At 34.0% G+C, this 245,562-nt stretch overlaps 29 protein-coding genes and 3 pseudogenes across 58 annotated transcripts; 17 read left to right on the forward strand and 15 right to left on the reverse strand.

Annotated features, from left to right (window-relative positions):
- The first annotated feature begins 6,632 nt into the window (after positions 1–6,632).
- LOC110600399 (spermine synthase) lies at positions 6,633–12,294 on the forward strand. 3 transcript variants are annotated; one of them, XM_021737244.2, is made up of 11 exons: positions 6,633–6,796; positions 7,987–8,207; positions 8,321–8,365; positions 8,810–8,886; positions 9,048–9,170; positions 9,579–9,683; positions 9,779–9,851; positions 10,002–10,073; positions 10,465–10,660; positions 11,062–11,191; positions 11,928–12,294. In XM_021737244.2, exons 2-11 carry the CDS (start codon positions 8,018–8,020, stop codon positions 12,024–12,026), a joined length of 1,110 nt encoding a protein of 369 aa, XP_021592936.1. In that variant the 5' UTR covers positions 6,633–6,796; positions 7,987–8,017; the 3' UTR covers positions 12,027–12,294. The 3 variants fall into 3 exon arrangements, with proteins under 3 accessions (XP_021592936.1, XP_021592937.1, XP_043806128.1); XM_021737245.2 differs by lacking the exon at positions 6,633–6,796 and adding an exon at positions 6,891–7,195; XM_043950193.1 differs by lacking the exon at positions 6,633–6,796 and adding an exon at positions 7,213–7,799.
- An 887-nt stretch (positions 12,295–13,181) lies between these two features.
- On the forward strand, positions 13,182–17,997 carry LOC110600017 (plastidial pyruvate kinase 4, chloroplastic). Of its 9 annotated transcripts, none has more exons than XM_021736686.2 (5): positions 13,182–13,570; positions 13,834–13,926; positions 14,740–15,170; positions 15,756–17,405; positions 17,672–17,997. In XM_021736686.2, exons 2-5 carry the CDS (start codon positions 13,870–13,872, stop codon positions 17,805–17,807), a joined length of 2,274 nt encoding a protein of 757 aa, XP_021592378.1. In that variant the 5' UTR covers positions 13,182–13,570; positions 13,834–13,869; the 3' UTR covers positions 17,808–17,997. The 9 variants fall into 9 exon arrangements, with proteins under 9 accessions (XP_021592378.1, XP_043806126.1, XP_021592384.1 ...); XM_043950191.1 differs by lacking the exons at positions 13,182–13,570; positions 13,834–13,926 and adding exons at positions 15,384–15,478; positions 15,582–15,662 and having other exon boundaries at positions 15,028–15,170; XM_021736692.2 differs by lacking the exons at positions 13,182–13,570; positions 13,834–13,926 and adding exons at positions 15,384–15,475; positions 15,568–15,662 and having other exon boundaries at positions 15,028–15,170.
- Positions 17,998–18,137: 140 nt separating this feature from the next.
- LOC110600019 lies at positions 18,138–24,756 on the reverse strand (annotated as a pseudogene).
- A 608-nt stretch (positions 24,757–25,364) lies between these two features.
- On the forward strand, positions 25,365–31,582 carry LOC110599804 (probable protein phosphatase 2C 76). Of its 4 annotated transcripts, none has more exons than XM_043950380.1 (10): positions 25,369–25,757; positions 26,172–26,255; positions 26,349–26,644; positions 27,353–27,480; positions 28,027–28,125; positions 28,381–28,539; positions 29,183–29,269; positions 30,033–30,124; positions 30,737–30,811; positions 31,162–31,582. In XM_043950380.1, exons 3-10 carry the CDS (start codon positions 26,397–26,399, stop codon positions 31,318–31,320), a joined length of 1,047 nt encoding a protein of 348 aa, XP_043806315.1. In that variant the 5' UTR covers positions 25,369–25,757; positions 26,172–26,255; positions 26,349–26,396; the 3' UTR covers positions 31,321–31,582. The 4 variants fall into 4 exon arrangements, with proteins under 4 accessions (XP_021592072.1, XP_043806315.1, XP_021592069.1 ...); XM_021736377.2 differs by having other exon boundaries at positions 26,205–26,255; XM_021736380.2 differs by lacking the exon at positions 26,172–26,255 and having other exon boundaries at positions 25,365–25,757; positions 31,145–31,582.
- Positions 31,583–35,598: 4,016 nt separating this feature from the next.
- On the forward strand, positions 35,599–43,643 carry LOC110599883 (probable trehalose-phosphate phosphatase D). Of its 2 annotated transcripts, none has more exons than XM_021736481.2 (11): positions 35,599–35,837; positions 40,979–41,044; positions 41,360–41,573; positions 41,724–41,864; positions 41,954–42,025; positions 42,109–42,234; positions 42,336–42,389; positions 42,602–42,703; positions 42,854–42,931; positions 43,018–43,158; positions 43,246–43,643. In XM_021736481.2, exons 3-11 carry the CDS (start codon positions 41,391–41,393, stop codon positions 43,429–43,431), a joined length of 1,083 nt encoding a protein of 360 aa, XP_021592173.1. In that variant the 5' UTR covers positions 35,599–35,837; positions 40,979–41,044; positions 41,360–41,390; the 3' UTR covers positions 43,432–43,643. The 2 variants fall into 2 exon arrangements, with proteins under 2 accessions (XP_021592173.1, XP_021592174.1); XM_021736482.2 differs by having other exon boundaries at positions 41,389–41,573.
- Positions 43,644–48,718: 5,075 nt separating this feature from the next.
- Positions 48,719–51,848, forward strand: LOC110599884 (abscisic acid receptor PYL8). Its single transcript, XM_021736483.2, has 3 exons — positions 48,719–49,183; positions 50,350–50,565; positions 51,084–51,848. Exons 1-3 carry the CDS (start codon positions 49,037–49,039, stop codon positions 51,300–51,302), a joined length of 582 nt encoding a protein of 193 aa, XP_021592175.1. The 5' UTR covers positions 48,719–49,036; the 3' UTR covers positions 51,303–51,848.
- An 883-nt stretch (positions 51,849–52,731) lies between these two features.
- On the reverse strand, positions 52,732–62,633 carry LOC110599712 (ATP-dependent zinc metalloprotease FTSH 11, chloroplastic/mitochondrial). Its single transcript, XM_021736252.2, has 17 exons — positions 61,801–62,633; positions 61,522–61,675; positions 61,226–61,318; positions 61,007–61,092; positions 60,574–60,697; positions 60,063–60,182; positions 57,483–57,533; positions 57,145–57,206; positions 56,631–56,688; positions 55,946–56,071; positions 55,775–55,855; positions 55,218–55,347; positions 54,975–55,123; positions 54,481–54,762; positions 54,134–54,223; positions 53,994–54,047; positions 52,732–53,224 (listed from the first exon to the last, which is right to left on the reverse strand). The coding sequence occupies exons 1-17, from the start codon at positions 62,448–62,450 to the stop codon at positions 53,063–53,065; spliced, it is 2,472 nt and encodes an 823-aa protein (XP_021591944.1). The 5' UTR covers positions 62,451–62,633; the 3' UTR covers positions 52,732–53,062.
- A 506-nt stretch (positions 62,634–63,139) lies between these two features.
- LOC110599897 (polypyrimidine tract-binding protein homolog 2) lies at positions 63,140–69,003 on the reverse strand. Of its 6 annotated transcripts, none has more exons than XM_021736506.2 (11): positions 68,886–69,003; positions 68,263–68,464; positions 67,962–68,171; positions 66,844–66,906; positions 66,682–66,755; positions 66,202–66,297; positions 65,896–65,953; positions 65,414–65,518; positions 65,241–65,322; positions 63,862–63,974; positions 63,140–63,664 (listed from the first exon to the last, which is right to left on the reverse strand). In XM_021736506.2, the coding sequence occupies exons 2-11, from the start codon at positions 68,446–68,448 to the stop codon at positions 63,329–63,331; spliced, it is 1,323 nt and encodes a 440-aa protein (XP_021592198.1). In that variant the 5' UTR covers positions 68,449–68,464; positions 68,886–69,003; the 3' UTR covers positions 63,140–63,328. The 6 variants fall into 6 exon arrangements, with proteins under 6 accessions (XP_021592198.1, XP_021592197.1, XP_043806310.1 ...); XM_021736505.2 differs by having other exon boundaries at positions 68,781–68,968; XM_043950375.1 differs by lacking the exon at positions 68,886–69,003 and adding an exon at positions 67,765–67,822 and having other exon boundaries at positions 68,263–68,432.
- A 2,291-nt stretch (positions 69,004–71,294) lies between these two features.
- LOC110600624 lies at positions 71,295–72,497 on the forward strand (annotated as a pseudogene).
- A 1,233-nt stretch (positions 72,498–73,730) lies between these two features.
- On the reverse strand, positions 73,731–75,527 carry LOC110600293 (bidirectional sugar transporter SWEET3). Its single transcript, XM_021737108.2, has 7 exons — positions 75,380–75,527; positions 75,178–75,214; positions 74,839–75,061; positions 74,521–74,682; positions 74,268–74,387; positions 73,995–74,192; positions 73,731–73,911 (listed from the first exon to the last, which is right to left on the reverse strand). Exons 1-6 carry the CDS (start codon positions 75,414–75,416, stop codon positions 74,022–74,024), a joined length of 750 nt encoding a protein of 249 aa, XP_021592800.1. The 5' UTR covers positions 75,417–75,527; the 3' UTR covers positions 73,731–73,911; positions 73,995–74,021.
- Positions 75,528–87,667: 12,140 nt separating this feature from the next.
- LOC110630851 (RNA polymerase sigma factor sigE, chloroplastic/mitochondrial) lies at positions 87,668–91,712 on the reverse strand. Its single transcript, XM_021778463.2, has 6 exons — positions 91,487–91,712; positions 90,594–91,306; positions 90,337–90,483; positions 89,867–90,103; positions 88,820–89,077; positions 87,668–88,092 (listed from the first exon to the last, which is right to left on the reverse strand). Exons 2-6 carry the CDS (start codon positions 91,257–91,259, stop codon positions 87,895–87,897), a joined length of 1,506 nt encoding a protein of 501 aa, XP_021634155.1. The 5' UTR covers positions 91,260–91,306; positions 91,487–91,712; the 3' UTR covers positions 87,668–87,894.
- A 3,588-nt stretch (positions 91,713–95,300) lies between these two features.
- LOC110631349 (probable WRKY transcription factor 41) lies at positions 95,301–101,529 on the forward strand. Of its 2 annotated transcripts, none has more exons than XM_043950216.1 (4): positions 95,301–95,886; positions 95,982–96,110; positions 96,647–97,266; positions 101,290–101,529. In XM_043950216.1, the coding sequence occupies exons 1-3, from the start codon at positions 95,588–95,590 to the stop codon at positions 97,239–97,241; spliced, it is 1,023 nt and encodes a 340-aa protein (XP_043806151.1). In that variant the 5' UTR covers positions 95,301–95,587; the 3' UTR covers positions 97,242–97,266; positions 101,290–101,529. The 2 variants fall into 2 exon arrangements, with proteins under 2 accessions (XP_043806151.1, XP_043806150.1); XM_043950215.1 differs by lacking the exon at positions 101,290–101,529 and having other exon boundaries at positions 95,302–95,484; positions 95,570–95,886; positions 96,647–97,412.
- A 1,887-nt stretch (positions 101,530–103,416) lies between these two features.
- LOC110600341 (transcription factor SPEECHLESS) lies at positions 103,417–106,030 on the reverse strand. Its single transcript, XM_021737177.2, has 3 exons — positions 105,144–106,030; positions 104,093–104,620; positions 103,417–103,771 (listed from the first exon to the last, which is right to left on the reverse strand). The coding sequence occupies exons 1-3, from the start codon at positions 105,549–105,551 to the stop codon at positions 103,706–103,708; spliced, it is 1,002 nt and encodes a 333-aa protein (XP_021592869.1). The 5' UTR covers positions 105,552–106,030; the 3' UTR covers positions 103,417–103,705.
- Positions 106,031–113,108: 7,078 nt separating this feature from the next.
- LOC122721680 (arabinogalactan protein 41-like) lies at positions 113,109–113,769 on the forward strand. The gene is made up of 2 exons (XM_043950058.1): positions 113,109–113,337; positions 113,512–113,769. Exons 1-2 carry the CDS (start codon positions 113,214–113,216, stop codon positions 113,583–113,585), a joined length of 198 nt encoding a protein of 65 aa, XP_043805993.1. The 5' UTR covers positions 113,109–113,213; the 3' UTR covers positions 113,586–113,769.
- A 996-nt stretch (positions 113,770–114,765) lies between these two features.
- LOC110630796 (plastid division protein PDV1) lies at positions 114,766–117,879 on the forward strand. Its single transcript, XM_021778381.2, has 2 exons — positions 114,766–115,111; positions 117,121–117,879. Exons 1-2 carry the CDS (start codon positions 114,806–114,808, stop codon positions 117,631–117,633), a joined length of 819 nt encoding a protein of 272 aa, XP_021634073.1. The 5' UTR covers positions 114,766–114,805; the 3' UTR covers positions 117,634–117,879.
- Positions 117,880–123,910: 6,031 nt separating this feature from the next.
- Positions 123,911–125,581, reverse strand: LOC110631252 (ethylene-responsive transcription factor CRF4). The gene has a single exon (XM_021779018.2). It carries the CDS (start codon positions 125,092–125,094, stop codon positions 124,057–124,059), a length of 1,038 nt encoding a protein of 345 aa, XP_021634710.1. The 5' UTR covers positions 125,095–125,581; the 3' UTR covers positions 123,911–124,056.
- An 8,312-nt stretch (positions 125,582–133,893) lies between these two features.
- Positions 133,894–136,526, reverse strand: LOC110600071 (ubiquitin-conjugating enzyme E2 10). Of its 2 annotated transcripts, XM_021736781.2 has the most exons (5): positions 136,344–136,526; positions 136,149–136,225; positions 135,456–135,583; positions 134,709–134,813; positions 133,894–134,267 (listed from the first exon to the last, which is right to left on the reverse strand). In XM_021736781.2, the coding sequence occupies exons 2-5, from the start codon at positions 136,216–136,218 to the stop codon at positions 134,124–134,126; spliced, it is 447 nt and encodes a 148-aa protein (XP_021592473.1). In that variant the 5' UTR covers positions 136,219–136,225; positions 136,344–136,526; the 3' UTR covers positions 133,894–134,123. The 2 variants fall into 2 exon arrangements, with proteins under 2 accessions (XP_021592473.1, XP_021592474.1); XM_021736782.2 differs by lacking the exon at positions 136,344–136,526 and having other exon boundaries at positions 136,149–136,244.
- A 2,123-nt stretch (positions 136,527–138,649) lies between these two features.
- LOC110599711 (myosin IB heavy chain) lies at positions 138,650–140,992 on the forward strand. The gene is made up of 4 exons (XM_021736251.2): positions 138,650–139,031; positions 139,622–139,940; positions 140,434–140,492; positions 140,691–140,992. The coding sequence occupies exons 1-4, from the start codon at positions 138,794–138,796 to the stop codon at positions 140,720–140,722; spliced, it is 648 nt and encodes a 215-aa protein (XP_021591943.1). The 5' UTR covers positions 138,650–138,793; the 3' UTR covers positions 140,723–140,992.
- A 556-nt stretch (positions 140,993–141,548) lies between these two features.
- LOC110599710 (probable inactive receptor kinase At4g23740) lies at positions 141,549–145,168 on the reverse strand. 3 transcript variants are annotated; one of them, XM_021736250.2, is made up of 3 exons: positions 145,049–145,168; positions 142,730–144,053; positions 141,549–142,508 (listed from the first exon to the last, which is right to left on the reverse strand). In XM_021736250.2, exons 2-3 carry the CDS (start codon positions 143,958–143,960, stop codon positions 141,835–141,837), a joined length of 1,905 nt encoding a protein of 634 aa, XP_021591942.1. In that variant the 5' UTR covers positions 143,961–144,053; positions 145,049–145,168; the 3' UTR covers positions 141,549–141,834. The 3 variants fall into 3 exon arrangements, with proteins under 3 accessions (XP_021591942.1, XP_043806299.1, XP_021591941.1); XM_043950364.1 differs by lacking the exon at positions 145,049–145,168 and adding an exon at positions 144,888–145,036; XM_021736249.2 differs by lacking the exon at positions 145,049–145,168 and adding an exon at positions 144,453–144,874.
- A 2,653-nt stretch (positions 145,169–147,821) lies between these two features.
- LOC110599889 lies at positions 147,822–150,223 on the forward strand. The gene is made up of 5 exons (XM_021736491.2): positions 147,822–148,145; positions 148,497–148,549; positions 149,221–149,385; positions 149,706–149,807; positions 149,899–150,223. Exons 1-5 carry the CDS (start codon positions 147,938–147,940, stop codon positions 150,031–150,033), a joined length of 663 nt encoding a protein of 220 aa, XP_021592183.1. The 5' UTR covers positions 147,822–147,937; the 3' UTR covers positions 150,034–150,223.
- Positions 150,224–150,485: 262 nt separating this feature from the next.
- LOC110599888 (hydroxyproline O-galactosyltransferase HPGT1) lies at positions 150,486–154,941 on the reverse strand. Its single transcript, XM_043950485.1, has 13 exons — positions 154,846–154,941; positions 154,560–154,716; positions 154,353–154,416; positions 154,011–154,060; positions 153,703–153,896; positions 152,675–152,738; positions 152,476–152,548; positions 152,044–152,167; positions 151,719–151,806; positions 151,555–151,605; positions 151,273–151,344; positions 151,071–151,183; positions 150,486–150,856 (listed from the first exon to the last, which is right to left on the reverse strand). The coding sequence occupies exons 2-13, from the start codon at positions 154,670–154,672 to the stop codon at positions 150,834–150,836; spliced, it is 1,029 nt and encodes a 342-aa protein (XP_043806420.1). The 5' UTR covers positions 154,673–154,716; positions 154,846–154,941; the 3' UTR covers positions 150,486–150,833.
- Positions 154,942–157,715: 2,774 nt separating this feature from the next.
- On the forward strand, positions 157,716–164,442 carry LOC110600113 (ABC transporter C family member 10). Of its 2 annotated transcripts, XM_021736854.2 has the most exons (12): positions 157,716–157,968; positions 158,537–160,632; positions 160,834–161,154; positions 161,237–161,323; positions 161,424–162,011; positions 162,095–162,259; positions 162,492–162,786; positions 162,920–163,134; positions 163,218–163,523; positions 163,630–163,693; positions 163,778–164,017; positions 164,116–164,442. In XM_021736854.2, exons 2-12 carry the CDS (start codon positions 158,575–158,577, stop codon positions 164,226–164,228), a joined length of 4,452 nt encoding a protein of 1,483 aa, XP_021592546.1. In that variant the 5' UTR covers positions 157,716–157,968; positions 158,537–158,574; the 3' UTR covers positions 164,229–164,442. The 2 variants fall into 2 exon arrangements, with proteins under 2 accessions (XP_021592546.1, XP_043806188.1); XM_043950253.1 differs by lacking the exon at positions 157,716–157,968 and having other exon boundaries at positions 158,512–160,632.
- A 1,248-nt stretch (positions 164,443–165,690) lies between these two features.
- On the reverse strand, positions 165,691–168,427 carry LOC110600114. Its single transcript, XM_021736855.2, has 2 exons — positions 167,336–168,427; positions 165,691–165,957 (listed from the first exon to the last, which is right to left on the reverse strand). The coding sequence occupies exons 1-2, from the start codon at positions 167,737–167,739 to the stop codon at positions 165,852–165,854; spliced, it is 510 nt and encodes a 169-aa protein (XP_021592547.1). The 5' UTR covers positions 167,740–168,427; the 3' UTR covers positions 165,691–165,851.
- Positions 168,428–169,347: 920 nt separating this feature from the next.
- On the reverse strand, positions 169,348–174,655 carry LOC110600200 (plastidial pyruvate kinase 2). Its single transcript, XM_021736994.2, has 12 exons — positions 174,159–174,655; positions 173,504–173,782; positions 172,738–172,903; positions 172,347–172,481; positions 172,124–172,234; positions 171,931–172,019; positions 171,206–171,268; positions 170,933–171,108; positions 170,760–170,862; positions 170,516–170,664; positions 169,733–169,841; positions 169,348–169,643 (listed from the first exon to the last, which is right to left on the reverse strand). The coding sequence occupies exons 1-12, from the start codon at positions 174,405–174,407 to the stop codon at positions 169,536–169,538; spliced, it is 1,737 nt and encodes a 578-aa protein (XP_021592686.1). The 5' UTR covers positions 174,408–174,655; the 3' UTR covers positions 169,348–169,535.
- Positions 174,656–175,765: 1,110 nt separating this feature from the next.
- Positions 175,766–178,396, forward strand: LOC110599768 (receptor-like protein EIX2). Its single transcript, XM_021736337.1, has one exon. The coding sequence runs from the start codon at positions 175,766–175,768 to the stop codon at positions 178,394–178,396; it is 2,631 nt and encodes an 876-aa protein (XP_021592029.1).
- A 210-nt stretch (positions 178,397–178,606) lies between these two features.
- LOC110600095 (WD repeat-containing protein 91 homolog) lies at positions 178,607–183,989 on the reverse strand. 4 transcript variants are annotated; one of them, XM_021736819.2, is made up of 17 exons: positions 183,843–183,989; positions 183,338–183,737; positions 183,092–183,214; positions 182,767–182,908; positions 182,415–182,677; positions 181,892–181,950; positions 181,716–181,810; positions 181,471–181,573; positions 181,259–181,353; positions 181,121–181,183; positions 180,860–180,935; positions 180,664–180,772; positions 180,316–180,428; positions 180,076–180,134; positions 179,363–179,471; positions 179,062–179,118; positions 178,607–178,923 (listed from the first exon to the last, which is right to left on the reverse strand). In XM_021736819.2, exons 1-17 carry the CDS (start codon positions 183,957–183,959, stop codon positions 178,795–178,797), a joined length of 2,112 nt encoding a protein of 703 aa, XP_021592511.1. In that variant the 5' UTR covers positions 183,960–183,989; the 3' UTR covers positions 178,607–178,794. The 4 variants fall into 4 exon arrangements, 3 of the variants coding, with proteins under 3 accessions (XP_021592511.1, XP_021592512.1, XP_021592510.1); XM_021736820.2 differs by having other exon boundaries at positions 178,607–179,118; XM_021736818.2 differs by having other exon boundaries at positions 178,607–179,118; positions 181,121–181,353.
- Positions 183,990–187,058: 3,069 nt separating this feature from the next.
- On the forward strand, positions 187,059–190,277 carry LOC110599770 (annotated as a pseudogene).
- Positions 190,278–206,434: 16,157 nt separating this feature from the next.
- Positions 206,435–207,752, forward strand: LOC110631216 (probable membrane-associated kinase regulator 6). The gene is made up of 2 exons (XM_021778964.2): positions 206,435–207,218; positions 207,341–207,752. The coding sequence occupies exons 1-2, from the start codon at positions 206,561–206,563 to the stop codon at positions 207,346–207,348; spliced, it is 666 nt and encodes a 221-aa protein (XP_021634656.1). The 5' UTR covers positions 206,435–206,560; the 3' UTR covers positions 207,349–207,752.
- Positions 207,753–211,689: 3,937 nt separating this feature from the next.
- Positions 211,690–214,579, reverse strand: LOC110600437 (S-type anion channel SLAH2). 2 transcript variants are annotated; one of them, XM_043950258.1, is made up of 5 exons: positions 214,239–214,579; positions 213,660–214,139; positions 212,800–213,570; positions 212,667–212,698; positions 211,690–212,570 (listed from the first exon to the last, which is right to left on the reverse strand). In XM_043950258.1, the coding sequence occupies exons 1-5, from the start codon at positions 214,464–214,466 to the stop codon at positions 212,165–212,167; spliced, it is 1,917 nt and encodes a 638-aa protein (XP_043806193.1). In that variant the 5' UTR covers positions 214,467–214,579; the 3' UTR covers positions 211,690–212,164. The 2 variants fall into 2 exon arrangements, with proteins under 2 accessions (XP_043806193.1, XP_021592992.2); XM_021737300.2 differs by having other exon boundaries at positions 213,660–214,579.
- Positions 214,580–223,756: 9,177 nt separating this feature from the next.
- LOC110599899 lies at positions 223,757–229,992 on the forward strand. 2 transcript variants are annotated; one of them, XM_021736511.2, is made up of 16 exons: positions 223,757–224,265; positions 225,022–225,143; positions 225,240–225,328; positions 225,410–225,445; positions 225,645–225,735; positions 225,990–226,032; positions 226,171–226,181; positions 226,536–226,600; positions 226,750–227,246; positions 227,325–227,412; positions 227,501–227,638; positions 227,725–228,293; positions 228,724–228,859; positions 228,961–229,029; positions 229,134–229,262; positions 229,464–229,992. In XM_021736511.2, exons 1-16 carry the CDS (start codon positions 224,048–224,050, stop codon positions 229,575–229,577), a joined length of 2,415 nt encoding a protein of 804 aa, XP_021592203.1. In that variant the 5' UTR covers positions 223,757–224,047; the 3' UTR covers positions 229,578–229,992. The 2 variants fall into 2 exon arrangements, with proteins under 2 accessions (XP_021592203.1, XP_021592202.1); XM_021736510.2 differs by having other exon boundaries at positions 223,758–224,265; positions 226,171–226,271.
- A 1,476-nt stretch (positions 229,993–231,468) lies between these two features.
- LOC110600312 (reticulon-like protein B3) lies at positions 231,469–234,210 on the reverse strand. The gene is made up of 5 exons (XM_021737132.2): positions 233,713–234,210; positions 232,489–232,669; positions 232,246–232,387; positions 231,904–231,973; positions 231,469–231,801 (listed from the first exon to the last, which is right to left on the reverse strand). The coding sequence occupies exons 1-5, from the start codon at positions 234,185–234,187 to the stop codon at positions 231,632–231,634; spliced, it is 1,038 nt and encodes a 345-aa protein (XP_021592824.2). The 5' UTR covers positions 234,188–234,210; the 3' UTR covers positions 231,469–231,631.
- Positions 234,211–240,950: 6,740 nt separating this feature from the next.
- Positions 240,951–242,989, forward strand: LOC110630907 (probable membrane-associated kinase regulator 2). The gene is made up of 2 exons (XM_021778549.2): positions 240,951–242,317; positions 242,486–242,989. The coding sequence occupies exons 1-2, from the start codon at positions 241,318–241,320 to the stop codon at positions 242,578–242,580; spliced, it is 1,095 nt and encodes a 364-aa protein (XP_021634241.1). The 5' UTR covers positions 240,951–241,317; the 3' UTR covers positions 242,581–242,989.
- The last annotated feature ends 2,573 nt before the right edge of the window (positions 242,990–245,562 follow it).

The raw sequence follows: 245,562 nt of genomic DNA on the forward strand, positions 1-245,562 counted from the left end.
TTATTATTATTATTAATATTTTGAAATTTAAAAAATAATATTTATGATTGTACAAATTTAAATAAAAAATAAAATATTGTTTTCCTTTTATTTATTTTTTTTATCGGTTAGTGACGTCTAGTTATTTTCATATTATAATACCACTTATTTTTATCATTCAGATCTATATATATATAAGTGTCAAATTGCGAAATGATTGAATCGGCTATTTTTTTTCAAGTCATATTATGAGACTGAGTTATTTTCAAATTTACGATAGGTTCGACTTACTTCATATATCCGAATTAGGGTTTGTAATGCTGAATTGGTCTAATTAAAAAAAGTATGATGGATTTTGAATCAATATATTTCTTTTAGATTTGGTCTTGTTGCATATGAAAAAAATCCGGCGTTTATCGATTATTATTATTATTATTATTATTTAATTGTGATTGTTTTGGAGCGTAAGATATTCCACGCGTGCATAAAAGAATCAGAATAAAATGAAGCATTTTGATTCTTTGATATTAAAAATCAGGCTTAGTGTGCATTTGCTTTTGCCATTGAAAAAAAAAATTATCTTTTTTATTTGGCTATTTAATTTTTAAATTTTAAATAATTTAATTATCTGAGAGTGGTATATATTCTCATAAAACTTAATGATTTTATAATTTAAAAATTAAAAAGATAAATTGTATAAATTTAAAGTTGTTGATAGTAAAAAGAAAAAGTGATAATGTAAATTATAATGACGTGTGGAGAAGAGAACATCACCAAGTGATGCTCTTTGAGTTAGAAATTGGAGATGCGAACCGCAAATCAAAGCGCTAGCTTTTTGGCCTTCGTCACATCAGATGCCCGAACCATGTTTCACGTTTTTTTGCTTATAATAACATACCACGAGCTTTAAGTTAATTTAATTTAATTAGGGCGATTTTTTCCTTAACTATCGTAAGATAATTTCGACTCTAATTATTTTGGATAAATTACCTGTTATCATATGCTGAATTACGTAACAATATTCCATTGAATTATGATATTCAGTCATGAAAATTTTATTTGAAAAAAAAATTTCAACATTATAACTATAAATATTCAAAATAACATGCACCGGTTAAGGTTTTTATTACACAAATTACCGTTGAAGTAAAATTAATATATTTTCGTTATATCTATAATTGTATTATTCTTTATTCACGGTTCAATATCAATCGAATTTATAAAAAATTCACTGATTAATTTTATATTTTTATGATATAAAAATAAAATATATATATAATTTAATATATAATTTTTTCGCTATTATTTTAAATTTAAAATATCTATTAGACTACTGCTCTTTTTAATAAATTGTTAACATGAATATAAGTTCAAAATATTTATTACATTTGCTTTTTATAACAAATTACTAATATGAGTATTGGAGTGGCTATTTATAAATACTAACCATCTCACTCTTTTTTTTATATATGGATTAATTATATTTTATTTTCAATCACATTATATATATATATATTATTTAATTAAAATATTAAAAAATATATATATTAATTAAAATTTAATCCTCATTTTATTATTTAGTTAAAATATTTATATATATATATATATATATTAATTATAACTTAATGCCAAAGAAAGTATACTTTTGAGTTTTTATAGCAATTGGATTTCAGATACTCAAATCATAGCTGAACCATGAAGAAAGATCATGCTATGACTATGTGAAATCTCAATACGCGGGATCCATCCATGTAAGCCTGGTTCAGGTTGGCAAGACGGACAGAGCAGAATTCGGAGAGAATTCAATTACCGCTGATGATGTAAAAAATATAGTATGTCCGCATACTATACAATGCTGCACATTATTAGAGAATAAAAATAAAAAAAAAACAATAAATGAAATGAGACCTGAGCTATTCGATTAAATTCACATACATATTTTAATCTAATTTTCTATCGGATCTTTGAACATTAATTTTATTATAATTATATATTATATTTTTTTATCAATTAAATTTTAATTTTTTAAAATTATTTCAAATGCACTTAACCGATACATGTGAAGTTAAAAAGCTAATGAAATTATCACATCAATACTATATTATCATGCCACGTCATCAAAGTTTAAAATTAATTTATACTTTATTTTTATTGTAATTTTATTCTATATTTTTATTTTTTTATCAATTAAATTTTATCATATATCAATTAAATTTTATCATTTTAATGTTTAATTAAATATATTATACTGTTATTTATATAGTTAAAAATTTATAAAATTATTAAATTATTCTTTTTACTAGTAAATATATTTAAAAATTACTATTTATATTATTATTTAATTTTTTTATTTTTATCAATAATTTTATAATAATGAGTTATCTTTATTTTATTTTAATTAAAAATTATTATCAACTTATTTTTTTTAAATTTATCTAATATGCTTACTATTTAATATTACTTGTTAAAAAAATAATCCTAGTTATGAAGTATTAAAAAAACAATTTAAAATAATATTTAGCGATTTAGTTCAAAAATATTAAAAATAATAAAATATTTTTTTATAGTAATTTTTTAAATGATTTTTAAAATTTTCAAGAATAATGCTAATTTATTTTTTTTAATTATACTAATATTTAGAGTGAAAGAATTAATAATATATGTATTAAATATTTGATTGGCTAATCTAACTTAGTTAAGTGATTAAAAAAATATGTAACTTATTTGAAATTATAAATTCAATATTCGTTATTCAATCTCCTAAAAATTATTAATAAAAAGATAATTATCAAAAAGACTTTATACTTTTAATTTTATTGCAATCTTAACACAAAATTTTAAATTATTATTAATTTTATTATAAAATTTATTGATGTAATATTAATATAGTGAATGATATGATAATTATATTAATTTTTAATGATATAAATAACTGAATATATAATTAAAATAACTATAAAAGATTAAGTTTAATTAGAAAAAAATATAAAATGTAATTATAATAAAATAAAAAATAGATAATTTTTTTGTTATTAACTCATTAATTAATTTATATATAAAAAGTACCTAATAAATAACTTATTTTTTAAAAAAAATTCATTAATACATTTATTCAGTGCTTCAATAGTGAGAAAATACAAAAAAATGTTTTCTTTAAAAATATTTCAAGCGGAACAAATAAACTCTTAATAAATGTGTGTGAATATATATATATAATTAATAAAAGGTAATGTGCTGTAATTGTAATTAAATCTTAACTTTAATATGAGCATTGATTTTATAATTTTAAATACTCTACCCGAAATTTAAATATTATTTTTATAGTTTATTTTTTTCATTTTATTAACAATTTTTGAAATAAAAATGTTTTAATTATTTGTTTCAACAAAATCTGCTTAATTATTTCTAAAATGTCATCCAACTCTACCCATCTCCATGATCTAACTCATTTTTGGAAAAAAAAATGAACACTTTAAGTTATTTGAGGAAAAAAAAAAAATCTTTTAAGTTCAAGGAAACGTGGGCCTTCCTCATCAAGTGGTCCACGATAAAAAATTGAAACACCAATTTGAGGCTTTTTGCTAATTTAGGATTAAAAATAAAAAAAATTACCAATTTAAGGTTTAGAATAAAATATTTAGAGAGATTTATAATTTAATTTTTGAATATTATTATTATTAACAAGTTAATTTTTATATTTTTATAAATAAATATTTAAATGTATATAAGATCACTCCACTTAATTAATTACTTTATTTATTTATTTATAAATTATAAATAATACAGTAAATGCATAAAATATTTAAAATTTTTATATTATGTTACTATTAGATATTATTTGAGAACACTGAGTTATTTATAATTTATTAAAAAAAATAAATAAATTAATTTAATTGTATAATAAATTAATTAAATTTATTATTTTAATAAATTATAAATAATCGAGTGATATATATTAATATTTAATATATTTTATTATTAATATTTAAATTAAAAATATTAGTGACTTTATATAATTTTAATATTATAAAATTAATATTATTTTGTAATTAATTTCAGTGTTATAAAATTAATATTATTCTGTAAATATATAGTGTTATAAAATTAATATTATTACGTGATTATGTAGGATTGCACGATAATAGTATAATAAAATTAATAAAATATATTATTAAAAAATATAATATAAATAAAATTATTAAATTAATATAATATAAAAATAATATATTAATTAATTTATATTATTATAATATTTTAATAATTAAAAAAATAACAAAAATTAAATCATAGGTTGGTGTCGTTATGAATAAACTATTTTTAAAAATAAAAAATAATAATGATCTGATGGGACTTAAATAATTATAGAAAATAATTTAATTTTTTTTTTAATTATTAATATATTATAATATATTTATGTTATATTAATTTAATAATAAAATGATAAATTTTTTATTATTTTAATAAATTAATACAGTATCTATTAATTTTGTATAAATTTATTATTATTTTATTACTCTGCAAAATACTAAAATCAATTATAAATAGTTATTATATTTTATAAAATTATTTTTAATATATAAAATATTATAAAAATTAATAATAAAAGGACTGTGCATAAAAAATTTAAAATTATAATATTATCTTATTATTAAATTTATATAAAATCACTTCATTTAATTATTTAATTAATTTATTTATTTTTAATACATTATAAACAATTTGTATAAAATATTTAAAATTATTATATTATTTTATTATTAAATATTATACGAAAATACTAAATTATTTATAATTTATTAAAGAAAAATAAATAAATAAATTAATCTAATTACATAATAAATTAATTAAATTAATTATTTTTAATTAATTATAAACAATCAAATAATCGTATATAACATTTAAACACAACATAATCTTATTTTATAATTATAAATAACAACTCAATAAAAAATAAATTTAATTTTTATAATTTTAAATATCTATATTAATTAATTAATTAATTTATTATTAATTATTTAAATCACCGCATAATTTTATTATATAATTTTAAATAATATTTTAATAAAAATAAATTTAATTTTTATAATTTAAAATATCCATATTAATTAATTAATTTATTATAATATTATTATAATAATATATTAAATTTAATAAAATATATTATAATAATATATTAAATTAATATAATATAATATAAATATTTTATTATAATATATTAATAATTAAAAAATAAAAAAATTAAATCATATTTTGCCGCGACTTTTAAATAGGGCGAGATCATAATTTTTTTAATAAAATAAATAAATAATATTTGGTGTCACTTAAAGCAGTGCTAAGCGCTGACCCCTACTTAAATCTCCCACCCCTATATTTGCAAAACGCCCCAATTTAATGGTGTGTTTGGTATTCATAAATCGAATTGCATGGCTTACATTCATAAAACCACTTTTCCATGCATGCTTGTGTTCAGTAATAATATGTTGTAATAATTATTATGAATATCTTTTCAGACCGTGATAATAATAAATTATAAAAGGTAATTTTTTATAATATATTTTTTTATTATTAAATATTAATTAATTAAAATATTAGATATTACTTTATAACAGTAATATTACCTCTTTGTAAAAAGATTTTTCCATTGTTTTTTTCAGTGGATGCATGCTGATGACAACGAAGCTATTCTACTGCTCCTTCAAAATTAAGGTCCAAAAGAATTATAAGGTTAGCATGGAAGAGGAAAGCATCTTATATTGAATTTGGTGGATGAAATTCAAATTTGGCTGCTCTTAGTTTACCATTACACGGAAATAATATCACTAACCATGCATGCCTCTTTCCTAATTACTGTCTTAAGTCACACAGCTTGCTCAATAAATTTTTGAAAATAACTTAAATATTTTTAAAAATATTTTTTATAACAAAACATTTTATTTTTTATTATTTAATTTTAATTTAAAAAATAAAATATTAACAAATATATATAAAAATCTTTAATAAAATTTTCAAAGCAGAGAAAAATAGTTTTTTTTTTTGAAAAAAAGTTATTATAATTATATGCATGTGTCATTTAAAAAAAATCATTTTAAAAAAAGTAATTTTTAAAAAAGATATTTTACTCTACAAAATGAAAGTTATTTTTTAGACTTTAAAAATTTATTTACAGTAACTGTGTATAAATTTATTAATATTTATTTTTTAAATTATAATTAAAAAATTAAAAATATAATTTTTAAAATATTGTTCACCAAAAAACATTTTTAACAAATATTATTTACATATACTTTTCATACGAAAAATGTTTTTGAAATTTTAATTGTTTTCTGTAATGGAATCTAAATAGTAAAAAAGGAGTATGGTCATGAGAAAGGAATGGGCAATTCGCATTATATAAGTATTTTTAAAATTTTACTACTCTCTCGGTTGTATAATTTTTTTTTTTCACATTTTAATTTTTTATATTATAATAATGTATATTTTGATTATTATTATTATTTTTATATTTGTTTTTTAATTAAAAAAATAAAATGAAAAAAAATGAAATCCGTGTGAAATAAATAATAATAAAAATTATTAAAAAGAAGTTTATTATCGAGAAAAAAAAAAGATAAAAAGAAAATATGTGTGTCCTTTAAATACACTGGACACGCCATTTCCGTCCATCCAACCCCAAAACAAAAGCAAAAGCCTGTAAAAAGGAGAGGGAGAATAAAGAAATAGAGTCGCTTATTTCTTCTTTCCCGCTCGTTACATATGACACAGAAGCTGATATTGTTATAGTTAATATTTATACAAATCTCACTGACATTAACATCAGGTTCTCTCTCTGTCTCCTTCTCATGAGCTTTTAATATTTTTCTCTATATATATATATATATTTTTTTTTTTTGGTTCCCTCTGCATCTCTCTTTCTCTCTCTCTCTCTCTCTCTCTCTCTCTTTGGAGGTGCATCTCTTCACTATCGCTTTGCCACTTCCGACTTCAAATGCAATTTTCTGTTTTTTTGTTTATTTTGAATTTAAGTTGAGTCTAAGCCCAGGGGTATTTCTCTTTGTTGCCTTTTTTTTTAATCCATTTTTGGTAAACCCTAGTATTTCTGTTTGTTTCTCGAGAAAATCGCGGACGGTGATTTTCTTTTTTATACTTTCCGCTTTTTTCTTGTATGCGGTGATCAATGCGAAAACAATAATATGTTACTGCTGTTTTTATGGAAAAGGCAAGTATATTAATCTTCGACTCTGTTGTTCCATTTGATATAAATATGTTTTCCTTGTCTTTCATTTTTCACGATTTCTCGGGAACCAACCGGATCTTCTAATATTTATTTTCCCCTGCATTTTTTGTTGATCGGGCTTGTTTAATTTAACCCCCTTTTTTCTGTTTTTAAAAAGGAACCGAGATTACTTTTTCTTGTCTTTAATACTGTCAAGTACATGAGTTCAGAAATTATTTTTTATTTTACTATTTAGTTTTGACCCTTTTTTTTGCTGTTATTATTTTCGAATTTCGTGATATTGTTGAAAAATTGAAAGCTTTATGTCATTTAATCGAGGCGGGAATCTGCATTTGTTGCCAAAAAGCGAATATATATTTGCGTGATTTCATTAAGGTTTCTGGCTTTAGTTGGGTAATGATCAAATTGTATTGAAAATCGTTATGATTTGTTTTTGTGAATATTTATTAGCCTATTAGGTCTCTATTCAATACTTACCTAGATTATAAATCTATGTTATTACTTTGCCTTTTTGATGATGGGTTCTGTTTCTATAAAATGAGTTGCTTTGCTTGTCGCTACACTCGCTTGAGACTTGAGAGTTCTGGTAATTTTCATTAATATTTTCCTCCCTCTCTCTCTCTCTCCTGCTCCAACAGTGTGTTTTCTCTTTTTAAACGGTGTTACTTGTGCTTGGAATTTTGTTGTCATTGAGCATATATTGTTAACCCTCATTTTTGTTTTTGTTTTTTGTTCTTCTGATTCCCGTGAGTATATAATGATATCCTTTGCAGAGGCTGGAGCCGGAGAAGAAAAGGATAATCTATGGAGGACGGCGCAGGAAGAGGTTTGGAATGCCAGAAGATTATGGATGGGAAGGTGAATAATGGAAATAGCTCAGAGAAGGCTATTCCTTCTTGTTGCTTGAAGGCTAGAGCATCTGCACCTGAGCTTGATGCCAAATGCCATTCTACAGTTGTTTCTGGGTGGTTCTCAGAATCCTATTCTTGCTCTGGTCATTATCTTTGAATTTTTCTTGTCCTTCTTTTCAAGTATAGATTCATTTTGGCCTGTTTGAGGGTCTAAATTGAAGGTTCTTCTGACCCCCTTTTTCATCGTATATTACAGGTACAGGTAGCAAAAGGGTTTACTTCAACAATCCGATGTGGCCTGGTTGGTGTTATGATCCTATGTGCACATTTTGTTTGATATTGTTTTTCCTTGATGTGATGTCTTTTGCTTGATGACCCAATCATTTTGCCTTTATAATCTATGTGCCTTAATAATCTGTGTTTTGAAATTCTGTACTTTTTTCATATAGCAAATGTTTATTTCACTATCATTTTATAACCTAAGTTAAAAACACTGCATATAACTTTGGAGGTCCTGTCACCTGTGTCCTGTCTGCTTCTTGTTGTTTGCGTTGCTAATTTTCCTCCTTTTCACTTTCTAGCTAAATATTTTCTTTCTCCTTTTTCTTCCCTAGCACAAAAGAAACATGTTAATATGCTGCTGACTATTGTTTACCCAACTATATGTGTGTCTATTGGTTAGATTAGGCCGTTTGAATTGTGAAATAGTGACTATGGCTAATGTTGCTCGAGCGTCCAATTGCAGGAGAAGCCCATTCATTGGAAGCAAAGAACATTTTGTACGAGGGGAAGTCGGAGTATCAAGAGATCTTGGTTTTTGAGGTTAAGCTTTCTCATCTCTGCATATTTGGACTGTACTTGTAGAGCTGCCTCGTGTTCATTTCTTTACCCTTCCTCTATAGTCTACATCCTCAATGCCTAGTACCTACCCACCCACTACATATACTGTGGGTGTTGGCTAATATCTAGTTGTTTATCTGCAGTCATCTGCATATGGCAAAGTGCTCGTTCTTGATGGCATTGTCCAGTTGACTGAGAAAGATGAGTGTGCCTACCAGGAGATGATAGCTCATCTTCCACTTTGTTCAATTCCATCACCCAAATCTGTATGCATCACTTTCATTCCATTTATATGCTAATGCCATGAGTTCCAGAGTTTCTGCAATGGAGCAAATGTTCTCATTTCACCGTGTTACTGATTGTGACTTCTGTATAATATATTTTCAAATGCTATAAACTGTAGTTTTTAAAAGGATAAGCAAATTACATTGTTTAAGATAACATGTTGATTTGTTGTATCAATATTCCTGAGATTGATAGAAAACTCTTCTAGTACCCTATAAATGGGGTTGGCTATAGAAACTTAAGTTCTGAATGCTTTCAATAAGAAAAGGAATGAAGGATGTTGAATAGAATTGCATGAAGCCACGATACTAATCAAAATTCTTAACTATGCATGATCAAATTATTGTACTCAAGAGTTTATCAATGCTTATTTTATATATGTCATGTAGGTACTTGTTGTTGGTGGTGGTGATGGTGGAGTTCTTAGGGAAATTTCCCGCCATAGTTCAGTGGAGCTCATTGATATTTGTGAGATAGATAAGATGGTTATAGATGTAAGTGATGATTTCAGTAGCCGTTCATATAATCTCGAGTTTCTTACTTCTCCCTCTTCCCTTTGCACTAAAAATAACTCTCACTGTTGTTCTAGGTGTGTAAGGAATATTTTCCAGAATTATCTGTTGGATTTGAGGATCCTCGTGTTCGACTGCATGTAGGTGATGGTATGATCAAACAGCTCCCTTTAATATAACCCTTATATAATAGCATGATTATATGTTACAAGGACTTGGATTGTTGGTACATAAAATTCCATGAAATTAGTTAATGCCAATGATTATATTTGGCTGATCTCATTTCTGTGATCTTAACAGCTGTGGAATTTCTTCGTCTTGCTCCAGCAGGGAAGTATGATGCAATTATTGTTGATTCATCAGACCCTGTAGGTATGTTCTAGAATTTGAAATGTTGTCCCTTATAGGGATCCATACGTGATTTTCTTAATATTGCAATGGGTGTGTCATGTCTACATTATATGACATTGAGCTGCTACAATAAAAAAGGGAAGGGGATATATGGACAATAACCATTAGTTGGGCACATCCTTGCAATTATGGGATTGATCAAACTAATGATCTTTCTGGAAGTTTTGGTTTCCGAGAATTTATTTAAAGATGTTTGGACCAATCTGTATGATGGTAGTCCAAAAATTTTAGGAAACTAGGTACCATCTTAGGCTTAGTTGAAGTTCCTTCTTGGGTTTATGTTGATGCACAGAGTATTTGAAGCTTGTTTTCAGAAAATAGATGTGTATGAAATTATCTCTTTGTGGTTTAGGTCCAGCTCAAGAGCTTGTGGAGAAGCCCTTTTTTCAGACAATAGCTAGAGCATTAAGGCCCGGTGGAGTCCTCTGTAATATGGCTGAAAGCATGTGGCTTCATACGCATCTTATTCAGGATATGATTTCTATTTGCTGTGAAACATTCAAGGGTTCTGTCCGTTATGCCTGGGCAAGTGTTCCAACATATCCAAGGTAATTATGGACCCTAATTTCTGGGTTCTCTTTTGGAAAAAAAAAGTTTCTCTGGATCTCATAAATGGCCTATTCCTGACAATTCCAAGGATCCAGGCATTCTTCAGTCATAATATTCATTTTCTTGACACTAGACCCTATATTTCTAGTGTTCAAATTGATCTAGAAGAGGAAAAAGTGATGCTACTGCCTACTGCTGCAGAGTCATCTGAACAACATTTTTACAGGATTGATTTTTTTTTTTTTGGTTAAATTATGGCCTTGTTAGTTGCGAATTTGATTGTGGTCTATCCACTAACTTTTTTCATGCAATCTACTGGTGGAAAATTAAAATGGGAGTTGTAAAGTTTGTTGGATATGGTAAATGATTTGTGTGTTCTTTTTCTTTGGCTGGAATGCAGTGGTGTGATTGGATTTCTGTTATGCTCAACAGAGGGGCCACCTGTTGATTTCTTGAATCCTGTCAATCCTATTGAGAAGTTAGAAGGAGCAGTCAAATATAAAAGAGAACTTAGGTTCTATAATTCGGAGGTAGGAGATCATCTTTTCAAGTTTGCCTTCATTGATTTTGTGATCTCATCTTTTTCTTGCTAAAAAAATCATTTACAATATCTCTGACTTTAAGTTGCAAATAATGTGACTACAATGCTGGCATGAAACTTCTTGGTAGCTTATTTGTAATTTCTTAAAATGCACTTTTTCTAAAAATTCAAAAATCAGAAGAAATGCTGAAAGGTTTATCTCCATGTTTTATATTGTAATGTGGTGCAATGTTAGGCTGGTCACGTCAACTGCTTTCCTATGGTATACTGAAACATGACCATAAAAAATAAGAGTCACGTGAGATTGTAAGTACACCTAGTGGAAGTTTTTGCTTGGGGTGAAACCCGCGTCTGTCTTGCATTTTTCTTTCTTTACCCATTCATCCTTGTGCATGACAAGAAAAACTTGATTTCATTCTGCAAGTATGGTCTGTAAAAGCATGTCTCGAGTGATGGCAATCCTCTCCTTGAAAGTCATGCTTATTCTGCATCTAACAGCTTATGTTGTCAGAGGACCTTATGCCTTGTAAATGTTTTTCTATAAAATATAATAAAGGATTGGGATGCTGGAATTAAACATCAAATTTCACGTCCCATCTTGTCTTTGAGATTGAGAATTGCTGTCAATGGGTGGTAACTCGTAGCTCAATTCAACATTACCATATGAAGCTTTCAAGGACTCAGCTGATTTGTGTGTTATATTGTTATTGGTGTTATCTGGATAGGTTCACTCAGCTGCTTTTGCATTACCAACATTTTTGAAGAGGGAGGTGAAATTGCTGCGTGATTCTCCAATTCTGGCAAAAGGAGTCGACGTTTCGTAATGTGGAGGTCTGCTTATAAGAAACTTTATGATGAATGGAACTATTTATTGATGGGGATTTGGTGGAAGGCAGTAATATTACATATGGTTTCTAGGTACATGTAACTAGTTGATGAGTTATCAAGTGATAGTTGCACGGTGTTTTGGTAGATGATGATAGCTACCTCCCTCATCTATTGGAGTGATGAAAAATTGATGATTTTAGTTATGTCACTGCAGAATCTAAAGCCAATCCTAATAAATAATAGCTGCATGCTTCCACTTTATTATCTCCATTTGTCTTGAAATTGTAGCATAGCATGTTGGTTGCTTGTTGTTAAAGGTTCAAGGTGTATTAAGGCTCCAAAGGAGCGTGAGGTGTAGGTTCTCGCCTGAGGTGTACAAATAGAAAAGAATTATTAAAAAAAAAAAACTAAATATAATATTAAATGGTAATTTTGATTTTTTATATACATTTATTTTTAATTTTACAACATATTTAATTTAGTAATACTAAGGATTAATTTTGTAACCAATACCAGAGGTTGTTCACGAAGAAGGAAAAGTAAAAGGCAGGAAGGAAAGCCAGCGAAATCGAAGAAAGCTCATAGAGGTTCAGGAGAGAAAAATAGAGGATCTGATTTCTCAATCTTTTATAGCAAGGATGGAGTCTATTGACCCATACAATAACTTTCTTGGAGAGACCTCCCGAAGCCAATTCACCTACAGTAACTTTCAAAAACTTAACAAGCACTATATTAACTTAGAAGGATGATGGAGTTGAAACCAACACTTTAAGCTCAAAAATTTTGACTGCGATGCAGCCGCTGACCGACATTGCGCCCTCAATGAAGCCTTCCCCTGCTCACAAGGCCGAGGAGGCTAGCCTAGAAGCCCTTTGCAGAGAGCGCTATTTTGCCTCGTAAACTTTAGATACTTTAATTTAACCTTTTATGATCAGATATTACCTCTTGAAATTTTACATGAAAATTAAACTCCCATTATTTCTTACAAATCTTTTTTTTTTTCATTTTTTAAAAAAGGCCATAGATTACTGTTGGAATACAAATTATATAGTACAGAGTGATGTAATATAAAATCAATTTTATAATTTATATGACTTTGTACTGACAAATATAATTTCACTTTCATATTTATGAAAAAGCTTGCGTTTATATAAATATAAAGCACATAAAAATTTACAACTTTATTTCTACCGATAATTTCTTCTGTCCGAGTAATAAAATTCACCAAGGTGATTAGCTCCGAGACTATTGCATATATTTAAATTTGGGAGTTTCCAGTCCAACCACCCAATCCCATTCCCTCTACTTTTGGAAGAAAAAGTTAAAAAAACAGCAAAGGCTTTTGCTATTTGCTACCAAACGAAACATCCCCCAGTGACTTTAGAGATTCTGCAGGTATTGAATCTTGCGTGAATCTGGCACGCGCCCTCCACACTCCCGATTTCTTTTGTCTTTTTTTATGCAGCTCTTAAAGGAAAATGAAGAAAACACATTTCCATAGAGATCCTCTCTCATCCTCTCCCTCCCTATAATAAAATAGGTACCGCTTCTTATCTTTTCCCCCTCTCTCTCTCGGAATCCGATAATATTTCACCAAATTTCTAGAGATTTTATCCAGAAATTATTGTTTTGATTTTTGTTTCTCAGGAAATTCTCCACGAACTATTTTCCTCCGCAATCATTTGTAGATTTTTTATTTATTTATATTATTTAGTTGAATATGGTTCTGGAAAGTAGTAAAATTCATTTTTTGATAAGATAATGTCTTTTTTTTTCTTTTCTTTTTAATTGTTGTTCTTGCTGGTCTTGTATGTCTGCTTGATATTACAGGCGTTGATAATGCTCACCGAACTCTCATTTCCTGCAGTCACAAATCAGGGCACAAAACTACACCGTGTAATTAGCTCTTCTGGGATATGCTTTATACTTTGTTATTTGGATTGTGAATTGCTTCTTACATATCTGAAAAGCATGATTACTTGGATAACTTTCAGTGGTTAATGATTCTGTTTGGATAATCCATATTTTCTAATATCATTGATTGGGTAATTCTTTGGATTCTTTTACGACTGTTTGCTAAAACGACTTGTGAAATTAACGTCCCATTTTCACATGTTCTATATACCAAACTTAATCTACTTTAGCTAACTCAAGATTTACCTGACTTCCGTTATGGTGCGGTCTTACCATCTCAAGGAGAATTTGTTATGCTAGTGCTTATACTAATCTATTTTAGAAGGGAAATGGCCTCTTTCTTTTGTCAGTATGCATGCCTTCCTTGCTTGCTGAACTGCGTTTTGTTGTGGCACTGACATGGGACAATATAGAGTACCAAAAACACTCGTTCATCTTAATTTCATAGATTCTCAAATTATTATGTATTTGCGGAACTATAAATCGGTGATGATGTCCTCTGCTGGTTTCTCCTACTAATACCTGAGTTTCAGTTTGACCCATTAAAATGATAGTCTGATTTACAGGCTATAAGAAAAACGTGTATTAATTGGCTTAAATCAAGGTTTTTGATTCTCCTAGCGTTATGTGAGCTATTTATTCCTCTTAATTGCATTCATCATACATGTTGAAGTTGTTTGATATACATGTTAAGTGGATTATTGCTGTTCTCTCTCAATTTTTTTAGCTTGTATCTTCAACTTCTCATAATTAGAATCCAAGCTTGCTGGACATAATGCTTCTCCTGCGCTTCAGGCCGTTCAATCAATTGATATCTTAGGATCTGCATTGTCAAATCTGAAGGTGAAGCCTTCAAACTTGCCATGTAGATTCCAAAGAAGGCAGTGGCATCCAAGTTGCAGCAATCAATTATTAGCATTTCATAGGAGGAACTCGACACCAAGAACTTTAGCTTTTGCAATTCCAAATGAAAGCGATCAGGTGGAAAGTGGCAGCTGTTATGGTTTTGCTGATGATCAAACGGATTTATCTTTGGAAGAAAATGATTGTCTCAATCATTCAGATGCAGAAGTTGTTTCTTCTCTTTCGTACTCAGAAGCTGACCTTGCGCATACAGTTGAGCTTCTAGGAGAACAAGGAAGCCTCCTTGACAAAATAAAAGCTATTCAATTGCATGTCTTAGCATCAGAACAATGGAACGCTTCACAACTCCAATTGTGTCACAGGTAGATTTATTGCTTTTAGATGTAGTTCTTCCTTTAGGCCTTGGTCTTATATTGTTAACTTCATGTCAACTAGAGGCAATTGAGTAAGCACAGGCTGCAAGCCTGCAACATTCCCCATTAGATAATGGCTTAAACCAAACTAGACAAATGAATGAGAGTATAGTAAAATAATTCTGCATATTATTATAACATGTACACACATTATATTGGCAGAAGGCAGATATCCCATACCTTCTCTTCCCATCACAACTTGAAGGTAGAACCAGCTTCTTGAAAGTTGGAGAAGTATTGCCCTGTTATTTGAGGTGGTAATGCATTCTTTTAATAATCAGCAATTGAGGCTTTCGTTCTCTTTCTTTCTTTTTTTCTTCGAGTTCTCAACCTTATGGTACTACAGTTTTCTGTGTGAAGGTGGCCATATCATCAAACATACTAGTCAATGGTACGAGCAAGAATGCTGTTGTGCCACACTGAAATCCTGCCTTCTCTTTTGTAGAAGTCCATCTCTTTATTTGCTACAAGTTTTGTTTCATTATTTCTTAATTTTATGAGCACCATCTAATTTTTGGGTTTCTATCATTGCAGAAATTACTTGGTTAGTGCGACAAACTTGATACATTATCTGGCATTGAGATGCCTTGATGTTGAGCAGCTGAAAGATGATCTTGCTTTGATTGGTCTTTTGAACTTGGAGACTATCAATGCTCATGTCCTTGCAAGTCTTGCTGCAAGCATTCAAATATTGGAGAACTTAAAATCTAATTCCCTAAACCCTGAAGAACATGTCACTGGGGAACTCTCTTCTAAAAAAGGATTTGAGCAACAGAAGTATGCAGCGTCTACATTACAAATGATAAGGAAGAAGGCATCTTTTAATAGGGAGTTATTGTTGGGCCCAACACAAGAGGGCAGAACTACTCATATCATGGTAACAGTTGGCGTGGAAGCTATTGAAAGTAAAACGTTTATTACTGATCTAATCAATGCAGGGATGTCCATTATTCGAATCAATTGTGCACATGGAAATCCTTGTATTTGGAGTGAAATTATCACCAGAGTAAGGAAAAGCAGTCAAATGCTAGAAAAACCTTGTCGGATTCTCATGGATTTAGCTGGACCAAAGCTCCGAACTGGAAAGCTGAAGCCTGGTCCGGCTGTAATGAAAATATCTCCCAAAAAAACTGCTGCTGGAGATGTAATCTTTCCCGCTCAGGTATGGCTGGCTCACAAAGAAGCAGGTCCTCCTCCCTCTCATTTGTCTCTTGATGCAGTAATTTTCATAGATGACCAAGAATTTCTTCCTAAGCTTGAGGTGGATGACACTTTAAGATTTCGTGATGCTAGAGGAAAGAAAAGGAGACTCAAGATTGTTAGAAAATTTCATGTTTTTTCTAGTACTGGATACGTGGCTGAGTGTAGTAGGACTGCTTATGTTCAGTCCGGAACAAGACTATATGTAAAGGGAAAGATAGGCAGGTCTCCTGTTGGACAAGTGGTGGATGTCCCTGCTACTGCACCATCAATCAGACTGAGAGTTGGAGATTTGCTAATAATATCACGAGGTAATTCTTCTGGACAAGATGAATTGTCTACATCCATGAGTGGTGCTCATAGGGTTACTTGTTCCTCTGGGTACCTATTTGATTCAGTGAAACCTGGTGAGCCCATTGCCTTCGATGATGGAAAGATATGGGGAGTTATCCGAGGAACAAGTATGTCAGAGATTGTGGTCTCTATCACACATGCTGGTCCCAAAGGCGCGAAACTTGGTTCTGAGAAATCCATTAACATCCCAGAGAGTAATGTTCGCTTTGAAGGACTTACTTCCAAGGATCTTATGGATCTTGAGTTTGTTGCTGCTCATGCTGACATGGTAGGTGTTTCTTTTGTCCGTGACACGCGCGATATTGCTGTGCTCCGCCAAGAATTAGAGAAGCGGAAACTTCAAAACCTAGGAATTGTTCTCAAGATAGAAACAAGGAGTGGGTTTGAGAAATTGTCTTTAGTGCTGTTAGAGGCAATGAGATCCTCAAATCCTTTGGGGGTCATGATTGCTAGAGGAGATCTCGCAGTGGAATGTGGGTGGGAAAGGTTGGCTGATATGCAGGAGGAAATTCTCTATCTTTGTGGCGCTGCACACATACCAGTCATTTGGGCAACTCAGGTCTTGGAGTCGCTTGTAAAGTCAGGTTTGCCCACCAGAGCAGAAATCACTGATGCAGCCAATGGACGGAGGTAAAAGCAACATGATACGTGCTTAGAAAATTTTATTAATAATCTTACCATCTTTTGTCTCAAAGCGTTTATAGGATCTATGTAAGCATGCATTCACACTCTGCCTGGACGTTGATGGCTTTTGGATCACTATTCCAGAGGCCCTTCTCATTGCTTACCCACAATTACTATGATTAACATTGTTTGAAAGAAGAATTATGACACATGCATCTCTTATGGTCTATAAATGAAGAGAATCAAGAGTTGGTTTTCTTGGTCTTGAACAGGGTAAGTTGTGTCATGCTGAACAAAGGGAAACACGTGGTGGAGGCTGTTTCAACTTTGGACAAGATCCTCCATCCGAAAGCCACCAGGATGAGAGCAGACTTAAAGCCCATTCTACTCTGTAGCCACCTCTTGTGATAAAAAGTTCTTCTCAGTGAATAATTGTGTCTCCATCCATTGGATTCTGTAATTTTCTTTTTCTTTTTGGTCTTATAGGTGTAATATTTTCCATTTCCGTAGTTAGTAATTGTAAATTTTGGATTATGCATGATATATTACTGTGATTGCATTAAAATATGGGCTACTGAACATTAGGATCATTCTCTCCTCAACCAGCCTCTTTGAAATTGCGTAGGTGACATTTTATGAAGGGACATGCTAATATTCTTAGGGTTGTTTGGCATTGAGTTTGAAATTAAAAAATTTTTGTGAAAAATTATTATTTTAAATACTGTCGAAGAAAAGCAGTTTGAGAAAAATTATTTTATTATTTGTGTTTTGCTCAATCGTAGCTCAAACAACAATGCCAACAGACCCTTAGTAAATCCAATGGTTGTGGCAGGTATTCATTCTTGCTTTTCAGTTTTTGGAAAGAGAAGAAAAATAATAGCTGGTCGCCTTTCTGATATATGATGAATGAAAACCAACTACAATTTTTTTCTTTTTTGGAAGAGCTGAAAAAAATACACTAAGAAAACCATATACAAAAAGATAATGTGCTACCTCATTAAGCCAACAAGAAGTAACTATTAACTGTGCATCCCAAGTTAACCAGTCTCCCCTTTTTCATTTCTATGTTGGCTCTCTATCTTTCTTCGGCTGTAAAATCGGGTTCTGCAGGCTTTTGAAGCAGCATTGGAGGAACCCTCTTCAACAACCTTGCCTTCTGAGGACCAGTATACCGTGAAGCTCGAAGTGCATTAGCAGCAAATCGTGAGGCATATATGGTGGCACCTAAACTCGGTGAGTTTCCACTCGTATTGCCTAATGCATCTTGCAACCTATTCTCCTCTTGTTGTAGAGACTCTTCAAGCTTCCTTTTACTATACCTGCGCCATGCAGCTTGTATAAAGCATGCTGCCCAGGTCCTCCACTGTTGTGAGTAGAACCTGAATGTGTGGCGAAGTTGCTTACTGTGTAGTCTCCGGAATTGAGAAGCAACGAATTTCAAGTCATCAGCCGATAGAGCAAAGGCCTCGACATCAGTAAGGGTCCGAACAGTTCTGGTTGAGATTGGAAGGTTAGATGAGGAGTGGGGATCTAAGGCCCATGTAAGCAATTCTTCTCCACAAAAGTCACCAGCTGTAAGGTATTCAGAGTTGAAGAAGCCAGTTCTTCCACCATTGGTGGTCATGGTTATAAGCTTGCCTCGCATGATGAATAGCATCTCATCAACTGGGTCTCCCTCGCCGACAATGTAGCTTTCCTCTATGTAGAGCGTTGGCTTGAGCCTGTCACACATTGCATCTAGCAGTTGCTCGTCCATCTTTTCAAATATTGGTACCTTGAAATACACATCCAGGACAGGAGGATGAATTAAAGCTTCAGAGATTATTGAACACGCATAGAGAAACAAAGATACTCTTGGGTGAAATGCTTTTGGCCATTAAGGTGTTACAAGGAAAAGAAAAGACAACTAAAGATAATTATCAGTTTTCTTTTACTGTTTTAACTAGGAAAAGAACCCGGCCTGCACTGCAATTCCAATAACAAATACTGCATTATTCTCACAAACTACTGTGATATTCACAGCAACTATTACGTCATTCTATCAGAACACTGCCCCAAGTCGCTATAAATCACTAAAACCTGGAGCCAAGCATGATTGTTCATACAAGCCAGAAAAAGCATTTTTCCCCTCTGTGAACATAAAAACAGAAGAACAAAAAAAGGGGATATAATGGTAATATATCTCTTCATACAATGCTGAATTAAATCATAACAAGGCGTAGGAAACAGTCCATAAAAGATAACTTCGTCACATGCAGCTCTCCTAGAAATAAAAGGAGAAGGAACTCACCCTCATAAGCAACGCCAAGCAGAGATGACGTTTTATGTCTCTTCTAAGGTCCTTGGGAAGATTATGCACCAGATTCTCTTCATCAACACCTCTGGTTTGTTGCATTTGTATTGTTCATGTCGCCTGATCCGCTCCCTCAGATTCTCAGGAAGCAAGCGGTGAGACATCCATTGTTCTGCATCTCGCTTCTTAACTCTCATTTCCTCCAATCTTCTGGTTGTGGATTGTAGATATGTCTGTTCCAGAGAAACTTTAGTTCATCAAGATATTGTGCCAAACCATCCAGTTAATTTCACTTACGCATAATTATCAGCCACGCTAAACCATTATAAACTTTCACAAAGCAGTGTTGTTCAGACATGTGGAAAATTGAAATGACTCCATTCAACAACAATAAAAGGAAACAGATAAAGCGCCGTACCACTGATGACAAATCACATGTTCATTTCTCAAAATGCACATAAGTAGATGTATGAGTACAAAGACAAGGACATCCAAATATCTTCAGAGAGTAACTTACTAAGTTCTTTGATTCTTTCTCATTAAAAGAATAAAAGGAAGTTTTGAAGTAAATTCAACCACCATATCATATTGCTAATAAGGGATTCCCCATCAGATATCCAAAATCTAGCATCCCAACGACACAAAATGCAACTAATGCTCAAGCTTCATTATATAACTGGTCAAAATATTCATGAACAGTTTTATGCCATAATCAATTATGTGTATACCTTGATGGCCGCCCCTGGATTTTGGATTCTAATAAGTACTAGTAAGATAACAACCCGAACAAAAACTGATTAATAAAGCACATAACTAAATCATGTCTATTCCCTTCCTCTAAACATCATAGCATAGCAACAAAATGGAAATTAATTACCAACCTGCATATTTCCTATGAGAAACGAAAACAATACCAATCCTGAGATGGAAATCACAAGAGCAAAGCAGATTTCCCAGACAAAGGTGCGTGTAGGTTTTGACCAAGAGAACTGCAAAAAGGAGCAAGGTACAAGGTATCAGATACCCTTCTAAAACTGCATAGTGCTTCTAAAAAAATCTTAATTAGAAGGAGCCAGGTACAACATTTTAGATACCCTTCTAAAAGTGCACAGTGCTTCAAAAAATCTTAATTAGAAATGGATAGAGATGGGACCAGAGAACAAAATTATGCATGAGAGAACAAAGACTGAAAGGCCAAACAATCAGCAACACGCCAGCTAAAAAATTGTTCCCTTCAAAGATGAAAAATAAAAAATAAAAACACAAACCTCAGATTTCGCAGGCCCCACCAAAAGCAGTAAAAGAACTTCTTTGGGAAATCATTAGATGCCACAACACCAGATTGAAGGGCATCAAGGAATATTCCAAAGTCAAAAAACGTTGTATTTGGTGCCTGTATAGAGCATGAGACATTCAGAAATCCTGTATTGTCTCCTTTATTAGGACCACAATACAAATAATCACGGATGCAACCAGAACCATGACATTCTTTTCTCCAGCATGTTGTTTCTCTTTCTATGGAAAACAAATACCAAAAGGCTCCAAGTACCTATAGGGAACAGCCAGTCAATGAATATTTGATGACAATAAATAGCTCAAAGACGTCCATAATTTATGCAAGAACATAGAACTTTTTTTTTCCACATTACTTTCCAATTATCTGCTGCAACCTACATTATTACATTAAACAGAACAAGACAAGAGCCAAATTGTTTCACACATAGAGAGAAAGAGAGAGAGAGAAATAAATTTGTGCACCTGTTAATGTTGCAGACAACATCAAAATATATAAACACAAAAGTAGTCTTGTACGGAATTTCCAAATAGTTAAAAAGTAACAGAAATAATCACATAAAGAGAGGTGAACATCTCCATCAATGCTAGCACATAAATCCAAGCCCCTAGTGTCCACCTCCAGTTTATTAGTGTATGCCACTGAAACCTTTGTGATTCACCTTATAAAAGCAGTCTATGCCTCTCATTTGTTTTACCATAAAATGAATGCTTATCTCATAATCAAACTTACATGACTAGCAACCATGTAAAGGAAAAGATTAAATGCAGCCCCTGCCCATGCAGTTTCTGTCAATATGCCAGAAGTCCTTGTAACTTCCTTATACAATGGATACAGTCGCATAAATCTTGGCAAATACTGGAAGCAAACAACAAATTTTAACAAGTTCTTCGTATTCAAAGATCTTGAGCCTCTCATTTTTGGAATGACCACTAGAATTACCACCTGGTGTAGCACAGCAAGTTAGAAATCCACAGAAACTATTGAAGTTCCCAGTAAATTGCTAATTTAGAGGAAATTATTGCCTATGAAAGTTTCAAGTACAATAATTTTGAAAATTTAGAGCTTCTAAAACAACATAATAGCCCTTCTCATAAGTTGGCTGATAAATATTTCAGCAACACACATGCATGATACAGCGATTTTCCTCACCTCCGGGAGTGGAAGAACTGCGAGGATGTCAATTAGGAAATATGATGACAAATACCTCTTGGCTATTGCCCAAGAATCTTCAACTAAAACACCTCTTCCAAATACTCGAGAAGAAGGAGCAATAAAACCAGAACGAAACTGAAAAATAATATGAAGTATGTAAAACATATCTGTGAATGAACGCAAAACACTAGCTGTAGTCTCCATCTTGTTGTCTAAGTCAAGACACTTCTTATTATCATTAATCACAGGTACGTAAAAGAACAAAGGATCCAGTGAAACAGCAATCACACATGACAATACAAATATCTTATTCCACTTTTGAAGGAAAGACCCCTGTGGGTCAAGAATTTTATTCCTGGAATTCAAGCCTTTAGCATTACTACGACCAAATGAGTATGATTTCAATGCTTCTCTAATCCTTTTGATTCTTTCAGATCCAGATTCTAATCCCCCATGAAACTCGTCAGAAACAGAGCTTATAGTCATCCTAATTTTTCCTGAATGCATCCCATTGCTGGAAGAATATTGCAGTCCAGTACTCTTCTCTGACTTCTGATCCTGAAACCTGAAGAACACATTATCAACAAGAATAGTGACTCAATACGATCCACTTAAGTTGAAAAATCATAAGTCAAAACAATCACAAGATATGTTAAAGGTGCCCAAGAATTATAGAAAATCTCAAAATCAAACTCAAATTTAGATGCTATAAGTTTCAATCCAATGAAATGTTAATTATGTTGGAAGCAAGGGAGAAAGGCAAACTGACTGTGATACAAGCAGCCAAAACTATAACGAAAATTGCAAAAACATAATGTATTGTAATTACATGCGATGCCTCATACTTGGACGCTCTAGTGGTGGTCTATTCCACCACTTGCATGTCTGAACAAGGTAGCAGCAGTGATGCCACAATAGAAAGGTTTGACTAGAATTTTATTTTCAAAATGAAAGGGTGATTTTCTGTCACTAAACGAAAATAAAATTATATTGAAAGTGCTATCTTAGAGTTGCTATACTGCTGATTTGCTTTCTAAATTTAACATTTCTGATGGTGACTCTTTTACTCCTGCACCTGCTAATATTCATTTTCTTTGTGCTCACATGATAGTTAATTGTTACTCAGTTAATTGTTACTCAAATCTCATAATAATATCTCAGACTGAAGCTTATAACGCCAGCAAGAAGTAATTATAGGGAAGAAAAACATTTCAAAATAATTAGTCAGTTTTAAAAGAAACTAACGTCACAATCTTCTCCTGTTGATAATTCATGACCGTAGCTTATTGAAGTTACAATCTGCATGAAAATCCAACCTTCAAATAAATAAAGCCAAGAATCTTACTCAAACGCTGCAGAGAAGTCGAATGACAACCCCTGAAAAAAAAATTTAAAAGAAAATTGTATTAAAACACCCCTCTTTAAACACAAACCCAAATGCAACTTTTGCTGGCCGTGAATATCAAGGCACAACACATACAACGGTAATTCAATGGACGTTAAAAACAACAAAGCCGGTCATGGAACTAACTAATACTGCCATCAGTACAAACATTAAATAAAACAAATTCACAAACCTTCTCTTCGGATAAAGCTTCTTGAAAATTGCTGTGTTTAGATACTCAGTAGTGCTGCCAATCAAAAGCATTTTAAAATTAGGATTATCAGATGAAAGTAACAAGAGGTATGATCAATTTCCCCAAAGATATCAAGTTGCAGTACGCCATTAATATCCTTGCAGAAATATCTCGATTGGCAAATGAGAATTCCCACAGTACTAAGCTCCTTCTAAGTATAATCCGTGCATGCGAAAAATAAAAAGATACCTAAAAAGAAGTCCCAACTTAAAATGGACTAACCAAATGGTAGGAAGTAGAAAATCCGCCCCCAAAAAAAAGTAAAAATAAAAACTTTTCTCTATCGCTTTCAAATGAAATGTGAAATCAGCACGCCAGAAAATCTAAATTTAGAAATAGAAACTGACATGCAGAGCTTGATAAACTAAAACAAATCAAGTAATCGAAACAAATTGAAGAATTCAATAATGAAAATGAAGAGAGAAAAAGTAGAGGATGCCAATGAAAAAAGAATATATCAATGATTAATAAACGACTGCGGTTCCATATCAAAAAGTAAAGAACTTTTCTTCATCTCGTGCTTCTTGTGAGGAAGACGAAGAGAGGAATCATGAGGAAGAAGCTTCTTGGAAACGTCCGGAACAAACAGTTGATGAGCCGGGACCCACTTTTTTTGCTATATAAGCAGTTGCTCAGGTGAAGCATTCTGTTTGGTGTTTGCTCCTTTCCGCCTCCGCCGCTGTAAATGCGCGCGAAGTTGTATTGGTGATGATATGAAATTTTGAACTCTGATGAGCGCCAAGTGATGATCGACGCGCGATTATTAAATGCTGGTGCCGGTGCCGTAGTCTTACTTTGTCATTGACAAATAATCGTCACCTTCGACCTTGGGCCCGTCACCTGAATCTATGTCTCCCCTCCGTGTCGGATCCTCCTCTACGGTTAAAATACTTATTATATATGTTTTTAAGCAGCGATTGGGGTTTGGACAATCGAGTATCCACTGAACTAAATCAAAATTGACATTAAATCAATATTTTATACGTGAAAATTAAAAAATAAGGTACGAAATTTCAGAATAAGTCAATATAATATCGATGAATGAATTATTATTCCTGATTATTATTATTATTAAGTTTCAGCACCAAGCCACAAGTATCAATGATCTGAAAGACTATTGGATGATGCACTTAGCAGCCATGTAAATATAAGGAGCTTGCTTGTTATTTTGATTAAAATATGTGAAAAAAGTTTATATTATTAAATGTTTTTTTTTTTTGAAAATATTAAAATGTTTGATTTTATATGATAGTAATCCTACAATTATTAAATCAAAATTTTAATTAAAAATTATGTATTTACTTTATGTTGTATTAAAAGTAAAGTTCATAAATTTTATTATTGTTCGTAGTAAATCAGACAAAATTAAAGAAATAATTAATTATTAATAAAATAACTAATGAGTAATTAGCTTATGTAATTTAAAAATATATTTTTTATTTGTCATAAAAATATAAAACTATATATACCTTATCTTTTTAGACCTTAAAAAGCCTCAATGATTACTAGGGTCCGTCTTACTTACAATAGTCCCAAACGCATATGATAATCGCTAAAGTAGATGCATGAAGACTGCCACGTTGCCACTTCTCTTGGGTGCGTAGCTAAAAAAGGCCACTTCATTCTCCTTCTTTCTGCAATCTCGCACTCTCCTCCATACTCATACGCTCACGCTACTGTATATCGACAAATCTCCCCACTCTCACTGTTTCTCTATTCCTCTCTCTCCGACTACGTTTTCAGATTCCCTGAGTTTATAGAGAGAGGAAGTTATCAGCTGATTCAGATCCTCCACTTTCGAACCAGATCATAACTCCGATCCGATCCCCTCCTCAAAACTCGCGGTTTTTCAACCAGAGATCCGAATTTTTTTGAAAAATTTCCGTTTTTATTTCAAGGGGAACTTCTTTCTCTATCTCTATCTTAAGCTCTTTATTACGTTTTGATTTCCAGCTGCTTTGGAGACTAGTAGATTAAAGGTAAGATGTCAATTTGTTCGTGGTTATGTAAGGATGTGCTTGATTGATTTGGTTTTCTTTCTTGCATCCTTAGATGTACATCTCGTTTTATAGCTGAGTTAACTCATACCCATAAATTTTTAAGGGAAAAAAAAATCAAAATTGTATATATATCCATGACTGTCTCTATCTCTATATGTTAATTCAATCTTAAGATAATGCAGCTCAATTTTGCAAATTAATGTGAATAATTTTCGTGAGTTAATGCCGATTTCAGTTGTTAAAAGTAATTTTACCTGCGTCACCCAAAGAAAAAAAAAAAAAAACCTTCAATACATGAACTCCCAGCACTTCTTTTGAACTGTTAACGACATTTCAATTTGTTGATAATTAGTTAACATCTGGTATCGTTTGATAATCTTTTGTATTGTCGAGGAAAACGCTGATTTAGCATCACAATTAATGTAGAGAGAGAGGGAGAGACAGAGAACTTCCATCTCTTGCACTCCATACAACTAGGTCATGCTTCAATCTATCAATTGTTTTTGTTGTTTTTAATAATCTGTGGTGAATTTGATTATGACATATGACTTTTCATGATGATCTTCGCAGCTGATCCTTGGGTTAGAGATCTGGCATTGTAGGCCAGATTGCTATTAGATGATATGCAACACCTGCATAAGGAGTGTGGTTGCTCGAGTTGGGATATTATCCAAAACAAGGTCGCAGTTGATCAATATCAGGAATTTAAATGCAGGTCTCCACCTCAGTTATACGTTAAAACCTGAGTTTTCAATGAATCTAAATATGATGGTGGATTCGGGCTCAACGGCAAAAAGGGGACCTGTTGTTGACGTGCTCCCTGAGAAAGATGATGATGGTGGATATGTTAGTGGAGGCTGGAAAAGGTGATTACGGGTTCTCCTTTTTATGGATAACTGAGTTGGAAAAAAGGTTTAGATTAGCTACAAGTATATCCACTTAGGCGATCATTTTAACTTCTGATACTGCAAAACAAAGGGCGTTTAGAATCACACTTGCATTGAATTAAGAAGCTATTGACTACGGGGTGATATCAACTGAAGTTGCAATAATTGCACTTTTCTTTCTATTTCTCTTTTTTCTTTTCTTTTTTGGTGCAGTGGTGTATTTGATAGTTTATTTTGTAACTGCTAATGGTGTCAACTATAATTTGTTGCGACATTGAAACTCACAGTGGCATTATGAGTAAGAGTTTCTTTATTTAATAACTAAAAAAGATTGGAATGTACTAGCAAAACAAGGACAAGCTTTGAAATATTTTGTTTTTTAAGAGGAAAATTGGGAATGCAGTTTCCATTACCATTAAATATTGTTTTATTCTAGCATCAATTGATCCCTATCTCAACCTTATAGCATTATCATTCAAACACTACTTTTTTTTATGTTTCTCATGAATAATGAATTATAAGTATGAAATTGCATCTCCAAAATCCTTCATATTTCAGCTCTTTGATTTTTTTTTTTTTTTAACTATGTCTATATCTCATGTATCTAGAACTGAACAATAAGGATCGAATAATAGCTGTCTTGAGAACAAGAAGTTTTTCTGACAGTAATTTCTTTTCCATTGACAGTGAAGACGGCAAACTGAGTTGTGGATATTCAAGTTTTAGGGGAAAGAGAGCCACAATGGAGGATTGCTATGATATTAAGAATACAAAGATTGAGGGTCAAACAGTCTGCATGTTTGGAATCTTTGATGGTTTGATTTCCTGATCTCTTGTAATGAAGTTTACCAATTTATAGGTGTATTTAATGACTATCTATTTCTGACTCGAGGTAGAAGGTGCATTACCTGGTCATGGTGGAAGAGCAAACACCGATTCATTAGAATAATTGGTGTTTTAATCGTTTAACAACCTCCACATGGTAACTATGATCTGTGCAAGGGATGTATAAACACGTGTAACATACTTATTCATTTATTTAATTTTTAAAATAAGGTTGTAGAACCAGGAAGTTGCATAAACAGACAATGGACAAATTCATCAGTGTCTAACTCTAACATGCCATATGGTTTCAGTTATTGTAGTATCATTTAAGGAAAGAAATATATTTCTTCTCAAAAATGGTGTCACTTTGAGAGCAGTCTACAAGTCTTGACACTACAGCTTTGGATAACTGGAAATAATATCTGCATGCTTTTCCTTTATTGCCAGTACTATTTTATATGAATGAAGCAGTATTTCCTCCTTCTTCATGTGTGTAGAATGGGTTTCTGTTTTACTCGTTTGACACATCATTTTAGGTCATGGTGGATCCCGCGCTGCTGAGTATTTGAAGAAGCACCTATTTGATAATCTGATGAAGCATCCAAAATTCATGGAAAATACAAAACTGGCTATAAGTATGTTCTATTTTCTGATGTTATCATTTTCCATCTTCAGGATCATGTTATTGCATCATATTCGCTTTCTTGGTAGAATTGTCGTGCAGGCGCCCATGCAGCACCAGTGTTCATTGTCTCTCTTTAGGATAGGTTGAAACCAATAGGGTATATCATAGTCTCTCATTTCCCATTTATGGGATTCACGAAACATGTTGGCAACCCCTTGAACATATTTTGTTATGGTTTCATATCATAACCTTATTAACTATGCAGGTGAAACATATAAACAAACTGATGTGGACTTCTTGGACTCTGAAAAAGATACCTACCGTGATGATGGATCTACTGCTTCAACAGCTGTATTAGTTGGTAACCATTTATATGTTGCCAATGTTGGAGATTCACGAACTGTGATATCAAAAGCTGGAAAAGGTAGTGCTTTCGTTGTAAATTGCATTTTTAGTTCCATGCGCAGTAATCATTTCCAAAAAATATTATTTAGAAGAATGACATTTTAGTTACTCTATTACTGTCTTCTTCATCTGTGGATGTGCCCTTTGATTAACTTCTGGTGAAAAGATAAAATATTTATGCAGTATCATGGAAAGTTTGATGTTAACTTGTTGAAAATTTTACATAAGGGTTCTAAAGACACAAGCTGCTGTTAATAGTGAATTTTGATCTATAGAGTGCTGATTGAGGACCTGTATTGGATAGAGGATCTATGCCATGGGGGTTGTGCCTGCTTAATAAACAAATTTATGGGTACAAGGAGTCATCTGATGTTTGTGCATTTTACTCAATTATATGTTAGTTACTGTTATGCGTTCAATTGTATAATATCATTATACAATAATATGCATTTAATGTTATTAATTAATGATTACCATTATTCAGATGCAAATTGGGCAAATATGCATTTCAGTTTTTTTAGGTGATGTAATACTCTCAAACTACAGCTGTGTTTGTTGTCACATGTTCTACATCTAATGCTTGTGATTGTTAAATTGCTAACTTGTACGTCCTTGTAGTTGCTACGCTATTATCCGTGATTATTCTTTTTCCACATGGACAGCAATTCCTCTCTCTGAAGATCATAAACCAAATAGAAGTGATGAAAGAAAGAGAATTGAAAGTGCTGGGGGAGTAGTAATGTGGGCAGGTAATGTTTTTTAAATTTTGGTCTTTCTTTCTATCATCTTCTTTGAGCTATAATTTCAGCTTTCAAGTATCAGAATGACCTGCAACTGGTGATTAACCATTCAGTTTATCTGACTTATGGTATAGACATTTTGGAATAATACTCTGTAAAAGAAAGAGTTTTGACCCTTCAAAGTTTTAAAGCCTTTGCAATGTAGATGTGAGGGACAATCTAATTGGGTTGAAATTGTGCTTGGTTTTTATGTGATGTGTCCAAATGATATATATATTCTTCTTTTTTTTTTTTTTTTTTTTGGGGGGGGGGGAGTTTCTTCTAAGCAAATTAGCTCTTGTTGGTAGCTTATCTTATGTCCTAGTATCCAAGCTGTCGATTAGATGCTTTCAACAATCTAGGAAGTTGGACAAGGGTTTGAGACGATATAATCATGATTTTGAGTTTGTGTATATTCTGAAATAACAACAAAATCTTAACCCAAATAACAACTATATGGGATGCTTATATATCTTTCAGCCAGAAATTCTCAACCCAATCAACTGCAAACTTGAACAAGTCAAGAAACCTAGCATTCATCCCATCCCGGACCAATGAATGAGCTGCTTGTCCAAAGAGAGATAACAACAGTGTCTAGCCTGATAGATTTTCAGTAGCCTTAGTCCGCGCATCAGATAGTATTTGTAGAGGACTATTCCCTTTTTTTTATTCTCTATTATTTGAATTAGGATAAATTTGGATGAGTTGCTCATGCATTTAATTGTCTTGTCAGGCACCTGGAGGGTAGGAGGAGTATTAGCTATGTCACGTGCTTTTGGTAACCGCATGTTGAAGCAATTTGTTGTAGCAGAACCTGAGATACAGGTAATCTTGCTGTCCTAAATAGATAGGCATATAGTTATTTTTCACATGGATTAAGAATCTGTACATAATATAGTTAAAAGCAGTAAGTTTTATATTGTCTTTTCTACTTTACCATCCATTCATATTGCTTCATTAATAAATTATTATCAGAATGAATTTTAGATATTGAACTTGTATTTGTTTAGTTTTTCTGCAGCATCAATGATTTTTAAAAAAGGCAGCCATTAAGAATGAAAATTTTGCTTATGCCTTCTCTGTAAGACTCAGATTCAATTCTAAGTGTATTACAGCAGGAGGTTTATGGGGTGGGAAAGAGTTACCTATGCTGCATAAAAAAAAAAGAGGCAATGGCCTCCCCCCACCCAGAGAGAGAGAGCTGTAGTTGTTGAGTAACACCCTCTTTTGTTCCCTATTTCACTTTTGACTGATACTATTGGTATTTGTAGCAGCTTGTTGAAGGAACTCTATGATATGGTAAGCTTTATTTATGTGTTTTATGGAAGTTCAATTTGGACACGAAAGTCTTGCATCATAGGTCAAACTGTATGTTGGTTTTGCTAATTGTATTCACAAGGCATCAATCAGCTATATCGTGTTCTTTCTTCCTTTCAGGATCAGAAAATAGATGAAGAACTTGAATTGCTTGTGCTTGCAAGTGATGGACTTTGGGATGTTGTACCCAATGAGGTAAGTGTGCCAACCCACCATCTCTCTCCCTATTACAAGCACACATGCACAAATGCCCATGAAGCAGGAAGTATCTGAATGATACATCAGAAATTCTGATCATTACAAGGAGACATGCCTAGTAGGTTTTTGGGGTTAAGACTTGAGATTCAAGTTATTGCATCACCTTAGTGATGTAGTCTTCAGTTGGCTATGTCTGTATGATCGAGTTGATTTCCTGGAAGTGACTTTTTTTTCTCTTTTCCTTTGGATTGAATCAACCAAAGTCACGATGGCATTCTGGTTCTTTTGTGTACGACTTTTAGACGCTTCCTTGACTTCTTTGCTGAGTAGGAATGCATTATGTCTAGGATGCGGTTTCAATTGCTCGATCAGAAGAAGAACCTGAGGCAGCCGCAAGAAAATTAACAGAGGCTGCTTTTACGCGTGGCAGTGCAGACAACATAACCTGCATTGCAGTGAAATTCCATCATATGAAGGCAGATCCAGCCAATAACCAAAGTCATTAGAAATTGGTATTCATGTTGCAAGTGTAGATTTATTGGCTTAGGCAGACGAATTTTGCAATCTGTGCATGCATTATAACTGAATGTGCATATGGAGGAGTCCATTTGTTTATTCATTGTTTTGTTTCTTAAAACGTTGTTGCATGAAGATTATGGACTCAAGCGTCGTGCTTGTTTACAAAGTTGTTCATACATATCTGTATTTTGCTACCTTGCTGGTTTTAATTGCATCTAATAAAAGGTGTTCGGTATCAATTTATCCTTCCCTTCTCTCTTAGCGTTTAACCTTTGGTCCAACCATACCAGATAGTCTCTGAAGTTTAAAGGATTGGGCTTATTAAATGTAGACTTGCATTAATGGACGGGATTGCTTGGCATTGATCAAAATTCTAGTTGTAACTTTTAAATTTCATCAAGGGATGTGACAATAACCCAGAGCCGGCCCATCCCCTTCACTTTTTGACAATTTTTTTGTCGAAACTTTTTGACGCTGGGAACACCAAAACAAGCTCCTGGCTATTGTGAATGTATTCATAAAGTATGCCTTTTGTTAGTGATACGAGTTGCTATACCATTATATCAGTGTTGTGTTAAATTTTGTACGTTTGTCATGTACTACTGCTCAGGCGGTGAACTATATTCTATACATAATCTTTAAGCAATACTGAGTTCAAGCTCAAAATCGCCTTCACTCTAGAAGCTTTAATGCCAAAACTTGTTGATTAAAGCCTGTTTTGAAGTTGTTTGTATTTAAATACATTCTGGAAATTTACAGAAAAGGTAAACTGAAGCAAACAAAAACGTGTAGTTGGCAGCAAAGCTGAGCAATTATAATTGTAATTAACTAATTTCTGGCTGCCTAGTGGTAAACCTCAAATTTACACCGATAGAGACGCTACTTTACACAGATGAAAGATCATTGACAATTGATCTACAGATACAGACCAAGGAATAACTCCTCAACTGAAATAACAAAGGAACAGATCACTTCAACACTTCTGTAATGGAATCATTTTCCTAAAAATGAACATAAATTCAGATGTACCAATGTCATTTTGCTTTGGAGAATCAAAGGAGTACATCAGAACAGGAAAAATTTCCCAGCTGTGCTGTCTATCATCTGTTAATGTGAAGGTGAAAATTGTATAATTCAAAGCGAGGACCATCAAAAAAGAAAAAAGAAAAACCAAAACTTTAGGGAGTATGGTAGGATTACATCATGTGGTAAATGAAGATCGTTGCCTTCCACGGTTGTCAAGTCTGCAATTAGATCTGAGAGCTAATATTCCAAGGAATTGGACAAAATGGTGGGAGAGATTTCTTAGAATTGTCAGTACCAGAACGTAGTCCAAGTATGAGATGCATACACAGAGTCAAGTGCTGAAGAAAGTACACTCAATTCTGATATTTCTGTTGGTGCGAAAGGAAATTGACCATTGGATGTAACTGATGTTGGACTTGATGACAGTTGCTGGCTCAGCTGGGCTTCAATCACCATCTCGTGCCCCATTTTCAGCGTTGACACCTACCCTATTGACAAGCTTGATGAAGAGAGAATCTTTTTTTCCACTCAAATTTCTTGGCTTTTGATTTTATTTTCTGAATTGAGTGAATTAGTTTCAGTCTCTAAGAGAGAGGGTGTCACCTATGCAAATTCCGATTCTGCACTGCTCATGGTATTGCAGCCTTTTGGGCTCAGTTCATTAGGCTTTTAGGCCTCAATGTTGGAAAGAATAATAATATTCTTCCTATATAATTCTCTTCCTTATTCTTTGTTCCATCTAAAATTCTAAATCCATACACAAGCTTTTTTTTTAATTAAAATTATTTGTATTGTTTCAAATTAAATGAAATTCTGAGTCAAATCATACACATTAAAACATTTTTTGTTTAAAGTATTTTAACCTACTTGCTCATATTAAATTTAGAATAATAATAGTTTTATTTGATAACATAAAAGAATAATACTTTAAAATGCTTATTAAAATCACAATTATTTATTTTTAATTGAATTTCTTAGCTAATAATTCAACACGATAATTTTTATCTTATATTATATAAGACACGCTACCAATGCGTATACTTATTTATTTTTTAAAAATAAATATATGTATTTTTTTTTAAATTTTGAAATGAATTTAAGATTTTTTAATAATAATAAATAATAAATAAATAAATTATTATTTAATCTCTATAATATAGAAAAATTCATTAATTAAACTCTTAATTTTAAAAATATATTAAAATATTCTTAATATTTTAAAAAATCTATATCTTCATAATTTTGATCGTTACATATTATAAAAAAAGTTTACGATACCTTTTATACAAATAGATTAATTAATAAATTTTTTAAAAATATAAGAAATTAATTAATAATTTTTTTTAATTATAAAAATTAAATAATAAAATATTTAACAAAATATTAATTAATAAAGAACCTTTTAATACATTTTTAAAATTAAAAAAATAATTAATAAATTTCTCACTGCTATTGAAATTAAGTAGTATTTTTTCTAAAATAAATTAGACACCTTGCTCCCATAAAACACGTGTTGACGAAGTAAACGGTTATGAATTTAACTTTTATTAATTCATTTATTTTTTTTGAGGAATCATTTATTAATTATTAATGATAAACTTATGAACAATAAGTCTTTCTAATGATACCTCAACAACTATAATTTAATTGGGAAATAATATTATAACTTAAATAATAATAAAATTTATTTGTTTTTCCAATGTGAATTGTCCACGTTCATATACGCCTGGATTTTTTTTTCTCCTCTCTTTCTTTAAGATACCATCAATTATGAATCCGAATAAAATTCCATGGACCAGAAAAGAAGGAAGAAAAAGAAAACACACACACAAGGAATCTGAATAAAATCACATGCTCATCAATTTGTTACATACAACATTAAACTTATTCCACGTCAAAAAAAATTAAATTAAATAAAGTTAATAAGAAAAGGAAATGCACCTTTTTTTTTTTTAAATTAACTATGCAGTAGATTGAGTTCATCAATTATATCTGAAAATGTCAATTAAATTATATATAAATAACTATTCAAGAAAGACTAAATATGGAAAAAAACTTATGTAAATGGAATTTACATAACCTTTATAGAAGAGGTTTGAGAAAATTATGTGAGAAAATGTAAGAGAGGAGAATCTTAAATAATACATTTATAGAATGGTGAAGGAGAAGAAAGACATGTGCAAAAGAAGTTTGATGGGCAAGTAAGTCTACTGTGTTTAAAGATTCATGCAGCGTTGAACGGGAACATATTTGTTCCCTCTAACACTGCCCTATTCTACTAGCCCTGTTTTACTACTACTCTACTTTGTCTCTTATGTTCCCACTCGGTAAGCAACTCTTTTGTTTTTCTTATTTTTTTTTTTTATTTACTGTTTTAGATAAAACCAAGAAGCACAACATTTTAATTATAGTCAAATAACATACGAGTTATTGTCGAACAAAGCTAAAAACTTTTAAGTAAAATTTAAAAAATGGACTTAATCAAACCTTTTACAGGTCGTTATTTTTTTGTCCTCCTCCCATTCTTACTTCCAATTTCGGTTACGCCGTAGAAATATTGCTACAATTCACCAATTTCACGCTAGTCTTGAAAATATAAGCATTTAATTTCTTATAGTAATTGCAAATAGAATAATATATTTTTATCATATGAGATCATCAAAGTGATGGATGGTCACCAAGGAATACTAAAATCCTGTTGAAAAAAGCAACCCAATACTTAAATTTTATATCAACATCAATGCATCATCTTTCTTTAGATCAGTATAAAAAATTTTAAAAATAAAAATTTATAAAATTAAGCTACTTTATTAATATTGATATATTTATACTCAGTGATCTTTTCTATTAATTTCATACTTTTAACATAAATCAGAATTATATTTTATTAATTAATATATTATATAAGAGTATAATTAACTCCTGTGACTTAATATATATAATTAAATTTGGTAAATCTAAATTGGAGAAGTAGTTTTTTTTTTTTTTTAAAGCAAATTTATAAGGTATAACACTGCAAAAATGTAAAAGTTAAAGGAGGTAACCAACCTCAATAAAGAAAAGAGAATGCAAATTAAAAAATAGAATATTTGTGAATAAATTATTAAACAAATACATATAATTATGTCTTTATTGGTAGAGCAGAAGCAATAGACCTGTTTTGGTCAATGCAAATGTCGACATCAACAAAATTTTCAAAAGAGGTAAAAAGTTAGGAAGTTATGATGCAATGGGATCCAAGAACGGCCCCCCTCTTGCTTCTTGCTATCTTCCAAAATCCCTAAACCCCCTTCCTTCCTCACCTTTAACTATAACTATATATAAACCACCTCTCCTTCATCTTTTGCCCCCCTCTCTCTCCTTCTCTCTCTTTCAACTGCCTCTGTCGTCGTCTCCTTTCTCCTTCCAGCTCTCCCTCATTTCTCTCATCGTCAACCTCTTCTCCTCCGTCGACAACTAATTAATACGCCCTAGCTTGGTATGTCTTTTACTTTCATTTTCCTTTTTCCTTGCATGTCTATTTCATTTACGCTCTTATCTATTGCTTTAATTCAATTTTAAGCCTTTCTTTTTCTTTTCTCATTCTCCGTAATGTTTTTTATACATGCATGTTGTTTTTTCTTTTTATTTCCGGTCATCTTCTTTATTTTTCCGGTGGAAAGGTCACCGGAAACTATTATCACAATTATATTATCTCTATTATAAATCATGCATACACACCTCTGTCTCGCTTGCGCATTTACCGGCTTAACCGGTGATCAGAAACTTCCTTTTTTTATATTCTTGTCTCTTTATTTATAACCGCCACGCGAACGTTTTTTTGTTTTTTATTATTTATTTTTATTATGTTGATTTTTATTTTTAATTAAAGAAATTCATTTAACCAGAATTTTGCGTTTCAAGTTGCAATATCGCGAGAAAAACTGCGAATAAAACGAAAAAGCAGTTGGTGGTAGTTTTTTCACCTACATTAATGTACCTCAACATCATCACGCGATTTGCGTGATGGTAAACTTCACCTACGCTTTGCTCTAGCAAAGTTCTTGATCACGCGCCTTTGTATTGGTAGTTTTACTAGCTTTAAAGACCTTTTCAGTTACTAACAGGTCCCTCTCTCTCTCTCTCTCTCTCACTCAGTTCGATAGATTAGAAGTTAGTAGAACTGTAGAAGTGCATGGTATCTGGACCGTACACGTAGCTGACAGGATTCCACGACTGAAACTGGGCCCGTAGGCCCATTGGACCCACATTCTGGTTAAAAAAGGTTCATAGTTTTCAGATCCAGACGCGTGTATGTGTGAAGACACGTGTGGGGTGGAATCCTAGGGTCCACCGAGTAGTCGGTCCGGTAGTTCTGGAATATGGGGTGGAGGACCCCAGCAAAAGCGAGTGTTTTTTCAAAGAAAGGACTGGTACCTGAAAAACGGTTATAGGCATGTTATGATGGTGAGTGGTTTGGTGGTGTCTAGCAGACAACTCCTTATTGTAATTTGCAATTTTGCTCACTCAAGTATTAATTAATTTTGCCAATTTAAGTAGTTATTTAAAATAGGTTTAAGGCTCTGATGGTCTGTTGACTTCTTGGACGAGTATGGAAAATATGAATTAGGAATATATTATAAGATAGGTTTCTATTAGCCTGTTAGGAGACGTGCATGCCTCAGAGTATACGTACCTTCTTTAGTTTATTCTGTTTTGGATCTCCAAAACAATGACTACCCATTAACCAATAGCTTAAACCCAATAGTTTTGCTTGAAAATCAAGAGAAGCTCACCTTTATTTTAATCAACTGAATTAAATCTCTTCTTACAGCCTTTAATCTCGCTCGCTTTTATTATATGTATAATATAATATACATATACATGCGGAGTGTTGGTCCATTAGAAAACAAAGACAAACCACCCAAAAACACCCCAAAGTCATTAATTTGTCATTAGCCCATGAAAAGAGTCAACATGCATTGGCCACCTTTCCACTTAATTAATTCTCATACCCCGACAATGTGCCATAAACGCAATATTATATTTCGCTAATCCAATTCATTTGCAGTTCCTGGTAGCTTCCCTTGTACACTTCGTCCTTTGATATTGTCTGCTTCCACAAGAGGGACTCTTTCATTAGTCTAGTCTAAAACCCTGTCCAGATGTCTAAAGCTTCGTCTTCAACCATTAATTCACCTGCTGACACGTCACATTAGTCTTTTGTGCTTGCTGTCATGATTTTATTAATTAAAGTAATTCTTCTGTTTTTTCTCGATTCACACTTTCGGTGTCGTTTTTCATTTTCTTTCTTCCTTATTATAATAAAATATGTAGACAACAGAATAAGCCAAATCGAAAAACTATGGCTGTCAAACGTTACACGTGTGCAAGGGGGACGTGCCATCCGCTGTGTCCATCTTAGCCTCCTGTTCATGTTTTTGATTTATGGGAAGTGCTAACACTAATCCCATAAAACGATCTTGTTTTCAGGGGCGGGGCCCTCTCACCCTCCCCCCACCCTCCCCACCGCCCAAAACTGTTTCTTTTAAAAAATTGATATTTATTATTTTGATGTTAAAATAAAGGCATGTAGAATAGCTAGTGCTCCTCAGCTTTTTAATAGATAGAAAACTAAAATAACATATATTTAAAATTTATATTGTTTTTTCATTTGCTAAAATTGATTTTAGTATAATAAAATTAATTTACTTGTTGTTTAAGATACATGTCCATCAATCTTTATTTACTTATTTTTTTTAATAAAATTCTTAGTTGTCTATTTTCTCAATTTTCAACTTCAGTTTATGTGCTGGTTTGTAACTTTAAATTATTAAGTAGAACAATTTTTAATATTTAGCTGAAATCAAATATGTCATAGTTTTAAGTGTTGATTGTTTCATAAATGCTATTACTAATCTAACATTAAATTAACTTTTTAAATATTTTTTCTTTTTCACTTTGACTTCAATATGTTTAATAAAATGCCCCGCAATATTTAAGTCATTGATTGATGGTAATTTTTAATAATATATAGTATGTTTTCTATCAATAAAGTTTAATTAATTTAGTATTAGAATAATTATACTACAAAATCTTCTTAATTAAAAAGTTTCGTACTAATTAGTTAGGACAATGGCTCCAGAAGTCTTGGGTAGTTCTATTTATCTTATATTATTATATTTATATTGTTTAAATGTTATTCTTAACTTAGTTACTAAAATTTAATATTTATTGAAACTCCTATACTTATTTTAATTGATTGCATTTGTATATTAATAAAAAATTAATGTAATAAATTTAGATTATGTCTTTATTAATATAATCTTAAATTAGTCATTGGGTGCATGAAATGAATTTGCTGGCGTTAATATAATATCAACCTTATTTATTAAATCCTTTCTTACTTATTTAAAATTAATAAATTATATAATTTATTAAAGTAATACGTATTAATTATCATTTAATCAAAATATAGTTTATAAATTTTAATGATTATATAATTAAATAATTTTTCAAATTAGCCCCTCCATATATTTCATCGTGCAATCGCTGCAGCTTGTTTTCTTTGATCTTTATGAAGACTCTCATCACCTGTATGTCTAGTTTATATATGATTCAATTTATGACTATCCTTGTTCAGAATATGTGCGGTATTGTTTTGTCTTGCTGATCCATTAATTTCCATTTTGTGCGTAGTTCTGCTATTTCTGCGTTAGATCAATTCAAGTGCATACACATTTTCGTATTATCTACACCTAAACTCTGATAATTAATTTATTACCAAGTTTGTCTTAGAATGATTTTTGAGTGGACAACTGTATCTGGTAATTTTCCCCCCCTTGCACTAAGTACCCTATTTTTTTTATGTATTTTCTGTAGGCGTTAGTTTTTGTCCTTTTATGTATATACAGTTGTGTGTTGTAACTAAATAAGCTATTAAATTAAAGTTAATTAGTGTCTATATCCAATGGCAGGTAACAACTTGCATGTATCCCCGGAAATCATTATACACTCATGATGATCCATGCTGCGTTAATCTTGAGGGAAAATATAGTATATAATTTGTTGGAAGTGTCGAATATTGTCTTAGAATTTCCTTTTCAATGTGGACAGGAGAGAGGAGGACATGCACAACTTACATAAATTAAAAATTCAACATTTATACGAGAGTTTGAATTTCTTTTGTGCACGATTTTTCCAGCTTGGGGTAGAGCTTTAGGATCTTCTCCTAAGTATTGACTTGCTAAATCTTTTAGGAAGCCTTCCTTACGTACGTTAACGTTAAGGAGCCGTATAGAAAGCTCATTATATATTTCATGTAATTTTTGTTTTATAAAGTCTTATTTAAATTTCTTTCTGAATTTCGAGAATAAAATCCTACTCTGACCTTAAGGTTCTAGTGATATCTTAATTACGTGAAAGGTTGAATATTGTGCATTTAGTCACCTTTCAATGTTTTGTACACCCAATAATGATGTGTAAGTTTGTAGGTAGTTAGGATGAGTGGAGCCAGACCAAGAAAAACATGCATTGTATTATTCGTCTAAAGTTGTTTGAAACATTTAAACACTAGCTCACGTCAGTATCAGATGAATCGGCGGATGGAAACCCTACTTAACCAACTTTCAAATTGGCCATGCATGCCTAGTCATTGCATCTGATTTATTTATGTAATTATTATTATTATTTTACTATTCTTTTCTTCTTGTTTCTCCTACCAAAAAAAAAAAAAAAAAAATCTTAACTATCTACTCTGATTTTATAAAAGATATGGCATCAGTTCATTAAAATTAAATAATGTTTTTCAGAAAGCAAATGATTCATGTGGCTTATCCAACTGATTTGAAACAGATTTTGCCTGAGATTGAGTTGGGTTGAACTTGAAAGTTATTTCCATTTATAACCGATCTCTGCCCTCCACCATCACATTATCTTTATACTCTGATCAATCCGATCACTGATCTGGCACCTGCCCAATTTTACGCTTTTGAAATGGAAATTTATTTATATGCTGCATTACTAAAAACTCGCAACTTTTCTTGAAAATTTTTCTATGATTTGGTCTGTTCAATTTTCTGGAGGTGATGGAGAGTCGAACTGAAACTCAAAGATGACACTTCAGCGTCAAATTTAACCCCGCTAGCTAGCTAAACAGATAAGCAAGTGGACAAAAAGATCTTTACGTTTATATGCGGAGAGGAGTCATGAGAGGAGTTCTCAGTTCTCACGTATAAACCTCGTAGCCATTGAAAAAAAAAAAGTTCAATGAAAATAGCGTTTTATATTATTTATGATATTTATTTTACTTAATTTTTTTTGGGTGCCATCTCGTAGTGAATGGGACCTACTTGTTTTTGCGAATATAAAGGGTATATGTCAATCAAATTGGAAAGAAAAGTTTAAGCAAACTGATGGACGTGTGTCATCTTCATTTGGGCAGGGTATGACAAGGATGTTTAAAATTTGAGGTGTTTTGCCTCGTTGGGTCATCTCATATTCTCTATTTGTCCATCTCGTTATATATAGGCATTAGTATCCCGTACATGCAGTATTGTTCTTGTCATTTTTCTCAGCAAAAAGATTGTTTTCATGTGTATTCTAAGTTTAATTTAGTCCGAAATCATGTGTTTATTGCAGATAAGCAGTTCGAGTCTTGAAGAACATCTTTTTACTAGCTCTGCCACCTTACAAGTGTTCGCTCAGGTAAATTTAGTAGGAATTAATTGATTATCAGCGTCGCAATCATATTCTTATAACTTGGAAAATTTTTCGTTGAGGGAAATTATATAGTGTTTACTGTTATGGTAGACACCATAGTTTATTGTGAGCCCTTTTGGCTGGGCCTTGCAAAGAGGTCCATGAATCCCATCTTCGCTTAGTTCTTAGCCCCGACAACCCCCCCCCCCCCCCCCAACCCCCTTTTTTTGTCGAAACAGTTCTTAGCCCAGTTCATATATGTTTTATCATTATAATTGTCCTGCTAAATTCTGATAGAGATTTACTACTTTCATTTTGCAGTAACATTATTTAATTCCTTACAAATATAGAAATGTTCAAGAGAAGTATTGCAAAGCTCAATCAGGCTATGGGATTTCAAAGATCATCTACCAATAAACCAAAAATGCAGCCTGGAAATGATCGCTCCACAAGTATGAGAACAACTAATATTAAAAGTCATCCCATTACCAGCGGACCTATTTCCATAAACGATGCAAGTTACGACACATGGGTGGTAAGCTGTCGACAGAGACTCTACCATATGTATTATATATAATTAATTGGCGACCAATGCAAAACGTTAATTAGCTAGCAAAAGCCTTAAGAACTTAATCAGGCACTATCACCATCGAGAATAACAATATTTGCATATTAAAATTCTCAGGTGGAACACCCTTCTGCACTGGGCTCATTTGATCAGATGATGAAAGCAGCGAAGGGGAAGAAGATTGCCGTGTTTTTAGATTACGATGGTACTCTTGCACCTATTGTAGATAATCCTGATCTTGCCTTCATGTCTGATGAGGTAAACATTAATCTTTACGTGCACATATTTATGTAAATGCAACCATTAATTGCAATAGCTATAAGATTGTCGTATGTCCTTCCTCGCAGATGCGCTCAGCAGTACGTGAAGTTGCTAAGTATTTCCCAACATTTATAATCACTGGTAGGAGCAGGGACAAGGTAATGAACAAGTTACTGATTTTATTTTGTTATTAACTAATTATATCCTTTTAAGCTCTTAAGATATCCTCTCCTTGATGCAGGTTAAAGAATTTGTACAGTTAAGTAATGTATATTATGCAGGAAGCCATGGCATGGACATTTTAGCACCGCCAAGGCCAGTTAAGTCCTGTGATGGAAAGTACCAATCCATAGCCCTTGATAAGAAGGTACCCATTATTATTGCTTTTTTTTCCCCACGCTTTTCTTTGTTCACCTTCAAATTACATTTTGTTCCTTAAATAATAACATGCCTTATTCAATTTGATAGGGGAATGAGGTTCTCTTTCAACCTGCCAAGAAATTTTTGCCTGCAATTCAAAAGGTGAGTTAGCTTTTGATTTGTGTTGGCAATTTCTGGAGACCAAGTCATTTCCACTGTTAATTACAGTTCGCTAGAATCTCCCCGTATCATTTGTGGGGATGAAAATATTCTTGGCCACTCATTATTTATCCAATTATTATGTGCCTAACAAGTGGATTCTTGGCTAGCTGCATCTTGTCTTGTACTAACAAAGTTCTCTATGTTTGCGACAGATACAAACAGCATTGGAAGAGAAAGTCGTGAAAATACAAGGTGCTAGGATAGAGGACAATAGGTTTTGCATCTCTGTACATTTCCGACAGGTTAGAGAAGAGGTAATAAACTCAACATTGATAGTAAAGAATATAGTGGATTCTTTATTTTTCTTGATAAACCTAGTCAGGCAATTGCAGTAAGCACACCACATATCGTTTTCTATGAGATTAGAGATATCATTACAGCAACTTTATTATTGTTAAATCTAGGATTATGAAACTTTGGAGAAGGATGTGAAGTCTGTACTTGAACATTATCCGGAGTTTCACTTAAGTTGGGGTAAAAAGGTAAGGATAATTCTTAATTTCACTCTTCTTAGTGTACAAAGTAGCGCAAGATTTTCCTCTGATACTGTTGAAAATTCACATAAAAGGTCATGGAGATACGACCATCGATACAGTGGGACAAAGGTGATGCTTTAGAATATTTACTTGACACTCTAGGGCTAAGCAACTCCAACGATGTCATACCAGTGTACATAGGAGATGATCGAACGGATGAAGATGCTTTTAAGGTATGACTGAGAGAAATTTTGGCAGATTTTCTTCTATATTTTGATTAAGCTGGTAATAATTAGTTACTCCCAAATTAATTTTTGCAGGTGATACAAAGAAGGGGCCAAGGATACCCAATAATTGTAAGTTCAAGTCCAAAGGATACTAAAGCTTCTTTCTCCCTCCATGATCCATCAGAAGTTTTGACGTTCTTGTTGCGTCTGGCAAGGTGGAGGAAGTCTTCAAGTTCAAGTAGTAGGTCACTAGCCCAAATTTGGGGTGTGAGCAATTGAAACCAAGTTCTGATATAATGCACATATAAGAAATGGAGAGCAAAATAAAGATGTTTATACGTAGAGAGAAGGGATCGTGTGGGATTAAGGGTATGCTTGCTTTCTTGCTTTCCGCTTCTAAATTAGCAATCAAATTTTACACTCAGGGTTGTAAATGATTTTCGTAAGAAATTCAAATAAGAAAGAGAAATCCAAATTTTCGTTGTGTCAAATGCAAAAGCAACTACAGATGCCTAAGAATTTCTAGGCACATATATATTTGGCTATAAAAAGAATGTTCATCTGGGGTTAATTTGAGGAGGAGTTCTGGCCGCCTGACGTTGACCTCCCCTCTCCTCCTCTTTTAGTCTGCTTCAATATTTTTTTAATCCTTTTTTTTTTTTGGTGGGGGGGGGGGGGGGGGGGGGGGGGCTTTGTGATGTTTTTGTCAGTTTCTCAAAAGTTGCAGATCCATCCTCACCTGTCTGGGGGTTTTTGAAGCCTCAAAGGCTATCTAGACGGGCAATGGAAAAGATAGTCAACCTTTACCTAACTGTGTTCTCAACTCGTGCGAGCCCAAACTAAATCTATATGCTGATGAAGCGAAGCCTTGGCTATTGATAACTAGATCTTGAGGCATTAGGAAGAAGTGCCGCCAGCTGTGGTGTACCTGGTTTTGGGTTAATGTTAGGGTAGTCGACATATAATGTTTTCTAAAATTTCATTTTTCCAGGCCAACAGCAGAAAATTATATATATTCCTTTTAAGAGAATATTCAAAATAATTTGGGCGCAATTATTATTGTTCAGACGGACAAGAACTTAATAAGAGAAAATCCATGTAAGCGTTGTATAACCCCAATAGGAATTCCATCACTTTTGATCGAAAACTAAAAACCCATGCAAAACTGAACTTTTTCTATTTGCTCGAAGATAAAATTCTATTGATCATAATGATGGGTCAATATTCATTGGACTGAAGCCCATTGCAGATACTTATAACTGGAGACCCAAGAAAAGAAATCAACAGAGGGATCTATGGTATAGAATTTTTTTTTTTTTCTAAAAATAAGAATATAAATCGAAAAAGGCCTAAAGATATGAGAGAAGTTACGAAGGGGATTCACTATTAAGAACTAAATAGGAAGGATTCATCCCTTAGTGCAATAGTGGCCGAGCTACGGGCAACTTAATTAGAGTTTTTAGGAATATGAAAAAAAGGAATGGTCTTGGAAAATTACAGAGAGCATTTTTATATCATTGAGAATGTTTTGTATATTTAATGGAGTAGAAATTGAATCTCGAATCTCCATTAATTAGCTTAATGAGAACTTGACAATCTATGGAACTGAAGTTAGGTTTCCTATCTCCGACAATATCCCATCGCGATAAAATTGAAAATAATTAATGGAGAGGTAGTTAGAAACATTGGCGTCCTTGGAAATTTCTTACTTGCAGTTAGGTATTTAAGTTAATCAGACATATGGTTAAATTAAATACTGAACTGAAATCAGATTTAGCTTTAGCACTCTAATGGTAGGTGAGATCTCATATTCCTTCTTACGTCGAAGAAGGCCACTTACCTCGTCTCCTGTTAAATGTTCATCATAATTTTTTCTTCCGACATTAATAATTAACACTAAAATTCCATTCTTTTTTTTTTATTGGTTGTGTACGGAATGAAGTAATGGAAGGCATGTTTGTCGTTCCACCAAAGCCACTTTGTAAACATAAAAATGTTACCAATGAAAGAAGTTTAATTTAATCACGATTTTGTTGATGTAATTAATTTAATATGAAGATAATAAGATGCATTTTTATTGGGTTACACGCTACACCAATACGCAGTATGATAAAGATTTAAAGGTGTGATTAGTAAATAATTAATTATGAGTGGATGTTTCTGTGTATTTGAGATTGTTGAGTGGCCTCATATAAAATCATCCCTCCTCTTATTAATTAATCTATCAACAATGGAATTTATTCTTTTGCTTCTTGTAGATCTTTTCTAGATTTTTTCTTATTTATTTATTAATTTTTCTCTGTGCATAATCTTTATAGATTAAATTCCAATCTCGCAGTCTTATGATTCTACCTGCTATTATATAGGATGTATCTACATATAACAATTCAATTTTTTTTACATCATAATGTTTAAGAAAATTCATAATATAATTTCACTTACCATTTTAAAATTGTTTTCTTTTATTGTGTACACGAGGATTCCCTGCAACAATTTAGCTTATAAGGTGGACAAGTGTCAGAATCTGAGAATTCCTGTATGGGTCCGGAGTTTTGTTTCTAGAAAATTGCTAGAGAATTATATCATGCCAACATGTATGGCTTATACGGCGACGTTCTAATTTATCGGAAATGGAATCACCGTATATAATGAAACTTGAGTTTGAGCTTGTGCCTGGGTTTCTAGAAAGACAAGTAATTTTCCAAGGATCGGTTGAGACTTCAAATCAAACCGATTTTGGTTTTAAATCTTTATCACTTTCACTTTGAAAAACTAACACAAACGAGAGTCAAACTGAGTTCTTCCATTTCTGCCGACAAACTCCAGTCATTAGACGCTTATCTAACCCTTTTTCTTTCTGGTAATTTAATTTTAATATGAAATAGAATTTAAATTCATTTTCCAATAAATTTGATTTATGTGAGATTAGTGACTAAGACTACACATTTGATCTGAAGATTATTGTAATTTATTATTTATTAATAATTATTGATAAAAATTTAAATTCAATAAACTATTAATCTTTACAGAAAAAATTTTATACTTTTAATTTTATAATTATATTTTATATTTTTTTATCAATTAAAATATATTTTTTTAAAATTATTTTAATTATATTATATGCAGTTATTTATACGATTAAAAATTAATAAAATTATTACACTACTTATCACATAAAATTTAAAATTAACTATAAAAAATTTATAATTTATTTTGATTATAATTTTAATTTATATTTTTATATTAATATACTACTTATTAAATTATTTTTTTTACTATTAAATATATTTAAAAATTATTATTATTATTATTATTATTTAATTTTTTATTTTTTATCAATAATTTTATAATAATAATTTATTTTTATTTTATTTTAATTAAAACTATTATCAATTAATTTTTTTAATTTGTTTTATATACTTACTATTTAGTATTACTTTTAAAATTATGGTTAAAAAAATAATTTTATTAAATATATAAAATATTATAAAATAGTTTAAGATAATATTTAATAAGAATTTATTAAAAAATATTAAAAATGATTAAAATTTTTTTTTAAATATCTTTTTATTTATTATTTTAACTTTCAAATATAATATTAATCTATTAATTTTTTAATTATACTAATATTTAGAATAAATTAAAAAAATTAAAAAAATAAATAATTTATTAAAAGAATTAAATTTTTAATTATATTTTAAAATTTTAAATTATTATTAATTTTATATTTGAAATTTATTGATGTAGTATTAATGTGATGAATATTTTTTCTCTCTTCTACTTTTTATTACCTTTATAATAGTTTTTTAATCAAATGAATTTTTTTAACTAAATAAATAATATATTATAATTATAATGCTTTATTGAAGTTTTTATTAATTTGCTTTTTAATAAGATAGCATTTTTAAAATAATAATTAAATTAATTATATTTATCTAAATATTTTAGTTTAATATAATTTTTCATCTTTATTTTTATTGTGTAAAATCTTAAAAAAAAAAAAAATGCAGTTAAATAAAAAGAAATCCAGTCTCCTTTCAATCACGTGCACATGACCTTGTACGCACGGCTCCCCGAGGTACGCAAGGACCGGAGGCAATAGTTGGACGAATTTCAATGTTTGCGCGTGAATATCACTTAAGAATCCTGCTATCTTTGATGAAGAACGTGACGTCTCATAACTCGCAAGACCAAAAAGCCAAAGGGGGGAGAGATCGGAAGATACTCAACTAATTTAGGTAACTTGGCTACATAATTTAAAATTAATTTCAAGAAAGTAATTCATTTGATCAAATAAGATTTATCTTCATGCATGTAAGTAATTATTTAATATTCTTTTATTTATAAATTAAAATAATAATAATTATATTTAATTAATAAGATGAATTGTATTAAACAACTATTTAAAAAAAAAAAGTAGTTGTTCTCTTTTATGGGACGGGTAATGAATATTCTAGAAGTGTGTTGGAGAACACTGAACATGTTTAATACGAGGAGTGGGTGGTGATTTCACGTACTTTCACTTTCCATTTTTTTTTATTTCCCTTTTTATTTTTTGAAATATCATTTTCATTATTATTTACCACTACTTTCTAGTTTTTTTATAGTTAGGTTTTTCTCTCTTTTTATACTAATGTCATTTTCCAACAAAATTATTTTATCTTTTTAAAATTTCTGACTTGATTAAAGTTAACCTCGTTCAATTTTTTTTATGTATATCAATATATTTTGTAAATTATTTTGGGGAAACAAATGAGCTCTAATGTGAAAAGATAGAAAAGAAAACAATTTTTCAAAGTAATGTCTTCGCACCATTTGTTAGGTCAGCGAATTTTCAAATGTAGATAACATTTTTACGAGGCAGTTGAAAGATTTCAGAAAAAATAAATAAATTCGAAGACACCTCCCAATCCCAAACTCCAAAGAAGCCAATTAACTTATTAATAAAAAAATTTAAAGTAACTTATTTTTCGATTTAGATTTAATTAAGTATTTCAATTGTGAGGATTAATATTTCTTTTTTATTTTTAAAAAATAGCATTTTTTAAAATTGGCTTTTTATAGCATAAAGGATAGCAAAAAGAAGGAAAAGGATGGCAGTTCAATGAATGTACCAATTAACTTATATTAATATCTACAATATCCTTATCGCAACCTCACCATAAAATCTCATGCACCCTCAAGGTTTTGATGGCGAAACCACAAAACGACAAATTCATGGCACAATTGTAATTATCTTTAAATCCAAGATTCACTTCTTTTGTATTAATATTACTCCCATCTAATCACTTTTATGTGTACACAAAAATTAAACAATATTAATTTATTTTTATTTCTATTAAATACAATAATTTTTTTAAAAAATTTTAAATATATTTATGATTTCATATTTTATTTTATTTTTTTCAGTAATTAATATTTTGTGTAATTATATGAATTAAACTATAATCTAATCAAATAAAAAATATTATTACAACTGATTTATCTATTTTTTAATTTAATTATTTTAAACGAAAAGAGAATATTATTATTATTATTATTTTATCATTTTTTTTTTCAGGTGATTAAATGAGGGAGAGGCTAGAGAGGTCGTTCTTCCATGGCGGTGTGTCTCGTACGCTTCCTCTTCTTCTTTTGACAAAAGAAAAATAGAGACATCTACTCGAATCCCTTTTCCCCTTTCTTCTACAAAGTTCTCCGGAGGAGAGTTATTGTCAGCCGTCATCCGGCCATCGCACCAGCGATTTCGGCGAGGGAGAGTTTCTGAGGGAGAAAGTGAATTTTGTCTTTGTCTCGGTCTCTCTCTCTCTCTCCATCTGATGGTTTCGTTTGCAGCGAGAGAAAGATAAGGACGCTTTTGGCTTGAAGAGAAAGCAAACAGAAAATGAATGGTCGAAGTAATGGGACAGCAATTGGAAATGGATTTGGGAGTTTAGAGAGTGAATACATTAGGAGACACCATAGGCATGATCCTGCTGATCATCAGTGTAGCTCTACTCTCGTTAAGCACATCAAAGCTCCTGTTCATCTAGTAAATCTATCTTCATCTCTTTCTCTACATATTAATTGAAGTTTAGATGCTGTTTCTTCCCCTTCTTTTTCTCTATATTTATTAATGGCCTGTTTGGTGTCTCAAAAAATGCTATTTTTCTCTCATTTTTTCTATATTCACAGAGCTGATGCTAGCAAGACTGGTGTGAAATGTTTCTGTAATTTCGTTTTCTAATATTAGACCCATTTTCATATCGAGTATTTGACCTCGATCTATGATTTTCCCTTTTTATTCTCTCATCCGGGGCAGATGATCCTGTGCTAGATTGATGTTCATTTTGGTTATTTGACAAATGAGTCCTTTTTCTCTTTGTCGTCCTGGTTGCATCATGCATGCAGAGAAAGCTGAGAAAATGAGAAGACGAATATGAATTCATATAGTACTTATGTTCATCCATACGCTCCTGAGCCCTTTTTTAAAACCTGGTGTCTGGAAATTTTTAATTGGGTGTTAAATTGATTTCTCTACGTATACCGTGAACTGTTCAGTTTAAATCTTCGAATTGGAGATGATCAAGAAGCTAATCTATTCTTTTTTCAATTTTCTTATAGAGAAAGCCAAAAAATAGAGGAAAAAATGCGGAAGTTGCATATTTATTTAAATAAAGAGTTTTGAATTACAGTCACTGCTCGCCTTTGCTTCACAAATGCATTTCAGAATTCAGATTCCCTGGGGATTTCCTGAGGGATGGTTATGAATTCTTATCATTTGCTAAAAGATTCTATCCTAGGCTATTGGAAAATAATGAAAGTGAATTATCATAATTTTTAGTTTTGAGATTCACTATAAGATATATGAGGAAACTACGTGGTGCAATGCAATTGTGCCAAATACAATCGTTAATTCAGTTGAGATTTGCATTTATTGTATATTTGAGTGACTTAAAGTATGACCTAAAGTTTTTTTTTTTTTTTTTAAATTTTCTTCATCATTTTTTCCCCAACCGACTGGTTGGTTAATACTGGAGAATCCTTTTCGAAAAAGAACATGCATATAAAAAGAATATCCCTAATGAACTAGTGGTTGATGTGGAAATAATTAACCTTTTAAGACTTAACTTGGATTCCAGTTTATCACGAAGTTAATAGTTACGAATTCGGGATTGCTTAGTCATTTCTGAATGATGCATTTCTTTGTTTCAATAGGTTTGGTCTTTAGTGAGGAGATTTGATCAACCGCAGAAGTATAAGCCTTTCATTAGCAGGTGTGTTGCACAGGGGAACCTTCAGATTGGAAGTGTTAGAGAAATTGATGTAAAGTCTGGGCTTCCTGCCACTACAAGTACTGAAAGATTGGAGTTTCTCGATGATGATGAGCATATCCTCTGCATCAGGATTGTTGGTGGGGATCATAGATTGAGGGTATGGAGTCTCTTGCTCTCTTTTTGTTCTTCATTCTAACTCCTTTTCTTGCACAAATTCTCAATTCTATTGCAAGTGTTTTGGCGTTCCTCAAAAGTCAAAATAGTTATTTTGCCATATACAGCTCTTAAGTTTGTGTGCTTCCGCTGTATGTATGATGAGTTTCCAGTAAAGTTGGTCAGTTCATTGTAGAATATCAGGCAAATGATTATTATTTAACATCTGATATTGGGGATTTACATATTTTAAAGTTAAATCATTGCATTGAGACTTAGGTGGAGTGCAAATACATAGTTCAGTTTTCCTTGCCAAATATCTTGATAATTTTCTTTGTTAAAACAATTGGTTTTTCTTAATAGTTTGGTTGGTGTGAAATTATATCCCAGAAGTTTTAACATTGGTTAAAATTAATAGATCTGCGAATTCTATTCCTTACTGACTTTTAAGTCCTCCAAGTTTTATGTAGTCATTTGGCCTGAACCACCTAGCCTGTCTACACATTTTTTGTTGTGCCCCAGAACTATTCTTCAATCATTTCCCTCCATCCGGAGACCATTGATGGAAGACCAGGGACTCTGGTGATCGAGTCTTTTGTGGTGGATGTACCTGATGGGAATACCAAGGATGAGACATGCTACTTTGTTGAAGCTCTGATCAAGTGCAATCTTAAATCGCTAGCTGACGTGTCAGAGCGGCTTGCAGTTCTGGATCAGACTGAGCCCATTGATTGTATCTGAGAAACGTTGAAGTGGATTGTTGAGATGTGGTGGGAGGCTGTGGTTGCAAAGGATGAAGCTTCCATGGCATGGACCACGGAGGCTCTGGATACTGACCGGCAGTAGTACTTTCTTCCTATCTTCCAAGACACTGTTGCACTCGTTTTCCTTGACTGTAATGTTCTCCTTAATTTGTTTGCTGGATTTCCCATCTTTAGTAGCTCAAGAACCACACCCTATAAAGGTTTGTTCATGCTTGTGAATGAAAAGTAAAATTGATAAAAAAAAAAAAAAGGGACGAAGAAAGAAAAGAAATAACTAGGTTGTCTTCCTTCGTGACATCCATCGTTTTGTCTGTTAGTAATATTTGTCTGATATATGTGTGTGGTGGAAGGAGTTGTTTTGTATTTTTCTCTTTTTCTAGGTGTTGGTTAAGAAGCTTGGTGAGTTGAATATCCGGGGTCTCGAGTATCATTTGTTGTAAAAGCTGTAGCTAACAGAGAGTAATGTATATTTTCAGTGGCTCCCTTGTAGGAAAAATTATTTCATGCGACCATCGTACAGCCATACCATACGTCTTGAGACTTGAGGTGTCCATTCGGTGCTTTGATCTTAATTTTCCTTCTTTATCAAGTGCTACAGGCGATTAAATGGTTTTGCTGTTAGCTTCCGTGTTCTCCGCATAACGGCATTTGCAGCTGGTAGAAAACAATGTTCCAGATTTTCTCAGCCTTGAATTTAAAATTTGAAATGTTGAGACTTCATACTTTTTATATATAGTTTTTGCGATGGCACAAATCTGATTTTATAAAGAAATTCTTACACTGTATTATTCATAATCTGGTAGGATTTATATATTAATATGATATTTTAATTAATGAAATTTAATTTCAATTGATTGGATATACAAATTGAAATGCTTGTAAGAATTTTTTGATCTTTTATTGAAGTTTTCTTTTAGCGTGTGTTCTGTTTCATGACGGAAGGTTAAAAACTTACATGGCCGAATAAATTGCTAAATGGAATCTTTTAGCTTCTTCATTTTCTGCAAACCAAGAAATAACGTCCACTGGTGCAGTTAGGCCGTGACGCAAAGCCATTATGGGATTAGAAATTGCGGCAACTGAGAATCAGTATTATCATATTTATCTGTCAGGGTCTTCACCAGATAATTAGCAATAGAGAGTTCATCGATAATTACGTAAGCAAGTAATCCACTGGATGCACAAATTCTAGCATGAACTTTCAGTGAAAGTCAGTAATTCATTTAAGCGAGCTGAAAATTCATTCAATTAAGAATCTAATTGATTCTAAGAATTTAATTATAATATTCTATCAATAAAAAGTTGATAAAAAAATCAAAATTATTTTGAACCATTTTAGTAAAATTCAAGCGTGAATTTACATTAGGCCTAGCAAACTTTAAGAAATCTCGCCACAAAAATTCACATAAAAATAAAACACGACTCTTCTTCAAGATTAGCGTAAAGTTTTCCTGTTATTAATAATAGGATACATGTCCAAAATTTCACCCTGAATGGGATAGACGTTCAAATAATACATGTAATTTCTCTAAATTCAGGATTTTCTGTTAGAATAAAGGATTTGGAGATGATTGGGTGGGTGGGGGGGGGGGGGGGTGCATGAATAGAATTTCTAGTACAAACTCAACGACTACGTGAAAAGGGGAGTAATTAGAAAGAAATTATATAAATAATCACCTGTAATGTTATAAATACACTGTACAGAACCCTCCCCCTAAGGTTGGCTTGATAACAAGATTAAGCCAACACAAGCTCTCCTTCTTCTTGCTGTTCTTCTTGTTGCTCAGCCTGAGCTTGCCGTCCTTCGCGGTAAGGAAGAAGAATTCGCTTGATCTCTTCTGCACTAAGTGTTTCATACTCTAAAAGTGCATTTGCTAACGCATGCAACGCCTTCTCGTGCTGAAAAAAAGGCCAAACAAAGAAATCAGGCAACTCCTAGGATTTGCATTCGCATCAGCAAGACATGACAAAATGATTTTGACTACACCTAGTTAAGCTCATGGGATTGTTCATTGTGACACAGCATGATTACTATTTTTATCGGGTAAAAAAGGGGAGCCAAAAGCCTAAACACTACTTCATCAATAAAGTCTAGAATATGAAACTCCACAAATATCACAGAAAAGGAGGTTACGAATGCCTCGAGGAGGAACTAAGAGCTCATGAGCAAGGTAAAGGTTCAACTGAAAACAGCATACAACTTAAGGGACCATCTCTAGAAAGATGATTCATCCACAAACGATGCCCCCTAAAAGATCGCACGATATGTTTACACTGGAAATACAAGCAGAAATAACCACTTGAGATAAAGATATGTTAACAATCTGTGCCATATTGGCTTGAAAATTCTACATGGTACCTCGCCAATCAAGCAAACTAGAACTTTCCTCAAACATAGCGCCTAAGGCACTCTCATCTTTTACTCACCGGACAAATAACCAGGTAATTACATTAATGGTGAAACCGAGGATGGATCATGCTCCTTTTGTGGAAATAAACAGTTGCCTATTAGTCCTAAGGAAGGACAGATAATTAAGAGCAATGCTTCTTGTCTGTTCTAGTTAAAGCTCATACTCAAAACTTACTCCGCAGAGAAAAAAAAAATTATATATCCAATATTAGCATATTCTCTTCTAAGAAACAAAGATATAGAATCTGAAGAACGAACCTTTTTTAGCAGGGCTTTTACACGATCATATGCTTCTCTTAGGAGTTTCACCACCTAAACAATTTACCAAAACTCTTCAAGATATTGAGGGGGAAAAGCCAAATTTTACATTAATAAGACCACAGATTTAAGAAATATACTTCAGCATCAATTCGTGACTGCAACTCTGAACTTGGTCGCTCTTTGATATGAACGGGTCCAATTGCATCACTCATCCCACAATTTGACACCTTGGGTAATAGCATCAAGCAATAAGATGTTCGCTCACATTTCATTCTGTACTTTACTTGATAAATTGAAAGGGAATTCTAAAAGCACGGCTACATAATTTATGCACACAGAATGAAAACTTCAGGGATAATTGTTATCATGGTTTTGAAACTTAATACACAAGAAGAAACAAATTGTCAAGAAAAAGGGTCATGTTTTAAATCTTAATTTGTATGGAATATTGCAGAAGGTCCTGCATGCAGATGCAAGCATTTACCATATAATGGGCAAGTTCAGTAGCTGTATGAAGATCACTACTTGCTCCTGTAGTTATCTGGTCTTGACCAAATATGAGCTCTTCTGCAACTCTTCCCCCCATACAAACATCAAGACGAGCTAATAATTGCTTCTTGCTTATTGATGTCTCATCGCTTGAGGGAAGCTGGGTGACCATGCCTAAAGCAGATCCACGTGGCATTATTGTTGCCTTGTGAATTGGATGTGCACCATCAGTGTTGAAGGCTACAATAGCATGACCACTCTCATGATATGCAGTTAACTGAAAAGAAGTGCAATGAAGTCAACGAACTAAAAATAATTAATCTGAACTTCAAGGATGCCAGAGATGTGTGTTTATGTTCTAAATGATTATAATGAATAAGGAGAAGCTTGAGCCAACATATTAAGCATTGAACACGGAATTCAAGAACAAAAGCAGAGACATCAACTGAACATGGAATCAGCTAAACCCTAACCAATAGCCTGTCACACCTTCTTTGATTCTTCTGATATGAACATTGTTTTCCGCTCTGTGCCCATTATTATCCTATCTTTTGCAAACTCCAACTGTGCAGCAGTTAGCTTCTCTGCACCTTCAACAGCAGCTTTAATGGCAGCAATGTTAACCAGGTTTGCAAGATCTGCTCAAAAAAAAAAAAAACATGGAAAAAAATGACAGGGAGAAAAAACGATTGGCTTATGAATTCAACTGAGACCTTCAGTTGAATGGCTCACCTGCTCCATTGAAGCCTGGTGTTCCGCGGGCAATTGCTTTCACATCTACATCATTTGCCAGTGGTTTATCTTGTAAATAGAGCTCCAAAATCTCTTGACGACCCCGTACATCTGGATTTGGAACAACAATCTAAAAATAGGCAGTTAGTCATACCTCCAAGAAAATTACTTGGAGAACAAATCAATAACAGCTATACTTTTTAAAAGCTGGCACTCCTGATAGGTCTAGTTACTCATGGGAGGTGGCTCAAGTAAAATATCAAGCGGGAACAATTGAACATAGCCATGCATGGGCATTCGCTGAGTGTGGGACTACGACTTTTGAATGATGAAGAAAAAGTGCTTAGTTTTGTTGCAAAAACCAATGAGCATCAAATTGGGTTTTTCTTGCCCTACTTCTAAGGTATACAAGAAAATATCCCAAAAAAGTAGAATTCCCAGGCAGTGGATCCAACTGTTTAATTGCTAATAAAAATTGCACCACATGAAGTTTCCATTAAGACTTTGAGATTTCTGAATTCAGACTTTCAGAGACAAGTCAGACAAATAGAACTTACATGCCTATCGAATCTACCAGGCCTGGTCAAAGCTGGATCGAGAATATCAGGCAAGTTTGTTGCAGCCATCAATATTATTCCCTGCAGGCAAAAATTGCATAAACTCAGAAATGCACCAAGGTATTCGTTTATGCAGCAAAATTCATAAATGCTATGCTTGTTATTATGTACCTCATTTTGTTCAAAACCATCCATCTCAACTAGTAGTTGGTGCAAAGTTTTCTTTGTATGGCCTTCCCATTGTTTTCGTGTAGACCCAACAGCATCAATTTCATCAATAAAAATGATGCATGGAGCCTAAGAAAGAATATATGTTAAAACAATGCAAGTACAAAAGCAATCAATCAGCATATGGAATCAAAAGATGTCACTTTTGACTTTGAAGAGATTTAACAATATTTAATAATAGACATTAGCAAAAAATGACACGTGCTTAATTTGAGAAACAGGCATGTCCTTTTACTGCTCTGTACTTCTTTCTTCCTTTTAGGTACACCATACATGAAATCTGCACCTTCTTTCAACTGTTTGTATTCTATAAGGATAACTTCAGAACTCACTGAATGATAAATTCAACTATACAGTTGAGGCTTAAAGTTTTAAAAAATAAAGAGCCAAAGACTGTTTACTTAAGGAACGTTATAAAGTGCTTCTATCTAACACAGAAAATGGGAAATTCAAAATAGCTAAAGGGACAATTTTTGCCAGATTATTTAGTGTCATGGCTGTCAAGAAATTTTTTTTCAAAGTCCGTCTTTGTTTCTTCATTTTATCTTCTTCTTTTCTTTTTTCTTTTTCTTCTTTAAAGTTTTCCCCTGATGAATTTTCAGCCATAAGAAGTCACAAAGATGACAACCTTTTTTTTAGCTGCTTGAAATAACGATCTCACACGCCGGGCACCAACACCAACAAACCTGCCATAAAAGTAACAACATGAGAATATAATATCTCAAGTCCAATTAATATATTCATTAACTTATTATGCTGTTGGCAGACATTACTGAAAAAGCCAAATATCATTCAGGAATTTAGCAGCAAAGGGTGAAAATAGCATGAAAGTCTGCATGAACTTTATCTTGACAAGAATGGTTAAGTAGGCTACAAAAAGGCCTTTGACTATAAACCTAAGAGGACCAGACAGACTTGAAGAAGCCATCTTCCAGATGCAAGGCCAGTCAGATCCAGTACCTAGCACAGGTTCAACAGCCTAGTGGAAGTGCTTGTCTGATACCTCACTCATTCCGAGACCCAAAAAAGAAAAATTTGTAACATATGCCATAAGTGGAAAGATATATAATGAAACAAACAAAAGAACCAGTCATATGAGCATCCACCTAGAGGAAAAATATGCATGCTAAAGTTGAACTTACATTTCCTCAAATTCAGATCCTGCCCTATAGAAGAAGGGTACCCCAGCTTCTCCAGCAATAGCCTTAAGGTGCAACATAAAATTAAGACCAAAAAAAACCATCATCAGAATACACATGGAAGGTAAGCATCCTGACCAATAGATTTAAGAAATTCTTTTTCCTATGATGAGTCAGCTCAGTGTCACTTTCAGCCTGGTCATAAACATTTATTTTATCTGGTAAAATAATAAAAGTACAAAAACCAAAGCTTGAGAGCTTTTCAAGTGATTTTATTTCCCACAATTCAAACCCCCTATGATTTAATGCCATTGACAAGAATAAACAAGAACATACTTTACCTTGGCAAGCAAAGTTTTTCCCGTACCTGGTGCTCCTGTCAAAAGAATTCCCTGTGAAGTAGGATTTGCTATGTGTCAGTACAATTCAGCATAAAAAGATGAAATAAAAATGAGGCAACTTTAAAAACAAAGAAAATTTTCTAAGGAGATCAGGACATTAGTCCCAGTTCATATGCAGAGAAGAGCACAACACAAGCAGCGTGATGATAGCAATATTATCACTTAAGATGTCAATCAAGCAAGATTCGTGATTATCAAATGCAGAGTTGTGTGTTAAATGATCAATGCAAATTACAGAGTACCACACATTAAAAAATTAGACCCTGGAAGGAAAACCGACAGCCTTTTTCAACATAAGACCATCATCAAAACCTCACCCACCACTCCCAGAACATTTATTGTGTGAGTGATTCTTGTGTACTATAATACCCGGCTAGACTCCAGCGTCAGAATTCCAACCTTCCGACGGAATCTCCGTTGGAATCCGGAATTTCGAATGTCGGAACCTCTTAGAAGGGTGAAATAAGGTTTTTATAAAATGTTTTTGAAAATTTTAAGGTTTTAAGAAAGAAAGAAAAAGAATTTTCTTGAAGAAAAATGTTTTGGAAGAAAAGCCCAGGTCCGGCCGCCGAACATGGTGCTGCCGCGGGAGCTCCTTTCGGCCCCCTAAGGTGGTCTGGCCAGCCATCTATAAGAGGCCTCCAGTCTGAAAATGGGAGAGTTTCTCTCCATTTTCGGGCAAAGGTGAGTTCTTGCCCTTTCATTGTTGATTTTGTTGTTTTTCCTTCAAATCCTTCAAAATATTCATGAGTTTTCTCTTATTTTTGAAGTTTTAAGCTTGAATCCAAGATTTTAAAGTTTGGAGACCGTTTCTCCTCAACTCAAAGCTTGGGTCGCATCTACCTTAGATCTTCAAGAGGTAAGTGTAGATCCTTGCCTTTTCCTATGTTTTAAATAAGTTTTAATAAGGGTTAAGGGTTAAAAATGCATGAATTGGTCAAATCTAATGTTATAGGGTTTGAGTTGGGTTGTTTATGAATGTTTGCTCTTATGATGTTTTAGTTGTTGTTTGTTGGGGTTTGTGCTAGTTTTTAAGCCCCTTATGTTTGATGAGTGTGTATGCATGTTTTGAGGGGTTGGATGTGAGGATTTGGAGAGTTTTGGTGGCTGTGTGTTTAAGGCAGAATCGGGTTCTGCCATTCTGGAGAACCCAGGTTCGGCTGCCGAACCTGCCTGTGGAGGCAGCCTTTGGCCGCCTAACCTGCCCCCGAAAGGATGGACTTTCGGATTTGGGAAGGCTTTCGGCCGCCGAACCTGCCCCCGAAGGTTGGTGACTTTCGGATCTGTAGAGACCTTCGGCCGCCAAACCTGCCCCCGACAGTGTCTGACTTTCGGATCTGTGAGGACCTTCGGCCGCCGAACCTGTTGCTGAAAGTCCTCTGCCCAGCCTTCCTTTACTTGATTCCTATGCATGTTTTGTTTTATTTTAGGGGGTTTTTGGGGAGTTGTTTAGAGTCATGTAATAGTTGTGTTGGTCCCTCATTTGAGTCCACCTGTGTAGGATCGGACCAGGGAGACCGTAAAGGCCTTTAGTGAGCTAGCTACGTCATTGTTAGGCAAGCGTCAGCCAGAGGTGGGTAGAACTAAACTAATCTATTGTTTTAAAATAATCAAACTTTTTAAGCATGATCATGCATCATAAATGTCATGTTTATGTATTAGGTTGTTTTGCATTAGAATTCACGAATATGATGCATTACATAATTTACTGTTGTTGTGGATCGATATTGGATGACCCACTAGCCCTCGATATGATATGACATGATACAGAAGTCCAGGTCGAGGCCCATTCTACACCCCTGGCATTTATAGATATGTTATGTTATGTTTAAGCGAAAGTCCTGAGGAGCTCCGTCGAGGGCCGGGCACATTGGATATGTAGAGGGTTACTGGTAACAAGTCCATCTTGATGTGAATTATTTGTGTTGTGACGCATTTCATATAAGCATATGTTTATTAAACTGTTTTTATGTTCTGCTCACTAGACTCTTGTAGCTTATCCCTTTCCCCTAACCCCAAGTTTGCAGGAGCGCAGATAGCTTGGGAGAGTCGGCATAGCTTTTGGTACAATTTTAATATAATAGAATAGTAGTGGACATGTAATATCTTATGGATTAGAATTATTCTTCGCCCTAATGATAATGTTGTAATCCCGATTTTCATGATCTTTATGTAAAAGTTTTATGTTTATGTTATGTTGAACCAAGTTGAGGCATGTATTTTGACCATACTGGAGTATTTGATGAGGGCTCTAGTATGGATTTTATGTTTTCAGTTTATAATACATGCACAGGTTAAGCTTAGTTTCATGAAATGTTTAAGTTTTTATGTTGATGTATGATTATGTATGGGATTTTATCAGGTACACAGGATGTATAATAGACTTGCTACGGGTTCCGGCGACCTTAAGTCGATCTGAATCCTAGCGTCGTTAGCGGTCCGGTTTCCGGGTCGTTACATGTACGAACAATAACACACACGCACAGACACACACCTCACCATGAGCATATTTTCACAAACCTTAGGCAGCTTTCCCCCAAGGCGAGTAAATTTTGATGGGTTTTTGAGGTACTCCACTACTTCCTCAAGCTCCTGCTTTGCATCATCACAACCTTTGACATCCTTAAAGGTTTTAACATTCTGCAACAAAACAAGTCTTAAGAATAGGACAAGCTGTTGAACATCAAATCCAAGAATAAGTATGGCATATACTTTTCTCCAGTCATAGATGAATATTTGTTAAATTATAGTCTACTGCAAAGTTATAAAGCATTCATGAGGTCAACCCGGAAACTGAGGTAGCAACCAGGTTCATTTCCATTCTCAAATTAAAAAATTTTCAGGCCAAGGACATAATAGTTAATTTACTTTGCTGCTGTTCCAACATAAAAGACCAGACTTAAATTATATAATTTTGTATGCTGTTCCCAAAGTTCCCAACGGGAAATGCAAACAGAGTAATGTTGCATAATTACAACTGCAACATTAGTGATCACTGGGAATATTGAGGCCACAAAAGGTTGATATTTACTTTCTCTGGCATAACTTCTTTATTTAACTCCTTGGGTGCATAAGAAGAACTTGAGCCAACTCCTGAAGTTCCTATTCCCCCAAGGCCTCCAATGTACTTTTGAAGTGCAGCCGCACCCATTAACCTGGAAATAATTTCTGTATTTGATAAGATTAGAGATAAGAATGCAACAAGCAACAATTTTGCTTGTGCATGTGAGACTCAAGAGTGAGATTTTCAAGTAAAAAAAAAGGGTAAGACAGACAGGAAAAACCAAGAAAAACAAAAGTGAATAAGAACTCATACCAAACCTAGGAGCAGAGATAAGAATGCAACAGGCAACCACTGTGCTTGTGCATGTGAGACTCAGAGTGAAATTTTTAAGTAAAGAAGAAAAGGTAAGACAGATAGGAACAATCAACTACAATTTTTTAATGTGAATAAGAACTCGTACCAAACCAATCCAACTGCAACAGTGAACAAGATAGTTGAGATAAGCTCTTGAGCAAATCGTGACTTGCTTGACACTTTAGGGTCAACCTATTTCAGAAAAAGAAAATGAAATCAATATTTAACAGCACAATGATCTATCTTCCACTCTATATTGCATTATATTAGACACTCCCTTCTGAATGCAGAGCAGCCAAGGCAGCAATTTCTAGATGATTCTTACCATCATTACATGCAGTGGTTGCTTCTCAGATATTCCAGGGTTCAAAAATGGCTCATCCATGTTTGCTGTCGCACGCTGCTTTAGTTCTTGTAACTACAAGTATATATAAAAATATTATGTCACAAACAAGTTACAAGACTACCACAAAAAAACTAAGAAATCTCAAAATAGGGTAGTCCAGAAGTATTAAAAGGATCAAACCAGGGGAATTGGGGTGCAAAGAGTAATCAAACTAGAGATAATACTTCTAAAAGCCCATAACTAAACAAGGCAACATCTCGTGATAGTTAAATTACCAAGGCAGGAAGACTGGATGGCTTTCCAGATTGTTCATCTGGAAGATAATCAGCAATAGCATTAGTGACCACAAGCGCTCGAAGATATTCTACAACTCCTTTACTGTCCATAGCATGGTCTCTTTGTTCAAATCTCTTGATTACGGACTCAGGGCTGTAAAGAATAAGATAAAAGACAAAAAATGAAAACGTCGATTCCTTTTCTCCAACACTTTGTCAACCATGAACATAAACCCTAAACAAAAAATAAACGCTTAAAAACGTACACGAAGGACTAACCTGTGCTTATTGAGCTCGGCCAAAACAGCACTCTGCTTTTCGGCGTCCTTGGGATTGGCATCAGCCTCAGCAATAAGGCGGTCCAAACGCTTCTCTTGTTGCCAGAAAGGCCACCAACTGAACCAATCAGATGCCACAAGCTTCTCCAATTTTCTCCTCGCCGTCGCCCACAAACCCAAAAGAAAGACCAGCAATGGAATTTTGCTATTCAACTCTTGTTTTTGCACCAAATTACCATCGCTCCGCTCATTCTCCACAGCATTTTTACTATGCATTTCCCCAGACTCAGTTCCCAGACTCTCGCCGCCAAGTTCATCAATTCGAGATCCTTCAAGGCCAGAAACAGCAGTATCATCTCCACTGCCAAACTCGTTGACTTTAGATTCAGTAGCGTCGGAATTTGAATTCAATCCAGAGGAAGTTAATTCAGGATTCAAATTAACATTCTCCGGGTGCAATGTACAAGAGATTGAGAGAGGGAAGAGACGAAATCTAGAACTTAGAAAAGTAAACAACGCGATATTATTAGATAGAGAAAGAGAAGAGTAGTAGAGATGGCGAGAGAAGTGGAGGCGTTGCCTATAAGGAAAATAGCGAGTGGGAGAAAGCGAAGGCTTGCAGAGAAGAGAAGCTTGTAGAGTAATGGTCATTATGGTTTCCTAGGGTTTATTACAGGTATCCGCGAGCTAGCTTTCTCTCCGCTCCTCTGTAAAGGGAAAACAAAGAGAGAGTTTCAGAGCCACAAGAAGGGAGAGATCAGAGAGAACAAAAGAGAAGTAGATGTACAGTAATCTTATCCCGATTCGCGATTGAAATTGGCGCCGGCTTTGTGCGTGTTTTTCTATTGGCCAGTACTATTAGTTACTGTCTATGTCCGCATCAACTCGCTGAGTTGGTAGAGTTTTAATCACGGCTTACATGACTCGTTATCTTTGTATGGCATAACTGCCCATTTAGTTTTCGTTGATTCAATTTAATGTAATTACATAAAGAAAAAAAAATCAATTATGATGATGATATTTTACATGAGGTTACTCAAGTTCACCAAGAAAATGAAAATAGAGACGAATAGCAATTTTGCTAAAGGTAGAGTTGGCTGCAGGCACCTTATTAAACACTTGCGTACACAATTTGAAAAAAAAAAAACCACGACTATAGCATCGTCAATGAGGACACCATTTTACTGGCAGAGAAATCGATGGCATCGAATTTCTCCCTAAACACGAGCAAAATGAGATTTACACAAAAATATTAAGATGCAATTGCCAGACATAGAATAGTGCAACTTTTCGCGACAATAATTTGAGGATCACTAAGATTTTAGCTACTAAAAGAAGCGTAACTCAAGTTTCTTGAAATTTCATACCACCAATCAAATACAGCTAAGGTTCAGAATAATGCGGGCCTGCAAAACGTGCCCAACCTTTTGTTTACAAAGTCACACCTCCAAAATTGTTGAAAAGAGAGAAATATTTAGCCTTCCAAATACTGAACTGGAAAGTAAAACTACTAAGTAGACTACAAACTACTACATTTGACCAGGTCTATAAGATGGCGGCATTGATAGGCCACTTGGGCCTGGCATCTGCATCATTCCAGGGCCCATTTGGGGAGCCATAGATCCAGGTGGCAAGTAAGGATGATTATTCATCTGTGCAGGGCCTGCAGGCATAGAATGGGGTGCTGCTGGAACACCTGCAGCCCACCCAGCTGAAGGTTGAGGCATCGCTGGATGCTGAGTTCCACTGTACGGATGCGCAGGGGGACCAACTGCAGGAACAGCCTGTTGCCCCTGAATAGAAGGCTGGGGGTTCAACATAGCAGTATTAGGGATCGTATAATCTCTACTCCGATCATTATTAACCTGTAATCAGCATAACAAGCTCTAACGGTTAAACAGTGTCGACAAATTTTTATAAAATCCATCTATGATATCAGATACCATTCTTACAGCTATCACGGCGTTGTACAATCATTGTGCAATTTGATCTAGGTCAATAAGACACAACTCATAGTAGTAAACACAAATAAACTAACATTTTAAGCGTAAAATATAATTACCTTTATACTAAGATCGTTATGGCGAGAATAAGTGATGTGAAGTTTGCAAAACCCTCCATCATAGATGCAGTGTCCTTCCAATGCTTCCTTAGCTGCCACAGCTGTCTGAACATCTGAAATCCATGAAACAGTGAGTAACCTAATTTACATGCAATTAGATGAAATGAACCTGAAATCCATCTCCCAGGTGGATAATTGATCAATAATCCTAAGCACCATTATGATTACAAATAACTCCCAAACATTCAAGGAAATGCATGGAACTGATAGAGAATGTGTGTGACGTATTAATATTGCTTCGTGTTGAGCCTTTGCAAGATAGTGAGGACTATTAATTGCTCTTGCTTAGCTAGAGTAATTAGTTTACTCAAAGTCAAAGTCATACTAAATGTTAGTTTTCTATACTGGCAATTTGTACATCATCTTATTCATTCCTAGAATCTAGCGGCCAATCAGTGTGGACAAGATGATGGAACTATATTTTAAAAAACGAGTAATTGAATACAAGAAGCAACTTCCAAACTCCTCTCAACAATAAATTCCTTTCCTTGGTCTCTCTCTTGAATTTTTGTAGCCTCTCATCTTCCCATTTAACACTCTCCCCATGAGTATGGGACCAAAAAGGCACAATAGTTACACTGAGCTAAACTATGCCAAAATGTAAGGGAAGACAAGATTATTTTGTTTCATTTTAGTGGCTTGTAGCAAAGGAGATGGGAAATATTAGAACCCAATACTGAGTATTGAGAAAATAGCTTTTGCCCAATTTGTTCAAGAAGGAAAGTCCAAGCATAGCTTTTGCCCAATTTGTTCAAGGAAGAAAGTCCAAGCACACCCCTGAACTTTTCATCAAAGTTCAAATAACTCCAATATAACATTTTGGCCAAATAAAAACCTAAACTTTGCATTTAAGTCTAAATAAGTTCTAATCTAATAAAATTTTATTTTTGTAACTTTTAAATATAAAAAAATTACTACCATTTTTATTCTTATTCTTTTATTTTAAAAAAAATTAACTAAAAATAGCAAATAATTCTTCATATTTTAAAAATTACAAAAATAATATTTTGCAACTTGTCCAATCGTCATACAGTGCATTAAAAATCAAAGTAGAGAAGTTGAAAATGAAATACACTGAAAAAGGTTTTGTTTTCAGATTAAGAAAAAAGCTTTGTCTGATAAAGCCAACAGACAAAATTAAGTATTAAACAAATACTGAAGTGCAACAATAATAGTCTGCTAATGCCTGTGGAACAAATGTTAAATATTGATTGATATTAGCTACCAAATGGGACACCACCTTCGCAAAAATTACAATACTTCTTAACAAGAAAAATCTATCAAGCCCATTAGCACAGAATATGAAGTTCAAATAGTACCAGGGTATTGAATCAAAGCCTGAAGTCCGCCATTCTTATCAAACATTGCAATCTTCTGCACAGGTCCAAAAGCAGAGAACACCTTGGACAAAATTGGGGACCCAAAAATTGTCAGTGTCAAGAACAGCATAGCCAACCAAAATTCTCTGAATTTGTTAGGGGATTGCAAATACCATGTGTAGAGCATCCAAGGTGACAGCATACTGCATATTCTCAATTGATGCCAGAAGGACATTACTCTCAGGTTCTAGTTTTTTTCCATCAAGACCCACACTGAACTGCAATGACAAATAAGTAGCATTTTACCAAATTGAATATATGAAACAAATTTAATAAATAAATAAAAACTCAATCACATCCATTAATAGAAGTAAATGGTTTAATTCAATGCATGTTTATGTCTAGTACACATGCTATCATGGTTCAGTTGCCACACTGAACTTCTCTGATACGAACATTCACAAAATTTTTTGGCCAATAGACAGCCAGCAAAGGCAACCAATGCAAGACACAGGCAATTATATAGGACTTTCATATTGCCATTGCTCAGAAGTCATAATAGTAATTTGCAGTGCCTTACCAGACACAGGCAATTATATAGGACTTTCATATTGCCATTGCTCAGAAGTCATAATAGCAATTTGCAGTGCCTTACCAGACCACCTCCATCTATAGCTGATGATGCAACAGGAAGGTTTGGATTAGTGTAGTCCCTGTACAAACAAAATGAGCAGTTGCCAGCAATTAAAAAGCAGTGATGACAAACAGAGATATCAAGGTGATCCAACAAATGAAAGATGAAATTCCAACATAGAGTAGAAATAACATAACCACAAAAAAAAGGTCTCCTAGAGAAAGATAAAACCCCCTGTTAAAAACTAAAAACAATAACCCAGTGCACATGGTACATGGAACACATAGAAAACCTCAGGCTGCTGAAAGCACCAGACATCAGGAATACCTGCTCCGGTGGCTCTGGAATTTTACACTCAAATCTGTATGAGCAGAATATGTGATCCTAAGGGTACAAGGTCCAATATGCTCAGGGAAGAGGTATCTGATACACCAGCAAATAGAAGTTAAAAACGCAATAAGCAATGAAACTTATATAATCATAAAAATGACCAAAAGGTTCATCAAATGAGGGGAAAAAAAGGGTTGCTTCTGCAGGCACATTAATATCCCGATAACCATTTAAAGGTCCAAACTCAGCAAAGTTCTCTTTCCAAGTCAAATGATTTAAAAAGTAAGAAGTGAAATAAATGGAGCTACTGTGAGAGGGTTTCACACTTTCACAGTCTGCCAGACCCATTTTAGAACACATACTTCGGGAAGATTTTTCTGAAATTCCTGAATGAATATCCACTTTAATAAATTTTAACACTACATGCCCATAGCAGCTGGACTAGATACCATGTCAAACAATTAATACTACTGTCACCTAGGAATGTTTCTTCCATCAAGGGCATTTTTCGCAGAAGAGGCAGTTTCTGCATCAGAAAATTGCACCAATGCCTGAAAAGGTTATGCCTGGAATAAGCTTGTGTCTGGAGGCCAAAAGTGAACAGAAATAAAATTTAAATATCAGCATAAGAATAAAGACCTGGAACCCAGCGGTCTTCTCAAAGGTAGTAATCTTATGCACAAACCCAAAAGCAGAAAACACCTGCATCATAGAATTGTTTTTAAAGAGGTAAGTTGCAATGGATATCATACAACCTAAGTAGCAAAAAAATTGTGTAAACAAGAAGATGAAGCACCGTCTATAAGAAACCATAAATCTAAAAATAAGTCATGAATAACTACAAACTTAACGACATAAGAGACAAAACCAACTACACATCCGGGAATTTTAATAATTGCCAACAAGAGAATAAATACATCCTCGGAATTTTTGGCTGCTACAATCAAGTTCATGTGGAATCAATGACCTCTTAAATGAATCACAACAATTACAAAATATTAGTAGATAGTCTGTAGACCTAGTATGTTTCACCAACAGAAAGACTGATGATCAGTGCCAACTTAGCTGCATCAAATTTTTGCAGATTCAGTTATTCTCTTGACTTCAAAATAGCCAACTAACATCCTGATAAGGCCAAGGAGACCCTCATATCTTACATATCTAAAAGCATTTACCTTGGAAAAATAAAAGAAAGATATGAGGGCTAATGTAAGATTCTGCCAAATTTTATCTTTATTCATCACAAAGAAATCTACTTAGTAATGATTGCACCAAACAATGCAAAGGCCTTGCTTACTACAATGGTTTTGACAATAATCACAAACCTCAAGTCACGGTATAATATAAAAATAAGAATACCAATACAGGATATAACAACTGCATCCTGAACAAGTACCCTATAGTATGCATATCATTTAGAATTACTGGTGGAGGGGTGCACAGAAGAAAAGAAATTGGAAAAAGAAAACTTTAACCATTCCGGTGGTAGGAATAGGGAGTTGAGGAGAAGTAGGGAAGAAAGAGGCAGTGTTAAGGAAAGGAGAAAGGAGACAAACACACATGTGCTCTTTCTCCCAATGCATTAAGCTGCCATCGAAGATATTCCTTTGACAGGGGCCTGCTGATCCATTTACATTCATGTCAAATGATGCTTTCCAAAGCAAGACAAACTACAGCCTGAGTATAGAATTGGTACAATCCTTTAGAAATATGGTTGCCTCTTCTAACCATTACAGGAAAGTGTGAGATTTGCTTACCAGGTGCAAAACATCAATGCTGACGAGGCGTGCATCTGCACCTTCTATAGTTACCAACAACACGTTTCCAGAAACATCAGCAGTTGTCTTGTTGTTGACTATTTCTTGCCTATTAGAATACTGCAGATAAACTGTCTTCCCCCGTACCTGAGCAGGCTCTGATGATGAAGCATAATAGGATATCATTGCTATGGCTTGATTTAAATCAGCCTAAAAAGTTTTCCACAAATAAATCAGTAACATAATTGAGGTAAAAGCCCGTCTTATTTTTTTAAGAAAAAAGTTTGGTACTCAGACTCACAAATTCTATAAAAGCTTGATTTCTGTTCGCTCCAACGTTGCACTTTGTGTTGACAACTTTACCAAAGGGCTTCCCAAGCTCAACTAATTCCTCCTCAGTGCACTCCCATGGCAAGTTTCTCAAGTGCAACACCTTAGATGGGGGTTGGGTAAGACGGAACTGTGGCTGACTGGATACAGATGCCATTCTGCACAATCCTGACCTACAGAAGAAATTATGTAGACCCTCAAACTACTACAACACAAAACCCCATTTTTCAAAATAGCATCACAAACATACAAGACAAAGAATTCACCACGCTAGCCAAACAGAATCAGTATACAATACATAATACACAGCTAATATTATTTGTAAAAGGACAAATACCCGCGATTCAAAGAGGCAAACGATGAGTTTATGAGTGTATATATTTGCAATAACAGGAAAATCAATATAAAGCAACACGTATATCTCAAGTCATATAGCTCCTATTTTGCAAGTACAAAAGCAAATTGGGCAAAAAATATAATTAAAAATACCAGAGGAATTCAGATAGCTGAAGAGTTTTTATGTGATGAAGTTGAAATTAGGGTTCCAAAATGGAAGAATTACTTATAGAACAAAGGGGAATTTATGGTTCCTACTTTCTGCAATCGGGGTTTATGAACGAAATCTTTTTGGTGTAATAAGCACTCGCTGAGAACGAGGCGTCGCCGCGACCGAAACGTAATCGATGTATTTTAGCTAAACTAGAAGCTAGAGCTGGTCGGTCATCATCCTATGGGCTGGGCTGGTAATTGTTGTTTTATATTTGGGCCATTGGTCCGATCATTTAAGCAGGTCTGAATCGGATCGAGTCTCGAGAGAATTCCATTCTCCAATCTCCCCTCGTAGCAAATCAAACGCTCACAAGATTTGTTTGGGAATGCCACATACCAAATTAATTCTTCTGTTTGCAATAATTTTTATGTTATAATTTAAATTAAATTCTCTTACAATAGTAATTTGACAAAAAAAATATTTTAATAAAATTCATATATTTAAAATAAGTTTATTTAATTTTTTACTGTTTTTAATGATTTATAAATGATGAATGTGTTTGATTTTTATTTTACAAGGAAATGAAAATATATAGGTGTTCATGAGCATGGTTTTATTTTTCAAAATTATGTTTAATCAAAATAACTGAATTATAAAAACTTTAAATTTGTAAATCATGAAAATTAGACAAAATCAATGGAAATAAATTAAATTAATATGATGCACATATATATGAATGCAGGAAATAATCTATCTGAAATCAATAACTATTTGTTTATCAACTTTTCCTCTGATGACTTCAGCAGCCACGAAAAGGTTTGAGATGTTAAACAACAAAAAGAGCATTTTTTTTAAATAAAATTATTTTAAATATTAAAAAAGATGAAAACTATTTTATTATTTAAAAATTCTTGTAAATAAATTATATTGAATTTAATATATTTTAATTAGCATAATTAGATAAATATCGATGCTAAAAAAAGTAAATTCAAATATTAATAGTAAAATAATTAATTCTAAAATTTTATTTATTCGTAGAAAATAATTTGTATTTATAAATTATTTTTTATAAAAATATTTTTATGTATAATTTTTTAATAAAATAATTTATTTTATATTATTTAATTTTAATTTTAAAACTAAAATATATTAATAAATTTATAAATAAAAATTTTAATACAATTTTCAAATATTGAAAATAATTTTATTTTTTTAAACTATTTTTTATTTATTATTTTCTTAAATACTAAAATATATATATAATTTATTTATTTTATAATTTTTATCCATTTTACTTTTTTACATACATTTATTTTATTAATTTTTAAATTATATATTAAAAAATATTTAAAAATTTTTTTAAACTAAAATAAAATAAAATAAAATAATAATAATTAATATATATTATTATAATTTAAAAAAATAAATAATAAAAATTATGAGATAGAGAATATATTTTAATGATAAAAATATACTCTAACACAAACATTTTAGCTTGCCTCAACAAGTCAGAAAAATTACTTACCCATACCAATATATGCACAAGAATCATAGTGAGTTGCACCGTAAGATGAATAGACAAGCTAATTGTTTAGAAAAATTAGTCGCAAGAATTTTGTGCGTTGTAACTGGTTGACGGCCACTCCAGTGGCTCTACTATCAATCTTTTATGCTGATGCCTTATAAATTTTAGTGCATAGATGCAGTTCAAAAAAAAAAAAAAAATTGTGAGGATGGACAAGTTTCTCCGTCATCCTCGAAACTCGACCATCAGAATAGGCGAATTAGACGTTGCTTGATAGCTGTTTGATCAAATTCCAAAACGAACAATTGTTTCTTGGAACCACATGATTTCCGATTACTCAAAATGGCGCAAATTCAACGCATCCCTAGCTCTACTTTCTTAGATCACACTGCATTAATACCAAAATAAATGTGACTACCTTCACTACTATGTTAAGCGTCTGTGTCTCTGTGCTCATAAGCAATTTCACTGTCTTGTTGGGAAATCTGGTGGAGAGTTTCAAGCTTGTTGGGAGTGCTTTGTCGAATTTTCATGCAAATTGTTCACAAACCCAAAATGCCAAGCGGGTTTTTTTTATGAATTGCGTGATAGCAATCAGCTGGTGTGGAGTTTGATCCTGGTGGGTTATCTGCAATGCGGGTTAATTACCGGTGCTTATCGTCTTTATACGAATTTTCAAAGAAGATATTGTTTAATGTACTAAGCTAATGTCGGAGTATGCAAAAGAGAGGATTTTTTGGGCTTGTTTCAATAGATGAGAGCCAGTGATGAGCTAGGACCTAACGAGTCACCATGGATGGTGTTACAAAGGGTTTGCGGTAACTTTGGTGCTTTAGCCCTTAGGATGGCTGTTCATGCGATCATGATAAAGTGTGGATTTTAATTTAATCAGCCAATTAGTGGTGCGCTTTTTCAGCTTTATTGTGATTGTGACATGCGGCTAAAAGAGTTTACGCTGGAGCAGCTAACCCTTTTTAGGTGCAACTGATGTGTAGTATTGAAGATGCAGTGCTGATTTTAAGAGTGACTCAGAAAAGTTCTCTTATGTGTAATTTGATGTAAAAGGCTATGCAATGAGTGGCTGAGTTAAGATAATGCCGCTGAAAACTATCATTCCTCCAAATTCTATGATTATTGTGTATTCGAGGAATTGTGAGGTTGATAAGGCTTTAATGATTCTTGAGAAAACAAAAGGGAGAAAAATCATGTGACCATTGCGACTTGGAACTCAATCTAGTCAGGCTATATTCAAAAAATGAGCGGCATGAGGATGCCCTGCAACTGTATGGAACCATGCGCCAGTTGTAGACTGAGCTAGATCAACATTCTCTATTACATTTCGTCTTGTCCACTCATTGAATCGCTTCAAGGGAAAATTCTTCATGCCAATGTAATGAAAACACCATTTGATTTGAATGTTTATGTTGGAACTTCACTTGTAGATATGTACTACAAATGTGGGAACACCTTTGATGCTCAAAAATCCTTCTCGAGCATCTCTTCACGCAATGTGGCAGCAGGGATGGCTCTCATTTAAATGGATGTGCATATCACAGACTTGGCCCGCGGCAATAGCAATTTCACTCTTTTTGCATATCTTAGATAAAAAAAGTAGTCCTACTTTTGTTGGCATTCCGATTGCTTGTGGCCGTGCTGCTCTGGTCTATGCAGGGATGAGATTTGTCAGCTCAATGGATGAATTCTGTGGAGTAACTCCAACTTTAGAGCATTATGCATGTGTTTTAGATCTTCTTGGTCGATCAGGGAGCATACAGGAAAGCTGAGGAGTTTATTCAAGGCAATGTCAATTGAATCAGATGACATTATTTGGGCGGCTTTTGCTGAGTCCTAGTTGGTTCTGGATTGATATGGAAACGGGTGAAAGGGTGTCCCAGCATATGTTCCATTTGGATCCCAAGCCACAATCAGCTTATGTTATTTTGTCTAATACTTTTATGCAGTTTTGGGAAATTGGGGAAGAAGATGAATATGAGAAATAGTTTAATGAGTTTAGAGGTGAAAAAAAAAATACGGGTTGCAGTTGGATAAAGCTGAATAATAGCCTTACGGTTTCTATGGAGCCCATCCAGATTTTAACATAATATATGCCACTTTGAATCATCCAACTGAAAATTTGATCTCTACTCATTTTAATTGTTATTGTTTGTCAATAACAGAGAATGTATTTTAATGAAACATAATGTATTTTAATGAAACATGACAGAATTGACTAGTTATTAAGGTCTGGATTGCCACTAAACTTCATTTCACTGTTTAAGGATAATCATCCTTTAAACTCCATGCATCTCTTTTCACATATTCCGCTGTTACTATATATATATATATATATATATTCATTTTAGGCTTCCTTCAGAGTATATCTTTATCTCATTGCAGAAGATGTTCTCTTCTAGCAACTGCTTTTTCAGAATCTTTTTGGAGGGCTTTGTTTCTAATCAAGTTAGAATAAGTTCAATTTGTTCACTGAATAGTTGGACTCACAATCACAGGTTCTCGGAACAAATGGTCTCTAAAACTACACATGAGCAATATGTTATATTCTTCCCAATTCTTGCAGTTAAGCCTTATTTTCCTTTTACATATTTTTTATGGCTGTGATTGCACAGATTTGCAGTTGTCAAGGCAGAATGGATCCTCAGAACATATCCCTCGTCAAAGCAACGCTTCTTGCTCATCAAAGTGGGGTCCGGTGGTTGTTCTCATTTTATCATAATTGTTTGCTGCTATTAAATATTTGCCTTTGCTTGCTTACAATTTGATAATTAACTTGATATATTTTCCAAGGACGTTGCGCATGTAGAGCCTCCTCTTTTTGGGTACACTGCTTATATATACTTGGAAAATCATACAGATAGATGGTATACCTAATAAGTATAGGCTAGCCAGTGACCAATGAATTTTCTTTTCACCTTTCCCTTTTGTTAGTTTTCTTTTCAATGATTTTAGGCTGAAATTAGAAGCAAGTAACTAAGCCAAAGTAATAGTTTTAATGACAACATATAATAAGCCCACTACGAACATGATGTCATTTACCTTGATATAACTAATAATTTTTCCTGTATAGAAAATATTCACTGTCTATAACTTGGTATATGCTACCCCCCATTCAATGATTGTAAGTCTTTCAAAGGAAAATTATCTGAATTTTTAAATTCAGAATCTCTATATCGATGTATCAACTAAGTTAGCTGCTCAATGTGGATTCCACTTAATTGATCATTATTTCAGTTTTTCAGTTTTTTATTTATTTATTTCCGTTGTGGTTTGAGAAAGGGCTATGACAAAATTTAAATTTTTCTTAAATTATGAATATCCATTATAAATAAAAGTTACATTGTATTGAGTGGATTAAATAATTAGTTTTTTTTTATATAATATTACATAAAATTAATTAAAATTAAAATGAGAAATTCCTTTGCATCGATATTTTATTCAATAGAGGACATTATATTACTCAATTAGCATCATAAAAATATATAATATCATTAAAATCATGGAAATGGAACTACAACTATCTTCCTTCATTATACAACTTCAGCTGTTCTTACTGCCTTCCCAATAGCTTCATTGAACTTTATTCCCACCTGTCACAAAGATGCAAAAACTTTAACATATAAAACTTTATTGTAGTCAATTTTAAAGGTATATGGAAACATCAGATACATACCCAAAAGGAATATTGCCAGCCAATTCTTCAACTTTTGCCATTAGTATCGTCATTAACCACGAGCTGCAACTGCTTGGATTTGTCTTCATTCTTTTCTACATCCCATTTCTGTGGTTCTTCCATGACACCCCTTTTTCTGTACTTGCAGTACAAGAGAAGTTGGAGGATGCCTAACGGGGCACCGAGGAAATTAGGAGACTGCAAAAATCCAAGATTGCATTAGGACTTTAGAAGGGTTTTAATGGGCTGATTTGCCAAAATTTGAGTACAAACCGCGATAAAGAGATCATGGCTGAGTAGTCCATAAGCTAGCCACAGAGAGCTTGCCAGGAATGAAAAAAATGATAAGTAGAATGGCATGAATTCCACGCTTTTTGTTTGTATTACTTGCTTCTGCAATTATATATAAAGTTGACACAACAGAACAAAATAATCAATGATTAGTTTCAACAGGCATGCATGAACATGCATGCTTGAAGTTGCCAAAAACAAAAATTGAAGAAGAGAAAAAGGCTAGATGACTCACCATAACCACTAATGGAGAACCATACATTCCCACGGATACCACCAGACCAACACTTCCTGTGAAAATCTTGCGACTATGGTGATCGTGGAATGCAAAAGACGAGACAGCTGCAACTATAGAGAATAATAGGAGTACTGGAAGCAACGTAACACCAACTTTTATCTGCACATTCATAGATTTTTAATGTAAAAGGTAGATGTTAGAGTTTGAATCTTATACTTGTTACGCTTCAAGGTAGATTTTATGTCCATGGCAAAAAAAGCAAGAATGTAAATAACATGTTTCTCATAGTTGGCAAATATTAAAAGTTTTGCTCACCTTTCGTCTAGTTTCAGCGAAACGAAAATATATGATAATGAAAGAAATCTCAAGAAGGATGCCTAGACCATTGATAGTGACGAGAGGGAAATTTTCCCATTTGTAGCTCACCACAGGCAATCCATACCAAGTGTAAAGGAGACAGTTCAACAGCGTAATGATGTAAGGAATGCATGAAAACTCCTCGGTGCTTCTCTTTCTTACCACCCTCGTGAAAGTTAATCTGAAAAAACCATATATAATAAAAACACAGATCTATAGTAAATTCTGTTTACTAATGTTAGGAAAAAAGAAAAATCACTTGGAGTATATGTCTGCTGTATCTTGAATATTACGTACATGGGTGCAGTGTAAAGTAACAAAGAAGCTGCATTGCCTGCAAAAGAATAGCAGAGATGTTGTAAAAGGATAATTAGTTATGTGCATGTTCATAATTCGGAAAAATTATTTAATGAAAACGTTGCCTATACAACTATTAATTATCGGTATTCATACTAAGATATAAAACTAATCAAGCAGGCAAACGTAAAGAGAAGACTACCCAGAACTCCAATTGCCAAACGCAGCCGATCTCCCATGTTTTTTAACTAAGAAATAGAGAAAAGGGTACCAACAACAGAAGAAAGGATCGAAAAACTCACTAGACAAGTATGTTCTGTGGTCTATCATATCAAGGGAATATATATACCAAAGGACGTGGATAAAAAGAGAATAATAAAAAAACAATTGAAAGAAGAAGAGAAAGTGCTGTCTACGTCCTTAACATGTGGACTCCTTTATAAAACTTGTGGATGCAAACGTCTAGCTCTTCAATATTGGAGGCTTTTTTTTTTTTTTTGGCTTTGATTGTTTTATTGCTCTTATGTGAAATTTGATATGCAAAACCATGCCTGGTTTATACAATAAGATTAGAAGAACAGCACAAAAGGATGTTCTTTACGGCTGTGTTCTATTATTATTGTGAGTGGATGATGCCACATCAATTCCACTTTCCACTTGAATACAAATAAATTTCTTAGGGCAATTCACTTTTCTTTTCCTCAAAGATCTCTTGATATTATTAATATAATTAATTAGTAATATAATATTACAGTGTGTTTGATCTAATGCAGTATTATAAGAACTGTACGCATGCATGCCCCTGGTTTTAGTTTATGATTTCTGGATTGCTGTGGATCGTTCCTGCTAGCTGGGATGTCTGTGATTCCAACCCTAATTCATGATTTACATGTTAAGGAATGAATTACTTATCAATTAATTTAACTATATATTAGTCTGAACAACATTTAAAAAATATGAAGCAGCTAGGTTTTGGTGGAGGTTGTCTTGCTTACTGTTAGAAAAGAATTAAATTACTGATCAGAGCAACATGTCCTAGAAGAACAAGTGCTGGTGGCATCTGTTCTTGTTAGTAAAATCAATTGACAAGAACAACTAATTTCCAAACATATATGCAGATAGCTTCTAATGTAATTGGATAGAATATTAGAAAAAGGATTTTATTCCAATTCTCACATTAAATCTGAATGGTTCTTAGAACATGGAAGAATTTTTTTGCCTGGAATAAAAAACTATATATATTCTTAATGAATTTTTTTTTTAGAGTTGAAGTGAGAGATCATTATAATAATAAGTTTTTGTGGCTCTTGCTTTTTTGACATCCTGTATATTGAAGGAAATAAATAGGAGAAAAAGCAGATTTCATTGGTGTTTAATTAATTTCACAGTCAACTTCTGCATTATATATATATTCTAAAAAGTATTTAAAATTAAAAAAAATAATAATAAATTAGTGATAAAGAGACCATTTGCTATGATAGTGATCTCACCAACTTCCTTTTGGCTGTATTGTCTTCCATATGTGATAAAGACCATTTTTCAATGCACAGTCACTGATCCTATTAACACAATGAGTTAATGATATTAAGCAAGAAATTGAGAATAATAAAAAAGAAAGGAAAGAAAGAAAGGAAAGAATTAAGAAATGAAATTGAAAATACTAAATAAGAAAGGAATGAAATGAGAAATTAAATAAAGAATGAGTTATATGAATTAAAATCCTTCTTAACGGAATATATGCAGATTTCTGTGATGTAACTAATAGATTTTAGCGTATCAAAATTAAGTTAGATTTTAAATAAATTATTTTATTAAATATTTATCCTTGTAATTTAATTAAATTTTATAATTATTTTTTTTAAATATTTATTTAATTTTGGATGAATATTTATTGATACAATTTATAGGTACATATTGAATATATAAAAAAATTTAATAATTTATTTTTTAAAAATCTACTAATTTTATTGATGAAATAAATCATAGATAAAATATTTTAATCATGGTATTTTTTTATAATTAATATTTTATGAACGATGAATTATTATCGCTAATATTATATTTAACAAAGACGATATAAATCATTATCAATCTCATTTTAAAAAAATATAAATTATTATCAATAAAATATTTATCAATAATTAAATTAATATATTACAATATATTATTGACGGTCAGAATCATTCATAAAATTAAAATTTTTTTAAAAATATACTAATGACGCATTGCATCAATAATAGCATTGCTATTTGGTTAAATGCCGACTCATAAAAAATAAGAAATTACTGATTAATTAATAAATAATTAGTGATAAAATAAATTTTCAATAAATTTATTAACGATAAAATATTATATTATTGGTAAAACATTGCTATTTCATTGTACGTAAAATTTATTTTAATAATATTATTGACAATAAAAAAATTAATGATAAACAAAATTATCAATAATATTTTATTTACTATAATTTTTTTTTTATATAAAATTAGCCACGAATACAATATCAACTGCCTATGTTTCATGGTTAATTTATCCATAATTTTATTTACTGATAAAATTTGATTTTTTATGATAAAAAATTTCGTTAATATATTTTTATTTTTAATAATATTATTATTTTTAAATAAAATAAATATATATGTAACGATCCGAAAACCAGACCGCTACCGGCGCTAGAATTCAGATCGACTTAAGGTCGTCGGAACTCGTAGCAAGCCTAACATACATCTTGTACATCTGATAAAATCTCATACATGATCATACATTTTCATAAAAATTTTAAACTTTTCATATACCAAACTTGATCTGTGCATGTATCATAACTGTATACATAAAACCCCTTACTGGAGCCCTCATCAAATGCTCCGGTTGGGTCAACATCTCATGCCATCCTTGCATGTTTTTATGTGATGTTTTCAGATGTTTTAGGGGGTTTTTGGGAAGTAGTTTAGAGTTATGTTCAAGTATGTTTGGTTCCCTCATTTGAGTCCACCTGTGTAGGTTCGGACCCGAGGAACCGAGGACCCAGCAGTGAGTTCAGCTGCTTCGGTGTTGTCAGAGTCAGCCAGAGGTGAGTGGAACTAAAACTAATCTTTTAAATTAAATGCTTTATCATGTTTCATGCATCATGATTATGCAATAGGATGATTGCATTAGTTTTCACGAATATGCCGCATTGCATAAATTGTTGTTGTTGTGGGTGAATGTCGGATGACCCAGTTAGTCCATGACAGGAAGACCAGGCCCCATGCTACAGGCCTGGCACAGAGTAAGAAAGACCAGGCCCCAGTCTACAGGCCTGGCACAGAGTAAGTAAAGACCAGGATCCCATCCTATGGTCTAGCACGGTTATGGGACTTGAAGACCAGGAGCCCAGAGGAGGTGTCAAGTCTGGTTCAATATATCTCGTCATTAAAACATTTACATAAAAATCATGTACAACAGAGATTTACAATAAACATTAGAGCCAAACACAATACTAATTCTCATTACATTACTTTACATTACATTACATGTCCACTATAACTCTATTACATGACATAGCCATTACCCTTGCTGACTTCCTGCTATCTCTGACCCTGCAAACCTGGGGGTTAGGGAAAATGGGTGAACTACAAAAGTCCAGTGAGCAGAACATTAAAAACGGTTCATTAAACATATGCTTTCATGAGATGCATCACATCACAAACAATTCACATCACAAACAATTCACATCAATGATGAACTTGTCACCAATTGCCCTCTACATAATCCAATGTGCTCGGCCCACAACGGGAGCTCCTTAGGACTTTCGATTAACATATCATAACATAACATATCCAACTGTGCCAGGGGCGTAGAATGGGTCTCGACTTAGACTTTCTCTTACTCTGTGCCAGGGGCGTAGAATGGGTTTCGACCTGAACTTTCATACTATGTCATATCATATCATATCATATCAAGGGTCAATAGGTCATCCAACATCCATCCACATCAACATCATATTATGCAATCGTCATATTCGTGAATTCTAATGCAATACAACCTATTACATACATGGCATTCATAATGCATAAACATGCTTAAAAATTTAATTGCTTTGAAATAAAAAGAGTTGTGTTCTACTCACCTCTGGCTGATACTCAACTGACTATGGAGCAGCTAACTCACTGCTGATCGCATCGATTCCTCAGGTCTGATCCTACACAGGTGGACTCAAATGAGGGACCAAACATACTCTATAAGGACTCTAAACATCTCCCCAACAACCCCCTAAAACATCATAAAACATGCATAGAAAACAGGCAAAGGAAGGCTGGGTAGGGGACTTTCGGCGGCAGGTTCGGCGGCCGAAAGTCCCTATAGATCCGAAAGTCAGGCACTTTCGGGGGCAAGGTTCGGCGGCCGAAAGCCTTCACAGACCCGAAAGTCACTAACCTTCGGGGGCAGGTTCGGCGGCCGAAACTCCCTCCAGAGCCGAAAGTCCAACTTTTGGGGGCGAGTTTAGGCGGCCAAAACTGCCTCCCCTAGCAGGTTCGGCGGCCGAACCTGGGTTCTCCAGGATAGCAGAACCCGATTCCGCCTCACACATTCAGCCTTTAAAACTTCTCAAAATACACATCCAACTATTCTAAAACATGCATATACACTCAACATACATAAGGGGTACAAAAACTAGCCTAAACCCCGACAAACAACAACAAAACATAACATTTCATACATTTAACAATAAACCAACATAAACCCTAACATTTTACAACTAGCCTAAACATGCATCAAAACCCTCAACCCCTTCTTAAAACTTATTCAAAGCGTGAACAAAGGTATGGATCTACACTTAACTCTTGAAGATTGAGGGTAGACGTGACCCAAACTTGGAGATTAGGAGAAAGGGTCTCCGGAGGTCTCCAAACTTCAAAACTTCGGTTTTGAGCTTAAAAACTTCAAAACTTCGGTTTTGAGCTTAAAAACTTCAAAACAAGATAAAAGCTTGTCACAAAAACTTGTAAGATTTGAAGGAAATCATAAAATCAACCGAAGGAAATCATAAAATCAACCAAAGGAAGGCGAAATCTCACATATGCCCAAAAATAGAGAGAGAAAACTCGCCCATTTTCGGACAAGGGACCTTTTATAGGTGGCTGGCCAGATCACCTTCGGGGCCAAAGGTGCTCCCGCAAGAGAGCCATGTTCGGCAACCGAACATGAGGTTCGGCAGCCGAACATGAGGTTCGGCAGCCGAACTTGGGCTTTTCCTCCATGGTGTTTTCTTTCAAAACTCAATTTTCTTTTTTCATTAAAACCATAAAAGCATTAAAACATTTTATGAAAACCTTATTTTACCCTTCTAGTAGGCTCCGACGTCCGAGAAATTCCAGATTCCAACGGAGATTTCGCCGGAAGGTAGAAATTCCGATACCGGAGTCTAGCCGGGTATTACAATATAAATGAATGAATTTTACTAAAATAAATAAATAAATAAAATTTCATATTTTGGAGATGTCTTAATCCGTGGTTAATGGATTCCAATTAAAAATTTCCCCATAACAAGTTTACAAACTAAATTAACATGGCTAGTTGCAACTATTTTTTTGTTAGTAATAATTAAAAAATAAAATAAATTAAAATATTAAAAAGATTTTAAAAGTATCAAAAAAAGCAAGTAATAATTATCTATAAGATAAATTTTGTAATTAAGTAATATTGATACGAAATTAAAAATACAATAAATAAAAAAATTACACCTCCGAAAAAATTAACAAATAATTACCCATTAATCACATTTTCTAAAAGATAGAATATTTTAATAAACAATAAAAATAGGTCTCACTTCTTCTAAAAATCCCTTTCATGTTAACAAGTATTGTTACGATGCAATGGTAAACTTAGATGGAGAGAAATGTACTTTCTTCCTTTTATGCAATTGTAAATTTAGATGAAGAAAAACATGTTTCATTCCTTTTATTCTTTTCATTTTGTTTGCTAATAACGTTTAATTACTTTTATATTATAGTATCACATGTATCTGTCACGTATGTCCGTACGTACAGGAGTATCATACTCCTCTCATGTCAGACAGCCATTTAATTCCCCTAAAATGCATGCGAATAGGGCTGCGAAGTTCTAAAACCATGGGCTTATTTCGCTTTTTTTGGTTTGGCTTAAACTTAGATTCGACAACTAATATTAATTAATTAATTTGTACAATCTTATTAGTAATATAGGATTTTTTTTTTAACGCAAGAAATTAGACCTCTAGATTGGACACGTGATATGCTGAATCCCAATCCCAGCATAAAAGTCATAGTGCAAGCTACAATTAGAACAATTAAACTTAGGCCTATAATTTAGGATTTTAATAAAAAAATTATAAAATAAACGTTATCCATATCACATTATCTCCTGAAAATAAAATATTTCTGAATGATAATTCTGTAAGGCTTAATCTTTATTAACATAACTTGAATCTATTTATACAGAGTATACACGTGAGTGTTGTTATCTATTCTACCAGAATTACAAGTTTAAATATAACAATATCTATCTGTACAGCTATCAATATTAACAACCAACCCTTATCTCTAATATGCCCCCACAAGTTAATCTATCCTGGTGAAGAGATAGTTAACTTGTCCCGCAGCTGTAGAAAACGTCCTTTAGAAAGTGGTTTTGTTAAAATGTCGGCTATTTGATCTTTAGTGGAAAGATAACAAACAGTCAGTTTCTTTTGAGCAACTTGATCCCGAACAAAATGAACGTCAATTTGAACATGCTTCATTCGACTATGATAAACAGGATTAACAGTTAAATTAGTTGCACCCAAATTATCACACCATAATAAGGGAATCGGAACTGTAATTCCAAGCTCTGCCATCATGTTTTGAATCCAAATGACCTCAGAAGTAGTATTGGCAAGTGCCCTATATTCTGCTTCCGTCGAAGAACGAGAGACACTTTTTTGCTTGCGAGAACTCCACGAAACAAGATTACATCCAAGATAAATGGCATAACCCGTTGTTGACTTTCTATCATCAACCGATCCTGCCCAATCGGCATCACTGTAAGCATTTAACTTAGTTAAAGAGGTTGGAGAAATTGTTATTCCAAAACCAGCAGTACCTTGCAAATATCGTAAGATCCGCTTAACTTCCTGCCAATGCGAGACCATTGGAGAATGCATATATTGAGCAAGCTTATTAACGGAGTAACCAATTTCAGGACGGGTGAAAGATAGATACTGAAGGCGGCCTAGCGTACTTCTGTAGAGTGTTGTATCAGAGAAAGCCGTGGTCAATTCAGTGGACTTAGAATGAGTGACAGCAGCTGGAGTGGAGACAGCCTTAGAGCTGGTCATTTGTACTCTATGAAGTAGATCAGTAATATACTTTGTTTGAGACAAAAACAAAGAATTACCCTTCCATGTGGCCTGCACTCCCAAAAAATAATTCAATTGGCCCAAATTTTTTAACAAAAAACGATCACCCAATTTGCCTTCAACATCGGAGGCCAGTTTTAAATCATTTCCCGTCAATAACAAATCGTCAACATAAGTTAAACAATATAAAACAGAAGCACCACTTCGAAGAACAAAAAGAGAATGATCCAAGTGAGATTGAACAAAACCACAACTGATCAAAGCCTCTTTTAAGCAATTATTCCACTGCCTTGGAGCTTGCTTTAAGCCATACAACGAGCGATGTAACTTACACACATAATTCGGCTTAGAAGAATCAACAAACCCAGGAGGTTGAACCATATACACATCTTCATCCAATGTGCCATGGAGAAAAGCATTCGAGACATCATACTGTGTAACTGTCCATTTATTAGTAACAGCAATCCCAAGAACTAAACGAATAGTTGTAGGTTTTACAACCGGAGAGAATGTTTCTAAATAATCAACACCCGGTCGTTGATGAAACCCTTTAGCTACTAACCGTGCCTTGTAGCGAGCAATAGAGCCATCAGCATTCTCCTTTACCCGAAAAACCCATTTGCAACCAACAAGATTAGCATCCTTTGGTGGCACAACTAAGTCCCAAGTGCCAAGCTTAATGAGAGAATTTAACTCATCATCCATGGCCGCACGCCATTCTTTAAATTTCTTAGCTTCAGAGACACTACCTGGCTGCCTTGGAGGTGTAATGGCTGCTAAGAGTTTTGGTCTTGAATTCCCGGTTTTTGACCTGGTCTGCATTGGATGAACATTACTAACAGCAGTGGAGGATGAAACAGGAAGTGTCACCGACGGCACGAAACGGTCAGAAGCATCTGCTGGCAAAACAGTCGAACCAGCTTCCTGCAACTCTCCTCTTGGAGCCACGAAATCAACTAACTCGAGAGAAGCAGAAGTATTAGTTGGTGTCACTGGTTGGAAAGAAGGAAAACCAAGAGAAGGATCCTGCAAACTCGCATTAGTTATTGGTGGAAAAATTCGGCATGTTTTATTAAGTGGCGCCGGTGGAGGACCTAAAATCCCAGACTCCATATTTTGAACGAATCGTGATAAACCAGGTGCTGCAACCTGCTGCTTTGGAAAATAATAATTTAACTCATCAAAAACAACATCACGCGAAATATAGAGCCGATTTCTAACAACATCCAAACATTTGTATCCTTTGTGTATAGTGCTATAGCCGACAAACAAGCACATAACAGACCGATTGTCCAGTTTATTTTTATTGTAGGGTCTAGTAAAAGGATAACAAATACAACCAAAAGTCCTCAAAGCATGTAAATTTGGTTGTTTTCCAAACAACCGAGCAAATGGTGACATGTGAGGCAACAAAGGTGTGACAAGTCTATTAATCGCATATACAGCAGTCTCAAAAGCATAATCCCAAAATTGAAGAGGAACAGAAGCATGATTAAGTAAAGCAAGACCTGTCTCAACCACATGACGATGTTTACGCTCAACACACCCATTTTGTTGTGGAGTATGAGGACAAGACACTCTCAACGAAATACCATTGTCAGACAGAAAAGGAACCAACGACCTAAACTCACCACCCCAATCACATTGAAAAATTTTAATCTTTGAATCAAAAAATTTCTCAACAAAAGCTTTAAACTTAACGAAGGTCGCATAAACATCGGACTTGTGTTGTAAACAATAAATCCAGGAATATTTACTAAAATGATCGTAGAATAGAACATAATACCGATTACCATTAGAAGAAACAACTGGAGCAGGTCCCCACACATCAGAACATATTAACTCAAGAGGAGCTGAAGCGACATAATTAGAAGAAGAATAAGGTAACCGATGAGATTTAGAAACGCAACAAGCTGAACACAAAGAATTTTTATTAACGGAACAAGCAATATTATTTGATTTCAAAGTAGAAATAACAGCTTTATCATGGGCATGACCCAATCTAGAATGCCAACAACGGAAAGAAACATGATGAGCAGAAAGTAAAGAACTCTTGACAGGGAAGAACTTGTATAAACCACGATCAACTGAGCCTTTGTGAAGAACTCGCCTCGTGCGGATATCCTTAACAAGAAAATAATCAGGAAATAATTCGAGTGAGACACAATTATCACGTGCAAAGGAATTCGCAGAGAGTAAACTAAACGGTGATTGAGACGAATATAAAATATTGTTCAAGCGAAACCTAGAATTGTCACACAAAACAGTGTTGCCAACATGTGAAATAGGAATAGAATTACCATTGCTCACCATAACCTCATCAGGACCAGTGTACTCGGCGTCAATCGATAAGTTAGTCAGTGCTCCTGTAAGATGATGTGTAGCACCAGAATCAACAATCCATGGCTGAGCCGCCTGTGAGCTTGGTGCAACATGATGAGCTTGAGGCGTCTTTCGCGGACTGGGACATTGACGAGACATATGGCCAGTACCGTTACAATTGTAACAAATAACAGACCCAGCAGATGTGGAGTTCTTCGAAAAAGAATCAGATTGACGGAAATCAGACATGCGACCACTACCCGAAGATCGACCACCACCATAATAGCGTCCACCTCCACCACGCCCAGACCGGCCACCTCTGCCACGATTTCCAGACTGTTGACGATATCCAGAAGTATCTCGACTGCTATAGAGAGCAGTAGCAGGAGACATGTGAACAGTAGCATCAAACTTTTGAAGTTGTTGTTCTTCAGAAAGCAATAGTCCCCGAAGCTCATTGAATGAAACAGGTTGCAGCCGAGCTTCAATCGATCTAGTAAAAGGGCGATTATCTTGTCCGAGCCCATCAAGAATAGCACCAACAAAGTCCTCATCTGCCATAGTTCCTTGAAGAGCACGAAGCTGATTCAACAATGTTCGAGCACGAAGCAAATAAGCCTCAATAGATTCAGTATTATTGCGCTGTAAGTGATGAATCGCACTCTTCAGATGTCGAGTTTGAGTTCGACAACCAGCAGCAAAAGATGCTTCTAAACACGTCCAAGCTTCCAACGCAGATGAAACTCCAACAACATCTGCCAACATAGATTCTGATAAAGAAGAATTAATCCAACCCAACACAATTTGATCTTCAAAATACCACGTAGTAAACTCTGGATTGGACTGACCATTGAGAGTAGAAGGTGGCGGCGTAAAATTCTTATCAATATGGTTCTCCAAATTATAACCCCTCAAAATCGGCAACATCTGAGTCTTCCACAAAATATAATTGGTGGAATTTAGTTTAACAGAGAGTTGATTACTAACATTAGGGACAGAAGACAAAGAAGCAAGAATCGAAGAAGAAGAAGAAGACGAAGAAGCAGAAGGGAATTTGACAGGACTCTGATCTTTTGGCGATGTATCACCCATGGTTGCTAAACCTAATTAAGGCTCTGATACCATGATAATTCTGTAAGGCTTAATCTTTATTAACATAACTTGAATCTATTTATACAGAGTATACACGTGAGTGTTGTTATCTATTCTACCAGAATTACAAGTTTAAATATAACAATATCTATATGTACAGCTATCAATATTAACAACCAACCCTTATCTCTAATACTGAATGTTTTAGAATACACTACCATAATTATTTAAATAATTTAGATTTTTATTTATTTTATAAAAAATATTTTTTATATATTTTTTAGTATGTAATATTAAAAAAATAAAAATATTTTTCTGATTAAAAAAAATAAATTATTTTTCACATTTTGAAATCATTATGTCTGTGCATGAATGTAGATGACCCTTAGTGTACTTAAAAGGACAACGCCATGGTTCAATTTCAAGGTTTAGCTCTGCTCGTATTTGCTGATTAAAATTTAAATTTCAAATTATATATATATATAAACTGTTTGTAAAATAAAAAATAAAAATTAACTTATGATCTCTTTCAGTCCAATAAAATGGGAAAACAATTCAGCTATTTAATACCAAACACATGTTTCCCATTCCCACAAACTCTCTCCTGAGCTTTCGGAGATCTTCATTTTTCTCTCATTTTTTGTTTTCTATTCACTGTCTGTGTTCGGGAACTATGGACCGATGCCACCGGGAACAAGCACAAGTTACCATTTTTTAATCTGAAGGTTAGCTTTTCCTTCCCATTCTTTCCCCACTTCGTCATTTAAAGTTTTATTAGCTTTCTAATCTTTTATGCTTGATTCATATAGGCTCCTTTCTTCTAGTGTCTATATCCATTTCTCTTTTATTTTTTTCATTTTTAGTGCAGAGGTTAGCAGTGTTGAATGGAAGTTCATAAACATTGAGTAAACAAGAGGTAGATCTCATCTACAGAACGCATAGGCTCGTTGGAGAGAGGCAGTGAGCTAATACCATCTCTCCTTCCCTTTGGGGCAAAAAAAAAAAAAAATCAAACTTATGTATTAGAACCATTGGCCTAATAGAGCCATTTCTGCTTTCTATGAATGCGATTATAAGACAATGAGAAAACAGTATAGTTTGTTTTCCTTGTTCTTAATTCAAAATTCCACAGAATGGAATTGCATTGTTCATCTTTTATTAGCTTTTCAAATACGCTTTTCTTTTCAGGTTGGATTTGATTGCTGCACGGATTCCAGTCCGAAAAGCAGAGGAAATTGAGAGATTTTGGATAATGAGACACCATGAAGCATTTGCAGACAAAAGTAAAACTGCAAGTAATTGAAAGAATTCCAAGTCCTTCAGCCACCAACTTGTTACAATGGCATGCTATTCAATCAAGTGTTTTCTTATATATTGATTGCTTTGAGGAAGAGTTCCAGAAGTTACCTTCTCTTGCTTATTTTTTTCAAAAAATTTTCCACTCATAGCCTATTATAACAAGAAATAAAGAAAATTCCCTGCTGTTGGCGAAGGTTAATTGATGTTCCAGGGAAAGTTTCTTACAGTATAAATGTGCTCCAAGTATTGTTTTCAGGAAAAATAGCTTAAGCCGTTCAACTGCAATTAATGAATCTTAACATCATATTGTAGGAGGGCTGCTATAATAAGATAAAGTGAAAGTTATGCTGATAAAATCATCAATCATGCAGACGTCAAGAGAATGCAAAGCATGCCATTTCAGAAGTTCAATAATAGATACAATGAGTGAAAGAGATCATCAGATTATAAAGGAGAGACATTATTACAAGCATGTGTGGTGATTTGAAATCTCCAAGTTCTGTGTAAGTATATTACATTGTATTAGATTTCTCTAATTTCGTATAGTTAAAAATGACTATGATCCATGTCATCAGTATACAGCAACTGGTGATGAGTAATCATACAAGGGGAAGAAAGTAATGGACGCAAACCTTATGAAGTTGATCAATTCAGACAACATATCGGCGAAGATAATCCAATCTAGCTGGGTGCTTGAGTTTCATGAGCGCCTTAACTTCATATTTTCTAACCATTTCTCTTGATATGTTCAAGTTACCAGCAATCTCTCCTAATGTTCTGTCACCTTTACCATCTAGCCCATATCTCTGCCTGATCACTAGGCTCTCCTTTGGTTTCAGAGAATCAAGCTGGAAAGGAATTTCAGAAATGAATAAAAATACTATTGATGGTAGAACGATAATAATCAATTGAAAATTGGATCCAAAGGGAGATATAAAACAATCAGGTTTGTTTTCCTCCAGCAGGGAAATAAAAGAAATATAGAAGCATTTTAAATAAGATTTATTCTCCAGAGGGAAATAAGGCCTGCCCCCTCTATTTGGATACTTAATTGTGGAGGGGAAATGAAGAGAAATTAAAGAGTAGAAATGAAGAGAAAAGAATAGAATAGAAATTTAATTTACTTTCCTTTGTTTGAATAAATTCTTAAAATAGGAAAGAAATGCAATTTCTCTCTTATATAAAAGTATGCTCAATGATTATTATACCCTTACAAATTAAAAAAGAAAAGTTTTAGAAGGATGAGGGTATTTAAGTATTTTAAATCTGGGTTAAAAAAGAGGAGTTCAGGAATATCAATTCCCGTCCTTTCACTCCATTTCCTTTCTTTTCTCTCTTCTATTTAATATCCAAACAAGAGAATTTTAGAAAATTAAATTTCTTTTCTTTTTCTCTTCTCTCCATTTCCCTCCATCCAAACAAGGTAAGTTCTCAAATTCTCAGTCTGGTGCACAGCATCAGCAATTGCCTTATGCTTATGCTTTTGGTTGAATATGATTTAAACAACTACAAGCTATTAAATTGAGGAATCAACATAGTATCAAATCCAAGGTTTGGAGAGGATGAATTAGTTACCACATCATCCAGAGCAAGCCTCAGAAGAGCTAGTTGCCTCCGTTTATCACCTCCATCAACGTCAGTAATCCCACTAATGAACTCTTCTTGGGTAATTGCATGTCTTGAATGTAGAGAGAAAACAGGTTTTGAAGCCCTCATTACTTCATGATGCCTCTCAGGGGATATCCCCGCCCTCTCAATAATCTCTTCCACTGTTGGTTGCCTTTGAAGCTTAACCAACAGCTCAAGTTTGGCTTTCTGGATCTCCACTCTTACCTGAAAAAATTGAAATTGAAATTTTAAAAACTAATATATTCCCATTCATAGTCATGCTGCAACCATTGCACAACCAAACCAGACTTAAATATAGAAACTGCTCTTCCTAACTCTATGTGGTTTAGTGTTTTCTGTAGACAGACAACAGCTAATGGAAAGTATGATAGCTCTGTAGAGGAAAAGGGATCACGTAACCTTCTCTAACTACTTTGGGACTGAGGTTTAATTAAATTGAGTTCTACCATATTTAAAGTTCCTCTTTAAACTTTCTCTTTTCAAATACCTTTCCAAATCTTGTAGTTTGCTTTGCAACCCATGTGTCTTTAGATGGGAAACTATTTTAGTAATTTTCCAATCCATTGCCTTGAAATGATAAATTTTCACTTCTAGTACTAAATAGACCTCACCAAGAGCCAGTTCGGAACGGGGACCAAGCCAGTCAAATCCGCCGTTGGGAGAATTGACCAGTTCACAATTCCAAAGCAGCTCAGAACGGCAACTCAAGGATTGGGCTCTGTACCCTCCCCCAAATGAACCATGAATAGAGTCTATACATCCATTTCCCTCTTTGTTTTTATGCTGAGTGTTGGGTGAATGAGTTTGCCAATTTTGGCAATGCAGATCACGTCATGCAGCATTTTGGGACACATGACTACTACTAAACAAAAGCCTAAGATCCTTTGCACTCAAAGGAACAAGTATCCTCCATGTTATTTAGAATGAAACTGTTTTGAACAAGTGGAAAAGAAAAGAAAAAAAAGAAAAAGCTTTGTTACAAAGAGAACATACCGTTTCAAGGCCAAACGAAACACGTGTAAAGCTTGCGAGCGTCATTGATCGTATTATGGCATGTCTAATCCAAAAAAAACTATATGTGGAAAGCCGAAATCTCCTCTCGGGTTCAAAGCGATCAATTGCTGTAATAAGTCCCTTTACCCCTGCTTGACAAAGATCTTGAAATCTTGGGCCATTTGCAAAGTCATGAAAATGTTTCTTGATTACAAAGAGTATGAGCCGGAGATTGTGCTGCAACAAGTTTCAATATCGTAAATAAAAGTTGTTTCCTTCAAAAGTATGAGACATCCTCATGTTTTAGAAGCTCACTAACAATGCATATGACCGAAAGATGAAATTTGAACAAAAACCATAAGAAGCACTAAAAACTTTGATATTTTGTTAAACATGATATCATCTACAATACTGCTGTTCTTCAGTGACTGAATTAAAAGTCATAGTCATTGACGCAAATAAACTGTTACCTTGATTATCTTGTTTCTCGCAGCTTGACCAACTTCCATCTGTTTCCGTACTTGCTCCACATTCATATTTGTTGCCTTAGCTAATTCACATTCTGTTGGTTCTCTTCCCATATTTTCTTGCAAATAGTCTTTCACTTGAAGGAGTGCCTAACATAAAGACATTTGTAACTAAGCAACAGGAAATTTCCAGTTCTTGCCCAAGAAGGCAAATGATCAATATTCAGGATTAAAGATATCAGGAGAAAGTCTATACTCACTTTCATGGGTTGCATTAACTTGAACAACCAGGCATGCTCTGTTGAAGAGAGAACTGGAGGTATCTTCATTTTTTTCCAGTCCATGCTGATGAAATCAGTTGAAACAGAATACTCCCTCACAAGTTCCTCAACCTTTTTAATTCCGTCCCTAGCATCCGTTTTCTTCCTAATTGGAGTTACCATTTCCTCTTCCTTGTTCTTCCTCATTGCAATTCTTGTATCAAGATTCAGTCGTTTAGCTTTCTTTGCAGGGTTCCTAATAACGATTTTACCAGTTCCATTTGCTGCTTTCCTTTTACCTTCACCAATTTTCCTTTTCCTTCGTGGACCTTTCCCAATCAAGCCATTTACATCTACATCAGAAGTATCAGTTACAGGGCTAAGCTTGTATAAGTTTTCAAGCTTGGCGGCAGCTTCATTGTAATCCACTTCCAATGTGGTTGAAGGCACTTGATTGGTAGTTTTTCCTCTTCTCTTCTTCCCTTTGGGTGTCTCTATAGGCAATGGGATTTGCTCACCTTGTGCAATCAAGGCTGCGTTATTGGATTTATCTTCTTTAAATGCCACAATCAATGGTATTTTCACTGTGGATTTGTAATTTGAAAATTTTGTGCTCAATCCTAGTGGTGTGCGAGCAACTGAGCTGGAAGCAGTTACAACTCCCATGCCAAGTTCCCGGTGAGAATTTTAAGCGACTGTGAGGACCTCTCTCACTGCACCGACAGCGACCCGGGAAAAAAAAAAATTAAAAGTAAAAATTAGCAGAAAATCAACATCTCTAACGATACAAAATCAACAAGATAGAAATGAATAGAAAATCAACAAGATTTTGCAATAACCATGTCATACGATACGAAATCACAGGGAAAAACTGAATAGAAAGAAGATCGTACCTATATGAATAGAGCAAAACCTGCACCAAATTTCCCAATTAATGCATTATCTTCATTCTACAGTTCCTGGAACAAACTCAGGAAACAGAAGAACACGGAGAATCTATACATAATTTGAGCTTTAATAGAGGAATCATTAACTTGTAAATTGCCGTGTCCACGGGTAGTTTCTCTAAATAATCGACGGCTAGAACCATGGGTTTATCGTATCGACGGGGGAAGTAATTGACAAGTAAGATAAACAGAGCGACTTTAGAGTGGAGGGGACGACGTGGCGCGATGTGAAGCAGGAACTAGTATCTCTGATGTCTGGCGTGGCCACTTTAGACTGGAAGAGGAGATACTCGGAGGAATTTATGGATTATGATTGAAACACGTGGGAAGCTGTCATTGGAAGGAAGGTGCAATGTGCAGCTTGTGGGGTCCAGTAAATGTGGTGGTCTTGAGTGTCCTTACGTTTCCTAATCGCAACCAGTTTAAATAATTAGATGTAATAAAATTTTCAAAATTATCACGTACACACACACATATATGCTTAATTGCTAAATTAATAATTAATTATCAGTATTATTTTTAAGTAAATTGTTTATTTTGAATGCATTAATTAATATGAAAGGATTAATTTTATTGTTAATGTTAAGATAACAAATAATATAAAATATTTTACTTTAAACTTTATTTAATAACTTAATATTTTAATTAGTTTCAAAAAAATCTTAATATTTTAATTTTTTGAAGCAAATATTTTAATACATTAATTATCATAATATTATTTAAAATTTTATATTAGTATATATTATCTTATTAATCCATTGAAAATATTTATTTTAAGTTACTATAAAACAAAAATGGAGATAGAAATTTTTTATTTTATCCTATATCCCTCTTAATACATAATAAATAAATAAAAAAAGGAGCTTCATCATGCGAAAATTAGTTGATATTTTAGTAAATATTTTTCTTATAATTATGTAAAATATACTTCTGCATATTGCAACAGTCAACCCTTTGATGAAATTCATGTGCTCTTAAAGCATATGCAGGTTTTGCGGCCCCATCTCGTGGCCGCCCCATATTTGGATAATGAGAAAGCAAGGACTTAAAATAACTTTATTTTTCACTATTTTTTGTTTGGATGAGAGAAAATTAGGGGGAAAAATGTATATTAGATGGAAAATAAATTTTATAATCTACTATCATGGTTTTATTCAAATTAAAGGAAAAATTTTAAAATTATAAATACATCCCAATATCTTTTTTATTTTTCTTTACTCTAACTAAATTAAAAACACCATAATATTGAGATAGGAATATTTATAGAGTAAAAATTGATGACAATCAGCATATTATTGTTTCCTATGGATGGCGTTAGGAATTTGGTGTGTTAGAATGTGTAGGCTGTATTTGTGTGGTGCTGGTTTTCTTGGAATGGGATAACTTCACGTCGTATTAAAAAAATGGTTGATGGATAATAGAAATTTATTGAGCCAGGTAAATTGAGTATTAATAAGAAGAGGTAGATAATTTCTATTTAAAAATTTCAAATTCAACTCCAAAATTCTATTTAATTATTAATTATAATTTTTTTATATTTACTATTAAATGGCAATCTAGAAAATTCTAGAGAAATAAATGTAGGACTAATCTAGATTAAATAATATGATCGTGAAATATTCTAGAAGATGGTGAAATTAGAGTATATGTCTAGAAAATAAATTATACAAAATTCTAAAATAATGACAAAAATATTAAAAATTTAAATAAATTTTATTTTAAATAAATTCAGTTCACCATAAATCAATTAAGATACATGAAAACGAGTTCACTTAATTGAGTCAATGATAAATTAGGTGCAGTCAATAAATTTTATACCCACAGACTTTAATTAATCCTTTAATTAGTAGCATTAGAAGCCTATAAATACACATAGGTGGATGTCATATGGCCCATTACTCATATTATCTTGTAATTCTCCCCATTAATAAAAGTGTTGTTTTAGTTTTTATTTAATTTAAAATAGTCTATTTTCAGAAACTTTTAGAAATTAAAATTATTTACTTACAAGTATGTTTTATATTTATTTAATTGATATGTTAAATTTTTAATATAATATAAAAATGATAAAAATATTCAATTATAAAAAAAAAAATAATAAAATGAGAAATAGGAGTGACTTAAATGTTATTTGAATTTGGTCGAGAAACTCACTTCTCTTATAAAAGAAAAGTAAACCACATTTACTTTCTAGAAAGTCATTTAATTATGTATAAGATTACGTATAAATTTATTTTTTAATTTATAATACATTAGTACATGATAATATTCCATCCCATTAACAAATTAGTCTCCACCATTATCATTTTTACAATTTAAAAACAATTCTCTAAAGTATTGCTTTCTTACATTTATTTAATAATTATTTATTTATATTTAGATAATCACATATTTATATCGTAATTATTTAAATATAAAAATACTTAAAATAATTAATCAGATAAAGATTGTGTTTCAAACAGTAAAAAATTATTACATTCTGTAAATTTTGGAAAATTAATGAATATAAAATTATCAACTCATTTTAAAACAATTTTTTATAATTGTTTATTAAATGATATTAATTAAGCCAAGAATGTGTATTTATTTATCACCCATGCACGTTGCGTCCGTAATAATGTGCATGTATTAATGTTATTGCAAGAGAAAAAGGTATGTTAAAGAAGGGAGTCATTGATTAATTAATTAAGCCAGCTTGATAATTAAATATGTATTTCAAAATAAATAAAGTTAAGAGTTTAAATATTGATTCTTTTTAGTATTAATTAAGTCACATGGAACTTAATTATCAGCTATTGGACTTTGTTTATCTATTTTTCTATTTTATCTCCTCTCCCATGCTCAGAAGTCAGATCTTTTTTTTTTCAGACACTATAAATATAAATTTTATATACTTCAAATGGTTTAAATAAATAAATATACTAAATAGTTAATCGTTTAAAAATGCAACAACTAAACATTTAATAATTTTAAAAAATAAAGACTATATAATATATTTTTTAAAATAAAATAATAAAATAATTGATTTCACTGCTATTTTTCCGAAATATTTATAAGCTAACAATTTCATCCTTTTCTATGTAAAAGTAATCCACATTTCTGGGAAAAATTCTGATCCTAGTAAAATATTTGCAATGTTAATAAAGTTAATGTAATTAATTCTCACTATCACTTTTTTCCTAAACTATACATGATAGTTTTTTTTTTTTTTGGGTTATATTTGCCCTACTTCCACGAAACTAAAGCAGCAAACGTAATCAAAATAGCATCATGTTCATGTCATCTGTTCTCCCGATTCGTATGAACACTGAAAAAAAAAATATTAACTTTGTCGTGCTTGTCACATCGAAGGAAGGGAAATTGTCTTCTGTAATTAATAGTATTAACGCATAAGCCGGGACTATATTAGAAGTTCTACATCTCCACTTGCCCAGCTCCATGCCCACTTCGACAAAAAAAATTAAAAAAACTATTTTTTGAAGTAAAAAATAAATCTCCCCGCTCTTTCTTCATTTCTCAAATTTCTGTGTTTTTGGTTATGATTTAATAAAGAATATTTACTCGGCATCCTATTTAGTAGTAAGAAATTAATAAGAAAGGAGAAAAACACGTAATTATGAAATGTACTAAAAGAATTACGTTGAAATGGTCAGCAATTGGACTTTGAACCGCATTTCCTATGACCAGACCGGTCTTAATGAAGAATAAAAAAAAAAACAGGGTGATATTTTTCTCAGTCAAACCTGTGTCTTTACGTGCACATCCCCCTTCTCCTTTCCCTTAAAATCCCAAGCCACTCCTTCTTCAGGTTCTCAGTCTTACTTCATTTCTAATTTCATAGCCCCATAAGCTTACAAGTCAGATCATTACTATACTTTCCTTTTATTTTATTATTTTGGCCTTTTTCAGTTAATCCATTTTCCCCATAAATTTTTTACTTTCAGGTAGAGCTTCTCATCATTTGATACTACCTGGTATTGTGATCATATGAAGTAGAAAATTAGTAACCTACATTTCACGAACTTGCAGCAACAGTCAGGCTGAGAAATGGAGAACATGGGGGATTGGGAGCAGAAGGATCTTGTAAACGAGCTAATGCTGGGGAGAGAGCTGGCAAGGCAACTCCAAATCCACCTCAACGTCCCATCTTCTTCTCCAGAAACCCGTGAAACGTTGGTCCATGAGATCCAAGCTTCTTATGAAAAGGCACTTTCGATGCTAAATCCCACAGGATCAATTGCCATTGGTGTGTCTGAGTCTCCGCCTTCTCTAAGTGGAAGCCCCCGGACTGAAGACTCTGAACGGGAGTTGAAGGACCACGATCTTAGACATGCTTCTAGGAAAAGGTGCATACATGATGCCTCGTCAGTGTTCTGTTTCGAACTTTGGGTGAGATTTATCTAAATTGTGGGTGTCGTATTTCTGAATGTTAACTCTGCAGGAAGGGCATGCCAAGGTGGACACGACAAGTACGAGTTAGCCCAGGGATAGGACTAGAAGGGCCTCTTGATGATGGCTTCAGCTGGAGAAAGTACGGCCAGAAAGACATCCTAGGAGCTAAATATCCAAGGTGCGCTAATTACTTACATTTAGGGATATTGAGTGCAATATACAAGGTTTTGCAAAAGGGTATATACATATATTGCATTAGAGATATTGGGAAACGCCAAAAACATACCATGATATAATAACCATTTAAGCAGCAGCGTACTAGAAATTTGGTCTCCTCATGTTGCTTGCTATATATATTCTCAGAATACTAGTTCCTGGAAAAGGAACTTTATATTGTAATATATGAGAATTCTGATAATTTGCAAGACTATATTTTAGGTAGCTAGTCTATGCTACGTTATCTTAAGCAATAATGCCCTCTCTGCTGCATGCCATTAATTAATGCAGAGTTTTCTAACCACAGAAAAAAAGCATGCCAAGAATTGAATCTTATAATACCTACATTAATCCATTCACCTATCCCAACTGTCACGATATCTACTATACAATTTCGTTAAAAGTTATGTTGCTTCTGCTTATTATTATTATTGTATCATCCATAAATTAAATCCCTCTCTTTCTCATAGGATTAGGAATATAAATTTGTATCTGCAGGGGCTATTATAGGTGCACTGAGAGAATTGTCCAAGGATGTTTAGCAACAAAACAAGTCCAACTTTCCAATGAAGACCCTACCATCTTCCAGATTACCTACCGTGGAAGGCATACTTGCACCCAAGCCCATATGCTCTCTCCTTCAAAGCCACTCCAGAATCAAGGACCAACAAACACCGTTATGGAGCCCCAGAAGCCCCAAGAAAATCTACAACAACAATCGCAAGATCTCTCCTCGGACTTTCTTTCGGGGCTTAAAGTCATAACTGAAGTATTGGACTCGAGTCAGCAATCAGTTCCTCCCTTTTACTTCCCTTCTGCAGCAAGTGTTAAGGCAGATAATGAAGCTTTTTCGCCTTATGTGGTGGATAAGAGCTTCATTGAGAATTCCCATTTCTCTCTATCTTCAAGTGGGATGCACCATTACAGCTTTGGAGGGAATCGGAATTTTCAGACTTCTGCTGAAGCTGAGCTGACTGACATAATCTGCGCTGCTACTTCAACTACTGATTCTCCCACTATTGGTTTGGATTTCCCATTTGCCAATGTAGAATTTGATCCAAACACATTTGACAATTCAGGATTCCTATCCTAGGAACACGCGCAGCTTGGAAATCAAGGTAAACAGCTAGAGCATGTGATAAGCAACTTGCACCTGGTGGGTGGTCAAATTGTATTACAAGTTAATTAATAATTAATTTATTTGCGAAGAAAAATTTCCTAGGGCCGTTTTGAAGAAATATATTTTGCAACATGTTTTGTGTTTTTTTTTTATACAAAATTTTATCTTTCCATTTTAATCCATAATCATTAATGGTTGACTGTTATAATGATTGTACTTTATTTTCTACTTGTTATTTTTTTTTTTATGTCTAAACAAGATCTAAATTAGCGCTTGATTGAATTTCACCTCCACTTGCCATGCGAAGATCGAGATAATTCTGTATATATATTAACACACATGAATCTACATTTATAATGAAAAATAATTAAAAAAAAAGAAATATAATATTGTAATACCCGGCTAGAGTCCGGCATCGGAATTCCTGTAGTCCGGTGGAATTTCGAGTGCCGGAACCCGCTAGAAGGGTAGTACATATGTTTTTCTCACTCACGTGTTTTACCTTGTTTTACTGTTTTAAGTAGTAAGGAAATGAGTTTTTAAGTGAAAAGAGCCAAGGGAGAAAATGGCAAGTTCGGCCGCCGAATGTGAGTTTCGGCCGCCGAACCTTGCATGGTTTCGGATTCACGTTTGGCCGCCGAAGGTGGTCTGGCTAGCCACCTATAAAAGGCCCCAAGTCGGTGGAAGGATGATATTTTACTTCCCCCTTCAGCCAAAGGTGAGCCTAAACCCTTCCCAAGTTGACTTGCATGATCTTCTTCAAATCTTTCAAGGTTTTAACAAGATTTGTGTTATTTTTGAAGTTTTTGAGCATAAAACCCAAGACTTGAAGTTTGGAGACTTGAGGAGTGTTTTCCCCATATCTCTACGTTAGGACCCTTCATCCTCTCGTTTACCAGAGGTAAGTGAAGTTTCCTGACATCTTTTAATGTTTTAAGCAAGTTTTATGCAAGTTGGTTGGGTAGATATGCATGTTTAGGTTAAGTAGGTTTTATGTGAGTTTTGTGTAAAAGCATGTTATGTGTTGTGTTTGTTGATGTTGTTTGGGGTTTTAAGATAGTTTTGGACCCCTTTGTGCATGTACATGAGTATATGCTCGTTGTGGTTTGGTTGGTTGCATGTTTGAGTGTGTTTGGGGGAAATTGTGCATGAAACAGAACAAGTGTAACGACCCGGAAACCGGACCGCTACCGGCGCTAGGATTCAGGTCGGCTTAAGGCCGCCGGAACCCGTAGCAAGCCAAACATACATCCTGTGAACCTGTTTAATCCCATACATGAACCAAAACATACATAAAAATTAAAACTTTTCTTTCATTCAAACATTTCTTTACCCAGCCTAGCCTGTGCATGCATAACCATAACATAAACCCCTCATTGGAGTTCTCAACAAATACTCCAAGGGGGTACATAACATATATCAGGCTTGGGTTACATAAACATCATAAAACATTTACTTCATGTATTTAAGGGATTACAACAGACTCTAGTCAAGCACACTATAAAACTTACATTACATTACATAATATACTTTTACATTATGAATAAACCATGTCCACAGCTATGCTATTACATAAACTTCTCTTACTCTTCTGACTTCTCTATCTACACGGTACCTGCAAGACTGGGGTTAGGGGAGAGGGGTGAGCTAAAGAGCCCAGTGAGTAAAAAGTAAAAACGTGATATTAATTCCTCCATTTTTAGGTATTTTATTCTCCATTTTATTATTTACATTTGCTTTAATTCCACACTTTTTAGGTATATTATTATTCATTTTATTATTAACATTAAATAACATAACTTTTACTTTACATGCTTTCATGAAATGCAACACATCACATTTAATCACATAAAGGATGGTATTGTCACCATTAGTCCTCACATCTCCAAGTGCTAGGGGCGTAGAATGGGCCTCGCTGGTCTTTCTCTTACATAACATACATATCATAACATTCCAAAGTGCCAGGGGCGTAGAATGGGCCTCGCTGGTCTTTCTCTTACATAATGCCAGGGGCGTAGAATGGGCCTCACTGGTCTTCCATAACATATCATCATAACATAACATTAGAGGACTATGAATCACCCAATAACCATCCACATCAACATCAAATTATGCAATGCAACATATTCGTGAATTTCTAATGCAAACATCCTAAAGCATCACATGGCATTAATGATGCATGAGTATGCTATCAGATTCATCCATTTGTTCATTTATTCATTACTTAAAAACTTAGGGAATAATCCCACTCACCTGGTGACCGAAGCTTTAACGACGGACTCTGAAAGACTATCTCACAACCGGGGGTCTCGGGTCCTCGGGTCCGAACCTACACAGGTGGACTCAAATGAGGCACCAAACAACAAGAACATAACTCTAAACATACCCCCCAAAAACTTCCTAAAAACACCTCAAAACATCCCTAAAAAACATGCAAGAAAAGGCTGGGAAGGGCACTTTCGGCGGCACCTTCGGCGGCCGGAAGTCCCTCCAGAGCCGAAAGTCAGGCAGGTTCGGCGGCACCTTCGGCGGCCGAAACTCCCAGACAGAGACGAAACTCATGCATGTTCGGCGGCACCTTCGGCGGCCGAAAGTCTCGGACAGAGCCGAACTCAAACTTTCGGGGGCAGGCTTCGGCAGCCTAAAGCTGCCTCCCAAGCTGGTTCGGCGGCCGAAAGTACCTTCGGCTGCCGAACCTGGTTTCTGCCAAAGGGCAGAAACTTGGCTCTTCATGCCCAAAACAACCCCCTACACAACCAATCATGCATAAACCTATTCTACAACAAGCATACTCAAGCATACAAGCTCCTAGGGGTCTCCAACAAGCTTAAACCCCAACTACAACACACAAGCAAGCCACATTGCACATAAACACACATTAAAACCATGGATTTTTCATAAAAACCCAACAAGCCTACTCATGCATTTCTACCCCAAAACCTTGCACAAAACTTACTTAAAACACATATAAAACTAGAGATCGGCTCTTACCTCTTTGAAGATCGAGAGAGAAACGATCCTAGCTCGAAGATGGGGAGATTCGAGTTCTTGAACTTCAAAGCTCCAAAACTTGCTTAAACTTTAAAACTCTTCAAAAACAAGATGTAACTTGTTAAGATCTAAAGGATTTGAGGGAAAACACTTAAAATGACCATAGGAGGGCTAAAGCTTACCGTCGGCCGAAATGGGAGAGAAAACCTCGCCTGTTTCGGTCACGGGGTCCTTTATAGGGCTGGTTCTGCCACCTTTCGGCGGCCTAACGTGCCCCCACATCTCATGCATGTTCGGCGGCCGAACATGAGGTTCGGCGGCCGAACCTTGAGTCTTTCAAGCAAGGCTTTCGGAGGCCTAAAGCGCTCCCAAAACCCCACCATGTTCGGCGGCCGAACCTAACTTTCGGCGGCCGAACCTGGCAAAGCCTCCTTTGATCCATTTCATTCAAAACTCAAATTCCTTTTTGCTTAAAAACATAAAATACATTAAAAACATTTTATAAAACATGGTTTTACCCTTCTAGAAGTTTCCGACATCCGAGATTCCACCGGACGGTAGGAATTCCGATACCGGAGTCTAGCCGGATATTACAACAAGTTTCTGTCTAACTGGAAAATCCAGTTTCGGCCGCCGAAGGAAGGTTCGGCCGCCGAACGTGCTAAGGAGGTGGTTTCGGCTGCCTAAGCTCGCCCCCGAAGATTTGGACTTTCGGCTCTGGAGCGGGGTTTCGGCCGCCGAAGGTGCCGCCGAAGGTTAGAGACTTTTGTCTCTGGAGTGCCTTTCAGCCCCCGAACCTTGCCCCCGAAAGGGTTCGGCTGCCGAAAGTGGAAGTTCGGCCGCCGAAGGTGCTTGAGTTTCGTCTCTGGAAGGGATTTTCGGCCGCCGAACCTGCCGCCGAACGTGCCCTGTCCAGCCTTCCTTGGCAGGCTTTATGTGATTGTTTTAGGATGTTTTAAGGGGGTTTTGGGGAGTTTTATAGCATTGTTTTTGAGTTCGTTTGGTCCCTCATTTGAGTCCACCTGTGTAGGAACGGACCAGAGGAACCGAAGAGAGCAGCAGTGAGCACTGCTTCAGAGTATTCAGAGTCAGTACAGAGTCAGCCAGAGGTGAGTGGAACTAAACATACATCTTTTTACTATGATAAATAAAATGCTTTTAGCATGTTTCATGCATCATGATAGTTATAGTAGGTTGCTTGCACTAGATTCACGAATATGGCGCATTGCATAATATGATGAATATGATGATGTGGATGGCCCAAGGCGACCCCAATAGCCCTAGAGATGTTATAAGACCTGGTCAGGCCAGGCATACACATACAGATGTTGTAAGACCTGGCCGGGCTAGGCATACTGAGGTTGTAAGACCTAGCTGGGCCAGGCATACTGACACTGGAGGAAATTTTGGTGGTCATGTCCATCCGAGATGTGAAATGTTTGTGATGTGATGCATTTCATGAGAGCATGTAATGAGTGAACTGTTTTCAGTGTTTCTACTCACTGGGCTTTATAGCTCACCCCTCTCCCCTAACCTAGTTTTGCAGGTTCAGTGTGCAAGGGAGTCTAGCAGGGTACAGGAAGAGAGAGAGTAAGAGATGTGTAATAGCCTAGTGTGGACATGTAACGATGTAAAGAAAAATAATAATGTAAAGAGTTGTAATGGTTTTGTATAGTATTGTGCTTGACCCAGATGTAATGTAAATCCCTTTTGTTTACATGGTCTGTTATGTATATGTCTAGTTGATGAGTATGTATGTATGACCAGGTTTAACATATACTGTGTGGACTCACTTAGAGTTTTGATGAGTGCTCTGACAAGGGGAGTCTGTGTATAGAGATAGTACATGCACAGGTTGAACCATGGTATGGGATGGCAGAGGTTTACAGGTTATGTTTGATCATGTATGGGATTTTACAGGTACGAAGAGGGTATGACAGGCTTGCTACGAGTCCCGGCGACCTTAAGTCGATCTGGATCCTAGCGCCAGTGGCAGTCCGATTTTCGGGTCGTTACAAATATTCTATCAATAAATAACTTATTTATATAAATATAAACAACTCATTAATTTTGCTAAAATTAATTATATAATTTTCTTGCAATCATATGATTGCAGCACTCTTCATCTTTTTTTTTTTTTTCAGAAAAAAAGTATATTTTGTACATTATGATAAAAAAAAATTAAAAATTGATTGTTGGGCCTGGTCCAGAACGAGTAGGTACGTTCTGGACCACGTTTTAAAATTATCACATCGCAAAATAATTATTATGAAAAATAATATAATATGAATTTAAAAGCTGAAAGCTGATAAGAAATTTCTGTGACCACGTTTTTCCTTCTCATCAACCGGGCGAAGCCCAGATCTAGGTCAAATGACGGAAAGGATTCTGGAGCCATAGCCATTTCATTAATTAGTGTGGTTTACGACAAAGGGAGCAAAGCAAGGCCATCTCATTCAAACTTTGAATTGGGCATAGCTTAGTGAGCCCACATTTTCAGACTCACTAGAGTAATTGCATGGTCCATTTTAGGTCTCAAAACATGAACCAGAACCACTGTAAATGGAAACAATTTCACCTGTGGTCCAGGCCAGGTCCCGTTAAGCACACACTCTGTTTCAGTCTAGCCTGGGATCTGCTATTTCCCAAGGCCACCTCCCACCTGAGGTTACAGGGGGCCATGCATTAGTGGTCCATATTTGCCATGGATTGAATCTAGAAGCAAGTTGTTTCAAAACTGTAAGCTGTGGTTAGTGGTCCATTTGGTTTACAATCTCGCATGCTTCCGCCCCTCAAACACGCCACTTCTGAATACTTTGAAGGACCCATCTATGAAATTTGTACTGAAATTTAAAACACAAATGTTAATTTCCATACGATAGTGGGTGGCCGACATTATTAGGGTTATGATTCTCATGGCATTTTGATTTGAGTTTGATTACCTGTCGTTTTCTCTCTTTCAAATTCATATATTTCCTGTATCAATTAATCCCTTTTAGTTTCTTGGTTAAAACAAAAATTACATTTGATATTTGAATGGAGTAACACAATAAATAATTGAATTTGGAATTAATATATTAATTTTTGAAGTGTGAGTTTTTCATTTTCTTAATACAATTACCTTCAACGTGTGAATTATCCATTAACTAGCTAATAGTGATAAAACTTAATTACAAGGAATAAGACTCAGAAATTAGAAATTGAATTCGCACATTAATTAAAATAAAACTTGAGAATTGAGAATGCTCAATTGCAAAATACTACCTTAACCTAGCCAGCTAACGACTAACTACCCACTAGAGGTTATGAGACTGATCTACAATTACACTTGCTAAAAGCAATGCTGATAAATGCCTCCCTAAGTTTCCTTATTACTACATGCATCTTCAAGATAAAGAGAGAAAATTAGAAGGCTGACTCTTGAAGCTTCAATAAATCTATACTAATTAGCAGAATGTTTGCTGGATTTGCTGAGCGAGCTCCTCTGCACTAAGTTGGCATTCAATTCCAATCTGTTAAAGGAAAGCAGAATTAACAATGGTCCTGTACGTCTATAGAATCAATAAAAAAGCTAATTTCGTTCAAAATAGAAATTATATTTAATGCATTTTTTAAAGAAAAATCTTTAATTTGTTTCATTTTTTTTTCACTCTTAACAATTATTGAAGAATATGATATTGTTAGGAGTTGGATCACCTTACATATGTGAGATCGAGGTAGAACTCAAGCCACCTATTTTTTTTTTTAATGTCTTTTTCTTTTACTCAACTAACAGATATGACCAGAATCTAAAGAATATATGAGTTACATATATATATTTCTTCGAGTGTTACCTTGATAGTGAAGGAGTTAAGCATGGTCTCATCGACAGTGTTCATGCTCACTTGTAGGATCTCGAGCGAGAGGTCCTCCAGGGCAGAAACAATCTTTACAGCTTGACCGGGAATCATGGGAGATACTGTTTTCAATAGAACATTTGGGCCAGAGAACTTAACCTCCACAACGGCAATGGCAGACTTGGAATTTGCAACCAGTTCATTGTTGTCATTTATGGAGGAAGAAGAAGAAGTTGGGGATGGTTCGAGAGAACTGGCCATGGTGGGGGAGAGGTAGCCTTGCTGTAACCTTGGTCTGTAAGGGCTACCTGGTTGTGGGGTTCTTGGGCTTATAGGTAAATTAAGTCTAGGACTCAGCGGTGGTTTTCTAGGGCTAAGTGGTGAGGGTCTTGGACTTGACACTACCCTGGGGCTGAGTACTTCACTGTAAACTTTTCTTTGCTTCTTGGCCTCAAGGGATTGTAGAACTTGCTGCAACTCATTGATGTAATCAACAACACCTCCGATTATTGATGCTTGGTCTCCCTAATGCATAATAGAGATTAGGGAAACTAAGGGAAAAATAAATATAAAAAAATTTAGTTTTTAATCATCATGGTTTTTTCTAAAGAAAACGAAATTGAATTTCACGTTTCAACTTAAGGAATTCAACTTTTGAATCATCATTAGCAAGAGGTAGGAGGTCTACCCAAATCGAACTTGGCCAAAGAAATTACAAAAAGGAAAGACAAGATAGAGAAAAGAAAGACATCTGGGCAAAAGAACTTCTATTTTTCTTTTGCTTTGTTTGGTGAGAAAATTATTTCATTGGTTTAGTGATAAAAAACTTCGTCCATTGGCAAAACAATCTGAGCCAGTATAGTTTGTAGAGTTAGATATTGAAACTTTTACTTCTTTTTATTTTTTTATTTAAGGACTTTTTGTTCTCTTCTCGTCTATAATCAGCGGTAAGATCGATCGAGTCGACGAATACTCCCAAAGGAAGAGTAAATTAAGGGAAAGCTTCGATATCCATACTTAGGAAGAAGTATAAAAATAGAAAACTTACTCTCTTGACATAGAAGCAAGGCATGAGCGATCTCAAAGCAGACAAGTGCTCGTTCATTTGTTTTCTCCGGTTGCGCTCCACTGTAATATGAGATATCTTTTGCTGGCCATCTGGGTTTACCAGTTCCTCTGGAGAAGTTGCTGTGGTCTTTTGTCTCTTGCTCTTTGGAGAAGTTTCGATCTCAGTTTCAGATTCTAGCAGAGCACTAGAACATGTAGACTTCTGGGATAACAGCCTCGTCTTTTCTTCGCTTTCTTTTGAGCTCACAACAACTTCGTCCGATGGTGCAACTGGAGGGAACTCTGTTACGCTATCTAAGCTCTCAAAAATAGCGAAGAGATCGTCTCCGTGCAAGTTAGCGTCGCAAAATTCAGGTCTATCCAAAAAATCAGAGAAACTGTCACTCATTGTGAACCTCCTTTTTTTTTTTTGCTTGCTTCCTTTAGTAGTGCAGATAAATATGGACGGGGAAAGGATGAGTGAAGTGGAATAAAGACCCTAATGCTGTAGCACGAAGGTATGAAATTGATCAGGATCAAGGAGAAAACAAAATATATGGCGAAAGAAGTATTTATACAAGAAGTGGTGCGACAATCTAAACTATCACCATCAACTCCTAGTTAAGGGTGTCTCATGTGAAGTTAGGTTGAAGTTTGCTGCTAATTGCTGGGAAACTTAAAGAGAATCTGGGAGGCAGTGAGCACTGAAAACCAAGATGATAAAAGCCAAGAAAACTGAATCGGGGAGAGAGAGAGGGGAGATTTATTAAGAAAAAGGGGATGTCAAGGGAGTTGGCATGGAAAGAATACTGGTGGGTTGATTACCATTCTTGAATCCTATCATGTTCTGTGGAAAAGCGAGATGTATTTTTATGCGCATCTAAGGATTGTCTAGAATTTATTTTCTTTTTATTTTATTTTATAGGAGATGGATTATTAGAGTGTGAAACTAAGTGTACTTTACAATATCATTGTATTCATGTAAATTACAGAATTTTCATAATTTCATGTAGATCAAGATTGATTTTTGGTTTAACAGGTGGATCTTAGTTAGACCTCCACCAATTTTGGAAACTAATCCAGATCAATATTTATTTGAGGTTTTCATAAACACTACACCCTTTTTTTACATGCGGACTATGTGCTCAAGATAGATTTATAAGAGATTATTAAAATTTGGTTTAAATTGAAAAAAAAGTTCAGTTTGATTTTTTTAATTTTAAAAAAATTTATATAATCTAATTATTTTTTTAAAAAAATTGATTGAATACAAACCGAAGAATTTTTTCACTAATTAGTTTAGACCTAGTTAAAAATAAAAATATAGTTTATATAGTTGTTCTTATTACTACATAGTGATTCATAGTATAAATTAAATTAGATTTATATATTACTTATATGAATATGATAGAGTTAAAATATAGTATAATTTTTAAGTATTTTTAGCACAGTGAAATTTTAATTGATTATCTATATTAACCTATTAAATTGTAGAATATATAGCCAATTCAGCAGTAGACAACACAATGCTCTCAGATCGGATTTACATGATTTGAATTTAAGTTTTTCAAAGTAAAAACTTATAATAAATTCGGATTGAAATAAATCTTCTTCTGAAGGTGCGGACAATATTGTAGTTTTAATGTTACAGTTAGGTTTAAATTGAAGACTGAAATAAGAGGGATTCTCAAACATAAATGTTAGTTGTGTCAGATCCTACCTGACTATGGGCAGCAGACAGTGGTGCTTACTCTTGATGCAGCCGCCTAGCCATATCTTGCACCATTTTTCAATTGATGAATGCAATATTAAATGCATTATAAAATGACATTTTACTCATCTTAGAAACCTTCTTCAATGGCGTCATATACACAAAGACAAAATTCTATACACATCATTTATTAAAAATGCATGCACTTAGTAGCAATTGAGACCGTATTTAAACACTCAATGTAAAATAAAAAAAAATATATAGCTTTTACCTTCCGACTGACTTTGATGTATCATCTCTTTTCATGATTTTTTTATTATATATTATTAATTCTGATATTATAAAATCTTAAACACTGTTCTCCTGTTGAACTAACTATGAATTATGCTGGCCTCATTTTCTCAAGAACTACGCCGAGCTGGGTAGTTTTACTACAGCAATCTAAAGAGGTATGACAAAGTGGATTTGGGAGTGAGAGAGAGAAATAAATGTGGGAGGAGAAGTCTGCAACTTGTCCGATGGGGAGTTTGAAATATTATAAATTATAAACAAACAAAGAAAGGGTATGAATGCGCAGACACGGGATCTCCGTGCCTCCTACGATGCTCATCAATATACGAATTTCAATAGTATAATTTTTTCGGCTTACACAGAGTAATTGCATGGGAATGCGGTTCAATTTAAAGGGAAACGTGTCTTCACTATTATTTCGTTTTTTTCTGCAATCAATTTTCATACTAATGAATACAACATTTCCTTCTCACCCATCAATTTTCACATTTACCATCTTCAACCACCATCTCTCTCTCTCTCTGTTCTCTGGACTCAACACTGTTTGCTAACGGGAATTTAGCTGAACCAAACTTAATCATGATGTAACTGAGTATTGTTCTTGTTATCTCGTGTAATTCTGATAGATACTATTGATTGCTTTTATGTACTAGATGGTCTCAAACCCAGATTTTAGCTACCCAACGTTACAAATGCCAGAGATCAGTTTTTCTCACAGATGATATTATGATGTATCAGCCCTAGGCAGGCTCCATCTTTGTCTTCCTTCCTTAACCCATCATTTTACCCTGCCTCCTACTCAATTACTTGTCAACCTTATACATTTTCGCGACTATTATATTGCAAGCCTTTTGCATCCATAAATAACCCCATTAATATCTATATATGCAACATTCAAAGTTTGTGGTGCATGTGAATGTGCATGTTTTAGTTTTGAATATGCGAAAGGCTATCGTTTGCTAAATTGGAAACTATTAGATCAAACAAATTAATTAGTTATATAATGCTTTGGATGTTGCAATTAATTCTGACTCTTACAGGGTTCAGGTTTTACGTGAAATAGCAATAGCCATGCAACTTTTCAGGTATAGCTATATGTTATCTAGCGTAGCTCAACTACTCAAGGCCGTCAACCATTTGTCGGTAGCTATATTTAGCACAAAACGAAAGTTAAGCAGAAAGAATCCATTCGTCTTGGAGATTCTCTCTATATCTAATAATCTTATTTGGATGTTGTAGCCTGAATCAGTTAGTGATGGGATATATGGAGTATCTCTATGTACATAATACATATAAAAGCATGCAACTTCATATCATTTAAAGCATACTACGCCATATATGTGAATCTAAATGTGGGGCAAAATAAAATTAAAAAAAAAAAAAAGAAAAACAAAATAATAATAAGCGGGACCTCCATAGCTTCATTTACTTGCGAATCTAAACATCATCATGAAATATATGAGCAAAAACATTACTACATATCTACGTTTGTTAATTTGTCACCTCCCTCTCTCGCTCAGTTACGTAATCCGGCGTCTCATTTGTGATTATTATCAAAACTATGGGAGCAGTATATGCAACCGGAGCACCGATCAGACGGATGTCGGATACCAAAGAATTAATGTGGACCCACCAACTTGATTGCATTATAGATTTTTGGGTCCCATTATTGATTTCATGTCCCCATGGTGCCCTAGAACAGTTGAGGTGTAGAGTTTGGTGCAGCCCCCCCTTCCCAGCCTCCATTTAATTCACTTTATATGCAATATCCTCTACTGCTAGCAATTGAGTTGAATGATGTTTCACCCGGTTCACTTCATCATGCTCCTTAAGTCAAGACTCCTACCCCACTGACTACACATATTCGATTTTTTTTTCACCTCACTAACACAATATATAAAGAATTTTGAGGTAACTAAGATATTAAATGGCTAAAATTCAAGTGAACTTATGAAAATTGAAAAAAAAAAAAAAAAGCATAGAGGAGATTGCTCTCTATATGATATTGGGTTCGATTCACTAGTTCTTGAATGCACACTCAAGTATGTGGGATGCCTTTTTAACTTGTCCAGAAATTTGATGAATTGGTTATGGTGCAAATAAGATTGACCTAAATATTATTTAATAGTACATGAAAAATATCTGTTCACTAATATATAATCCATTCAAAAATAAACACTTAAATTATATTATAAAATGACAATCTAGGGAAAATGGCAGTAAAAAACAGAGGAAAAAAATAATTTAAAAATTTATATTACATATATATTTATAAAATTCTGTACAGCCCCTCATCAATGATGAATGGAATCATCTAGTGGTAGTAATAATTTAAAAATAGAATTCTTATTAAATTGTATGTCTAAATTAGTAGTTTAAATATATAAAATTTTACATAGATTTATCTTATATTTATAAATTAGACTTAAGTAAAATTTTCTTAAAAAGTTTTGGTGGCAAAGACTACGAAGTCCCATGGACTAGTGTTGTTTATTGGCATTTTCTAGAGTCACCCCCTGGTTAGCAAGTTTTTTCCCTGGACACAGACAGGGTCTGGCCCCTCCACCATATGGGACTTGGCAGAATCGTATTTGTTGGAGTTTTGCATGGTTGAGTTAATAAAATGGGACAAAGTTTGTTGAACCTATTTTCTCTCAAATATGCAACATGCGCCCTTACATAGACATCCATAACTAGATGTCGTAAATGTGGAAGAAAGATGCCCACATGAATGCACAGCTTGCCTTCAGTAAACAACAAATTTTAGAGATGGCTAGATATAGCAAACCCGTTTTGGCTTTTTGGTGATGCTGACCAATGAACTTTTTGAATTGGTTGGCAAAATGTAAATGCTTTCATCTTTGGCTCTCATAGGTCCACTTCTTCATTCAGGAATGTCTGGGACATCTGGGACCTTTTTAAATATATTTTTTTAAGACGAAAATGCAATTTCATATCGCATTGATGTTTCCCATATTTAACTGTTCGTTACTTGCGAAACTTTTTGAAAATGGCATCATGGATTAATCACGGCTCATCATAAAACATGCCCGTTAAATACTTGAATTGCAGCAGGTCCAAAAGACAAAACAGGAAGACCACCCAGGCAAACAGTGAAGAGATGAAATTCTTCTCTCTTTTTTTTTTTACTTTCAATAAGCTTATGAGCTATGTATTTCCTCAAATATTGTACTAAATGGGGGAAAAGCTGAAAGAGATTTTCTCAAATATTGCCCTTTTAATGGAGGTGTAACGTTTCTTTTTGAGACAATTGAGAACAGAGTTAAAAATTTCCAACCTTGCACACAATTGAAGATGTGCAGAGAAACAAAAGCTTCATTCCGATTTGACACAGTACTTCCTCAAAACTAGAGGGAAAAATAGAATAGCATTTCTCGGCCGCTAATATGATTCTAACTTCTACTTCCCTTGCAGGCTAAATAAATCGATTCTTGAAACTCTGCCATTCCATCATGAACCCAATTCTTCAAAAGCTTTTACCCACTAGTCTCTCAACAAGGATGCTGTGGTCGTTCGGGATTTTCCCCCAGAAATGTTAGCTTCCATTAGTAAGACGGCCTTAATTCTTTATCTACAAAAAGCGATGCATCCTAGTTAGAACATTCCAAAGAACTGGATGCTTGTGCAACTGTCCCAGCCAAAGGATTGTATATGGCAAAATTCAGAAATAAATAGAAGTTAGCTATCTGGTATGATATTATTTTAGATAGGAAACTAATGGGAAGAAGAAAAAGATAAACACAAGTAATTGGAAGTCACAAGAAATTGGAAGTTAAAGCCCTCAACTAGAGTTGCATCCTGCACTTCAAGAGATTGGACCACTCCCTAACAGAAGTTTTTCGGATTCTGATAGAATGTTCTTAATTTTTTATTTAGACAGCCTCGGGGGACTATACCTATGAGAAATTCTGTTGCAAAAGCCAAATGGTCTTTGCCAATAGCCATTGCAACCACAAGGGCCAATTGTGCCTCTTGTAACATCATTGATATTGTGTCCATCAAAGCTTTTTCAGATTCTTTAGTGTGAGCTGAAAAGGCATTCAAAAATGCAAATTAACATGCTGATTACAATACCACCTTGGAGAATGCATGACCCAAGTCATAAAAATGGACTGAAGTATTTACAATCTGGAGAAGCTTACTCATTTAGAACATCAGGAAGAAGCAATAGCAAAAAATGGGAATTAATCTCCATCAACCAGTCTATAGCTGCAGGAAGTCCTAATACTTCAGCTTCTTCAGATGCTAGAAATTCTCCATCCTGTGCCATCCATAAAGTATCAAAAGAACAAAGTAGTAATACGTGTTAGTAAATAGCTTGCCTCATCCATAATGTATCCATTAGTATACATCTAGCTGACTAAGTGGCTCACAGAGCCAAGATGAGCTATGCAAGTTCTTTTAGGTTAATTTCCTATTCAAAATGGAATAATAAAGGTCATTAACCTTGAATGAGCACCGCTAATAGTGGGACTTTAGGGATAAAGCAGTACATGTCTCAAATGACAAGAGAGCAGCAATCCAATTACGAAGAAATCCCAAAATCAACACTATTTTTCCAGCCATTTTGTTCTGTCTATTGTAAGACACTTGACATTAAGTACCAAAATCAGAGAACTTTTGAAGTAAATAAAAGACTAATGGAGATATGTATCCTACAGAACCTCCACCCAGAAGCAAAATTCAGATTGATAGACTTCTTTCAACTGTTACAGTTCCTAGTAAAACTGAACCAATTCTCAGGGTAGTCTTATATTTATACTCATGGAAAAATGTAAGAGCATTTAGTTAGCTATTAATTTAATATCAGTTATTGCTATACAGGAAGTCCTGTATTAGCTGAATAGGAATTATCTTTTTTTCTAAATAGGAAGTCCTTTACAAAGTACTGTATTTATAGGAATTTTATGAGAAAAACACGAGAATTATTTTGATTGGGTTCCTTAACGCTCAGATATTGGAAGGTTCTAAGGAGCCTTCAACATTTTGCCATGATAGGTGATAAAGGTAAGGGCAGGAGATTAATCAACCTCAGTCAGGATTATCCTTCAACTTCTGATTTCACACTACATGAGGATTCTAGTTATGGCTGATGCAGCAAGTCCAGAAATCGTAGCATCTCGAGCACCTCAAAATTTCAATATTCACTTGAGCAAACAGGGACAATGCAGTGGCAGTAAGAACCTCAAATAAGTTCAGGTATACATCATAATACTGCATAAAAGATATCTTTCAAATCATTTGCATGATACTAATCCAAATATACCATGCTTCTCTAGCAGCAGCAGCTTGGTGCCCAAAAATTCAATAGCTTTTTTTTATCTAAAATATGCTTAAATTACTTGTGAAATGAAAGATAATCAGATCAAAGATTTTTCTTCTTCCTATTCTTCTCTTTCGTTCTGACTTTGTCCTTAAATTAAAAGAACTAGCAATAAGAAGTCCAATTAATGATGAGAGATGGAGTTCATGTTTATGGTTATTGAGCTGTTTGTGGGTTTGAAGTTTGTCGAAGACTTGTTCTTTAGGCAGATATCAAAAGATTCTTCCTTGTTTATTTGTATTGATTTAAAATGATAGAAAAATCATAAGACAACTTCCACTACCATTATTCTCTTGATTGAATATTCTATTTTAGCTTAAAATTGAAGTGATGATTGAGCTTCAACACTCAAATTTAATATGAGAATATTATTTTAATTTTTCTTTTCGTAAATTACAAATGCTCATTGAAGTTGCCAGATAGAGCCAGCGGATAGAATGAATGTAACTAAAATAGAAATGGAAGAAATAATGATATTCAATCCTGAGAACAGCTTGGAATTACAAGGAAAATTTGAAAGAAATGGAAGGCCACATGGGTTGGCGGGTCCTCTATAGATAGTTGCGGTGTAGACCCCACATTGAGGAACAAATATAGAAACGGCTATAAATAACGCAATGCAATGTATTCACCAGCAATCCACAAGTGTAGCTTTCTTCTTAATTTGTTTTAGTATATAATTGAGTTTCCTCTCTCACTCGATCTTTTTCTCGAACACATAAGAGATGGCCGTTTGTAGAGTTTCATTTGGAGTTTTGGTCGCCATTGTTGCTCTCTTTGCCGTTGTCTTGCCTTTGGCTCATGCCCAGTCCCCGGTTTCTGCTCCTTCTCCTTCTCCCACAAGCGACGGTAACTCTTTTTCTTTCTTCTTCTATTACATCACAAAAATCTGTTTATTACGTGTTTCTTTTTATTTAAGATTGAAAAATTATAGAATAATTGGCCTTATTTATTTATCTAGTTATTGATTATATGTAGTTGAAAATTGCATAAGTAATTAAGAAGAGGTGGGTTTGATTGCAGGCACCACAATAGACCAAGGAGTAGCATATGTTCTAATGCTAGTGGCATTGGTGCTCACATACCTTATTCACTGATATCCAACCTTCAACTTCATCGTAATTAGCTTCAATTTATTCTCTTCTATTTTTGAGGATGTGGGTATTTGTCCATTTGGATTTAAGCCACCAACTCATTTTCATTTGGGCAGTGCATTCTTTCTGCACTTCTTTTTTATTATTTTATATTAATTTTCCAGTGATCACTTCTTCTTTTTCTTTATTTTTTATTTTATGGTTATTTTACTTTCTTACTCATAATTAATTAAGGTCTAGTTTTACCATTTACTTTGAAATTGTTATGAAAATAAATCTATTTAAAAAGACAAATAACAGAAATATATATATATTAAGCTATCTAGTGTAATAATGGGCAGCAGCGAGTATAATTCAATGATAAGTTGATATATATCGAACCTGGAACCGATTAATGGGCAGAAAAATCTTTCAGAACTGTTGTAGCTAAACCAAACGAAAGTCAAGACTTAATCAAAGTTGGAACCCATTTTCATCGTATTCTCCTCCCAAAATATTTATATGGACTTAAAGCGCAATAGCTACCATGAAATACACACAAAAAAATAAGTAAAATTTATGTATTTATGTTAGTATGAACAAAATTATTAATTAATTTTTTATTTTAAAAATATATTAAAAAAACTTCTATTTTTGTGATTTTTTTTAAAAAATAAAAGAAATAAAATTGAACCATCAAAATGTCAGATAAATCCTAGATTAAGAGAATATCGCAATTTACAAAATTACTGCTTACTTATTTAAAAAAAAAATTTATAATTTCATTAATTTTTTATTTTAATTTTATAATTTATTATAAAATATATAATTTAATTTTATATCAAAATTATTTTAAACTACTGTATAATTAATATATAATAATAATTTTTAAATATTATACGAGCGGATAATTTATATTATAAAATGTTAATTTAATATAAAATTTAAAAAATAGTGTAATGAATAATGGATAGAAATATAATATATTTTTTTATATTTTTTCTTTATTTTTAAATAGAATTTTTTTAAAAAATCTCAATGAAAATAATCAACGAGTTTTTAAAAAAAATAAATAAATAACGAGTTTTTACTAGGCAACAAAAGTAAAAGTAAGTAAAATGTAGAAGGTGAAAGTGAAAAATTTACCGTGAGTGACCGGCTGACAGCTGTCTTTCTTCCAGAGAAAGCTCACCGTAGGCCGAAACAAAAACTTTCCCTGCCCATAATTCATTGGCTTTCCCCACATGAAATGGGATATGGAGATTGAAGAAATAGAAGCTGTTCTCGAGAAAATCTGGGACCTGCACGATAAACTGAGCGACGCAATTCACTCAATTTCTCGTATCCACTTCCTCAATTCCGTCAGAAACCTCAGGAAGTCCGATAAGAAGAAACCCAGCAACGACGCAGCTGAAGAGAACCGGTCTGGGTTTGTCTTCGTCAAGGACTTCCGTGTCTATGATAATGACTCCGCGATTCAAGAAGCCAAGAGTCTCAACGCTATCAGGACTGCTCTCGAGAACCTCGAGGATCAGTTGGAGTTTTTCCATGTAAGTCCAATTTCTTAGGGTTTTCTTTTTCACTTGGTTATTTGTGATGTGTGTATTTTGATTGGATTATGTTTGGACCTTGAGAAAATTTACAAGAAGGAAGGAAAACTGGAAGATATTATCGCTTTGTTATTATAGATAATGTATCAGTTATTAGTGAAAGTGAAGCATTGTGTTAATATTTGTTCAAATATCGCGATTTGAAACGTTGAAGTAATTCTACAAATTTTTTTGTTAGTGTTTTGTTAAACTCTATTCTGTAAAATTATTCATAATTTAGTTGAATTCAAGATAGAAAATTCATTTAAAATGAATTTCGCTGTTTGATATGGAGAGATTAAAATGCAGAATTTAATTAGATTCCGCATAACCCCTGCATTTCATAATTGAAATTCATTTTCTTTCATTTCCTAAACTTTCCTATAAAATTTTAAAAAGTTAATTTTCTGCTCTATGAAAAATCTATATTTAATAATTTTATAACAATTAATAAGCATATATATCTATTAATAATATGTTAAAAATGTAAAATAAATTTATGCCTTGAAGATTTATACAACTAAATAAATAGTGTCACTACTAATAGCATAATAAGCTTAGATATTATAAAGTTAGAAAAAACAATATTTTATATAGTGTCTTGACATATTAATTGTAAATAAGTAAAATATTACTTTTACAGTTTTAATCTAGTTTAGTTAGTTTAGTTAAATATAAAAAGATAAATGATTGAGAGAAAATTATTTGATATGGGCAATTTAATCTAAAACGTATTGTTTGTGTAATTTTTGTGAAAATTCATTTTAAATTTATGTTAAGATATGGAGGCTAATAATATATTATGAACTGTACACCGTACTCTAATAAGATCGCGAATCCAACTCCGCGCTGAGTTGGCTGGGGTGTGGAGGTCGGGAGTCCTGAGGTGAACTTTTTTTAGAGCTATTTTGTCCTTTTGTATTTTTTTCAGGATATATAAATATGTAATATTTTTCTAGTGTATTTTGTTCTAAAACTCACAAGAGAAATAAGAAAATCCTTACCGCCGTGGACGTAACCAAATTGGTGTTAAATCTTTATATTGATTTCTTTTTGTATTTATTTTTGGATTATGTGATTGTTGGATTCTTAACGATTTCATCAAATATGAAAGGGATTAGTTTTAGTTATAAGCAATTCCATACTAAAATTGAATAAACATAGAATTCAATTTAATTCCACAAAATTTTAAAAATTGGAATTGAACTAAACATAATGTTTAGGTAGAAACCGCTTAACCCCTTTTTATTCACCAAAAACAAACATTTAGGAAATAAATTGGACCCTGCATATATAATTAATGATCTTAGGTAAGAAGCACCCTGGTCTAGTCGCAGCTTTTGCCCAGGAAATTGATTCAAGTTCAAGACTTTGTATGGATCATATTGGAATCAAATTGTGGCAGTTTATAGGGAGAATATTAAACCATTTAGGATAGAATTTAGTTGTTGGTTCTAGAAAGAAATAGATTATGGAATGGAAACGTGTGTAGAGTGCCAAGTAGTTATACTGGATTTCTGAAATTTTCTGTTCATAAAAGGAATCAGTGTATGCTTTCTAAAGTTAGGAATAACCTAGTTACAAGTGCAAATCAATTTTTATAAATGTTTGTGAGGATGGATTAGATTTTTTGTGGATTAAATATTAATATCATTTGTCTAACATTGGAATTGCATCAGTTGATTGAATGGAGGAAAGCTGGTTATGGTAGAAATAACATTTGCTTTTACTTGCAGTAAGTTATGCTCTATATTAGGTTAACTGAAGTTCTTGTCCTACAATGAGAAGAATGATACCTGATTAATTTCCAAGCTAGGTCTACATGGTTGTGTTAAACTTTGTTGAGTTGTTGTTGATGCCTGTACTGATGAACCATTATGTATAGAAGTCTCTGTTTCTGTTGCTGCAGTTTATGCATATGGATCTCTTTGGCTATTAGAATACATTCACGTCATTGTTCTGTTTTGCAGACTGTACAAATACAACAGCGTGCGGAGAGAGATGCTGCAATTGCTCGGTTAGAACAAAGCAGGATTGTTCTTGCAATGAGATTAGCAGAGCACCATGGTAAGAAGTACAAAGTCATTGAAGAAGCTCTGGCTTTTGTTGGGGATGTACGTGATGCAAGTCGCTTTGTTTCTCCTGAAAACCTTTATGGTGCATCTCAATGTCTATCTGGAGAGAATCATGTCAGGCATGAAGAGAAGGAGTCTAACATTGCGATCAAAGTTCTCATTTCAGGTCTTGATTATGTGAGGAAATCCCTTAAATTGGACCACGTGGGTGGGTTGCTGGGCAATGCTGCATTGTTTGCAGTAAGCATGATTGTGTTGCTCCATCTGCATCCGGAAGCTTACAAGGAGCATCCATATAAGCAAGAACTTATCTACGACAATAGAAATGTAAGGAAAGCTCCTCAGGCTGAGAGATCTTCATCCAGTGTTAATTTGGATCACTTGGATGTGATGTTAGCCAGGGGTTGAAATCTACAGGCTTGAAAATTTTCAGTTTTAGCAAAGAATGGGAAGCCGTGATGTTATTATTGAAGTTGTTTAGTTATTTTTCGATTTCTTCCCACAAAATCCACTTAGTTTGCAAGAGTGTTAGCAAGCTAGTATGATTTGATGCCATTTTTTTTTATTGCCATATCAATTGAGACGGCAGATTCTTGTTGACGAGCAGCGGATTTGAGGTGCCAATAGCAATAGTGGACTTGTGATTGTTGATAAGCTTTCTTTTGCCCTGAGATTTGAATGCTTAATGTATATTACTGCCTCCAAAGTATGAAATTTACAGGACGGGTATACAACAGCAAATCTTTAAAATAGATGAAGCTGTGGGAAATAACGACTAACGAGCGCTGTAATGCTCAGCCTCTGCGTGCAATGGAAAGATGGTTAGTGAAGCAGTAGAGATAAACTCTTGGAATAAAAGAGGATAGGAAAATAGAATTGGTGCAATTTCAGACGTAGAAATACGAGTCAATGGACTCACATTTATCTAGGGTACATGGAAAATGAAGCATGAACTACGAAGTTGGGAATATATGAAACCAGTCCGATGGCCTATGGAATTAGAAATGTAATATGGGAGATCCCTGGGTCCAGTCCAGATACATCATTGACTCTTGTAAATTGGATCCAATGCTGTAAGTGGGACATTGGGCTGGAGAGTAGGTAATGGGCCAGTTCCACGACAGCCTCATTGACTCTTGGACCGGACTTAGCAAGCAATCCAGATGCCTGTATCAAATATTAATGAATTAAAAATTTATATTCTTTTTGCTTGAAAGTAAAGCAGAGTATGAAACGCATGAAGATGATGTTTATCAAATTGTTTTGCTGGAAAGGGATGCACATCGCAACTTTGTCTAAACTAGAGAATCATTTTTACAATTCCATAGGACCCACCACTCTTTTCTTTATAATTTAAATAAATAAATGTTAAAGCTGTAGAAGACGCCCTAAGAGCAAAAGGTCATGAGCTCATCAGTCACCCCATTCCGTGAAGAAGCATATGGTGTCTCGTCTCATGATTACGCCACGTGGATAAAGAAAAACATTGACTGTTAACGGGGTTGCACTATTCCCATCAGAGTTCACGTGCCACACCACCCCTCTTGTCTTCTTTCTTGTTGGGCCAAGAGACCAGGGCCCACCTCAGCGTCCAAAAGTCTGATTCGCATGTGCGTGAGGCCGGTGAGGGTGACCATCAGCCTCAGCTCAGGCTACAAAAACCATCGTTTGATTTTATGGGGACCAACTGTCGTGATTCAGTGCTCCTCGGTCAGAGCCACGTGGACAACCAACGCCCCCACCAACTTCATTAGTCAAACTTCTAATGAGATCTTTCAGCTACAATCGCTATGATAAATGCTGATTATCATCATTTCATTTTTTATTTTCTTTTTTTATATTTTCTTATTGGGCCCAAACCTTACTACCACGTGTCTGAAACCCATTCCTCTTGCTGCTTTACTGTTTTTTTTTGGCGGGCAAATCTTACGCTCGATAAATATATATTATTCAATATTCTCGTATAATATTTTCATAAATATACTTAAAATTTTTTTTTATTAAATTACCTATTTTCACTCTCATTTACTCCAATCTTAACAAATCTCTCCATTAAACCATCTGTAAAAAAGGAAAAATGATAATTAGGTGTAAAATAAAGGATAAAATTAGAAAAAGAAATATTATATTTATTTAAAAGAAGGGTAAAAATGAAAAATATTTAAAAAAAAATTCATCTTCTACAGACTACAAACAACAAAAGGGGGAAAATAATAAAGAAAAAAATGATAGGGAAGTGCAGGTAAGTAGAAGGGGTGATAGAGACGTTGAGGAGTGGGGACCAAAAAGGCTTTGGAGATTACAAAGAAAAGATACGCAAAACAAGTGAAAAAGAGGAAAGCGGTTCAGGTGCGGTCGCTGTTCATTAATATTTCCTCCTCAACTTGCCTCTGATTATGAGCTCACTTTGTCTCCTATATATCTCTTTTCTATTACCACAACCTCTGCAACTCTACTCTCTCACGAACCTTCATCTGCAGGCTGCCCCTTCAGATGCTCGGCCGGCCAAAGATGTCCACTTTGAATTTCTGCTTGCCGAAATAAACCTTCAAGTTTTCATATAAAAGTAACGAACTTAGTGCTTCGCTTAACTCAGATGACAATTATATAAAAGCATCGAATAAAATGATAGTAATTAACAATTATTTTTGTATTAATTAATAATGCTTAAGAATATACGAAAGTTATCATCTTCATGAGTTGGGTGTTAGTTTCATTGAGAAGATAAAATATTATGTCATGGAATTCTTGGCAATGAAGCAGTGAAATCTTATTGGAAGGCTAATGATAAGATAAAGCAATTTGGGTTGATGAGGTAAGGAAGTGTGTGCCCTTCTCGGCTCTTCATACATTAATATTCTACAGTGATCAGTTTTACGTACAAATGCAGCCGCTGAGAGCTGATCCTACATCCACATATTTAGTTTACAGAGATGAAGCCTTCTCTACATACAGTGAACTTACATTTGCTTTTGTTTTTGTATTTTCTCTCCTTTTTTTTTTATTGGCTAATCTTGTAATATGCTATGTATAATCCAAAAATAATTAACAATTTTTGACTTTTTTTATGAGACTTTTGCTTATTTTATTATGAGGTGCTTAACAAAATGACAAGGATTGGATACTGCATTTTTGCATGCTAGTCAAGCAAGTGGACTAGACTAGCTCCATTTTTTTTTTTTACATCTTATGCAAATGGATAAGTAAATTACATTAAGTAGGAGGATATAGTAATCTCACGTGAAGATTATAAAATAATCAAATTCGAATTCAATCATATAAAAAAATATTTACTAGATTGAAAATATATCTCAGGTGAAGGAAAGCATGATGAAACTGTGGGAGCAGTATTATAGAGAGGCAATTAATGAAGATGAAAGATGACCCATATGTAGTAATAAATTTTGGTGAACTTCATTTTGCAATCATGGTGTGATCATTTTGTCCTGCAAACTCTATAAATGCAAAGCATGGCCAGTCTGTATTGAGTTTACTTCCACAGACACAACTGGTTGATTTTGACTCTTTTCTCAGACAATTTCATCAATCCTTGTGTCATTAGTTGTCTTCTCTCTTGCATTTTATTCATATTTTGACTGAATTTTTTACCATTCCTTTCAAACAAATCAAATGCAATGCTATATATCCGACTCCTTAATTACCCTTTTGGTTTAAAGTTTTTGCACAATGTAATTAAATTATTTAAATTGCAATAAAATATTATCTCATTTGACAAAATTATCATTTATTTTGCAATTAGACTCAAATCTTAATTATTATATATATTGATTCAAGATGATAGGTAAAAAAAGAAGATAAAAGCCGGAAATTGACGCATAGAAACTGGAATCAGACAAAACTCTGTAACACTCTTAACTATTTCTTCACCATGCATTACTGGAGGCTTTTCTCCTTTTTTTTTTCTTTTTTTTTACTTCTTTTTTCCCAATATTGGCGCCGCCTTTGTTGAATATCTCTGCTGCTTTTGACAATCCATTTCTATTTCCATTTTCTCCAGCCAGATTCCACTCCAATTACTAAGCACAAGAGTAGTTTTCTCTCCTTTATTATATTTCTGAATTATAATTGAAAAGTCAAAATTCAAAGGTAGACAGTCTACGCATTTTCCGCGTGGACAACGGACAACACATTCTTAAAAAGTCAAAAATAAGACAACACAGCACGTTAAAAAACTGAGAATGACAAAAAGAAAGCAAAAGGAGGAGACCTTCACATTTTGCAGCTCAACTTAGCCCTCTCCAGTTAAAAATGATTTTTGGGTAAATTTATGTGTTTGAAGTGATTTTAAGGAACAACATGGGAAAGGTATCTTTTACATAAACATGTGAGATGGGTCACAACTCAGAGCTAGCTAGAACACACGATCAATTTTCCTCTGTCAAATTATTTTACCAACCGGCAAGCACCACCCAGATGACCCCTCCATTACTGCTGTTGATCAGATCCACCACCACAAATGCCATTCCAAAATCTTTTCCTTTTCTCTCTATGGCCACTCTTTCACACAAATCTTCAAACTACATTTTGCCAATCGATTTCGTTCAGTTCACTGCATCTCAAATGCTACAATTAATGTTTATCAAACTCTAGGTCTCTTTATTATGTAGTTCCATGCATAATGATGGACACTATATATGTCTCCTGAACGTGTGCTGTTCACTGGCTACCAAAGATTAATTCATCAAATTTTTCTACTTTTCTTTTTTTATATAATTATTACTAATTCTAATAAGAGTACTGAAATATTTTTCAATAAGTGAGACATAATTATGAGGATTTTTTTTATATACCCATTTTACTTATGTTTCCTTGGTCCCTGATTAACAGTGAAGCAATAGTAGCAAGTGAAGATTTTTGTTTTTCAATTATTTTCCTCCTCAAGATCTCCTTTAGTTAGACACCCTCCAATGACATTGGCCTTGTGGATTCTATCATTCTCTTCACTACATCCTTAAAATTTCCTTTCATTTTTCATCAGTATACATTATCCTTGTAGTTTTCAAAATGCCTCAATTTTTTAATTAATTTACTTATAAATGCCAACAACTTAAAATATTGGTATTATTAAAAGGACATTGGTCATGTTGGTTTTGGAAATAATTGTCAAGTCTTTTTATGATTTTAATGCTATTCCTCTTTGAGTAATGTATAAGCAAGAACCGATCTAGGTACAGCATATGACTGAGGGACCCTGACACACTCTTCATTGTACTTGTTTCTTGTTTTTAAAATTAACCCTTTAAAAGATAATTTTAGGAAATTCATAAGATTGAAAACTTGTAAGCTATTTTCTTTGACACTTTCTTCTTCTTCTTTTTTTTTTTTTTACTTGCAGATATAAAAAAAAAAAAAATTCTGATTTTTGATTGTCATCCTATGGTGTGAATTATAAACAATTGGAGATCACATTCTACAGATGGGCAGTGAAAATAGACATGGGACCATAAAGAAACAAAATGTCTTGAAAACGTGTCATTCTATAATTAATTTGTTTATTCATTGTAATTTTTTCAAATGGCTTTCAAGTGTTTAAGGTGACACAAACAAATTATTGGAATTACTCTTTGTTGGAAAGAGCTAAATAATAGTACTTATCACCTAATAAATGGAAATTTAGGGTTGCAATTGTTGAATTATGATATTTTTCCTATATATTTAGGTTGTTTCTGTATTAATTAATATTTTGTTTAAAAAATTTACTTTTTATTTTTATTATAATACAACTCACCATACTTTAATCTTATTTTCTTATTTGTAAGAATTGTTAATTTCTCTTATAATTTGATTATTCAGCTTCATTTTGATTATATAATTAATAAATTATTGTCTCTTCGCTAAAGAACAAAAGAGTTAGAAATATTCTGAATTATTTTATTTTTTTTCTCAATTCGTTATTAATTTTTAAATATCTGTTTTTAATTTTAAATATCTAATTTTAATATTTAATTATTTATTCTCTGTTCAACTCACAGTAATTTTAATAACCAAACTTAAAAAAGAAATGAATTGACCTTTAACCTAATTACATGAACACACTTGAACCAAATCAATGAACCCAATAATTGGTGTAACCTAACTTAAATTCCTATTCTGTAAATCAAACCAAAATCCAACCCAATGATGAATCAACACCCTTGTAACTATGATTTTAAATCCAAAGGTGGCATGTTAATTTCTACATCAAATTTGATTTGACTATTTGGATATCCCATCTTAATTATAGTCTGTGTAAACAGCAGAATAGCTAGCAAAATATGAATTAATCTTGATAGGATTTAAATCCACTTGGGGGGGGGGGGGTTTAGAGTTTAGACCTTCCTTTTAATAACTTTGCGGCCGAACGGGTTCACCGATGGCGACACAGCCTACACCCAAAGGTCAATTTAATTATTGACGTGCATATGTCGCGGAGATTTTGAGAAACAAACACTTAAAATTGGAAGCCTCGATTTCACACGCACCGGCTACCACCGCAAATTAAGCCTACTCGTGGGGGGCAAATTTCTTGCCACGGTGTCGCTTGAAAGTTAGAAAAATGCTAACAATAATAATTAATCAAGTCATAATTACCAAAATACACTCTTATTTGCATGTCTAATTATTATTAATATTACATTACGGTATTAAGTACAAAATCTTAGCAAAACTTGACTCGACTATTCTTGGGAACGGAGATATTTATAACAAACAAATATATAATAATATAATAGTTTTTTTAAAAAAAAAAACAAAAAGTAGACGGAAAAACATTGCCACCGGTACAAAATTTGCCGTGAAATCGGCAAGCAAAACGGTGGAAATGCGTCACTATTAAACATCTGGAAGGGCAACAAGCGGTTCCGAGAAAAATAAATCTCCGATGTCTTGGAAAAGGTCGTCGTCTTGGCACATGGACGATGATCCAAAATCTTGGGGTGTGTCGAGGGATATGTCGCTGAAATCTTCACTTGAAACGGTAGTTGTTGTCGTTGTTACTGCGTCATCGAAGAGTGAAGGTCCAGTACTTGAAAAATTGAAGAAATCGTCCAAAAATGGCAAGTCCAGCGGCAATAGATACTCTGCTGATTCATCAGAGACTTTTTGTTCTTGTTGATAGTACTCTTCTTTAACCGGTTTAGATTTTTCTGCCGGTACAACCAGCTTCTGCAGTTCAAGAGCTTCACTGCAGTGAGCTCTGAAGTTCAGCACAGACGTCGGAGATGATAGATTGTGAGACTCATCGCTGGACTCATAGCCAGAAGTTGAGGTCACGTTAATTTTTCGCTTGGCTTCTACTTGTTCTGCTTCTTCCAGAACTTGTTCTTCCCTACCTGGAGGGGTAATGAAGTTGGTTAAAGCATCGGGTCCTCGAAGCTTTATTGCAGCATTGTCATAGACCATAGCAGCTTCTTCAGCAGTGTCGTAGGTGCCTAACCATAAGCGCACACGTTTTGCAGGATCTCGAATCTCAGCAGCCCATTTACCCCACGGACGTTGTCGGACTCCACGGAACTTTCTGCCAGTGGTATTTGCTGTATTGAGTCTGACTAGACTGTGGGAGGCCGGAAGCACACTGACAGGTCTCTTTCGCCCATTGGAGATGGTAGCACTAGTGTCTTTGTAGGTAGCTTGGATGCTAATCTCGTTCACATTCCGTTTGACTCGTTTGCAGCCAAACAAGTCACCCTCTTCGTCGCTGGAGGAGTCGGTGGCGTCAGGGTCTGTTACTGATATCCGTACAACTCGCGGTGGGATGTGCTGATTCCTTTCACCGGAGACCTTTTTGGGTTTTAAGGAGGGTTTTGTGAATTTCTTAATAACTTTTCTGTATTCTGTGTATTTCGTAGGACATAGAATACTTTGGTCCATCGTCTCTTGTGGAAGTGTTTCCTACTAACTTCTCTGATTCTTTATTCGCATCAAAAGAGGGAGGGAAACAACAAACACCAAAGAAAAAAAAAAGGGAAGAGCCGTGAAGAAGAAGACTGATACTTGGAGATAAGGAGAGAAAAAGCTGATTCTGAAATATGCCTAAAAGGCATAAAAGGAGAAATTGAATTCAAAAAAATAAAAACAATAATTAAAATATTGCAGTGTTTCAGGATTTGAGCAAAACCCTTTTTTGACAAAGCAAGCTCAATTTACTGAGTTGAAAGGGAGAACCCTGTGACAAAACAAGAATGAAAAGAAGAAACAGGCTTGAAAACAACCGAGCAGAAGTAAGCAAAAGCCCAAGAATCTTGGTTGAGAGAGATGTAGCAGAAAAATCTGGAGCACTAAAGGGAGAAGAAGCATCAGATACCAAAAACACTGAAGTCGCTGTTTTATAGGATCCCAACAGCCAGAATTGGAAAACGCTCATTCTTAATATTTCCTCAAATATTTAATTTCCTTTTTTGAAAACAAAAAATCCCTCTTTCATTTTTTAAGTTAAATGTAAATACTATCAATATTTTTTACCTGTCATTGTAAATTTTTAAGTACGAATTAAACATATAAATAAATATATTAAATTTTAATAAAAATAAAAGTAAAAAAAATTATATTATTCTTAATTGAATAAATATACTTTAATTAATTTATATTTTTAAATTAATAAATATAAATATACTTTACCTATATAAATATACTTAACCTAATAAATATTTTTAAAATACTTCATAAGTATAAATTAGTAAAAAATATTAATGCAATATTAATTTTAATTATTTACTTTAATTAATTTTGACTAAAAAAAATTTAATCCACGTTTCAAGAATTATATCTTAAAAGAACTATTACATAAACAAAATTCAAAACATTTCCCCTATCCATATTTATATTTAAAATTTAAATTTTAAAATAATAAAATTAATTTTTTTTTCAATTTATTATATTATAACCAAAAGAATTAAATTAAAAAAAAATAATAGTCTCTAAAAATTTTCTATTAATAAACATATAATTTTTTAATTTAAAATTTATATTGAAACTATATTTATTTAATATTTATCATATATAATATTAAATAAATAATTATTTCAAATGTATTTTCACTATATAAAATATCACATATAAATATTATATATTAAAATATTTTATTGAAAATTTATATTCATATTATAAATTATATACATGTTTTTAATATATAAAAAACTATATTTTATATTAATAATATTAAATACAATAAAATATTATATTTTGCGTACATTCCTTTATAATTTTTATAAAAATTTAAATATATTGACCACATTTATTGAGTCATTTAAAATATTTAATATTTTTATTTTAAATAATAAATAAACTAATAACAATATATATTAATTTATTAACTAATCTGAAAAAAACTATATTTTATATTAATAATATTCTCTTTTTATCTCATAATTTTTATTTATATTTTTTTATTGTCTCAAAATTATTGTCAATATCATTTCTATAAACTATACTAACATGTTGAATATTATAATTTTATTTTATTTTATTTTATTTTTAATAAATCGTTTAAAATATTTTTTAATATTTAATAAATTTTAATATATTTAGAAGGGCTATAATTAAAAAATTAATAAAAAAATTATATTTCTTAATACATGTGAAAAAGTAAAATGGATAAAAATTATAGAAAAAAAAGAGTATAAAATAAAATAAAATAGTATATATTTTACACTATAATAATATTTTTATATTTTAAATTTTTATTAAATTACAATATGTATATAAAAATGAAAATAAAAAATAAAAATATAATTAAAAAATATTATTGAAATAAAAATATATTTTTTAATGACTATTTTATTAGTTAAATAAAAATTTAAAAATTATATTATAATTTACCCTTAACGTTGTAAATTCAATTTAATTATCTTATGACACATCTAAAAATATTTAGTTTTATTATTTAAAATTTAAATTTTTTATATAAATATGAAATAACGAAACGTTTAGTTTTTTATGTAATAGGTATTTTAAAAAATAATTATACGTGGCCTTACATGTGTATTAAAATTTTTTATTAAAATTAGTTAAAATAAATTATTAAAATTGAAGTAAATGTGAAAATATTGATTTTATTATTCAAAATTTTAAGATTAAAAAATAAAAAAGTGATAAATAGTTAAACTTTTATATTTAAGGTCATTTAAAAATTAGAAAAATGTTAAAACAATAGTAGAAAAAATAAATAGAGTAATATAATATGCATTTAATCGAGTTCAAGTTCTCAGTACATCCAATAATAATTAAATTAAATTATTACATCAAGTTTTAAAAATTAATTAAATAATATATAATTAATGCATAAAACTATAAGTTTATATTTAATTTAATGTTCTATTTCTAATTAGGAATACCAAGTGCTCTAACTAAATATTTAACGGAACAGATTTAATAGTTATAATGGGATTTGAAATTAGTTCAATTTTACAAAATAATATCTTTTAATTAGGTTCAGATTTTATTTAATATAATACCCACCATCTCTATCCTTGCATATAAATAAATAATTTAATATAAAAATATATTTTTTATAATAATATTTATAATTTTTTATATATTCATTTAAAAATTAAATTTTTTAAATAAAAATTATTGAGGCAAATATTTTTTATATAAATTATTAATTAAAATATATAAAATTAAATAATTTAAATTTTATTTAGATAATAATAATTAAATATAGAAGGAGTTTCAATAATTTAAATTAACTTTTAGTTCAAATATTTATATTTTAAATTCGGGTTCAATTAATTTAATTTTCAGATATTATTTATATTTAAATTTAATTTTTAAACGTATTCGATTCATTTAGATTTGATTTTTCACTAAACCTATGCATGTTTATACTTTTGTTGCTAATAGATTAAAAAGTTATAATTAATATTTTTAAAAAAATTATAATCTTAATTATTATTCTTATTTTTAAAATTAATGCATTCTAAAAGAAATATTAGAAAGCTAATAAAGAAATTATATGTTAAACACTTAAGTATTTAAAAGGAACGAAAAATGAAAATATATCTATTTCTTTAGGGTAAATAAATTTTATAAATCTTATATTCATGTGTGGTGAAGCTTATAATAATTTTATTTCATGTAAACTATGCTTTATATTAGAATTAGCTTAATAATTACTAAATTAAATAATCTTTTTCAAAGTTATTAAAATTTTATTTAAATGTGTGTATACTAAATGTAATTCTGTTATATAATAAAAAAGCTTATTAATTATTCTAATTTACTAATTATTTTTATTTTAAATTATCAGTTTTTTTTTATCTATTTAGTTGCATTATGTCCTTTATTTAATATGTATTTAAAATACAAAAATTATTGATTTAAATAATAATTTAATAGTTTAAAATATTAAATTTGTAATGAAATAATATAAGTGGATGATATATTTTAAAATAATTTTTTTTGCCCATAAAAAAAAGTATATCCCATAATAAATTTTAATAGCTACGCCTAATAACATAATATGCTCGTCCTTTTTTTAAGTGATATTTAATTGGCCACGGTCGGGGCATCTCCAAGCCTCGCCCGAACTGTCCTCATACATGCAACTACATCTTGAGGATGAATCACTACGGTGACACGTTTCAATATAAAGCCTATAAAAAATTTCTTTGGTCCAATCAGAGAAAATCATGAGATGCTTACTCAGCATCTCGAATCGTGTAACTCTCGTCACGTGAGGCTCAACTCAAGTTCTGTTTAAATTCTCAAAAGTCAAATATTCGCATCACCAACACCAGTTTTATAATTATTCTCAAAAGTTTTTTCATACGAAAAGTAATTTCAATATGTAAATTATCTTTTTCCTCTTAATTACTGATTAGAGGTTTGGTTATTACTAAATTGATTAAATTTTTTTTTTTACGGTTTGGAGTCACTTTTCTTTATTCAGTTGCAATGTTTATAAATAAATATTTTCTAAAAGGGACATTTAATAGAAGCAAGGGGCAACGTGGCCGGCAACCTAGAATTGGCCGCCTTTTACAATTCGGTTTTGTACTTCTCTTCTATGGGCTTTCTCTGCTCTGCCCATTTCCACAACATTTTGTATAGTACTTTTATTTTTTATTATTATTTTTTTACATTACAACATTATCACGTATTAGTCTTTTTATGTAAATAAATAAATGAACAATTTTTATTTAAAAGTTATTAAATATTAGTGTTTTCATCATAATATATTGCAGCTGAAATAAAGTAACAAGCTTATAATTATTAACAATTTAAGTGTACAAATTAATAACATCCATGTAATCCCATCAAAAATAAATAATTGCAGTATATTATTTTTATTATAAATTGAATGAAATTTAATATGTTTTTCACGTTTAAAATTATATTAAAATATAAAATATTTATAAAAAATATAATATTAATAGAGAATTTTTAATAATATATTAAATTTAAATAAAATTTATTTTATTTTAAAATTAACTCAAATAAAATTTTTTTATAAATAACACATTTCTTTTAATTTTAAATTAATATGAGATTCTAACATAATAAATGAATTAAAGAAAAATAAGCTGAACATACGGTATAAGCAACACAGCCGCCCACTAACTATTGGAGCTTAGGATTTCAACATCACAGGCAGGCAACTACAACCGCCAAAATTTTAAATATAGAAATAGCGGATCGATTTGGCTCATGCACCCACCATTCATGTTTCGAAATTATTTATATATATATATTGTTAATCCATTAATTTAGAAGACTATAAAATTAAGATTTTACAGATTTTAAAAATCGTCGGTTCATCTTGAAATATATAAAAATATCAACAACAATGTAATGCAATCCTTTTGTTTTATATCTTTTATTTATTTTATTTTTTTACGCACATTAAAAAATATATTTTTTTTATTATATTTATTTTAAATATATTAAATTTATTAAAATATAAGAAATATTTTAATTTTTTTTAAAAATAATATAATTTATATATTATTATACTCTAAAAAAATAAATAATAATTTTATGATAATAAAAAATATTATCGAGGAGGGAGTATAATTAATTACTTATCATCGTATTTGCATTATGATTTTTGTGAGGAATCTAAATAGCAATGGAATAAGAAAAAATAATAATAATAATAATTTGAGAAGGGCGAAGGTGGAAACATGGGCATGTGAAAAATTTTGGGTAAATTCAGTTTTAGGGTTGGATTGGAGTTGTGCAAACAAATTAGTGGACTGGCTTACAAGTTACGAAGACAGAAATATTAATAATCTCCAATGGGACAAAAGGCCCAGTTCATTTTTATACCCAAATATACAATAATTTATTACTCTTTTATCTAATTTTTCACAATTTTCTTAATAACTCAAATTCTAATCAATAACCTATTTTTTGTGTTATTTCGTTACAATATTAATACCAATTTATTTTAGAGAATAAACCAAATTTAATCACAAAACGTTAAAAAAAAAAAAAAAACTAATTAGAGAGGAGATAGAGTATATTCTAAAAAGAAGGGCCACCTCCCATACAACGTTGAAGTGCTTTTATAACCATGTCTGTCGGTCTTCTGTGTAATCCCTTCCCTGCATATTTTGAAAGCTCGCCATTTTATAAATAATGTTATTCTTGAAACAGAAGCAAGTAATTAACAAACTTGTGTTTGAAGCAAGAGATGAGATGTTGGTCCTTAATTCCATGAAGAGCATGCAATTCCACTTTCTACTATCATTACTTCTATTCTCAGGCTGTTATATTGTATACTCAAGGTGGTTATCTTGTAATTAAAAATAAAATATTTTTAATTATTTCAAAGTTATTTTATTACATATATATATTAGATAAAATAAAAAAACGAGAAGATATTTCCAATGTATATGATCAAATTATTTTAATTTTTTCTAGATTAAATTACTATAAAGTTGTATTAATTGGCGAGAAGAAAACAAAGAGTAAGATATGTTTAACTTAATGCCAAAAATTGTAAAGAAAGAAGAAACATCAGATTTGGTTTTATTATTTTTGTCAAATAATATATATATAATTTAAAATATTCTTTAATAAGTAGGCATATTTTCAAAACATGGCTTGGATGGAGAGGAGACGCATTAGATGACCATCTTCCTTCTCCATTGAGTCCCACAGACAGCACTTTACCGCTGAACTGTCGGTGACCGGCGCTGTTTACACCCGCTCGTAGACTCAAGAGAGGCACGTGTACTTCTCCACGTGAGCTGATGTGGCTTAAGTTGCTATTAACAATTAATTTAGAACAGACATAATTAATTTAGACACCTGTTAGACTTATTCAAATCTTTTGGTGTGGATTTCAAAAAAATGCATTAATTTAGACTAATTGTATTTCAATGTATAAGGTAAATTATATAATAATTAATTACATGCATATGAGCACATTCAAGAAATTAATTTTAATGGATTTGAAGGGAGAAGTTATTAAGAAGTTTGTGATATGCAATTATTGAGCCCTCGTAATATGGATTTGATACAAATACTACTTTTACTTGGTTTGGTTACAATCATTTGGGCTTTAAAACCCAGAAAAAAAAAACATGCCACGAAAAATAAGAGAATGGCAAGAAATTATAAAATATAAATTATTATTATTTATTAATCACCATGTGAAATTTCATAATACTTTATTATTAAAATCTATCATTCCTACATCTTAAATAGCTGAGTAAACTATATAATTGTAAATATCATTCTCACTTTGTTATAAAAAAAAATGAATATTTTATAATAGGAAAATTACGAAATTTTATTCTAAATCTCACTCACTTTCTAATATTTTTAGATTAAATTTCAATATTGTTTTATATTCTTTTTAAATATATTTCAATTAATTAAAAAAAAGTAATTAGATTAATTACTGATTAATACTCATCTGCAATCCACTAATTAGGATGCAAATGAACTATTAAAGACTAATTATTAGTCCAATCGCATTGCAGCAGACATAAGTGTTAAGAAGTTCATAATCAGTCAGGAAAATATTCCTCCACAAAGCTCTTCAGACTTTAGCGGATGTTTGATTGTCATTTTTAGCTTTGTGCATTGTCTCCAACAACAAAATAAATAAATAAATAAAAGTTCACCGAGTCCATGAAATTGAAAACTGAGATACCTTCCATTTGCTCTGGATGGTGTCCCCTGAAACTGAATTAGGTTTAAATTTAATAAATGAAGCAGAACTTCAGAGGCCCATTTGCAGGAAAATAAACTATTTTGACTTGGATTCTATACTTGGGTGAGGGCTTGACAATCGTAATTAATAGAAGCGACATGGGTCACCATGTCCTGTGGCATTTAATTATACTATGTAACTAAGCAAAGCACCTAAAGTTGTTTATTATTATTATTTATTATAGGGAAGAAGAAGAACATGATAAAAAATCGGAGTTTGAATTCCTGGGGATAGGCATGGTTTCTCTTAGTTCTTGCCCTCTGGACTTACTCTCTAACTTCAAGTTGACATATGGGTTTAGTCTAGATGTATTACCTATTACTATAATACTATTTCAAAAAAGTATAACCAGTTATTATTTCTAAGAATTAAATAATAATTAAACAATTTATATTTAATCATTGAAGTTCTTTTTTTAACATTTAAATAAATTGCATAATTTATCAAGTTGATTTAATTTACCTACCTTTATAATGTTGTATTTAATTATCTCTAGTACTGTTTTTTCTCTTCCTTTGAATAAAAAAGAATATCCTATCGTGTAATCTATCAAATATATAGATGAAGAATTGGATATCAATGTTGATTTTAAAATATTAAAAAGGGTAACAAAATGGAAAAGTTAAATCGACAGGCAAATACAAGTTAAAGATTTAATGTTGAAAAATAAACCAAGTCAAATTAGGCGTATCCAAAGCCATAGGACAGATATGACTAAAACCAAGCACCGAAAGAGCCATCACCAACCACTCGGAGAATCAAACCCCAGAGAGAAAGAAAAACCATCCAAAAATCAAACAACCATCTCCAGTAGAGTAGCAGAAGCCACGGCAGCTGCAGTCTCATACAAGCATGGAAGGAAGTGTACGCATAAACGTCAATCACTGCCACAAAATTTGAATTTGGAAAGAAAGAGGCCCTTATACTAAAATTTTTCAACCTTTATTAATTTCATTAACCCAAATGTCAAGGGTTTTACATATATTTCAAAGGGAGAGAGATCATTATTCCCTACATTGTAGATTTTGCTTAAAATAGTCGAGGCAAATGCAAATGTCTAAGATTATTTATATATATAAGATGTCATGCCAACATTTGTTGAATTTATTTATATTTTTCAATTATTTTTTCCAGTAAAGAGGAGGCAACATAAGAAATGAGCTAATTTACACTAATTCACATAATTAAGTCCATGTTGCGACAAATTAACAACATAAGTTCTAAATTTCTTGCAGCGGTGGTTTTGCCTTTCTCATCTAGACCAAAGGACCATAGTCTCAAACAACCATTAGGCCCATTATCTCAAAACCGAAAATCATAACCTGTCTCTTTGAATATTTCAGGCACAGAACGTCCAAATAAGCCTGGCTTTGGATATTTAGTCTTGCAGCATGATATGGCCAATAAGCCTACGACAAATATCTCGAGCACAAAACATCCAGAGAAACTGTGAGCACATAGTAGGATTTATAAGCAACATTAGAGAAGTTTGAATGAGAGACGCATTTGAACAATTCCAGCGTACATTAGCTGACATTGAATGGACATATTTGCACAGTTCCCCATAGCATTATCCATACATCAATTGGAAGCAACATACTCTTTTAACTAGGGTGTTCTTATGGACTTCTTTAGCCCAATTTTGATTGGAGAAAAGCCGAACATTGATACACAACAGAAAGACAAAAATGAAAATATAGAAAAAGGCCTTCTCCTAGCACGCACCAGAAATCATTTAGCCCATGGCATACTTCTGGGTCCAGCTTCTTGCAGTTGTCTCATACTTGTTTCTGTCTGTCTTGTACATATGAGCAATCTCTGGCACCAAAGGATCATCAGGATTGGGATCCGTCAACAAAGAACAGATTGAAAGCAACACCTGCAAAAAGAAAAGAAAACATTACAAATTGATACCTAGCAATTTAAATATCAACCAGGTGATCCACATATCTGAAAGTGGAAATTAACTGGATTAGAGTGGTCAGAGTACAGTAGAGTTAACATGATGGCTAAAATATGCAAAATATCAATGCTGAAGTAGCTGTTATTCTTTTGTTTCCAAAGAATAAATTTCTCTTTAAAGGGAGCTATTGCAGGTTTCAATGAACATAAATAATATGATTGAAATGGAAACTAGAACTATATCAGTTATATAGTTTGCAATTGGGGCAGCATGAGTCACTTAAGAACTTAAAGAGACAATAAGCTAAATAGATCACTATTTACATAGTCTGCAGAAAGATTAAGTCATCTATAAGTGAAAGAACAACGTCTTCTTCTGAGTTCCAGATCATAGCTTTCAGAGTTATAGAATAAGAACCTTGGATATGGTAAGTGCAGGGCTCCATTGCTCCTTCAAGATGTCCAGACAAATGCTTCCGTTGCTATTTATATTTGGATGGAATACCTTTGTTCTGAAAGCTACCTGTTAGAAACAGCAATATCAAACTGATGATCACATATGCACACAACAGTAAATAAGTGCAAAAATGACAGAATGCCACTAAAGAAGAACAGCAAAAAACCATTTAGAAGATAGGAATTAACATGGGAGTCCTGCAACTGGCTAATTTTCTCAGCAGACAAAAGCTCAAATCACGTTGACCAACTTTCTCAAAGTATAGCAACCAAGAGTGACTCAAACCAAGTCTCAGTTTAAGCTGAGAGATTAGAGTTGCAAAGCATCTTATACTATTAAAAAATTCCCCCAACATGACATGCACTGTTTGGTCTTTCCCATTATGATCTTCATCTTTTAAACAAGACACCACTGAAACCTAAATTTATAACCACTAGAAAATATGCAAGCCTTTAAAACATGGCAAGAATTCTTCTTTAGAAAGAATACAGTACTCTCACAGATGAGGCGCAGTAACATAACCTGCATAAACCTCATTATGTGGCAAAACGTACTCTCTCTGCTCACATCCCATATGTAGCTACAAGATGACACATCTTGTTAAATGAGAAATCTTAGCAATAAGAATTTACAAGAAAATGAAGAAACTTCCAACCATTTAAAACAAGATGAGAAAGTTATGTTCAAAGCAGAGTGCAAACAAGATACCTTTGGAGGCTTAAATGGATAATCGGGCGGGAAATGAATAGTGACTAGGAAAACACCCCCAGCATATGGACTATCTGGAGGACCCATGATCGTTGCTTGCCAATGAAACATGTCTTCAGCTACAGGACCTGAAAAATTTGCAGAAATAAGGCAAACAAACCAGTAGAACAGCACCAAAAGTTGAAGTTCTTATACATGGCAAGATTTCAGGGTCCTCAACATGAGAAATCGAAAATTTTCACAATTAGATTAAAAAGAAAAAAAAACATGTTAGGTGCGTTTGAGAATGAAATTGGAATAAGCATAAATAACAATTAATTTCAAATAATAAACTTCCAAAATTTGGTTGAACAGTTAACTTTCAAAATCTTTTCGACATGTCATATCCTCACCATCCGAAGCTATAACATAAATTTTTATCAGAAACCTCAACCATGATTAAGTATCACATCACTATGTACAATTCAGTAAGCAACGACACCGTATAATTACAGTTCTGATGGCCGGCGAAAGAAGTAGCCCTAGCACATGCACAATTAACGTTCAATCAGAACAGCTAAAAAAATATTTTACAAAGACATACGAAGACCCAAGCATAGACCTTGAAAATCGAATCAGGTAACAACAAGAGGGATCAATTCAAACAAAAAAAAAAGGTGAAAATAATAAAAATACTAATAATAAATGCAATACCTGCGCTGCATGATGTAGGAGGATCCTTCTGTAAATCCTTGAGTTCCTTCAAGATCCGCTTCGATGCCATCTCAAATCTGCGATTCAACGCTTAGATCCCCTCAGATCGAAGATCAAACACAAGCGCGAGTAAAAACAAAGAGCTATAAAGGCCTATAAGTACATGTAAAGAGAGGAAATCGAAGCGAAAAATACCTGAGACGAAGAGATTATTGATCCTCCCTTGTGGATGGTGGTGGCTTCTGGTTGCGGGTGGGTGGTAGGATTATTATTATTTGAGAGAACGCGGAGAGAACAATCAGCAAAGGAAAGAATAGAAAAAGGAAATGGAGAAGGAATTTGTGATTGGGTGAGGTAATGACTTTTTTTAAATGGTTGTGACCGCTTTTTGGTTCGACGGTTTCTACCCCCCGGATTGGGATTGGTTATTCTCTTCTGGAATTGGTGGTCCCCAACTTGGCGTTTTCTGTACGTAAATCCCCTTTTTTCGCCGAAAGCAGCCATAGAATCAATACCCCTTTATTTATTTATATATATATTTTTTTTCTAATTATTGGTTGTTGAAACTTGAAACTGCAATTATGAATATATTATTTATTTATTTATTTTGCCTTGTTATTCTTGGTGGTGGAAATTGAAAAAGAATTCGAATCGTCCATGGATTATACGGTGTCGTGTAATGGGGATATTGAGAATTAGATTCAATTTAGTTTTAATTGTAATTAATTCTAATGATTAAAAATTTTCTATTTATAATAAAAATTACTTGTGCATGATTGAAATTGACTGGTTGCAGTTAAATTTACTCAATTTTTATAATTTTTTTTACAGTTTTATTTCTTTCAAACTGTTTTTTTTTTTTTTAATTCATGCTGTACTTAAACTTCTAGTGAATATTATGTTTGCCATTTAAAAAATCTTGATTATATTGACAACAATTTCTAAATTTGTAAATTGTATTAAAAATTAATATTATTTTTTTAACACATTTTAGAAATATATATTTAAAAAAAAATAAAGCAAAAACTACAACCTCAAAATTGACCCCATTTTGGCTGGTTGGACTGGCTTGATTTTGGTCTCTATACTTTCGCAATTTGGTCAAATTAGCGTTGAGGAGAAGTTAGTTTTGTTTTTTCCTTCTTAAAATGCGTTTACTGTAAATGTCGCCGTTTGACCATTTCTTCTTTTTTTTAAACGTATTTGACCAACAAATTTTACTAAAATTAAAAAAATAATAATATGACTTAATTCATTCAGTAATTAAATTATCTCACTCGCATAATAACTTTATATTCAATTACCGAATGAGTAGAAAAAAAAAAAATTTTGTTCATAAACTATATTTGGGTTTTTAATGATTTAAATCAAAATTTAAGTTAAATTATATATGAGGATTCATAGTTAATATTTAATAATGAAAACATGAAAAAATAGAATATATATGTATGTTGGCTAAACGTAAAATTTGATCATTAATTTTTATATAAAAATTAGTTGATATTTTATATATATAATTTTTTAAAAACTTTTTAATAGTGATATTAATATAAAAAATATAACTATTCACTCTAAATATAATTATTCAATCCATAGGCCTAAATGTGAATTCTTATACGTTTTGAACGAATTAAGTAAATATATTTTGTAAAATTTACAAATTTAATAATTATACTTTATAGAATTTTAGAAAGTTAATAAATAAAATAAAATAAAAAATCACATATCACTTTTGATATAAACTTAAGAGGTCAAATTATATAATTATCCATCGAAATTCGCCTGTCCCTTCTTATATAATGTGGGTATATAAAACACATGATTAACTTATCAATACACCAATTTTATATATTAAAATAAATTTATTTCAATAAAATTCCTGATGTATTCATATATTTAATTTAATAATAAATATATTTAAATAAATTTAAAAATTATTTTATTTTTTTAATTTTTAATCTCTATTTAAAAAAAAATTAATGCTAACATGTTATACCGCGATAAAATTAGAAGAGTATCAAACATTTAAATAATAATTAATATTATATTTTTGCAATTGTGTGGCTGAAATTCAAATTTCAATTACAATTATTTATATAAAAAATAATAAAAAATTACAAAATAAATAAAAATTGATAATATTTACATGTCAGAGTCAAGATATAACATATTAATGTAAATTATAAGCAGATATATAAATAATTATAATTATAATTTTTGAAAGTTTATTAACTATATTTTATTTTTATTTTTTAGATATATTAAGAAATATAATTTTTTAATTATATTTATTTTAAATATATTAAATTTTACAAAATATTAACATATATTTTAAAAATAAAATAAAATTATCATATTTATTTTATATATTATTATTTAAAAAATAATAATAATTTTAAAATAAAAAATAAAAATAAATAAAAATTATGAGATGAAAAAAATATTTATTTATTATATTTACTATAAAATATTAATATAGTAATAATTTTTCAATAGTATGAGCTGGTGTGTGGCAATCCAGGGCCAGCACATGCTGCAACGAACACCACGGAGCAGGTTAGCCTCCACCACCCACCACCTCACTTTCCCAAAAATTCGACTCACTTAGCCTTCACCGATTCAGAGACTCGCCCTATTGTCGAATAATGAAGAATTACCGGAGAGTACAAGTCGACGGTGGCGGCTCCACCGTAGATAAAAATTATGATAACGAAGATGGGGGTAGAATGCGATTGAAACCATCGGGGAACAATGCGAACGAAAATCAAGAGCCCTTCTCGGGCATCAATGTTCGAAGAAAAGCATCCTTCCATAGAGATATAAAAAGAGACTACCTGGACATTCCTTCGCATCCCTACTTGATGAAGGTTTTGCAAAAACGAGGTTAGATTGAATTGTGCGATTTTATGATGATTTCGACTTTTTTTTTCCTCAATTAATGGTTGATTGTGGGTTCTGATTTCTGGCTTGTCAATTAGTTCTTTTGAGATGGTTTGTAGGTTATATTAAGATTCAACTGCTTGTCAAAATTCATTTTATTTCCAGATTATAGGCAAAACATAATGTAATTTGATGAGATCATTCATGTTATCTTTACCATCAAATTCGATATGAATTGATATGATTTAGGATATTTGTGTTCCTAGAAATAGGATAATTTCATCGGTTTTACTTCATACATGTCATGTGGGAATGTTTTTCTTTTAATAAATTGAGTATCAAAATTAGAACTTTGCAAGTCTCTGCGATCACGAAGTTGAAACACTACGGGATTTTTGCGTGAATGAACTATGAAAATTTGGGTGTGATGGTCGTTATTAGTTACTTCTGTCGCTGCATTCAATTCAAGGGCTGCAAAATGAGCTTGGTCCTAAAGTTCTCACATGGTGCATGCAGATTATTAGTTTCAGGAACAATCTGATGTTTTTGGAATGCTCATTTTTTCCTCTCTTTTTTTTTTTTTCCTCTGGCAGGTGACAGCCATGTTTTTTTTGCTGATAAAGTTATGAAATTCACTGGTTCAGGGAAGATGAAGCGACATATATTATTAATAACGAACATTGCCATTTATATTGTTGACCCAGAGACTGATGCACTTAAACGGCGCATAGTATTAGCCGCTGTAGAGAAGATATCTTTGAGTGAATTAAGTGATAATTTCTTCGCAATCATCATTCCAACAGAGTATGATATACTTATGGCTAGTAAGCGAAAGACTGAAATTGTGACTGTACTATTTGAAGCTATAAAGAATGCATCTAACTACGAACTTGAGCTGGTTTTCTCCAATAGGTAAAAGAAATCTGTTGGTGTCAGTTGTTGTTCTTCTTGTGTTATTATTAGATGTGCTGCTGCCTAGGATTTTTCACTAGGGACTTGGTACATAATTTATGCAAGGGCAGGCTATGATTAATAATACTGTTCCTCACGAGAATGTTACATTCATATCTTTGTTTGTAGTGCTTGGTATACTTGCCTTATAGCATAGGAATATTTGGTATGAGCATGTGAGGCTTCTGACTTTGTAGCAAGTCCGTTGCATGTATTTATGAGCGTGCATAGACCTGGGGAATTAGTTATGATCAGAAAGGGATAGAGAGGTCTTCTTAGATAAGATGAAGTGAATACTTTTGGTATTGGGTGCAATAGTTCTTTGGCCCCAAAGCACAAGCAAAATTATGAGATATTGAATGTTATTGCTTAAAGTCATCGTTGTTGAAAGAGTTGCTGATAAAATTTGTTATAGTTGTTCTTTGTGAATTTTTAACGTCACTTGTCTTTACAGTTTCAAGTATAATGCAACTGCTGAATTGGTGAAGGAAGTTCAATTTGAGGAAGTCGAAGGTTAGTGATGTTATACTCAAAATTTCTCCTTTTTTTTCCTTCTCCAAGATTAGAGAAGCATAGCTCTCGCTATTACAAGTGGAACTCAGCTATAACTTGTGATGTTAATTTATCATGTCTTAATTCTGGGTTGTATAGGTTTTTTCTACTACTCGAGCCATTTTTTCTATCATGTTCTCTCTCTCTCTGTGATTTCAGGTGGAGTTAAAACTAGAATTCTGAGGAAGTGAATTACAGCTTATATAAGCCTTCATATGTTTGTATACTATGCGGGGAAGCAGCATTTTTAACTGTAAAGAGACAATATCATTAAGATCCATTGCTTTGGGATATACCATTAAACATAAAGGTCATTACTAATGAAAAATTCAGCTTTTTTTTTTTTTCCTTGTGTAATTCTTATAGTAAAAGCTTTTCCAATACGAAACAGACTTCATCTGAATGTATGAAAGGAGAATATTTCGATGTTCATAAGTAATATATAAGTTGTTCTCTATGCTGATTTGAATTCCAGGGAAACAGAAACTACAATCCTCATGGAAGAGTTCATATCTGGGCCTGATCCGAGGGTTGTAGCTTAGACTTGTAACTTTAGAAATTGCTTATCGGTAAACTGATCCCGAGGCATGTTGCATACTAATGCACGTGCCATTTTTTTTCTCTTGTTTTTTTAAGACATTCACATGTGTATTCTCTTTACAACTGAATTACCAAGTCATTTTACAATTAAAATTGTACAAGATAAAAAAGGAGTTGCTTCTTTTCTGTACATAGTCAGAGTGTTAAATCATCTGAGAGTTACCAAAGGTTGCACCGCAGAGTGCTGTTGAAGCTGTGCACTCTTAAGGGAGTCATTTCTCTGTTTAGTTCATGAGCAAGCATCTTTGATAGTTAACCAGTCGAGAAACAAGGTAGCTGTGGGGTCCTTCTAGGTCAAATGGAAAGGGGCTGTTTCACGACGGTTCACAATCATTGAATGGGTAGATTTTGGCAGGGAGTCATGGTACTGGAAGACTGTTCATTCATTCACATGCAAGTGCACACAACGCACAAGCGGACAGATAAAAAATATTAATTTGGTTGCATTAGATAGCAAAGCCAGTAAACTCCACATGCATAACAATCAAGTCCTAACTAAATGATAAAATAGCGAAGGACCCAACTTCCCTTTTGACTTGAATTGGGTTAGGTAGTATGGTAGCTAAACTGGTCGGAATCTCAAGGATTCCAAACAACTCAACTAATTATAACCAATTGCTCAATTTAAAATAAAATCAAATTATGTAAACCAACAATAAAATTATATCGAAGACAACTAATAGCACGAAAAATCAATAGAATCTCACTGTGGAGGTGGAGCTGAAGTGGAAGCTTCATCTGCAGCCTGTGGCGTCGGGGTTGAAACTGCTGTTTCTAAATTAGTTTCAGTAGATGGTCGGTTCTCGATACTCCCTCTTCGAATGTCCTCTACCATTTTCACTATATCAGGCATTTTTGGTCTCTGCTCTGGCATCCTCACCACACAATTCATTCCTATTTGTAACATCTCTACCATTTCCTCCTCAATATTAGGGTATCTTAAAAGTTCAATGTCAAATACTTCAGCTGTCCATTCCTCCCTCACCACAGAATGCACCCACCTCACCAAGTGAACAGCCTCATCTCCACCTGTGGAATGTATAGGGGATTTTCCAGTCAGAAGCTCAAGCAGCAAGACCCCAAAGCTGTAGACATCAGATGAATTAGTTGCTTTCCTAGAATCTGTTACTTCAGGGGCACGGTACCCTGCAGCCCTCATTGCTGGTGGCGGCATTGGACTCATCAATGCTGCCAAACCAATATCGGATATGCAGCCATATCCCTCAGAATTTAGGAAAATGTTTGAGGCCTTGATGTTTCCATGGACAAGTTTGCCACCATTCTGTGTGTGGATATGAGCAATGCCTCTTGCGGCACCAATTGCAATTTTCAGCCTCGTTTCCCAATCTAATGGAATCCTGCCTTCCCCTCTTTTACCTGCAAAATTTTATATGCATTTTCTATCACTAATTTCTTCAAGTTAGCAATTTTATACATAAATAAGGATTAGTAAACACATAATGGACATAAACAACATCAGTTCTAGAATTCAAAGCCTGGAAATGAGTTCAATGTAAATGAGGTATTAATAAAGGAGAAGAGTGATCGTAAACCGGTGGAGATAAAGAGGGAAAGAGGAGTTTTGACTTTTGACATACCGTGTAGCATTGCAGAAACACTCCCCTGTTCGTAGTAATCACTCACTGTAAGCTTCTCATCCTTTGAATAGTAATATGCCCTTAGAGCAGATACATTTGGGTGCCTAATACTTCCAATCACTTCCATCTGCTGTTCAAACTCTTTCTTAGCCACAGGCACTTCCTTCAACCTCTTCACCACTACTGTGGTTGCATCCTCAAGAGCAGCCTTGTAGGTTGTTCCAAAAGTTCCCTTCCCAAGCACTTCAGCAGATGCTCTCAACAAGTCCTCCAAGTCAAATGCAAGATTACAACCCTCGAAGAACACAAGCCTATTATTCTTATCTTGGCTTTCTGAAGCATTTTTCTCTAAAGATACCTCCTTCTTTTGCGACTTCGTAGGTAATCCACCTTCCTTGTCCTTCTTCGAGTAACAGCAAACCATCAACATAGCAATGATTACAAATGCAAGAACGCAGCCGCCTAGTACAATCCCCAATATTGCAGGTTCACTTAGTTTATTGGCTTTCCTTGGTGGTTGAGGAGTTGGTGGCTGAAGTGGAAGGGCTGGAGGAATGGCACTTTCTGATGAAAGATTGTTACCAGAAAATGCCCAACTTGGAAACCTTAGAAGAGACAGTGGCACGCTTCCAGTGAGATTATTGTTGGCTAAATTTAGAGACTGCAAACTAGGGACATTTATATCAGGAATAACACCTGAAAGCGAGTTGTTAGCGAGGTTCAAAGAGGTAAGGTGTGTCAAATTTGAGATTGAGGTTGGAATGCTTCCATTAAACCTATTATTTGACAGATCAAGAATTGAAAGGTTCTTCCACATTGAGAAATCTGTAGGCAATGGGCCTGAGAAGTTGTTGAATTGAAGATAAAGGCTGGTCAAGTTTTCAAGTTTGGAGAAATCTGAAGGGAAAGAACCTGATATGCCATTTGATCTGAGGCTCAGAATCTGAATTGCCGACAGGCGACTGAGAGTGTTTGGTGGTATGGGGCCTTGAATTCCTTCTCCAGGCAATCTGAGGGCTACAACTCTAGACTGATCACCATTGCAGGTCACTCCTGTCCACTTACTGCATACAGAGGAGCTCTGCTTCCAATTGAGAGAGTGCGAGTGATGAATATTGTGAAGGAAATCTAGCAAAGCTTGTTTATCTTCAACTGGCTCTGCAATGGCTGGTAAAGAAACTGATCCAAAGAAGAGAATTGCAGAGAAAATGAACAAGAGGTTCATTTTCATGCTTGTTTCCCTCTCAGCCAGTGAAAACCCCAACAGCGGAAGCAAAATTGAGATTCAAGAGAACCGAGAATCTAACGCAAATCCTGGTCACATCTGCATGAAAATGGGTAAATGATGGATCAGAATTAGGACAGAAAATGAAAAAGAAGATTACAGTATGGTTGAATGTTGACCGTCATTTGAAGCAGAAGACACATTTCTTGAAAACTTTCTAAAAGAGAAGGATTCCTATGACTTTATTAGGCTCCACAGGTCAAAATTAGCAACTTAACCACGATTAGAAAACTTATTACTCTTAGCTATTTGTTGACTTTCGGAGCACTCTTCTACCTAAAATAAAAGATTAGAAAATAATCCTAAATTTATTGTCCTAATCCTATGCACGAGCCATCAATCATTTTCTTTCATTTTCTCATAAACCAAACATAAACTGAAATAAGACCAAAATAGAGCAGCACGCAAGAGTTGTGTGCAAAAAATCTACTTGCGTACCAAATGCAGTCTGCATCAAGATTCGCAAAAGATCCACAAGCAATCGTCGACCTTTGAATCTCTTCTCTCTCCCCCATAAACCAATACTGTTGAGAAATTCAGCTATGCATTTCCAAGGAAAAAAAAAAAATAGAAACTGACAAGGAAAGTTTGAAGGAGAAGCCGAAGGAGAAAGAAGACAGAAGCTGGAGGTATATTACTTTCTTGAGAGACCAAAAAAGAAAGAAATTAGAAAAAAAAAGAAACAGTGAAAGAAGGAGGGATCTTTCTTGGTGATGATAAAAGATGATTATAAATGATGATTGATATGAGCTGTTTTTGCTTGGGAGAGCAGCATCACATGCAAATAAACTATTACATAATCATTGAAAATCAAATAGATAGCCGTGGATCATTTCTTTATTCAAGAGAAAAAAAAAAAAAAAAAAGGATTATCATAGCGTACAAACAGGAGGGCTGCATGTGGAGACAAAGAGCGAGTGAGACAAGTCATTAAAGGAGAAGCAGAGATATTAGAAGCCATAACCAACTACTGCTGCTGCTACTACTACTCGCAGTTTATTATATTATTTTTCTTATTTATAGCTTCAGCTTACCCCTGCCAAAATGTGGACCATAGCTTACATGACCTCCTCTGTTTCCGCCATGGATATGCTTCTGCTGCGTCTTCCTAGAAGAAACTGATATTATTGATTTATGATTTACAATCGGTCTGACCATCCAAACTATAATAATTAAATGGACGGTAGGTATTACATCACTCACAGGAAAATTATTTAATTTCTACTGAGATCAATGGATCAGATGACGCCACCTGCGCATTAATATGCGTGAGGAGAATTCCTTTCTATTGCTACTAATTTTATATTGTTAATAATTTATGTTACATAATCGCTAACATTTTTAAAATTTTTTAATAAAATTTAATAATAAATAGAGATGGTTGGCGTTCATTCAATGTAGGGTATTCAGAAAACGAACCAACCAACGGCGAGCCATACAACGGTCGATGAAGCAAGAGGCAAGAGGAATGCTAATCAATAGCGACGGTTGCAGCGGTGAAGTGACAGCAATGTACACGTAATGGGCAGCACGCGCAACTTAATTGTCACAATATTTACAAAGCACTGTGGTCCGCGTGCTTATGATCATAATGCTTCTTTTTTAACGTATAGTTCTTTTTACATTATTATATTATTCTTTGGGTGTAATATATATATCACCTTTATATAAATGTTCCTTTTATTGAATAATATTAATATTTAGATTTTTATTTGAATAAATACAAGTACACATTTATTGTAAACTTAAATTTTTATAAGTAAAAAAATGGAAAACAAGAATCATATAAGAGAATTTGAGAACAAAATCTTCAGAGGAAGATTTCAAATGAAATTTGGACAATTATGCCTTTTAAATTTACACTAATTACTTAATTATAAATATCGTACAATTGTCAATAATTAAAATTTAAATAAAAATACCACTCGCATTTTCAATCGTCCTTGTCAGTAGAAACAATATAAAAAAAAATACCAATTTAATTGTAGTAAATTGAGTATAATTTTTTGTTTAGGACATAGATTCATATTCAATCTTTTGCTCTAAATTTTCTATTAAAAAATATAATATTGATTTTTAAGTTATTATTTAATTAAAAAAATCAGTTCTTTTTTTTCAATATGAAAATTGATAAACATAAATAAAATGAATTAAATATTTGTATATTTTCAAATGGGTGACCCTTTAAAACACTAACATTAATTTTCGATCTCAGAAATTGCAGAATAAAAATAGTTCTTAAATGTACAACTAAAAAGCATGACCACAAAATAATTCTATGTTCATGACTACTTTTGAATTGTCGGAAGAAATAAAGCTTAATGAATCCATTTATATTAGTTATTTAAGATTAATTTGTTGTATACATTTAAGCTAAGATTAAATTTCAAAAGAAAACAAGGAATTAATTCTACACGCAGAGGACTAATTTGTTTATATTTTAAATAGTTAAAGGAATTAATATATTTGGTGGGAGTAATTTAATAAGAAAATTTTAATTTTTTAAAAAATATAAAATATTCATTTGTTTAGTTGGTATAATTTTATAATTTTTTGGAAAGTTGTTTTATGTTACTTCTTCGAAGTAAATTTTCCTCTCAATTATTTTTCTTATTTTTTATTTTTTTTATAATTAAACATTTAAATAAAAATTAATAAAAAATTAAAAATTATATTTATTAATAAATAATAATATGTGAAATTTTTTATGAATAATTTTATTTAAACTATATATTTATTTAAGTAAAAAATTAATTAAATTAAATATAAATATTTTTTTATATTTTATAATAATTTTTATTATTATCATAAAAAATTATATATTATTATTATTATTATTTAAGTTGAATATTCACTTTCTAAAATTATTATTTAAGTTGAATATTCACTTTCTAAAATTTAAATATTTAGTTATATAATTTTTTTATTAAATTAAATATTATATTTTAAATATTATTTATATATTTAAAATAAAAATATTTATATTATTTTTATAGTCACAATCTATTTATTTTTTAAAAATTTAATATATAAACTAAATACATTCCGACTTATATTTTTTATAAAATAATATTTCTAAACGTATACTAACAAAAAATTAATTTTTAAAATTAAACCATTTTAAATCAAACAACTTTTTTTTATTAAAAAGATTTACAATTTAGCCTCTAAATATTATTATTATTAACAAATCAGTCCCTATATTTTTAGAAATTTATTAAAACATTATTATTTTTTATTTTCGTATTTCCGTCCATTTCGACCGTTAAAAATATAATAAAAAATTAAATTATCCCATTATTTCCTCCTCCTCCATATTCTTTATTGATTCTTCTTCCTCCTTGCTTTTTTTATTTTTCTTCGATTTTTCCTTTTATTCTTCCTTCTTTGGTTTTTCTTCTTTTCCTTCTTCTATTTTCTTCTTTTTCTTATTCTTCTCATTTATCATCGTTGTCTTTTTCTTTTTTTTTTTATTTTTTAAAAGGAAAAAATTTTTTTTCTTATAATCATTTTTTAAAGGAGGAGGAGAGACTATTTCATTAATAAAAAAAATAATAATAATATTTTAATAAATATAAAAAAAAATAAAAATATTTTAATAAATTTTAAAAAATATAGAAAGTGACTGATTAATAATAATAATATTTAAAGATTAAATAAGATATTTTATTTGAAGATAAAATTAAATTTTATTTTTTATTTTTTATTTATTTTTAATAAAAAAAAATATTTTAATAAATTTTTAAACCATATAAGATTAATTTAACGAAAGGTAAATTTCACTTTTATTAATAATTTACCTTTAATTACGTAATTCTGCTGTCCTTGTTGCTTATCCCAAACGCGTTCTTCTCTCAAACGGAAACGGTCTCCAGCAAATTTCCTCTCCTTCCTGTTTGCTTTCTTCCCTTACCGCCAAATCTATGGATTACGATTTCAGGAACAGGGCAGCTTCACCATACGATCAAATCCCTATTTATAGGACGTCTTCTTCGTCATCGGCTCCGTCTAGCCACCCTATGTACGGACAGTCTCTCTATCCGAGAATCGGTCAACAGGGCCACGCGGCAGTGCCTCCCTCAGGCCGCCACTCCTCATATCACCAGACCTCCGCTCCTTCGCCCTCTTCTTGTAAGTTGATCCAAACTAATCCTCTTATTTCCTTGATACATTGCTGCTGAGTGTTCAACCGGGATCGTTTCATTTGAATTGTGGAACCTAAACGCAGTTTTTTTTTTTAATTTTTCAATCGAGTTTTTAACTTATATATGCTCAAAAAGAAAAATTTCCAAACTTAAAGAGCTAACCAGTGATTAATGAGAGCATAATATGTGTTAATTAGCTTTTTCTTTGGTTGAGATTACTACCATTACTAGAGGGTTTAGGCCTATTCGTTTATCAAAAGTTGGTTGACAATGGCATGTATGTTTAAACTTTAATTTGGTTAAATTGGAATGAGTGATTTATTGCATAATGTTGCAGCAGGATTAGGCATTCGAGTTGCTGTAAAGCCAGAGTATCGGATCACTCCTCCGGTATGATTTGATTACTTTTATTGTTTTTCTAGTTTGTTTTTTTCAGTTTCAAAGAATTTTATAGGAATTTATGAGCATTTAGCGTTGAGCTGTTATGATTATTGACTTCCGATGCTTTGCCCCAACCATTACCCGTTAGTGTTTTATGGGCATATGAATTGTGGTCTAGGGATGGATAACGTAATTATGCACACCTGGTTGTTTATAGTTAGTTATCCTCACCAAGTTCTAAAATTTTTATGCTCTGAACGATGTCATGGTGAAATATTAACAAAAATAATTATGTGTTGTGTGTGCGTCTACAAATACTCCGTGCATTCATCTAGTGCTGCAGATCCTTCTATATTAGTCTTACTCTGCTTATGTTGATCCCTCCATGTTCTGCCTCTTACTGTTTCAATAACTTGCGTGCTGATCCCCTTACCATCTTGTATACGTGGGGATGATAATGATTATATTAATCCCTCTGATTCTTTTTATTGCTTTTGGGACTCAACTTCAATAGTACAATTGAACTTATTTTCTATTGGATTGTGGCACTTATTTTTTATTGTTCCGACTTGTGATAGCCGCCTACATAGTCAAGTAGGCCTTTTTAGGTCACTTGGTCTTATTTATATGGTATTTTCCCCAACTAATTTCAGATATCTGTAATTGCTCTTTTGTTGTAGCCTCAGCTATCGCCACAAGTGGGAGATATTCCACGGAGTAGCTTCCAGTTTGATTTTGAGTTTGAACGAAAAATTTTAGCTGAAGCAGAGAAGGAAAGCCAGAACTGGAGCAAGCTTGGGTTGGAAAATCTTCCATCAAAAACAACAGAATCAACTTCTTCATTGGTACGTTATCTGTGTTTTCATTTGGTTGGTTTTTGTGAGGTTGAATGGAACACATTGGGAGTATTGAGACTCTGGTATTGGTAATGGCATTTCATTGAAGCATGACACAGCTAAGCTAAGTGTTTGGTTATGTGATGAGACCAATCACTTGAGGGCTTCTTGACTTCAAGTAATTATTGTCATGTTTTTATAACCATAGCTGATTATTGACTGATTTTTTGTTTTCAAGAAGAAAAGTGTTGATCATGATCAGTTCATAACTTTATTTTTCCAATCATTGATTTATGAAATGAACATCTCTTTGCCAAATGCAAATGCAGGGTTCAACTGTAGATCCTGTAGTGAGCAAATACATAAGATCAGGACTCAAGCCAGAAGCTGTTCCTTTCGCCGTTGCTAACTATGGAGACAATCCAACTAAGGTATCCTCTTTAAGCTTTAGTGCTTCTTGTTTTTATTTTAATATGTCAGTAGTGGGGAGTTGATAACACCTTTTATGTGCCTTTACTTAAGGTTCAAGAATTTGTCAATGGCTACAGCCTTTTAAGAGAAATGGGATTTGCATCGAACAGCGTAGCTGAAGCTTTACTCATGTATGACAATGACACGGACAAGGCGTTGGCACATTTTCTCAACAATTCGTCGTGAACAGACTGGAAATAGATGGCTGAAGGTGATGCTGATTTTCAAATTGTGGTATCCAATGGTAGTCTGGTTTTATTCTCATTGTAAAATTATGGGCAACCGTTTACATTTTGCCTATATATAATATTACTTCTATAATTGTTAACATCCCTTCCATGGTATAACATTCGGCTATTTCTGTCTTGTTGCAAAAGAATGGTCAATGCGACTTAGCACCCGTTTTGCCTTGTTTTGCACTTCAGCTTTAGCGACATCACAAAGGTCCAATTACCAAAATGATGGGAAAGAAAAATCTCTGCTTGGCATTCAAGCCCCTTAACAAGGAAGATGCCTTTAATGATCAGCTTAATAGCAAATCCAAAAGGAAGAACGCAATTGATCATTTGAATTATTTTCTTGAGTTCTTCCCATCTTCATTTAATAAAAGCGTTTTGGTGCTAAATTCACAACAGATAGAAGTTGCAAAATGCTATCATATATAATTGCTTTAGGATATTAAATCTCTCTTTTAACTTACAGAAAATCATACATCAGATTCTATTCCCACAAATGAAAGAATTAACATTTATGTTAAACTGTATCACAAGAACAAAGTCACGCCACGTTTCTTCATTGTATGATTTGGTAAAAGTAGTCTGCCTCCAGCTATTGTAGATTTTCAAATCTCCTTTCTAACCAAGCATATTTTCAAAATGGGCACATAAACTATTGAAGCTAGTAGCTTATAAATTCCCACAATTTAGAGGTGTTGCTCAGGCCATTTCTCTATTTTCTGTTTGATTCTCAGAATTTGGCAAAGCAAATCAAACGCCCGCACAAATAGCTCCTGAAAGGGAAAGGGGGCATTATCAAAATTAATCAATTGAGAACTCGACAAATGGGCTTTTAATTATCCCGAAATGGACTCTATTCGTCCTGAAATGTGGCCATTATAAATCTTCAAAGGCAAGATTATGGGGCTTCTGACTACAGAAAGACCACGTTTTATGTGACAGTGTCTGCATGTCTGCAGGAGAAGAAGTTAAAAGGAAGAGGCAAACCTGATAACCAAGATGAACAGCAAAACTTCCCTTCATCTACATGTTTCACGTCAAGCCCAATAAACCAGGATCCAGCACTAACATCATCATGCGCATAGGTGCGAAGAAGAGACCTGAACACTCAGCAAATCAGTGCATAGAACTTCAAAATATAAATCTCATAGATTATGAAACTAACACGCCAGATGAGTGAAAATTTTACCTGTTTATGGATATAAATTTAGCTAAAGCTCGTGATATGACATACATCTCACCTGAAGCATGGCGAAAGTACCTGTTGAGTGCCAGAGATTAACATTCAATTTGGAAAGATGATCATGAAGGAAAGAATATTAGAATCTAGATAAAAACAAAACAAAAAAGAAACTAAAAAGCTTCTTGTCCCTAAATGTTTAAGCTATAACATGTTCAATTTATGCTTATTACAATACATATGACAACTAATAATACCAGTAGAAAATATATTAATTTAAGAACAACTTACGATTTCTTATCCCCAAATTTCCACCAATCCGGTTCATACCATTTATGACTCCTGCCAATTCCAGCAGATAAGTATGATAAAAATAAAGTAAAAGGTGTTCAATACTATATCTATATCTTATCTTCCTAAAATTTTATTTTAAAGATTAAGAGGAAAAAACTCACGGTTCAGAGAAAACTTCACCGGACTTCATACAACCAATATAAACACGAGGCTTGTCCAATTGAGCTGCCAGGGTAGTTCCAAGAGCATCTGCAAGGGAAAAAAAAAGGACAAAGATAAGAAGACATGCAAGTATCAACATGAATGGGAAAAAAGCTTAAATTTATAAGGTGAAAAGGAGTAATATTAAGACCATGATATCACTTCTAGGCAGAAGCCCCAATTTCCTAATATCTCGATAATCAACAAGCTTACGCTTGCCAATGGTAGGCACATGCAAGTATCAAAACTCAGGAAGACTGCAGATAATCCAACAATAATACTAACCAATATTAACATAGATATTGTCATTGACTTTAGCATAGAACTCAGCATCCCATTTATTAACAGCATAAGAAAAAAATAGTTTAGCCTTATTTGGAAGCCCTTCAGTTTCCTCCACATGGTTATCCTGCGAATAGAAATGTCCATAATGAGTACATGATTGAGTGCTCATAATAAAATGTTGCTTCCACATCCCATTTTATGCTTTTTCTTTTTATATTTTTTAGCTTTTTTATCAATTATTTTGTTTTGTTTTCTCTGTTTACTAATTCACCTACAAATGTGCTTGGGCACCTCGCATCAGGACTTCAATGCTCCATCATTGTCATTAAATCAAGTGCCATCTATAGGAGTTGTAAAATTATGAAGGATAAAATATACAAATAGCTAAGATTATGGCTTTTTTTTTTAATCATTATTGATTTATGAACATACAAGAATTATGAAGTCATTAGTATGCTTATTTTCATTTTCAATTGCCCTCTCCAAATTGTCACCACGATTTGCACTGCATGAGAAAAAGATCAACTGTCAATATTTTAAGCACAAACCACAATATAAGATAGACAGCAACAGGAAGCATATACCAAAATGACATCAATAACACATCAAGTGCATAAGCAACCTCAGTTACCTTCTTCCAATGACAAAACGTGAAACTATGCCTTTCTCTTTCTCCAGTTTCTTTAATGTTACGCCTGAAAGCATGAAGGGTTCACTTTAGTCCTCCAAAAACAATATAAATAGGGAAAATTGCTTACTTCTGGAACTTTGCATCTTCCACGCAAATAATTTAGGCACACAAAATAAAGCAAATTAACCAGAATGAATGTGCGACACATACATGATATACAGGTTGGTATATCAAGCCAAAGAAGCCAATAATTTCAACAAGACAAGAGAAAGATCAATCAAATAATTCAATGTCAAATTTAGTGCATGTTTTATTATTCTTGAGTAAAGGCCTCCGAGTAATTACTTTCCAGAGAGCATACAGCTTAATTCTTGTGGGGGAACTTAGTAGTTGCTTGTTAGCTATTCTGAGACCCCATTACAAAAGCTAACCCTTCTGCTGCAAGATGTAGTCCATATCACAAATAAATGCAGTACTTTTGAAACTCTGCAACATTTGGTCCATTTCTGGAACAATCAAGTAATTAGTAATGTACCCGTTATCACTACACCAAAGAAAGATTGTTAAATTTGGATCCGGGCCGTCAGCCCTAACTCACTCCAAAAACTAAACCCAAAAGCTAGCTCAAGGGAAGTGCCCAAAACCCTTATAAGGAGACATAACCCTATCCCAAACCGATATAAGATTCAAACACACCCCTCAAATCCAAAATTACACTGGAGTGTAAAATATTTATCATCGCCAATAGCATGTTAAATCTGGGTCTGGCCTAACTCAGCCCAAAAGTTAGCTCAGGGGAGGAGTGTCCAAGACCATGGCAGATTCAACAAAGATCTACTATTTTCACCTTTTAGATTCTTCCAAGATAATGCACATTTAGTGGTCTCAGCTTAATACGTTAGGCAGTCTGGGTTGTAAAGAATAATGCCATCAAGGAAATGGAGTGCTGAATTTGGTATTTCAATCTAAAGCAGACATTCATGGAAATAAGTAAGAAAAATGAAATTATAGGAATATTTGGTACCTACCAGTTCCCATCCACGCTTTACGGATTGCATCCCTATTGTTCATTCTGTCAAACCTTGTCAGTATTCCTATCACTACTAGATGTCTTTTCTTAGAATTTGTCCCATGATTCTGTGTTAAGAAGTTTGAAGTAAAACCCTCCTGTTTAGCTGTAGCCAATTCCATCTCAAGGGCTGATAATTTCTTCTGTTGCTCCCTAAGGAGGAGCAAGCACACCAATAAATCAATCGTGAAAAGGAGAAGGAAATAATAGTTAAATTAATGCCCAAAGGCCTCTGGTAAGTTAAACAAATATCAATAATCACATTACCTGCAGGCTATTATTTTCAATGTATCATCCACTGATATAGCAGATTGTCCCTAAAATTAAAAACCAGCAGTTCACATTGTCATTTTTATGAATGTGGCTCAGCTAAACATAAAAACAAGCAATGAAAACTTAAGAGTTTACACAAGCACCCAGCTCGAGTAATTTTTCAACGTTACATCAAAAATTGCAAGTTACATCACAACACCGCATACTGATTTTTTTTTCTTTCTTACAGTTATCATCAATTCACCACTAGAAATAAACCCAGCATGGTAAGTGAAATTCCAACTCAAACTGAAAAACCACAAATCCATGAATAAAAACAAAAATTTGGAAAGCCACCTGCCCAGTTATCCTGTCAAGCTCTTTAATCAAATAAACCCTGTTCTCCGAATCTTGCCATAACCTGCCTCCCACATCAAACACCACAACACGATTAGAGGGCCTGAAAAAAGGGGGACCCTACGTCGTTTGGAACCAAAAGAAAATGAAATAATTCCCATAAAAAATAAAAAAGTGGGAAAGTGAAATACAAGAGAAGCAAGTAACCTGCCAGCGACATAAATGGAGGCGAAAGTAGAGAACATTGAGAACAACAAAGTTGATATTCTCGATCCATAGGCTCTGCTATTCGATCCTTGACTAACTCTGGAATGCATCATTTTAGTCTTACCTCGGATCTTCAATCCCCTCTTGATGGATTCAACTGAACTAGCAAAAATTCAGTTAGAGAAAACCCACTTGATTTGGATTTTAAAGTTTCACTGCAGGTTTATGCCTCGAGCTGAGAGAGAGAGAGAGAGAGAGAGAGAGAGAGTGAGGGTGGGTGACTTGCCGGTATTACAAAGTCGAAGTAGTGATTGATTGGTCTATTTGGGTCATCGCCCTTCACCTTCAGGGACGTCAAATTATATCTCATGGTTATTTAAATCTCTCAAACTACCTGCCTTTTCTGTCTCTGGATAAATGAAAAATAATTACTCTTTATTTAAAATTAGTAACATCACATGAAATTTCAAAAATAAAAAAATAATTTTAAGTAAACTTAAATAAATATCCAGCTCATATTTAAAAAAAAAAAAAGGAAAATATATCCAACACAAAAAGGAAATAAAATCAAAGCTTTTGAGCAGAAATAATAATTTAAATGATGAGAATTTAAATTATTAAAGGTTATGTTGGACCGAATAGTTTTTAAAGTATTATTTAATATCTTAAATAATTATTTAGAATGATTAAATAGTGGTCGATAAACTTTTACTCTCTTAATTTTTATTTTTATTTATTTTTTGCTAATAACTATTAAAAAGGTTAAAAATTATTAGATCAATGACTATTATAGAACAAGGCCTAGAAAGTCTATTATAGAACTGGTTGATTATCCTGACTAAGGTAATTGAGGTGGGTTGCTTCAGAAAGAAGTGTTTGGGCTTAGGTTGGGTTCCCAGTTTCCACTTTCTAATGCTATTGGGCCATTGAATTATTGGTGAAGAGTGATGGATTGGAGGGTCTTGGTCCATTTAATTTCAACTATATTTTGGTTATTAGATTGCTCCTATTAAGAGACTGCATTGCTCGTGTTGATTATGTTTTTTATATACTTTAACCTCCATTTATTTGTAAAAAAATAATTTATATTTAAAAAATATTTTTTATTAAAATAATTTATTTTTATTTTATTGTTTAATATTATTTTAAAAAAATAAAATATATTAATAAATTTATATATAAATATCTTAAGAAAATCTTAAAAATATGAAAAATAACTTTCTATTTAAAAAAAAAAAGTTTTTTTCTTAAATTGCTCATCTCTTTTAAAATCAAAATATTGTTTATTGATTAAATTTTTTAAATATTTTAAATATAAAAAATTTGAAAAATAATTTTTTAAAATAAATGGAGTCTTAATTATTACGCATATATAAACGTTTCATGATTAAGCAAATCTAGACCATTGTCACAATTTGCTTATTAAGGCTTCAATAAGTTATATTTAGAAAATATCTTTTTCTTTTAAAAAAATTATTTTCTTTATCAAAAATATTTTTTATTGAGTAAATTTTTTTAGCGTCTCAAAAGATAAAATATGAAAAATATTCTCATAAAAGGTATTTTCAAACGGACACTAAAAATACTATTGAGGTATGGAAGGGTGAGTTTTGAAATGGAAAATACATGAAAATCACTTCACTTATATTTAAATCCGGTTGATATTTCAGTACTCAAACCTTGATTTTTAATTCATAATAAATTATTGAATACATATTATTGTTATTATTATTATTATTTAAGTAATATAAAAAATTTATCTAATTTTATATTTCAAGGTTAAAAATATTTTCTATGTTTTTTAATAAATGCAATATTTTAAAAATTAATTTATATCAAATAAAAGTTTAAGCTATTTTAAGAACGATTATGTCATTATTTTAAAAGAATTGAAGGGTCTGTATTGGCGTCTATTCAAGAATTGAAGGGTCCAGTAGAGTTAGAGTTGTGTGCTATCATCTCATCGGAAATTCTTCATTAATTACAAAACACATAATTGCGTGCCTTTATAATACTAACAAAAAAGTAAACATACAATTTAGTATCAACATTATATCATTTGGATTCATTCAGTAGCGTCCCAACAAAAACTTTTAATAACATGAATACTATTCACCCACATTCAATTTCGCAATGAGTATAAAAAGAAAATAAAAATTCTTATTTCGATCTAATTTAATGTATTATAAATTCAAGACACGTATAAAATTTTATTTAATTTTTCAAAATAAATTATTTTGAATGTTTCTATTGTAATTAATAACTAATTATAAACTGTCAAGTATTCCATAGTTAAACTACGCACAACTTTAAACCTGAAATATATCTTGTGGTTCTTTAATGCCATCACGGCTGAGGAGCGGTTGGCAAAGTCCCTTTCTTCATTGTTTTTTCCCTTCACAGTAGCTCTTGTTTGACTTATTAGTCGGCAAATAATTGCCATTTTCTGTGGTCCAGAACACTTCGACTATGAACGTGTGGGCTCAAATTCCTGCCTAGTTTTTTGGAAACCTGTGTAGTCGTGAGAGCATCTTTATCAATGACAACTGCAAAAAAAAAAAAAAAAAAAAAAAAAAGAGCCTTCAGAGTCATCAAAGGAGAGCAATAATCTCTGGAGAAATAATCCAAACTCGAACTAACAGCATGTAAGCACAAGCAGCACCCAAAAGTTTATGCTTCAATGGGGTCAGAAAATCTGACAATCAAGTAAGTGGAATAGAGAAAGGGAGAATATTTTCATTGGGTTGAATTTCCAAATCCAATGTCACATAATATAATTAATCAACCGACGGAGATCAGTATTTCTTATTCAATTCTATTAAATATATATAAAGTACATCAAATCTAAGTGATTGATTGAAGAAAAAAGAATATAATATAACGTGAAATATTTAATTACATTAAATTCAACAACTCATCCATCATTCATTAGGGGAGTAGAAGAACAAGTAGAACTTTGATTCTTACGACAAGTCTGCGGTGTTTTTATATTTATTTTAAATTATTTTTATTGGTAGAGAAAACATAGATGGGAGACTACATACACGTTTATAGCAGGAAAACACGTGGACAAATCGAGTATCCAGTAATTTTCCTAAAGAGGAGGACGTGAGCCATGACGACACACAAGAGACTCAACTCCACGTCTCCGTCCGCCTTCTCTCTTATATCATCTCTCAACTCCTCGCCCTTCTCTCTAGGGTTCTCTCATATTCATCCGAGGTCTTTCGCTGTCTCAACGCAGCCTCGTACAATATGGAAACTTGCAAAACTATTAATGATAATGAAACGAAATTGACCCTCTTTTAATTATTTTCACATAAATTTTACGTTTTTCATTCTTCGGCTATACCACATTCACATTTTGGGTTCCTGAAGATTTGAAGTTTCCTGCATTTTCTTTTTTCAGGTTAGTCATCATTCACTGCCATCTTTTTTTCTTTTCCTGGGGTTACGGGGTGGGGGTGTTTAAAAATTAGAATAGATCGTCATTTCTAGTTTGGTTTTATTCATTCTTTTGGTCAAGTAATGAACCTTAAAAGTAAATTTATCTGTGGTTGCAAATTTCATTTCTGTAAATATCGTGAAAGCTCTCCGACCTAAAAAAAATTATCGTGAAAGCTTTCTTTTCTTCAACTTTCGACTGCCTTTGTCTTTTTTTTTTTTTTTTCTATTTTTCTTTTCTCTGCACTCTTGTGATCCCAGGGCAGTTTCTTCTTTGAGTTTGTAAGGGTATGGCTTTCTCAACAATAGCTTGTTATTTCATCAAAGCCTTTTTGTGTATAATCTGATATAAGGCACTTGCATGTGGCAGGTGTTGTTATTGTTGTCATCATCATGATACGTTTTCCTGGATTTTCTTTTTACTTGTAATTTTTGGTATTTGTGTCAGAAGTTTGAGACAATATCTGCTTGTCGATGCTTTAGAGAGTAATTGATTTTTCTTGTATTATGGACGATTGTATTATCTTGTTCAGATTTTGAAGAAAAGCAAAGAGAGAAGACAAAAAACATTATGGAGGACTTATGGAAGATGTTCTGTGGGAAATCTGGAAGTTCAGAGAGTGGTGGAAAGCCAGATGGTTCTTTTTTCGAGCTTTTGAGCCAACCATCTTGTGCGAACCACATCTTGATCATTTGTCTCGATTTCTTGCTTCTGCTCATGCTCTTATTTAACTTGATACAAAAATCAACATCTAAAACTTGTCAAATTCCACCTAGATTTCGAGGCTTTTCCTGCTTGCAGATTAGCTCTGCAATCTTCAATGGATGTCTTGGATTGGTGTACCTGTGCTTGGGCATATGGATTTTAGAAGAGAAGCTGAGGGAAACCCATACCGCTTTACCCTTGAACCGATGGTTTCTAGTGTTGTTTCAGGGGATTACATGGCTTTCTGTGGGTTTAACCATAAGCCTTAGAGGGAAACATCTTCCGAGGACGCCATCGCGGCTACTATCTGTTCTCGCATTTTTGTTTGCTGGAATTATATGTGTTTTATCCCTATATGCTGCCGTTTTAGGCAAAAGCATATCAGTTAAGGGAGGCTTAGATGTTCTGTCCTTTCCTGGGGCAATATTATTGCTCTTCTCTCTTTACAAGGGCCGTAATGAGGAAGAAATTGATGAAAGTGAAGCTGGCCTTTATGCCCCTTTAAATGGTCATGAGGCTAATGACGTTAGTAAAACTGATTTTGTTGTCCCAGTTACTCCATTCGCTAAAGCAGGTTTCTTCAGTGGCATGTCATTTTGGTGGTTGAATTCCCTGATGAAAAAGGGTAGAGAGAAAACTCTTGTGGATGATGATATGCCTAAGTTGCGGCAAGCAGACCGAGCGGAGAGCTGCTATTTGCTGTTCCTGGAGCAATTGAACAAGCAAAAACAAGCAGAATCATCCTCTCAACCCTCCCTGTTGTGGACAATCATATCATGCCACTGGAAAGAGATTCTAATTTCTGGTTTCTTTGCTTTGCTAAAGATAATTACGTTGTCGGCCGGTCCTTTGCTTCTTAATGCCTTCATTTTGGTTGCTGAAGGCAAAGGAAGTTTCAAATATGAAGGCTATATATTGGCCTTAACGCTTTTCATTTCAAAGAACTTAGAGTCCTTGTCCCAAAGGCAGTGGTATTTTAGGTCCAGGCTTATTGGTTTGAAAGTAAGGTCTTTGCTCACAGCTGCAGTCTATAAAAAGCAGTTAAGGTTATCTAATGCTGGTAGATTGATCCACACAGGTGGCGAGATAATGAACTATGTGACAGTAGATGCTTATCGAATTGGTGAGTTCCCCTTTTGGTTTCATCAGACATGGACTACAAGCCTCCAGCTTTGCTTCTCTCTTGTCATTCTCTTCAATGCTGTGGGGCTAGCAACAATCGCAGCTTTAGTGGTTATTATAATCACTGTCCTTTGCAACACTCCACTTGCTAAGTTACAGCATGAGTTTCAGTCTAAGCTTATGGTGGCACAAGATGAGAGATTGAGGGCTTGTACAGAATCTCTTGTTAACATGAAGGTGTTGAAATTATATGCCTGGGAAACCCATTTCAAGAATGTCATAGAAAATCTAAGGAAAGAGGAGTATAAATGGTTGTCAGCAGTTCAGTTGCGAAAAGCTTATAATGGGTTTCTCTTTTGGTCCTCCCCCGTTTTGGTATCTGCTGCTACCTTTGGTGCTTGTTATTTCCTCAAAATTCCTTTACATGCTAATAATGTCTTCACTTTTGTGGCAACTTTACGCCTCGTTCAAGATCCTATTAGAGCAATTCCTGATGTTATTGGAGTGGTCATTCAAGCAAATGTAGCCTTTTCACGTATTGTTAAATTTCTTGAGGCACCAGAATTGCAGAGTGGAAATGTTCGGCAAAGGCAAAAGCAAAAGCGAAACATGGAGAACCATGCAATTTCCATTAAGGGAGCCAATTTTTCATGGGAAGAGAATTCAGCAAAGCCCACACTCCGAAATGTAAATCTGGAGATTAGGCCTGGTGAAAAGGTGGCTGTGTGTGGAGAAGTTGGCTCAGGCAAATCAACACTTTTAGCAGCAATTCTTGGAGAAGTTCCAAATACCCAGGGAACTGTAAGCATTTCTGGCCTTTTCCTTTCTCCCGTATAACCATTTATAACTCAACATGTATTTCTATGCTCTTCCAACCCTTTAGTATTTTCGCTCTATAAAGCATGTATTTATTTCTGAATGCACCTCTTTGGTGAGCTAATGACGGTTCTTTGCTGATTAATGATCTTTTTTTTTTTTTTTTCTAATGTTTATCACCTACAGATTCAGGTTAGTGGGAGGATTGCCTATGTTTCACAAACAGCTTGGATTCAGACTGGAACAATACAAGAGAACATTTTATTTGGCTCTGCCTTAGATAGCCAACGATACCAAGACACACTTGAGAGATGTTCATTGGTAAAGGATCTCGAGTTGCTTCCATACGGTGATCATACAGAAATAGGGGAAAGAGGAGTAAATCTGAGTGGTGGTCAAAAGCAGCGAATTCAACTTGCTCGTGCTCTCTATCAGGATGCTGATATATATCTCTTGGATGATCCATTCAGTGCTGTTGATGCACACACTGCTACTAGCTTATTTAATGTAATCACAATTTCCTAACAGTAAGCAATATTCTTCACTTAGTTTATTAGTCTTGTATGAAAGCTAACTTAAATCTTGGCAGGAATATGTTATGGGAGCGCTTGCAAGGAAGGCCGTCTTACTTGTGACACATCAAGTTGATTTTCTGCCAGCATTTGATTCTGTTTTGGTCGGTAGTTTTTTATTAGGCATGGACTAAGATTTAGTCCTATGATCAAATTGTTGTTAGTGAATAATTATCTGAACAGAAAATTTCTTTTTGTTGACAGTTGATGTCAGATGGTGAAATTGTGCAAGCAGCTCCTTACCATCAGTTGTTAGCCTCAAGCCATGAATTTCAGGACCTTGTCAATGCTCACAAGGAGACAGCTGGTTCTGAAAGGCTTACTGAGATTGCTACCCCTCAGAAAAGAGGTTCCTCTGCTATGGAGATCAAGAAGACATGTGAAGAGAATCAACTTAAAGTATCCAAAGGAGATCAATTGATCAAACAAGAAGAGAGAGAAGTAGGGGACACTGGGTTGAAGCCTTATATTCAGTATCTGAATCAGAACAAAGGATACTTGTACTTCTCCCTTGCCGCTCTTAGTCACCTTACATTTGTGATTGGTCAGATATCACAGAATTCTTGGATGGCAGCCAATGTTGACAAGCCTAATGTCAGTCCATTGTGGTTGATAGCGGTCTACTTGATTATTGGAATTGTTTCAACACTGTTTTTGCTGAGTAGATCTCTTTCCACAGTCATTTTGGGTCTTGAATCATCCAAGTCCTTATTTTCACAGCTACTGAATTCCCTTTTTCGTGCACCCATGTCTTTCTATGACTCCACACCACTTGGAAGGATACTTAGTCGGGTAAAAACATCTCAAATAGAAAACTTTTGCTGCTTGAAGAGATATTATATGCAACTGAAATATGCGTTTATTATTTATCTTAGGTATCATCTGATCTGAGTATCGTTGATCTTGATGTTCCATTCGGTTTAATCTTTGCGGTTGGGGCTACCACAAATGCTTATGCCAATCTTGGAGTTCTTGCTGTTGTTACCTGGCAAGTCCTGTTTGTCTCCATACCAATGCTTTATCTGGCAATTCGTTTACAGGTAAGTTTTTGCCAGGTTCTTTCATACATAACATTCTACAACTGCAAGAGATTAATATATGATTATACAAATTGTCCATTTTCAAAATAGACAGTCACAGTAACTTTGGGTGCTGTGAGCTGATATAGCAGCACGAACACATGGAGTGTTAAAACTTTTCTTAATGTAAGCATTTCTAGGAGTTTTGCTGTAACAATGTGCATTATCCTGACAAGTAAAATTTTATATGCAGAGATATTATTTTTCCTCTGCAAAAGAGTTGATGAGGATCAATGGTACGACCAAATCTTTGGTGGCAAATCATTTAGCTGAATCTGTAGCAGGTGCTATGACAATAAGAGCTTTTGAGGAGGAGGAGCGATTCTTCGCAAAGAATCTTCAACTCATCGACACAAATGCTAGTCCTTTCTTCCACAGTTTTGCGGCAAATGAGTGGTTGATTCAAAGGTTGGAAACACTCAGCGCGACTGTTCTTGCCTCTGCAGCACTCTGCATGGTCTTGCTTCCTCCTGGAACTTTCAGCTCTGGTTAGCTCTCTCAACTAGAAATTTACCTTTCTCATCTGAATATGCTTCACTAATGAAAATGAATATATATATATATTAATAATCAGACACTTTTTGCATTGGTAGATTATGTCAAGTATTTTTATTATTGCAGGATTTATTGGAATGGCAATTTCTTATGGGCTTTCATTAAACATGTCCTTGGTTTTTTCAATTCAAAACCAATGCACCATAGCGAATTACATCATTTCTGTTGAAAGGCTTAATCAATACATGCATGTCCCAAGTGAAGCACCTGAGGTGATAGAAGATAACCGTCCTCCTCCAAATTGGCCAGCAATAGGTAGAGTGGATATCTGTGATTTGCAGGTAAAATTTTCTTTTCTTCTAGTTGCTGCATAATTTTACAATTGACATAGTTTAATGTACTGAGAAATTTTGACTTAAAACAGATCAGGTATAGGCCTGATACACCACTAGTTCTTCGAGGGATCAGTTGCACGTTTGTAGGAGGGCACAAGATTGGTATTGTCGGCCGTACTGGCAGCGGAAAGACTACACTTATCGGAGCTCTATTTCGTCTTGTGGAGCCAGCACGAGGAAAGATTATTGTAGATGGCATTGACATCTCAAAAATTGGCCTTCATGATCTCAGATCCCGTTTTGGAATAATACCTCAAGATCCTACTCTGTTCAACGGGACTGTGAGATACAATTTGGATCCCTTGTCTCAACATAGTGATCACGAGATATGGGAGGTACGTTTTACTTCCTTTTTACATGTTTTTGCTGTTAAATTGTGAAACAATTTTGCTCTTTGCTCCCATACTTATGAACGAAATTTTCTTTTTGTACATTTTCAAGGTTCTTGGGAAGTGCCAACTTCAAGAAGCTGTCCAGGAGAAAGAGCAGGGACTAGACTCCTTGGGTGAGTTTTTCAATACTAAATTACAGGGTATATATCCAGTCTTTGTTATAGTCATTATCAAATGATCAAGTGCCTGCAACGCAGTTGTGGAAGATGGATCCAATTGGAGCATGGGGCAAAGGCAATTGTTTTGCTTGGGGCGTGCACTTTTGAGGAGAAGTCGAATATTGGTGCTGGATGAAGCAACTGCATCAATTGACAATGCAACCGACTTGATCTTGCAAAAAACCATTCGGACTGAATTTGAAGATTGCACTGTGATCACAGTAGCTCACAGGATACCAACGGTGATGGATTGCACCATGGTTCTATCTATCAGTGATGGTGAGTTTTAAAATCTCTTGTATAATGAACGCACATATGGCTTGTGGAGAGAATAAATTTTAAAAAAGTTTTAATAATGTGTTTTTGCTGCATTGCAGGAAAACTAGTGGAGTATGATGAGCCAATGAAGCTAATGAAGAGAGAAAGTTCACTTTTCGGGCAGCTTGTGAAGGAATACTGGTCTCATTACCACTCTGCAGAATCACATTGAAGCTGAATCATTTTCAGTCTGGCTAGGCAGCAAAGTGGAAGGGATGAGGATGTTCAAACTGGGTAGTAGGATGTATGGTATTAGGGTTAAGAGGGCAACATATTGAAGAAGGAAAAGAAGTTCCTAACCAATGTGCAGCTGTATTTAAACATTTATAGTCATCTCTGCAAGGAAATTATTTCCTGATTTAGTGCAAGGAAATCATTAATTGCAATTGGTCATGGCTATGCTAATTTCATATTCCAACACAAAATATAACCGGAGTGCAGGAAAGCCCAGTACTGAGAGAGTGTAAGATGTACAATCTTAAGCCCAAATGATAAAGAAATCTACAGCTGGAACAACTATCCAAACATATAAAATTGACCTCGGTGGGAAATATTTGTTGCTCTTCGTGCCTACAAGGGGTATAAAACCAAGGAGAATATATGTGAGGTGATCGTTGTAGTCCTTTAAAGGTTGATGCTGATTGCATCATGTAAAACTGTTTCTGTTGGTCAAGGTATTCCATTTGACTAGGCAAGATTCTTCAAAAGTAAAAGTGATCCACTAATGAAAAGAGCAGCAAAAAATTCTTTACGATGAACGTTTACCCAGCAAAAAACTGTTTCTGTTATGCTAACCAAGTCAACCAGGATACTGAAATCTATAGCTAAGCTATTGCGCATTTGAGCGAAACAAACTGAACATTGAATAACCATCATTTGTGCTGAAGAGTGAAGACAATAGTATTCTACCACTGGAAAGATGCTCATTTTTGGGTTCTTTAACAGAGTGGATCTGTGGTCCATTTCCATTACTTGCTGTCACTATTTTGCAACCATAGTCTCCGCGGAGCGTGGTACGATACCACTGGAAAGCTATTCTGCTTTCTGGGTTTTTTTAAACTGAAGGGGATGCTGCATTCCATGCCCACTACTTGCACTGAGGCAAGTTTTGTCACCATCATCTCTACTGAGGACTATAGTATTATATCACTGAAAAGATACTCTCGTTTGCGGGTTCTTTACTGCACTAGATGCTGCAAACGCGTGGGAACTCGTGTCGATTGCTTGAAGTGGAAATGTAAAGGAAGATGCTTCCACATGGAATCGTTGAGATGTTTCCCTTACATTTCAGGAAAGTTGGTGGATTTGGATCCACCAAAGGCAGCGCAACCAGGACGACTCGTGTTATTTTGACTATCGTGGTGGTAGGCCATTTGCTCTCGGCTTGCAGCCTAAAAAGAAGGGTTCTTTACACGTCCCCATGGCACAGACACACCATCGCCATGGGTCTAGATGCTAAAGATGAAGAGTTAGAGTCCGCATTAGGTACAAAGATTGTAGATGCACGTAGTAGAAATTGAATCATTTATACTAATCTTAATCCGTAAGAGACCATATTTTAACATGAGATCCCAATAATAAAAGGCATGCTACCTTCTATTCCATCCAAAGAAAATTATAAAACTAGGGCCCGATTGATGTTACTAATGCTCAAAATTGAAGAAAGGAATTGCTCATGGGAGGAGTTAATGATTAAATATACTACATTATATAATAAATACTGCAATTCCTGGAGCCGAATTACTCCCATTAGTAGCTAAAACATACAATGGCAGGAATGATTTGTTTGTTCTCCTTAAGGTCCTCCAAGAATGGCATTTTCAATATCCTCCCTACTCAATGCATAACTAAATCTCCTCTCCACATCTTTTTCAAGGTTTCCTGGTCCGCTCTTCAAGTACCTGCATCACAAGATGTAAGTTAATATTGATGAGGTCAAAGAGGTATTTCCTATTTGTCTCCCAGTTGCAAATGAGCATTATATAAACTTAACAAAGTGAGAAAGTGCAACAAACCAATCTCATGAATCACGGTCTGGTTTTTAGGCTTGTCTGTTTTGTTAGTCTCCTTTGTTTCATCTGTCTCTTGTATCAAGGTTTTTCATATTTTTTCTCTTAGCATGCAAACACTTAGGTTCGATTTTTTTTTCTAGTTTGGTTTTGGGTTCTAGTGGTGTATGCCATACTAAGTTTTTCCTGATTTTTAATAATAATAATTTTTCTTTATCAAAAAAAAAAGTGTATGTTGATTTGAGTTCATTAGCTAAATATGCATTAGGTTAATTCTTAGCTTTTAGTCATGCTCTTGGTCAGTCAGTTTGCTTGTGATTTGACAATTTAAATAATTCACACATGTTTCACTTCTACAATGAAGCCCAATTGCATTTAGTACATTTGCTTAGTTAAATTCCATATTGCCATCAACCTTAACCACTAATGTGTGATCTAAAACCTAGACCAGAACTTCAGCACTAAGACTCCAGTAACGTGTGAGTGTAACTCACGCCTTCTCAGTCAACTTTGTGAATTGCCCTCGATCAACACCATTTCCCACATCTCTCAGATTCAAGCCAATCGCTAACCCCATCCCATCCCTTAACGTGTCAATAGTGTTAATGTTTGCACAGAGTCAAGATCCTTGTATTTGGTTCCCTTGTATGAACACATCATTTCTCAATACAATCGTATTTTCCCCAGTATTTAAGATGTATCTACCACGCAGTCAAACTTTTCACCCATCCACCTTCAAATCAATAGGAGAGATCTCTTCACTTATCAGATTCAGAACAATATAAAAAGTTGCTAATCAGGCTATTATCACATATTTCCCCAAATGTGTCAACATCCAAATGATCTCGTCATTTTAATCCTAACCTAAACTTATTTAAGATGATTGTGTTTTACACTGCGCAAATGCATACAACACCACCTCAATTTATAACTGACAAACACAGAAGCCCATGAAATACTTCATTGCAATAAAAGGGTTGACTAGAAGACTCAAAAAAAAATTTAAGTGGTATATCGGAAGGAAATATCAACAATTAGTGCAACAAATTATCAGGAATGAAGACTAACATACAATTCTATAAGAGGGCGCATTTGCAAGTCAAATTATTGAAAAACTACAAGACATGAATGAATGACAAGTATCATTATTTGTTATTTGCTGAATCAAATTAAAAGAAAAGCCTTTTTGCATAACCAAATAACTCAACAACGATAAACAAAAACCACACGAGATCTACCACAATGCCTAAATGTACATATATGTTTTTACCTTATAAATAGATCAGTTATATCAAGAGACAATTGGGCGTGCCACTCGGGCTTTTCAATAAACCAAACGGCACGGTCGTCCTTGCTTCGGTAAAACCCTAAATTCCTAAGCCAAGCCTCAATGCAAGGCAAGCTGTGAGAGTACAGAGGCTTTTTCTTGTCGGGAAGTTTCTTGAGCCACTCGTCTTCCGTGGATGATAATTCCTCCTCCGCCTCAGAGGATTTAGAGGAAACTACTGTTAGGGTTTTTCTCCGAGAGTGGCAGAGATGGTAGATACATGAAGGATATCTAGAAAGAGAGGAAGGGCATGAGAATGAAAAAAGAGAGAATCTCGAAGAGGATGAGTTATTTGTAGAACATAGGAAATGGGTAGCGGGAAATATAGAGGCAGAAATGGTCGACATATCGATTGGCCTTGCTAGGGCTTTATAGGTTCATTTAAATTCTTGTTCGTGGCGAATTGGGGAAGACGAATTGGACGATTTTGTTATCGATACAACTTGCGCAGCGGAGATTGATTCAAGCATTCATTATCTTCATTTTTGAGCTGGGATGTAACTCTATGGTGTGAGCAAGCATACGCTGTTTCCATCTAGTTTGGCACATGGCGAATTTCTATTGGTTGACAAAGGAGATGTTGAAAAGCCCGCCGCCATTTGACATTCCCGCGCTCTTCCGAAGATTTCGAATAAACGACACCGTATTGGCGATAACTTCCCCTTTCCCCTCGCACAAGTCATCTTCCAAGCTCTTCTGCAAAGGTGCAAATTACTAGTTTATTCTCTGTCTAAATCCACTTCACCACCTCGAGAACCCGAACCCAAACCTTACCTCTCTCCTTTCTACTGCTAAAACTCTTCTCTCTTTTCCTCCACTTTCCTCCTCTCTCTTCCCCTTCAAGATTTTTTTTTTCTTCCCTCTCTCGCTCCTCTCCTCTTCTCTTCTGAGCTTTCCGTTCCTTCGTTGTCTCTCTCCTTCGACCGCCCAAATTCCACCTTCGAGTCTCTCAGTCGGACCCTCTCTTCCCTTCTCTCTAAAATCGATGGAACTTCGATTTCGTCCCTTTCGCCTCAGGCGTTGCACCTTGTAGCTTCGATGGGTCAGCTTGTTATGAAACAGTACGACCCAAAAATTTAAATAACTTTACTGGTTATTATATACAATTTGAAATTCTTCCATCGAACCGGATACTTAATAGTTACTCATACCAGCTCCACCTTATTTTATATGTATAGTCCATTCAAACCTTTTGAGTATTGATTGCTATTACTTTTACTTCATCTTATACATATATTCCTTCTCTTATAAATATGCACAATTGATTTGATTTGGTATAGGTTTGATAACAATTAAAACAGGCTAATTTTAAATAATTTTTAAACTCATTTTTATATTTAAAATGATAAATCTAAATTCATCAAATTATTTAATAATTTTATAATAACTATTATATAAAATTTAGAATTGATATAATCCGCCAATACAATTTAGAATTGGTGGAATCACAGAATTCCAAACAAGTAATTCACTTTTACATGTTATGATTATGGGTATGATTACTCATTTGTTAAATTGAATTTAGTTTTTTATTTCCCCTTGTATTACGTCTTTAAAATGCTTGTCAGAGATTTTCATTTTGGAACCAATGGTTAAGTGCTTAAACATGCAACTCTCAGACTTACCCTTGCCGGCTACTGACACAGCTGCTAATGGTTGCACCTTTGTCCGCAATGGCACCAGGAGTTGCCAAAGCATGGAATTAAGGTGATGCTTTATCTTGGCAGCCGTGGGATTAGAAGCTACACCCTGGCCTCTCAAGCTGATGCAAGAAAAGTAGCAGACTATTAATTAATTTAGGTACTGCCCTTAATTCTGGACCTTTTGACTCTGTCTGGGTTCAATTCTGCAACTCTTGGAACCTATGGACCGCATTCATAGATGCAGGGAAAATAGTTCATTTTTGTAGATAGAACTTCCGCAATTGCAGGAGTAATAATTGTACGCCTTGCCTCTTGGGAAAAAATTTCATTCAACTGCTTCTTGTTCTAAAGCACAATATAACACTTGCGTGAACAATCAGGGAAAAAGAAAAGGCAAGCTAAACCACAAAGAATTTAACCAGCTAAGCTCTTCAAATCCATAGTGCTCGGGTAAAAACTCCATTCCGAGAAGCCATAATTGGCTCATTATCTTTCTTCTTCTACACTTTTCGGACCTGAATATTGTGTGTAGATTGGAACCGCCAGATTGGTTGTCTGCCACTCTGTACCAGTGCAACTTCCTCTCCTTCCTTTACCATTCCTTGATTCTGTACCAGTGAAACAGATAAGCTGATAAGGACACCTTGATTCCTAGATTATTACAAATATTTGAAGGACTTGTCATTCTAAAACTTACCTTGAGCACTGACAAGGCATTTGCGAAGGTTTCTTCGGCATCATCTGAAAACTGCATGTACACAGCACATACTCCTTGGTATAAAGCCAGTCTCTGTTGTATTCTCTTGCTGCATGGCCATTAGAATCATGTAACTAGTCATACTCTCCAACTGAAACACCTTTTCAACAGAAACCTTCCACAATTAAATTGACTGTAATCCTTTTCTCCCAATCTTTTATGGAAGAAACAACTATAGTTTCTTATACCGGCTCGTCTATACAGTTCCAAACTGGTGACGGATAAAGTTGGCAAATAATATATGGAAAATTTACTATTTAATCTCTGTGGTATGAAAACACTCATTAATTGATCCCTCAATTTTGAAAAATACATCAAAAGTTTGAAGTTTTAAAAAAACTACTAATTAATGATCAGAAAAAAAATATCTACTGATTAATCACCCCATATTGAAGGCATTTTAGACTTTCTACAATACTGAATGACTAAATTTAATGGATAAACTTTAAAAATGTTATGTTAATATATTTTTCAAAAACAGAGGGACTTATCATTAGGGACTAAATAGTAAGTTTCCATGAATATAATTACAAGCACAGAAATATCAAATTTCTAACAAAATAAGATGATTTTCATGCTGATAGTGAAGATAAATGAGATCATCCAAAGAACCATTTTTCATGCTTACAACCTAATAAGGTCCAGTAGCATGGTATCTTTAGCTAGGCAAGAAACAGAACTGAGCAGTGAAAATTTTGAAATTTAGGGACAAAAGGAACTCACTCATTTGTGAAGGCAAAAATAGTGCCAGAAGGTCGATAGTGGCTTAGTAATATAGCCATGAAGCCAGTCCTGGTGAAGACAACAATTGAAGTTCCAAGAGTGTTTGACATCATAGTTGCATGGTATGCAAACATCTCACTCATGTGATTCTACAGAAACAAGTTATCAACGTTCAGGATGACAATAAAATGGAACCTAAGAAATCACAATAGTGTCAGATAATAGTAGTCTTAATGTCAAGAACCTTGAACGCTTGACCAAGATTTGGTGGCATTACACCACCAGCTATGGTTGCTTCAGTTCGTAATGCAACAGTGTGCATAACTTTCACAGCTTTCAATGGGAATCTGCAATGACATGAAATTTTTTTAATACACAATTGCACTTCAAGTACAAGCACAACATAAGATCACTCACTTTCCATGAGCAGTTTCTCCAGAAAGCATTACTGCATCAGCACCCTCACGAACTGCAATGGCAATATCAGACACCTCTGCTCTGGTTGGAGTTGGATGAACAATCATGCTTTCTAGCATATTTGTCGCCACAATAACAGCCTTCCCCATGCTCCGGCACAATCTGATTATTTCTTCCTATAATTTGAATAGAAAGACACTCAACTTCAAGTTCATATTAATACAATTGCCACCAACAATGATCATATCACCACTCTTTAAGAAACAAAATCACCTGCAAAAGTGGGACCTCCTCAATGGGGAGCTCTGCCCCCAGGTCTCCTCTTGCAACCATTGCCTGTATAAGAAAATCACATGTTAGATTCAGCACAAGAATTACAAAAGATTTATATTGTTGAAGCTGATGTTGAGAAAAAAAATTTCTTAAACATATTAGTTAGATGGTATAAAAGAATTAGTTTACAATTAAATTTAATGCGTTTTAGTCAAAAACTCCAAAAAAACTAAACAACCTTTTTCAAACTTCTTTTTCTAACATCTAAAATGGTGTTTACCCCCCCCCCCCCTTTTGGCCTCCAACCTCAACTCCAAATGGACCCTTACAGTGCTCCATATCCATTCTAATCCAAAAATTCTTTTGATATCAACAATGGAGCTTAGTAGAAAGCATCTAAATAGGTTAGAAATGTTGAATTCTTGAAAACTCATAAAACAAAACTCATACATTCATATAGGTGACATGCATAAACACATCAAAAATATAACTCTGTAACATTATGACGCCTAGTTGATCCACAACAATGGGAGAAAGAAATCATTGTTGTTCCTTTTTCACTAAAATGAGGGTTTGAAACTAAGAAATCCTAAGGCATATACAAGTACACCAAGCTCAATATTAAAAAAAAATGTTTAAAAGATTAATACAGCTCAGGACTACATCCAAAAGTTTCAATCAACTCATTAGCAGCTAAAAGATGCTATCAAAGATTCAGTTGTTACCCCATCAGAAGCTGTGATTATCGAATGCAGATTTGGGATAGAATCTGCACTTTCAATCTTTACAATCACATGTATATCTGCATCGCAGCCTGCCAAGATACAAAGGAAAACATCATGCATGCCAAATTTAGCACTATTATCACACATGCAACTCAAATGAACTTGGTGAACACAAGACTCAATCCCATTTTACTTTGAAGGTAATTCTTCAATTCATGAACTACTTGTGCATCTTTAACAAACGAAACTGCATAGAAGTCAACTTTGTTCTCCACCCCAAATTTGATGTCATCCCAGTCCTTTTCTGCAGGGAAACATTGTAAAGAAGGAAGTTCATGTGCAGAAACATCTCCACCCTGGGGTGAAAAAGCTTCAGGGAATAAAAAAATGACATCAAAGCTAATTCAAGTTCCAACCAGTGATGGATGGCAGTGTTGCGCTTTTTCCTCTAACATTTAGATGGCGCCTAGACTTAAGTTCTCCTCCATCAACAACTTCACATTTCACAGAGTAATCTGTCTTGGACTTCACCAACAGAGACATCATACCACCTACACCATAGATCAAGAGTAAGAAAATCACATTATTCACAATAAAAATCTTCCTCTGTTTCTACAAGAAGAGGGGGAAAGAGAGGAATAGTTGAAAAGTAGATACATAACCTCTTTGAATTAAACTTATACTCAGCCTTGGTACTAAAATACCATTCCCCTATATAATTTTAAGACATCTAGATTTACAAAAAATCCCAAGCACAAGCTAAGAAGCTAAAGTTTCCTCAAGGATAGAAAAGATCACGTCACGTACCATCAACAAGAAGCATGTCACCAACTTCTACATCATTAACAAAATCATCATAGTTAACACTGACACAATCAGCAGTGCCCACCCCCCTACGAATTGTAAAAGTAAATTCCTGTCCAGGTGTTAACATGATTGGTTGAGGCAAGTCACCACTCCTAACTTCAGGACCCTGATAAAAAGAAAATTCAAATAAGCAAGATAAGTCCCAGTAAAGAAAAAGACACCGCATCATTTTGCAATTTGTTTCATGTGATTTCCAGTAGGGGCGTCAAATGGGTGGGTTTGATTGGGTATGGGATGGGTAAGGTGGTGCACATGATTTTAAGATAGCTGGAGATTGCCAGCCTGCATTTATATATATTAATCTTTTACCATTATGAGGCCATAGAACATACAGCAGCTTATTGCTTCTTTTAGTTGCCACATTCTCTTATCTAACAGTATGTATATAGACATGAGCTTGAATAGCTCCACAAACATAACCATAATACCATATAAAATGCATGCAGCTCTGATGCGTCCAAAGAACAGGCAAATTATAAGCAATAGTAATACAAGGTTCACAGCTCAAAAACTGGTGCCCACTAGTCACATTCTTTGACCGGCTAGAAATGATAAAGATATTCTGAGTAATGCTACTGGTAACTCATTTAAATAAATGAAGTTCCAAAATCCTGTTATATCCCCAAGTAAGCAAAACTTGTCTACAACAGCAAATCAGTACAGCAATTTAAAAATGAATCACGGAATTAATATGAAGTGAACCTGCCTTAGTGTCAAGCATGATTGCAATTACATTGTCTTTGGACTGTGCATTATATTCTTTAACCAAATCAATAACTTTCTGATGAGATGCATGGTCTCCATGAGACATATTCAATCGAGCGACATTCATTCCAGCCTCAGCCAGCTTCCATATCATCTCCCTTGTGTTTGTTGAAGGACCGATGGTGCAAACAATCTTTGTCTTGCGCCTAACTGTGGGCTTGGACCACACACCCACTGATGTGTCGCCTAAATGCTGTAAATGCAGAACTTGCTCTTCTCTCTGACAAAAAAAAAAGAAAAAAAAAATGGTAAGCTAATTCATGAGAGGCAGATACCCATGATTTCCTAACACTGAAACAATCATGACACAAGGAGCGCCATTGAGCATCTGTCACTCATGAATTAATTAGGTCCCAGCTGAACCAGAGGATTCTCTCGTTGCCAAATGACTACTAAAAATAAAACTAAAGGCTCAACATAATTATTTATTTTGCTCCGCGTACACAGCGAAGAAAGCAATTTTATCAGTTAATCTTATTATGCTTCCTTGGTTGCCAAAAGCAGATAATCGTAGAAATTCAAAATCTCAAGTTGTTAATGACACATATGCTGAACACAAACAGTACGAAGGATCAAGTGGTACAGATAATATGGACCTGCGGCACGTCCTCAGGCGAGACGGGAATAACCTGAGGCTCAGCACGCAAGGATCTATTAGCAGCCGCTATGTGAGTATTTCTTGGAGAGATCTTGAGGCCATTCTTCTCCCTCTTGCTCTCCTCGTTTGCTAATATTTTTGCAGCAAAACTTAAAGGCTTCAGCTTATCCACTCGTTGTTGTAGGGATCCAGAGTTAGGGCACAGCAACGAACCGTGAATCGATCTGGTGGCCACCACTTGAGCCATTGGGGAGAGAAAACTGAAATTTTCAGAGAGTATTGTTGATGGAAAGAAGTCTGCTTTTGAGGTAAAAAAGTGACAGGAACAGGGAGGCTGAGTTAAAGACGTTGAAGAAATCGCCGCTGGATTTGGCGAAAATGGCAAGAAGCGTAGTCGAAGGAAGAAGAGAGCGAGGGAGAGGGAACTTGGTTTGTATCGAAGAAATGCAAGGAATTTGGGTTTTTCTTTTGCGCTTTTATTTGAAAACAGTTGGGAATGTTGAGATTAATAATTGACCACCAAATGAAGCGGCAGCGTTTTTTGGAAGCACAGTTTCATTTCTTTCGATTGCATGGAAAACACATTCCTACCTAACTCGTCCCCTACTTCTTAACAGCTTGCTTAAAATTGATGGAAAAAAGAAGGTTAGGTTAAGCAAATCATATGCTATAAGTATTGAATTTCCAGTTATTGATTATTCGATTATTTTATAATATAAAAATATTTTCACCATGAAAATTTTGTGCTCACATCAGCACATGATTTTTTTTTTTTTTTGCTCTTTTAACAAAGTGAAAAGGGAAAAAAATAAGTATTTTTATAAATGTTATCTTTTCGGTCATAAATTATATATAAAAATAGATATATTTAATAAAAAAATATTTTTACTCATTTTATGTATAATCAATTGTTAAAAGTTAATATACATATGAATAGATATTTCTTGTAGACTCACAAAATAAATAGAATATACTTGTTTAGCGGTCAAGACTTCCTTTAATTATTATTTTATTTCCAGAATTCTTGGAGTGCAAATCTTACAATATTTTTGATGTATTATTGTGTATATGCACAATTTCTTTATTTACTTTGTTTTTATAATTAGTTTCACTATAGTTTGAGCTCAAAACCTCTCATGAAATTATCATTTATTTAAGAAGAGGTGTAGTATTGAAATATTTGGAGCTGTAAATAAAAAATATATAATCTGGAGAAATAACAGCTTGTTTGAAGTAAATGACACGGCTTCTTTGAAGTCTTACAATTTGATCAAGAAATTTCTTTTGAAATTTTATGATTTCGCAGGCCACAGGTTACCAGGAGAAATTTCATGTGGAAAAACGGGTCTTTTAACTTGTCAACTGTAATCTTCTTGACGTCTGGCGCTAGAAAGAATCACAATCTCTCGATTTATCAAGAATCGCCATCAGGTTAGTTGATTGTCACCTGATCAAACACGTATTAGCTTCTTGGTTCCAAGTCTGATAACTTAGTCAAGTCTACTCTACCATTTACGTAACATTGAGCTTCCTCCAGTTTCCCATATAATACTCCTTTTCTGCTTGGTGCTGTGGCTCACCATTTTACCTCCACTGCCTTTCGTCATGAGCATAACATATACAAGGTCCCTTCTTTTATTTGTTTTGCTTGTAGAGCACTTGCTCCCAGCTCTTGGATTCAACCAAGGAGCTGGAGATGGTCGTATTCATTGCATAGAGATCGAGAGACGAGCACTCCTCGAGATAAAACAAGACCTTGTAGACGACTATGGTCATCTCGATTCTTGGGGGAGTGAAGAGGGGAAGAGAGATTGTTGCGAATGGAGGGGGATCCAATGCAGCAACCAAACTGGTCACATCACTGTGCTTGATCTTCATGTTGCCGAGCTTGGTGATAGAAACAAGCCCTTGAGAGGTAAAATTAATCATTCATTGCTCAAATTGCAACATCTTCGCTATTTGGATTTCAGTGGAAATGATTTTCAGGGGACTTTGCTCCCTAATTTCAATGGCTCCCTCAGCAAATTAAGATACCTCAACATCTCCAATGTTGGTTTCACTGGAACCCTCTCATATCAGCTTAGGAACCTCTCAAGCTTGCAGTCTCTTGATCTCAGTGATAATCAATTGGACGGCATCATTCCATCTGCATTTCAGAACATGATTTCTCTTAAAAATCTTAATCTTTCCTTCAATACAATTGAAGGAACAATTCCAAACTTTTTTGGAAATTTCTGTAGTTTGCATACACTAGACCTTGCTGGGAACAATCTCACTGGACAGCTTCCTGCATTTTTAGAACATTTGTCCGGATGTGCAGAAAACTCATTGGAGATTCTAAACTTGAAAATGAATCAGCTTCATGGTTCATTGCCTGATATCACCAGATTTTCTTCCTTAAAGGAACTGTTTCTCTGTGAAAATCATCTGAATGGCTCCTTTCCAGAAAGATTCAGCCAACTTTCAGATCTTGTTGTCTTGGAAGTGGATCACAACCAACTGGCAGGATCATTACCTGATCTTACAATTTTTCCATCGTTGAAGAGGTTAAGCCTTTCGCACAATAGATTGAATGGGACTGTAACTGAAAGTCTTGGAGGCCTATCTAAGCTTGAGGTCTTGTATGCCAACCATAATTCTTTCCATGGTTTGATTACCGAAGCTCATTTTCAAAATCTATCCCAATTACAGGAATTGTTCTTGAATAAGAACCCTCTGGCTTTGAAATTCAACTCTGATTGGTCTCCTCCTTTTCAGTTGGATACAGTATGTCTTATGTCCTGCAATTTGGGGCCTTATTTCCCGAAATGGCTTCAAAATCAAAATAATTATACCAGTCTTGATATCTCTGATGCTGGAATTTCAGGTCCTGTTCCTGAGTGGTTTTGGAACCTATCTCCTAGAGTGCGTTTTCTAAATCTCTCTCACAACTTATTGAGTGGGATGGTGCCAGATTTATCCTCAAAATTTGTTGGTAGCCCAGGGATAGATCTGAATTCAAATCTTTTTGAAGGTCCTTTGCCGCTCCTTCCTTCCAATGCTTTATCCTTGAGTCTTTCTAAAAATAGATTTTTGGGCTCCATCTCTTCTATATGCAACTCCATAGGCAGGAAATTAAATTTTCTGGACCTCTCAGATAACTTATTATCTGGAGTCCTTGACGATGATTGTTTCATGAATGGACAACAACTGGTTGTCCTGAACTTGGCTGACAACAACTTTTCAGGAAAAATTCCAAACTCTGTGGGATCTCTATCAGAGCTCCAAACATTCAGTCTACGTAACAATAGCTTCTCTGGGGAAATAACTTTATCCTTCAGGAATTGTAGTCGGCTGAGATTTTTGGACCTTAGTCATAATAGGTTATCCGGGAAAATACCTGCATGGATCGGGGAAAGCCAGCGTGATTTGATCTTTTTCAGTTTACAGTCTAATGCGTTTCATGGAAGCATACCGGTTCAATTGTGTTGGTTGCAGAATATTTTGTTGTTGGACCTCTCCATAAACAATATTTCAGGAACCATTCCTCGTTGCCTCAAGAATTTCACCCACATGTCGAGAAAACAAGGAGACAACAACTATAACTTTTATGATTACAATTTTTCTGCATCTTCTGGAGAAGATGGCGGTTTTCAAGCGAAATATGCGGATAGCGCCTTAATTGGATGGAAAGGAAGAACATATAGATATGACAAAAATCTTCAACTTTTGAGGATCATTAATCTTGCGGAAAACAAATTATCAGGGAAAATTCCAGGGGAAATAACAAGTCTTCAAGCTCTGGTTGGATTTAACTTATCAAGAAATGATTTGAGTGGAAGAATTCCTCTAGAGATTGGAAAATTGAAGCAGTTACAGTGGCTTGATTTATCCAGAAATCGCTTATCAGGAGTAATTCCTGATGGCATGGCTAAGTTGTACTTTTTGAGTTACATGGACCTTTCCTATAACAACTTGTCAGGGAGAATTCCAACGAGCACTCAGCTTCAGAGCTTTGATGCTTCTACTTTTTCCGGTAATTCGAACATCTGTGGGCCACCCGTGATCCAAAAATGTCCTGGAGATGAGAGGCCTCAGGTTGGACCAACAAATGATGATAGACAAGACAACGAAGAAAACGATGACGACTTCAGAAAATGGTTTTTAGCTGGTTTGGCTTCTGGATTCAGTGTTAGCTTTGTGGGGATTTTAGGCATTTTAGTGCAGAGGCCTCCTTGGAGACGTGCTTTTTTTTAGTCGTGTTCCTTCGCAGGCCCAATGTTCAGAATACAAATTTCACTATTACTTTCCCAGGATTGCTTTGGTGGACACTTTGGGCTTACAGCCTACGGCTGGATTGCGTCTAAGGGCAGACCAATAAATTTTTTTTCAATTTCGTGTATTTCCGCTATCTTCAATTTGAATGAGAATAATGCTAGCTTTAGCAATTAGCGTTAAGAATGGATCTTGAAGAAAGTTCATCAATATTTTATAAAAAAATAATTAATTAGTCAACTTCTCCAATGAGAGCAACCGCTCAGAGAAAAGACATCTAAACAGTTGTTTTCTTCTCGCACCACTACCACAAATAACATCAATTACATGATAATACAAATACAAGCAATTGAATAAATTAAATTACAACACATTCACCCTCACCCCAAAAAGTAAAAGAAAAAAAATAAAAAACAGAACTCACTCACCTTTAAAAGGGGAAGGGGGTACAGAAGCCCGTTCCAGGATCCATTTTGATAATCAAAACTTTTTCCAACCACAATAAGGTTCTGTAAAAACCAACTGACAGAGAAAATAATCAACTGAAAACATAAAAATAGGGCATCGTCTCATGATAATGATGTTACTCGAACTGAGTTATCAGCTGAACCAGTCAAGAAAATGGGCAAAGTCGGGTGCCAATCTACCGTTGTTATAGCTGCGTTGTGTGGAAGAGTTCTCCAGCCATTCATATGTCCTCGAACCTGAGCCCAGATAAAAAAGCAAGAAAGTTCAATTATCACACAACCCCAACTGAACCAGGTATACATATTTAGCAACTAGACAACAATGTTCCACCAATACGTTCAGTTTGGCAACAGATCAGGTATTATATTATGGTTCATCGATTGAAGAGTCAGGACCAACATTTCGGTACACAAGCCACAATCGTTGCCATAATGTGGATTGGAAACAAAGTCAAGAAGAGTGGGAAAGAGAGATATTCACCTGATATATGGGTGCTCTTAGTGTCTCTGATGTCACCAATAGTCTCCTCCCATTTGCATCCAAACCCATTTCATGTCTATGATACCTTGAGGTCTCAGGGACACAGAACCTACAGAATTGCATTAACTTAGGAGTCCCTTCCATAACTCATAACTAAAAAACACTCATATGTAGTTATAGCCAAATAAACATGCAACACAGCATCAAATGTTAATACAATCATCTACACAACCACTAATCACCCAGCCATTCAATATAGAATTTTTGACATTTAAGGTGCAGGTTGGGCAAATCCAAGACTAAGTCTCAATCAAGGATGTCTAAATGTAGACAGAAAAATCTTTAGTAGCAATTGTCTTAAATGATTAAACAGTAACTGATATGCTTAAATATGTATTGCATTAGGTTTTCTTACTATCATATGTCCAAAATAATTTGTTATTAAGGCATTTTTCAATCCTTTTTCTTTTTGTCTTGGTTAAACTTGCTACAATAATTGTATTATTCCATCACCACAATCATCAATGTTGAGATCAAAACTCAAAACCATCATTCAACACAGTAGCAATGCAAATATAGTATAAAATGCATATGAAAGGATTATTAATTCTCAAGCCCTATGGAACCAAATATGCTTGTCAGGATCAGAAGCCTAGCCAGCTAGCTCCTAGATGTATCAATAGTGATTACATGGCAAGCAAAAGAGAAAGTACCTGCTACAACTCCTTGACCAAAGGACATGACCTTGGTTTTGCAAGCTCCATTCAAAAATCTGACCACCAAATAATCATAATTAAAATCAACGTTTTTCAACAAGAGAAAAGATGCGGACCCAAAATTAATAACATCAAAAACCAATAACTAAAATAATATCTAGCCCCAGCGTATAAATAGCATGGTAAACAACTTGTCAAAATTTCAAGCTCAAAATGATAACCTGATATCACAATTACCTTCCCATCTGAACCCAAGCTGAAAATGCTAGTCTCATCTGGCCCAAAAAGAATAGAGTTTATTGCAGAATCATGTGCAGGCCACCCAGTAATTTGTAGACCAGCAGACATGTCTTTGGCTGGTTAAGGTGCAGCATGAATATATATCTATTTGCACGTCTGCATACAACCTCAACTATGCATAAACAAGGAACCCGTTTCTTTAGCTAAAAGACTGGGTCACTACTTCAAGTAGAAGGATAAAATAGTAGTTAGGGGGTGGGAACCTCAGATTCATAATTAGATCATTAACCCCTTAACTAGAATAAACATTAAATATTACCAATCCCTAGGATTATTAAAGGATACCAAACATGTGGATCATTCCATCAGTTGCAGCAGCTGCTAAAATTTTCCCATTGTGATTGAAGCATAGGGAAGTAATTGCAGGTGGATCCTCACCAAGAGGAAGAACTGTCTTCATTGAATTTGAAATTCATTAAGGAAAAAGTAGATGATGTGCAACTCACTCCAATACAATGGTCTGAAATAAACCAACACATACCATAGCTCTCCATGTCTTCATGTTCCACACAGTTAAGGAAGCAAATCCCAAACTATCAAGATAAGTTGCACCCTGCCTGCAAGGAAACCAGCTCCTACTGATATCTACCAACAAATATGTATATGCAGGGAGAAGGGAAAAGAGAAATCTCCGACTAATATCTACCAACTTCTAAGAAATGAATATAGATACTCTATTAATGCATAACATTGGTTTCAACGTTTAAAGACTCGTTTGACAATGAAAGGTTAAAGAAGTTACCTTCTGGATGCAGCTGCAGAAACAAAAACTGGTTCTACAGGACTGCACTTTAGATCCAAGACACTGCATAGAACAAGCATAGTAAGAGCAAGAACAAAGGAGAAAAAGATTGCAGAAACATATGTTCTAAATGCGTACCTGGGAAACACTTCACTAGTATTGAGATCACAAACAACTCGCTTTGCATCAACATTCCATGCTTTAATACCCCCATCAGCAGTGCCTATAAGAAGCTTTTGACCATACGAAAAAATAACTTAACAGGAAGAATCATCAATCCTATATAGTCAAGTGATTATCTATCAAATGGTACAGATATACATTTTAGTAGAAAGTGACATAATACATACCAAGCGGTCAGATTTACACTCCCAATCAAGAGACATTATCTCTGTCCCACAATATATTGTTGCATTTCTAGATGTCGGAGTAGATGAATCATATGTCCATATCCTTTATCAAAACATAAATGGAGAGAGAAGGAAAAATTCAATTGGAAGTTGCAAACAATCAAGCAGTTAAAAAACAACTAAAAACCAAAATGACCAAGTCTAGCATCTAAATTTTTATATCAAACTATTCTTGTAATAAATACCTGACAGTTCCATCAACAGAAGCACTAGCTATATTGTTCCCAGAAGCAGAAAATCGACATCTACTTATTGGACTTGTATGGCCCAGAAATGTCTCCTAAAAAGACAAGGTTTTCCTAAAATTACAAGAGTAATGAAGAATGAACGAGCAGAATCATGTTTTCACAAGTAATTTCACCTGGAAGTCTACTTTCACTTCAGGGAATTCTTCTTCAGCCAGCATTTCCCTGCCATCATCTGTGACATAAGATTCAATCATTACTTAACTAGCAGGAAGTTCAAATATGAGGGGTCACCTTACTAACTATGAAGGGGAAAAAGAAATGCGGAGCAAAGACAACATATCGTTGTTGAGAACATTCTACTTTCAATGAAACCAATTACATCTTCTCACAAGAATTATAAATACCTATTATGCATATCATTCAGAGATTAGAGAACCAACTAGTTTAATCACACACCAATAATTACATTAATCAAGCTCTGTCTAATTTGTCAACTCACTAAGCACACTAACATCACAGTTGCTCATCTTTCCACTCATGCAACTCCAAATCCTCATCCTTGTTATGCCCCCAGAACACCAGCTGGTCTTATCATTTATCAAACACAACAACTCTACCAGGTTCAAATTGCAGTGATATAGAACTATTGCCATATATTTAATTCATTAGGAGATCATATACAGAATAAATACCTACCATTGTAAGCGGTACCATGGATCATTTGAATGGCATCATTGGCTATGATATGTTCAATGTCAATTCTTGCTATAGAACTTGAACCATTGGCAGGTCCACCAATGGCCCTTTCTTGAGGCTGCTCAGTTTCACTTATACTAGGGGTAGCAGAAATGCAAGTTTCCACAGTCATAAGATTTTCTTCATGCGCAGCACTTAATGGAGTTGAATTATTGCCTTGTCCCACATTTGAATCCAGTGTAGATGCAGCATTGCTTCCATTACTGAAACACAAATAGCAGCAACTCTCATGATGACAGTGCAATAATAAAACATCAAGCTCTCAGTCTTGGAAGAAACAGATTCTTCCTACCTCCTTAACCAGCATAACTGAGCCTCTTTTTCCTCTAATAAAACCCGAAGTTGAGATAGCTTCACGTTAAGTTGTTTGATGTCCTTCTTGAGATTGTTGATTGTGTTCTTTTCTGAACTGATCTTCAACAGGGCAGGGATGCGTGATTTAGTTAAGCACAAACTCTTTTGAATCAATTAGCAATAAAAATTTCTCACATCCAATAGGATAGTCTTAGCGTTCTTCCATAAAAGATTTTTAGGAGCAATAAATGCATAGCTGTTGCAAGTTGCAACAAACTAAACAAATTTATGAAGCGTAGTAAAAAAAAAAGTCAAAAGGATATGAGTACCGCTGAAGATCACACTGAAAAAATTCCTCACAGAAAGGCGCAATGCTTCATACCATTCCTTAGAGAAATAAATGCGAAACTGAGGATCCAAGCTAGGGTTCTTCAAATATGGAATAGCTACAGGGCACACCCAATTTTATAATCAAATTGGAAAAGGTGTAAAGGCATACCCAATTATATGATCAAATTGGAACAGGTGTATCTGCACAAAAATAAAAATTTAAACGAGAGAAAACGCACCAAACCACGGCGTCCAATCACCGCCTCTTTGCAGCAAATCATTTCCATTCATTCCAAAAAATTCCACCACTTTATCTTTCCTTCCTGATTGCACCGCGCAAACGATATAGTAACGAAGAATAGAAACCTCCAACTTTGATAAAGTAGAAAAAAGTGCAGCCTCAGATACCAAAGAAAAACACTGCTTGAAGAAACTAAGCAGACCAACTAGTTTCTCTGCTTGAAATTTAGGAATGTATATTGAGAATATTAAGTCTAATATCTTATCTACTTGAAACCCCTTGCCAATATCCGTGGACAATTCCATCTCAAAAACTTGTAGAGTATTAGTAAACCCTCTAAAAACTAGAAATTCTCTCACCAGCTCCTCCGCGTACTGCATATTCTCCATTTCAAAGACCTAAAGAGATGGATAATCAGAATGAAATCTAGGGTTTTTGGCTATTAGATTAGGGGAACGAATAAAGAAATCGATAGAAATAATAAGGTAATTGCTCAATTGTACCTTGAATTGAATCGGGTCTTTGGAGGAAGCCACCGATTGATTTGAGGATTTGTCTTTGTCCGCGGTGGTGATGGGTAAATGACCTTTGGCGCATTTTTTTATTAAAAAAATTATCATCAGGATTTTCTGTAATTTATCAAACTTAACTTTTATTTTTATATTTTTAGAAACAATGAATACGTTAGTCTTTATAAAAAAATATTTCTGATATTTATATCATTTAATTTAAAATTTTTTTAATTATTTATTTTCTAATAAATTAATTAACATTTTTTATCTAAAATTTAAAATATAAAAAAAAACATAACAATACACCATTCTATTCCTTTAAAACTATGAAAATAATTGAAATTTAATCCGTATACTATATTTTTAAACCACAATATAGTATTTATCTAACGGATTTTGATTTATTGTGAAATTAAAATATATTTTATCTAACTTTTTAATTATTTATTTATATTCTAATAATAATGACAGTATTTAAATTTTCAAATAGCAAAAGATCTAGAGAGCTCCAGCAACTTGTTTTCCTGATCCAATTAGTCCGGTCATGTCAATATTGATATGGCCAACCAAGAAAATTACCTATTGAATTGTACAGGTGCGGGGACCATTTATAATTAAGTCGCTTTAACTATAGGTAAGATATTCAATCATCTCTTTATTTATTTATTTATTTTTAAACAAGTGATATATTGTTTAACAACTACACAAATTTTCAATTTTACTGACATCAACAAGTTTGAAATAAATTTAAACGTAAATTTTTAACTTTTTAAAAATTAAATTAAAATTTTTTAAATTTTCATAAAAGTTAGAGAGATTTTTTTTTTTTCATTTACTAACTTTTTATGTTTATTTTTTTGTCAAAATTTAAGTTTTTGTTCATCACCTCGGCTTTGTACTAATCCGATCCAACCGTCAAACATCCAAGTTGTTTGGAATTTCAAATAAATAAATAAATAGACCCGCATTTGAGTGTTAAATGCATGAAGGAAACGGCGCCGTTATAATCGTTCCCGCAAAAGAGAACCCCCTTTTGTAGCTACTGAACTAGTGTAGCTATTTACGACGTCGGATCTTCCCGTTTTCGTCTTCCGTGAAACGAGCATCTCGCGATTACACCCATCTTCTTTCTATATCTGATTCAGATGCATTCACCAGTCTCCAAACAAGTTCATTTATCCATCTGATGCACAAATTACTCTCATCTATGGATTCCAGCCAATCTGTCTCTATGTCAAGGGTATAGAGGTTTAGGGTACTAAAATTTTTAATTTTTTCAACAATGTAATTTTTAAAAAGCAATATTGAAAAAAATAAATATAACGTAGCAGTGTTAAAAGGGTAGTAAAGTTTTTTGTAATATTTTTTTATTTTAGATATTAAGAGGAGTCGTCAATTCAGATATAATATATTGATATCTCCTCCTATTACAATTCTATTTATTCTTAAGGCGGCTCAGGAGAGAAGAGAGTGACTAGTTGGTCACCAGTGAAAACTATATCCAGCTGGCCATTGTAGGCTTGAAGTATTGTCGAGTGGTGCCTCTACTCCTTGTAGATCATCCTCTATCTATAAGTGTAGTAACAGTTGGATCGATAAAAATGTATAATTACAATTTTGCCCTTTGAATAAAATAAGTAACATGTTCATGAGTTTTTTCATGATCGGTTCTTTTCTCTCACAGCTGTTGTGAGGCTTACGAATGTATATCGCATGAGGATTTCATTGGAGTCTGATGTAGTCTTGACTACCGAGATTGTCTGAAATCACATATTATAAGGTGATTCTCAAGGCTAGCGTTCAAATCAAGTGTCGCACGATCCCAAACGAGTGCTAAAATATGGGCTCATGACATTTGGTATCAGAATAAAGTTTCAATCAGTGAGCAATCTATTATGAGATCCTACTGGAGTGTCTACTACCCAAGAGAAATGGGTTGAGGAGCTTCGTGCTTGGGTCGTTGAATGTCCCGCCTTGAATAGGTTGACATGAGAGAGAGGTCAGTCCTTTTCATCATATGGAAAAAAGAAATATGATGAGATACGTGCAATATGAAACTAATGAGAAGGTGTGTGTACATTGGCTGTGGTGGTCATGTTGAGCAGAGGTGCTGCACGCTCCACTGGGTGCACTAATTGAAGAAAGAGTAATAATCTAGTTTCGCACACTCCAATTCATATGTCTTTTGGGAAGGGGTAATGACTAGGTGTTGCACGCTCCTTAGTGACTTTTGGAGAGAGAGTAATAATCTCGCCATATAAAAATCTCGCCATATAAAGATAAGGGTGAGAATGAGCCAAGAGAGCTTGAGGCCATCTAAGACCTTAAAGAATGGAAGCAGTGGCCTCTTGTGATAAAATTGAGGCAAAGACCTCCTGTATTAAAATTGAGGCGGTGATCTCCTATGTTAAAATTGAGGTGGCAGAGGCCTCTTGAGACGAAATTGAGGTAGAGCCTTCCTGTGTCAAAATTAAGGTAGTGGCCTCCTGTGTTAAAATTGAAGCAGAGGCCTCCTTATTATATAACTAAAGCAGAGGCCTCCTGAGATGAAATTGAGGTAGAGAATGAGTCAAGGCAGAGGCCTCTATGTGTTTTGTAGGAGCTGTGCAGTGACATTGAATGTGATAGAAGGAAGGACTATGTTCATTCCTCTGGAAGTGAACTGACGATAAGAATTATAAGCTAATTCCTATGAGAAGGCCAATGAAGAGGGCCAGGCTAAAATAAATGGGAGCTGTTAGTCAATTCCAATATAAATGTCTAAGAAGTAGGCAATTGTCCAACTTAGAAAAATAAATTTTTGTGGTGGTTGTGAGATGGCGGAGGTAAATGATTTCCTTTTCACTATAAATTTATTTCTTGATGTTATGAAAAAAAAAAAGATATATATATTATTATTGTATAGATAGGTTGAGAATAGTATTCGTGTGTGGATCAATAATGCTAAAATTGTGATGGTAAGTTGGAAGGGAGATTATATGGACAGAGATGTTCAACTCACTCCCATAAGATAGTGAGAAGAGAATAGAAAGTCAGTTCTACTCCTTTTCTCCTCTATATTAATCACTACTTCTGTTTAAGTGGTTTTTATGTTGTTTTCTTTTTGAATTTTATATCTTTATGCTTTGAGAAGCGAGAGGCTTCATCTGAAGTTCCTGAGTCTGAGTTTACAGATGATGGGCCATCGAAGAATTGGTGATCAGCCTGATGTATGCGATAAGTCAAATTCATAGCGAAAAGATTGGTTTTCAAGTTTCTGATAAAGAAGAAGAAGAAGATGAAGAAGAAGAAGATTGGTTTTCAAGTCTGCAGAAGGTGGACTAACGTTTCTTTGTTATAACATTGCTATATGGATATTCAGAACATGGGCGAATATTCCTTGCGAATCATTTTGATATGCAATTATGAAGCTGCGATTATAAATGAATTCCACTGGTTTCTTCTTTCAGGTCACTGATGTAGTTTTCAGTCTGGAACACAAAGCCTATTTTGCGGGTGAATTATCTCCGATGCTCATGTGCACTCTGCAGTTTCAGATGTTATTTGTCCTTGTCGGTGGTTAATGTGTTTCCCGAAGTTCCTTCATGATTAGTAATATGTACTTGGTTTAGAAATCTAATCAAAGGGGCACCTTGAAATGGTCAATCCATTGAGAATTAACTGCACCCTTCTAATAATGATGATATTTGAAGGAAAAAAAAAAAAAAAAAAAAGAAAGATCAAAGCCTCCATCTGGATTACTAGAAACTAATAAGTTGGCAAGAAACATCCATTTTAATTGTAATTGTGGTTTATGGGATAATGTTTGTGCAAACTTAGAGGAAAACATTGAATTTAAATTGGATCTCTTGAGAGTTTTCCGTGTGGAAAAAAAGCTGCACCTTTTGAACATTGCGAGCATGAGATATCCAAATGAGACTTCCAATAACCAAATCCAAGCCTGCTTAAATTCCACAAGGAACTCAAATCATATGATTTGGTAGGCAGGGCATCCTGATGTTCCAGTGGTTTCTGGCATTACAGGTTCTGTGCTTCTCTGCAATTCTTAAGAGATCAAATTGAAGTTTAATTCGATCTCTTTAACTTAGTTACAGTGTCAATTTGGTCCATAGTTTTCAGTCCAAAATTTTTCCATGGGACAAATGCTTAGTGTATTTTGTGACAGTAGCAGGTGAAAAGATGGCTGAAATATAAGATTTACATTTGACTTCTCTAGTCTATATGAACATCCATTGATGCCTCTTACACTAATTTTATATGGAGTAATGTTTTTCAAGTTGGTTTTCTAGTCATCACTTATTAAGCCAAAAAAATGGTGAGCACTTTTTTTCATTCCAGGTAATGCTTTTTTATTTTCCTCATACTGGTTAGTAAGATCTTGGATTCTAGCTTATACAACAGGATTCAGAAAGAATCCTAGACATTCTGTGGTTAAGCACTGTAAATTCTCTTGATGTTTGCTGAAGGTCTAGATGTGATTGCAATTCTCCGTTTCTGCTTTGCAAGATTTCATCCCCTTCATCCTGACTGGTTCAAGTTTAGCCTTGAAGGGAAGTGGCAGCTGGATGTTGCTTTAGGGCGCTTCATGTTTCCTCTGGTCAATCCACTCTCTAAGATGAACTGGCGACCTATTCTTCCTAAAACACCTGACACTTTCTCAAGTGTTGAGAAATCAATTGTTGCATGAGACTCTATGGCAATGATCCTGTATGCAGTTGTAGTTTCAATGTGCTCCCTATTTGGGAGGAGATTGTATTTCCTGGGTTCCTTCTTCCTTCTTTGACAAGATAGATCCATGCATGGTACTCAATTTTGGCGAACTCGGTCACTTTTGCCTTGGCTCACTTCACCATGCAGAGGATGCATCCTGATCAAGCATAATTTAGCCACATTTTTATCATAATTATTGTTGCTTATTTACACATTTTTTAGTTTAATTTATGGTTTTTATCTTGTTTTTACAGAAAAGGAAGAAATTAGAAAATGGGAGAAAAAGTGCAGAAAAAGTACAGAAGGATGATTTGCCCAGTGATTTGCCCAAGAAACTCGAAGATCACTGGCCAAATCACTCGCAGAGACATAGAGGACTGACTCACAGAGAAGCGATCTGGTCAGTGATTTGCCCAATCACTTGAAGAAACTGGTCAAATCACCGGGCAAATCACTTTGACAGCAGAAACTTACAGCAGAGCGGGAAAATGGGCAGAAAACAGAAATCCGAATTTTCAGAAGTCCAAATCCAATCCAATCACTTCCAACACAAAACCAAGAGCCACGAAAGAGTCTCTCATCCAAGGAATTCCAATTGCAATTAAAATCAACATCAAAAGAGGAGTGAAACACCAAATCAAAGAGGGATTTCAAAACCCTAGATGGAGAGAAATTCTGCAGCTATAAAAGGAGAGCCTCCAAACCAGCAATATCAACCTCTCTGATCAGCAACTCAACTCGCCAGAAACTCTCCAGCATCTTCCTTTTTCTTTTCTTTTCATCTTTTTGTGTATTTAGTCCACCATGAGTGGCTAAACTCTTTCTTTTCTAGTTGAAGTTGGTGAATTTCAGATTTTGTGATGAATTGGGAGATTTAAATCTCCATTGTTAAACTTCTATTTATTTTCAATATTTATGCAATTTGAGCTTTCCATAAATATTACTTTGCTTTTAGAATCAATAAGGGCGCATTGCTTTTAAATTGCTTAAGTAATATTGTTTGAATGGTTTAGGTCCGTAATTGCTTAGGTTGTTCAAATACACATTTAATCAAATTGCATAATCTAAACTTGACCACGCGGTTGGCAAGGATAGAATTAGGTTTCTCTAAGTCTTAATGCAGTTAACAGTTGTTCGATGCTATAATGCCCCAAGGACGTTCCTTGGCAACTTGTTAACTAGTGTTTGATTAGCGAACGTTTCCTAATCAAACTAGAACTAAGGAGGAATTTGGATTGTGAGAAGCGTCTTCCACATCCAAAACTAATTTATTGGAATAAATAGGAGAGTTAAAGAATCAATGATCAATTCTAAACAATCTGAAATAAGATCCATACTTCAACTAGAAGCTTTTCTCTTATTGATTTACTCATCTTTAAATTATTGCTTTCTTTTGCTATTTAGTTTTAATTCATCAACTCAAACCCCCTCTTTTAATTATTTGTTATTTACTTATCTTGGTTATTATTAGGAAGATCTTTAGTGTCAATTCCCTGTGGTTCGACCCTATTGCCACTATCTACAAATTTATTTGTTGATTGATAATAGGTTTATTTTTGACGGCTTCGACAACCGCCTATCACATCCACTTATTTTTCTTGGTGCAGTGATTGGTGTTGTCCTTACATGAACAAGGAACCTGTTTTCACCAACGCAGCAATGCTATTGCACATCATCTGGAATGCCAATGATGTATTCTTGGATCTCATGAAATGATCTTTTTATATGGTGTATGTTGTTCTGAGTCAGGTATATGGTGTATGTTGTTCTGAATCAGGTATACTCACATTGCCTTTCCTGTTATGTACAATACTTGAGCAGGTTTTTAGGGTTTTACCAGGTTTACCTTGATAGATGATCCCATTTACTATGGTCTACTAGGAGTTTCATGCTAAATAAGTTCAAAAAGACCAGTTATCCATACTGATTTGAGAATATATTGATAACCAGGTTACTCATCTACATAGAGAATACCAAAGTCAATTAGATTGATACAAAAAGAGTCTGTTTGGTGGGAAATATGCGGGAGCTCCATTCCAAATAGGTGCCTTTTAGGGTCATAACCTATGTTCTCTGCTTTGGATTTTATCAGTCATCATTTTTCCTTGTCCACTGACAACAAATCTAACTGCATTAACATTTTAGATGATCAGGCCAGATACCTTAATCAAGCTATTGGTTGTATGTTGTAACCATTCCAGGGTATAATGGTGGTAATCTACAGTTCTTCGTACAAACTACCTGGTCAGAAATAGAGCATTTTTCTTTATTCATTTTGAATTTGCAAATCTTTTTTGGTTTGTTGCATTGGATTATTAAATGGGATTTATGTTTTCTTGATTACAAAAGTCATCACTTACCACCCTTAAGAGATGTTCAAAACCAACTGCATTATTTTACTTGGTAACCCACTGTGTTTGGTTGGCCAAAAGTAAAGCATGGTAATACGATCTGTAAATTCACATTTTTCCTTGTCAGGAAAATGTCCTGTTTAGCATTACGTGTTCTTCTGATTTATTAAATTGAGACCTACTTTTCCTAGGTCATAACAGAATCTTTCAACTGTAAGCTTCTGTTTAAAATTTCAACTACTCTCTTCTTGAAAGCCGGCAATTGTGCAATCTCCTTGAGGGGATGCTATTTGGGGACCAATTGGTTTCAAGTCACTTTCTATTATTGGCTTTTGTCCCACAAACCTTGGTCATTGTTCATTTCATTCTCCGACATCCCTGGGGGACCCTTGTCTGCTATTTTTGCTTTTCAAGATTGTATGTGAACAATTATAAGTTATGTTTGAACGAAAAGGACATTACTTTCCCCAGCATTTAAGCTTTCAGAAGATTCAAATCACCACCACTTGGACTGTTAGTGAATGTAATAGCCTGAAATTTCTACACCAGGAGAACTTAGTGATATTTTCTTCTTCTTTTCTTTTTCTCTTTGAGATCTCAGATATATCTAACTGATGCAAGGACAAAAAAGTTTTGCTATGTATAATCATGGGTGTCATTTGATATTTTCTATTTTCTTTACTGAGCAGTGCACTGTGGAATTTATATGTTGTGTCCTATTGTATTTGTCTGGATGTTGTATTGAATGAAAGGAGAATGTAAACACTGTTTTCTTGAATGCAGTTCTTTAATCTTTCTTATGTCACATTTCTTTCGTTTAACCTAAGATATTTGGCAGTTCTTTAATCTTCTTATGTCACATTTCTTTCGTTTAACCTAAGACTCTTGCCCCCCCACATACTGTGAGTAGTTGCTTCCCACATAAACATCCAAGGCTTTTTTAATTCTATGAGCAGTTGCTTCCCATATAAACATCTATGGCTTTTTTTAAGAGCTTTTATCACATATGAGGTCCGGATTTCCCATCTATACTGTGAAATGCTAGATACAGTGATCATTTTACTATGAAAATAGATAAGAAATCTTGAATTTACATGTAGATATATTAACAGCTCCTCGGAAATTATTAGATATGTATGTTCATGTATGAATGGACTGCTCCTGGGAAAATATTGATCTTGATGCATCATCCTCTAGTTTCTCTTGTTTAATGATGTCAGTTGGCATTAACCTTTCAAACTTCACTTCATATACAATTTTTTTTAAATCTATTCATGCTAAGTGCCATATTTAAATTTTCATATTTATATCAAGTGGCACATTTAATATATATTTTTAAGTTATATTTCTATATTTAATTGATATAATTAATTTTATAATATGTGATGCAAATATATTTATAATTTTTTATATATATTATTAATTTTATTTTTATATAAAATAAAAATTCATGTATATAATTTATTATTTTTTTAATCACTATAATCTTTTGATTTTCTACTACTTTCTAATATAATAAATACAATGTTTATTATATTTATTATCATATTATATTATATGATCTTTTAATATTCTACAACTTTTTAATATATTATATTATTAATATTATAATAAAAATTTTATTACATTTTTATTATTAAAAAACTTTACTATATTTTTTATTTTAATAATAAATAAAATATTAAAAATATATTTATAAAAATTGAGTCAACATCATATAAATAGATGTTTGGACAAAAAAAATAATATTTTTACACTATAATGTAATAATTTTATAATAAAAAATTATATAAAAAGTTTTAACAGTATTATTATTTATTTATTTAAAAATTTTATAAAATCATAACAAATATAATTTAATTACAAATGCTCTATATAATCTAAATAATTATGTATTAAATATATACAATCAATTAAAATTATTATAAAAAAGTATTAACTGTGATAAAAATAGAAAATAATTAAAAAATTAATAGAATTAATTAAATAAAATATTATAAAACTAAAATTTTATTCAATTCAAATAACTATAAATAATTAATAAATATAAATAATTAAAGTATAATAAAAATACCATTCAAGATATTAGACTTAAATTACTACAATTTATTATATTATTAAATAATTGTAATAATTGTAGTTTCATTTACTTTTCACAAATATATAACCTTCATTATAATTCTATATAAAATTTACAAGCATAAATTTCATGTATTTTTTCACAAAGCTCTCTCTCTTTTATTTTTAAATGACTCATATTTTGAAATTTTTTTTTTATTATTTTCTTATTATTTAATATGGATGCAATCCTTTCAACTAGATTGAAATTGGACTATAAGTCATTTAGATTTGAAGGGATCATTCTATTCTTTCTCATTAATGCCATATATTTATATCATAATTATTGTAAAACCACCCGTACTGTTATAAAATTATAATAATGTTTGTCTAATATAATTGATATACTAGATTTGGCCACTAAAAATTTGATATACTTAAAGGGTATTGTGATAAAACAAATGATTCTCTTCCACCGCCATATAATTTTTAAATAGTATTTATTATTGGACATGAATAATATATAAAACTCAGTATTAAAATTTTTAATTTTGTTTTATTACAATTGAGTTTAATAATGTATATATTTGTGTTTGATTATTAATTTTAATTTAAAATTTTAAAGAAAATAGCTGCATAAATTTATATAAAAAGAAATATTATTTTATAGAATAATATGTACAATATTAATATAAAAAATTTTAATATTTGCATAATGTACGGGTAAACCGCTAATTATGTTATAATTTGGAGGCTTGTTGGGATAGTAAAAGCATAAAGAGAGCCGCTTGCATTTGTTAATTTTATGAAGCTGCATATAAAGTGTGGAAGACGCTTCAAGATCTTTAGAGGGGGGTTTTGATTTGATGATTAAAATTAAGTAGCAAAAGAAAGCAATAATTTAAATAGATGAGAATTTCAAAAAAGATTCTAGCTGAAGTGTGAGTCTTAATTCAGTTTGTTTAGAATTGATCCTTGATTTTTAAAGACTCCTATTTGATTTCAATAAATCAGTTTTGGTTGTGGAAGACGCTTCTCACAATCCAAATTCCTCCTTAGTTCTAGTTTGATTAGGAAACGTTCGCTAATCAAACACTAATCAACAAGTTGCCAAGGAACGTCCTTGGGGCATTGTAGCATCGAACAACTGTTGACTGCATTAAGACTTAGAGAAACCCAATTCTATCCTTGCCAACCGCGTGGTCAAGTTTAGATCGTACAACCTGATTATATGTGTATTTGAACAATCTAAGCAATTACGGACCTAAATCATTCAAACAATATTACTAGGCAATTTAAAAGCAATGGGCCCTTATTGATTCTAAAAGCAAAGTAATATTTAAAGAAAAGGTCAGATTGCATAAATATTGAAACAAATAAGAGTTCAACAATGGAGTATTAAACCTCCCAATTCATCACAAATCTGAATATTCTCAACTTCAACTAGAAAATAAGGAATTTAGCCACTCATGGTGGACTAAATACACAAAAGATGGAAAAGAAAAGAAAATAGAAGAGCTGCAGAATTTCTGGCGTGAGGAAGAGGAAGCTCAATAGCTGATCAGATGATCCTTTTGCTGGCTTGGAGGCTCTCCTTTTATAGTTGCAGAATTTTATCCATCTAGGGTTTTGAAATCCCTCTTTGATTTGGTGTTGGACTCCTCTTTTGATGTTGAATTTAATTGCAATTGGATTTCCTTGGATGAGAAGCTCTTTCGTGGCTCTTGGATAAGTGCTGGAAGTGATTGGATTGGATTTGGACTTCTGAAAATTCGGATTTCTGTTTGCTGTCCATTTTCCCGCTCTGCTGTAATTTTCTGCTGTCAAAGTGATTTGCCCGGCGATTTGACCAGTTTCTTGGGCAAATCACTGGGCAAATCGCTTCTCTGTGAGTCAGTCCTCTATGCCTCTGCGAGTGATTTGGCCAGTGGTCCTCGATTGTCTTGGTCAAATCGCTTGCCCATGTCACTGCTGTCTGTTGCCTCTGGGTATCTGTTTTAGCTTGATCTGGGCAGTGATTGGAGCAGATTTTTGGGCAAATCACTGGGCAAATCATCCTTTTGCAAATTTTCTGCACTTTTTCTTCCATTTTCCAGATTCTTCCTTTTCTGTAAAAACAAGATAAAAACCATAAATTAAGCTAGAAAATGTGTAAATAAGCAATAATAATTATGATAAAAATGTGGCTAAATTATGCTTGATCAAATACCCCCACACCTAGCTTTTTGCTTGTCCTCAAGCAACAAATAACTTAGCCAATCAAGCCCCTTTTTCCTTAGAACCTAAGCACCACTTAATCAGCCCCCCTAGACTCCTAATCTGAACTATCACAGTATAGAGTACATGCACTAAGGTCATCCTCTCCTTTCCTTGTTTCCTTTCACCTACCATGGTCAAGGGAAAGGTTTTTGATTCAATCATGCTTATTCTTTTATGTTAGGTTTAATGTAACCCCTAGGAGTGACTTGCCACCTTCTCTCTTTCTCCTTTTTATTTAATTTATATTTTTATTTTCAGCAGCACTTATTCTTATCCTTGCCTGAAAAAGTCACTAACCTTTTTACGCGATTGTGTACATGGGTGATACACCCCCGGTTACTCAGTTAGTCACTTGTTCAAGTGGCTACTAGCTCTGTTCATAGTCTAGACCATCGAAACTTATTTGCTTGAAAAAGTTACTGACCTTTTTACGCGATTGTGTACATGGGTGATACACCCCCGGTTACTCAGTCAGTTACTTATCCAAGTGGCTATTAGGCTCAGTTCATAGTCTTAGACCATTGGAACAAGTTTGTGATTTGTGCTTTGTGCTGGTTTTTCATGATAGTTTGGGCAAATCAGCTCATAGGGAGTTACACTAACTTTGTGTTTGCATGTATTTGTATTTTTATTTCCCTTGACCTTAGCAAATTTAAGGATTCAATTCAAGAGAAAAACTCCCTAAGTGAAGGTAACATACTGTGAATGATTCAATTTAGGCTTAAAGGGGTGGCAAATCAATGGGGTCATGAGATAAGGGCACTCTTTCAACCTTGTTAACTATGTTGAGTAAAGCAATTAGCTACAAAATTCTGTGTGTGTGTGCCAGGAGTGTGAAAAAAATTTCTGGTGTGTGCAAAAAGGGGTAAGAATAATGCAAAAAGAAAATAAAAAGAAACAAAAATAAATCAAAAAGATGGAAAGCAAAAAGAAAATAAAAAGAAACAAAAATAAATCAAAAAGATGGAAAGATAAAAAAAAAAATGGAATGAAGACTCTCTCGTACCCCCACACCTATCCCACATATTGTCCTCAATGTGTGAATAAACATATAGAAAAATGAAGGAGAAAAGGGAAAGATATTTCCTGGCCTGGGGGTGATTTGACCAGTGACTTGGGCAAGCACTGGGCAAATCACTGGGCAAATTGCTATCTGTCACGGTGCTGGGGCAGAAAATGGTCCACCAGCAGGTCCAACAAGTGCTCCATCCTTTGCATTCGATCTTCAATCCTACTGAGACGAGCCTCTACTGTCTGGTTGGGGGCTTCATCTTCAGGTGGTTGAGGAGCATCTTGCTGGGGGGCTGCTGGATGTGGTTCATTTGCAGGTTCCTGCCCTATTGCTTGTGTCGTCTCTTCTGCAGGGGCTGTTATAGTGGCTGGCTGCTGGGTGGTGCTTATGGTGGCTTTCTTCCTTCTGAAAACACGCTCATGGCGTGGCGTTACTGGACCTGCAGGTGCAATGGAAAAAACATCCCCCACCTTACAAAGCAACCCCATATCATCCAATGTGCGTAAGTCCAAGGGGGTTGTTTTGGGGGTGGGGGAGAGGTCAGTATATGCGGGGTGCAATAGCTTGAGATTCACTGCAATGGCAGTGATCAAAGGACCAAAAATCAAGGGCCTATTATATTGTATAATGCTGGATAGTTGGGTGGCAACCCAATATCCCAGATGTATTTTCCTGCCCCTGTGCATGCACCAAAGGAAATACAACTCAGTTCTGGTCAGGATGTTGGAGGCATCCTTCCTCCCAGAGAATGTGTAGGCCAGGTATCTGTGAAGGTATTTCAGACTGGGGTTGCTGAGGTATAGGTCCTTGGACCTAGTGGGTGAGTATGAGTCAGGTGGATTATCACTGAGTTCCAAGTACGCAGAGTTTTGATCAAACTCAGCAGGGAAGTCCCAGGTTGACTGTGGGCATTCACAGCCCATGGCTATGGCGAACTCCTGCAGGGATAAGCGAAATCGCTTCCCCAACAATCTAAATCCAATGGTGCCAGGTGTGTGTATGTTGTGCATGGCAGGTTTATCAAAATAAAATGTGGTGAAAAACTCCTGTGTGAGTTCCAGGAAGGATGGCATGCGCAGGAAAAAGAAGGAGTCCCAGCCAATAGCAGAAATTAGAGAACGTACCTGGGAATGGAGTCTCAGTGCTCCAAGGGTGGCATGGTGGATATGCTTACCTGGGTGATATGGTAGGGATGAGATTTTAAGCAGCCTGGTGCTCTCAGAAATTTTATTGAATGTCAGTGCTTTGACGATGTGATCTGGGTGTGCTGGCCTGGGCAAATCGCTGGGCAAATTGCTGGGCATAGCACTGAGTGTGTCGCTGGGCACATCGCTAGGCTCATCACTTGGTAAGTCCGTGGGCGCATCAGTGGGCGTATCATTGGGCAAAGCGCTGGTGGAATCAGTGGGCAAATCGCTAGGCACATTGCTGGGCATAGCGCTTGGCAAGTCTGTGGATGTATCAGTGGGCAAATTACTGGGCGCATCACTGGGTGCACCGCCTTCCTCGTGAACTGAGGGATGTGTGGCAATGGCGGTTTGTGGTTCTGGCTCTGATCTCGGCGGTGGAGGTGGCGACTGAGTTCTTGGCCGTTTCTGGCCGTGGCTGGAGGAAGTGGTGGATTCAGGCAGTATTTCGTCGGCAGGGTTTTCCGTCGAGGCTGTTGTGGATGGTGGTGGCGGCGTTCTTTGCCGTTTCTTTTGCCGGCGATATATCTGGACGGCCGGTGAATCGGTGCGTCCTGTTCCTGTGCTTGTGGCCGGTGGTGTCTCGGTGTTGATGGTGGCTGGTGGAGGTGCGTCCCACGCTTCATCGTCACTGTCAGAGGGAGTGGGTGGTTTGGGTAGCCCTAATTTCTTCCACATGAATGGTCCGCCGGTGGCCCTCATCTTGATTCTTACCATGGTGGTCTTGAGTTTGCCGGTGGCTGAGTGGTGGTCGGAGAAGAGAAAGCTTGAAGGAGTAGAAGAGATAAAAACAGTAGTTTAGCGTAAGAATTAAAAATAAAAGAAAAGACTACTTAAAGTAATTAGGGTATGTGATCTGCCCTGATCATTTATTGCTGGCCCTCTGGATTCTTGACAGTGTGATTTGACCAGTGATTTGGGTAAGCAGTGGGCAAATCACTTGGCCACATCGCTTCTCCTTTGTAGTTGCTGGGCTGGTACTGTTCACGCCTTTTTCTGCTGATGCTTGATTTTGCGATTGGACCGGTGATCTTGGTCAAATTATCTGGGCAATTGGGCAAATCACTGCCCCGATCGCTTGTGACTATGGTACATTCAGTCGATTTGCCCGGGGATTTGGGCAAGCAGTGGGCAAATCACTGGGCAAATCACTACATCTGGGCTGCCTCCCAGTAGCGCCCTGTTTTCTGTCTTGGGCTGGACTTCAGTATCTTTCTCAGCAGTCTTGGGAAGGGGGATCCAAGGGAACCTCCTCCACAACATGGACAGTAAAACCTTCATAGAATCTCTTCAAACGATGCCCATTAACTTTGAAAACTTTGCTTGTTTGTGGGCTTCTAATGTCAACAGCTCCATGTGGATAAACATGCTCAACCAAAAATGGTCCAATCCACCTAGACCGAAGCTTTCCAGGGAATAGTTTGAACCTTGAATCAAAAAGCAAAACCTTATCACCAACCTGGAAGTGTTTTCTGGAGATGTTCTTGTCATGGAAGGCTTTGGTCCTTGCTTTATAATCCCATGAAGCTTCATATGCATCACGCCTGATCTCTTCAAGCTCTTGAATCTGCAGTTTTCTGTGAACTCCAGCCTCTTTTACATCAAGATTGCAGCTCTTCACAGCCCAATAAGCTTTGTGTTCAAGTTCCACAGGTAGGTGGCATGCTTTCCCATAAATCAGCCTATATGGAGACATCCCAATTGGAGTTTTATATGCTGTTCTATATGCCCATAAGGCATCATTGAGGCGTGTACTCCAGTCCTTGCGATTTGGGCAGACCGTTTTCTCCAAGATGGACTTTATCTCCCTATTTGATACTTCAGCCAGCCCATTTGTTTGAGGATGATAGGCAGTAGATGTTCTATGGATGACATGGTGCTTCTTGAGGAGAGTTTCTACTACCTTGTTGCAAAAATGGGTGCCTCGGTCACTGATTATGGCTTTGGGCAGTCCAAATCTTGAGAAAATGTGGGATTTTACAAAATCACACACTGTTTTTGCATCATCAGCTCTTGTTGCTTTGGCCTCAATCCACTTGGACACATAATCCACAGCAAGTAGTATGTAGGTGTTGCCAAAGGAAGGTGGGAATGGTCCCATGAAGTCAATGCCCCATATGTCAAAGATTTCACACACCATGATGGGTGCTTGAGGCATTTCACTTCTTTTGCCAAGGTTTCCTGTTTGTTGGCATCTTGCACATGACCTACAAAATAAATAAGAATCTCTGAAGATGTTAGGCCAAAATAATCCACTTTCAAGGACTTTCAAGGCTGTCTTGCGTGGCCCAAAGTGACCTCCACAGCTGTAAGAGTGGCAGAAAGTTAGGACAGATGTGATCTCATGGTTTGGGATGCATCTCCTTATGACTTGGTCTGCACAATGCTTCCATAGGTAAGGCTCATCCCACACATAATACCTTGCCTCTTTCTTGATCTTGTCTCTTATGTGTTTGGGCAAATCAGTGGGCAAATCACCTATGGCAAGGAAGTTAACAATATCAGCATACCATGGTTCCTCTTCTTGGACAGCAAAGAGGTGCTCATCAGGGAAGGTCTCATTGATGGGGCATGTCTCCATCTCGGTCAGAATTCTGCTAAGGTGATCAGCCACAAGGTTCTCCTTGCCTTTCTTGTCACGGATCTCCAAGTCAAACTCTTGTAACAGCAATATCCATCTCACCAGCCTAGGTTTGGACTCTTTTTTCTTGATTAAATACCTTAGTGCAGCATGATCTGAGTATATAATCACCTTTGTACCAAGTAGGTAGGGTCTAAACTTCTCCAATGCAAACACAACAGCCAGCAACTCTTTTTCCGTGGTGGAATAATTGCATTGTGCAGCATCTAGGGTGCGTGAGGCATAATGAATGACATGAGGAGAGTTACCTATACGCTGTCCCAATACTGCACCTATAGCAAAGTTGCTGGCATCACACATTATCTCAAATGGAAGGTTCCAATCAGGTGGCTGGATGACTGGGGCAGAAATTAGGAGTGATTTGATCAGATCAAAGGCTGATTTGCAGCCGTCATCAAAGTTGAATGGTACATCCTGCTGTAACAATCTGCAAAGAGGCTGAGTTATTTTAGAAAAATCTTTGATAAACCTCCTGTAAAAACCAGCATGACCAAGGAATGATCGAATCTCCCTAATGCTGGTTGGATAGGGCAGATTTTTGATGGTGTCAATTTTGGCTTTGTCCACCTCAATCCCTTTTGCTGAAACAATATGGCCTAGGATTAAGCCATGGCTGACCATGAAATGGCACTTCTCATAGTTGAGAACCAAGTTTGTCTCCAAACACCTTTGAAGTATCTTCTCCAAGTTGGCTAGGCATTCATGGAATGAGTTGCCATACACCGTAAAGTCATCCATGAAGACTTCAATGATCTTCTCTACATAGTCAGAAAAAATACTCATCATGCACCTTTGGAAAGTGGCTGGTGCATTGCAAAGACCAAAGGGCATCCTCCTGAATGCGAATGTACCAAATGGGCATGTGAAAGTGGTCTTCTCTTGATCTTCTGGTGCAACTGGGATTTGATAAAATCCAGAATATCCATCAAGGAGGCAGTAATGGCTTTTTCCAGCAAGTCTCTCAAGCATTTGGTCCATAAAGGGCAAGGGAAAATGGTCCTTCCTTGTGGCTGTGTTGAGCTTCCTGTAGTCCATGCAAACTCTCCACCCATTTTGCACACGAGTGGGTACTAGCTCTCCTTCAGAATTGGGGACAATGGTAATCCCGGTCTTCTTTGGTACCACATGGATGGGACTTACCCATTTACTGTCAGAAATGGGGTAGATTACCCCAATGTCTAGGAGCTTCACAATCTCCTTCTTTACAACCTCCATCATAGGTGGATTCAGCCTTCTTTGTGCCTCACGAACAGGTTTGCATTCATCCTCCATGAGAATCCTATGCATGCATGTTGAGGGTGAGATACCCTTTATGTCCTCCAATGTCCACCCAATTGCCTTCTTGTGTTTCCTCAACACACCTAGGAGCTTTTCCTCTTCTTCTTGGCTGAGCTGGTTGGAGATGATTACTGGAAGTGTATTTCCAGCTCCCAAGTAGGCATATTTGAGGTGGTCAGGCAAGGGTTTCAGTTCTGGTGCCTTTTCTGTCTGCTGGTTCTCTGTCTGCCTGCTGTCTGATTTGAGCTGTGATTTGAGCAGATTTTCTGGTGTTCTGGGCAAATCACCCATACCCAGCAAGTTACAGCAGTCTGCTGTTTTGTCTGCTTCAAAGATGTTGCTGTCCACTTCTTCTCTCCTGCAAAGACCTTCATAAAGTAAGTTTTCCTGATCAAAATCAAAAACTTCTTGACTTAAATTATCAATAATATCAAGGCCATAAACATGAGAGACATCATTGGGGAATTTCATGGCATCATAAACATTAAATTTGATAACTTCCCCTTCAAACTCCATAGTCAATGTGCCATCATGCACATCAATTTTTGTTCTTGCTGTGCTCAAGAATGGTCTCCCAAGTAAGATATCAGAGGTGGTATTGCTCTTGTCTTCCTCCATGTCAATAACATAAAAATCTGCTGGAAAGACTAATTGGTCCACTTGCACCAACACATCTTCAAGAACTCCCTTGGGATAGACAATGGACCGGTCAGCTAATTGGATCACAATGCTGGTGCCCTTGAGTGTACCTGCATTCAACAAGTTAAAAATAGACAGAGGCATGACATTTATTGAAGCTCCAAGGTCACACATGGCTTTCTTTATCCCCACATTGCCTATTTTGCATGAAACCGCGAACATCCCTCTATCCTTGCATTTGGTTGGAAGTTTCCTTTGGATTACAGCTGAAACACACTCCCCCACACTTACCTTTTCACGTTCAGCAAGTTTCCTTCGGTTGGTGCATAGCTCTTTGAGAAATTTGGCATACCTTGGAATTTGCTTCACAGCATCAAGTAGGGGAATGTTGATTTCCACTTTGCGGAGTGTCTCAAGTATCTCTTTTTCTTCTTTCTCCTTTTGGGACCTTGCAAATCTCTTTGGGAAGGGAGGAGGTACCTTGAATTTCTCCATAGGTTGCTGTTTCTGCCTTTGACTGGATTCTGCCTGGTCTGTTGATTTGGGCAAATCACTTTCTGCCTTCTCTGGAGAATTGGGCAAACCACTGCTGGACTGCTTAGTTTGCCCAGCGATCGGGTCAGTTTCTACAAGCAAACTGGGCAAATCACTGCCCTGATCACTTTCTGGCAGAATTTCTTCCATGGTCTGTTTTTGCAATTTTTCAGACCTACTGTCTTGCAACTCCCTTCCACTCCTCAATGTGATGGCACTAGCGTTTTGCCTTGGGTTTATCTCAGTTTGAGAGGGTAGCTTCCCTTGAGACTCATATTTGCTCATTGAGGAGGCCATTTGACTCACCTGCTTCTCAAGACTTTGCACAGTATTTGCTAAGTTTTGCACAATCTCTTCAAGAGGTACTTTGGAGTTCTGAGGTGCAGCTTGAGCTTGGTTCCTTTGCTGATAGCTTGGATATTGATTTCCCCTTGCATAGCTAAAATTTGGATGGTCCCTCCAACCTGGATTATAAGTATTTGCATAGGGATCATACCTTCTTTGCCCATTGAAACCTCCAACAGCATTGACTTGCTGGTCCTCCTCTTGAAGGGAAGGACATAGATCAGTTGGGTGGTTGTTGGCACATATTCCACATGTCTTGGGCTGCTGAATCTGCTGGACTTGTTGGGCTTGACTCACAACAAGGCTACGGACAGCATTGGTGAGTTCAGAAAGTTGGGATGATAAAGTGGAATTACTCACCTCATTTACATTCCTTGTTGGCAGCTCTTGATCTCCAAATTGCTGAGAAGCTGCGGCCATGGTGGAAATTAAGTCCTTCATCTCTCGAGGTGATTTTCTCTCAGTTGATCCTCCACAGGCTGCATCAATAAACTTTCTTTCTGAGGGTAGTAGACCTCCATAGAAGTACTCAATGAGAGATTGGTCAGAAATATCATGTTGAGGACAGCTTGTGCATAACTTCTTGAACCTCTCCCAATACTCATACAAGCCTTCAGAGTGCTTTTGCCTTATGCCACTTATCTCTCGACGGATGCCTATGGCTTTTGAGGTAGGGAAGAATTTTTTTAAGAATGCTCTCACCATATCAGCCCAAGATGTGATGGATCCGGGTGGCAAGTAGAATAGCCATTCTTTGGCATAGTCTTCAAGGGAAAAAGGGAAGGCTCTAAGTTTGACATCCTCTTCTGGAATACCTTGGGGTCTCAAAGTTGAGCACACAACGTGGAATGCCTTCAAATGCTTGTGAGGATCTTCATTTTCAAGGCCTCTGAATTTGGGAAGGAGATGGATCAGACCTGTTTTTAGCTCAAAAGGTGCTGTCAATGGGGGATATGCAATGCATAAGGGTGCTAGATCTCCTGCTGGTTCAGCTAACTCTCCGAGAGTTCTTTCCCGTGGCTGGGGTGCTTGGATGGGCATGTTTCTTGCTTGATTTTCAGCTTCTACATGTGCAGCAGGTGGTGCCGCCATTGCTGGATTTTCTGCCATAACCAGAATTTCAGTTTCTGGTGCAAAATCAGCAGGTGCGGTGGTGGAAGTTTCTGCTGGTGCAGAAATTTCTTCAACGGGGGCAGTAGGTGGTCTGTGAGGTGGAGTTGTTGATGAAGATGGTCTTGAGGCTTGGTTCCTCAAATTTGCTTGCTTCCTTAAGCTCTTGGCAGTCTTTTCAATCTCCGGGTCGTAAAGAAGGGTGTCTTTACGGCCAGACCTGGTCATAAAGGGAAAATACGTTAGTTTAAATCAAGTCCCCGGCAACGGCGCCAATTTTTTGATAGGCGGTTGTCGAAGCCGTCAAAAATAAACCTATTAAACGATCAACAAATAAATTTGCAGATAGTGGCAATAGGGTCGAACCACAGGGAATTGACACCAAAGACTTTCCTAATAATGACTAGGTAAATAGCAAGTAAATAAAAGAGGGGGGTTTTGATTTGATGATTAAAATTAAGTAGCAAAAGAAAGCAATAATTTAAATAGATGAGAATTTCAAAAAAGATTCTAGCTGAAGTGTGAGTCTTAATTCAGTTTGTTTAGAATTGATCCTTGATTTTTAAAGACTCCTATTTGATTTCAATAAATCAGTTTTGGTTGTGGAAGACGCTTCTCACAATCCAAATTCCTCCTTAGTTCTAGTTTGATTAGGAAACGTTCGCTAATCAAACACTAATCAACAAGTTGCCAAGGAACGTCCTTGGGGCATTGTAGCATCGAACAACTGTTGACTGCATTAAGACTTAGAGAAACCCAATTCTATCCTTGCCAACCGCGTGGTCAAGTTTAGATCGTACAACCTGATTATATGTGTATTTGAACAATCTAAGCAATTACGGACCTAAATCATTCAAACAATATTACTAGGCAATTTAAAAGCAATGGGCCCTTATTGATTCTAAAAGCAAAGTAATATTTAAAGAAAAGGTCAGATTGCATAAATATTGAAACAAATAAGAGTTCAACAATGGAGTATTAAACCTCCCAATTCATCACAAATCTGAATATTCTCAACTTCAACTAGAAAATAAGGAATTTAGCCACTCATGGTGGACTAAATACACAAAAGATGGAAAAGAAAAGAAAATAGAAGAGCTGCAGAATTTCTGGCGTGAGGAAGAGGAAGCTCAATAGCTGATCAGATGATCCTTTTGCTGGCTTGGAGGCTCTCCTTTTATAGTTGCAGAATTTTATCCATCTAGGGTTTTGAAATCCCTCTTTGATTTGGTGTTGGACTCCTCTTTTGATGTTGAATTTAATTGCAATTGGATTTCCTTGGATGAGAAGCTCTTTCGTGGCTCTTGGATAAGTGCTGGAAGTGATTGGATTGGATTTGGACTTCTGAAAATTCGGATTTCTGTTTGCTGTCCATTTTCCCGCTCTGCTGTAATTTTCTGCTGTCAAAGTGATTTGCCCGGCGATTTGACCAGTTTCTTGGGCAAATCACTGGGCAAATCGCTTCTCTGTGAGTCAGTCCTCTATGCCTCTGCGAGTGATTTGGCCAGTGGTCCTCGATTGTCTTGGTCAAATCGCTTGCCCATGTCACTGCTGTCTGTTGCCTCTGGGTATCTGTTTTAGCTTGATCTGGGCAGTGATTGGAGCAGATTTTTGGGCAAATCACTGGGCAAATCATCCTTTTGCAAATTTTCTGCACTTTTTCTTCCATTTTCCAGATTCTTCCTTTTCTGTAAAAACAAGATAAAAACCATAAATTAAGCTAGAAAATGTGTAAATAAGCAATAATAATTATGATAAAAATGTGGCTAAATTATGCTTGATCAAAGCTGCATATAAAGTGTGGAGGCTTCCGCATGATATTATCTTGTAACCAAGTATTTTAACATTTATTTTGAATCTTGTGCTGTTGCGCTTAGGATGTATACAATGGAACCTTGAATTGTGTAAAGATGGAGAATATGGAGTACAGGTTCATGAGAAGCATTCAAAAGTATCGGATTGGTTGTAATCCCTCTGTTCTAGCTTTACCAGAACCTTGGATAAGCAATAGAGTGAGCATGCACCTGCTTCCACCAAATGCTGATTGCCTTCCAATTATGGATAATGAGTTTGTTAGACATATTTAAAAGCATAGGACTTTGGCTTTTTATGTTCTTATTTCTTTTCGTTTCTTTCAGTCTTAATTTCTCGTTATGCTGTTCATAATAAACAGTGAAATATGCATAAACCTTTTTTCTCAACTTCTTTTTACTTGTATTGTAAAGAAAGATCATCTTCTCTTTGAAGTTTGCAAAATATGTATGAATAAAGGACAAGTGGGGCAAAAGGGTGATGCAACAGTACACAATGGGTGCTTGTGGGGGCACGTATTTCTGTTTCTTTTCCCTTTACTCCATTTTCAAATATTAAAATCCTTTGTCTCTTGCCTGACAGCCACATACCCAATTGTTAGAAAGAGGATATACATTGTGGTATGTGTTTGTATATATATATATATATATATGCTTTAGAGATATATTCAATAGGTGGAAGGACTTTGCTAATCCCAACTCTGTATCTCTCTCTTATAATTGTTTCAATCCCGTCTATTTCTCCTCCCTTGCTATCTTGTTAGACTACCTTCCATGGAAACTTCCCAGCCTCTTTCTATCGAGAGCTTTTCTTATAGCTGGCTAGTAAACCTGAAACCATCGCTTGAAAGCCTGGACAATTCCCTTAGGGCCTCTCTTGATGCATCTGACGAAGCTTCTTTCATTGAGATGGACCCAAGAATGCCTCCCTCTAAGAGGTTCTCTAGAAATTCTCAGGACTTCAAATTTGATTTCCCCATTTCACAGCCTCCTCTTACTGTTGTTCATGCTGATGAACTTTTTTCCAATGGATATGTCTTGCCTCTCTTTGTTGATCCACTGAAAATTGATACTTACGAGGTCTCAGATTCAACCTCAGCCATTCCTGCCTCTTCCCATGCACCAAAAGTTGTGGTCTCAGCTAGGAAAACTCGTTGTCCTTCATTGAAAAGGTGCCGGACATTATCAAAGCAAATATTTCAGAAGTATTTCGAATTTCTCAGGCCATTGTATAGAAGAATCCGGGGTCACAGATCAAGTTCTAGAGCTGAAAGTATGGATACAAAGGTGAAGGTTGTGAAGAGCTGGTTATATTCAGCTGAAGCATCTCCTAGAATTAGTGTAGCTTACTCTGTCGATGATTGGCGGAGGAGGTCTTGCGACTCTGAGAGCTCAATTTATGAGGCAGTTCTTCATTGCAAAAGATCCATTGGCAAGTTTATCTGATCTTAATTACTTTTTGTCTCATTAAAATGATTTCTTTATCCATTCATTTACCATTGTTTCATTATAATGATCAGCTTCTGATATTCTTCATTGCTGTGTAATTTTCAGAGGAATAAATGGAGACCATTGTACAAAAGAAAAGTAAAAGAAGAAAAGTTAAAGAAAGAATAGAAGACAAATGAGAAATGTCCATATTCACATGGGAAGACAGAAACCAAGAGGAATAAACAAAGATCAGCAGCCACTTGTTTTTTTTTTTTTTTTTCCCTTTCTCTCTTGCTGTGAGGATAATGTAAATTAGGTTCATAATGGAGGGAAACTGTGTGGATGGTCGGCCATGGAAATTCTTGCCAGCCGAGGGAGAAAAAGAATTGAAGACAAATTAAATTTGATTTTTTGTCTTTTTCTTATATGGAGGAGAGGTACTAACTACAAATATTCTCGTCCTTGTATCTGTAAAGTTATATTTAATGAGTTGAGGATTTTATTCTATTCATGGAATATCTCCATTATTTTCTTCTATTGTTTCAGAGTTGCTTTAGTTGTCTTGAGCCCATATTTCCTTTTATGAATTATCTTCACTGGCTTTGAGAAATGATCTTTCAACAGAAAGGACATTTGCAAAATTTCTCCATCCTGTAATAGTTTATGCCGAAGAGGCAAGTGATTGTCTATTTGGTCTTACTGAATTGATTAAGGTTGGAAACTAAGAGCAAGTTTCAAGTCCTGATAACCAACTTGTTTTCAAATGAAGATTGTTCTTGTGAAACTCAATCCTAAATTTGAACAATTCAATAATACATTTTCTGAGTTGGTAAAAAATGAAAATTGACTTAGGACTGCAACTCAAAGAAACTGATTCTGAGATTGGAATAGAAAGAGTATACCATGGTCTTACTTTGAACCACCTGCCCTATGATAGATATCAATTCTACAATCATTCCAAGAATATTCATGATCTATTTCTAATAACTAAATCAAATCTTGAATTAAATATTGCCTAGAAGTTTTACTTTGTTCTTGTAACAACTGACATGGCATCAGAGTACTGTTTATTTCTCACATGGCAGTCTTCCTTTTTTCAGAACATCCTTATATATCACATGTTAAAATTTTAACTAAAGTAAGTTATCAGTATATGATACTATTTGATATCAGTGTATGATACTGTTTGATTAGCATGACTCATGACAACTGGTTCTTTACATGTACATCCAAAACATTTAAGCAGGTTCTTGATTCCCTCTGAAAAGAAAATAAACAGTTTTGATTGTGAAACACTTAGGCTTCCTTTGAAAATAATCATTTGCAAGAATATAACTCAAATGATAATCATGTTACTTTTGGAATATGATATTTATTTCTTTTAAAAATGAATTCTTTTCTTTAGTTCAAAGAATTGTATTCTTTCTATTATTAGGTTTCCTAACATGAGAATTTCAAATTCTAGTTTCCAAACAAGCTGTTACAAGATTTGGATGAGAAACTCTTTGACACCAAGTATTGATAAATATCATTTATGCAAACAGGTAATCTAACAATGAAATGGAACTGAGATGAAACAAGTTGATGCAACTAATCAAAAACACTCCTCTTCACGTCTCATTTATTCAGCTACTTGATAAACTGTTAAGTCAGAATCTTTGCTTTTCCCATCAATTAAATAACAAAGAGACATTCCTTTCTTTTATTTCTCATCATCTTTAAATACCCATTTGGCTCAAATGCAACTAGGAACTAAAAATTTCCATTCTTTTCTTGTGCATTGCCAGAGTACGAACCGAAGCAAGTGAAGATAAACAAATTCTGAAGAAAGGTAACATTAGCTTATGCTTCAATCCTAGGGAAACTCTGGCTCCAAGGTGCCTTCAAGGAAGAGCTTGCATGTGTTTTGTCAGTATTAGTTGTCTGGTAGACCACTCAAGCGTTGAGCATACTAAACTTCAAATTCAAGGCGTCAAGCTAATTTTTGGAACACAATCATGGCTTTGAACTCTGTTTCTGCCCATATCTTTGCAGCAGTACTGTAGGCTGTAGCATACAGTTTGCAACTGTGTTCCATAATCAGGGGCTGATTTTTTTTTTTTTTTATAAATTGTTATTCTTTTGTAATTCACCAAAAATATTAATTAGATGCTTGAACTGACAGTGATTGGATGGTGGGAATTGTCTAGGAAAATGCTAACTAACTCGCACCAAAAGATAGGCAAGAATTGCAGCTACATGATTTGCCATGTAAAAGTTCGTCTCTCTTTCTGAATTTCACTGCAGCTACGAGTACCTGCTAAATCAAGTAACTTTTTCATTATAGTTCTCAATCAAAAAAAAAAAAAAACAAAAAAAGGGTCGTTCTATCCAATGCAAAGGAAGAAGAGTGAATTTCTGGTCCCCTCAGGAATGGGGTCCAAAAATTGAAGGGTTTCCCAAGAAACATAACCAAGCAGAGGTGGCCTAATTTAAGCCGTTTGAAACAGTAAGAGAAATGACTCAGAATGAGAAGTTGATCACATGCGAACAAGCAGGATAGGGAGACAGTGATAAAATGTGCTAGGAGAAGTGCCAAACTATGATAACATTGATTTCCTACTTTTATATCTACCGCATTTTTTTGTCTTCGTCATTGGATTTTTGTGTTCCATGCTAAGGGTAGCTTTTATGAATTTTGTTTTTCTCTTGTATCTACATCGACATGGTTGTGGGGACCCAGACCACATTCATCCTACTTGTTGCTGCTATGGATTCTTCAATCGCTGTAGCGACTAACAAGACACTACCACTCCATTTCACCAAAAGCATTGCATAGAGAACTTCAAGATCAGGATATGGGTAATGGGTTTCCTAGCTTCTACAATTATGTCCTCACAATATATTTAGGGGACAGGATTTTAAAGTGGAAACTGATCAGCCGTAGAGATCATTCATCAGTAAGTTGTGCTTTGATTCAATGAAATAATAAACACCCAATAAATGGAATGTTGTAACTGATTCAAAAAGCCCAATATCAAGAATCAAGATGTAAACTCCATAAGCAAGCAACAGGGTTTGGAGGATTTTCTGGAAGAACTGAACAAGCCATGAATTGATTGAAAAAAAACAGGGGAGGGGACCAAGGCCTTCTTCTCTGCCGTATGTCGGATGAATTCAGACTATAAAGTCACTGTTAGAAGCTTCAGGACAATGAATACTTCATTTAACTTGTTCCTTGCTACATACATTAGTGATTAGGCGGTGGGCAGGGTCCATATCAGCTTAGTTGTTCTGTTTCAGGCATTCTGGTTACTACTAAGAATGAGCACTCGTACTAGTTTTGAAGGCTGCCCTTTTCGAGGCAGAGATTCTCAGTGTTTTGTTAACACTTTTCACACGAAGCAAAACATAACAGAGAGAAGCCATAATGGCTTTTGGCCATGACCCTCAACGCTTAGCCCCACATTTCCGTCTCCCTGTGTATATTCAACAGCAACGACAAGTCATTTGTGAAGAAGCCAGTGAAGGTAAACGACAAGCCGTCTCCTGCTCTCTCTCTCTCTTTTTTTTTTTTTTTTTCGTGTGTGTGGGGAAATGAAAGCGCTTTTATGCTCAACATAAAATAAAAAAAATGGTGTCATAATATAACTCCAGTTCCTACTTTTATCCAATAAAAGATTTTCAATGTAAATTTAAATATAAAATTTATTATAAATTTAATAAGAATACTTTATCTAAATAAAATTATTTTCATATAATTAATTAAGAGAATTTAGTTAATGTAATTAAAATAATAAATTTTACATCTCAATTTTAATATATTCTCCTTCATATAATTTGATTATTAAGTTATTATTAAAATTAATAAATTTTCTAATGCATTATTAAATAGAAGTATATTTAGGAGTTAATAAATAAATTATCATCTAAAAAAAGTATAATTTTAAAAAAATAATAAAAGATAAATTTATTTTTTATAAAAAATAAAGAAAAAATATCATTTGTTTATTATAGATTGTATGTATTTACATTCTGCTGATGTAGCCATGATATATGACTTTTTTTTCAATTTTTTTTAGCTGGATCTAAATGAGGCGAAAGATTTTTATTTTATTGAAAATTTATTTATATCATATTTATATAAATTTATAATGTAAATTACATCTGAATCTATATAAATTAGATCTTACAAGAATTGCCATTCTCTCATTATATGAATGAGAAACTTGCCCGCCCACCCAATCTGCTGGCCAGGCTCTGGTCTGAGTCAAAATCCTGATAGAGATTTTGAGGAGCAAGAGTAGATTGAAGCTGACCAAGTTGCTTTTGATTTCTAATTCTTCATTTATTTTATAAGAAAAAAATTTTTATAAATTTTATTTTTTAAAAAATAAAAATTTTATAAATTAAAAATAAATAAATTCTTTTTTTAAATAAAAATTAAATAAAATTAAATTTTAATGAAATTTTTTATTTCAAGCACGGAAAAAGTTTTGATTTTGGCTTTTCAAGATTTCAGCTCTGGTTTAATCCATCTTTCTTAAGTTGCCGTCGTTCTGAAACTCGGGCCTTGTAATCCAGGTTATTAAACTATTGGCTCAGGCCAGTCCCAAATATAATCTATCGAACTCCTGGTCCGATTTAAAGTCGAACTGACACCGGCCAAGCTCCCCACAATTGACCGCTGCTCTGCTTCTATAGTAAGAGCAGGTGAACGGTGATCATGATCCTGGAAGGTTGGAGATTTAACCTTAAAATTGCTTTTATGTAATTTTTTTTTTAATCAAGTTCAAAATTGCATATATATTGCTCTCACTGATCTCACACAACTTATGGTACACAACCTCACCGCATAAACCTTCGTCAACACATGCTCACTGGAACTTTCCTAGTGAACTTCTGGAGTTCTCGCATGGCTAGATCTCTAAGTTGAAAATTCAGAAAATGGTAAGGACTTCCTCATACTTATTTACTACCATCTAAGCTACTAGGAGGGTTTGTACTACAAGCTTCTATGTCTTTGCAATCTGAGGTTGCATACTTCAAATAATTTTCTATCTCTTTATTTTCTGAGCTTCCAAGCTTTCTATAGAACCACTTCTTGTGACGATGATGATGATGACGACGACGATGATGTTTTGGTCTCCTCTCGCTAATGGCAATGGCGATGTCATTAGGGAAGAGGTCTCGGAGCACAAACGCATGTACCATTGTGGTTACGAGCAGAGCTGTGAGTATGAGAGTGGAGGTGATCGAGAGTGTGACGGCCAGCGTTTGAGTTACTGTGTTGGTGACTTCATTTGAGTACCTAATGGTTGCAATGGCAGCTCCAGTCATGGGGAAAGTGTACGCCCACCAAGCCAATGAGAACCTTTAAATTCAAGGAAGCACAAATGTAAGGTAAGCTCAGAAGAGGAGAACTAATGGGTAGGAAAAAAAATTTCTAAGGTTAGAGTTGGACACTTACTTAAATCCTCGGAAAAAATTTATACGAACTGCCTGCAGAATTACAGAAAACAATAGCATGGTTAGGAAATTGAAATCAATCAAAGCAAGAACGCAAGTTATGTCTTTCAGTTGATCATGTGGTAGAGACTTACCAGTGAAAAATACAGAAACAGAGCGATGAAGTATGCAATCCTGGAGCCATAATCGAACGAGCCTTGAATCTTTGCCCATGCCATCGAAGCAACACTTGGAGCTGCAACAAACAGAAAGAATACTGGATGGAGCTCCTTTGGGAGTGTTTCATTGGTTGGAAGTCTTTGGTAGAGGGTCACAAATAGGACTGTGTAGTGGGCCAACCCAATAGCAAAGAAGAAGATAGGCCCTTCTTTTAGACCCATTGATGCACCCAACAATGCCCCAACAAAATTCCCTACAACTGAGAGATGATTTGAAGGATTCGCCACTCTTGAAAGCCTCCTTTGTCCTCCAGACATCCACTGTCCATAGATCTTGAGCTCAAGACAGAGTATTGGAGTCATGAGAATGTACCAAAGGACACTATGCAAGTTGTTAGCAACTGATGAAGGCACTCCAAGTGCTAAGAACAGGAGGGCTATCCATGGAGCAAAGAAGAAATTGACACGGATGGGGTGATAGTATTCACGGCGAACTGCTTCAAAGTAGAGAATCATTTTGAGAAGATAAATGGAAGCTACAGTGGCTACAAGAGCAACAGAGATGCACCACAGCACAAGATTTACATAGGGGCTAATATGGAGAAATTTAGTGGAAGCAGAGTTGGCCAGAGTTTTCCACATGATTGCCTGGCTACTAATGCCAAGACAGATACCAAATGAAGAGATGGGATATCGGAGAAGAAATGGCCATGTCTTATCATCTGGCAGCACTATTTCCTCTGAGGCCTATGAAATTAGCATAATCAGAAAAAGATAAAGAACATTTGGATTTAATAAAATCGTATATAAATGAATGGAGGCAGCTTAGCACTTACTCTAAGGTTCTCCAATTCAGGTCCTTCCAGGGCATCATAGTATCGATCCACAGGTAAGGCATCGTTCTCTGCTCTATGCTCCACAGGATTCTCTGGTGAAGGTTCACGTGGCTTCCCACGTAGATATGATATCTGCCTCTCAAGTTTCCCGGACCATGTTTTGAAAGAATCGTAGCTTTTATCCTTCAGTTTTTGATGGGTTTGAGAGTTTGTAATATTGACGACTCCCAGCTCAACAGCACTTCCCTTGGGCATTGGCTGAGAATGAAACTTTATTTGATTTGTGTGAGAGATGGCAACCTTAGATTCACTAGAAGAAACCGAAACTGCGCCATTATCTTCATAAAGAATCTTTTCATTGATCTCTGAACTGTTTTCCCTTGGAGAAGTTGGCATGCTAATGGAAATAGAACGACTCCTTTGATCGTTGATGGGTTGAAATATGTCAGCGCCGTTCTCCAAATCTATAGTGCCAGTTCCCTGCCATGAATAAGATAAAATCTTACGCCTTCCCCGATAATTGCTCTTTTCACGTTCAATTTCTCTATGAGGAAGAAATCGAGGTATAATATAACATACCATAGGCGATGAACTGAAAGGATAAGGTTCACTTGGTTGTTTCTGAGAATTCAGGCTAGTGTTAATAGCAATACCATCAAAGCCAGCCACTTCTTTCGTTGATATGTATTTGATGAGTGTGGGAATGGATTCTTCGTGCGTTGCAAAATCTTGGATTTCCATTATAAAACAGCTACCACCTGAAAGGCAGTTGGGTGAAGTTTTAGAGTTAGCTAAACAACTAATCATATTTGGTGATTATTGCCATCTCATATTATCAATCCTTAATGTCCTGTTCCATACAAGTCAATTTCCTCTGTAAGAGAACGTTAAGTAAACTGAACTCATAACCATTAACCAGCGTCACAGAAGAAAAATGAAAAATTTGCAGTCTCTCGAAATTTTAATCATTTGAATAACCAGAGTTCTGTTCTCATGGTTATATGGGAAGAAACTAGAGAGCAATGAATTGGGATTTCTGAGTCACTGAGTGACTGTCAACAGTACAGCAAGAAGACAATATCAGATTTTCTGATTCATGAACGGATATAACAACTTATTAATCAATCAGAATCACCATAACAACTGATGGAGAATATATACTCACCTCCGACTTTACTAAATCTTTAACAGCTGATGATGAAGGAAAAACTTGTAAACACAGATAGCGGAGTCCTCAGCAAACCAAGAAAATTTAGGAAGAGGTGCTAAACAATCCCTGTACACTTTCCTCCTCTGGCCCTCTTAGTGACAAGAGAAAAACACGGACACACACTTGTTGGAAGCAATATAAATGACGTTAATGGCGGGCATTGAACTGTTCTGTTACGTCAAAAACTGCACGCTCTGTGTAATAATCAGTGGTTCTCTATTTGAGGATGCGATATGACACAACCATGCAGAAGGAGAAGATAAACCAATTCAATATTAAACAATCTCCAGCTGGTATTTTAATTATTTATATGTTAGGTAACCAAAGGTTGGTCGATATAGCCTGGCTCGGATAATTTGTCTTAATTATCAATCGTCTCAGGGTTGGTGTTGTCTGTTCTTAAAGAACCAGCGAGTTAGCTTTGAGTAACAGCTAAAAAACAGCAGCGCTATATCATCCGTCGTAAGGAAAAGTAAAAAAATTTCCACTACTTCTATTCGATTTCGATAATTACGTACCGTTAAGGTGATATTTGAAAGTATTTACCTGTTATTTAATTTTAATGTTTAATTTGAACTAAATCTCCAAAAAATGACCTTTGTGTAAAAAAAAAAGATACAAATTCCAGCGGACGCGGTGACATGGTTGGAATTTCAAACATTATCAACAACAAATCAGAAAATGGCGGCCCACATATATGAAAGAAACACAAGAGACAATAACTAAAAATAAATAAATGATAAAATGAAGTAAATATTTATATGGGATAAGTCCAACATTAAAGTCAATTTACACAGGGCTTTATCCATTTTTATAAATTTTTTAAATATTTTTATTGAATATAATTATCATATACGTTTTAAACAATAAAAAAATAAACTTGTAATAATTTTTTTTCATCAAACACGCAACGTCCGAAGCTGATAAAAGAAAATAATTAAGTTAAAAATATGAGAAAATATACCATGTTTTGATTTAATATATGTCCTATTAAAATCACCAAAGAAAGACGAAGGTAGGTTTGATAGCTCATAATATACTTTAAACTTTTAGATATTTTCAATTGAATGAATAAAGTGCGTGATTAAAAAAATAAGATAATTTCATAATTAGGTGTATAATAAGGAATAGAACATTGATCTGTTTTACAAATTTTTTTTCTATTAATATTAAGATGATTATATTCGAATTTTGGTATTGGGAAAATGACATGTTAGGGATTACTTAATTAATTTAAAAATTACAACAAAAATAGTTTAATTAAATTTAATTTGAGGTGGCAAATTGAAAATATTACTTAGAAAGAGAGCTACATGCAAAAAAGGAAGGTAGAGAGGCGGGCAATAAATGTGAACCGCAAAAACTTGTGAAATATTCAATAACCAAACTAACAAAAAGAATGTACATAATATTGGCAATGAGAATAACTTATTTACCCACGTTTTCCTCTTTTATTCTAATGAATTTGGACGAATAAATTTACTTAATTTCATCTAAGTGTTTGTTTAAAATTGACCTAATTCAATTAAAATTAAACTCTATATTAATTAATTACATTTTCTTGAAATATGATCATATAATTAAATATTATAATTAAATAATGCGAACCTCCATCATTCAATAAGATGAGATATCTAAATATAAACTACATTGGAATAATGTTATCCTAATTAACAATTTACTAATTCTAGTCCATACCTATAAATAGGAAATCAGTCTATATCTTTTGACAAACTGATTACACGAGTCAACCAATTCGTTGGCTTGCCCATTTTGCAGGTACAGGCATTTCCCCTTTGCAGCATCAAAAATTGAAATAGATAAAATTGTGGAATCCAATATGAAATTAGAAATTAGAATAAAGATGATGATGCGAAGGACATAAGTATCCATACCTAAATTCTTTAGCTGCCGGTTAATGCCCCCGTGTATGGTGTCCACCTTCACCATCTTAGTGTGGATGTATATATATTTTGTAGTGTGGTGATAAGGTGATATTGTAATTTATATTCATTTCAAAATGTCACTTATTTGTATCTTAATCTATAACCAACTGATCCATATAAGTGTTTTTCATATAAATATATTATATTTATATAATCTCGATGTTTTAATTTAAAATAAATTATTCAATACATAATAAAAATAAAATTTATTTTTTAATGAAATACCGTCAGTTATATTTTGTATTCTAGAACGAAGCCACGTGGCCCTTGGCCACTCTGAAATCACAACCCAGCCCACAAAGACATCCGCTGTGTGTCTTTTGCTTTTTCACGCTTTTGCTAGTTTCATCGTATCTCATCAGTCGGCGGTCCAAATCCATGATCTCTACCCTCAAATAGCCTTACATTTTCTCTCCAAAACATCAACGAACCATTTTGCCCCCACGATTTCCACTATGTCCCATCTACAATCTGTAAATTGATTTGATGATATCATAAACAAATTTTTAAAAAAAATGCTTGGCGATTTCAATTGGAAAAGAAAACGAAAAATCTGTAATTTTTTTATGTAGATGAGTTCTGCCGCAAATGTTTTTTTTTTTATCTGCATTCCATAATTGCAAACGAAATAAAATTTATAAAATTGAAATTAGTTTTAGAAGACTTGCCACAATCTAATTAAATAAAGTTTTGGTAACTATATAAGCAGTTTTATTATTATTTTTTTAATATATAAATTTAAAATACAAATCAACTTAAAAATATAATTACTAAATAAATGCATCAGTAGCTATAATTTTAAAAAAGTGTTGAAAGAGTTTTGAGTAGTAATAAAAAATATAGCTACTCCATCAACTAAAATCCCATTAATAATTTGATTATAGTAATGATGAAAATTTCGCAGCAAATAATACATCGAATAATCCCACAGTTGAAATTTGAAACACTTAAAACCAATAATGAATATGCTTCTCCAAAAGCACAAAAGGACAACATGGGGTGTTTAATTATGGGAACAAACAAATTAAACAGCACACATATAAACAGAGCAGGATGTGTGGTCTTGGAAGGAATGGGTTAAATCATGAATTGTGGTGACTTTGCATAATTATTTAATATTTTCCATTCATTTATAGTGGCTCAGACTTCTCCTTGCTCTTCTTCTACAGCACCTGGATGCACCAATCACACAAATACAGAACAATATAAAGTCCAAACACTGCTTTTCCATCTCATTGCCTAAATAACTAATCACAAAATTGCACATTCAGCTAAAGTTTATGGTCTTATAAAAATATTTTTAATAAATTTAAGAAATACTACAAATATATGTTTCACCTTTTTATTCTTGCAGCACATATTTTCTAATGTACAAGATCATTTATTAATAATAAAAAATTATTTATCTAAAACTTAGTGAATTTATGATACTTATTTTAGATGGCTAATATTATTTACATAAAATATAAATGACTAATTAATCATATGTATATATTGATATTATTTTTAAAATTATGTGATTTTTTCAATTTAAATTTTAGTTAAATTAAAATAAAAATAATATCTTTTTATCAAATGTAAAGATAATTATATTAAAAGCTGTAAAATACAAAGGCTTAATAAAAAGTTCACTTGGAAACTAAAAAATATAAAGAGTATAAAAGAACAAGGAACACTCAAGTCAATACCTTCAACCCTTCAACAAAAAGTCTAGGGTCACAGAGGAGATGGGAGGAGTGCCATGTTGTTGTGGTCGCCGCCACCTTACCATTCTTTTGATAAAAAACTCAATATAACATCAAAAAATATAAATTTTTTAAAAATTATTACTAAGATAATTCAAAAAAAAAATATTAATCTTTTAAAGACTCTAAAAAAGTCAACAATTAAAATTTTATCAATTTTTAATCTCTTAAAGATATGTGATTAAAATAAAAATAATTAACTATAAAATTCTAGAACTTACTGTCTTTACGATTTAAAAATTAATGTATTTTTTTTTACTTGATTATTTAGGGAAAACATATAGTCTGATTTGGGTCTTAATAACTAAAGAGCAGCTAATAAGAACTGGCTAAATTTAATAAAAAAATGACCAAATTAAGCACTATAAAAATAAAACTTTTTTGAAAATTAAATTTACAAATACTCACTACTAAGAAAAGACATTATAAATCAGAAAAAGTAGAGCAAGTGACATGTAAATTCTCTCTCGTTTAAGCTCTCAAATCTGTAAACGATAAAAGTAAAATCAAAATGAAAATTATTTACAAACGACCTGAAGTGGAAGGAACAATCCACAGTTGGGAGGGGAGCCAAAGTAAAGAAAACCGATAAAGGGGGAAGGAGAAAGATAATTTCAGAAAATCTCTCTAAAAATAAATTGGGGAGAGAATTAAATTACAATAAAAAATACTAAAAGGAAAAGTAACGAAAAGAAGCATTTTGATTGGGAGAAAAGGGAGTCACGTGGCTTTAGACTTTAGCCATCAAATGAATACATTGGAAGTCGGCTTGGGGCTTTTAGGTCAGAGTGTTTTTTTATGTAAAGTAAAAAGCATGTCTTTCCCTTTGACCTACCACTGTCTGTGTAAGCAAGCACCACCATTGGCCACTGGCAACCATAAAAAGCTAGTCGGCAAGACCTGGTTTGGCTTTTAGCGACTCAGCAACTTCATTTTACAGCCTGTGGGTCGGCTCTTTTTCTTATTGGCTGTGCCTGCCTTTATTTTTTTACTTTTTCTTTCTCAATTAGCATATATACAAAAAATAATTGCATTTGGAAAAAAAAATCAAATAAAGGAAATAAGTATTGGAAATTTCGGATAGAGCCTGTTCCTGTTTGTAGTTCGACTGGAAAGCTATAATTACATTACACGACCCATATGCATCATTCTCTTACTCTTATCACTCGCAGTGGTAGCTTTTTTGTGCAACTAGAAGTTGACACAGATGCAAAAAGCTTAACAAGGAGTGGATGAATCACTAAAATAAAACCACTAAACCTTTTTCACTAATTTATTTAATTAGGGTCAGTGACAACAAAGCGAGTTTTGCCTTTTGGGTAATTAATTCAATTGAGTGGAGAAGTCCCAATCGTCCTTCGTACTTGGAAAATTATATTACTAATAAGCTTTTCTTGTAAAAGAAGGCAAAAGGAATGGACCACAATGGAGGGCTATGATTTTGATGAGAAATGGGTTTGGATGTTGGCGGGGGATCTTGGTTTATTTCCATTTTTTCGAGATTCGAAGTTTCCTGGAAAAAGGAAGTTGAATTAGTAGTCAACGACTCGTAGGGAATTTAGTTGGCTTTTAACCAAGTTTAAAACTTTTTTGTAACTACAGTTACTTACTTAGCCAAAGCCAAAAGCCAAACGGTAAAGCTTGTTCCTTTTGCTTTTCTCCACAGCATCACAAGTGTACCTCTAGGCTTTGTGACATGCAATTCATCACAATTATGGTCGATTTATCTTTTCATAAGAAAAACAACAGCAATAATATATTGGAAAAATTGAAATGCCAAGACAAGACAACTGATGAAGCAAATCGAGCATGGTCTGGTGACAACATAGCAATACACTGCTTCATAGGATTCTTTCTCTGCTCTCTCTCTCTTTCTCTCTCTCTCTCTCTATATATATATATATATATATTGCCTGAACAGTGAACAGCGCAACTTTTGGTGGGTGAGGGTGAGTGGGGGAGAGGGGATCAATCATCTATGCAATTCCCCAGTCCAAAGATTGGAAACTGTTGGGTCCATTATGAACAATGAAACGCAAATGTCAACAAAAGTTGTGGCTTTTGGATGGCCTTCAATTAATTTACCATTTGCCAGGAAAAAAAGAAGGAGGTTGTTGAAAACGTGAGCAGTGAGAGCTCTTATCAAGTTATGTAATAAGAGAATCTGGTCGGCAAAAATTTATGGCACAAAGGGAAAAAAAATATGAAAAGTAATTATATATGCATATAATGAGATTCCTTTGGCATCCACGCATCTACCCATGTCCTTGAGGCCCTTTTCCACATCAGCAGCACATGGTTTGGCCCTGAAAAATCTTTTGGACACATTGATTTCTGTGGCTTACACGCAATGCCACTACGCCCACCATGCCTAAAGCTTTCCTTCTTATTATCAAATACACAAAACACAGAAAGAAAGAAACAAAGATGGATTTTTCTTTTATCCATGATCCTGCCCATTTAATGGGTAAACAACCTACTTTAATTGTTGTATATTCTTCACTGATTCCTTCATTTTGCGGCAATTCACCCTCTCCATGTACTATGCATGCTATTCAATTTCCCGTTGATAATTTTTAATTTGTATTAATAATTAATAATGAATATATCATTCGATATCTCAAATTAAATTAAATTAAATTAAATTTTAATAAAATATTTAATAATCTTAGCCACTAAAAAATAATGAAAATTTCGATTTAAATTCTTTTTATGTAAAATAGTATAATTTACTTATCGGAAATATTAAACTATGTCAATTTTGTTCCTAAACATTCGCACAAACATTTCAACTCCCTCCAAGAAAAAATAAATTTGAATTCACATGATTATATATTAATAAAGAATTTGATATCTCAAATTAAATTAAATTAATATTTTTATTTGAATAAATAACTTACGAAGGAAAAAAAATTATTCAACAATTATATATCAACATGAGAATCAATTAAAAAAAAATTGAATTCACGTGATCAAGCTAAATGTAAATATAATTATTTCATTTTTTATCCAACCACAACAATGGATTTAATTAAAACAACTATTCCAATAAAGTAACGAGGAACCAAAATTATTCTTACAGTGAAAGAAAACAAGAAGAAGAAGATAAAAACAGAACATATAGTCCTGGAAATTCAATTGACAATGCGAAGAAGGCAGCAGGGATAAGATTATTATTGCAGAAAATTAGGAAAAGGTGATGAAAATAGAATTGTTTCCATAGGAATGTAAAGGAGTTTTGTGGTGGATGATGCATGGCCATTGGGTCGCCGTTGTTCTCTGTGATTGGACTATTAATTAAGCAGCTATAGTATAGTGGAAGACAAATCTTTTCTCTTCACTTGTCCTCGGTCCCGTCGCTCCTATTTTAAACAGCAACTCATCATTCTGGTCCTGTGTCCAAAGACGATTCACTATTCCATTTGCAGATTATTTTTAATTTGATTTTAGGTAAAATTCAACTTGGGTTTGTAAAATGTATTGAAATTGATTGATAGTTCAAGAGGCATGCCCAAAATGGGGCTCGAAAGTCAAGCTTCACTTATCCGGTAACAATATTTAATGGAGGTATAATTTCTCAAAATTTTTTTTTTTTTTTTTAAAATAGGGGTTGGGGGAGTCGAACCTTAGACCTCTCAGGTCTATCAAGATGCACATTCCATCAGGCTAAGTCTTGGAGTGCTTCTTAAAAAATTTTATTTCTATCAGTTTTATTTCTAACAAATACGTGTAGTTATCAAAAATGCATCCATTGGATATAATGTTTAAGTTAATTACAATATGATAAAGTTATATGTGATTATAATTTAATTAATCAAATAAACATTGTTAACTTAGACAGCACAGGGAATAAAGCTGAGTCTATATATATATTTAAAAAGATAAAAAAGAAATGTGACTCAAAAAGTTATCAATTCGCAAGAGTGACAAATGTCTTATTATTATGTCTTATTATTATATAAAAAAAGTAAATAAATTAATAAAGCAAGAGAAAGTTGGCATTAATATTATTATATACTAATAAATTAATAATACTTTTTAAGTGACATAAGTTTTTTTCTGTAATTTTTTTATAATTCGATATTCTCGTCTTTTTCTCTTTCTTAAATTTAATTTTTTCTTTTTTCTTTCTCATGAAAGACGATCTGCATCAATTGATTATCGATGAAAAAAATGTTATTGTCCCTATTAAGAATTCCAAAGATATTCCGATCATCACTTATGATTTCTATATAGTGAGAATGTTTCTCACATACAATTCAATCAATTTTCAGAATATGCAGACTTTTTTTCACAGATTTATAACGATAATTCTCGGACAATTAATGTATTAAAGAATTTGGTTACTAGTTACAAGCCACACATTTCATTTTTTATAGAAATAAAAACTCTTAGTTCTCGTATAAATTTTTTTTTGTAATTTTTTACATTTTGATATTTGCTTCTCAGTTAATAGATAAGAATTGTAAGGAAATCTTTCATTAATGTGAAAAAGTCGTGTGTCTGTTTCTGTGATTATTTTTTTTTTTAAAATTTTATTGATTTAAAAGGTAATGTTGAATGAAAGTTTACTAGTTATTATAAGTTTCTGGAATTGCAACAACAACGTCAGATATGAAATTTTATTTGAGATTTATCTCGTAGAATCTCTCTTCCGTGGTTTTGTTCGGGAGATTTTAATGATTTATACTCGAGAGATGATAAAGAAAAAGAAATATTTTTATCAAATTATCTTATGCAGGAGTTTAAACAGGCGTTTGAGAAGTATTTTTATCAAATTATTTTATGTAGGGATTTGCTTTTGAATGATTGTAAATATTTATTAGATTCTAGAACTGATATTTCTGTTAAATGGGTTCATTATGATATTATTCTAACCGCTCATATTTTATTAAGTATAATTATTTTTCTATTTGATGGATTTTTATTAATGAAATAAGTAATTTTTTAAATTAAAAAAAAAGAAAGAAAGGAAAAAGAAGAGGGAGGAGAAAACCCACGAGATGATGAGACGAGACGAGACGAAAAAGCAGAGAAAAAAGAAAAGACTGACGAGAAAAGAGTAATGAACCAAGATTAGACGGCCCATGCGTTAAGTAAAAAACCAAAGTAAAAAATAATAATAATAATAAAATAAAGGTTTTGCAGGCAGGCAGGCTCCCAATTGACGTCCATTGAAATTCCGAGGAGAGCATGCTATAAATAGTTGGAAAGGGCCAACCCACATAGCTCTCAGCTCCTACCCGTCAAAAAGCTTATACGCCAACTTTCTATTCTCAGACCCATTGTATACACATTTCCTGATTTTCTTGTCCCCTCAATTCAATATTTGATTGGACTCATTAAATTCTTGAATCACTTGATCCGCCTCCCGTTTTGCAAATCCTCCATTACCTTTCAATCGCTGGTTTAACAAGTAGGTTTACGAGTTTTGTGTTTGATGTTCTTGGGTTGACTAGGAAAAAAACAGAAACAGAAAAAGAAGAGATGGAGCAGAAGCATTTCTTGTTGTCTGCGTTGAGTGTGGGAGTTGGAGTTGGTGTTGGGCTGGGATTGGCATCTGGGCAGGGCATGAGTAGATGGGCTGGTGGAAATGGTTCTTCAGATGATGTCTCAGCTGAGCAGATTGAGCAGGAGTTGATCAGACAGGTGCTTGATGGCAGAGACAGCAAGGTCACCTTTGATGAGTTTCCGTATTACCTCAGGTAATTATGCCATTCCTCTTTGGTTTACAAATCATCTGTTAATGATTGTGTTTTTCCTTTTTCATCTGAGAATTGAAAACACCTTCCTTTGTTTTTCTTTGGTATACTTACAGTACTCCTGTCCCCCAAAATTTTCTTTTTCTTTTGATAATCCTCAAACAGTTTGCTGTTTGGGGATCTAATTAAATGGACTTTCTTTCCCATATTTGTAGATTCTTGATTCCCCTATTTCTCAGCAGATTAAACTGTATAAGTTCACTTTACTCTTCCATAGATACAAGCTGAGAAATCAAGATTCCAAATAATATATAATATTTATATTTTATTCTTAAAGTTCAACAATGATTTATAACAGCATGGCAACAACTTATTTAATATTGTAGGCACCTAACCTACCACCTTTCTTTTGTTCCCCTTTTTCTTTACTTTATGATTTTCAAGATTTTTGCTTCTTATGTGAATGTTTTTACTTGTTGGTTTCTTGATTATCATTGGATATCAATATACTTTGTGAATTACACAACTCAGTTATAAAAGAAATTTCAGAATCACGTTAAATATCGGGAAACCTTTCCTGACTTGTTGGGGATGATGAAAGTTGAGTCATGATTTATACCAGGATCAATAATTGTAACATTCCTGTGAACTACTTCCATGACATTATTTTGAATGATGCCCCATAAGTTACATACTGTACTGCAGTTTTTAGGATTTTAAATTTTTTGATGTTCTGATTCTGATGATGAGCGAATGCAGTGATGTAACTCGCATTTCATTGACGAGTGCTGCATATATCCATTTAAAGCACTCAGACGTTTCCAAGCACACCCGGAACCTCTCACCTGCTAGTAGGGCTATTTTGCTCTCAGGACCTGCTGGTATGCAAGGGGAAAATATGCCTTGCAATTTTTCATTTGAGTATCATCTTTCCAAGTTGATTTCTAACTTAGTCTTGTTGCAATTATCTTCTGAAGAACTTTACCAGCAGATGCTTGCCAAGGCTTTAGCACATTACTTTGAATCGAAGTTGCTGTTATTGGATGTTCCTGATTTTTCCTTAAAGGTGAGTATGCAATATATTCAAATATTCTATGTCACTTGGCTTCGAGATTTACTTATATTTTCAATGTTGTGCTTGCTACAGATACAGAGCAAATATGGATGCACTAAGAAAGAATCGGTAAGCATTCTTTTTCAACCGTCATATCTCTTTTTTTTTCCCTTCAAAAAACTCAAAGTGAATCAGACCATGCAGTCCCATGGGATGCTGTGCATTCTCAATGTTGAATTTTTCTACAATTCATCTGGTTATCCGTTTGAGAGGAGTCAATAACTTATAGGGCATTTCAATATTCTGATTTAGTTGCTTCTCCTTGTAGTCTTTCAAGACATCCATATCAGAGGCTGCAATGGAACGAATGTCCAGTTTGTTTGGTTCTTTCTCAATCCTTTCTCCAAAAGAAGTAAAAGGTACAGAAGAACTTAAGTTTCATTTTTGAAGAAGTCGTACAGCTTTTTCAATGAATGCCTTTTGATGTTTTTCTGAATGCTTATGCTGCTATAGACTGTTGAGATCTTCACATCCTATTCTAAGTTTCTTTTATGCTAAAACATTAAGTTAGTTTATATTTTGCTTCTATCTGCTCGGTTGTATTTGTTCTTTCTGTTTATATCCACTAATTTCTTCACAACAATCCTACTTGAGAACTTTCTTGTACTTGTAGGTACATTGTGTGGACAGAGCAGTAATTTGGATACTAAATCAAGGTACCACCTACTCCTTTAAGTACGACTCCCAACAGTAGAGACATAAAGCTTGGCTGACTATAGTTTAGTTGTGGGATTAAGCCCCATTTGGATTAGATGCTGTTCAATAGTTCTGAGCCTGTCTCTTTGTAATTGCAGAAGTATGGAAGGTATGAATAATCTTGGCAAACTTCGCAGAAATGCCTCTGCTGCATCTGACATAAGTAGCATTGCCTCCCAATCTGCTTCCACAAACTCAGGTTGCACATCTGAAATCATTTTGTTCTGTACAATATAAAACCTTAGAATCACCTGATATTTAAGTTAATATCAGTCTATGTCTATGAGTTTGGTAATTTTTCATTTAGTTGCTAGTTAATTAGCACTTAATGAATGATGACTTCCACGTTTGTCACATAAGTAATCATGTAGGATGCACTCAGAGATACTAATGTTGGAATGAGACCTTTCATGTCATCCTATCCTCTAATTTGCGGATACTAAGGGAATTCATTTGTTTTCAGCTTCTCTCAAGCGAGTGAGCAGCTGGTGTTTTGATGAGAAACTCTTTCTGCAATTGCTTTACAAGGTAATACTTTTCTTTTTGGGATAACATGTACACAATACAGTGCTTAATACTTGCTATGTGACAGTTTCTTCTGTTTGTAGACAAACAGATAACTAGCATCTAGCTTTAGCTTATTGCAGCTAAGACTTTGAGTCTTGTTATTCTTACAGGTATTGACTTCAATGTCACAAAGAAATTCTGTCATTTTATACCTAAGGGACGTTGAGCAGGTTTTTCTCCAATCAGAAAGGATGTACAACTTGTTCAGTAAATTCTTGAAGAAACTTTCGGGTTCAATTTTGATACTTGGTTCCCGTATGGTGGACCAAGAAGACGATTGCAGAGAAGTAGATGAGAGACTCGCCATGTTATTCCCATACAATATTGAGATCAAACCACCGGAAGATGAGACTCATCTTGTTAGCTGGAAAGCACAGCTGGAAGAAGACATGAAGATGATTAAATTTCAAGATAACAAAAACCACATTGTTGAGGTACTTGCAGCAAATGATATTGAATGTGAGGATTTGGGTTCAATTTGTCATGCAGACACAATGGTCCTTGGCAATTACATTGAAGAAATTGTGGTATCAGCAATTTCATATCATCTGATGAACAATAAGGATCCAGAATACCGAAATGGAAAGCTTGTTATATCATCTAAGAGGTAGATAACGCACCTTTTGTTGTAAGCTCGTTTAATATATATACAAATATTTTAATTATTATTCCATCTCTGAAGCAGCCTGTCTCATGGATTGAGTATATTCCAAGAAGGAAAAATTGGGGGGAAAGGTACTCTAAAACTGGAAACTAATGGTGAAGTTGGCAAGGTATGTTTGATATTACAATACATGTTTAATGGTTTGAGCATAACAGAATTTCGTTTCCTAATCACTTTCCCTATTTCATCAATTTTAGGAAACTGAAGGGGAAGAGGCTGTTGTTGCAAAGACTGAATCAAAGTCTGAAACTTCACCTGAAAATAAGGGTGAAATTGAGAAATCTGGTCCTGGTGTGAAGAAAGATGGCGAAAATCAAACTCCAGCAAAAACCCCTGTAAGCGAAAGCCATAGTTAGAAAATGGAGATCAATATGATTTTTAGTTGTCTAGCTAATAGCCTTATGTTGCTTGAATCTGACAGGAATTTCCTCCTGACAATGAATTCGAGAAACGAATCAGGCCAGAGGTTATCCCTGCAAATGAGATTGGAGTGACATTTGCGGATATTGGTGCCTTGGATGAAACTAAAGAATCACTTCAGGAGCTCGTCATGCTCCCTCTTCGAAGACCAGACCTCTTCAAAGGTGGGCTTCTTAAGCCTTGCAGAGGCATATTACTATTTGGGCCTCCAGGCACAGGAAAAACTATGCTAGCCAAGGCCATAGCAAATGAAGCTGGAGCAAGTTTCATTAATGTCTCAATGTCCACCATCACTTCAAAATGGTTTGGTGAAGATGAAAAGAACGTCCGAGCACTGTTTTCTCTTGCTGCAAAGGTCTCACCAACTATCATATTTGTTGATGAAGTTGATAGCATGCTTGGGCAGCGGACCAGAGTTGGTGAGCATGAGGCCATGCGGAAGATAAAAAATGAGTTCATGACACATTGGGATGGGCTGTTAACAAAACATGGTGAGCGAATTCTCGTCCTTGCTGCAACAAACAGGCCGTTTGACCTTGATGAAGCAATTATTAGGCGGTTTGAGCGCAGGTAAGTTTCTTTCTTCATTTATTTTGCCTCAAGTTTTTTCTTGATAGAATGTCTTATCCTTCGGAAGAAGCTTTATTTTTTACAGTACCGTATCCACAGTTCTTACTGCAAGACTGTTGCTTAGCAATTGTTTCAGCGTAACATAATGCTCAGTAAATCACTTCCTTTCACCTTATGTCTTGACATCCTTTCTGAAAATCTCATGGGCTTTAGAAAGATTTCTCTCCGCCATGATTAGTTGCTGCCTTCTAGATAATGTTCTTGATTGTGTTTTCTCTAATTTAGATGATATAGTGTTAAGCTAGTCACAAGTCTGAAATGCTGCTCTGAAAGATGAAGTGGAACCCATTCACGGAATTTACTATCTTTTAAAAGCGTTGAAGAAATTAGTTAATGCTTGCTAACTACTATAACCGTTATTTTCAAGCAGAATTATGGTTGGTCTTCCATCCATTGAGAGCAGGGAAATGATTTTGAGAACTCTTCTCGCTAAAGAGAAAACTGAGAATCTGGACTTCAAGGAACTTGCAACGATGACAGAAGGATATAGTGGAAGTGACCTTAAGGTTTGCCCATTTGTTTCTTATTTACCCATATATTTAGAGTATTGATCTATTAAATCTTTCATTAGCTGTAATCAGCTCATAACTTGACCACTTGTAAGCAGAACTTGTGCGTGACAGCAGCTTATCGACCTGTTAGAGAGTTGATACAGCAAGAAAGATTGAAAGATAAAGTAATCTCCTATCCCTTCTTAACTATTCCTTTTTTTTCATGGTCTAATTGTCTCATTTTATTTTTATTTTGTTCTGAATTTCTTTCTCAATGATCTTTCTGCAGGAAATAAAGCAGAAGGCTGAGGAAGGCAAAAGCTCAGAAGATGCTTCAAGCACAAAGGAAGATAAAGAGGAAAAAGTAATTGCTCTGAGGCCTTTAAACATGGAAGACATGAGGCAGGCAAAGAATCAGGTAATCTTTCATGCAAATTCAAGTCTTTTGTTGTTGATAAACTCTTATGTCACCAACTCACCATATGCTTATAGCTTTCTTGTGTCTGTAACGTCTTTATCTCTACTTAAGATGCCACTTTCTTGTGGTCACACTAGTTTCAGTTTCTCGAAGAAAAGTATTCCAGAAATAGAGCAATTCTAAATGAATTCCGCAATGCAGGTTGCTGCAAGTTTCGCATCTGAGGGATCAATAATGGGTGAGCTAAAGCAATGGAATGATTTGTATGGAGAAGGAGGTACAAGGAAGAAGCAGCAATTGACTTACTTCCTCTAGATTGTAGAAAGCTGTCATCTTGGAGGCACATCAGTAATGAGGAGGCTAAAGTTCAAGGAAAAGCTCTTGCACTGCAGGCATACAACAATGCAGCATTGAATAGAAGGCAGAGTCATCAGAGTGAAATTCTAGAAACTACAGCAGAGCTTGTTTCAGTGTTCTATTGTTTGCTTAGGCCATTCTAAGAACATTGGAAACCACATTTGGTATTGTAATTATGTTGTGGTAGTTGAAAATGCATACGGGTTTGAGGAATTTTGGTTGGAGGAGCCCTTTATGTTGGGTTTGTTGGATAATTTGCAGCCTATGAACAACATCCGCGTACAGTAGCATTTGTATATTGGTCATGTATAAACTCGTATAAGTCTTGTAGAATTTAATTTACGTGTGATTGGAGATCCGAGGTTTAAATCAATTCAACTCCCACAATCAAAGCACTAACTGCAGAACCTACATTGTAGACTGTGGAGCTTTGCACAGTGAATTTCCTTCTGCTAAGAATATTTACTCTTAAGATTAGAAGAAAAGAAAATCATATGAATCGCAATTATTCTGTGGAATAAAATACTAGGCTTCTGGAAAAATCATTTTTATAATTGATTTTAGAAAAAAATACTATTTAATCCTTATAATATATAAAAAATTACTAGTTAATCTCTCGATTTTAAAATATATATTAAAATATTTTTGATATTTTAAAAAATATATTAATAAATCTCTCTAATAATTTTACCTTTAAATATTTTATTATTTAATTTTTATATTTTTAAAAAAACTTATTAATTGATCCATTAAATTTTTATAAAATTTACTAATTAGTCCATTTGTATCTTAAATTTTTTTATAGTACCTAACGCTAAAACTAATGGAGTTAACAAATAGTCTTTTTAAAATGTGAGAAATATTTTAATATACTTTTTAAAATTAAATAATCAATTAATGAGTTTATTCATATTATAAAGACTAAATAGTAATTTATCCTTAATTTTATATATTTTATATATAGTGCGCAACTAAAGGGACTACGGCCCTTAATTATTTTTAAAATTATGTTAATAGATTAATATAATTTGATTTTTTATTATTTAATCTTAATGTCCTAAATATTAATAAAAAAAGTATATATAAGAACACTATGTTTTTAGTTTTCATTAATTCCTCAAATTTTTTATTAATCTCTAATAATTTCTAATTTTTAATTTAGTATTAAGATGAAAGTATTAAACTTATTTGATTTTCATAAAAAATATAAAAAATTAATTAAATTAATTATTTAAAACTTACACTCACAATTTAATTTTAGTTTGATGGTAAGTGTATTCGAGTAAATTTGAGAGGTTAAGTTCTACTTTTTCAATTTTTAATCTCATTTTTAAAAAAAATTATTCAAAATTTTTGTATTAACAAATTAAAATTTAATAAATATTTTATTTTAAATTTCTAGTTCCGCTAAGTGTGTATATATGTATATATAAATATATATATATGTATCCACTAGGTTACATATTTAAGGTTGTTTGATCAACCTGTATTGGGTGCTCTGTCTCTCCGTTTCTCCTCTTCCTACTGTTATTTCAATTCCAATAGGAAGGTATGAAAAGGCCTTATGAAGAATTCTCCCTTAGCCAGTAGCCTGCAAAGATCTAAGCTTGGTTCTCAGAGAAGCTCATCTCAACATCCTCTACACCATGCGTCTTATTACTGAACAAGTCTGCATAAGTGTTTATCCCGTGATTTACAGAATTTAACGATTTAGGTATTTGAAATTTATATTTCCCACCATAGAATTCAATGGGATGTAGATTAACAGTGTATATTGATTGTAGTGTGTGCATTGATTGTAGTCATTCATATGAGCATGTATAAAGCGGAAGTGCAACATCAGACAAAATAGAATTTTAATTTCCATTATATTAAATTAATTTATGGGCGTCCAAGCACCCCAGTAGCAGAAAGTAGATATCTTTTAATCACAACACCACCTTTGATAAACTCCTCTTAACAGAATTGCCTAGTCTCTATAGGAACTTAGCCAACACTACAACGGTCCCTCTTTAATCCTTCTTCTTTTCCTTCAATGGCCCCTTTGGAATTTTACTCAAATACTTTGCATCCAATTCTGCATACTGTTTCTTGATCTCAATCCATGCCTTCTCAGAAAATGAATCAACATGGTCCTCATATTTCTCGTAGAACACAGGCAGAGAGTGCAGCAAAACGAAGGCTGTTAAAAAGAAATATAAATATGTCAAGAAGTGTCAACAAACAAGTTCTTACATTTACAATTTTCAAACGATAATCTAATTTTATCCGCAGAATTCTATACCTATGTAGATCAAGGTCAAGAAGTTGAACCAACTCCCAACAATGGAAAGAACCCACAAGCCAGCAATTACCTGACAGCCATAAAAGCGATCATACCACATAATTAGCAGCCACAGCATATAATCTCAGTACATGTTTAAATGTGCCAATGCGACTCTATGATCCATTTATAACATCTGTAAATTGGCACATCAATCGGGCCAAAATACTGGAAACTACTTGGAAGCAAACGTGTCCTGAAAGTACAAATGCCTAGAAAGCAATATATACAAATCCTCTCTCCAACAAAGACTTCTCCATTACAAGGTGAAACCACATTACAAAATGCAAGCATTCAACTTACAGTAAGGAACTTCTTCACATCTTTCCCGGATGCAATAACATGTAATACGGCCAACGCTCTATTAGTTTCAAGTCTCAATGCAGATGCCACTTCCAGGACACGTTTTTCAGGGATCACAATTTCTGGGATTTCAGGTGGGGACCTAATTGAAGAACACAATAAAGCCAGGATCAGGAGGAAAAAGAATCACATCGCTGAAACTGCAGACTGGGGAAAAAAGAAAAAGGAAACTCAACACCTTACTTGTTAATAAACGTGGATGCATTGGACCACAGAAAAAGGATAGCAAGCGAGAGTATTGATATATGACAAATCAGAGTGATTAAGTGGTATTCAAGCAATTCGAAGAGAACCCAGACTGTGGTTGCCGCACCCAGAATACTTGCAGAAATTCTATTGTTCCTCCAGAGAAGAACATCAGCAGCTAAACCAAAAAATCTATAAATAATAAGTGTGAGGAAGAAAGAGAAAGAATTCGGAGAAACAAGAGATTATTCTCCCAGGGCTTTTAATATGTTAACTAAATATCAATTTCTGCTGCTCTTTCCAATTCATGGTACCATGCTATATGGAAATGTTGAATGCCAAAAACTACGCCGTTACAAGATACTCCAAATTTGTATTTCTGATAATTAAAATAAGGGCGGAATATTATATTACAAAAAGATGCTTAATGCCAGCATTCACGTAATGATTTTGAATGAGGAATTAGCACAAAGGTTAATTAATTAAAGTATGGAAGAATATTAGATTCATTGGATGTGATAGAGAACTTGCTTAAATTAATTTAAATTATATTAAAAACCACACATTGTCGTACGTAATTCAATCTATATTCAAATAAAGCTCTAATTAATTACTTCATCAATCTAATCACTCACAGAAAATCTATGTATATATGAAATTCAATTATCATAATTTTAAATCTCTCCATCCAAATGACCAATCTATAATTGATCATTAAAGCCATCAGCATGTGGTCACAAACTGACAAATCATTACATACCGCTAATGACAAAACAATGACGCATGACACATGTAATTCCAATTCCAAAACATCTAATTGCACGAATGAACGAACCTAGTCTGCTCGAATTGAATTTCAAAACTTGCCGCTACTGCACGCTTTAGCCAAGGACACAAAGCAGTAGAATTCTCAATAACATATAAGTTAAAACTATACAAATTCCTGAAAATCAACAATCATTTTTTCTAGCAGCAAATCGAATGTCAAGTTAATTATCACGATAGACAATCTAAAAAAAAAGAAAAATAATCAAATCCCGTGTAGCTACACGCTTTAAAAAAAAGTAAAGGAGAATCTCAAAAGCATATACAAAAATTAGAAAGAAAAACAGAATCCTCATTCAATATTTGATCATTGATCAAACACTCAGAAAAATGAATTAAAGAACACAATCGCAAATGTTTATAAGACAGCGAGAGAGCAAGAGAGAAGAATGGTACGTTTTCCACCGCCCAAGACTTTGTGGATGGGTTTCTCTCTTCCAAAGAGACGAAATATCTTCGATTTGACGGCATCAACCTTGGAAGGTTTATCATCGTCGGAATCAGAGGAAGATGAATCGTGACCGTGGATCTTCTCGGTGATCTTATCCATTAGCGATTCAACGACTGAATGCTCCGCCATAGATCTTCGCCGCGAAAAAAAAAAACAAGAGAAATTCGTGTCCCCGTGTGATATGAAAAGGTTTGCCAAGCAATGCAAGGGGAATTCAGGTTTTCTAGTATGAGGCTTTGATGGAGGAATGGGAGCGATACGAGATGAAATATGAGCGGTTGAGAGGTTTACAAGTCTGTGCTTGAGGCATGGAGAACGAACCTTCTTGATATGGAAATAACGGAAAACGAGGAACGTTGCTGGTGTCTGGGGAACATCGCGAGAGAATTCATCCTCACCAACTGTCATGGCTGTGACCATCTTCAGCTAATCAAAATTTACTACATACATCAATTTTTATCATCCAAACTTAATTAAAGAATAATATTAATTCTGAGAGGAACAAAAATATTAACCCTCCGTCTATTTCTCATATATATTTTCTTTAACATTTATGCTATGTTGGGACAAAATTGTAGAGAGGAAGAAGGATGGGTGAAAAAATAAAAAAATAAAAGAAAATAAATTTATTTTTTATTTAAAAATGAAAGAAATGAAAAAAATAAATAACTGAAAATTGTAAGATATTCTTATTGTGTAACTTACATTTTTGCTAATAGTAACGAAATCAAATCTATAATAATACATTTTACTCAAATCGTCCATTTATATTTTTTATAAGGGTGGAATAAATTATATATATATAATAAATAAATTTTATTCTGTTCAAAAAAATAAATAAATAAATTTTATTTTTATATCAATTTATTTTATTAAAAAAATATGAATTGTATCAAACATTTGTACATGTGAAATCCAACCATCTTTATATTTTTTTAATTAAACTTATAATATTGTCATAAAATTGAATATAAATAAGAATAGTGTTATAAAGAAAATCTAAAGAAAAATTCATGTTAGAAGTTTCGCTCTATAATTTCTTTGTGACTTGATACTCTCACCTTTTTCTTTTTTTTTAAATTTAATTTCTTCTACTCCCTTCCTCATGGAAGACGATCTACGTCAATTGACTATCGATGAATTAAAAAAATGTTGTTGTCCCTATTAAGAGTTATTAATTTCTTCTACTCCCTTCCTCATGGAAGACGATCTACGTCAATTGACTATCGATGAATTAAAAAAATGTTGTTGTCCCTATTAAGAGTTATTAATTTCTTCTACTCCCTTCCTCGTGGAAGACGATCTACGTCAATTGACTATCGATTAATTAAAAAAATGTTGTTGTCCCTATTAAGAGTTACAAAGATATTCTGATCGTCACTTATGATTTATGTATGGTAGGGATGTTTCTCACATACAATCCAATCAATTTTCAAAATATGCAGATGTGACGGTCAGCTGCTTCCAGCTGCCTGCTTGCGGATTTGCGGCGCAAATCCGTCCCACATCGGAAAATTGAAAGAAAATTGATTTATATATAATAGCTAGCTCAGAACTACTAAATAACTTAAGCAAATCCGTCCCACATCGGAAAATTGAAAGAAAATTGATTTATATATAATAGCTAGCTCAGAACTACTAAATAATTTGGGATAACCATTTTGGGCCAAGTGGAAAGTGGGTCTAAAAGTTATTTGGGCCAGTTTGGGCACGGCTGTTTCAATTGGTATCAGAGCCACTCTGGGTCAGAAAAATTGTGCGGAGCTAGTGGACCTGCGAGGAAAGGGCTACCCGTGAGAGACGAGGTGGAGCCACCCGAGGTACTAGCGAACCACAATACCTAAGGGTCCGGTTCTGGTTAGCAATTGTAATGGATTCAGTTGCGACGAGGACGTCGCAAAATTTAGCGGGACCGAGTGTGACGGTCAGCTGCTTCCAGCTGCCTGCTTGCGGATTTGCGGCGCAAATCCGTCCCACATCGGAAAATTGAAAGAAAATTGATTTATATATAATAGCTAGCTCAGAACTACTAAATAACTTAAGCAAATCCGTCCCACATCGGAAAATTGAAAGAAAATTGATTTATATATAATAGCTAGCTCAGAACTACTAAATAATTTGGGATAACCATTCTGGGCCAAGTGGAAAGTGGGTCTAAAAGTTATTTGGACCAGTTTGGGCACAGCTGTTTCAGCAGATCTCTTTGACAGATTTATGGCGGCAATTCTCGAACAGTTATTGCATTGAAAGATTTGGTTCCTAATTACAAGCCGGACATTTTATTTTTGATGAAAATAAAAAACTCTTAGTTCTCGTATAAAATTTTTTCGTAATTTTTTACATTTTGATGGTTGCTTCTTAGTTAATAAACAATAATTGAGAGGAGACATTTCGTTAATTTGGAAGAGTTATGGGTCTATTCTTCAAATTTTATTGATTCGATTGTTTCGGAATGTAATGTTAAATAGAAATTAACTAGTTATTATGGATTTTCGGAATCGCAACAAGGACGTCAGTCTTAAAATCTTATTCGAATTTTATTTCGTAAAAACTCTCTTCCGTGACTTTATTCGAAAAACTTTAATGATTTATACTCGAAAGATGAGAAAAATGAGGAGTATCTTTGCCAAATTGTCTTATGCAATGGTTTAGATAGGTATTTGAGGAGTATTTTTACCAAATTATTTTATATAGAGTATTGATTTTAAATTATTATAAATTTTTATTAAACTCTAAAACAGATATTTCTGTTAAATGAATTTCTCGTAATACTATTTTAACTGTTTATATTTTAATTAGAAACTCTATCAGGTATATTCGTTTCTCTATTTAAAATGATATTTATTTTTATTTAATAAAATTTTATTAATACAATCAAGTTTTAATTTAAAAAAAAAAAAAAACTCATCTTATATTAGTTAATAGTAGGAAAATAAATTAAAATAGATAACAAGGACAGAAGGGTAATTTTATAGCAAACAGCGGATTTCACTTCTCGGAGTTCACGTTTCTCTCCAACCAGAGGAAAATCCATGTTATTTTCCCTTCTCTACTTATTTTATCTTGCATATTCAAACAAGGAAAAATGAGATCCTCACTTTATTTTTCATTGAAATTTATAATTTAATCTTTAAATATTATTATTATTAATAATTTAATTTTTATATTTTTAAAAATTTATTAAAATATTATTATTTTTTCTCTCTATCGATAAAATAATCATTTCGTCTATTTATACTGTTATTCCCTTTCTATCATTTTTCTTCTCCTTCTATGATTTTTTTTTTATTATTATTTTTTTTTATTTTTTTTCTTTGAGGAGATGGAGAGAAAACAATTCTTTTTTTTTTTTTCTCATTATCATTTTTTTCTTTTCTTTTTTTAGCATCATTATATTCTTTGTTTTTCTTTTTTTGAAGAAAATAAGAAGACTGAGAAAAAACGAGGGAAAAGAACTATTTCATTGACGAAAAAAATCGATAAGAATATTTTAATATATATGAAAAAAGATAATAACGTTTTAATAAATTTTTAAAAATATAGGCACTGACTTGTTAATAATAAAAATATTCAATAACTAAAGAAGTAATTTTATTTGAGGGTGAAATTAGATTTTAAAAATTTTTTTTCTCATCTTTTATATATTTTTAACGAAAAAGAAAATACAATGAGTATTTCATTGATAAAAAGAAAAAATAAAAATATTTTAATAAATTTTAAAAAACGATAGAAAGTGAATTGTTAATAATACATAAAGAGTGAATTGTTAATAATAACAATATCTAAAAATTAAATGTGCCTAATTTAGTTTCTCTCCCATTTCAAACAATCTAAATAACCACATAGAGTAATCAGCAACATTAAATAATAAAAAAATATTTTTTTCAAATAAAAAATTATAATATTTTAAGAAAAATGATATTTTTTTAATAAGTTATTTTTTTATATCTTTGAGGATTTTTATTAAAATATTTATTTATAAATTTATTAATATATTTTATTTTTAAATTAAAATTAAATAATAAAAAATAAATTATTTTATTAGTAAAAAAATATTTTTCATATAAAATATTTTTCCAAAAAAATATTTTTACATATAAGTTATGTTTAAAAAATAAATGGAGGTTAAGAAATCTGTTTGGTTACAAAATAACTTATATTTGAGAAATTCTTTCTGTAAAAAATATTTTTCGTCAAAATAACTTAATTTATAAATTTAGTTTTAGTTTTAAAAATAAAATATATTAAAATTTTTTTTATATAAAGATATTAATAAAATTAGTAGAATGCAGAAAATGAATTTTTTAAAAATAATTTAATTTTTTCTTTAATTAAAAAAATACTTTTTATTTATTAATTTTTTTAAATATTTCAAATATTAAAAAATATAAAAAAATAATTTTAAAAAATAAAGACTAAGCCTCCATTCGTTTCACCAAAAATATTTTTCATAAAAATACTTTTTATATTTTTTAATATTTAGAACATTTGAAAATTTTAATCAATAAAAAATATATTCTGATCAAAGAAAAAATTTAAATTATTTAAAAAAAAGTTTATTTTTCAAGAAGTGAAAGTGATTTTTCATATTTTATTAAAATTTCTATATATAAATAGACCTTTTAATTTCAATTTTTTTTAATTTATAGAAAAATACTTATGAATACATAAAATATATATTTTTTTATTTTTCTTTCTTTCTCATTTTTTCTTGTCAATTAGATAAAGGTTAATAATAATAATGGTAGCAGTAGGATATAGCCCTGGCTCGTGCGTCATCAACGTGATTGGTGAATTTTTCGGGCCAGGGTTTGTTATTGTCAGACCCATTCGGGCATTTGTGAGAAGGAAGTTTATCAACCGATCTTCTGGGTCAGTATCATTGGGCCACATCTACATTGCTATTATATTTATTTTCTTGAATTTTCATTTGAATGTAGAATAATATAATTAATGAAGTTTAAGGAGTATGAAAATTAAAATAAAAGATAATTGATATAAAAAAAAATCTAGTTTAAGTTGCTAAGCTTATAATGCAGTAACATGTTGTTTTGGAGTAGCTATACTCCTACTAAACTGAAAGACCCCACAAACTGACAAAATGCTTTTGAGGAATAAATAATTTGACCAACCCTAACAAAAAGTACAAAAGTTCACGTTACGCTACCTATTGAATTTAACAGAAGTTTTCATGGGAACAAAGCTATCTTACACCTGAAATTATTAAAACAAAAAATGAAAGGATAAAGAGAAAGCCAGAACCAAAGGAATACCAAGACAAAATTATGATTCAGGGTGCAGAATCTTACAAGTTATGACCTATGATGCTCATCATACCATTATTTATTTATTTATTTTTCAAATAATTAAATGTAACAACAGAGTTGGCTTAAGGCATTTTTGCTCAATCAAAGACGTGCATACCACAAACAATAAAAAGATAAAACGCTGTCAAATCGGCATTAACGACACCGTTTGGTGAAAAATGTCCTCTTAATTTCTTCTGGATCACGTCCCAGGACATGACTGTTATTATGGAAGTTGTGGTTTGGCAATCAAAGTTTCCTGACATTGAAGAAAGTATCATGCAAAATTCACTGGGAGCACTTAATAATGACACACATCTATTGCGTACCCAGACGAGCTTGTGCCTCTAGAACCTAAATAGGCAACCAACCAGGCATTATTTAAGATTAAAAATGATGGGTACGTTATTAATATTGTATGCTTGCCCATGAATTCTTCCAAGCCTTTTAGGCATGGATTCCCTTTGTTTCCACTGGGCTATCTTTCTTTCTCTGCAGAATATTACAATTTTCCCAAAAAGAGTGTGAAGTTCACCAAGCCAACGTTTACAAGTCAAAGCCTTTATTTTTGCAAAGACTTGGTCCTCTCTAGGGCTAGGGCTATGGCCATGGCCATATTAAAAACTGTATGATTTAAAGGGGTTTGGACTCAGGAGAGTACTCTCTTTATAGCTTGGGGTCCAAAAGCATGACATGCGTGCCCCCAAGCTACACCAATGCCTTTGCCTTGTAAAATAAGCCAATTTCAGACTTCACTAGCAGATCTTTTGAGGCCTCTGTGTAAAAGTTAAAGTTCCTTCTCTCTCTCTTTGCACCAATGTTACAATGTAATGTTACTAGTGTGTAAACATGACATTACCTTTCCTATTTTGCTTGGAGTCTTTTCTTTTTGGCCTTTTGCTCTTTCATTTTGCTTTCTCTTATCTTTTTGGAAGTTTCCCATCACCACCCTCCTTACTTTTCAACCCATGAGTCAATGACTATGGCCTCTGCTGAGAAAAAGGAAGCCCTTTCAATTTCACTTTAAAGCTTTGGACATCGGATTTCAAGTTTAACTTTGAAATCCTACAACCGTCTCTTTAACAAACCACTTGATTTGAATACATTGATTATTCATTTTGAAGGCGCTTGATTGTTGATTCCATCTCTTATCATGCATTCTGAATTTTAGTTTTAAAATTTGCAAATAATTGCCTAATTATAACTAACTCATTTATATTATAGAATGATAAATTAAAATAAATAAATAAATAAATTCATTCTTACAGAAAAATTTCATCATGTCCCACCGACGACATAAAAGTTATTGGACTGATTTCAATCCTTTATGAGTGCAATCTTGCTTTTAATCAGGTTTGAATTTGGCAATTTGTGTATTGGAGTTATTAGATCATTGATTTAAGGTTAATCTATTATTAAATCTCCATGTGTTCAAACGAAAAAAAAAATGAAAATTATGGATTAAACTATGCATTCCTTATTTTATAAACAAGTTTTTTTAAAAATATAAAGAATAAACCTTATGCAAATTAGAAAACAATATAATTTCGTTTTAAAAATCGCAAAACAAATTTAGAACATCTAAAATTTATTTGATTTTCATTATTGAAATTAAACTTTATATTAATAAATGGTATTAAAATTAATTCAAAATTAATCAATATATTTTAGTTATAAGAATTTCAAAGCAATTAAACATTTTTTAAAATTTACTTTTCAATCAATTCTCCACGTACTTGTTAGAACCGCGTGTGGTACAGCGCGTGGGGCTAATAATCAATCGTAAAATTCAAAAGCTCTGTTTCTGGGCACTGGGCAAATTCTGCAACTCTGCCCTCGTAAGTACGTATTAGTAGATGCTTTGAACTCACCAGTCACCACCTCTCTTCCTCCATAGATAGTCTTATAATCTCTCTCATCTTCTCAGTCTCAGACTGCTAAGCCTGCATAACATTTGGGTACATATAACAAAAGCAGACCTCTCTCTCTCTCTCTCTCTCTATACATTTCAGAAGCAGAAACTAGCTTACTTCACTCTCTCTGCTTCCTATGAAACGCCATTTTCAATGCTGCAACGTTCACAAGCCTAATACGATATGTAAAAGCTATCTTTATCTCGTACTCTCCTCACACGTTCTGTCTCTCTCTTTGCTCCCACTATAAAAACCCTCCTTTCAAAGCCCTAAACAAGTTGCTCACTCCCATCTCTCTCAGATCCTCCTCTTTTCTCTCTCTTTTTTCACCATGGAAGCTCTGTACTTCTTCAAGTTCTGGAGACCCAACAAAAATTACCTACCCTCTAATGGAAATAGTGACACCACCGAGATGGCAACAACTGGGGTCGATACAGATGATGAGTTAAATGAAGAGGAAGACTCCTTCTTTGAATTGGAGTTTACTGTGCCTGATTTTGACAACAATAAGTGCGAAAACAAAAACGGCATCCCACTAGACAGCGATAGTAACACTTTTGACTCTAAGCAAAAAACTCTCCACAACTCGGCCAACAAAGCCGGCAATATCGAGCACAAATTTCCACCACCAACTGTTTCTCTGTCTCCTACTGATCTCCTCTCTAAAAGAAAGATCCTTCCTGTCGAGCCCATATCTAAACCTCAGTCTCCCATCTCCCCCCTTAAATCAGCTCCAAGTTTTAGAGTCCTCATGTTCAAGAAATCAAAGTCAATGGCAGAGCATGAAGCAGGAAAAACTGGGGAAGCAGAGTTGAAGGGCGTCTTTGTCGACACTCCAAAGAATAAAAAGCAAGAAAGCAAGCTTTTCACAGTTAAATTCAAGCTCAAAGAAGCTGCAAATGTTCCTATGTTCACAAGGGAAAATAGTTTGAGAAAACAGATCTCAGATGATTCATTCCCTAATGATTCATCAAGGAGATTCTCCAAGGAAGTGATACAAAAGTACTTGAAACTAATCAAGCCCCTGTACATCAAAGTTTCCAAAAGGCAAAGTAACAAGCCGAAATTCTCAGGGGAGTTATCAGCGCCATCACCGTCATCTTCTCCAGCAACACTACCTTCTGGTTCGCCGAAGGAGAAACAAGGGAGTATTCCAGCGGGGATCCGAGTGGTCTGTAAGCATCTAGGAAAGAGCAAATCCGCATCTGCGGCTACCACAGTTCTGCCATCAACGGTAACTAGGAGAGATGATTCGCTGCTTCTGCAGCATGATGGTATTCAAAGCGCCATCCTGCATTGCAAGAGATCTTTCAATTCTTATAGTTCTAGAGGTACAATTGTTTGTGCTAGTATTCTTATTATTTAATTGCAATTATTTTAAGCCTGAAACTTAAGCAAATTTCATTGTCAAGGCCACTATGGCCATAAAAAAACTCTCTATTTGCTTAGTTATAAATGCATGAAAGTTTTAATCTTTTTTAACTTCGAATTCGTTTCAGATTCTTCCTTCTTGTCGCAATATGAGGGTGATACTTTGAATGATAAATCTATGGATTCACCGAGAATTTCCCATGAAGAGAAAGGAGTTCATTAGCATTTTCAAGCCCCATATCTCAATTCTCAGGAGAGGAAAAAGCGGGAAAATTGCTGTTCTATGAAACTGAAAGCAATACAAAGAAAAGAAATTGAATGGGGGGCTCTGTTTTTGTTTTGTTCTAAAGAAAAGAGAAAATGGTTGAAAAAAGAAAAAAAGAACAGAAAGAATCAAAGTTATAGGCAGGTAGATTAGTTTTGTGATCCTTAGCCATGGACATGATGGTGAGTAAGGACAAATGGGTTCCCGGTTGTTGTCTGTAAAGTTGATGGGTCATTATGAGTAACTTGAAAGGAAATCTGATATTGGGATCTTTTATTTTTTTGCATCAGAATACTATTCTCTGTGCGGTCTTGTATTCTGCAGTTCAGATAATGTTTTCTTAGAAATATGGCTTCAATTTTTCTTAGTGATCATTTCTTCATTTGAAAGCTGAAATGAAAATTACTTGACAAGATGTGCTTTTCATTACCTTCTAGGACAGAATCAAGACTGCACATTCAAATATTGAAGGCTAGTACGTGATACAATAAATAAAACTTGGAACTTGGAGAATTTTCTTCTCTGGATTAAGTGAAATAGCTGTTGGTTATGATGATTATCTGCCGAAATGCTTTTGAACTTGGAGGTCTCTAAACCAGAACAAGCCCACTAAGTAGGTGGAATTTAAGTATGGGAAATGGGTAATGATACCAAAGATTCTCACTCACAGCTTGTTGATTCACAAGTACAAGAAACAGAGGGACCTAATCAAAGAGTTCCAGGTATCTAATAATTTCATCAAGGCACCATCTTTGCTTTTATAAAGCACTGTGGAACAGTAAGAAGCAGTTCATCTCTGGTAATTTCAAAGTGTTTTTTTTTTTTTTTTTTTTTTTTTTTTCTAAAAGCACATCATGGTATCGATTATAGATGTTCTCTTGAGTTCCCCTTTGCCCTGGGCAGTGGGCACTGGGAGTCAGCAATCCCATCAGCTGACATAAAAAAAATGCTTATTCAAATTGTCTCCTGGACCCTGGTTCTTGCACCAACTAATGATGGACTAAAAATCTCTGCAAACAACTGTGGTTGATCGAATTTCATAACCAGTTTTTAGGGATTTTTTTAACTTTTGCTTTGATTCTTATAGTGTCACTATTCCTTGCAATAATTAGGTGAAGGATAGAGTTGTATTAAATCTGCTTCTCAAGTCTCCCCTGTCATTTGCATATATAATATGTGATGTTGGATGTCTCTTGAAGTATGTGATCTGTAATGGATCGTGCAGTAATGAATTATTGTTATCAAAATAACTTCAAAGGGATTAGATAGTTAAACAACTTGTAAGCAAAGAAAATTGATGGGCTTGTCGTTGACACTGGACAATAACATGCTACATGTTGCAAAAACAACCAAACTCCTTATCAAGGACAATTGTCCTTGCCATGTCAAATTTCAAAGGCATGAATTTTGAACAGTGAAAAATCAAAGGCATAATAAATAATGGGCAGTTGAAATTATGGAATGGTCGAGTCTGGAAGATGATAAATGAGATGAGGAACAACAGGGGCCAAGACTCTGCAATCTGCACAGCCAAATTTCCAAGGCACAATCATGATGACAAGAAATGCCAAATGACCATAAAACATAACCCCACTTCCCATTTCAAGTTTTCAACCCTTTACCCCGCAACTGCAAACGCTATGGCCCCTCTTCATCACTTGTAGATGGGTTTTGACAAATTTTTTTTTATTAATTCAAATTTAAATATGAAATTTCTCATAATTTTAATTAGTGTATTTTTTTGTATTGATAGAACATATATATTTATGTTGACGTATTTTGCTAGCCTCTTATTCCATTATATTAATTTTAAATTAATAGACTTTAAAATTAATAAAAAGTTTAAATTAAATCAAATCGTATTAAATGACAATGAAACCTGTCCTACCTGATGATCAATTGTCATAGAGATGGAAACTAAACTGTACCTGCCGCTGGCAATGTCTACCTTGAAGAAACCAACCAGCTAGCATTCCAAGAAGCACATAATCACACAAAATAAAATCATTGGAAAACTTATACCTCTGCACCTTCACTCTAACTTTACCTGGAATCCATTTTTCTTACATGAAAACTTCACTGAAAACGCACCCATAATTAGGTGGCAAATACATGTTCATTTTCAAGCAAATATGGGATTATTGAATTTTAAATATAAATTATCAATTAAATCTACAAAATTATAGATACATATTGAGTTTGAAAAAAAACAAAGTTAATTTAAATATTAAAAATATTAATCCAACGTAAGTTTAACTGTTGTAACTTAACGTTGCCATTCCTACATGGATAATGTGACATGAGACAAACTTGTTGCCTAAGATAAAGCTGATAGCTTACTGTTTTGGAGTCAAATAACAAATGGGTTAGTGTAATGTATATGTAATATCTGTGTTACTTCAAGACAAGGATGCTGAAAAGATGGTTCATTGACTTGATTCCAAGTTGTCCGCATTGTGCTAATATTCCAAACAAGCCATGCCTCAAATGAGACTCAGCATAAACTAGCTAAACCCAATAACAAAGAAGCCCAAACTCATAACTAATAACTTCAGTCTAAGCTCGTACGCACGCAGAAGGAGAGGGCCCTTACAACTACCATCGTCAAGATCCTCTAATAGCCAGAAATAGACATGCAAACAAGAACTAGGGAGCCTCCACAGTTGAGATCCAAAGACCAAATAATAGAAAACGAGACAGTCACTAGAAAGAAATAAATAAATAGATCACTAGTAAGAAAAATCTCTCTCGTTTTAAACTCTCACCTTCAATGTAAGAAGTTGTTTTTTTTGGTAGGAAATATGATATTTCACTGTTGAGTTAAATATAATTTTGAAACAATCAAAATATAAATAAATCAGACTGAATGAAAATAACAATTTAAATCTAATAAATCACTAAAAAAAAAGCTAAGCAACAAATTTTTTAAAAAAAATCAAA

This window comes from Manihot esculenta, chromosome 14 (assembly GCF_001659605.2).
Source record: "Manihot esculenta cultivar AM560-2 chromosome 14, M.esculenta_v8, whole genome shotgun sequence".
Classification (NCBI taxonomy): domain Eukaryota; kingdom Viridiplantae; phylum Streptophyta; class Magnoliopsida; order Malpighiales; family Euphorbiaceae; genus Manihot; species Manihot esculenta.

Excerpts from the sequence above, each read along its gene's own strand:
- LOC110600293 (XM_021737108.2), bottom strand. The coding sequence starts at position 75,416 with ATGGGAGATCGGCTGCGTTTGGCAATTGGAGTTCTGG. Across the intron at positions 75,062-75,177 it reads TTACTTTACACTGCACCCAT|ATTAACTTTCACGAGGGTGG; the intron begins GTACGTAATATT and ends TGGTTTTTTCAG. Across the intron at positions 74,683-74,838 it reads TCGCTGAAACTAGACGAAAG|ATAAAAGTTGGTGTTACGTT; the intron begins GTGAGCAAAACT and ends ATGAATGTGCAG.
- LOC110599711 (XM_021736251.2), top strand. The coding sequence starts at position 138,794 with ATGAAGAATTACCGGAGAGTACAAGTCGACGGTGGCGGCTCCACCGTA. Across the intron at positions 139,941-140,433 it reads GAGCTGGTTTTCTCCAATAG|TTTCAAGTATAATGCAACTG; the intron begins GTAAAAGAAATC and ends TTGTCTTTACAG. Across the intron at positions 140,493-140,690 it reads TCAATTTGAGGAAGTCGAAG|GTGGAGTTAAAACTAGAATT; the intron begins GTTAGTGATGTT and ends CTGTGATTTCAG.
- LOC110599804 (XM_043950380.1), top strand. The coding sequence starts at position 26,397 with ATGATATGCAACACCTGCATAAGGAGTGTGGTTGCTCGAGTTGGGATA. Across the intron at positions 26,645-27,352 it reads GTTAGTGGAGGCTGGAAAAG|TGAAGACGGCAAACTGAGTT; the intron begins GTGATTACGGGT and ends TTCCATTGACAG. Across the intron at positions 28,126-28,380 it reads AAATACAAAACTGGCTATAA|GTGAAACATATAAACAAACT; the intron begins GTATGTTCTATT and ends TTAACTATGCAG.
- LOC110600113 (XM_021736854.2), top strand. The coding sequence starts at position 158,575 with ATGGAGGACTTATGGAAGATGTTCTGTGGGAAATCTGGAAGTTCAGAG. Across the intron at positions 160,633-160,833 it reads TTCCAAATACCCAGGGAACT|ATTCAGGTTAGTGGGAGGAT; the intron begins GTAAGCATTTCT and ends TATCACCTACAG. Across the intron at positions 163,694-163,777 it reads GCAGGGACTAGACTCCTTGG|TTGTGGAAGATGGATCCAAT; the intron begins GTGAGTTTTTCA and ends CCTGCAACGCAG.
- LOC110599768 (XM_021736337.1), top strand. The coding sequence starts at position 175,766 with ATGAGCATAACATATACAAGGTCCCTTCTTTTATTTGTTTTGCTTGTA.
- LOC110631349 (XM_043950216.1), top strand. The coding sequence starts at position 95,588 with ATGGAGAACATGGGGGATTGGGAGCAGAAGGATCTTGTAAACGAGCTA. Across the intron at positions 95,887-95,981 it reads AGACATGCTTCTAGGAAAAG|GAAGGGCATGCCAAGGTGGA; the intron begins GTGCATACATGA and ends TTAACTCTGCAG. Across the intron at positions 96,111-96,646 it reads CTAGGAGCTAAATATCCAAG|GGGCTATTATAGGTGCACTG; the intron begins GTGCGCTAATTA and ends TTGTATCTGCAG.
- LOC110599712 (XM_021736252.2), bottom strand. The coding sequence starts at position 62,450 with ATGACCATTACTCTACAAGCTTCTCTTCTCTGCAAGCCTTCGCTTTCT. Across the intron at positions 61,093-61,225 it reads AACCACTGCATGTAATGATG|GTTGACCCTAAAGTGTCAAG; the intron begins GTAAGAATCATC and ends TTTCTGAAATAG. Across the intron at positions 55,856-55,945 it reads ATGGTTTTGAACAAAATGAG|GGAATAATATTGATGGCTGC; the intron begins GTACATAATAAC and ends TTTTGCCTGCAG.
- LOC110600437 (XM_021737300.2), bottom strand. The coding sequence starts at position 214,466 with ATGATTAGTTGTTTAGCTAACTCTAAAACTTCACCCAACTGCCTTTCA. Across the intron at positions 212,699-212,799 it reads TGTTTCTGTATTTTTCACTG|GCAGTTCGTATAAATTTTTT; the intron begins GTAAGTCTCTAC and ends GTAATTCTGCAG. Across the intron at positions 212,571-212,666 it reads AATTTTTTCCGAGGATTTAA|GTTCTCATTGGCTTGGTGGG; the intron begins GTAAGTGTCCAA and ends TTGAATTTAAAG.
- LOC110599888 (XM_043950485.1), bottom strand. The coding sequence starts at position 154,672 with ATGATGCATTCCAGAGTTAGTCAAGGATCGAATAGCAGAGCCTATGGA. Across the intron at positions 154,061-154,352 it reads TTGACAGGATAACTGGGCAG|GGACAATCTGCTATATCAGT; the intron begins GTGGCTTTCCAA and ends TTTTAATTTTAG. Across the intron at positions 152,739-153,702 it reads TAAAGCGTGGATGGGAACTG|GCGTAACATTAAAGAAACTG; the intron begins GTAGGTACCAAA and ends TCATGCTTTCAG.
- LOC110600114 (XM_021736855.2), bottom strand. The coding sequence starts at position 167,739 with ATGTCGACCATTTCTGCCTCTATATTTCCCGCTACCCATTTCCTATGT. Across the intron at positions 165,958-167,335 it reads ATAACTGATCTATTTATAAG|GTACTTGAAGAGCGGACCAG; the intron begins GTAAAAACATAT and ends CTTGTGATGCAG.
- LOC110600312 (XM_021737132.2), bottom strand. The coding sequence starts at position 234,187 with ATGGTCACAGCCATGACAGTTGGTGAGGATGAATTCTCTCGCGATGTT. Across the intron at positions 232,670-233,712 it reads AGTCTTGGGCGGTGGAAAAC|CTGCTGATGTTCTTCTCTGG; the intron begins GTACCATTCTTC and ends TTTTTGGTTTAG. Across the intron at positions 231,974-232,245 it reads ATGTGAAGAAGTTCCTTACT|GTAATTGCTGGCTTGTGGGT; the intron begins GTAAGTTGAATG and ends TATGGCTGTCAG.
- LOC110600017 (XM_021736686.2), top strand. The coding sequence starts at position 13,870 with ATGCTCACCGAACTCTCATTTCCTGCAGTCACAAATCAGGGCACAAAA. Across the intron at positions 13,927-14,739 it reads AGGGCACAAAACTACACCGT|GCCGTTCAATCAATTGATAT; the intron begins GTAATTAGCTCT and ends CCTGCGCTTCAG. Across the intron at positions 17,406-17,671 it reads GATGCAGCCAATGGACGGAG|GGTAAGTTGTGTCATGCTGA; the intron begins GTAAAAGCAACA and ends GGTCTTGAACAG.
- LOC110600399 (XM_021737244.2), top strand. The coding sequence starts at position 8,018 with ATGGAGGACGGCGCAGGAAGAGGTTTGGAATGCCAGAAGATTATGGAT. Across the intron at positions 8,208-8,320 it reads AGAATCCTATTCTTGCTCTG|GTACAGGTAGCAAAAGGGTT; the intron begins GTCATTATCTTT and ends CGTATATTACAG. Across the intron at positions 9,852-10,001 it reads TCGACTGCATGTAGGTGATG|CTGTGGAATTTCTTCGTCTT; the intron begins GTATGATCAAAC and ends TGATCTTAACAG.
- LOC110600200 (XM_021736994.2), bottom strand. The coding sequence starts at position 174,407 with ATGGCTCAAGTGGTGGCCACCAGATCGATTCACGGTTCGTTGCTGTGC. Across the intron at positions 173,783-174,158 it reads CGCCTGAGGACGTGCCGCAG|AGAGAAGAGCAAGTTCTGCA; the intron begins GTCCATATTATC and ends TTTTTTTGTCAG. Across the intron at positions 169,644-169,732 it reads ATGCCTTGTCAGTGCTCAAG|AATCAAGGAATGGTAAAGGA; the intron begins GTAAGTTTTAGA and ends TCACTGGTACAG.
- LOC110599899 (XM_021736510.2), top strand. The coding sequence starts at position 224,048 with ATGGAGCAGAAGCATTTCTTGTTGTCTGCGTTGAGTGTGGGAGTTGGA. Across the intron at positions 225,329-225,409 it reads TTCCTGATTTTTCCTTAAAG|ATACAGAGCAAATATGGATG; the intron begins GTGAGTATGCAA and ends TGCTTGCTACAG. Across the intron at positions 227,247-227,324 it reads CTTGTTATATCATCTAAGAG|CCTGTCTCATGGATTGAGTA; the intron begins GTAGATAACGCA and ends TCTCTGAAGCAG.
- LOC110630796 (XM_021778381.2), top strand. The coding sequence starts at position 114,806 with ATGAAATGGGATATGGAGATTGAAGAAATAGAAGCTGTTCTCGAGAAA. Across the intron at positions 115,112-117,120 it reads ATCAGTTGGAGTTTTTCCAT|ACTGTACAAATACAACAGCG; the intron begins GTAAGTCCAATT and ends TCTGTTTTGCAG.
- LOC122721680 (XM_043950058.1), top strand. The coding sequence starts at position 113,214 with ATGGCCGTTTGTAGAGTTTCATTTGGAGTTTTGGTCGCCATTGTTGCT. Across the intron at positions 113,338-113,511 it reads TCCTTCTCCCACAAGCGACG|GCACCACAATAGACCAAGGA; the intron begins GTAACTCTTTTT and ends GTTTGATTGCAG.
- LOC110600341 (XM_021737177.2), bottom strand. The coding sequence starts at position 105,551 with ATGAGTGACAGTTTCTCTGATTTTTTGGATAGACCTGAATTTTGCGAC. Across the intron at positions 104,621-105,143 it reads CTTGCTTCTATGTCAAGAGA|GGAGACCAAGCATCAATAAT; the intron begins GTAAGTTTTCTA and ends ATTATGCATTAG. Across the intron at positions 103,772-104,092 it reads TTAACTCCTTCACTATCAAG|ATTGGAATTGAATGCCAACT; the intron begins GTAACACTCGAA and ends TTCCTTTAACAG.
- LOC110599897 (XM_021736506.2), bottom strand. The coding sequence starts at position 68,448 with ATGGCATCTGTATCCAGTCAGCCACAGTTCCGTCTTACCCAACCCCCA. Across the intron at positions 65,519-65,895 it reads CTATAGATGGAGGTGGTCTG|TTCAGTGTGGGTCTTGATGG; the intron begins GTAAGGCACTGC and ends TTGTCATTGCAG. Across the intron at positions 65,323-65,413 it reads CCTTGGATGCTCTACACATG|GTGTTCTCTGCTTTTGGACC; the intron begins GTATTTGCAATC and ends ATTTTGTCCAAG.
- LOC110631252 (XM_021779018.2), bottom strand. The coding sequence starts at position 125,094 with ATGGACCAAAGTATTCTATGTCCTACGAAATACACAGAATACAGAAAA.
- LOC110599884 (XM_021736483.2), top strand. The coding sequence starts at position 49,037 with ATGAATGGTCGAAGTAATGGGACAGCAATTGGAAATGGATTTGGGAGT. Across the intron at positions 49,184-50,349 it reads TCAAAGCTCCTGTTCATCTA|GTTTGGTCTTTAGTGAGGAG; the intron begins GTAAATCTATCT and ends TTGTTTCAATAG. Across the intron at positions 50,566-51,083 it reads GTGGGGATCATAGATTGAGG|AACTATTCTTCAATCATTTC; the intron begins GTATGGAGTCTC and ends GTTGTGCCCCAG.
- LOC110599889 (XM_021736491.2), top strand. The coding sequence starts at position 147,938 with ATGGATTACGATTTCAGGAACAGGGCAGCTTCACCATACGATCAAATC. Across the intron at positions 148,146-148,496 it reads CGCTCCTTCGCCCTCTTCTT|CAGGATTAGGCATTCGAGTT; the intron begins GTAAGTTGATCC and ends ATAATGTTGCAG. Across the intron at positions 149,386-149,705 it reads CAGAATCAACTTCTTCATTG|GGTTCAACTGTAGATCCTGT; the intron begins GTACGTTATCTG and ends ATGCAAATGCAG.
- LOC110599883 (XM_021736481.2), top strand. The coding sequence starts at position 41,391 with ATGTTCAAGAGAAGTATTGCAAAGCTCAATCAGGCTATGGGATTTCAA. Across the intron at positions 42,390-42,601 it reads TTTTGCCTGCAATTCAAAAG|ATACAAACAGCATTGGAAGA; the intron begins GTGAGTTAGCTT and ends TGTTTGCGACAG. Across the intron at positions 42,704-42,853 it reads TCCGACAGGTTAGAGAAGAG|GATTATGAAACTTTGGAGAA; the intron begins GTAATAAACTCA and ends TGTTAAATCTAG.
- LOC110600071 (XM_021736781.2), bottom strand. The coding sequence starts at position 136,218 with ATGGCATCGAAGCGGATCTTGAAGGAACTCAAGGATTTACAGAAGGAT. Across the intron at positions 135,584-136,148 it reads TCCTACATCATGCAGCGCAG|GTCCTGTAGCTGAAGACATG; the intron begins GTATTGCATTTA and ends CAAATTTTTCAG. Across the intron at positions 134,268-134,708 it reads CTGCACTTACCATATCCAAG|GTGTTGCTTTCAATCTGTTC; the intron begins GTTCTTATTCTA and ends TTCTTTTTGCAG.
- LOC110630907 (XM_021778549.2), top strand. The coding sequence starts at position 241,318 with ATGGAAGCTCTGTACTTCTTCAAGTTCTGGAGACCCAACAAAAATTAC. Across the intron at positions 242,318-242,485 it reads CAATTCTTATAGTTCTAGAG|ATTCTTCCTTCTTGTCGCAA; the intron begins GTACAATTGTTT and ends AATTCGTTTCAG.
- LOC110599710 (XM_021736250.2), bottom strand. The coding sequence starts at position 143,960 with ATGAAAATGAACCTCTTGTTCATTTTCTCTGCAATTCTCTTCTTTGGA. Across the intron at positions 142,509-142,729 it reads TGTTTCTGCAATGCTACACG|GTAAAAGAGGGGAAGGCAGG; the intron begins GTATGTCAAAAG and ends AAAATTTTGCAG.
- LOC110631216 (XM_021778964.2), top strand. The coding sequence starts at position 206,561 with ATGGAAACTTCCCAGCCTCTTTCTATCGAGAGCTTTTCTTATAGCTGG.
- LOC110600095 (XM_021736818.2), bottom strand. The coding sequence starts at position 183,959 with ATGATAATTTTTTTAATAAAAAAATGCGCCAAAGGTCATTTACCCATC. Across the intron at positions 181,354-181,470 it reads AGTGTAAATCTGACCGCTTG|CTTCTTATAGGCACTGCTGA; the intron begins GTATGTATTATG and ends TATGGTCAAAAG. Across the intron at positions 180,936-181,120 it reads TCTGCAGCTGCATCCAGAAG|GCAGGGTGCAACTTATCTTG; the intron begins GTAACTTCTTTA and ends GTTTCCTTGCAG.
- LOC110630851 (XM_021778463.2), bottom strand. The coding sequence starts at position 91,259 with ATGGGAGTTGTAACTGCTTCCAGCTCAGTTGCTCGCACACCACTAGGA. Across the intron at positions 90,484-90,593 it reads AGTTAATGCAACCCATGAAA|GCACTCCTTCAAGTGAAAGA; the intron begins GTGAGTATAGAC and ends TCTTTATGTTAG. Across the intron at positions 88,093-88,819 it reads GGCTTGCTCTGGATGATGTG|CTTGATTCTCTGAAACCAAA; the intron begins GTAACTAATTCA and ends ATTCCTTTCCAG.